At 51.1% G+C, this 231,963-nt stretch overlaps 5 protein-coding genes, 1 long non-coding RNA gene and 1 pseudogene across 9 annotated transcripts; 4 read left to right on the top strand and 3 right to left on the bottom strand.

Annotated features, from left to right (window-relative positions):
• Positions 1 to 13,564: 13,564 nt before the first annotated feature.
• On the top strand, positions 13,565 to 144,582 carry Hip1 (huntingtin interacting protein 1). 3 transcript variants are annotated; one of them, XM_026396852.2, is made up of 32 exons: positions 13,565 to 13,751; positions 97,468 to 97,531; positions 101,473 to 101,615; positions 101,836 to 101,892; positions 106,725 to 106,805; positions 111,060 to 111,136; positions 111,666 to 111,727; positions 115,301 to 115,441; positions 118,024 to 118,081; positions 121,256 to 121,331; positions 121,439 to 121,579; positions 121,905 to 122,002; positions 122,615 to 122,681; positions 123,740 to 123,923; positions 124,359 to 124,447; positions 124,809 to 124,925; positions 125,792 to 125,893; positions 126,065 to 126,208; positions 126,580 to 126,715; positions 128,526 to 128,612; positions 128,858 to 128,965; positions 129,043 to 129,179; positions 133,237 to 133,347; positions 134,095 to 134,153; positions 134,480 to 134,573; positions 136,642 to 136,742; positions 137,013 to 137,118; positions 137,975 to 138,098; positions 138,483 to 138,544; positions 140,230 to 140,338; positions 140,900 to 140,981; positions 141,314 to 144,582. In XM_026396852.2, exons 1-31 carry the CDS (start codon positions 13,632 to 13,634, stop codon positions 140,950 to 140,952), a joined length of 3,108 nt encoding a protein of 1,035 aa, XP_026252637.1. In that variant the 5' UTR covers positions 13,565 to 13,631; the 3' UTR covers positions 140,953 to 140,981; positions 141,314 to 144,582. The 3 variants fall into 3 exon arrangements, with proteins under 3 accessions (XP_026252637.1, XP_026252636.1, XP_077658405.1); XM_026396851.2 differs by having other exon boundaries at positions 122,615 to 122,687; XM_077802279.1 differs by lacking the exon at positions 13,565 to 13,751 and adding an exon at positions 94,434 to 94,478 and having other exon boundaries at positions 122,615 to 122,687.
• Positions 51,196 to 51,419, top strand: LOC113188514 (thymosin beta-15A pseudogene; annotated as a pseudogene).
• A 23,454-nt stretch (positions 144,583 to 168,036) lies between the features above and the next one.
• LOC113188578 (uncharacterized) lies at positions 168,037 to 168,923 on the bottom strand. Its single transcript, XR_003301557.2, has 2 exons — positions 168,716 to 168,923; positions 168,037 to 168,237 (listed from the first exon to the last, which is right to left on the bottom strand). It is a non-coding gene; the product is annotated as an uncharacterized LOC113188578 (long non-coding RNA).
• A 102-nt stretch (positions 168,924 to 169,025) lies between these two features.
• Pom121c (POM121 transmembrane nucleoporin C) lies at positions 169,026 to 192,337 on the top strand. The gene is made up of 13 exons (XM_026396865.2): positions 169,026 to 169,585; positions 170,224 to 170,439; positions 170,764 to 170,922; positions 173,033 to 173,113; positions 177,354 to 177,525; positions 183,639 to 183,730; positions 184,229 to 184,302; positions 184,700 to 184,824; positions 184,930 to 185,032; positions 185,717 to 185,890; positions 186,556 to 188,271; positions 189,696 to 189,818; positions 190,192 to 192,337. The coding sequence occupies exons 1-13, from the start codon at positions 169,026 to 169,028 to the stop codon at positions 190,287 to 190,289; spliced, it is 3,693 nt and encodes a 1,230-aa protein (XP_026252650.2). The 3' UTR covers positions 190,290 to 192,337.
• Nsun5 (NOP2/Sun RNA methyltransferase 5) lies at positions 191,646 to 195,632 on the bottom strand. 2 transcript variants are annotated; one of them, XM_026396866.2, is made up of 10 exons: positions 195,531 to 195,632; positions 195,281 to 195,403; positions 194,823 to 194,997; positions 194,621 to 194,729; positions 194,100 to 194,238; positions 193,908 to 194,023; positions 193,279 to 193,457; positions 192,884 to 193,091; positions 192,668 to 192,808; positions 191,646 to 192,588 (listed from the first exon to the last, which is right to left on the bottom strand). In XM_026396866.2, the coding sequence occupies exons 1-10, from the start codon at positions 195,621 to 195,623 to the stop codon at positions 192,459 to 192,461; spliced, it is 1,413 nt and encodes a 470-aa protein (XP_026252651.2). In that variant the 5' UTR covers positions 195,624 to 195,632; the 3' UTR covers positions 191,646 to 192,458. The 2 variants fall into 2 exon arrangements, with proteins under 2 accessions (XP_026252651.2, XP_026252652.2); XM_026396867.2 differs by having other exon boundaries at positions 191,646 to 192,583.
• Positions 195,633 to 198,801: 3,169 nt separating this feature from the next.
• Positions 198,802 to 211,617, bottom strand: Trim50 (tripartite motif containing 50). Its single transcript, XM_026396873.2, has 7 exons — positions 211,479 to 211,617; positions 206,118 to 206,530; positions 203,076 to 203,171; positions 201,578 to 201,808; positions 201,465 to 201,487; positions 200,184 to 200,308; positions 198,802 to 199,478 (listed from the first exon to the last, which is right to left on the bottom strand). Exons 1-7 carry the CDS (start codon positions 211,615 to 211,617, stop codon positions 198,841 to 198,843), a joined length of 1,665 nt encoding a protein of 554 aa, XP_026252658.2. The 3' UTR covers positions 198,802 to 198,840.
• Positions 211,618 to 212,088: 471 nt separating this feature from the next.
• Fkbp6 (FKBP prolyl isomerase family member 6 (inactive)) lies at positions 212,089 to 220,430 on the top strand. The gene is made up of 8 exons (XM_026396874.2): positions 212,089 to 212,145; positions 212,219 to 212,336; positions 212,720 to 212,809; positions 213,584 to 213,786; positions 215,500 to 215,619; positions 218,712 to 218,906; positions 219,013 to 219,122; positions 220,340 to 220,430. The coding sequence occupies exons 1-8, from the start codon at positions 212,089 to 212,091 to the stop codon at positions 220,428 to 220,430; spliced, it is 984 nt and encodes a 327-aa protein (XP_026252659.1).
• Positions 220,431 to 231,963: the final 11,533 nt, after the last annotated feature.

Here is a 231,963-nt window from a genome sequence, read left to right as displayed (position 1 = left end):
CAGTGCAAATGGACTGGGCTAAGATGTTGGCTTTTACTAAAAGAGAACTGGGGAGTTTCTAGGGGTGAGCAGGACAGGGCAGAGGTGGAAGGATCAAAGGATTGCAAGTCCCAGTGGACCTGAGTCAGCGTCCTGGAGGAAGAAGGTGGGAAACTAAGAGGCTGCAGCCTCTTAACAGTGAAAGGGAAAAATGAAGTTGAACAACCGGTAACCATGAGGTCAAGGTATGAACTTGAGAATGGGTGGCTGAGATCAGGTGGAGGACCAGAAACAGAGGAGGTGGGCTTGGGAGTGTCACCTGTGTGCACCTGGAAATCCCCTGGAACCCAGACCAGAGTAATGCTGGGGAGATGGCCGCAGCCAGCCGAGAAGGGCATCTGTGTCTTCAAACATGGTTTTTATCATCAGATGTGGCAAGACCACCAGATTGGGACACAACTGCCATTGCACGATAAACTGTCACACTCAAGCCCTTGAAAGCAGGGGCTTGTCCTGTCGTGGGCCTTCCACAGAGCAGCACAAGGGGAGGGGGCCAGGCAAGAGTCCTCATGGTGGATTTCACAGGAGGGGCAGGTGAGTGGTGGATTTCCGTGGGCTCTGGGACAGGGAGCTGTGCTTAGTGGCCCAGCTGATGGGCAGGTGAGGGTGGTCCAGCATGAGAGCTGGTTGGGGGCCTGGGCTCTGGATTGGTTGGTCTGCATGTGAAAAGCGTGCTCAGCGGGTAGGGATTAGCCAACCCTGGGAAGGATAGACCTTCCAGGACCCCAAGGTCCCAAGAGGACAAAACAGGAAAACAAAGAGTACAGGTTCATACAGTCAGGAAGTGAGGGGGGCGGCTGGGGCCCGTGAATGGCATCAGCAACAGGAATGTTGGGCTGTGTGGTGAGGATGTGAGCGTGAAGGCCGAGCAGTGGGCGGGGCCAGGACACCTACCTCCCCTCATCAGGGTTGGGCAGCTGGGCCAGGGACCACCCTTTTTTTTTTCCTTGGTACCAGGGATTGAACCCAGGGCCTTCTGCCACTGAGACACAACCCCAGCTTTTTTTATTTTTTATTTTGAGACAGGGTCTCACTAAATTGCAGAGGCTGGCCTCAAGCTTGCACTCCTCCTGCCTTGGCCTCCAGAGTCACTGGGATTATGGGTGTGTGCCATTGCGCCTGGCGTGGATCTCACTCTTGATTTCTGCTGGGGAGTGTGGATTTGTTCCTCCTGGGCTGGCTGTTCTTTAGCTTCTCTGGGTGAAATCAGATCAAGAGAATCAGATTTCCATTTAGGAAGCAGGACTTTCTGTATACATCATAACTTTTTCTTTTTCTTTTTTTTTTTGGGGGGGATGGGTATTGGGAATTGAACTCTAGGGGCACTTGACCACTGAGCCACATCCCCAGCCCTATTTTATATTTTACTTAGAGACAGGGTCTCACTGAGTTGCGTAGTGCTTCACTTTTGCCGTGGCTGGCTTTGAACTCGTGATCCTCCTGCCTCAGCCTCCAGATCCACTGGGATTACAGGTGTGCGTGGCCACCACACCCGGCTACATCATAACTTTGATAAAAATTAAAAAGTGGTGGGGGAAGGCAATACCATAGTTTGAATGTGTCTTCCAAAAATTTATGTGTTGGAAATTTAATCCCAAATTCATGTTGATGGTGTTTGCAGGTTGGGCCTTTATCGGGGAATTAGGGTTAGGTGAGGTCATGAGGGCGGGGCCTCCAAAATGGGATTAGTAACTTTATAAGAAGAGAAGGGGACCTTCGTACAGCTGCTCTCCCACCATGTGATGGCCTCTGTAGCAGGAAGGCCATCACCAGGTACCCACACCTTGATCTAGACTTCCCAGCCCTCGGAATTGTGGGAAATAAACTTCTTTGCTTTATCAGTTACCCAATCTGTGGTATTCTGTTATAGCGGCAGAAAAACTGCAGTAAGACCAATGATTACAACATTACATCTTTTAATCTATCAGTTGACTGGGGTAGGAATTAATTCAGTTCCCATCTCACGGATGAGGAAGTTGAGGGTCAAAGATGTTAAGTGCCTAATACACAGTTAGCAAGTGGTTCTGGCACTGGGCCCCAGGGTCGAACCATTTCTAGGTCCATGCTTTCCCCCATGTACAGCCTCACCCATAGGAAGAAGTCATGACCGGACGCCCGGTGCACTTAGAACTGGGAAAGTTCCGGACCCAACATCTTCCTTCTCAGCTACCAATGCTGCAAATTCCTTTAAGAGAGGGCAGGGGGCTTCCATTCCACAGGCATCCAGAAAGCCAAGAGCTCTCATCTGCCCTCCACTGGCTACTTTTATTGATTTCTCTTTCATGTGTTGAGAATCTGCATTTCTGGCCAGGCACAGTGTTTTGTAATCCCAGGGATTCTGGAGGAGGCCAAGGCAGAAGGATTGCAAGTGTGAGGCCAGACTCAGCAATTTAGCAAGATTGTGTCTCAAAATTTAAAAAAAAATAATAATAGGACTGGGGATTAAAAAAAAAAAGCACTATTAAAAGGAAAACAAAAAACAAAAAAGAATCTGCATTTCTGCTAGTGCTCACCTGTAGTCCCAGCTACGGAGGAGGCTAAGGCTGGAGGATTGTCTAAATCCAATAATTCAAGGCCAGGGTTTGGGGATTTAGCTCTGTAGGGGGCACCCCCTCCTCCACAAAAAAATCTTAACTCAGCTTCTCCAGAAATCTTCACCATGGCTGATTTTAGGACTGTCAGCAAAAGAGTCTCTACAAAAGAGTCCAATGTAAATAAACTTCCTATTTTCGTGTCACCCTATCTTGCTTGGCTACAGGCCGGGAAGAAATCATCACTCCTGGTGCTGGACACCCCCTGACTAGTTTTTCCCAAACATTTATCCAGTGTGTAGTTTGTAGAAATGTGTAAACAAGGCCTCTGGCCTTGAGCTGGGCTTCACAGTGTTGTCTACATTTCTAAGATAAGAGAAGTCACCAACTGGCCTCCATGGTAACAGCTGGCAGGGGGAGGAAAGAAAGGGGAGAAGAAGCTCTCTTCCTTCTCAGGTGTTGCCCTTGAAGGGTTAACTTGCCCAGAACAGTGAAAGAAAAGGCTGCTTTTATGTGAACTTCTGCAGACTGTGAACTTCTGAGCCCCTCCCCTTACATGCTGGGTATAAAATTCTGAAACTCCCTGCAATCAGGGTTCAAGGGATTGATTGATTACTGCAAAAGCTGTGCCCTCTGAACCTGGCTGCAGCCAAATAAAACTGTTTCCTGCTATCTTGGGTGCCTTGCCTCCTCTGTCCCTATAGCAGCTCAGTAGCAGAGTGCTTGCCTAGCATGTGCACAACCTGACAACAGCACGCCCTCCCCGCTCACTGTCCTGCCAGGCTGACCTGGGCTGACCAGGTGGGTGCTGTCTGCCCGCCCCCGCCACACCCTGTTGTTGACTTTTCCCCCTTCAAAATTTTTAATGGACAGGTAAGGGTATAGAATAGTCATCAAGTCACACAAAATAACTTTTTGTTAACGTGTGTTAGAAAGAACTCACATCTATGCACAGACAGATCCAAATTGTATGGTGTCCTCAGTCATTGTCCCGACCCATGCTCCCCAAATTTTAAATCGTCACCAAGTGAGTAACAGATGGATCCACCTGACAGTGTCTGCCACAGCCCTACTCTGTGGTTCCTGCTTGTGTGCTATTTTGGTCACCACTGCTGGGTGACAAACTACCCCCAAGCTGAGCGCCGAAAACAATCAGCATTTGCCGGTTCACGCTGCGGATCAGGCATCCAGCAGTGGCTAAGCCGATGTTTCTCTCTTAGGGTGTCTTGTGGGTTTCCTTCCGAGCACCCACAGGAGCATCGACCTGAAAGCTCGAACGTGGCCTCAGGAGCCCATCAAGGATGCCATCTCAACAATCCAAGGAACTTAATGGCTTTATCTTCCATTCCAGAACCGGCAGCACTTCATTCAATAAAATACAACAAATGTTCCAATCGAAACTGGGCCATACAATGGCAGCTGCCCTGGAGATACTCAAGCTGTCTTTCAAGTCAGGGGCGGAGACTTAGGACCTGACCTGAATGACCCTGAGAGTCCAGAAGACCCAAGAGTCTCTGAGGAGCTTGACCTGAAGTAGAACAGAGGCCTGAGGACCTAGATTAGAAGTGAGGGGCACTTCCAAAAGTTGCAGGATGGGGTCAGGCTCGGTGGTGCACACCTGTAATCCCAGCGGCTCGGGAGGCTGAGGCAGGAGGAATGCAAGTTCAAAACCAGCCTCAGCAATTTAGCGAGACCCTAAACAACTTAGAAAGACCTGTCTCAAAATAAAAAATAAAGAGGGCTGGGGACGCTCAGTGGTAAAGTGCCCCTGCGTTCAGTCCTGGGTACAGGGAAAAAAAAGTTCCAGGATGGAGCAGAATAACAGAGAGGCCGGAGACTCCCTCATCCCCAAGTTCCACCAGGCCTGGCAAACTGGGTGCAGGCTGTCCCACCAGGATTCCAGGTTTCCACCAGAGCCCTTTCTCTGCCCTCGCCTGGCTTCTGTCCCTTCCCTACTGGCCAGTCTGGTGGACAGATGGAGCTGCCTCCTGCCTCCTTATCAGTCTTCCTTCAACGACGCTGTTTAGCAAAACCCAGCCCTAGAATTGGCTTCTGTGCACGTGTAGCAGCCCTTGCCATCCAGGCAGAGGAGGCTGGACGGAGAGGGTCCAAGTCAGCAGACACAGACTCCCAAAGCCATCGGGTCATTTTAAAGTTACTTTCTCGCAAGGTGTGGACAGGGAGACAGAAGCTAGAAAAATAACTGATGGTTAACAGGTTGCCTTTTTCAGTGTGAGGACGAAGGCCAAGGACACGTCATTACCACGCCACTGAAACTGGCCGACGGACACTCTGTCGTCTCTCTAATCCTGACTTCTTCAAAGGTCAGTTGAGTGTCTTATCTTCACCTTGGTGACATGGAATTTCAGCATGAATGACTCTATTATTATTATTATTATTATTTGGTACCGGGGATTGAACTCAGGGGCACTTGAACACTGAGCCACGTCCCCAGCCCTATTTTGTATTTTATTTAGAGACAGGGGGTCACTGAGTTGCTTAAGGCCTCTCTGTGAACTTGTGACCCTCCTGCCTCAGCCTCCTGAGCTGCTGGGATTACCGGCGTGCGCCACCGCATCGGGCTTCCATTTTTATTGTTAGCCTGGTCTGTTGGGATCTATGTGTCCGTACTTGGTTTAAAGTCCCATTTTGTCTTCAAATTCTTTTCTCCACCAGGAGCATAGTCCAAAACAATGGCCTCGGCTGATTTTTACTTCATAATCCACTTCCAAGGGGACCCATTCACCCACATGGCTGTTGGTGGAAGTCCTCGGTTCCCTACCATGTGGGTCTCCCCCTAAGCTGCTGAATGTCTTCAGGACATGGTAAGTAACTGTCCCTCAGTGAACTAACCAAGAGAGAGTGACAAAGAGAGTACCATCAATGACATCAGCTTTGAAGTCACTTCTGCCTCATTCTATCCATTAGAGGTAAGTCACTGTGTACCCCCACACTCAAGGGGAAGAGAATTAGGCTCCACCTCTTATAGAGGAGGTCAAGATTTGGGGGGATTTTTTTTTTTTTTATTTTTGAGATGGGTCTGGCTCTGTTGCCCAGGCTGGCCTCCAACTCCAGGCCTCATGTGATCCTCCTGCCTCAGCCTCCCAAGTGCTGGGACTATAGGAGAACACCACCACACCCCGGTGGGCATAGTTTAAAATCACCAGTGCCTCTTTGGAGCTGTTGTTACCCCATGGAGAAGCCTCTTCTCCTACCTGTCATCTTCTAGCAGCAGGGCTGTCTCTGCTTAATGGGCGTGTAAACTGTGTGTGCAAGCTGAGCGTGTGACTGCTCAGTACCACACACTTAGAAGGCTTTTCCACAATTTGTTTCATGTTCCATTGTTGTCTTTAATTTTTTTTTTTCTTTTCTCCAGCACTGGAATCCCACCCAGGACCTCCCTAAGGTTAGGCCAGCCCTCTACCATAGAGTCACACCCCTGGCTCTGTCTTCAAATTCTTTTTTTTTTTTTTTTTTAAAGAGAGAGTGAGAAAGGAGAGAGAGAGAGAGAGAGAGAGAGAGAGAGAATTTTTTTTAATATTTATTTTTTAGTTCTCGGGGGACACAACATCTTTGTTGGTATGTGGTGCTGAGGATTGAACCTGGGCCGCACACATGCCAGGCGAGCGCGATACCGCTTAAGCCACATCCCCAGCCCTCAAATTCTTGTTACATGTTTTTTATTTTTATTTTTTGCGTTACTGGGGATTGAACCCAGGGCCTGGCTACATAAATGCTGTGCACTGAGTGACACCCCCTTTAGGAAAAGATTCTTTTTGATTTCAAGACAAGCTCTTACTAAGTGGCTCAATCTGGCCTCTAACCTTTGATCCTCTTGCCTCAGCCTCCTGAGGAGCTGGAATTACAGGTATGTGCCATCATGCCCAGCTTGATACACTTTTTGAACAATAGGTCCTACATTTTGTTTTGTCCTGGCTGCCCCCTCCCCCCACTAAATTATGTAACTAGTTCTGCTAGAACCGTCTCCTGTAAATAATCTGAGTTCAGAGGATTCTTTTTTTTTTTTTAAAGACAGAGTGAGAGGGAGGAAGGGAGGGAGAGAGAGAGAGAGAGAGAGAAAGAGAGAGAGAGAGAGAGAGAGAGAGAGAGAATTTTAATATTTATTTTTTAGTTCTCGGGGGACACAACATCTTTGTTGGTATGTGGTGCTGAGGATCGAACCCCGGCCGCACGCATGCCAGGCGAGCGCGCTACCGCTTGAGCCACATCCCCAGCCCTCAGAGGATTCTTTTTAGGTCTTGTGTTCTTGCTTGCCACCCAAGTTCTACGATACAGAGGCCTTTCCTAGTCCTGTTTGCTTGCGCTAAAAGGGAACACATAGTAGGCCCTGTTTCACCACTGAGCCACATCCCCAGCCATTTTTTTTTCTTTTTTCTTTTTTTTTTCATTTTGAACTTGCTAAGTTGCTGAGGCTGGCCTCAAACTTGCCATCCTCCTGCCTCAGTCTCCCGAGTTGCTGGGATCACGGGCGTGTGCCACCGTACCCTGTCTCTTCCTTCTCTCTTTAGCCCACTTCAAAATTTCACTGCTGGATAGTGGAGCCTCACCTCTACTGAGGAATTCCTCCCCAGATGGACCCTCTAGGGACACAACCTAAGATTCTCCCACCCCACTTTCTCTGCTCTGATCCCGGATGCCACGCTCTGCTTTCCCTGTAACCTGCATCTCTTCCACCTACTGTCCCATTTATCTGTCCCTCCACACTTCTGTATGGACCTCTTTGCCTCCTTCTTCTGCCAAATGTTTTGGTGTAGCCAGACAGGGACAGTGACAGAGCCACTCCTGCTTAGATTTAATTCGCCTCTCAGCGCACCGTGACTTTGAGTCTGTGACTTTCAGTCTGTGTAGTAAAGAATTAACTGAGAGAGAGGCTTTGCCCTTGGCTCCTTGGAGGTGATGTCCGTGCCCTTGGAATGACCTGTCTGGTAAGACTGTGTTTGTTTGCCTGGGGGCCTTTGGCCACATGGGTCCGTCCAACAATGTGATTTATGATGTGGGTTTGGACCAGATGGCATCAACTTGACCTCTGAAGGGTCTGGAGATGAAATAAAGGTCAGCCATACAAGTGGCCACTGTGTCATATCTATGTGTCTATGTAATGGAGCCCCCAAACCCTCTGCGTGGCATGGCGTGGGTGAACTTCCCTGGTGATATTCCCCCGATGACACTCAGCGCATGTTGTCCTTGCTGGAGGAGGTGGTGCTGCCCCCCAGTCCACTGGAAGGGACACCTAGAAATTCCGCATGGGGGACCCTCCTGCTCTCTGCCCCATGTATTTCTTCCCTGGGTTGATTTTAGTTTGTACCTTTGTCACCATAAGAAGCTGTCATCGCGAAGAAAGCCGCTTTTGGTGAATTCTGTGAGTGCTTCTAGAAAATTTTTTTTCAAAGCTGAGGGTGGCCCTGGGGGGTCCCTTGAACTTTGCAGCGTCCATATATTTGTGCTGATTGCTCTCTGGAGATCAAGGAGGTCTATTTTCAGGTCCCCACCTCCCACACCCTTCCTTGACCTTGCAGTGTCCTTTGCCACTGTTATCAGCCCTTTTTATGTCACCTTGCTCCTGGACTCCGATGACCTTGCAGCTGCTGGCCTCCCGTCTGCCTCCAGACTTGTCTCTTCAACTTCTCTTCCTGGCGTGTGCCTCTGATCTTTGCCTGCCTCAAAACTGACCACACTGAGCCCGATGCAGAGCCCTGTCACTGCCAATCCCTAGCTTGGTCCCCTACTGTGTTCTTTTGCCTTAGTAGTCCTGACCTGGATGAATTATTGAAGCCCAGGTAAACCGAGCACACGCGCCCTTGACCTGCGGGCTTTGCTGGCTGCACACTGTGCAAACATTTCCTCCCAGCCTGTGGCTTGCTCCCGTCCCTGCCTGGGTCTTCTTCTCTCAAATCCAGGCTCACAGGAGCTGCACCTGCCTCTTTAGGAGGGGGATGCTCACTGACCTCTGCAGCTCTGAAGTACAGATACATAGGAGTAATCATCTCTATTGTCATTCCACTCCCATCCTGAAACCAGTACTGGCATCCTGGACTACTCCCTTTAACGCCCTTTTCTAAGTTCATTCACATATAAAAACATATAGACAGGGCTGGGACTGGGGCTCAGTGGTAGAGCACTTGCCTAGCACATGAGAGGCACTGGGTTCGATTCTCAGCACCACATATAAATAAATAAATAAAGGCATTGTGTCCATCTGTAACTAAGAATATTTAAAAGAAAGAAAGAAAGAAAGAAAGAAAGAAAGAAATGTCACTGTCATAAAAGAAGGAAAGACTGAGATTGGAGAAGATTAAGGAAACTTGATAATGACAACGTGGGCAGTTGGATTGGATCTTGGAACAGAACAGACATTAATTAGTACATGGTGAAATCCAAATGTTTAGTTAATAAAATTGTACCAATGTGAATTACTTGGCTTCAATAATTGTACCATGGTTTTGGAAAATGTTAACACAAGAAGAAGCTGGCAAGCTGAAATAGACAAGTGTCTTGTCTATTTCAAAATAAAAAGGTTTTAAAAGTGGGCAAAGGATTTGAATAAGCTCTTTACCAGAGAGAAGAGCAGATGTCCAAAAAACTCAGCAGGCACAGCATGAGGTCCTGGGTTTAATCTCAGGCACCCAGAGCAAAACAAAACATCAAACCCACATCCTACAGGAGAAGGTAAGGGCCAGAAAACAGGTACGAAGGGGCCATGCTTCTCCAGATGTCTGGGGGATTAAACACAAATAGGACCCTACTTGTGAACAATTATAGATCTGTGTGTATATGAATAAATAAGAAAAAAGGGTAGAATTTGATCAATATTTGCCAACTTGTAGCAAGGTCCATGATAAACTGCGAAGTGAAAAAGAAGCAAGTTTATTAGTTTAAGTTAGCAAACTTAAACACCAAGAGACCCACTGCACATTCAGTAGGATGGCTAAATGACAAAGACTGACCACAGAAAGTGTTGATGAGGAAGAGAGGCAACTGGAACTGTCACGTGCTGGAGGCAGAGATGTAAAACGGTGCGAGAGCATTTTGGAAAACAACTTGGCAGTTGCTTAAAAAGCTACATATGCATCTACTATACAACCCAGACATTATAATTTCAGGTATTTACTCAAAAGGAATGAAATCATGTGTTCCTAGAAAGACTACTTTGTGACTATTCAGAGCAGGTTTTTCAGGTACTGTTAAAAACTGGGAACAGACAGGCCCACCCCTGTAATCCCAGAAACTTGGGAGGCTGAGATAGGAAGATTGCAAGTTCAAGGCCAGCTTCAGCAATTTAGCGAGACCTTGTCTCAAAATAAAAAATAAAAAGAGCTGGAGATGTGGCACAGTGTTTGAGTGCCCCCCGGGGTTCAATTCCCAGTACCAAAACCAAAACAAAAAAATATGGGAAACAAGCCAACAGATCCTCATAGGTTAATAAATAAATTGTAGAATTTTCCTATGCTAGAATATTACTCAGCAAGGAAAAAAAAGTAATGGCTACACATGACTGCACAGATGAATTTCAAAAGAATTACCCTGGGACTAGGGATATAGCTCAGTGGTAGAGCACTTGCCCAATATATGTGAGGCTCTGGGTTTTCCAGGGGGAAAAAGTCCTTAGTAAAAAAAAGTCAGAGAAAAAAGAACACATCATGTATGATTCTACGGTCAAGGGTGTAGTTCAGTGCTAGAATGCTTACTTAGCATGCACCAGAACCTGAGTCCAAGCCCCTAGCTAAACAGTAAAGAAAAAGAAAAACACAATTCTGGAAAATGCAAACTAATCACAGTGGCAGAAAGCAGATGGGTAGTTGTCAGGGCACAGAGGTTTGGGAGAGGGAGGGATGAATTACAGAAGAGCAAGAGGAAACCTTTGCGGGTGACGAACACGTGTGTCATCTTGATTGTGGTGATAGTGTGCGCGTGCGTGTGTGTATACGTACCATATGTGTTAAAACTCATCCAACTGTATGCTTTGGATAAGTGCAGCCTAATGTCTATCAATCACATCTCATTAAAGCTTGTTCAAATGTACACTGGCTCCAGGAAATATAGAAATAGTGTGATCAGCTTACATATCCTCATTTAGCCGAATGCTGAACAAACCAGGCATGGAACAGGACACATTTCACCTGTTATTAAAGGGGAGTGATAAGATTTATGGGCTTCCCAGAGATTAGGAATTCATGTCCCCAAACAGGGTATCCCTGGAAGGCATGAGACAAACAGCTCCTACATTGCTGGGATTGAAAGTAGGAGCTGAGTGCGGCCAGCAGAGACCTGCAGTGGGTTGGTCCCTCGGGGAGGGTTTCTCTCCATCCTTGGCAAGTGGGAGATCCTTGCTTTGAACTTGCTGAGTTTCAAGGAGGAGGTAGCTGGCTTGAGTTTTCCCTACAGGGTGCCTCCAAACCACAAATTCCTGGTTCCAGCTCTGGTTTATTCTAATAAGAATGAGGCTGATCCCTTAATCCCGGTTTAAAGGGCCAGTGTTTATTGATGCCATAAAATCTGGGCAAAGAGTCATAAATCATTCTTTATCTGGGTCTGGAGCATGAGCAGGGCTCAGAATGGGTACCTGGAGTTAAGAGGGATCGCATCTGTTTTCTCTGTTGTTCTTCCTTCAAAACACTCCCCTGTGTGGGGGACCTCTGTTTGCCCTGCAGGCCCAGCCTCCACTCTGCTCCTTGTGAAGGTGTGGGGGTAATGCCAGCTGCAACACCCTTGCCCTTGATTTCCAGTTACCGGTGGCCACTGGGAGGCACTAGCAGGAAATCAGAGGACAGACTGGGGGTTCATCCCAAACCAAGCAGGCCAGACAACTGTCCCCAGTGACTGGCTTTCTACCCAAGGGAGGTGCTACTCTGCCTTGACAAGAGCCCCCAGCTGGTCCTAGGACAGCTCCCTCCTCTCCCTGTCCCTTTTGGGGTACAGACGTCCTTCCCTTCTGTCCCAATATTCCTCAGGGATTTACTTTCCCCCGTGGACTCCCTAAGCCCAGGTAACCTTTCCACAGTGCTGCTTAACTCATTAGCCCTTTGAGTGTGAAATCCTTTCCCGCTACAACTCTAAAGGACCCAACTTCACAGCCCCTGAACACCACATGCAGGTATTTTCTTCCAATAGGGTGCAATTTACAGACACATGTCCTCGGGGTCCCCTGGTACTGCCTTTCCCTCCTGCTCCTGGTTTGGGAACTTGAATTCCTCCAATTCTTCTTCTTGGGTCCCTCTGTTTCCATCCATCCACCTGCACATCGACCTTCACTACGAGGACATTGCTCTAAAATCAGTTTTCTCTTCTGAAACCAGCCATGGGGTTTCTCTTCCCCCAGTTAATGACACCCATCTTTTTCTAGACTCCAAAGCTGGAACACGAGGTGACACAACCTCTCTCCAGAGAAACCCAAGGGGAGGTTACTCCCAACGCTCCCTCCCCCAGCGATTTACATAAAGGTGAAGACAGCCTCCCTGCTTGTCCCGTCCCGAGGCAGCCCGGAGGGAACCACCTTCACGTCTACTAGCCGGCCTCCCTTCCCCCATCCCCTACGCCCAAGCCTCAGTCACCTAACTTCCCCAGGGAACGAACTTTCTCTTCTGGTCTAGGCCCTCTACTGTCTCGCCTGCCGCTGGCGTTTGCCTCTCGATTCCGTTTTCTGTCCCGCAGCTGTAATCCAGTTCCTACAAGGCTTGCACCTCAAAGCACACATCTGAGCAAAAGAATTCAGCGGCTCCCTATTTCCTGCAAATGCCCATCCCCTTTTTATTGAATGCTACCTTCCTGCGGGTTGGTATGTGTGTCTGGTACCAGGAATCAAACCCTTAAGATCGAATGCAGGGTTTGGAGCATGCTACGCAAGAGCTCTACCACTCGGTCACACAGCCCCTGGAATGTGGATTTTATCAAAAATTCTTAATTAAAAAAAATATTGTCCAGAGTGCGCGAGGCCCTGGGTTTAATCCCCAGCACCATTAAGCTCGTAGGTAAGGTAAGCACATAATACGCTCGCACCATCAAATTGCATATTGTTTAGTACTTCAAGGCGTCATGCATTCTTCTGGGCTTCAAAGATTTTATTTTATTTTTGGTAACACCCAAACTGGCACCGGGGGTGGGGGGATCTGTAACTCTACTCCGTATCTCCGCCGAGGAGAACTCTCCCTCGTCCGCTGGTGCCCTTGCCGACGTCGGCACAGGACGCGCGGTGGCCCTCAATCGCGTGGGCACAGTGTCTACAGGGGCTTCTACCAACAAGCAAGCCCCGGTCGGGTCCAGACGATGCGGGTCCGGGAAGAAGTCCTGGAGGTTCCCGTGGATCCAGCCCAGCGCCCCAGGACCGCGGCTCTACGGTCACTGCAGGACGGGTAGAGCGGGGGTCCTGCAGGGTCAGGATGCGGGAGAGAGCAAAGGCGGAGCGCGGCGGGGCACCGGCGGCCGGATTCAGCGGCCGCCGGCGCGGGTCCAGCCGGCGCGGGGCAGCAATTCCCGGCGGTGCAGCCGTCCTTCCCGCGCTCCCGTCCCGGGCCGGAAGGGAGTAAACAAGCCTTGCCCAGGTCGGCCGGGACGCCCTGGGGAGGCCCGACTCCCCGGCGGCTGCCCCGCCCACCACCGCGGGACTCCGGGGCAGCCCGGCGGGAGCGGGAGCCGCGGCGGCCTCGGAGCGCAGAGCGCCCGGGGAGCCGCTCGGCCGGCCGGCGGGGGAGGGGAGGCGCGCGCCGGGTGTGGAGGCGGGGAGAGCCCGGGCAGGTCAGGGCAGCCCGCCCAGGTCCCGCCCCGCGGCGGGACTTCGGTGACGGAAGGGCTTTCGGGCCAATCACGGCGCGCCTGCGGCCCCGAGGGGCCAGCCGGGCAGCGCGAGTCGAGCGACTCCGGAGGCGGGGGCGGGCGGGGAAGCCTCTTTGGAGGGGGCGGGGCTTAGGGGAGACCGACGGCGCTCCCAGCCAGTGGGAGGCGGGAGCCGTCCCGTTAGCGCCGGATCCCCGCGGGTTGGGAGGGGCGGGCGGCGCCGCGGGGATCCCGGGGCGGCCGAGGGCCCCTGACTCGGCTCCGCGCGGCGACATGGATCGGATGGCCAGCTCCATGAAGCAGGTGCCCAACCCGCTGCCCAAGGTGCTGAGCCGGCGCGGTGTGGGCGCGGGGCTGGAGGCGGCGGAGCGCGAGAGCTTCGAGCGGACTCAGGTGAGGACGGGGGACTCGGGGCATCTCTGGGACACCCCGAGAGACGCAGTGTCCGGGAGGGGCTCTGAAGGGAGCGGGGGTCCTGCAGGCCGGGTAGAGGGTCGGGCAGGGCGCCCGGGAGAGGGCGCATGCTGCGCGCAGACCTGGGCGGTCCCCGGAGGTCGGACCGGGCATCCCTGCTGGCCTGGGCAGCTGGAGGGAGGCGCGGGGCGGGCTCCGAGGAGCCGCGGGATCCGTGCGGCCGCGGGGAGCTGGACCCGGCGAGCGCCGCTCAGGGGCCACGGGGAGGCTCCAAAAAGGGTCGATGGAGGGCCCCTAGGCAGGGGCAGCGCACTGGGGCCACTTGGGTTCGCGAGTGTGGGGGCGCTGGCCGGGGTGGGGAGGTGGGGGCCTTTCCTCCCCTCCTTCTATCGCGTCCTAGATGCGCTGGCTTCCCCCGCCCCTCAGACCCCTTCTTGGAGCCCCTGCTTGGCTCCCGCCGGCCGCAGCTGTCGGCCTCCCGGGTCGGGCCGAAGGGGTCTGAGCAGTGGGAAGGAATGTAGGAAATGCGACGTGTGGCCAAGCCCGGCGACTGACCGGAGGCTGGGGCGGGCATGCCGGGCGGGCGCCTGGCGCTTAGCTGCTGGTCAGGGTGCGCTGCCTCACGGTGCCCGGATTCCTGACTTGGGATTGTGGGTCCCTCCCCCACCCCCTGCAAGATGTGCCGGACAGATCGCCCTATTTGTCTGTCCTGACCGGGGCTGGGCGCCAAAATTCCTCAGTGTCAACAAAAAGCCACAACCCATTTTTAATGCGCGATGTATTGATGGGACTGAATACAGCTCACACGTTCATGGTGTCCATCCGTCCCTACGTGTGCATGTAAACCCATTTCAAAGAGTACAACCCCTTTCTGAATTCCAGTGCCAAAGTTGTACGGGCAGATTTCTTCTCCTTTTGCTCACAGAGAGGAAATCTTTGAAGATCCTCTTGGTCTCCCACTGCCAAAGGCTGGTTCCCCTGTCGTGTTCTGCAAGTAGAAAAGATAGAAAAGATATCAAGGGCCTGCCTGAGTGTTCTATAAATGGAATCTTCCAAAGAATAAAGCTTTTTACCCCAGGGACTTCATCCTCCTCTTATTCCTGAAACCTCTGGCCCCACCCACGGAAGCCTGGAGAGTGTGCAATAGGGTCATCCTCACCCAGGAGGGAGGGAGAGAGAGTCATCCACTCTGCCTCCCAGGGTCCACCTGGGTATGGGGCTTATTCTCTGACTTTGGGAATTGGACTCTTGTGAAAAGGGAAGTTTTCTGTTGACCTTGGGCATTGCTGCCCTGACTGGCTACCTGGTCATGTGAGGCTTCTTCCTTCTCAAAACAGGGTGCATATATTCTTTTTTATTTTTATTTTTTTGGGTACTGGAAATTGAACCCAGGGTTCTTTACCACTGAATTACATCCCCAGATCTTTTTATTTTTTATTTTGAGACAGGGTCTTGCCAAGTTGCTGAGGTTGGCCCCCAAACGGGTCATCCTCCTGCCTCAGCCTCCTGAGTATCTGGGATTATAGGCACGTGCCACCATGACTGGCTTTTCTTTCTTTTATTTGAAAGGGGAAAAGAAACAGATGTTATTTTATAACAGCCCATTCTTTCTAAAGTCTCAGATAAGTCAAAATTGGAGCAATAGAGAAATGATACATAAGAGTTTGACTCATTATAGTGATAGAAATTAGGTTTGTGAAATTTCCAGCCATGACTGGCATGTCCCCTAGCTATCCAGGGACAGCCCAACAAGGAAAGTGTAGGTCAGTGTTTCCTGGTATTTTATATTCTGTGGTACACTTGTAATTGGCCAGATTGGCTGTGCGTGCACGTGCATGTGTGTGTGTGAGTATTTGTGTGTGTGTGTGTGTGTGTGTGTGTGTGTGTGTGTAGGAGGTATAGACTGTAGCAAAAAGAGTTTTCTGTTGTCAACTCTTTAGGGGAATAGGAGAGTAATGCAAAAAACAAAACAAAACAAAAACAAACCACACACAACAGTTTTAAAACCTAGCATTAGTCAGTCTGCAAAATTTATTTATTTTTAATGGCTACCTATCAAATATATTAGAAGATACCAAAGTGAATTAGAAAAAAAAATTAATGAGCTAAGAGACCAAGAGAATCATTCAAAGTATAATAATAATTGTAACTAATTATTAGTTTGGGCACCATTCCAAATATAGTACTTTATGATATTACTTTCTTTAATCTGGGCAAGAACTGGCGAGGTGGGTATCAGCCACATTTTGCTCTGCGGAAATGGAAGCAAAGAGTGGTTAAGTGACTTGCCAGAGGTCACACAGCTGGAAGTAGTCCCAACCTCAAAGGGCTGCCTCTAAGCATGGGACACATCATTGGCCTTGGCTAGAAGACATTGGGCATGTGTGATGTGGATGGGCTGTGACACCTCAGGCAAGTTGTCTAAACTTCCTAAGCCTCAGTATCCTTGTTGTAATAATAATAATAATAATAACAATAACAATAATAATAATAATATTTACCTTGTGGGCTTATGGTGGGGATTACATTAAATAATATGCAGAGGAGTTTGCAAAGTGGAGCATAATTCAGTGATTATTATAATCTGCCTGGGGAGATTATAATAATCACTGCCCTGTCCGCCACAGTGCCCTCCCGTCTGCTAGGAGGGCTCCTCTCTCAGCCAAACACCTGGCTGTGTGGACTGAGCCAGAAAGTGGTTGGCACATTCTTTCAGTGTTCATTTGGGAAGCACAGACCATAGTGGGGACCCAGAGACAGATAAGGCATAGAGACTCTCAGGGCAGCTGAGAGTCCACAGGGAGGTGGGCTGGCCATGGTGGGCACCTGTGTGGTCAGAGGACCCAAGGCCCTGAGGACTGAGTTTTGCTGCAGGGTTTGGAACCAAGGCAGGACCCCAGGTCCACCCTGACCCTCATGGGCTCAGCCTGCCTGTTAGCCAGACCCTGCAGCCTGCTGCTGCACACAGGTGAGTGCTTGGCAGGAGGAGAGGCCAGGGCTACAGGGACATAGGACCCGGTGAGAGTCGCAGCCTCTTTGGGTAGAGCTTACCACAGAGTGAAGAGTCTTGATGCATCTGTACCAGGAAACTAGGAGACTTGGAATCTAGAGAAGAGAGAGAAGCAAGTGTTTTGTGAAGTCCTGCTGGGTACGAGGAACATGTCAGGGAGTTTGATCCCTTATTCCATTTAGTAGCTCAGGTTCATATTCTTTTGTGTCGTTGTTATTTATCTTTAGTTCAGGTACAGAGAAGCTAAATGACTTGTCCAAGATCACACAGCAAGTGAACAGAGAAGCCAGTTGGGCACGATGGCATATATCTGTAGTCCTAGCTACTTGGGAGGCTAAGGCAGGAAGATTGCTCGAGCCCAGGACTTTGAGGCCAGCATGGGCAACATAATGAGACCCATTAAAAAAAGAAAAGAAAGAAAAAGAAATCACCTGATCAGTGGCAAAGTCTTCTTCTTCCTGTGCCAGTGAGGGTGTTTCTGCCAACCTGATCATGATCTTCAGTGGATGCCCAGCTTTAGATTCACCAGCTGTGAAGGTTTAGGCTAGGTCTAGAGGAATCCATGGCACACCTTAGAAACATCTTGAAAGTTCTTCAAAATAAATACTATATTTCTGGTCCTGCCCTGCAGGGACTCTGTCACATAGGTCTGGGGCAATCGTTGGCCATTCTGAAAGTCCATGTAGTTCTCATGTAGAGCTAGAAAAGGTGACCGGTGGCCCTGGAACCCTGGGGGTCCTGGGTGAGAAACCAAGATGGCCCCAGGCCTGCTTTAAAACCGTGATCTTAGGTCTGCTCTCTGTCAGCACAAACACCCAGCGCCAAGCTCCCTGTGCCTCCCTGACCAGGTGTGTGGCGCGCTCCGGCTCCCTGAGGCCTGGGCAGGCCCCTCCTTGCTGGGAGAGCTAAGCCTGAGTCCCGTTGCCGTTTGCTTTACCATCAGAGGTGGCTTCTTGTATTTAAGGCACTGTTCTTCTCTGTCCCCTCCTGGTTCCATTGGTTGGGATTGAAGGAGGCTGTGAGCTTTCTTCGGGCCCCTGGCTTTGTCCTCTCCTGGTTTCTAGTCACTGGTGGGAAGGACTGTGCCAGCAGTTCCTGCCCAGGTGTGAGTGGTCCAGGCCTCCCCGGGGGCTGAATTTTCCAATCTTTGCAGCAGATCCATGAGTTGCCTGTGTTGAGTTGTACCTGAAAGGCTGGGGCCAGACAGTTTGAAAGTTTGGACTCTGTGGTTTGTGTTTTGGATTTTGGAATTCTTGATGTGCACAGTGAGCGGTCTTGGGGACAGGACCCCCATCTAAACACAAGCCCGTTGTTCCGTTTAACCTTGAACGCAGAGCGGGTGGGTGACTTTATGCCGCATTGTTGGTGCTGCTGTGTTGGACTGTCACCTGTGACACAAGGTCAGGTTCTGGTGGTGCTCCTGTCGAAGTTCAGAAAGTTTTGGATCTTGAATTTTTGGCCTAGGGGTGTTCATCCTGTGCTTTCTTCCTCCTCTGTGCCCCTGCTGCTGGGGACCCCTGGCAGGCTGTCCCCACCAGCTTCCCACTCCTCTGTCCTCGCCTCTGACGGTGTGGTGTCTGTTCTCACCTCTACGATGGCGCCAGCTCCCCACCTCTCCCTCCGGACTTCCTCACTCCAAACCGCTTCCCCAGATGTCTGCACCTGGCCCACCCGCCCTGCCCTTCTTCTCTCTGGTGTCAGTTCCCCTTCCTTCCGGTTGACTGGGACTTGGTCTGTCCCCTGCTCCTTTGCTCCCTGTCCTTCTCCAGAGACAGCTCCTGCAGCCTGGTCGAAGCCAGACCCTGTATTCAAGAGACTTGGGGCCTTAGCCACAGTGTGGTGCCCACGTGTGGCTCCCCTTGCAAGGGCAGCTCTGAGTCTCCGTGTGCAGGGGGGGCGCTGCTGGGGGCGGGGCGCGCACCTGTGCTCCTGGCCCTCGGGAAGCTAAGGCAGGAGGATCGCTAGAGCCCAGGGATTCAGGGTCCACCTGGCAACATAGTGAGACCTCATCTTGAAACAAAGAAGGGAAAAACCAAAACCAAACAAAACCCAAACCAAGGCGGGGTCACGAGCTGTCACAGGACTTCCGCTTTTCCTTTGCACGGTTTGAGATTCTCCCTGTCTCCTTTGGTGTCACCAATGATGGCACTACCAAGTGACCGCCCTGTGCCCCGGAAGCCCGTGAGCTAGGCTGGGGCCATGCAGGAGACTGTCTGCCTCTGGCGTCTAGAAGAAGACAAAGTGCCACTCCGCTAAGTGGGGCACCTCCTGAGTATCCCGAAACGTGGGTTTGCTGCCAGGGCTTCCATCTGATGACGGCCCTGTCTGAGCTAGAAGGTCCTGCCAGGGAGGGAGATGGACTGGCCTCTTGTCCTGGGCCCCTGGATGTGGCTGATGGTAGCAGGCGGTGGGGGTTCTCAGGCCAAGCATCCCTAAATCTGGTCTGAAGTGCTCCAAAATCCCAGACTTTTTAGGTACCAATAGGATGCTACGAGTGGAAAGTTCCACAGCACGAGACCTTTTTCATGCCCCAAATGATCAAAATTATGGTGCGAAGCTGCCTTCAGGCCACGTGTAGAGGCCTGCATGAAACATGACTGAATTTCGTGTTCAGCCAGAGTCCCATCCCCCACAGAATTCATATGTACATGCAGCTATTCCAAGTTACCCGCCCCCAGATTCACAAAAACTAAGCCACCTCCGCCCCCAGATTCAAAATCAGAGTCTGTCCTGGTCCTGAGCACTTAGGATCAGAGCTCCCGAGGCTTGGGTCCTAGTGCACCCCGGAGAGTGAGGCCGTCTGAGTGTGCTGCCGGGTTTCTGGTTGCAAAATGAGAGGTTGGGCAAGATTCCGAAGGTCTTTCCAGCTCTCACATGTTTTAGCTCATAAACTCCCCTGAGCTGGCTTCCACACTGTGACAGGGACGTGTGTCTCCCCTGAGCTCCCATCGCTCCCTCAAGAGGAGCATCCAGCATGGGGAACGGATGACAGGGCTGTGGGACTCTCAGAAGCACCTTGGGAGGGGACGGGGACTGTGAGTGTGGCCCTGGAGAGCAGATGCTCTGTCCGGGTTGGGCAGGGGGCCTTCCTCGCCTGGCCTGCCTGCCAGGTGCTGCCGGGACCAAGTGGGCGCCCCTTACTGCAGCCCCAGGACCTGGTGTGGAGCGGCCTGGGCGTGGCGGGGCACAGCCGTGCTCATGCAGCGAGCCAGTGGCCAGCCTGCTCCTGCATCAAGAAGCCTGGTGGCCTGGAGAGGGGCCCACTCCACCTCCCGCAGGGTGGAGGCTGCTTCCTGTTTTCCTGCCTGGGCAGGCAGGGAGGAGCCCGTTCCCGGCCCTGGGCAGCCCCATCTGACGTTGGTGAGGGCAGAGGGACCGGCTCTGAAGGTGGCTGTGGCTCAGACTGCAAACCAGAGAAGGGCGTATTTCTTGGATTAGAAAGATTGCCGCTGCAGCCTCTGCGGAGGCCGCCAGGAGACAGCCCGAGAGACAGCCTGTCTGCACGGGCAGCAGCCAGTTTTGCTTCTGACTTAACAACCGCTACTCCTGTTTGTGGTCCGAGAGCATGTTTACACATAAGCTCTTTGAAGCCACAGACAACTGGGCAATCCACAATTGTGTCGGCTTTCAGATATGGACACTGAGGCTCAGAGAGGTTAAGTGACTTGCCTAAGTGCACTCAGGAAGGGGCAGAACTGAGGTTTAAACCTGTGGTGTCTGATCCCAGATGTTCTGCTTTTCCCTTTAAAGCGGAAGCCTGATCTGTGGCTGGTAACTTAAAAATGGTTTTGTTTCTAAGCCTTTTTCAATGGACTTACTTGGACATTTAAGATCCCTCCCAGAGGAAAATTTTTGTAACACACATAAGCCCATCAAAGGATCTGTATTCACTTGGGCACAGGGGTACATGCATGTAGTCCCAGCTACTCAGGAGGCTGATGCAGGACGATTTCTTGAGCCTAGAAGTTGATGACTAGCCTGGGCAATGTAGTGAGATCGTCTCAAAAAAGAAAAAAAAAAGGGCTGTATAAAAACATAACACAACCTAATGAGGAAATAAATGATTTTTGCAGGAGATACTTCATGAAAGAGGACAGATGGCCAGGAGCATGCAAAAAGGTGTGCAGCTTCCTTAGTAATCAGGAAAGTGTGTATTGAGGTCACGGTGACATGCCCATCAGGATGGCTGAAACAAAAGTGGTGAAAAGCCCAAAAAACAATAAAACCACGAAAACCAGAGAGCATCAAGCATTTGCAAGGATGCAGAGCATGAGAATCCTCACATCCTTGCTGATGGGGCCGGAAACGGGTGCCCGTGCTGAGGAGTAGAGCTAACATTGTCCTCAAATTGAAGAGACACACTCGATTCAGCAGGGACACTGCTACGTACATACCTAATGGAAGTGTTGTCCATGCACCAGAAGATACTTAGAAGAATATTTGTAATCATTTGTAATAGTCCTAACCTGGAAACAACCCCAAAGTCCATCCACAATAGATGGATACATAAATTGTGACATAACTGGTCATTGGAGTACTATGCACTCATGAAAATGAATAAACTCTGATTGTATTCAACAGGATGGATGAACCTTAGAAACATACGTTGAGTGAAGAAAAGGCAGACACAAAGGGATACCTTCTGTATGCTTCCCTGTAAGTCAGGTTCAAAAAAACAGGCAAAACAAAGCCAATATTCACAAGTGGTTGCTTAGATAGTAAAACTATAAATAAAAAAGGAAGCCATTACCGTGAAAGTCCATTAAATCATTCTTGGGTTCAGGACAGGTTAGTGACGGGGGTAGGGTGAGGTGGGGGGTGGAGCATTTGGACCCAGTCTGCAGGCTATTAGCCTGGCAGGAGTTTGTGATAATTCACTGTACCTTTTTTTTTTGGTGTGTGTGTGTGTGTGTGTGTTTGTGTGTGTATGTATATATATATTTTAGTGCTGGGGATTGAACCCAGGGCCTTCCTTGTGCATGGGAGGCAAGCACTCTACCAACTGAGCTACATCCCCAGTCTTTGTGCATATTATAATATTTATATTATACTTTCAAAAGTTAAGAACAGAAGAAGTGCCTGGCATACTCCTGTAATTCCAGTGACTTGGGAGGCTGAGGCAGGAGGATTACAGTACACATTCGAGGCCAGCCTCAGCAACTTAGCGAGCCCTAAGCAGTGTAGCGAGACCTTGTCTCAGAATTAAAAAATAATACTACCAAGGGTTGGGGATGTGGCTCAGTGGTGAAGTGCCCCTGGGTCCAGTGCCCTATACAAAAAAAAAAAAAAGAAAGCGAGCAATAGATCACCGAGAGAGCTCCTCCCAGGGCGTAGGAGCCAGTGTCTAGGAACCTGCCTCTTATCTTCCCAAACCTCCTTTGAGGGCTCTTTCAGATACAGCCTCCTGTTGGCCGCGCGCCCGCCCTGGAGGGGAGCTTTGGTTTCTGTGCTGCTGTGACTTGTAGCCGAGCAGAGACCTGTCATTAGCCCCCCTCAGCGTGTGGCCTTGGCTCCCCTGTGTGTCCTGCGGCTGCCCTCCTTCCTCTCTCCGTAGTGTGACGCCCCAGCACCTAGCGGAAGTGCCCCGTGGCCAGGACTGGGACATCTGTTCCGTCCAGGTGGAAAGTGCCCCGGGGAGGGCGAGGTCCCAAAGGTCCACCTCCTGAGGCAAATGTTGGCCCCAGAAGGGCTGCAGGGAGCGGCCGGGAGCTGGGGTGTCATCAGGAACAGGGGTTCTTTGGGGTCTCTGGATGGTGGTGTCCCTGGCCCCCCCATAGGATTGTGGTTGACGTGGAGGCGGCTGTGTGTGACCTGCTGTGTGTGACCTGCTGCGTGCCTCCCCTGCCTGCCGTCCTGGGAGCAGGGCCTTCTGTGTGGCTTTCCCCGGGCACGTCCTGGTGGGCGCCATGCTTTTCCTACTTCAGAACTAGGCACCCGGCTCTAGCTCCCTGAGCAGAGTGACAGGTGGCTCAGGGACTCCACCTCTGTGCTTTTGGCTCATGTTGGGGGCTGGGGTGCAGCTCAGCAGGAGAGCGTGCGTGGTGTATGCGGGGACCTGGCTGCCACCCCCAGCAGCCCCCACACGTGTGCATGTGTCTTTGTCACCTTGGTACCACAGTGGGTCTTGAAGCTCACTATCCGGCCCCAAGCAACACTTGATAAGGGTCGTGGGACAAAGATAAAGATAAAGTACTTTGCATAAAGCCCTCAGTGAGCACCAGCCACTTTGGGTCCCAGGTCTGTGATCCCAAGGAGCTAACCCTGAATCTGAAAGTGCGTGGCGGGTGCAGCCCCGGGAAGCCCCTGCCTGAGCCCCGCTCTCCGCCAGGCTGGGGTGTCCTCAGGGGCTTCCCGACCCCTGCTGGGGAGGGACTTGGTGATTCCAGGACGAGCCTGCTGGGCAGTCTAGACCCATCACGGTTCCTGAGGACAGTGCCCGTCCCCTGTCCCCTGAGCCCCTTGCCGCTGTACACCTGCTCCTCCCCCTGAGGCTCCGTTCTGGGGAGTCAGTTGGGGAAGCCTCCCTGGTCCTTGGAGATGACCTCCTCCGAGGCGTCTTTTGACACCCACTTGCTCTCCCCTGAGGTGGGCTGGCCACTGAGTCCTGCTGTCTCGTCCTCCACGCTCTCCCCAGGGCCTGCTGTGCCCCTGAGCTTGCCCAGCTTAGCTGTCCCCTCCCTCTATGGCTTCCCAGGTGATGCCTCTTCATCCACCTGCCAGACTCTTCTTCGCCCTGTAAGTCCTTCCTTAGGTCTACCTCCTCTTGGGAACCCCCCCATGCCTATAGGCAGATTGACCTGATTACAGAATGAATGTCCCACCTGTACCTGGGGCCAGAGTGTTTTGGGTGGTGGAATGTTTGCGTGTCCATAGGGACCTCTGGTGCCACCCGAATCTGAACAGGAGATTCACTTCTGTTTCCTATGCGCTCCACACACAGCCCCCAGTAACATTTTGTGGAATGTTTTACTGCCCCTGTATCCTATCTGTGGTGTCACATGGGTCAGGGTAGAATCTCCCACTGTGGGGTCACTTCATGCTCAGCAAGTTTCAGATCCTGGAGCACTTTGGCTTTTGTAGCATTTCAGAGGAGGGCTGCCCAAGCTACTGTGACAGTGGCTTTGTGGTCTGTGTTTGTCCGGGTCTCTGTCCCACACAGGACTGTGGCCTTTGCAAACGTTTATTGAGTGAGCTCATCTTGCCCGGTAGGGGCCTGATTGCATCAGATCGTTGCTATAACAAAATGCGAGAGGCCCAGTGTCCACTCTAAGGCAGGTGCTTGGCCTTTAGGTAGGCACATTTGGCCTTCTCCATGTCCAGCTGGCACAGAATTCTCAGTGGCACTGTAGGGTGAAGGCAAGTGCCTGCCATATGGAGAACTCAGCAGGAGGGATCTTTTGAGGCCGCTTTTGTATGTGGGCTCGCTGCCCTCGGAACCAGTGGCCCTGGGCACTGCTCCCTGGGTGTGTGCCGCAGGGGGCTGGCAGGGGTCCCTCTGTGGCCTAGAAGTGTGGAATGCGGTGTTAAGTAGAATAACATTCCACTTCTAGCATATCCACACCCCAGTACTGTGACCTGTGAGTGTTATGTCATGTGGCAGAAGGGACACTGGATGGAGTCAAGGAGAGGACCTTGGCTCACCCAGGTGGGCCCAGGCTCAATACAAGGGCCTTTGAAGGCAGAGCGCTCGAGCACGACAGAAACTCTAAGCACGCGGACTCTTTCAGATGGCAGAATATTTGCATGTACATGTGAGATTTTTTTGGAGTTGGGATCCAAGTCTAAACACGAATTTCATATGTTTCACATGCACCTTACTCGTATAGCCTGGAAATGATTCACCGCCATCGCTGCCTCTGAGATGCAGGACCCAGGTGCAAGGACCAAAGAGAGGCCTCGAGTGGTGGGGGTGGCCGATGGCCGGGAGGCAGCCAGCACACAGGGACCTCAGGCGGGGGGCTGCAGGGAACGATGCTCCCACAGCCGACTTGGGACGTGGGTTATTCCCGGGCGTCTCGTGAGGAAGACGGCTTTGCTGCCCCTTGACCTTTGCCCACTGAGACCCTGGTGGCCTGCACCCCAGGACCGTGGGACCGATGGCATTGTTTCCGGCTGCAGAGCTGGTTTCACTCTGTTGTAACAGTGGCAGAAAAGGAATCCAGGGTGACAGGTGCCCCCGCACTCCAGGTGAGAGGCTAAAGGACGCTATGCCTGGCCACGCCCACGGGCCACCCTCAGCCTGGAAGGGATCCTGCTATTTCATCTGTGCGCGGTGGCTGCAGATCAGGACTGGCTTTCCGTCCCTGGCACTGGTTCACAGACGTTTTAGCCTGGAAGGGCAGCTCAGCAGCCTGTTCAAGACATTTTTCCTCTTGGGCCAGGGAATTCTTTGGTGTAATTCCAAGTTTGAGGATCACAGATATAATCTACTTAACCTTAAAAAAAAAAATCTTTTTTTTGATCAAGTGCTGTGCTGTTGAAAAAGGCAGATGGGAAAACTCTAATGACGACAGCCATGCCGGGGGAGGAGCGGGCTGGAAGGCAGGAAGCAGAGGTGGGGTGTGTGAGGGCTGTCCTCAGGTCTGGCCTCCTGGGTGGGGGTCTGGGGCTTCCCAGTATTCCTGGGATTAGCTGCAGGGCCGTAGGGCGCTCCCAGAGCACTGGATTAAGATTTAGGAAGCCTTGCTCCTCCATGCTGTATGTGGGTCAGCTTTCTGTTACTGTAACAAACACTGGAGATAGGAGCAATGTAAGAAGAGAAAAAGTTGATTTGGGCTCACAGAGGTCTCAGCCTCTGGTTGGTTGTCCCTGTTGCTTTGGGCCTGTGACTGTATGGTACATCATGGCGGGAGCACCTGGGAAGCAAAACCACTCACCTGGTGGCCAGGAAGTGAAAAAGAGAAAGAGGAAGAGACTGGGGTCCCATAATCCCCCTTTGAGGGCTCATTCCCAGCGACATAAAGACCTCATCCTAGACCTCACCTCTTATAGTTTCCACCACCTTCCAAAAGCACCAAGCTGAGGACAGGCCTTTAACACGTGGGCATCTGGGGAACCGCGCACATCCTAAACCAGCTCTGCGCTCTCTGTCCCCCATGGCCCCCGCCCTGCGTAGGTCTTCTGCCTGGGACCCAAGGCGTTGGATGAGATTGCCCCGAAGGCTCAGGGAGTTCTCGTGCTGGAGTAGCCGTCTGTAGGAACATGGGCAGCACTAAGGGACCCTGCCCGTGTCCACTGCCTTTCCACAACTCCTGGCCCTTGTCACTCAGCTCTGCTCTCCTGGTTCCCAACTCTGGACACTAAGTTCTGTTAGCTGTCCCTCCTCCGTGAGCCCCTTCCTGCTTCCTGCCGCGTCACCTTGGCCACACAAACCTCAGTGGGCATTTTCTTTTCCCTTCCCTGGTTCCATCTTCAGGGCCTTGTGTGTGCCAGGCCAGCGCTGCACCCTGAGCTGTGTCCCTAGCCCCCTCCTTACATTTTAAAACCAAACCTGAGGGTGAGCTGCGGCCAGCGCATGGACAGTGGTTTGCTAGAGCCCCCCATTGTCTTCCACCAGCTCAGATTCATCGGCTCGCCTCCCCGAGCCCAGTGTTATCTGAGGTGTGGTCTCATTTCCTAAAGGAAATCGTGTGTCAGAAAAGGAAAACAACCCGCCCAGAGGTTGCACCTCACCTCAGAGCCTGGTCGGAGAGACCCAGACTTGGATCGAGGCCTTGAGGGTGGAGCCTAAGCCTGGCTTTGGATCCAGATGGTGCCCCTGCTGCGGGTCCCAGGCGGACTGGCTGATGGATGGGGTGGGCATGAGTGAGTTCAGCTCGGTTTAGGAGAGCTCCCCTGACTGCAGCACAGGGACCAGAATGTCCGTCTCCTGGGTGTTGACAGCCCAGAGCGCTGGGCTGGGTGCCTCCTCCAGGGTGCTCAGAACCACCAGCCTATTGCTGCTCTTCCTCCAGTGCTCCTGGCTCCTATGTTTGGGGGCTAGAGTAGTCTTTGGCACGCAGTAGGTGCACAGAAGTGGGTTGTGTGCACACATGGGTCTGGATTCCTGGTTTACTTGCTCCCTGGTTAGGCCTGAGTTAAAGGTCACGGAGACCGGTGTGCACTGGACACCCCGAGTGTGCAGGTGCGCTGTCAGCTGGTGGCACCAGGACCCCGGGGGATTACCGGAGCTCCCAGGGCCCACGAGTGACCTCCTCATACAGGGCCTTGGGAGACTGCATGCTGGGGGGGATCTGTGTGTTTCTGGATCAGTGGCCTCAGGAAGGGCCTCGTGGCCCAGAGGTGACAACTGGAAGGATGCAGAGTGCAGAGGAGCCACCGAGTCTGCTACGGGGGAGGCAGAAGCAAGGTGCAGGGGACGAGGATGTCGGCTCCAAGTCAGAAGTCTGGGGGTCGAGCCCCAGCTGTGTCTATTCCTAATTGCAAGGTCTTGATTTTTTGTTTTATGTTTTATTTTCATGAAAGTCAAACATGTATATAATCATACTCAGATAGTCCTACAGGCTCGTTTTTTGAACCTAGAGGCACTTAACCACTGAGCCCCATCCCGGCCCTTTTTTCTATTTTATTTAGAGACAGGGTCTCGCTGAGTTGCTTAGGGCTTCACTGAGTTGCTGAGACTGGCTTTGAACTCACGATCCTCCTGCCTCAGCCTCCAGAGCTGCTAGATTACAGGTGTGTGCCACTGTGCCCAGCTCAATCCAGAGATGATTTAACAGTGACATGATGGAGCGTCTGAGCTGTCTAGGGTGTCCTGTGACCTGGAGGACTTGGCCCTCTCTGACCCTCTCAGACCGCTTTTGGGAGCTTAGATAGAGACAGAACTGATCTGAGGGCATTAATCATGTTTCTGTGGGAAGAGAAAAAAAATTCCTCTAAATCCCTAGAGAGACAATAACTATACCATAGGGTTGAGGGTGAGGACAAGGTCATCCCTTTGTGCCCTGTCCCAGGAGCAGCCCAGAGCCTGAGAGTTTTGAAAATTAATTTCCATTTATTCTGAGTGCCATTTGAAGATATTTAGAATGGCTTTTGTTGTGGGAAAAATCGAAAATAAAAACCTAGTAATAAGAGTCTTAAAGGCCTGGAGGAGATTCCTGGCCATTGTTCTACCTGGGCCTCAGGGTTGGGTCAGGACTGATCAGTGACTGCCTAGGGGTCCCTCTAGCCTCAGTGGCTTCATGTACAAACAGTATAGTGCACATTCCATTCTCCGAAATGCTGAAATACCCAAAGCCCTGAAAACCAAAAGTTCATTAGGAGCCAGACCTGCGGCTGTCTGGACCCTGCTTGGTCTTGATGGCTTCCCAATCTTAGTGTGCACGCACCACACTGCAAGGACATTACTCTCCGCCATTCAAGGGCCTTGCCCAGACCTCCAGGGTCTCACTTCTCAACACAGCCTGGTCCCAGAATTTGAGATGAGACATTCGTTCCGGTGGTTTCTACTCCGTTGTGTTTTGGAAGGAGTTGAATGAGGCCCCCTTATGTATACAAGAGGAAACACTGCTGCAGGCACATAGTAGGTGCTTGATTAGCACTGGCCATTGTCCTGACTGCTTGTTGGGCTGGGGATGATCAGAGAGATGGCCCCTCTGAGTCCAGCCATCCCTGTTCAATCAAGGCCACGAGGACTGAACTAGGAAGAGTGGAGGTGAGAGCTGAGCACGCAGGAGAAAGCCCCAAGGACAGAACCAAGTTCAAGTTCTGACCATGCCACTGCCACAGCCTTGGGCAGAGCCTTAACCTGTTTGCCTTGGTTTTCCCACTTGTATAATGGAGATAACACGTCTCATAGGGTCATCCCCTCTATCCACCGAGACCCAAGATGGTGCTGTGTTAAAATGAATGGCCCCAGGTGTGATGGCCTTAGCCAAGTTCATGGCCTCTGTGGTTTTCTTGCCATAAGTGCAAAACCTCAGCTGTGTCATGAGAAAAAGTCAGATAAACCCACATTGAGGGGTGTTGCACAAAATACCTGACCACTGCCCTTCAGGGAAAGGGTCAAGGTCACGAAAGCACGGGAAGGGTGAAGGAACAGGCCGGAGGGGGCCAAGCAGCTGGGCTGCGTCCTGGAGCGGCAACGTGGGAACACGGGAACACGGCGAGATGCAGAGTCGCTCTGTAGCAGAGCTAATAGTGGGACACCACAATGGCTTTCTTAGTCTTTCGGCCTTGTCTGTGGTGACTAAGACCTGAGGTACCACGGAAGGGGGAGCTGGGTGAAGGGCATGCAGGAACTCTGTGCTATTTTTGCAGTTCTTCTGAAGATCTAAAATTATCTCGAACCCAAAAGAAAGAAAGGATGGAGAATTCCCTGCAGACCCTTAGGGGGGAGTCAGCGTGACTCCCTGGCCCCCAAGAGGCCTTTCATCTCTGGGGACACCAGAGATCCCCACAGGTTGAGAGACCAGACAGGCACATTCTGGGGAGGGAGAGTCAGTTCCCCAGCTCTGACGGGGGCTGCCCCACCTGCCCTAGGTGAGACAGAAATGGAGGGATGGAGCTGGGGCTTTGCCTGCAGCCTGGCAGACGCTCCCGTCACCTCCACCTGCCGCAGTGGGCTAGGAGGCTCTGCAGCCAGGTGATCTTAACCCAGCTCCATTTTCCTCCATCATCCCCTGGCGCCCCGTGGAGAGCCCCTCGAGAGCCCCTGGTAGTCTGGGATGTTGTACTGACTTCTGGGCTCAGCGAGGGGTGGAGCAAGGGTTCAGAGCCGCAGCCATTGCTGGTTCCTCTTGTCCCTTCCCTCCTGGGGCCTCCCCATGCCTCCAGGAGAGGTGTCCTGGTTCCCCAGGGCACTCACTTTGTGCCCCTCCAAGGGCCCTTTCTGTGGTGGCCTCCCAGTCCCATGGTTGTGGGTCTCGTCCACCTTCTGACCTCGAACCCTTGTAGGACATCGGCCCCGAGGAGACAAATGTGCTGAGAGTGAATGAATGGAGTCGGCGATGGAGGAGAAACGTGAATGGGAGGGGGAGCCACTGATGGAAGACGTTCGTCAGTGATGGGTGAGCCAGGAGTGTGGGGGTGGCCGCCTGCCTCTGCCCAAGGATCGTTGGCTGATGGTTGGGTCTCTATATTCTCCAGAGTGACTTCGGAAACGTTCCCTTCCTCGCTCCCCCGCTGTCGTAGGTGCCAGCCCCCCATTTAGGAAAAGCAGCTGGGTCTTTTCAGACGCTGTTTGGACCCCTTGGCTCTGGGGCCATTAGTCTATGGGCAGAGTCCTCCTGGCCTCCCTCCTGGTGCTGAGAACTTCTTGCCACAGGAAATCAGGCTCATTTTGAGGGCCAAACAGTGGCTAAATATAGCCTCCCAGCACAGATATTTAAAGAGCTCTGCTGTGATGTTATGTCTGAACAGGGAGAGGGAGAAAGGAACTTTTTTCTCTTTTCTGTAAAGAAAAGAGTAGTTACACCAGGTTTTCTTGGGGCCCCTGCAGCAGGGTCACGGTTGGCATCAATGTTTCAATTATGGAAATGCCAGATGTTCATGGGGCCTGCCGCAGCAGCCTGGGCTTGGTGTTTAGATCCCTGTGGCCAGGCAGGCCTTTCTGGGTAATCCCTTCTTGTCTCTATTTAGAAATACCTCCTGTGCTGGAGACTGATGCCGGGCAGCGTCCTCCCTGCCAAGCCCTGCAGACTGTGCCCCAGCCCCAGGGCTAGCAGGGACAGGTGGGGAGCCACCCTCAGAAAGCCCCCAGCCCAGCGGGTCATTGTCATTGGTGGAGAAGCAGCAGATGACAAGGGCTGGGGCCCTGGGGTCTTTCCTGAAGATGCAGAGGCTGGGGAACAGTTCATGTCTCGGAGAGGTCTGCACGGGGATCAGATCAGGCCCATCCCAACGGTATCCTCTGCTCCCTCCCCTGGGCTCTGTCTTGGGCTGATGGGGTGGCCACTGTAAAACCTTTGGGGTGATGAGGTTTTTGAATCTCAAATGTCCCTTCTGTAAGTAGGATTCTCTCTCTCTCTCTCTCTCTCTCTTTGGTAGGAATTCTTCTGAACTTCCTTTGGGGCTGAACTTGTATCTCTTTGGGGAGAGAGAAACCAAGTATCTCTTTCTTAGAGAAGCTCAGGGTAGGAAGCTCTTAGCCTTTGGGTGTGACAGTATCAACATCTCACCCTCTTTTTCTTCCCTCTGTGATAATTAAGATTTTATAACTACGTTTTTTGTGATCTGTATAGAAACGTTATGAATAACTAACCTAGTATTAAAAAGCCTAAGTGGTGTTAATTGAGATACTTTGCCAAAGAATCACTTGAGTGATGTTCTAACTTAACATTTGGAGGAGTGCAAACCCTCAGAGGACATCAGAGCTCAGATGTTGAAAATGTTGCCAGCTTGTTAGTCTCTATGAGGAGTCAGCTGATAGTGCAGGATGTGCCCCATTACATCCAAACATTAACTATTTTGGGGAAATTCCAGATCTTTCCTAGCAGGATATTGCCATGGATGTACAATTCTGATAGGAAGACAAGAGACCATGTAGAAGACACAGAGACTAAAAAACAGAAGGAGGAGGAGGAGTAAAATCGTGTACTGGTTATTTAATTTCAGCAAAACTGGAAACTAGTGGGATATTTGATTTAGGGAGGTTTTATTGGATAGAAATATAACAGTCGCCTAGAATTCCTTAGACCTAGCCAGGTGTGGTGGCGCACACCTGTAATCCCAGCTACTTGGGAGGCTGAGGCAGGAGGATTGCAAGTTCAAGGTCAACCTGGGCAAGTTAATGAGACCCTGTCTCAAAATTAAAAAATAAAAAAAGGCTGGGGGTGAAGCTCGGTGATTCTGCAAAATGAATTCCACTGACTTAAAGGGCATTACCAGAAAAAAAGGGAAAAAAATATTCTCTAACATGATACATGACACAAATGACAGCATCCTAGCCAAACATTTTAAACTGCTCATCTGTCTTGTTTGTGTTGCCCACCTCTGCCAGCTCTGTTTAACATACTACTGGAAGTCCTGGCCAGAGCAGTTGGGCAAGAAAATAAATATCAGGCATCAGAATTGGAAAGGAAGAAGTAAAATTATCTCTGTTCACTAAAGATATGAACTTATGACATGATTCTAAAGATTCCACCAAAAAAAAAAAAATCCTGTTGGAACCAGTACACAAATTCAGCAAAGTTGCAAGATACAAAGTCAACATATAAAAATCAGTTGCATTTCTATTTGAAATGAACAATTTGAGAAGGAAGTTAAGAAAATAATTATACTTCTAATAGCACTCCAAACTAGTAAACTACTTAAAAATTAAGTTAAACAAGAAGGTGAAAGGCTTGTACAGTGCTAATTACAAAGTAATTTTGAGGGCTGGGGATGTGGCTCAAGTGGTAGTGCGCCTGCCTGGCATGTGTGAGGCACTGGGTTCGATCCTCAACACCACATAAAAAATAAAGATATTGTGTCCACCTAAAAACTAAAATATATATTTAAATATATATATATATATATATATATATATATATATATATATATTTTAAAGTAATTTTGAAAGAAATAAAGACATAAATAAGTGGAAACACATCTTACGTTCATGAGTTGGAAGGCTTGCTGTTATCAAGGTGTCATTACTAACCAAAGAGCTCTATACAATTAATGCAATTGCTGTCAAAATCTCAGAAATAGAAAAGCCCATCCTAAAATTCCTTTGAAATCCCAAGGGACCCTCAGTAGCTAGAACAATACTGGGGGGAAAAAAGAAAGAAAAAAGGAAGGAAGGAAGGAAGGAAAGAAAGAAAAAAAGAACAGAACAGAACAAAGCTGGGGACTCCCAATTTCAAAATTTTCTACAGAGCTGCAGTAATCAAAAAAGCATGATACTGCCATACAGACAGACAGACAGACAGACAGACAGAGCAAGAAAATAGAATAAAACAAACCCTTATATATGGGATCAAATGATTTTCAACAAAGTGCCAAGACCATTCAATGGGAAAAGCCCAAATTTGTCAACAAATAATTCTGGGAAAACTGGATATATGCAAAAGAATGAAGTTAGATTTATTTATTATGATTACTCGAAATCAATCCATAACCTCAATGTAGGACCTAAAAATATAAAACTCGGAAGAAAACAGGACAAAAGCTTCCTGACATTGGATTTGGCAGTGATTACTTGAAAATAACACCAAAGGTACAGGCAACAACAACAAATAAGAATGGACAAATTGGAGTTTTTGAAAACTAAAGATTTTGTGCATCAAAAGATGTGATCCACAGAGTCAAAACACAACACAAAGAGGGAGAAAAATATTTGTAACTCAAGAATCTGATACAGGATTTATATCCAGAATGCATAGCAAACTCTTAAAACTCAACAACGACCCTGTTCAAAATGAGTAAAGTACTTCAGGAGATATTCTCCAAGAAGATGTACTGATGGTCAGTAAGCGCATGAAGGATGCTCAGAATGACTACTTAGTGCAGTGTAAATCAAATCCACAACGAGACACAACTTTATAACCATTAGGATTGCTTCTATTTAAAACAGTAAACAAAAAATAAGTACTTGAGAAGATGTGGAGAGAGACTGGAAGTCGTTTGCCATGCTGGTGGGAAAATAAAATGGAGTGTCTGTTGTGAAAAATGGTGTGGTGGTCTCTCAAAATGTTACAATGGAATTACCACGTGATTCAGCAGTTTTTCTGGTTGTGTGCTCATAAGAATTCAAGGTAGAGTGTCTGGGAGATATTCTGTCACACCAGTGGTATTCACATCAGCTAAAACACGGAAGCCACCCAAATATCCATCCATGGGACCAGAGAAGCAAAATGTGATTCAGTGTTTGTATACACAATGGAACATCATGGAGCTTTTAAAAGGAAGGGATTTGTATTGCTTGCTACAACATGGATCATCCTTGAGGACATTATGCTAAGTGAAACAAGCCAGTCATAAACAGACCAATACTGTATGATACAACATATATGAAGTACTCAGAGTAGTCAGGCACAGAGACAGACAGGAGACAGACAGGTGGTTCTCATGGACTGGGAGGAGGGGAAATGGGGAGTGTCATAGGATAGTTTCAGTTTTACCAAATGAAAAAGCTTCTGGAAATGGATGGTATTGATAGTTGTATAGTAACATGAATGCATGAAATCACCAAACTGTATACTTAAGAATGGTTATGGTGCTAAATTTTATATGTGTTTTACCACAACTTTAAAAATTGGAAAAGAAAAAGAAAGGAAAAAGTCATTTGTTTTTATTTAAAGATGTATTAAAAACAGGGAGTACAATTTGCATTTCCAGAATATAGTTCATTAGGTGGCTTCTGAGCATTGCAAGAGGGCGACCACCTCCTGAGCCTGCTGGGAGACTCGTCTGCTGGAGACTGATTTCCTGCTGCATTTGATCCTGGAATGTTCTCATCTGAAGACTGTTTCTGCTCCTGGGTTGCTTCAGTCCTTGCCTGAGGACCCTCTTTGGCTCATTCTTCTGCTGTCCTTTCCTTTGCCTTTTTTTGGGCAATGATTCCATTTTTTTAAGGTCACATTCAGTGACTGTTTGCTGACCGGAAGGTGTTACTCCCTAGTACCTATTCAGCAAAATGGACTTTCCTTTTCGTTGTCTCAGTTGCAAGCATTGGCTGTGGACACAGCTGTGGGATGGTGCCAGGTGCTTGTGGGTACCATGGTGAGAGCCTTCCCAGGGCCGTAGCCTGGGCACTTGCCTCCTGCTGCCTGGGCTGCGGGGATACCAGATGCAGGTAGCAGATGAAATAGGTGCGGCTGCTGCGGCTCTCTCTGCTGTGGCTCCCACATTCTGGTGCTGTTACTCCATGTCCTCGGGCATTTAATTAGCCTAGTTGTTGAACAGTGACCTTTCCTCTTCCATAGCTTCTAAGAGTCTTTTAATGTGGTATACTGTGGGCATCGAGTTTTTAAATTCATTAATCTTGGAACTTGGTTTAGCTTTTACTCCGATTCTGGAAATTTTTCCTTCTTTGTCTCTTCAATTATTGCTTCTGATTTTCCCCTTATTCTTCCTTTGGAACTCCTATTAAGTATGTTTTGGAACTTCTCATTCTCCTTTCTATTTTAATTTCTCTTTTCTGTCTCTTTTTCTTTCTCTGTTTTTCTTCTAGTCGATTTCCTTAGATTCAGTCTTCCTATTCACTGATTCTCTCTTTAGGTATTTCTGATTCTACTCTTTGATTTCTGGAATTTCTACCCTGTTTCTTTTAAAACCCACTCACTCTTTTTCTATAATGCCTTTGTTTTATTTTGTGGGTTGTGTTCCTTTATCTTTAATGTAAGAAATAAAGTATTATTAGTTTATTTGTTGCTTTTTGTTACTGGGGATTGAACTCAGAGGCACTGTGCCAATGAGCCACACCCCCAGCCCTTTTTATTTTTTACTTCAAGACAGGGTCTCCCTAAGTTGCTGAGTCTGGCCTTGAACTTGTGATTCTCCTGCCTCATCCTCTCAAGTCACCGGAATTACAGGTGTGCGCTATCACACCTGGTTTAAAAAGTATCATTTTTCAGATGTTTCTTACAGGAGACTGTGATTTCTTATTCCTGGAATATAATTTCACTCTGTTGAATTTGCTCTTTGCACAGCATATGATTTTTCCCCCTCTACCTTTTGTCATTTTGGGCTATGGGTCATCTTGGTGGAGATTGTATGCCTTGGGGTCCTTGGGACCCTGTAGGTGCCCTGAACTGTGTCTCTTAGGACCATTTAGTACTTGTCTCTGTGGAGTCCTGCTGAGCTCACTGGTTCTAGGACCAGTGTCAGTGGTTCTCCAGGGCAGGGCTTCTGTGCTGTGCGGTGGTGGGGACCCGGCCCACCCGTGCACACGAGGCCTGGAGAGGCCCTCGCTTCTCTCCAGACTCCCCACCAGAGGCCTGGGCCAGGTGGCTTTGGCCAGGAGCTCCGTTCCTGTCTGAGTCGCACACTCGGTTGCTGGCCGAGGTTCCTCATGGCTGTATCCAGTCTGCTTATCCTGGGGCTGTGTCTTCATGTCCCATTGCTGTGGTGGCCTTCTGGTGCCTGGACATGCCTCCGGCTCACCTGTGTGTTGATGCTGTTTTAAATGTTTCTGTCTCCTCCAGAAGCCCGAGCTTCCTATGCTCCTCTGCAAAGCAGCCAAAGAGACCTTTTTTTTTTTTTTTTTTTAAAGTTTATTTATTTTTAAATCTAGCAGTTCTTTCTTTTTGAGAGAGAATTTTTAATATTTATTTTCTAGTTATTGGTGGACACAACATCTTTGTCTGTATGTGGTGCTGAGGATCGAACCCGGGCCACAGGCATGTGGTGCTGAGGATCGAACCCGGGCCACAGGCATGCCATGCAAGCGCGCTACCACTTGAGCCACATCCCCAGCCCCCCAAAGAGACCTTTAAAAAGAAACAGATCAGGTCATTTCACCGTCCTGCCTGACCCTCTGGTGGCTTCCCGCTAGCGTAGAATGAAATGCCCTTCGTTGGGTGAGTGCTGAGGACGCCGCCCCAGCCTCGCCAGCCTCCTCTTGCTCAGTCCATGCCTCGGCCTCCTCGGCCTTCCTGCCTCTCATTCTCATTCTAGAACCTTTGCGTCTGCTGCTTGCTCAGCCTCTTTAAGGAGGTTTCCTGTGACTCCCAAAGGAGTCCCTCTGCCCTCCCCTCTGTCCCTGTACTGTCTTCATAGCATCCACCACCTGCTGGGGTCATGCTCTTTATTTTGGGGGGTGGGCGGGGTTTCTCACCATCTGCCTTCCTCCCGTCACCAGTGCCAGAGTGGGGGCTCCGCGGGCCCCTTCAGAGTCTCTTATTTTGCTGGGCACAGAGGCGCACGGCCATAGTCCCATTGACCCTGGAGGCTGAGGCAGGAAGATGGCAAGTTCGAGGCTAGCCTCAGCATCTTAGGGAGACCCTGTTTCAAAATAAACAAATGAGAAGAGCTGGTGGGGCGGCTCACTGGTCAGGTCCCTGTGTCCAGTCCCCAGCTCCGCCAAAGGTCAGACCCTGGCTTCCTCACTGGAGTGGGCTTGGCCTCCGCCCTGGAGCAGTGCACAGGCGTCACTCCTGGGCTTCTCCTGTGCCTCTTTCCGGCCTACAGCCGCAGGATCCAGGAGCCAGGGTGAATCAGACTCAAGTTCAAGTTGTTCTAGACCCTCAGGAGTGGATGGGCCGGCTGGCCCCTGCAGTGCGCCCTGCCAGCCCAGCAGCAGAAGACGAGGCCAAAAGGACGCAGAGAGCCCAGGAAGGCGGGCTGCACTGTGGCTGGCAGCCCTGGTCCCTCAGCCAAGGGGCAGACCAGAGGAGGAGCCAGGAAGGCCACCAGGGGTGTGAGGGGGGAGCAGAGCTGCCGGGCCTCCACTGTGGAGGTCGCGGCCGGGCCTTCCAGGGCCTGGATTCCTTCATGGGCTTGTTTTCTTTGGCCCGATTCGTGGTTTTGAAAAACTAGAACTTCGTGTCTTTATATGGAGAACTCGCTGTGTCCCTCACCACGGTCCCCTGCATCCCACTGACTTCCCAGACCCGCCCTTGCTCATTTAGGGAACTAGCTCAGACCCTGCACCGTCCAGTAAGACCCGAGAGAGTGCAGGGGAGAGTCCCAGAGGCCATGAGCACCTTCAGGAGAAGGGATAACAGTGCCCCGGAGGGACGCGTCTGGACATCCTGACTACATTTGCCCATGCGGGACGGCCGGCCCGAGGTGCAACAGAGAGCAGGGCCACCACGCAGGACCACCTGACCGCAGGGCCTGGGCCTCAGAGCTGGCACCCTGGGCCTCAGAGCTGGCACCCGCGGCCCCTTTCATCCCCAGCAGCATGCACACATGCTCCATGACAGCTACTGAGCATCGGCTGAGTGTTTTATTTTAAGTTTAAAATTTTATATGTATATATGTATAAATGTATGTAATTATTTCCACAGTGCTGGGGTGGATGTCAGGGCCTCCCTATGCTAGGCTTGAGCTCTGACACTGAGCCACGCTCCCGGCCTTGTATTTAATTTTCCAGAACCATTCATGTGGCTCTAAAAAAAAAAGCAAGAAAAGAAAAGCAAAGCCAGGTGCAGTGGCACACACCTGTAATTCCAGCAATTTAGGAGGCCGAGGCAGGAGGTTTGCAAGTTTGAGGCCAGCCTCAGCATCTTAGCAAGACCCTGTCTTAAAAAGAATGTGAAAAGGGCCGGGATGTAGCTCAGGGGTACAGTGCCCTTGGGTTCAATCCCCAGTACAAAAAAAAAAAAGTCCACTCCCTTCCCTCCCTGCCCCCCCCCCACTGCCTCCCTTCTGCTCAATTCTATGAGAGAAAACCACCCAGTTACTGCCTCTTGTGTCCATTTAGTATTTGATTTTCACGTGCACGCAGAGAAGCATCTGCTGGAATTTCCCCCCGGAGATACAGTCATGGTTTAGCATCTTTTCCACTTGGCCAGGCATCTTGGTTGTGTCTTGACGTCAGCTCATAACAGGCCACCGCATTCCTTTTTGCAGGTGAATAGTAAAGACACAGATTTTAGATAAGGTTTCTGGCCTCAGAGTAACACTGCCTGGGCCTGGAAGCCAGTTCTCCCTCAGTGATGAGGGCTGAGTGCTGACCTCTGTGCCTCAGTCTCTTGGTGCCTGAGGGGCCTGACAGGCACCTTCTCCTGGTGGTCAGAATTTAGTGAGATAATGTTTAGAGAAGGGCTCGGGGCTGGCCTGGCGTCAGGGAGCCCCTCCCTGCCTCTCTGGTTCTTGTTGTGACCATGAGGACTGTGAATGCAAAACTGTGTGTGATGGAGAGGACAAGCTTCACTGTCACAGATATGGCAGGCGATTCAGTGACCTCATTAATGGCTTAAAAATAAACAGATCAGGAGAGAGAATAATAAATAGCCCAGACCCTTACCTTCCACACGTGTGAGTCAGGCGTCTGAATCCCCGCCATGTTGGATCCAGGGCCACCCCCCCAGTATGAACTCATCTAATGTCACATCTGTCTGTGTGACCTACTTGTAAAGAAAGTCACCTGAGGAACTGGGGGTTAGGGCTTCAGTCTGTCTTTTTGGAGGGGACATTATTCAGTTTGTATCAGGCTTCATCTGTCAAAGCACAGGACAGGACTGCAGTTCAAGTGTCAGACTGGCTCCACACCGTCATTTCCCAGGATTTGACACACACATAATAGTGACGAAATATGAACAATAAGGACCCAGAAGGAGCTGGTCTCAGTGACACACTCCTGTGATCCCAGTCACTCAGGAGGCTGAAGTAGGAGGATCACAAATTCAAGCCAACCTGGGCCCCTTAGGGAGACCCTGTCTCAAAAGATAAAAAGGGCTGGGGATGTGGCTCAGTGGTAGAGCACCAGGGGTGTCCCTGGAGGAGTGAGTTGGAGGTGTCCTGCCTGGGCTCTGTCAGGTGGAGGGGACCCTGGAACCCTCCCCTGCCCTGCTGAATTCCAGCTGCAGGCATTTACCTGCAGGTGTGGAGAGGCCTGGAGAAGACCCGCAGGAGCTGCTGACCCAGACGCCACATGGCAGAGGATTGCACGCAGCAGGTGCCCTGCAGCAGCAAGAGGATTAACTGGAAGTCTGGAACCTTCCCTCCATGCAGCTGAGCCAGTTCAAATCACCCCAATCCACCTCCCAGGCGGGCAGGTCAGTAGAAGCTTCTCTGAGAAACCCAAGGTGCCAGGAACCCCCCACCCCCACCCCACACACAGCCTGACATTTAGGAGGACTCCCCCCCCCAGGACTGCCCCCCCCCAGGACTGCCCCCCCCTCCCTCAAACCTAGCTCCTGGTGGATGAGCTCCCCCCCACCCCTTGCACGTGTGGAATTTCCAATTAACTTTTAAGAGCCTCACTGCTAATATAAACAGCTAACCAGGGATCAGCTGACCCGCCAGGGAAGGCTCCCTGGCCAGAATCTGTAGGAACAAAAGAACTAAAATAAACAATCAGGAAAAACAGTCTGTAAGAAACAAAGACTTGCAAGTTCAGAAGAAAACAGCAGAAGCTTAAAATAGCGATTGATCTCCGGCATCTCAAGAGAGTAGCCATCATACAGCAAAATAGATGGTCATGGAAAGAACTCAGAATCTCCCCAGAATTTAGGGAAGATCAAGTCAAGGAAATCCCAGGAAGTAGGAAAAGCAAAAAGCCAAACAAAAAATCAGACAAGGAATTGGGAAGTTCAGAGACCAGATACAGGAAACAGAGAGTCAGTCCAGAAAGTTCAATATGAAAATGTTTGGAGTCGAGAAAGAGGAAACAGGCGACAGAGGTACAGAAAGAAAAGAAGTTATATGTAAGAAAATCTCCCAGGAGAAGCTGCAGACTACAAATGTCCAGCAAATAAATGACAAAAGACATACCCAGGCACGGCGTTGTGACATTTTTAAATTCCAGGGATAATGAGAGAATTCTACAGGCTTCCAGAGAGGAGAAACAAATGTCAGAGAAGGGACAAGAATTGGCTGGTTCTGAAATCACCAGGAGCAATAGTGAGGGTGGGGTGTCTCCATTCATTTTCCATTGCTATAACAAAATAGGTGAGACTGGGTGACTTAAAAAGAAGAATAGATGTTTATTTTGGCCCACGGGTCTGGAGGCTGGGTAGTCCAAGAGCATGGGACCTTCCTCTGTGAGGCCTCTGGTGAGGGGCTTCCTGCTGGATTATGACATAGCAGACTGCACCATGGCAAGACGGAGCAGGTGCACCTGAGAGAACATGCTCTCTCTTGATGTCCCGTCAATCCATTAATGTACCAATGGAACCATTCACGAGGGCAGACCCTTAATGACCCAAATACTTCCCACAGGTCTCATCACCAAATACCATTCACATTTGGGGATTAAGTTTCCAATGTGAGATTTTTTTTTTTTTTTTTAAAGAGAGAGGGAGAGAGGAGAGAGAGAGAGAGAGAGAGAATTTTTAATATTTATTTTTAGTTCTCGACGGACACAACATCTTTGTTGGTATGTGGTGCTGAGGATCGAACCCGGGCCGCACGCTTGCCAGGCGAGCTCGCTACCGCTTGAGCCACATCCCCAGCCCCCCAATGTGAGATTTGAGGTGGGGGGGATGACACATTCATATTGAAGCACTGAGTACCACGTGTCTCTAGCAACTTGGGGAAGTGACTTTCAATCTGTGGTTTCCTGTCTGGTCAGCGGCAAGTCAAGTGTGAACAAAGGTATGGCCAGAGGATGTGGGATGCATCCAGGCCCTTCAGCCGGAGGAGGAAGAGGGGATCCAGGGAGAGTGGCAGAGGGCACCCAGGGGGCGCCTCCCAGGAACAAGGCGCCCCACAGGGCATCTTGCACAATAGAGGGCTTGGAAAAAGAATGTGTGCGCACAAAGGACACTGTGCAGATAGAATAACAAAGGAGGTCTTGACTCCAAGAAAAACAAAAACAAAACAAAATGGAACAAGGACGCAGATGTCCCTCCAGTTTTCCACTTGGCTCTGGGTTGAGTGGCATTGGCACAGTCATCGTCCAACACGGGTCATTTACTAGAATATTTGTGTGACCATCGCAAAGATAGGGAAGGAGAGATGGCGAGGAGCCAAGAGAATCGGGTCTTATCCCTCATAATAGGAGCCCATCAGGTGACATTAAAATTAGTTAAGAAACAGCAGCGTCAGTCTGTTAATTGGAAACACTGAGTTTACTGCTTCCGGGTGGAAGGAAAAGTGGTAGAAAGCAAGAGTGTGGGGTGGGGTGGGGGACGGGGTGGAGAGTGCAGGTTGCTACTAGAAACCATCCTTGAAACAACTTCTTTTTAATTAATGGAGGTAAAATCGGTGCACCATAAAATGAATCATTAACTCTTTTAAAGGGTACAATTCAATGGCATTGAATACCTTCACAGTGTCATGCAATCATCACTTCTGTTTGGCTCTAAAACATTTTAATCCGTCCAAAGGAAGCCACATGCCCACTAAGCAGTCACACCCCCCACCAACTTCTGTTTCCCCCTCTCCCTACTTTATGGCAACCGCTGTTGCTGTGGATTTGCCCACTCTGGAAGTTTCTATAAACCAAGTTACACAATAGCACCCTTCTGGGTTGTGATTCTTTCCCTGGGCATGGTGTTTTCAGGGTTTGTCCATATCATAGCATGTGTCAGAACTTCATCATTTTTTCACAACTGAATAATATTCCATCATCACTGCAGGAGTAAGACCACCTTTGCTCATTCATTCATCAGTTGGTGGGCCTTTGGTCATTTCTGCTTTGTGGCTATTGTGAACAGTGTGACCATGAGCATTCCTGTACAAATATCAATTTGGATAACTGTTCCCAGTTCTTTGGGCACACACTTAGCAGTGGAATTGGGGGACAGCATGGTGATGCTTGGTCTAACGCTCCGAGGAATTACCCAACTGTTTTCTCCTGTAGCTATTCCGTCGCACATTCTCACCAGATGTGTGCAGGGGTTCCAGTTTCTCTATACCCCTGCCATTACCTGTTATTTTTGCTATTTTAGAATGGTAGCAGTCAGAGCAGGTGTGAAGCAGTGTCTCATTGTGATTTGCATTTTCCTGGGAGCTTATGATACTGAGCATCTTCGAGTATGCTCGTTGGCCACTGGCTTACCTTTTTCAGAGAAATGTCTATTTAAGACCTTTACATATGTTTAAATTGAATTGCTTTTATTGTTGTTGATTTGCTAGAGTTCTTTTTATATTCTGGATACTAGACTCATGATTCACAAATAATTTTTCCATTCTGTAGATTTTCACTTGCTTGATAATGTCACTACTTGGTTTTTAAACTATATTCCTATATTATTTTGATAATTCTTATTAGATAATTTAAAAATAGTAAGTGGCTAAAATCAGATACTAAAGAGGTAATATGTTTTAAAAAGTGATAAAAATTTTAGTATACAAAGAACTTACACCAACATCGAAAAAGATACAGATTTCTGTAGAAAACTGGACGTTGATCAGTAACTCACAAAAGACAAGAATTCATAATCACAAGAAAAATGAGCAAGTAAAAAATACAAATCAATATCAGATCATATTTAAAAATAAAACATCAAGATGCACAGACTAGGCACTTGTGGTAATGTTAGCACCAACAGGTGTGAGTGTGTGGAAAGCTATTTGGGCCATTGTGTCAGGATCCCTAACAATATTATCACTCAGCATTTCAACTTCCAAGACTTTCTCCTAAGAAAATAGCTTGAAAGACCCCAAACCCTCTTACTCAAGAAGCCTTTTGTCACGGTGTGGACGCCCCTATGTTGTGAACAATCACAGGAGGAAGAAGGGGTAGTTTCGGATGCACCCACCCTCGGAGCGCCCATTGGCTCGAGGGTTGGATGGACGCGCATGCTCAGGATGCGGCACGCGGGTTAGATGGACGCGCATGCTCAGGATGCGGCACGCGGGTTGGATGGACGCGCATGCTCAGGATGCAGCAGCCAACAGCCCCTGACGGCTGGTTCACGAAGCGTCTGGGTGAAGTGAAGTTCTTGATCTTTCAAGGGAGACAAGGTTAAAAATCTTATCGAGACTACTGTTTAACCTCCTTCTTTTGGAAAAGTCTTATTTACTGGGACAAATAAAGGTAAAAAGAAATGAGGGAAAGGAAGGAAATGGATCAAAATGTTATGCATTATAATATAAAATATTATGTAGTAAAATAGAAAATAACCAAGAATATACTGTCCCCCCTGCTCACCCCGCCCAGCTCCGCTGGGACAGGTGTGCCTGGACTTCATGGGTGGGAGGGAGAGACCAGCAGCAGGCGATGGCCACAGCTCCGCTGGCCCTTTGCTTTCCTGCCAGGTGACTTAAGCCCAGGTTGTGCCCGTGGGGCTGGGGGCATCCGGCCGCTGAGCCTGCTGGGAAGTGCTGAACGCGGGGAGTCTGTTCTCAAGCTCGTACTGTTTTGCTCCAGGGATCCAGGACATGAGTACCAGGAGCCCCTCCGAGGGCACATTCAAGGTCAAATACAATCTACCAGGCTGCACACCTGGAGCCCGGACGCGGGTCTTTGCACACGCTCATGATAGAGGATGGTGCCCCCCCCTCCCCTTACACTGGCGTGACCTCAGCTGACTTACTCACCCACAGCCAGGCCTGGCACACCCGCGTGCCTGTGTCCACCCTCTCTTCTTCTGGTCTCATTGTGGAGCTGACGTGGTCCCCAACAGTCCCCCGTGGAGGCGCCCTGAGTGCCAAGGCACGGGCAGAGCTTGCACTTGACTCTGTCTGCGTGTGCGTTTCTGTGTGTGTGTTTACGTGTGTGCATGTAGGCTGTGTGCACCACGCTCTGGGTGGGTCGGTGTTGCCCTTGTAATGAGAAGTCCAGAAGCTCAAGTCTGTGGCTGTCCCTAGGCCCCCGCGCCCTTCTTTTCCCGTTTGGCTACCAGAGTTGCCTGCAGGCTGCAGAAGGCCCTGCGAGGGAGGGCAGGGCTCCTGAGCATGGCCCCAGTGTGGAGCTGTGCCAGGGACCTCGAGAGGACAAAAGGGGCCTTGAAGAAAGCCCTGGGCAGCTGGGCAGCGCACAACTCTGTTCCCCTGCTTGCCTTCCAAGTTAGGGACGTCCAGGTGCCACTGGGCCACTCTCTGTGGCTGCTCCGGGGAGACTCCTGCAGTCTGAAGGTTTCTGTGGGGAGCCGGAGCAGGGGGTCATGGTGAACTCTGCCCACCTGTTGGTTGGTGCAGCTGTCCTGGGGAGTAGACCCAAGGCCACCGAGGAAGGGAGGGAGGGGAAGGCAGCTGCCAGTGGCAGGCACAGGGCCAGGCCCAGGACAGCGGGTGGAGGGTTTTTGCTGAGGGCCTGACAGGTGGGGCTTTGTGTCCCCGCTGCCCTCATCCGGAGGGGCAGCCACAAGCAGATCTCTCCTAATGCAGCTTCCTGTCATCCGGGCTGCCCTGGCCACCATCCAGTCACTCACACTGAGTCCTCACACCTGCCCCTATGGCTGCAGCCCCTGGGCTTCCCCCATCCTCGTGGCTGGGATGCTCTGCTGGGCTGTGCGAGGGGGCTGGGGCCCTCCAGCCACGTGAGGCAGTGGGTCTGGCTTCCCCCACTGCAAGCTCTGGACTGTGGCATGTACTAGGGCACTGGTGACATGGGTAGGTACCATAGTGGATCCGGGAGGTGACAGGAGACCTGTCTTTGCCTACAGTTTATTGGAAGAAAGACTCATAAATTACTAGAGGGAGTGACCTGGTGGAGGTGTGTAGGGAATGTTAAGGAACCTGGTGGGGGCGGTGGTGGTGCAGGGTCTCTTTCTAGTTGGGAAAGAATCCTGCAGAGGGGACACCCTAGGGGCACAAGAAAGGAAACTCAGGGATGCAGACATCCCCAGCAAGGGCCCTGGTTCACCAGGGAGAGCTAAATTCTGCCCTAAGTGAGAGATTTGGGACCTTGGTTGGGAAGACAAGAAGACGTGGGGACAAGAGGCCAGGGAGGAAGGCAGGGCGAGCCAGAGATTTTACAGGTGGACAGAGAGCCTGGTAAGGTCAGCTTTGGGTTTCAAAACAACAGGTTTTCCTAGCAGGGTAAAGAAGAGGTGGGGGCAGAGACAGGCCCTGAGGTCATGCTGTTACTGTAGAAGATCTAGAGAAGTTGGCCCTGGGGGAAGTGGGCCGGGGCAGAGCCAAGGTGGGCTCCTGCTTCTGGGAAGGTGACTCCTGGCAGGAAGCTCAGGTGCCAGCGTAATCCCAGCAGCTCAGGAGGCTGAGGCAGGAGGATTCCAAGTTCAAAGCCAACGTCAGCAACAGTGAGGTGCTAAGCAACTCAGTGAGACCCTGTCTCTAAGTAAAATACAAAATAGGGCTGGGGATGTGGCTCAGTGGCTGAGTGCCCCTGGGTTCAATCCCCGGTAACCCCTCTCCCCCGAAAAAAAAGCCCGTGAGAGATAAGGTTCTGCTTGGGACATGAGGGGGAGGAGCTCGCGCAGAGACGGTGCCTCCGTCGTCCTCCATTTCTATATGGTGTGAGGTTTGGAGGCATGTTGGAGTCAACATAAAAACACTCAGGACAATAGGAAAGGTAGCAGAATACAACAGTTACTATTAGGGCATTATGTAAAAATGTGGATGGGTAACCGATGTGATTCTGCAATCTGTATTTGGGGTAAAATTGGGAGTTCATAACCAACTTGATTCTAATGTATGAAATATGATATGTCAAGAGCTTTGTAATGTTTTGAACAACCAATAAAAAAATAAAAAAAAATAATAATAATATGTAAAAAAAACCACTCAGGACAGTAAACACCACATGTAGGTCACTGTCACATTTGGGGAGTGAAGATCTGAGTGGGGCTGGGAGGATCCTCAGGGAGATCAGCTCTGCTGTGGTGGCAGTGACCTGCTGGGGACCTGGTGTCAAGTTGCAGTTTTGCATTTTAGGATGATTTGAATTAAAGGAAAAGAGGAAGATGTAGAGGCTGGAGCAAAGGCCAGGGCTGGAGGGGAGCAGGACCTGGGGAGCAACCAGCAGGCAGGGTTGAGAGCAGGTCCCCGGGGACCACACATAGGGGTAAGGTCAGTGGACCAAGAGAGGCGCTTGTAGGGGTTGGGGTGCGGAGGAGGATCAGTGGAGACAGGCAGCGTGTGGATGGGAGAGAAATTTGGGGGGCTCTTTTTGCGGGGGGGCAGTACCAGGGTGGACCTCACGGCCTCAGGCATGCGAGGCAAGTGCACCACCTCTGAGCCACACACCCAGCTCAGGTGGGGGACTCTTAAGCCTGAGAAGAGGTCTTTGAACTTGGCAGTGAGTTTTGGCAACCTGGGCAGCTTGGGCAGGGGGAGAGGGTGACCAGTGGAGGCAGAGGGTGGGAGGAGTGGATGGTACTGGAAACTTCTTGAAGGCAGGAAAGGAGTCCAGCAGCCGAGGAGGGTGGGGCTGGGGAAGCTGGAGCTGGCCAGTCCCCAGCGCAGACCCGAAAGCACAGAGGGGCCAGCCCGGGCCTCTGCCCTCCAAGCCCCAGGTATCACAAGAACTGAACAGAGATGGGGAGTGGCCACGGGGGTGGAGTGCCTCCTGCAACCGCACCCTGCAGGATGCCTCTGCATTTGATTGACATGAGCTAGTTGGAGGCATCTCTAACCCTGGCCTAGAGACTCAGAGTCAGAGAATGAAGTCGCCCGTTCAGTTGGCAGCCCTGGCTGGCGGTGGAGCAAGGGTGTGACCCCAGCTCCTCGGCCTCCCCCTTGGGAATCCGCTGTGACCTGCTGGGCAAATTGTCCAGGGCTGTGCCAGGGTTTATTTGTTTCTGCTTCTTGCATCTGAGACCAGGGCAGCCTCTCTCACAAGTGGGAAGCATGGGTTCTTTTTTCCAAATGCCAGGGGGCTAGGATGGGGAGGGGTGGAGGTTCCCAGGTGCCCTGGACCTCCCACCTCCACAGGGGGCACCTCCAGACCCTAGAGTCTCCTCCTGGCCAGAGCAGGAGAGGCCCCGGTGGTGTTATTTTGAGCTGTGTCTCCTCCTGCCCCCAGGTTCTCTGGGGAGCACACACGGACATGCGCACACCCCTGCCGACTGGAGGGGGAGGACTTTCCTTCCCGAAGGGCCACACCTCCTGCTGCATGTACTCAATGACCAATTCTCGCTCTTGCTTACACCAGTCCCTGCTAGGACCCCTGTGGGAAGCATTATGGGGTCAGGGACGTCCCAGCCCATTTGGTCAAAGGGTCCCTCGGGAGGCAGCTTCAATCCTTGCAGTGCCCCGTCCAGCATGTAACAGGCCTCACCAGGCTCCAGTGAGTGAGGGACTGGCCCCCTCCTGCAGGCAGTTTAGGTCCCACAGCCTTGCTCCCAAGTCCCTCGAGATGTCACTCCCTTGGCTGACAGCAGAGTGGATTAGCCAGCAGGCTGGGGACCCATGGGCAGAGCAGTGGCTGTGACCTGGTGCGAATCGTTTGTTTCTGTTCCTTGGAAGCAGCACCGTTTAATTGGAGACCTTCATGAAATGAAGGAACAACTGAGCAGAGGTCAGAGGAGAGTGCTTCTCAGGCACAGGAAGGACTGTTGCAAAGGCTTCAGGCAAGGATTAGCCTGTTCTGGAAACTGAGCTGTCCGCTCGTTGGAGCAGAGCACCAGAGGCGCAGGGCAGGGCGGAGTGGGGTTCGCAGCGGCCAGATCTTGCAGAACTGTGTTAACTCAACCTGCCCCGACCTGCCCAGTGACTCCCTTGAAGGCCCCCCAATGGTCTTTCTTTTTCCCTCACTCAGCCTTCTCCAGCGCTGAATGCCTGTCCCCAGGGACACCTGTTTGACTTTCATCTTCCTAAGACAGCTGCCTCAGGTGATGGGTGACAGAGGGACAAGCAATGGACTATCAAGGCTGCAAAGGGAAGGTTGGGGAGGGAGGTGTCCTCCAGAAGGGGACTTTGGAAAGCTCTGGATATATTCCTGGAATCCAGAAGGCAGCGTCTGTGTGTCGGCTGTGTGCCGGGGAAGGAAGTGACTCCTCCACTCTGCCCGGTCTTGGGACTTGGTGAGCGGAGCTCTAACTCTGCCTGGCTGGTGGAGGTGCCCAAGATGCATGCAGGACTTTTCAGCAAAGGATGGGTGTTTATTGGTTCCAGAAGGATCTCTGTCCATCACCAGCTGACTAATAAGTTAACTGATTGAAGGCTTCAGTGACCACACATGACATAGAATACAGTCTTTGCATAATAACCAGGAAAATCGCTGCCCGAGTAGCTGTAGCAAAAAACCCTAGAGAGGTGCAGAAGCCGGCTTCCAGAACCATCAGTTTTTATGATCTGAAATGTCCAGTTTAACAAAACTTATAAAATATGCTTGCAAAAAAAGAATCCTTAGGGGGAAAAGGCGATCAATAGGAACTATCCCCAAGGAAGCTCCCAGATTGGAATTATTAGACAAATCAGCTATTCAAAATACATTCAAAGAACTGAAGAAAACCCTCCCAGATGAATGAATGGATTCTCAAGTAGAGATGATCCACAATGGAATAGAAGTTATAAAAAGGAAGCAAATGGAAAATTGTAAAGTTGAGAAGTACAATAACTAAAACAGAAAAAATATTCCCTGGGGCGGCTGAACAGTGATTTGAGCAGGAGACGCAATCTGTGACTTATTCCACTGAGACCATCCCGGCTGAGGCACAGAAACAGAGAGGAGGAGGATAAGTGGAGAGAGCGTCAGAGACCCCTGGGACACTGTCAGCACCCCAACATTCGCACGCTGTCAATTTTAGGGGAAGAAGAGACAGAGCAGAGCAGAAGAATATTTGGAGAGAAAGGTTGGAAACTATGTCTAATTTGGTGAAAAACATTAGTCTACACATCAAAAAGCTCCATGAACCCCAAGAAGGATAAATTTAGAGATCTACATTAAGATATATAATCATCACAACATCCTAAGACGGAGCCAGGCATGCTGGCATTTCTTTTTTTTTTTTTTTGAGAGAATTTTAATATTTATTTATTTATTTTTTTAGTTTTCGGCGGACACAACATCTTTGTTTGAATGTGGTGCTGAGGCTCGAAACCGGGCCGCACGCATGCCAGGTGAGCGCGCTACCGCTTGAGCCACATCCCCAGCCCCAATGCTGGCATTTCTATACACTAGCTTTAAAAAAATCCAAAATGAAATTTTGAAAGGAATAAAAAAGGATAAAATACCTGGGAATAAATTTAAGCAAAGATGTGTAAGACCAGTGTATTGAAAACTACAAAACACTGTTGAAAGTTGAAATAGAAAGCCATCCTGTTCTTTGGTCACAAGCCTTAATGTGGTTGAGATGAAGCTACTTCCCTAGTTAATCTAGAGGCACTGTAATTTCAATGGCCTTTTTGCAGAAATAGACAAGCTGATACTAACATTTTTTAATGGGAATTCAAAGGACTCCAAGCAGCCAAAAGAATGTTGAAATAGAAGGACAAAGTTGGTGACTTCATACCTCCCCATTTCAAAACTTATTACAAAGCTGCCATCATCCAGATGTGGTGCCCTGGCGTGCAGGTAGGACCAGATCTGTGGGGGTGGAACTGAATTTCCAGAAATAAACCCACAGGACTGTGGTCAACTGGTTTTTCGGCAAGTGGGCCAAGACTATGCAATGGGGAAGGAATGGTCTTCCATTTACACTGGACACCCCTGTGTAAAAGAAAGAGGTTGGGCTTTTGTGTGCATCAGTTAACTCCAAACAGACCAAAGGCCAGCACACACAGCAAACCTTAGAACTCCTAAAAGGGAACAGGTGTAAGTCTTCATAACTTGGATCGGGTGGTGGCTACTTGCATGCCATGTCAAAAGCATCAGCAACCAGAGAAAAAATAAACTGCTTCATCAAAATTTAAAATGTGTGTGCTTCAAAGGACATTATAAAAAATGTGTGAAGACACATCAGAATGTGACAAAGTATTTCCAAGTCCCCTGATAAAGGAATGATATCCAAAATAGAGAGCTCCTTTTTGTTTTATTTTGGTTTTGTTTTGAGATAAGGCCTTGCTAAATAAGGCTGGCCTCAAACTTATGATCCTCCTGTCTCAGCCTCCCAAATAGCTGAGTGTCACCACACCTAATGAGGATTCCTAAAAATAACAAAAGAGCAATAGATAAGTTAAAAAATGGGCAAAGGATTTTTTTTTTTTTTTTTGGTACCAGGGATTGAACCACTGAGGCATTCCACCACTGAGCCACATCCCCAGCCCTGTTTTGTATTTTCTTTAGAGACAGAGTCTCACTGAGGTGCTTAGAACTTTGCCATTGCTGAGGCTGGCTTTGAACTCATGATCCTCCTGCCTCAGCCTCCCAAGCCACCAGGATTATGCGCTACTGAAAATCAAGACTCCAGGGAGATCTGATCACACCCCCTAGGATGGTTACAATCAACAAACAAACAAAAACGTGAAACACTGTTGCCAGTGTAGCGAAGTCGGAACTCTTGGCGCTGTTGGTGGGGATGTAAAGGGACTGCTGCTGTGGGACATGGTGCAGGGTCCCTCAGCCACTCAAGGTGCCATTGCTGGGAATACATGCAGAAGAACTGGAAGCAAGTTTCAAAGAACTCTCTGAGCTCTAATTTTCACGGCAGTGGTGCTCATGGTAGTGAAACATGGAAGTAGCCCAGGCAGCACTAGCCGCTGAGTCGGGTGTGGCAGAATACAGCTACAATGGCAGGGGCGCCACCCAGCCTGGAGAGGGAGACATTGACAGGCTGTAACGCAGCCTCACTGGAGGACGTCATGCTAAGTGAAATACACCAAAGAGAGTGGTGCCACTTGGGTGAGGTGCTTAGAGTAATTACAGCCGTAGAGAAGAAAGTGCTGGGGTTGTCATGGACTGGGTTACCCTTGAACAAGACGTTTTGGATGGTGGTGAGGTTGCACAGCAATGCGAGCATCAATATCACTGAACTACATGCTTAAAAAGGTCAAGATGCAGAGGGCTGGGGCGGGATATGGGGGCGGTGCCTGCTACCGACGTTTAAGAGCCTGTTTCTGCACGGGAACGCCAACCTGCTCCAGAGTGAACCGATGGCTCTACGCTAGTCTCAAGGCTTCAGTCTTTCTTTTAGTCAAGATGAGTGATAAACCAGACTTGTCTGAAGTGGAGAAGTTTGACAAATCAAAACCAAAGAAAACTAACACTGAAGAAAAAAATTCTCTTCCCTCAAAGGAAACTATCCAGCAGGAGAAAGAGTGTGTCCAAACATCATAAAATGGGGATCTCCTCCCAAGAGCAAGTTTCAACATTGATGGAGAGTCTTGGTTTTAGTAAACCCATGTATTCGTAGAAATTTTAGGCATCTATGGCTTCTCACCTGTACTCTATGGCTAAGAGGTCAAAGTTTCCTTAAATTTATTTTTAAACATCTCCTTGGTACATAAATAAATTCCTTAAAAAAAGGGTCAAGATGTTAAATTGTATGTTAGGCATATTTTTACTACAATAAGAAGTAATAGAGCCAGGTGTGGTGGTGCACACCTGTAATCCCAGCAACTTGAGAGGCTGAGGCAGGAGGATTGCAAGTTCAAGGCAACCTCAGCAACTTATTGAGGCCATAAGCAACTTAGCAAGACACTAAGCAACTTAGTGAGACCCTGTCTCCAAATAAAACATACAAAGGGCTGTGGATGTGGCTAAATGGGTAAATGCCCCTGGGTTCAATCCCCAGTACCAAAGAGAAAAAAAAGAAAAAAATTATTTAAAAAAATGAATGCCGATACTACAAGTGACTGAACATCAAAACTTGTGAAAGAAGCCCGTCACAAATGGCCACAAGTGCTTGCTTCCCGTTTATATGTAACACCCAGAATAGGTGAACCATGGAGGCAGAAGGTACAGGGCGTGGGAGGTGCCAGGGCGTGGGAGGGTGGATAGGGAGTGAACATCTACAGGGGTTCTTTTTAGGATGATGAGAATATCCTGAAATTAGATAGTCGGTGAATTTTGTTTTGTTTTTGGTACCAGGGATTAAACCCAGGGTGCTCAACCACTGAGCCCCATCCCCAGCTCTTTTTTATATTTTATTTAGACACAGGGTCTCACTGAGTTCCTTAGGGCCTCACTTAATTGCTGAGGCTGGCTTTGAACTCACAATCCTCCTGCCTCAGTCTCCCAAGCCGCTGGGAAACAATGATGATCTCCATACAGCCTGTGAGTATACTAAAAACAACTGAAGTATACCTACTGGAATGGTGTCTGTTCTATCTTAATTTTTCTGCCTGCTATAGTGGTAGGCTATAGGTGGCCAAGAGGGGAGCTGGGAGCTGGTGGCAGTGGGTGGGTTGGAGGCTGGCCTGAGCGGATAGTGGCCAGTAAGGTGGGCAGGCCCCCATCAGGAATTGAGTGGGCAGCCCAGGCTCACAGAAGGGAGACACCTCCCATCCCCGGGGCAGGGAGGGCCAAAGGGATGTGGGAGCGGGGTCAGCGTTTTAGAAAATCACCCCGACTCTCGGTCTGGTACCAGAAGGTTCATGAGCTTTCATGGGCAGAGGCTGGAGAGCTTTGGATGGCTGTGGGCAAGCTGGCAAGCCGAGACCATGACCTTGGCTCCTGGAAAGACCAGGAGCCTGGCCCCGTACGAAGGAAGCAGCCATCCTCAAAACCGAGCAGTGATAGCGGTTTTTGAGTTGAAACGTGGGAGGAGTGGAGACACCTGTATCCTTATCCAGGCTCAACAAGCAGTCTGAAGCCTATTTTGGATGTGGAAATACCTCATTCTGGATTTGGAGTGTCTGCTTTCTTAAATCAAAGTGACCGATCAGTCAGGAACTGGCACTGTATTTTAAAAGCACTGTTTAATTTTGAGCTGGGTCTTTGCCCATTGTTATTGAAGGAGCAAAAGGCAAACTTAATACTGTTGAACTCACACGGTTTAATGGCTTCTTAGGATTTTTTTCATTTGTGGTGGCTTCCTTGGTCTCTACAACGACTTTGTGAAGCGAGTTTTATTGCTCTGAAGCTCGTGTTTGTGTAGGAATTGGAGGCTCAGGAGTTGACACTTTCTACGTAGCCTGAACCCAGGTCTCTAAATCTCCCCTCTTCCCACAACTGCTCCTGAATTCGGCAGAGGACTGGGTGTTCATTCACAGTCTCAGGGTATGTTGCCAAGACACCCTTTTCCAGAAAGTCTATTTTTATCGAATGCCTCTCACTTGCCCATTCCAGTGACTGTTTTAAATAGCATTTTTTCCTGTTAATCATATTAATGTTAATTTTAGAAAAACTACACAAATCATTTTTTTAAAAAATCACCACTCATAACCACTGTTAACGTTTTATTTCATTTATTTCCAGTGTTGGCCTGTAAACACCCCGCCTGTAAGTGTGCACACAGATACACACACACATATTTATAATGTTGTCACGAAACTGTGCTCCTACTCCGTGGCTGGTTCTCGCTGGTGTGATGTTATGAGAAGTGGCGTCAAGGTGGAGGTTACTTAGCCCCAGAGCCAGAATGCAGCCAGTTAGCTGTGTGCCCTTGTGGGTCACTTGACCTTTCTGTGCCTCAGTGTCCCACACTGATCCCAGGGGATCTTGTCCCTGGGGTCAGTGGCTGTCTGTGCCTGAAGTGTATCTGCTTTCTCCCCACTGCCCAGCAGGGCCCTTGCCTTCTAAGCATCTTGTTTACATCCTCCAGTCCCTGGTCCTGTGACTTCGGTGACATCTGCCCTAACACGGGTCCACCCAGGCGCATTTGCTGGAGAAAACCACCCAGCGGCACGTGTGGGTGTGTCTGTTGACCGTGGGCTTCTTGTCCTTTTTCTTCCTTTGTAATTTTCCTTTGTTGGATTGGACTTATTTTTAAAATATGTAATGCATGTGTTTTTAAAAAAATCTACCACGTGGGAGGGTACTCGGGGAAGACTAAGCCGTCCTCTGTCCCGTCCTCTATCCCGCATACCAGCCTTGAGCCCCCTCCCCGGGGCAGCCCCCTTCGGTCTCTGGCCCCTCCTGACACCGTCAGCACGTAGCCCAGGGTGAGCCTTGGGCTCCGAGGCACTCAGCAGTACGTGGCCGGGATGCGTTCAGATCGTGGCCGGGATGCGTTCAGATTGGTGGCTGTGGCCTCCCTGGGTGTTTTGTTTGTTTGATCCAAACTGCCATTTAGGGGACGGCTTTGAAGGTGTGCCACGGGAAAGGAAAAGATGTAAGTTTGACTTCGTAGAAACTAAAGGCTTCGCAGCAGAATCGATCACATAAGCAGAGTCAGAAGGCGAATGGCCTCCAGTCCCACGGGTCACCTGCATTGCTGGGTGGTCCCTGTTTGTGCCTGTCCCCTCTCTGGTGACTGTGGTAGTCCCACTGGCTGTTCTGTGTTCCAGGACATCCTAAAGGTGGCTGGGCCCTGCACGCGCTGTTCCTTCCCTGTGTGGAACCTCAGGTGCAGTTTAAGGTGTGAAGTCAGGCACCGCCACAGAGTAGCCATCACTGATAACATTGGAACAATATGCTAGAGTAAAGCTCATTCAAAAATGTATAAATTGTGTATTTCTGGAACTTTCCATGTACTATTTTCCGACCACCATTAACACAGGTAGTGGATGAGAGAGGGCTACTGTGTTTCACCCCTTCCTGCTCCAACTCCTGGCTCCTCGTCTTCTGCATCACAGAGAAAACCCATGTCGTCTGAAGGACACGGCTTCCCCTGCTTCCGCCACAGACTTTGAGAGCGCTTGAGTGTGAACCCGTCCATTCCCGCCCACCTGTTAACTCAGAGGGTGTCTCTCCTGTGTGCACCTGCCGCCACCTGGTGTTCTGACCCACTGTCTGGCCCCAGTGGGACCATGGCTGTCCCGATTGCCCGAGTCAGAAAGCTGGGCGTCATCGTGCCCTCTGACCAGCTCCTGGCCTTGGCCTTCCCTTCCCCTGCTCAGGGAGGGCCTCTCTCCACGCTGGGCTCCAGCAGCAGCCTCCCTGCAGCCCACCTGTAGCCTCACCACCACGAGCTCTCCTCTGCACGCTGTCAGAGAGACACCTGAAGCCCAGGCCCAGCCACATCCCCGCCAGACACCCTGAGCTGCCCTCGGCCCCCTGCATCAGTCACCAGGAGCAGCCAGTGTGCCTGGAAGCTGCCTGCTGGGGAGGGGCACCCAGGGTCTGGGAAAGCTTTCCCCATCGAGGCAGGGACTCTCAGCCTGGTCTCCCCACCCGGGGCCTGCCCTCTGCGACTCTGCCTTGTCTGGCCCTGGTCACTCCCTGCTTGGGCCCTGTCCTGGCGATGCTGACTCTGAGAACACACCTGCGGCCCCTTCCTTGGGCCAGCTGCCTTCCTGGCGCTTGCTGCCATGCTGAGACGATATTGGAATGACTCGCGTTGGCCTTTGCCTCCCGTCTACACCCCTGGTGTCTGGAAAGCGAGACTCCGTCTGGCTCCCTCGGGTCTCCAGCACCTTCCCCACACCTGGTCCTGCCCTCCGAGCAGCTGACTAGGAGGACTTGGCTTCTGCTGGCTGCGCTGAAGCCCTCTTGGTCACTGTGCCGAGGCAGACGACCCTCCAGGCCGTGGGACACTGATGCGTGCAGATTTCCACAGTGGCCCCCGATTGTACCGGGCTTGTGGCGCAGCAGCTCCTCCCTGAGAAGGTGGAGATTTTCCCAGAGGAAGCCGGGTGGCCTGGCGAGTGGGGTGGTGGGTGGGGTGCACTGAGGCTGTAGCCCGCTGGGCTGAGACCTTGCCCTGGCATGGGGCCCATTCTCTGCTCAGCCTGTAGCATGCCCTTGTGCCCTCTAACCCTTGACCCTTTGACCTTTTGCCCATGTGCCCTCAACCCCTGAGAGCCTCTTTCCTGCCCTGCTCTTCCTGGGACCCCTCCCTCTGTGATGTCTGGGGACAGGACTCACTGCTCACCCCCCCCCGCCCGCCCTTATCATTGGAAACACTTTTCCCCACCTTTGTTCCTGGGCACTGCTTTCTTTTGGGTCCTCCTTCCTCCCTTTCTTTTGGGCGCCTGTCCACCTCTGGGACTGTCCACCGGGACTTCGCTGGCTGCCTTCCTCTTCCCGAGGCGCTGACCTCTTTCAGGAGCTGTGGCACCTGCTCCTCCTAGCCCTCCTGCCCAGTCCCACCTGCCGACCTTGCCCATCTCCCAGAGCTCTGCCTTCCGCATCATGCTGCCTCCCGAGGAACCTCCTCCATCCCTCCCAAGGGACAGAGGAGTCATTTCCAGAGAGAAGGCCACCTCTCTGCTCCCCTGGTTGCTCAGCGCCGCCTGGGAGACCTGGGGGACCTGGCAGCACTGTTATTGAGTTATTTTTCTCCCTTTCTCCCCAGCTCTCACCCTTGGGGCAGAACTTGACCTTGAGTAGCTGTGGTTCCCATTGGAGGTGTGGGCTCTCCTTGGCCCTTTCCCACCACCACAGTGAGCAGAGCTGGGCATGGGAAGGCTGAGGACCAGGGGGTGGGTGCTTTGGGGTTTTTTGGTGGCATCGTTGAGTCCCTTGTCCTTGCTGCTTCGTTTTGATTTGCTTTGTTTGGCAATGGCAGGAGGGAGGGTCCCATAGGGCTCCTGGAAAGGGCAGGAAGGACAAGCCACATGGCTTTACTCCTCTGTGAGCCCCCACAGACCTCCTCTTTGTGGTCTGGTGCTGATGGTACACTTGTCACCTGTCCCTGCTCTGAGCCTCTGCAGCATTCTGGTGACTGCCGCTCTGACAGTCAGATCTCATCCTGTTTCTGGCCACGGTCCTAGTTCATTGTGTGACCTTGGGCACATCATTACTTACCTCATTATAGTAATTGCCACACAGTGTGGTAAGGATTAAAGACCACAATAGACCTCACAGGTGGTGGTTCCCTCCCTTCCTGAGCCGGAAGGAGCTGGAGGAAGGTGCGTGGTAAGCACCCCCCAGGGGACTCTAGGACATCCAGGATTTGGGGGTGAGCCATTAGCAAGATTGCCCACGTGACAGATATAGGGTTCTTTTTGAGCAATCTATAGTTCCAGCCCTGGGGCCAGCCAGGAGCAGGAGGCAGATTGATAGAACTGTCGTCTGTCAGGGACTGCTGCTGTCACACGATGTCTCCACCCAGGAAACTGGCCTGACTCTGGACTCTCTCTGCTTGTGTGGCTTGTGTGGCCCCTTTGACCTTCACATGGTCCTGCCCTAGCCTGCTTTCTGGCTGACTTAGGTTGTCGTGCCGTGTTCCCAGCCCCCTTCCCCCAGGACCTCATCATGTGCACACATGCCAGTCCCCAGACCCAGCTCCCTCCTGCGCCTCCCGCCTCAGAATGTAGCTGCCGGCAGGTTATCCAAGGGTGCTGCAGCCCTGACCTCAGTTCTGGCAGCTTCTCAAGTGGTCCCACAGCTGGCCAGATGTGCCTCCCACCTTCCAGAGTTCTTTCAAAAACGAGGAAGAGGCAGGCCAGCCAGCTCCCAAGACCTTTGGGAGTGACAAGGGTGTAGAGTTTTCTTCCTTTGGGGGAATTTTTTTCTTTCTGTGTTTTTATTGTGTATTTATTTATTTTTGTAGTTCTGGGATGGAACTCAGGTCCTCATGCCTGCTAGGCAAGTGCTCCCTGCTCAGCTGCACCCCAGCCCTCTGCCTGCAGTTTTTGGTCTCCCACATTTTTTTACCTACTGCATAGTACTCCCCAAGTGTTCTGGTTAGTTAGTTTCAGCAGTCTGCCATTGCTAGGGTACCTAAGTGATCTTCTCTTTTCCCTTGGAAACAGTGCTTCAGACAATGTCCTTAACCTTGGCTCGTGGTGCCCCTATGGGAGCCTTTCCTTAGGTTTGATGCCCAGGGGTCAGGCTGTCCTGTTCTTAGACTGTTCCCCCCATAGGAAAAATGTTTTTCTTTATGGCTTCATCATTTTATATCTTATCTAAGAGGGTCTTTTTTAGAATTTTAAGACAGGGTCCTGCTAAGTGGCCCAGCTGGACTTGAGCTTGGGAATCCTCCTGCCTCAGTTTCCTGAGTAGCTAGGATTACAGGTGCGCCACTGCGGCCAGCTCTAAGAAGATCTTTAAACCTTAGGTCTGCAGAAGTTGTAAACAGATTTTTCCTCCATGTTTCTGTGTTTGGTTCCTAAACTAGCTGGGATACTTCTCCCCCAGGGTGAGAACTTCTCCCCATTGGACTGGAGGCACCTGATCGGTCTGTCTTTCCCCTGCTGGTGAGAAATGCCACCTTTATCACCAGGAGGAGTCCCTTCAGTACCCTGGTTTGTTTTCAAGTTTGCTGTTCTGTCTAACTGACCCATGCGCCTGCGTCTACGCCACCACTGTCCCGTGTTTCCCTTTTCCTCTGTCTCTTGTTCTTTTTTTTGGGGGGGGGCAGGGATTGAACTCAGGGGCACTGGCCACTGAGCCACACCCCCCAGCCCCATTTTGGATTTTATTTAGAGACAGGGTCTCACTGAGCTGCTTAGTGCCTCGCTTTTCCTGAGGTTGGCTTTGAACGTGTGATCTCCTATCTCAGCCTCCCAAGCCTCTGGGATTATAGGCTGCACCACCGCACCCGGCCTGTCCCTTGTTTTGGCACTGGGGATTGAATCCAGGGTCTTGTGCAAGTGAGGCAAGAGCCCTACCACTGAGCTACACCCACATACAGCTAAGTGGGCCCCCAGCATCTGTCCCCTGTCTGACTTGTTTCATTGCCTAACGTTCTCATTACATGGTGTCATTGTGATGTAAACACACACGCGCGCGCACACACACACACACACACCTTTGTCCTTGGTTCCTGGTCTGTGACTCACTCTCCGAGGCAGGTCTCAGGAACTCTGATCTTCCCTGTCTTTCTGCCCTGAACCTGTCCGTAAGGAAGTCGTGTGATCTCCCCTGGTTGATAGCAGGTTGTAAGACCCTCCTTGTTCCAGAGGTCCTGCCCTCCCCCCTGGAGGGAAGGATGTGTCTGGAGATGCCAGAAAGAACCAGAATAGACAGGCCCTGCTGGGCTCCCGGCCCTGTCCATTAGTATTAGTGTGGACCTTCGTGTCCAGCCACCACCCTCTAAGGTCGTCCAGGCAATGGAGTCTCTCGAAACCCAACAGGACTGGGTTTGGAGAGCTTCTAGTTAGCGACTTGCAGAGGTTCCTGGAAGTCAGTCCACCAGGAGAGGGCGCAGGGCGCTCTTCCCCCTGGGCGCCTCTTCCTTGGAGAGAGAGAGAGAGAGAGAGAGAGAGAGAGAGAGAGAGAGAGAGAATTTTTTTTTTTAATATTTATTTTTTAGTTCTCGGTGGACACAACATCTTTGTTTGTATGTGGTGCTGAGGATCGAACCCAGGCCGCACACATGCCAGGCGAGCGCGCTACCGCTTGAGCCACATCCCCAGCCCTGTAATACGTTTTATAATCAGCCAGGAAACAGGGTCCCGGAGTTGGGTGAGGCAGGCAGGATATTAACAGGACCTGAGATGGGTCTCACCCCAGGCCAGAAGCACAGGCCTGCATGTGGCATCTGAAGTTGAGGGGGGTGGTTCAGCCTTGGGGACCAAGGCTGTGGGATCTGGTAATGTCTCCAAGGGGGTGGCGTCAGGGCCAAACTGGCTTAGGGGACACCTTGCTGATGTCCACTGCTGCGGGCTCGCTCACCGGTGGGGAGAAATCCGCACACCCTCTGAGGTCGAGTTGATGGTGGAGGCTGAAGAACAGAGGGAGGACGGACACCCGGTCTCTCCTGGGCACACAGCCGTGTATGGGGACTCCATTCCTTTCCACGGCTGAGTCTTGTGCCGCATGCCCCTGGAGCACGTTCTGTTTATCCATTCGCCTATCCAAGGACACTTGGTCAGTTCCCATCTCTGTGGCTGTGGTGGATGGTGCTGCATGAACGTGGGTGCCCATGTGTCCATTCGAGTCCCTGCTGTCAGTGTTTTGGCCTGGACACCCAGGAGCAGCTTTGCCGGTCCTCTGGTGATCCCATCTGACTTTCAGGAGCCACCAGGCTGTTTCACACAGCCACAGAGGAAATGTTTGGTCCCCTTTTTAGAGAAAGCAGTCCCTGAGACCTGCTCTCACCTGGTTGCATTCACTGCTCCAAATGGCCCTTCCCTGGAGTCAAGCACAGGTCCCGGCCCTTGGTGGTGCAGAGTGGAAGTCAGGTGGGCAGATGGACAAAAAGCTCCGGACCACTGACCATGGGCAGGACAGCAAGAAGCAATGTAGAGCCATCGAAAGGCCCTGCACCTGTCACTTTTGACGAATGAGTCAGGCAAGAGACACAAATTCCCTTTCTTAGGCCCCGAGGCAGGTGAATGAGTGGGAAGAATGGGCTCAAGGCAGGTGGCCAGTCGTGGAATCTGCACCTCTCCTGGTGCCTCCCGTGCCCACTGAGCTGCCTTTGCTCCTCGTGGAACATCTTCACCTGTCACTTCCCCAGGGAGCTGCCCCTGGCCCCTGCCCTACCCACCCCAGCCCCCTCTCCGTGCTCCCTGGTGCAGGCCAAGAACGCTGTCTTCACAATCTGAGGCTAACCTGGTTGTCTGTCTCGGGAATCACAGGATGACCCAGTGCCGTGCATACACTAGACACTTAATAAAGGTTTACTGATGGAACTAGAAGGGAGAGGTCAATAAGTGCTTGTATATGGCGGGGCCTGAAGGGCACAGGAGCAGTCGGGGAGGCAGGCAGGTGTCGGGGAGGAAGGTCGGATTCTAGAGGGATGTGATCACCAGGTGTGTTAGGGTTCCCCAGAGAATGCACAGACAGACAGACAGAGGGAGGGACAGAGAGACAGGGAGAGGGAGGGAGGAGAGGAGACAGAAGGAGGGAGCGAGGGACAAAGACAGATTAGAGTACAGGAATTGGCTCTGTCACTGTGGAGGCTGAGGTCCTACCATCTGCCACTGGCCGTCTGGAGTCCTGGAGGAGCAGGTTTTAAACTCAGTCTGAAGCCTGAGATCCAGGGGAGCCCAGGTTGTAAGTCCCAGTTCAGGGGCAGGAGACGAGGTGTCCCTGCTTGGCAGTCAGGCAGAAACTGGAGGGCCCAGTTCCTCTACTCCCCATCTTTTGTCCCCTTCAGGCCCTCAGCCGTTGGACGATGTCCACCCACACTGGAGAGCAGTCTGCTTTGTGAAGCCCACTCATTCAAATCTGATCCCTCCAGCAGGACCCCACAGACCCAGAAATAATGGTTCACCAAATATCTGGGTACCCCATGGCCCAGTCACGTTGATGGAATTAACAGTCGCACTGGTATAGGTGATTTCAGAGTCCCCTGATGTCACCAGGGTACCTCCTCTGAGCCATGCTGGGGATGTCCATTTGCACTTCCATTTTAACCCCCCTGAGAAATGGGGATTACCTGTTTGTGGGGGAGAGATGGCATCTCTGCTTCCATCCCGTCCACCTGTCCTTGGTGGTGCTGGTTCACAGGAACAACTTTATGTGCTTTCACCTCTCCTCTGCTCTAGGCCTTCTGTGGCTTTCCTCTTCAGAATCTACCCTACCCCAATATACCATTTTATTTATTTATCGCTCGTTTGTTTTGGAGACAGGGTCTTGCTGTGTTGCCTAGACTGGCCTCAAACTCCTGGGCTCAAACGATCCTCCTGCCATAGCCTCCCAAGCACCACAGGTGTGCACCACAGTGCTCAGTATTTTAAATGATTATTAGTGACATTAATAGTTAACATGCATCGTGCTTTAAGAAAAACATAGCTAATCCTTCTGTAACACTAAGTATACTAAGCAGTGTTCTAAGTATTTTATTTCTTTATTTTTGGTACCAGGGATTGAACCTGGGGCACTTTACCACATCCCAGTCCTTTTTTTAAAATTTTATTTTGAGACAGGATCTCACTAAGTTGCTGAGGCCAGCCTTGATCTTGCCATCCTCCTGCCTCAGCCTCCTGAGCTGCTGGGATTGCAGATGTGCACCCCTGCGCCCAGTCTCAGTACTTGACATATGCTAATCCCTTTAGTCTCAGAGCAGCCCTTAGAGGTAGCTACTACTACCAGCCCTGTTTTGTAGATGGGGACACAGGCACAGAGAGGTGGAGTGAATTGCCCAAGGCCACACAGGGAGTAAGCATTAAAGCCCAGGATCTCTTCTGAGAGTCCAGAGAGCAAGAGCTGGACTTGGGGATTCCAGCTTACAAGCCGCTCTCTCTCCAGCTCCTGACTCTGCCCTTTGAATCCTGGGAGGTGTATCTTGCATGGAGGGTCCTTGAAGACCCCATCACCCTTCCTGTTCATGCAGACCAGGGGCTCACAGGTGCCCTTGTGCCATTCACCTGCACGAATAGCTGCCTCCTGCTAAAGGGATTTGTATAGAGCCCACATTGTGACTCTTAAAAAGAAATAAGTGGGATGAATGAATAAGCACCTAAAAATAACCCAGGATCAATTTTGAGGGGGAGGAGGCCATGTTTTCCTTTCTCCTCCTTCCACTCCCTCCCTCTTCTCCCAGGGCCTGGAAATTGCTGCTGTTTGACAGTTGGCCAGGCTGGCTTCCTGTAAGGCCAGAATAACATGGAATTAGGCTGGCTGCTGCCCACCCCAGGACGGGGATGCTGGCTCTTGGTCACTGCATGCTGGCTCTTGGTCTCTGAGCCTCTCCTTCCAACCTTTGCTGGGCTCACACTTCTGGGACGCTTCTTTGCTTCAGAGATAACAGGGTGGCATCAGCCTTGGATTTGTCCTCTTGGGCAGAAGCAGTGGCTGGCAGTGCCCAGGCTGGCCCATCGAGGGTGCCCACAGCTGCTGCTCTCAGGGAGGAGCTGGCTGGGCAGGGCAGGGCAGGGGCTCTGGCAGTCTGGGCCCCGAGGCGAGGTTTCCAGGCTTCTGCTGACTCAAGAGTTTGGCCAAGAGGTTCCCATTGGTCTCTGCACCTCTAACAGGCCCCCTGGTCCCTGCCAGCCGCCCGCAGCCTGCCTGGGAAGGCGTTGGGGACCCAGCAGAGCATTGCTGCCCAGAACCCATCTGCAAAAGTGTCATCCAAGGACCAGGCTGGTTTTCCTGCCACAGGGTCCGTCCTGAAGGATGGTTCTGGATGCACCAGGTGACTCTGAAGAGCCCGGCCATCGGGGTTGCTTTCTCTAATGGTGTCAAAGCCCCCCCCCCTTTGGTTTGGGGGGCAAGGTGACCTGAAGAGGAGAAGAAGTCCCCTGGGGGCAACAGGCTCAGAAGGCTTCCCTGACACTGGGCCTTGGGCCATGGGATGGAAAATTCCAGGTGGAAGCCTGGAAATTCCCCAGCAGGAGAGGCGGCCAGGGCGGGGCCAGCTTCCTCCCCCCCCACCCCCTTTTCTGTGGGGGGCCAAGCCCAGCTGTGGTTGTTCACTGGTTCCCAGTTTTGGCTGCTTATCATGGTACCCTCAGGGGAGCTTTTAAGTCCTGAGTCCCAAGTGGCCTGGGCGGAGCCAGCTGGAGAACTCTGCTGGAAAGACAGCCCCGCTCCTCCACCCTTGCTCCACCTTGCTCCTTCACTTCTGATTCTCAAATCCAGACAGTGGCTTGGCTTCGCACAGTAGGTGCTCGGGCAGGGAAGTGGGGTGTCCCTGCCCCACTGTGCTGATGCTCCCTTGGGCCACACGCCAAGGGCCCAAGGCCACGGCAAAGTGCTTTTGCAGGATTTCATTTAAAATGTTCCTTAAAAGCCCTAAAGGGAAGGGATCTGTTTGGAAGTTGTACTTGCAGTCCTGGGGGTGACAGAGCCCCCCAGGGCTGAATGACCCCTCCTGGGCCTGCCTGAGTGGTTCGCATCCTGTCCAAGCTTCAGGATGGCCCTGAAGCTTCTTTCACCTGGAGCATTCGAACAGGCCAGGCCCACTAGGTGATAAGATCACATCTCTTCCCTGACTGGCCTCGGAGACAGGGCCCCTGTCTGATTGCCCCGGATTCCTCTTAATGTCCCCACTGCCTCCCAGTGGGGTCAGTTCTGCAGCCCGCCTGGCTCTGTCCCTCCTTCATCCCTGCAGTCTGTCCCTCCTTCATCCCTGCAGTGGGTCCCCAGGAAGCCATGGTCTGCACAGCAGCCTGAGTGCCCGAAGCTCCCAGCCTGCCCCTCCAGAGCCTCGCAGGCCCCTTGCCCACAGCTGGCTCCAAATGCTACTGGCCTGTGGATCTACAGGCTGGGGGGCCCGCAGGGGTCGTCCCCAGCCCCCTGTGCTCCTCAACTCCTAGTGAGGACCTCTCCAGCTGCCCCTATCAGCCTCTGCCCAAACCCCCAAAGCAGAGGCACCCAGTGCCGCTTGCCCCAAGCCTATTCTTGGCTGGCTCGTGGTGCACCCACAGGTGGCCTGAGGCCAGAGCTCCTGGGTCCTCCCCATGTATTCTCTCTGGGAAATGCTCTTGGCTCATGCTACTCACCGGCCAAATCATCCCAGGCACGCTTCCCCTGACTGTCCCTAGCCGCTGGCCTCCCCTTCATAGTGCTATCCACCTGCTTTCCGGTGGGACCCTGCGGGATTAAGGTGGTGCCCGTGGTGCCTCCCTGAATGGGTGCCTGGCCAGCTGCCTGCTAGGACCACACAGGCCTGGAGCAGCCCGCACACCCTGGACCCGTGCACCCCAGAACTGGAGTACTTCTGATGCTCTCTGGACTTGAAACTGCCATCTGCCCACTCAGCTGGCCCAAAGTGTGTCCCTCCTCTGAAGGAAAGCACAGTTTCATGATGGCCCAGCAGCTCCCATAGCTTCAGTCCCAAGGCAGCCCCTGGGACTCAGGACTAGGGACAGATTCCTGGACTTGGAGGCCAGCAGATGCTAAAACCAAGGCCACGTTCCCTGGCTTGTGCACACTTTTGTAGGTGATGGGGACACTTGGGGCCTCTGCTCTTCCTCCTGGGAGACTCAACCCTGTCCGGGACCAGGAGGATTTACCTGGAGGCACCTCCTGTGGACTCCCCAGCTGCCGTGTGGGTCTCCCAGAGTGCTCTGGTTCCCCGCTGTGACACAGCGCTTGATCTTTCCTGGCTCTAAGCAGCACATCAGGCCCCTTCTCATTTCTCATTTATGCTGCAGCTCTTGGGGTTCCCCAGGGACAGCTCTGATGTCCCCAGCTGGTACCCAGAAAGTGCCCCGGCAGACATGTCCCAGCTGATGGCTTTGCTTGTGAAAGGCAGACTATTTGAAAGTGATCAGAGCCCTTGCTGGGCTGAATCCGCAAGGGGAAGGCGGCAGTGGACGTGGAGGCGGCAGTGGACGTGGAGGCGAGGAAGGTGCCCAGGAGTAGCCCTGCCTCTGGGAGCCTCTGGGAGTTGCCGCAAGGCCCTCCCTTCTCAGGCTCCTTGTGCACAGCCGCAAGTGTTGCTGGGAGACTGAGGACGGCACAGGCAGAGACTGCTCCCTGGCAGGTGGCACCGCCTATGGTGCAGGGCAGAGCAGGGCACAGGTGTTTACTGGGTGTGACGAAGGCTCAAGGTAGTCACTGTGCTCCTGCGACTGCGTCTTTTGCACAGGAATTGATCCTGGGCCCTTGACCGCCAAGCCACATCCCCAGCCCTGGCCCCTCCTTTTTTTTTGAGCCGGGGTCACTAGGTTACTTCCAGTCTCGCTAAATTGCTGAGGCTGGCTTCAAACCTGTGATCCTCCTGCCTCAGCCTCTCACACCCCTGTGATTACAGGTGTGCGCCGCTGCACCTGGCTGACACTAGGTCTTTACTGAGCACCTAGCCAGGACTTGGAAGTGCTGTGCTCAGTGCTGTCCACGGAGGGTTATGCAGATGACCGCCCAGGTTCCTGTTGGGTCCCCTGTGTACACATCAACACAGGTGGGACTGGCCTAGCCAGGAGAGGAGGCTGGTCTGGTCAGCAGGGGCCTGAGGGTTCCTGCAGGCCCAGCACCTTCCTGCGGGGTCAGCAGTTTTCCTATACTAGGAGTTTTGCATCTGGAAAGAAAATTACTAGGATTCCATGTAAATCAGGAGTAAGGGAAGGCCTTCCGCTGAGCTCCTTCACCTCTAGCAGGACTGTGGGAGGGGGCGCTTGGTGCCCCCTCTGGTTCACTCTTCCTTCTAGCACTTTCTTAACCCTGGGTTCTCCCATCACCTTCTCTCCCTGCCTTTGCTTCACCCCGGTCCCCTTTGGTCATGGGGTCTTCTCTGTCTTCCCCAGCATCTCGCTCATTGCTTCCTGCTGCAGCTGCACCATTTTCTTTCTACTTAGTTGGTTTTTAGTCTTTTCTGTTGTTTGGGTACCATGGGTTGAACTCAGGGGCACTTGACCACTAAGCCCCGTCCCCAGCCCTATTTTGTATTTATTTAGAGCCAGGGGTCTCCCTGAGTTGCTTAGGGCCTCACTGTTGCTGAGGCTGGCCTTGAACTCGCGATCCTCCTGCCTCAGCCACAGCGATTGGCTGTTTTTAGTCTTTTCAATTTGTCCTTCAGATGGAGTCTCACAATGTTGCCCAGGATGGTCTCAGACTCCTGGGCTCAAGCCATCCTCTGGCCTCCGCTTCATGAGTAGCCACGGCTGCAGGTGTGGGCCACCATGCTGGCTCCTGGGGCTCCCAGGGTGGGGATTTGGGATACCTGTGGCAATGCCAAGTGTGGGTGTGTCTGATGTTTAATGAAATCTGTGTTCAAACCACTGAAGGGAAGTCGACCCCAGGCCCGTCACCACGGGCCATGAGGTGGAGCCTGTGGTACCAGGAGCAGAAGGTCAGGATGGGCCTCCCTGTGCCCCTCCCTGGCCTTTCCACCTGCCTCAGTTTACCCTCTCCCAGGGCTGCTTCGCCTTGCTGTGGGACCTGGTGTCCAAGAACTCAGGGTCTCACCCTCTGCTGTTCCTTTTGGTCTTAGTGTGTGTGTGAGCACCCATGTGGCTGGCCCAGCCAGGAGGAGAGTTCCTGCTGGTCACTAAGGGGTCACCAAGGGGACCAAGAGGCCAGCTAGCTGGCCCTACATTTGAATCAGGGGTTCCCTGTACCCAGCTGAGGGAATTCATGCAAATCAGGTAGGGAAAGGAGGGGAGGTGCCAACCTGCAGGGGCTCATGGGATCTCACAAGTGTTTAGAGTGAAGAAGGTCAACCCGTAAATAACAGTCCACACAATGCCACAGTCTCATGCCCGCTGCCCCTCAGGAGGGCATGTGAACCCAGAGTGGGGCCAGAGCTGGGCTCTGGAATAAGCTGCCTGTATTTCACCCTGGCTCACTGCTTATTAGCTGTGGGGCCCCTGCACAAGTCACTGAACCCCTCTGGGCCCCTGTTTCCTAATCTGTAAAGGAGAGGCGACAACAGCAACTCTTGCTCCATAGGGTGTTGTGGGGACTGAGACAGTTCTGGTGGAGCTCATCATAGGACTCGCCACCTGATATTCTGGTATGAGCTCCGTCAGTGTTATCAGTTGCTGTTCTAGTCACAGTCACCCAGTGCCCTCTCCCCTGAATCCACCTTCCCCTTGCTAGGGGGCACTGCATCCAGTGTTCAGATGTATCCCCTAAGACTGGGAGCTCCTGCATTTCCTGAAGGGTTTCTTTTTCTCTTTTCCTTTTTTAACTTTAAAGTGTAACTATGCTCCCAGAAAGAGAGGAGTCACAGGGAAAGTCCTTTGACATTGAAAAAGCCACCCAAGGCAAGGCCAGGCCGGATACTCCACTGGATAGCTCCACCAGGATCACCACTCAGTCATCTGATTTTGTTACTGTAACAGACTACCTGAAGCCGAGTAACTTTGTAAAGTAAAAAGGTTGTCCAGCTTATATATTTTTTTAATTTGTTTTAATTAGTTACACATGACAGTAGAGTGCATGTATGCACTTTGATATATCATAGGTAGATGGGCCATAATTTCTCATTTTTCTGAGTGTACATGTTGCAGAATCATATTGGTCATGCAGTCACATATATACATACAGTAGCTCATAGTTTTGGAGGCTGAAAGTCCAGACTGGGTGGCCCCAGTGGTTCATCCTCTGGTACAGAGTTAATGACGGATGGCAGCATGGCCAGAAGAGGAGAGAAAGGATACCAGACAGGGAGCCAGCACAAGGGGCAGACTCCCTGCTTTTATAACAATCCTGTCCCGCAAGCTAACCAGGGGGCCCCAGGAGAATTTCCAAGACAGTGTCCTCTTGACCTCTCATGAGGTCAGCACCACTATATCAACAACCAAGGCCCCACTGCACCAACCCTCAGGGGACAAACCGTATCTGAGCCAATGCACAGGCCACATTGGGACCTCCCTCACCCTGCCAAGTTCCTGCTGGTAGGAGTCCCCACAGGGAGAGGATTTGGAACCACCCAGCCAAGTGACCATCTGCCAGTGTCCTCTGCAGCTCTGCTCGGCATGGTCAGTGGCTCTGGGTCCTCTTTCCCCCAGATAAAACCTGCTCATTTACTGTCTTTAAATCAAAATGACTAGTTACCTCCATTTTTTTGTCCTTTTTTTCTTATGATTTCAGATTTTTAAAAACATTACCCAGAACTTTTTGATAACTAGCACTTAGTAGATCAAGGGACCTGTGTGTGCTGGGCTTCCTGATGCACAGGGAATTCTCACGTCTACCTGGGAGGTCTAACATTTATTAGCCTGTTTTTCATGCAAGAAAACTGAAATTCAGAGGTCGAGGAACTTAACCATATCTACAAAGTAATGGAGCCAGAATTCAACTTGAGATCTGACTCCGGGCTCCTATTTTCTTTTAATAACGACTGTTATTATGCAAGTGACATTTTATCATAGTTCCTTATAAAAATTAAAACATCGTAGGCAAAGTGAGAGACCCTACGGCCGCCTTCCCTATGCCCAGGCTTTAGTATACATTTGTTGTTGAATATTTTTACAGTCCTTATGTGCCTTAGAATAATAGCCCTGCTTCTGCCTGGCCTGATTTTTTTTTTTTTTTAAGGGTCTAATGAGATAATGAATGAAAAGTCACTTTGTAAACATGACTGTCCTGCACCAGGTTATTTTTAGTAGCAGCAGAGTAACTTACATAATTACAAGCCCTTTTGTAGAGAGTATTGTCTCATTTAAACCTTGTTACTGGTAATTACTGAAACTTAACTCCTTTGAAGTACAGTACTTTGTAATACGGCCCTACTCAAGTGGTCATCCAGGGTCATCATGTGGTATTTGTAAGGCCAGGCAACAGAATCCTGGTCACCAGTAGGTGTCAGCCTCCACCAGGGCACGGCCACTCATCTTCTGGATGTCAAGGAACTGGGAGCCTGCTGGGTCTTTTCTGTACTTTCTAGCTGATGTCAACTGAGGATGGGTGACGTGGACATGGCTGGAGGGAGCCCTGGAGCTGCGCCGAGTGCGCGGCATGCAAAGGCCAAGCCTGAGTTTGCTCAGAGGTGAGCAGGGAGCCCAGGCCTCAGACCGTCCCATCACAGGGAGATGCAAGCTGTGCCCAGGGGTGGTCCCTGGTGGGAAGGGACTCCCTGGTACTTGGCTGTGTCAGGATCTGAGATGGGTCCTGAAGGATGAGAAAGAATCTACCAAGATGAGGACCTGAGAATGGCTTCCAGGACCATCCTGTGCAGGTTTTATGGAGTGGGAAGGGTGAGAGGACAGAAGAAGGTAGCTGGGAGTGGAGGCAGAGGAGGCCATAGTGTTGAGGACCAAATAAATCACAAAAGGGATTAGGCTAGTGAGCAATTGCATTGAAACGTGGAGAATGAATTAGACAGGAAGAGACTAGAGGCAGGGAGGCCCGGAGGCTGTCGCTGAGTCTTAGCCAGGGCAGGAGCGTCCACTGTCCACTCTGGGAGCAGCCATACTTTGGAAGTTATTTGCAAGTAAACCAGTTAGCAGGGGGATGTCAGTGGGGAAATTAGGGCTGACTTAGAAGTTTCTGGCTTGAGAAGCTAAATGAAGGTAGAAATGTCAGTTGACACAGAAAACACAGGAGGAAGAGAAATTTATCCATGGACTTGAGTCTGTGTGGGCCTATGGGGCTGGACCTCGCAGGAGATGTCCTGTAGTGGCATGGCAGCAGCTGGCAGGACTCTGGGTTCTGGACCCGCTGTCTCCTCTTTCTGCCTGTTCAATTTATTCGAAAGAGGCCCTGGGGCAGGGCGGCTCAAGCCTCAGTGATCTTGCATGTACGCCAGGAGCACCCATGCGCTCTGTGCTCACTCACCAACTCCCTCTGCATGGAGCAAGGGAGCATGCTGGCCTGCCCTTCTGTGTCACATGGGCAGCTTAGAGGGTATCCCCCAGGTGGGCATCTGTCTGGAGCATTCACTGACCTTTGAGCAGCAAATCCATTTCCTGAGGCCGCTAAAACAAACTTGCCTGCAAACCCAGCTGCTAAGACAAGAGAATTATTTTCTATCAGTTCTGGAGGCCAGAAGCCCCAAACCAGTGTCACTGGGCTGCATTCAATGCAGCAGATGCCACATTCTCTCTAGAGGCCCCAGGTGGGATGCCTTATCTCCTCTGAATTCGGGTGGATGCAGGCACTCTGTGGCTTATGGCCACATCACTCTGTCTCTGTGACACACTGCCTGTATTTAGGACTACACAGATAATCTTGGGATTCTTAACATATTTGCAGTCTAACATATAAAGCAGCATGTACAGGTGCCTGTGATTGGGTCCTCTTATCTTTGGGGGCCATTATTCAACCTCCTACAGGTAGGGCTTGGGAGGGTACTTTCTGTAAAGCAGAAAGGGCGCCACTGACCCAACATTTCCCTTGAACGTCACTGCCCACTTGGGTGGTGGGTGCCACTACCACCATTTTAGGCATGAGAAATTTTTTTTTTTTTTTTTTTGGCCAGGCAAGGTGCCAAGATGACATGGGAACCTTGATCTCTTGATCAACCCCAGGCCTAAGCATTTTTTATAAAGATAAAACATAGCCACACATATCCACATATCATATGGCAAACACATGTAACACAGCAGCAGATAATCCCACACTCATTTGCATGTGGGCTGACAGCTGTGGGTTCACAGAGCCAGGGTGTCCCATGGCCATGTCCCTGGAAGGTGAGGAAGCGGTGGCCCTGGAAGGTGAGGAAGCTGTACGTTCTCTTCTCTTGGCCCCCACTGCATCTGGGTCCCTCCCCACTTAGGGCCTGATCACTTGGCTCTGGGGGGTGGGGGCGCATGTGTCTCACCAGAAGAGACCAGAACAGCCCACCCCACTTGGCTGGCTGGGGCACAGCACATGTAGGGCCAGGCTGGCCAGGGGCAGCCCTAGGGTGGGGGCAGAAACAGCGAATCAGGCTGCAGCCCAGATTTGGGATTAGATAGAGACCTGGGCCCAGAGATCCCCTGCCTGAAGCCAAGGGACCCTTGTCTAGCCTCCAGACAGAGCCATAAAATGAAAATTGCCATCACCACAAAAGCCCCTGACATTCCTGTCCCCACTTCTGCACTCAGATAGCATCATGGTGGCCTCACATGCCCCAGGAGGCAGGAGAACCATCTCAATTTCATAGATTAGGACTCAGATCAGAAGGGGAGGGGGCTACTATCAGCCCAGCAGGCCCCCTGGATGGGGGATGGGGGTGGTCACCTGTTCATTTGAAAGAATCTTGAAACCTGGAGGTTCCAACTGCAGAGCTGCTCCTGCCAGGTGTGTGAGCTGCGGCAGGTCACTCCTTCCCTGGGCCTCAGTTTCCTCCCTGTGTAAAGCAGTCGGTCTCAGTGGACTCCGAGGATCCTGTGTCTCTCCTACATCTGATTTAAATGGGAGCCTTATTGAAATTACAGGTTTGGATGGTGAAGCTACTTCTGGGGATCTTTCTCCAAATGAGCATTTGCTGGGAGCCCTTTTCTGGCCACCAGCTGCAGTCTCCTGCAGACCGGAGGGCTGGCCTCACGTTTCTCTAAGGAGCGGAATTCCGGCTGGGGAGGAAGGAGCTCTGAGCTCAGAGCACAGACATCATTCAAAAACCAGGGAGCCAATTTTCCCCACTCCAGGCAGGGCAGGCTGCAGCTCCCTTGGTGGGAAGGAGGGCCATTAGAGCCCTCCCGGGGATACCTGTGCCACTTCCTTCTCTTTGACCATCTGTTTGGAGACCCCAGACTCATTTGGGAGGCCCCTGGAGATTAGCCGCAGGAGGCAAACAACTGGCTCTGAATTCCCTCTTTGTCCGAGGAAACGAAGTGGGGAGGGGCGGAGGGGACCCCCTGCCCCCGCTGGAATGTCTGCTCCGGCGCCCCCACCGCTCCCCCGTCGCCTCCCCCGCGCACTTCCTGACTCCCACTGATCCCACCACCACCGCACGCGCGCGCGCACACACGCGCACACACGCGCACACACGCGCACTCACACAACACTCGCTCTTCCCGGCGGGCAGGCGGCCTCCCTCCTTGGCTCGCCGGTCCCAGCGCCTGGGCTCGGGTGGAAGCGACCTTTTGTCATTCAAATCACACCCTCGCCGAGCGCCCGGAATCGGGCTGGGGAGCCCCCGCGCGCCTGGCCGCGCATCCCGGGGCTCAGCCGCGGGGCCGCGCCTCCCCCGCCCGGCTCGCGCGGCGGCTCTCGCTCGGCCCCCTCCCCGCCTCCCCGCCCGCCCCGCCCCGCCGTCCTCGGGTCCTGCCGCGGTGTCGCCGCCGCGCGCCGCGGGGCCCCTGCCGGCCGCCCTGCCCGCAGCATGGCACCTCCGGGGTCGCAGTAGCCGGGAGCGGCGTTTGGGGGACGCAGGCGCTCCAGGGGCGGGGGGCACCCTGCAGCCTCGGTCATGGATGTGAGCAAGATGGTAAGTGAGAGCGGGGCTCGTCCCGGCCTCCCCACCCCCACCGGCTCCTGCCCCTGTGCCCCTGTGCCCCTCCCGGTCGGCGAGATCCATTGAAAGTTTCTGGATTGTTGATCCTGCCTGCTGGCCCCGACTCCGGGCGTGCCGGAGAGGGAGCCTGGCCAGGACGCGGAGGCGGCTGACCCGCCGGGATGGCTCCCGGTTTCCCGCCGCGCTGCTGCCAGGGCTACCCGGGAGAGCAGACTCCCCAGAGAGGGCGGGGGTTCGCCTCCCAGATTAGGAAGCCTGCGGGGTGGAGAGGGCATGACTGGGGACTCGTCCAGTCCCCTCCAGATCCCCTGCCCGCTGGCCCTCTTGAGATCTGCAGGAAGGTTTTTGGGGCTGAGCCAGTGGCCAGGGAGGCACAGGTGGCCCTGGGAGGACTGAGGGGAAGTGAGGCTTTGGCCAAAGTGAGGAGACAGGAATGGAATCCTGGCATAGAAGGTGGAGGTGCTCGAGGGGCCATCTGAGAGCCCCAGCTTCAGTGGCCTGGGGAGCAGCAGCCCCTCTGCCCAATCAGCATCTACCTCCCAGTTCCTTTAGAGGTGGGCTTGGGGAGGGGGTCTGTGTCCTGCCCTGGAGCACCCTCCCTCTTCCATCCCAAACACTGGGAGCTGAAGGGGACTTTTCATTGATTGAGACAGAGATACATCCCTCAGGAGGAGCTGGGTGTGATTTGGGGGATCTGAAGGAGCAGGGTCTCCTGAAGCACCCAAAGGCCTGGACACTGCAGATTTCCCAAGGATCTCCATTCTCGCCACTCTGAATGGAGACTAGAGGGTGCCTGTGAGGTCACTGCCACCCTGGATGGCTTTAGATCAGAGCACCCACGTCCAAGCCGTGCAACCTTTTTTTTTTTTTTTTTTTTTTTAATATTTATTTTTTAGTTCTCGGCAGACACAACATCTTTTGTTGGTATGTGGTGCTGAGGATCGAACCCGGGCCGCACGCATGCCAGGCGAGCGCGCTACCGCTTGAGCCACATCCCCAGCCCCAAGCCATGCAACCTTAAGCGCCTGTGTGTCAGGCTGGAGGAGCACCCTATAGTGGACCATGCTCCCAGGAGGGCTGTGGGGCATCAGGAGGAACCAGCTTGCCATGCGCCTGTGAGGGGATGCTGGGGAGGGGCCTGGGTCTGCCTGTAGCTTAGGAGTGAGAAGGAAATGAAATTTGGGGCTAGTTGACCCCAGCAGATGCCCTTTGGGGACAACCATCCTCTTAGAGAAAGCAGGGGCGTTCTTGGTCCTGCCTAGTTCTTGGCAGTCTTATCTTGGATAGGGGACAGTGGGATGGGCAGGTGACAGATAAGAGTGGTCTCTTCTTCTGGCAGATCAGTCTCAAACTGATGGGGCGGTGCTCCTGGGTGAGGGCTGGGTGAATGTCCTCCTGAGCTTCTCTCTGTCTTTGTTTGAGGAGACACCTGTCCATCGGCAGCTCCCTCTCAAAATAATCTTTCCTCCAGGTGAACGGGTGGCGATGTGGAAAACCAAGCGGTTCCTGGCCCTTTCCTTCAGGTGTCTGAGCAAATACCAGAGTCACCTGTCTGGGCTTGGTTGGGGACCCAGTGGCTGCTGTACCAGATGGCCCCAGAGCTTCCTTTTGGCTTAGTACTCGGGATCCCTCGAAGTCCGGCGTGCCAGGACCGGCTTCCCCTTCTCTCTCTGTATCCCTTGTTAATCCACAGTCTGTATTTGATTCCTAGTATTTCTATATCAAGCGCTAGGTGGAGGACAGACCCCAACCAGAAGGCCGCAACTCCGAGGGCCATGGGGGTCTGAGATTGGACTGTGGAGGTTGGATGGAGAACAGGATCAGGCCAGCTCTGGGAAGCCCAGTGGAATTGGCTCTGGGGGAGTAGTGACAGGTGTGGCCTGGGGGACAGTTGCTGGAAGAGGAGTGGACAGAGCCACTGGGTGAGACCACACCCACCTGGCAGAGATAACTTTGAGATCAAGAAATATCTAAATGGTTGGTTGGGGTTAGGCCAGGAAAGCCTCCAGTGCCGGCCCAGAATGCTTGGACCCTGGCCTGTAGGCACTGGATAACCTCCGGGGAATTCTGAGCCAGGAGAGGTGCATATATTGTTTCTTTCCCTTTTCAGCTTAGAGTCCAAACAAAAGTGATATTAGATTCTCATTAATCATTGAATAGCTAGGTGCCCAGCCCCGAAACCATTGTCCTCAGCTCTTTGTGAAGAGCACAGACCCTGGGGTATGTAGCAAGAGAACCTTCCCCACCTGGGGCATCGGCGCCTGCTTCCTGTCCTGAAGAAGGCCCGTGGGACTGTCCTTTCTGACCATTGGGTCCCCATCTCTGATTTGAAGGCCTTGCTTAGGGGTCCTTTGGCTCCAGGGTTGACCCCAAACCCAGCATTGCAGTCATATCCTTGACAGCCCACATCAGCCTGAGGGTTGTCCTGTTTGTCACTGAAGGAGAAAAGGCAGATTACAGTTCACCCGACTCCCTGTGTGACCTGCAGCCAGTGTCTTACCTAGCCTCTTAGCCTCTTCATACTGAAGTGTCCCAGCGAAGCCTGTAGATGATTCTTGTGAGGCAGGGGACCTGGAGCAGGGACTCCTCCATTCAGAGTAGTTATTCTGACAGTGATGGCTTCCGAAGTCCCACCTGGCCCTGAGGTGACTGATTCTCCCACAGCCTCTAATTTGCTGATTGGCCTGAAGAGCTCAGCCTAGGCTGAGCTTCTCCTGACTGCACAAGGCCGAGTCTCCCAGGTCTAGTGATCTTTCTAAATGTGGGTACAGATGACTGGAGACGGCGGATTCACCAACTGCTATGGCTGATCAATGTTTGATGCCATCAGATACTTGCCCTCGGGAGAGCCCATTAACCCACCCTCAGGAATACAGAGCAGCTGCCCCCTTGGGACTGATGATGGAGCCTGCCTTCCCTGTACTCAGAGAAGGCACCGGACCACAATTGGGGAATGGCGTCAATGCCATCAACCTTTACAAAAGAAGGTACAGTTTACAGAACACTTCATATTTGCATCGATAGCACTTTACAGGGCACCACACTTGTCCTCACCACAGCTCAGAAAAGATCAAGCTCAGAAGAGTTTAGCCCTGGGTCCTGTGTGCCAAGGGCAGAGCCGGGTCTTGTACCCAGTTCTCCTGATAACCAAACATACACCAGGTGAAGAAATAAATAGAAGGTAAAGGAAGAAAAGATAAAAGTGGGACCTCTCTAATCTCAGAAGATGTGCTGGGGATGGTGGCCTTTGGCCTCTGGGTCCTCTAGGGACCCAGAGGGTGGGGTGAGTATCTGTCTGTATGTGGTCTATGCACCTCAAATCATCTATAGCTATTTTTAAAACTTTGAGTTTCTTTATGAATCTCGTTGCCTCATCCTCAGATGTGAGACTCCTGACTCACCCAGCGGGAGACGGGAGGGACACAGAAAAGGTGATTCAGATATTCTGAGTAAAGGATGATGATAGTGGTGGGCACGAAGGACTTCTGGTCCACCCACTGTCCCTGCTTGTGCATGTGTATTTGCTGGGTTGGAGGAGAGATGTGAGAAGCTGAATGGCCAGCTGGAGAGGTCCCGGTGCAGGACGATGCCAGGGACTCTGGGGCAGCCCACACTGGCCAAGAGCTGCATGGAGAGGAGGCTGCCTTCCCGTCCAGGGTGTGAGCTGAGTAATTAGTTGAAGCAGTACAAACTCAGATGTATGCCTTCATAAGAAGGTAAGCATAGTCCCTCAGACTGGATTGGGTTGTATATCCAGGTGTACCCAGAAAGCCCCAGGAGGCCTTGCAAACATGCTTTTTTCCTGAGGTCAGTTTTGTAATTTTTTCATGCTGCTGCAACAAAATAACCAAGACTAGGTAATTTAGAAAGAACTGGAGTTGATTTCTTGCAGTTCTGGAGACTGGTGAAGTCCAAGATCAGGGTGCCGGCAGGTTCAGTGTCTGGTGAGGGCTGCTCTCTGCTTCCAAGATGGCACCTTCCTGCTGTGTGCTCCGGAGGGGAGGAATGGCAGAGGGGCAGAAGGGCAAGAGGGTGCCCCCCCCCGTAGCTCTTTTTATTTTTTTTAATATTTATTTTTTTAGTTGTAGGTGGCACAGTACCTTTATTTTATTTATTTATTTTTATGTGGTGCTGAGGATCAAACCCAGGGCCTTGCACGTGCTAGGTGGGTGCTCTGCCGCTGCGCTACAACCCCAGCCCCACCTGTAGCCCTTTTTAAACAGTGCTGATTTTGTTTGTGAGGGCAGAGCCCTAGGACTTAATCCTGTTGCATTGGGGACTGAGTTTAATGTTGAATGTAAATGTTGAGATGAAAACACTTAAATCATAGCAGTTGGAGTCCAAAGAAAATTTGTAGCCTTTCACCTAGAGAATGTCCAGAGGAGGGTGAGGACAGTGTCACCCTCGAAACATATAGTGCTTAAGCATGAGGAAGAGAAGGCCATACTGCCACCATACCCAGCTACTTGCTATTTTTTCTCGTCCTCGTCTCTGACTTGTTGGGAGGAAGAGGTTGTGGGAGCTCCAGGTGGCCCCACAAGGTGGGATTTGTTGGGGGGCAGCGGGGATTTCTACAGTCCTCTGGTAGAATGAACTCCCTGACCAAGGAGAGACCCTCTCCAGCCAACTTGAGCTGCTTGGGGACCCTGGAGGAGGACAGCAATCCCAGCCTCCACTTCCTTGCACCTGGAGACTTTGGCTCAGCACACGGGCTTGGGAGCAGTTTCTAGAGACCTGTGGGTTCCATGGCTGAGGTCTAGTGTGGCTGGTAAAGGAGAATTTGGCCTCATGTGCAAAGGCAGCAGTTCCAGAGAAGCGAGTCCCAGTGTCCTGGCTGTATCATGTTTACGGAACACAGCCGGCATCACGATCAGGGGCTTGGCCAGAGTTGTAGATGACATTGGTCTCAACCAGGTTCCAGAGGAGAAGGAAGGAGATTCATTATTTATCTCCTTTAAGGATGCTTAGGAAAAATACTTTTATTAACCATATGACACTTATTATTTTATTTTATTTTATTTTGGCAGTACTGGAATTGAGCCCAGGGGTGCTTTACCACTAAGCCCATCCCCAGCTCTATTTTTTTTTTTTTTTTTAAAGAGAGAGGGAGAGAGAGAGAATTTTAATATTTTATCTTGTAGTTATCGGCAGACACAACATCTTTGTTTGTATGTGGTGCTGAGGATCGAACCCGGGCCGCACGCATGCCAGGCGAGCGCGCTACCGCTGAGCCACATCTCCAGCCCCCCAGCTCTTTTTATTTTTATTTTTTTGAGGCAGGGTCTTGCTAGGTTGCTTATGTCCTCGATAAGTTGCTGAGGCTGGCTTCGAACCTGGGATCCTCTTGCCTCAGCCTCCTGAGCTGCTGGGATTACAGGCACCACCACGGCCACCAGGATCATTTTCTTGATGCACACATCTAGGGGTTGTTTCCTGTTCACCTTTGTCTCCTTTCTGGCCCAGAGAAGTCCCAGTCCAGTCAAAGCCAGACAGGCACGTGGTCTGACAACTGGCCCTGAGCCAGCGGATTCCAGCAGCCTGACAAAATTCACGTTGCCCTGGAGCCATAAAGAAATTAAGCCCTAGGTCTAAATTAAGGAAGGAAGGGGGGAAGTCCCAGCGCATCTCCTTCAGATTTCCTGGAGCCCTACTGCATCCTTCATGGAGGCGATTAAGTGGACCAGAGCACTTGGGGGGTGGGAGCCCAGCTGGACATGCCCTGAGCATGAAGGATTAGGGAGCCTCTTCTGTGTCCTGAGAATATTCTAGATGTCATGCTTGGGCCTCAGAGTCACAGGGCCAGAGGCTGAATCCTGTGGCCACCACCTGGAGGATTTCTGGCCGCGCATTAGTCAGGTGACCTCACTGTGCCTGGTCTCCTCATCCCTTGGCCAGGTTGGTGGCTGCAGCCTCGCAGGGGTGGCAGGTTGTACTGCCCGTGGGGGGCTTAGTAAGCCATGTCTGTGGTTAGTAATGTTTTTGCTCATTAGTTCAGGCAACAAATGAAATTGTTACACTAAAGGTAAAGGGTGGAACATGGCTTCTTTCAGAATGATTCCTGCTGGTCATTTGGATGTGGTCCAAGTGTCCCCCCAGGGTTCATGTGTTGAAGTTTAATTCCCACCATGAGACATTAGAAGGATAGAAACTCAGTCTGACCACAGTGTTTAGAGACGCCTTTGGGCTGGGCACAGTGCCACACACCTGTAATCGCCGCTGCTTGGGAGGCTGAGGCAGGAAGATTATGAATTCAAAACCAGTCTCAGCAGCTCAGTGAGGCCTTCAGCAACTCAGCGAGACTCTGTCTCTAAACAATATGTAAAAAAGGGCTGGGATGTGGCTCGGTGGTAGAGTGCTTGCCTAGCCTGCGTTAAGCTGTGGGTTCAAGACTCAGTGGTGCCGAATTGAGGGTTGGGGGATGGCACACAGTAGGTGCCTAATGAGTGAGCAACTACATGACGAAAGGAGAAGACCTTCCTGTTGAAGTCAGAGCAGACCTCCCTGGGGGTGGACGTGGAGTGGGTTTGCCAGGAGCCGGGGCTGGAGGAGTGGGCGAGGAGGAGTGGGCACAGGTGTGACCGCCCAGGTTAAAAATAATCGGCTCCCCTCTGGGAGAACCAGTAAGCGGCTGGGGTGTGCTATTCTGGCCGACAGGTCTCCCCCGCCTTCTGGTGCCAGTGCCTGGAGATAGTGGCCCTCTCCGGTACCCAGATCAGCGTGGGAATGGCCAACTGGGGGCTGAAGCAAAAGTTTTTTTTTTTTTTTTTAACTGAACGCTTCCGTTGGTTTCTGTCATCACTTCTCTTTGGAGCACTCAGTTCATCTCATTTTCTGGGACCTAAAATAGCTTTCTTTGCTGGGTTCCTCCTGGACTGAACAGACGTCTGGTAAGATCACAACCTCCACTCCTGCCAGCTACAGATGGCATTGCCAGCCATGGCCCTGGACAAGAGGCTCCCATGGTGGCAGCTGGAGTCCTGGCCAGTACCTTTTGGCTCTTGAGATGTGCAGAAATTGACCCCTGAGCTGCAGATACTGAAGACCCGCCCTGGCCCTGTGCCAGCCAAGACTGTGCAAGAAGGTGCTGGGTGGGTGCTGTCACCTTCGGAGGTGGAGAAGACCGGTTATTGTGATCCAGTGTGATTAGTGCAATGGCAGAGATTTAAGGAAAGTCCCACAGAAGCTCAGAGGTGGAAATAATTGACCCCGCTGTGGTACAGTGGGTCGAGGAAGGAGACTTTTCTTTCATTTATTCTGAAAAGATTTATAGGGTGCCCTCCACATGCTGCCTGCTGTACCTGGTCCTTGGGGTGCATGGCAGAACCAGAGGTCCCTGTGTCCTGGAGCCGAGCTCTATGTGCTTGTCGGTGGGAGGCCGATGGCAATAAGTGCAAGTGAGTGTGATGTGTAGACTGGGGAAGGGGGTTGGATTTCCTGGGAGGGGCTGGTGCAGAATGGCCTGAAGGTGCTTGGGTGTAGGAGGGCGGAGGCCTTCCCTGGCTGCTGCGCACCCTGGGAGCCTGACTCCCACCTAGTCTCCACCTGGCCCCCAGTCTGGCAGAAATCATGGCCTCAGCCTTGCCCCCTGGCTCATTGCTGGGCTGCCGAGTCTGGACCTTGCCACCTCTCTGTGCTCTCTCCCTCCTCCTGGGGTCTGTTCGGCAGGGATCACACAGGGCAGTCCAGAGAGACCAAGAGCTTGTCCATGGGGCCAGCTTTCATAGCAGCTGGGGAGGCGCTGCGTGCCTTCTGGTGTCAGGGAGCCGAGTGTCACGTGGGCAGTTTTGGCCGTGGCTCTGGTACGGGTTGAGGACCATCAGCAGGTCAGGAGACCCTCCCAGCTGAGCCCAGTAACCTCAGCCCATACGAGGCTAGGGCAATAACACTTTGATCCCTGTCTCCTGCCATCCTACTCTCTTGTTCAAGTTGGAGACACTGAGGCTCAGAAATTCGAATCTCCCGGGATCTCTCTTCCTGAGTTCTGGGCTCTGTCTGCGCAGCTGTCTTCCTTCACTGCTTCCCCAGCTCCTGGGGAGAGACGCCCCAAGTGCACTGTCTGCCGATGCTGTATGGTGGGGGGCTGCACTGAGCTGTGGTCGTCGGTGGAATGGGGAGGAAATGGGTGTCTGCAGGAGACATTGAACTTTGGCTGTTTTTAGGAACTATGGAAGGGTGTCACGAAGCTAAGCATCAGGCAGTCTCCCACCATCTGACGTGGATGCTGGTCCATACAGACTCAGTGCATTTCTGTGTGTGCACGCACATGTGAATACGCCATAATGAACCCTATGAAAGTGCTGCTTTTAGTGGTCAAAAACAGCCAAATTTTCATTTGATTCAACCAAGCTGGACACACAAACAAATGCAGTCATACTGTTAACAGAACTTTGTATATTTGGGGTGAGGGTGGGGGCAGGTATTGGGGATTGAACCAAAGGGCGCCCTACCACTGAGCCACATCCCCATCCCTTTTTTATTTTTTATTTTGAGATAGGATCTCACTAAGTTGTTGAGGGCCTCACTAAGTTGCTGAGGCTGGCCTTGAACTTGGGATCCTCCTGCCTCAGACTCCCAAGTCTCTAGGATTACAGGCATGCGCCACCACACCTGGTGCTATATGCTTGTATTTTAGCTTTCTCTGGGCTGTAGACTGAGAAACAGTATACCATGGTGGTCAAGGCCATGGGTCCTGGGGTTTAAAGTCTGTCTCCACTGTTTACTCACCTAGCAGGTTACCCTGAATCCCTGGGCCAAGGTTTTGCCTTTTGTGTTGTGAGATAGTCATGGAACCTTCTATGCAGAGCTTTGGGGGCCATTGCAGTCACATGTTTGTGAAGTGCTTAGGTCAGTGCAAGCACTGGGTAAATTTAGTGAGTATCACTGTCTTTCCAATGAGTTCAGGTGACACGTCACCTCATCATGATCAGCCCTCTATTAATACATTTCCCACTCTTGAGGTGAGATCCTTGTATAAATGTCTAAGACTGTTTATCCAGTCATCACTTTCTGCCTTAAGGACGTAGGCGTTGAAGTGTTAGCTTTAAAGAATTCTTTTTACTGATGAGTTTTGAGCTGGGGAGTGAGTATAGGGGAAGGTTCTCTGGGCTGTTGGCCTGTAAACTAACTCACCAGTTAGTCTCAGCCTGTTCCTGCTGCTATAACAAAACCATTTTGACTGCGTGATTTGTTAACAGAAGAAATTTACTTCTCACCATTCTGGAGGCCGAGGAGCCTCTGATGGTGGGGCTGACAGGTTTGGTGTCTGGTAAGGACCTCTTCTATATGGGGTACGTTCTCTCAGCACGGAAGAGATGGAAGGCACAGGCTGCTCTCTGTGGCCTCTGTCTTGGAAGGCTCATCCTGCCCATAGGGCAGAGCCTCGGGGATCACTTAGCCCCTCCTCAGAGGACCCCTCCACAGGAATGACGCTTTAACTTGGATTCTGCCTCAAGGAACACAGACTTCAATCCATGGCACCCCCTTTGCTTTTCCACCCCCACAGTGACACTGGCAGCTTGGTAGTCCCTCACTCAGGGCATTGTTCACTTCTGAGCCTCGGCCCTGCTGTCCTGCAGGCTGATGGCCCTTGTGGCCCTTTTCCAGGCCAGCTCCTCTGGTGAGACAGCTCCTCCTCCGGTGTCATTCCCACGCTTCAGCGCTGGCCACATGCCCAGCCTGTTGCCCTGTACGCTGCCCATGGGTGTTGCTCCTCTAAACATGCTGTGGACACACTGCGTGACGCCTGTCCAGCTAGACCTGGTCTTCGAAGCCAGCACTGTCTTCCCTACCTGCGAGCTGACCAGATCCAGCACTTGACACGTAGCTACCCTGTGTGTGTCGGGTGGTGGGATCTAATGAGTAAAGGAAACAAGGAGTGAGTGACTGACTGCTGGAACTCAAATCAGCGGAGGTGGTTGGAAAGGGGTGAGTCTAGGCTAGCCTCGATAGAAGGGTCAGATGATGCAGGACGTGTCTGGAAAACATCCCTGAGGGACAGGAATGATCAGTAGGATTGAAAAGGCCAGCAGAAGCCAGTCCCCAAGCTTTGGTTGCCAGGCCAGGAAGTAGAGCAGATTCTCTACATGTGGCCATGAGCCTGGGTATCAGCCGCCTTTCTGTTGCTGTAACAAGCACCAGCGTTGATCAGCCTAAAAAGAGAAAAGGTTTATTTTGCTCACCATTTTGGAAGTTCCAGCCCATGATCGATCGGTTGTCTCGTGCCTCTTGTGCCTGTGGGAAGGCAGGGCCTCGTGGTAGGAGTGCACAGTACAGGAAGCTGCTCATCTCTTGGCCTCTGGGTAGAGAGAGACCCGAGGAGGCCTGAATCCTGATATCTCCTTCTAAAACGTGTCCAGTGACCCAACAACTTCCCACCAGGACCACTTTTAAAAGCTGTGCCACCTCTCAGTGGAGCCGTGAGCTGGGACCAGGTCTTCAGTGCATGGCCCTCCGAGGACAGATCAAACCGTACCATGAGGGTGGTTGGAGCCATGTTCTATGGAAGGTGGTCTGGCAGCGTTGTGACCGCCAGGAGCTGGGGACCCGCAGGCTGTCAGGCCTGCAGGCTTGGTGGCGGCCACCTCTCACCCTCCATGACCCCTCCGCTCACTCCCCTGAGGATGGCTCTTCTTCGCCCTCAAGAGACAGAGTGTGGTTCTCAGTAGCCTGCTTTCTAGGGAGGTCACTTTGCAGCTACTGCGGTGATGCAGCCCACCTCCAGGGTCAGCAGCCTCCCTGGCCTGAGAAGGCTCTAGCAGGTCCTCTCCCGCCTGTGCTCCGGGGTCAGGGCAGGGAGGATGGAGGGCCCCTGCCTGATGGACATCCTGTGGCCTCCTGCGGGTGACCGGGCCCTGCATTGCTCACTTGCTGGCGAATTTATTTGGTTCTGACCCATGTTCTTTCTCAGTCCCTGAAACCGAGGACTTGGCTTCGGCCTCTGTGGGGGTTTTTTGGTGGAAACGAGTCTGATCGTCCTCCTCAGGCCGGGAAAGAGGTGTCTGGGATGCATGCACTTGAACCTGCAGTGAGATCTGGGTTCAGATTCTGGCTCTGCTCCTCACCAGCTGGGTCACCCAGTTAGCCAGGCATCGTGACCAGCTGGGCAATTCCTTGAGCTGTCCTGTGCCTCAGTTTCCCCATGTGGTTAGCGGAGTTTGTCCCAGTGTTGTGATAAGGGCTCAGTAAACGATGGGAATGGATCTCGGATCTGTTATGGGCCAGGCGAGGGTAACCGCCTGGGCTTCTGCCCAGTAGAGGGAAGGCTTCTCCACCTGTTTTTAGGAGGGAAATCGAGACCCACGGCAGGGAGGGAGGAAGTGAAAGACAAACCAGAGACTCTGAGCCTTTGGCCTCCTGTTGCTCAGGCCCTGCGTCTTCTTCCAGTCAGCCCGGAGGTTCCCTCTCTCTTCCTGAAAGTTCTCCTTGAAGAACAAGAAGGACACCAGAGTGACCACATGTGTCTGATTCCCCCGGGGTCCAGCCACTGTCCAAGCTGGACAGGCACCAGGAGGCACAGCAGGCTCCAGGGCTGGTGACCAGAACCAGGGGCAGGACTGGGGCTGGCTGCATGGTGGGGGCAGCGGCCAACTTCTTCCTCTGCGTGCACCCGCTCGCCCTGTGCCCGCTGTGGCTTCGCCCGTGACCTTGCTTCCTCTTTTGCTCTGGAGAGGCTCAGTCCCTGGAAATCTTGGTTAGCTCACCCGTGGCTGCCTGTGGCTGAGCCCTGGCTATGTAGCAGGAAAGTGCACCTGACCAGGTCCCTGTCCCAGACACTTCCCCTCATACACAGAAATGCCACCATTTCTCCCATTGGCAAGGGAAGCCCTGGTCCCCTCCTTCAATGTGCTGCCCCTTTGCTCCCCAAAACGGCAGGTGCTGCAGCTGCTGGCTGCCTCCAGCTCCCTCTCTTTTCCTGGACCCCATCAGGGAGGGGGCTTCCATGTCTCCACCAGACCCAAGCAGCCCTGCTAAAGGCCATGGCACCATCCAATCCAGCAGCCAGGTCTCGTCCCACCTGGTCAGTCAGCAGTTACACGCTGATCGCTGCCACCTGACTGTCCTGAACATGGCTCTCCATGTGGCCCCCAGGGCACCCGCTGTGCTGTTCTGCATTTCCGTCCCAGGGTCCCTCCTCTCTGGGGTGTCCCAGACTCCCCATCGGCACTCACTCCTGGGGGGTCTTTCCAGTCCTACATCGAGTGCCCCAGGACAGAAGCTGCAGAGCCATCTGTCCCTTCCACCTCTGCCCCGTGAGACGGCATCCCTCCCTCTGCCTTCCTGCTCTGGGAAGGACGCATCACCCAATTTATGAACCTAACCCAGAGCTTTCCTGAATCCCGGGCCTGGCCCAGTCTGCTGCTCCTGTGTGGCTCCGCCTGGATCCCCACAGAGTCTCCATGTACCCCCTGCCAGGAACGAGCCCCGTCTCCCCACCCAAGCCCGCCCCCCAATGGCCTCTCTGGCCCCTCAGTGGCAGTCCGTCCTTCCTGTTGCTCTGGTGTGTTAACTGTGCCTCCTTCCTTCCTCCCAGCCCACGTCCATAGCCTCCTGCCATCGCATTCTGCGTCAGCAGACCCCATCGGCTCTACCTTCAAAATAAGACCCAAATCTGACCATACGCGTCACGGTCCGAGCCATGTCATCTCTGGCCTGCATCACTATAGCAGCATCCTAACTGGGGTCCCTGGATCCACACCTGGCACTGAGGTGTGTCTTAGCAAAGTGAGTCAGGCCATGGTACCCCCGTGCTCAAAACCTCCCATTTCCCCGGCACCCCTGCCCCCGTGGCTCCTGTCATACTGGACCTCTTGCTGTCCTCATTCCACAACCTGCTCAGCGTGGCCGTGGTAGTGCCGGGCACAGGATAGGCCTTCAAAAAATATGTGTTGAACGGCCGCAGGCCTGCGATCACAAGTTTGAGGCCAACCTCCACAACTTAGCAAGGACCTGTCTCAAAATGAAAAATAAAATAAAAAGGGCTATGGAAGTGGCTCAGTGGAAAAGTACCCCTGGGTTCAATCCCCAGCGCCAAAAAAGAAAGAAAAAGAAATATATACGGAATAGGAAAAGAATTCCCAGCAGTTTTTCCGAGTTTGAAGACTAGAGGTTTGGATGACCTCTAAGAAACTTAACCATGATTGGGGTGAAGCGTGGAACTGGGTGACAGAGCAAGACTGGGCCTCTCAGAGAGCGGGTGACCAACTGTACTGGGCCAGCTCTATAGTTAGAGGCTTCATGGGAGGAGAGCTATTTTTTTGAGATTTATGTAACAGATGTGGTTTTGTATAAATCACACTTCTGTAAACTGAATCCTATTTTAAATGTACTAGCGGAGATTGCTATTTAAAGGAATCTGATGCCAGTTTCTTTGGTAAGATGAATAATCATCTCCTAATTTGTCCCCGGCGTCAATTCACATTTTCCATAAAGCTTTCACGTTGACTTGACTCCTGTGCCTGTCTGAGCTGCGGGACTCTCCCCGGTGCTGGGGATCCCACTGCCTCCACCACACTCTCTCTGTGCTGTCGACTTCCCCTGTTCCGGACTCTCCATTAGCCGGGCTGTTTCCTGAGACTCGGACGCGGAGTGCTCTCCGGAGATACGGACGTGCAGCGGCCCCTGCCTAGACCAGAGAGTCCATTCTGGGGCATCTGTTCAGTGGGTTGTGCCTTCTGGCTGAGGTCACAGAATTAAGTTCTCAGGGATGTCCAGGTAGAGGCAGGTTTGGGGACCACTGAACACAGTGAAAACCCGTGCTGCCTGCCGTTGGCCCATCCCAGTTGGAGAGCAGATGGAATGGGATGAGGGCTTTGCAGAAGGCAGCTGGTGTGGCCATGGCCAGAGACCATCCCAGAACTGGCCCATGTGTGGGCGGGAGTTCAGGGTTTGGGAATGTCTTCTCTCAGTCCCTCACTCTTGTCTCTGCTGATATCTGGGACAAGGTCAAGGTCCTGTGGCCACTCGATGGAGTCTTGTTCAGCTGCTTTCCATGGTCTGCTCCCAAGGAACTTGGCTTTCACGGGCCCACTGTCCAGTCTCCCGCACACTCAAATGGGTCTGTCCGAGGGAGCGTCCTCTAGAGAGCATGTGGCTATGAGGTATGGCTGCATGAGAAACCTGGACTAGAATAGGCTTCCTGGAGGGTGGAGGGGAGACTTGGTTAGAGGTGGCTGGGCCTTAGGCAGGTGGTTGACCCAGGCACCTGCTCTAGGTTTTCTGACAGACTTTCTCCTTTTGGTTCTGACTGGAACAAAAGGTTGTAACAACTGGATGCTGTGGTACCTGCCTGTAATCCCAGCCACTGGGGAGGCTGAAATAGGAGGATCCTGAGTTCAAAGCCAGCCTCAGCAACTTAGTGAGGCCCTAAGCAATTCAATAGATCCTGTCTCTAAATAAAATATAAAAAGGGCTGGGATGTGGCTTAATGATTAAGCATCCCTGGGTTCGATCCCTGGTACAAAAAACAAACAAACAAAAACCAGTCATAGCATCTGCTAGGAGAAGGTTGAACTGTTTTGAAGATGCGAGAAATCCTCCTTTAAGGTACAAATGTGTTGAGGTCAGACAGAGGTCTGCTGATCCAGGAGTTCCGCTCTAACCATCTGAATAATAGAACAGAGAATATGCAGCTCTAGAGAAAGGCTGTGGCCACCCCAGTGTGACTTGGCCACCGGAGCAGGCCCTGCCTCCTTCGCACAGGCTCGGCCTCAGAGGGCAGCAGATGCAGGCTCTAGGGAACAAACTGAGCAATGCTGTTGTCCTTGTCACCCAGCAAGCCTGGCATTCGAGGATCTGAATGAGCCAAACAGGTGAATGGAGAACGTTCAGCCAGAACCAAGGAGATACCTTGGTGTCGCCATTGTGTGTGTGAAACAGGGTTCTGTGAACTTCTAGGCTGTGCTTCAGGAAAACTGGGTCACAGCTGTGTGCAGGTCACCATCTGAAGTGGGGGCCAGGATCAAAAGGGGCCGTGGAGAGGGGCATCGCAGAGGCTGCTGGAGGCTGGATTTCTCGAGATTGGACCCCGCTGGGAGGGCCCTGGAGGACCTGCTCTTCCTGCTTCCTTGGGGGTCAGTGGGGTGGACCGCAGAGTGAGAGGTGAGATGGTGGGGGAGGGGCCGCTGTGGAAGAAAACCCGAGAAGAATACAGAGGGTGTCTGGGCAGAGGACACCACAGGCCTCTGTCCTGCTAGAATGTGACAAGTGCTTCCCAACTCAGTCGTGGGACAGGCGCGTCACCAATGAACCAGTTTAGAACTCACAAGTCCACGGGGCTGGGGGTGTGGCTCAGCGGGAGAGCATTCGCCTAACATGTTCGAGGTCCTGGGTTTCGATAAAGGTATTGCGTCCATCTACAACTAAAAAATAAATATTTTCTTTAAAAAAAAAAAAAGAGCCCACAAGTCCCAAGTCTTGTTCTGTGGACATGATACATATTCAAATGTCATTTCAGAGTGGCCCTCTGGGGCATGTTTGTTGCTCAGGGTATGTTCTGTGGCCGTTCGCGTCTAGGACAATGGGTTCAGAGACAGAACTGGACCACGAGGGGTTCCCTGCTCCGGACCATCTGTCAGCCAGCGGCCACCCCCACCGCCTTGCGTCCTGATGGCCGGGCGACTTGCTGTGTGTTACTAAAAAAGGAGAGAAGGCAAACCCCGCCTTTGGACAGCTGGGCAGAGGAGGGAGGCGAGGAAGTTGGGCAACGCTGGTGGTTTAGGGGAGGACACGGCCGGGTTGTCAGCTCCTGTGGACCAGCTGTCTCTCTGGAAGTTTCCCTGGAATCCTGCATGAGAAGCGCGTGAGCCCAGCTCAGAGGACACTGGGGCCAGGGTGTGTCTGAGGGCCGTCCCGAGGCCAGCTCCCCAGGCAGGTAACACTCTGGAAGAGCGGCTGGGGTGATTGAGTCCTTTGGTGTGAGACCTGTGAACGTGACCTTGCAGTTTGGGGTGCTAGGGAAGTGGAACCAAGGTCTCTCTGTGACGAAAGCGGTGGCCCGTGGGTGGGGCTGGGGAGACGGGCCAGCTTCTCCTTTTTCCTAAGACACGGTGTCTGAGCATCTTACCCTGTGCCCTACATGCTAGGCCTTCTGGTGGCCTAAGTGGGTACTCCACATTTGTCAGAAGTTCTGCCACAGGGAGAGAGGCAGCTAGCATTGGGGACAAGGAGTAGCTCTGAGACCCTCATGAAAACAGGTTGTTCTCCTCCCACCCCTTGCTGTCAATCTCGCTTTCCCGGCCACTGTGCGGGAGACCCCAGAGTCAGATGGTTCAGCCCGCGGTCACCCAAGCACAGGGAGGGCCCTGCTCTGTGCTCATCCACCTGGAGAAGAGGGGACCAGGCCCCATTCTTTGTCACGGCCTCAGTTCCACCCCATCACCAGAGCCCCCTCTGCCTGTGTCCCATCGCAGCCCAAGGCAAGCGTCGCCCTGTTACCAGCAACCTTAAAGCCAGACGCACTGGAAGCTCTTTGTTCCACCCTTGCCCCTTTCTCCCTATTCTGCTCTTCCATCAGGTGCCCTTGGATGCTGGGCCCGGGAGTTCCTGTCCTCTGGTCATCATCCACAGTCCTTCTCTTTCAGTATCCTCCAGATAAGTTGCTGTTCCTTCCAATCCATTAGCCCCATCTGCTCTCCATGGTGAGGTCAGGGAGGAGGGAAGCAGGCCTCGCCCCCGTGGTCATTCTTGTCTTGAAGATGTGGTGGGAGACTTTGCCTTGGTGATGGATGGATAGTCAACACCACATCACATGAAACACTGACTTAGAACCTAACAGGGAAGCAAGGACACTTTGACATCAGCTGCTCCATGGACACATGTTGGCTTCTGGTGCCTTTTTTCCTTTCAGGGATCTCTTTTATTTTATTTATTGGTTTATTTATTTTGCATTGCTGGATGAAACCCAGGGCCTCACGCATCTCCACTGTTCCCCGAGCCCCAGCCCCGGCCCTGGCCCTGTTTCTAGGATCCCCTGTGGTTGACGTGTGCAGTTCTATCACCTTCTCTCCGACAAATCTTGACTGGTCTTTGGATACCACTTCCTTGCCCTACCACCCCGCCATGGACCCTGGACTCTTTCTCCATGATCCCGCCATGATCCCTGGTCCCTTTCTCTATGACTGCCAGATCCCTGGTCCCTTTCTCCACCATACTCCCATGATCCCTGATCCCTTTCTCCATGACCCCACCATGATCCTTGGTCCCTTTTTCCATGACCCTGCTTTGATCTCTGGTCTCTTTCTCTATCACTCTGTTATGATCTCTGGTCAATTTCTCCATGACCCCTAGTCCTTTTCTCCTTGACTCCCCATGACCCCTGGTTCTTTTCTCCACTATGTCGCCAGGCCCCTCGAGGTGGGCTATGGGCTCCTCACCCTTGAGCTCCAGTTAACTGAGTCGGAAGCCTCTTGCTCCCTCCGCAATGTGGGCCGCCCCGCGGCCCCTCCCCTCGGCCCCGCGGCCCCTCCCCTCGGATCCGCGGCCCCGTCCCTTGGCCCTGCACTTCCGGTCAGTGCCTGTGCCTCAGTGCTCAGTCTTACCAGATGTGAAACAGGAGCTTGCCCAGCCTCGCCCGGCCTCTTTACTCTGTGCACACAGGAGCACTGCAGGTGTCCACTCGGGTACCCTCTGCGCGTCTGGAAGGCCCTGTCCTTCAGTGTCCCCTCCTGACTCTGCTTGTTACTCTGTGCCACTCACAGACTCAGGGCAACTTGGACGCCCTTTCCAGTCTTCATGAAGTGCTTTGCGTTTGCCCGGCCGGAGAAGGAAGGGGCAGGAGGAAGGCCAGTTTCCTCTCCCGTCAGCAGCCGGCCCTTTGAGGACGAGCTCCACTGGCAAGCGGCATCTGGGAGGTCCCCGCATCCAGTTGTTCACCGTCCATCACAGCTGTCAAAGCCCCCCTGGGCTCGTGTGGCACAGTGTCTCACCAGCTGGGGGGTGGCCCTGCCCTGAATACCAAGGCCTTGTTTTCCAGTCCTAGGTGGACACAATAGCTTTATTTATACACGGTGCTGAGGGTGAGCCCAGGGCCTCACACCAAGGCAAGCGCTCTGCCACTGAGCCACGGCCCTTGTGCCCCCACTTTTTCTAACCACAGTTTCTTAGTGATTCCACCGGGCTTTTCTCTGGGGAATTTACCCTATTTTAGCAACTCCCATTGTCCCCGTCCCCCAGCCCCTGGTAACCACTTTCTGACTCTCAAGAGTCCAACCACTCTAGGGACCTCTGTAACTGTCATTGTTCAGCCCTTGTCCTTTGGTGACTGGCTGATGTCACCTAGCATGGTGTCCTCGAGGTCCCTCTGTATTTTGGCAAGCAGCACAACATCCTTCTGTTTTAGAAACGACTAAGGATTCTGTGTCATGGACAGACACATCTACCTGCCGCTCACTGTTGATGTACCCTGATCTGTTCCTCCCAGTGCCCCCTTGTTTCTTTAGCTCTTCGGGGCACTGCACAGGCCTGGTCACCCTCCTCCAACTGAACACAGGTTTGCACATCAGTCTTTCTTGGTCTTCTCCACTCTCCCAATCCACTGTCCAGATGGGGACACTATCAAACAGAGCCTGCCTGCCTTGCTTTCATTTTTTTTTTCTTCTCTCTTTCTTTCACTGGGGATTGAACTCAGGGCTCTTAACCACTGAGCCATGTCCCCAGCCCTTTTTAATTTTGATTTTGAGACAGGGTCTCATTGAGTTGTTGAGGCCAGCCTTGAACTTGCAGTCCTCCTGCCTCAGCCTCCTGAGCTACTGAGATTTCAGGCATTCACCACTGTGCCTGGCTCAGCACCAACCTTTTGGGGATCTGCCTGACCCAACTGTTCAGTTACTTATCACAAATCCAAAAGTCAGAGGATGTGCGGGCTTTAGCAAGGGAGACGGGAGACATGGTCCTAATTTTGGTAGTTCCCAGTTGATGCAGCAAGCGAAACCCTACAAAGTGGAGAAATGCTGCGTTAGCTGGGGGCCATAAAAACATACCCTGGGCCGGCCCTCGAGCAACAGATATTTATAGACCGGGAAGCCCAAGATCAAAGTGCCAGCTGACCTGGTTTCGAAGTGGGGACTGTCCTCCCAGCTTGTCAGGTGGCCATCTGCTTGCTGTGTCTCCTGACCTAGAGTCGCTTCCACAGGGGGACAGGAATCTTCGCTGCCAGGTTGTCCTGGACGGCTTCTCCAGAGGATCAGTTCCTGTTCTCCAGCCTGATCAGTACCTCAAACTAAGGGACCCACTTGCTTTTGCTTTCCACTGTGAGTTGAAGGAGCAAAAGGTCCTGGGGGACCACGAAGCAGATGGGGGCGGGTTTGTGCTGGGCCGCTGGGGGTTTCTGAGGGCAGCATGGTGCAGGTGGAGCTGGGTTTGAATTCTGGCCTCACTGGGGATTTTGGTGCGGGGGTTGGACGGTTCTCATGTGTGCAAAGCACAAGCTACACCTCCTGCAGCCCTGACCCTGCCTCTTGTTTTCTTTGCTACCTGGACTTGGATAATAGAGGGTCAGATTCCCTGTCCTCCAGAGCCCCCCCCTCCCGGGGGGGGGGGGATCAGAAGCAAATCACAGCTGGGATGCCCTGTAGGAGGCAGAGGCCCAAGGGAGGGTGCCTGGCCGAGGATGCTGCTGCCACCACGGTCTAGTAACAGTGACAACTACAGACGGTCCCTGACGTAGAAGGGATCAACTTCAGGTGTCTCAGCTTCATGATGGCGTGAAAATGAGCCCACGCAGGTGTTCCACAGCTGTTTTGTAAATGACGCCAGCCCTTTGACACTTTTGTATGGAATAGGCTTTGTGTGGACCACTTGCCAGAGGGGGCTAATATAAGTGTTCTGAGCGTGTTGAAGTAGCCCAAGCCCAGCCTCGGTGTCTGCTAGTGAGGGGTCGTAAATGCTTTGTGTGTGTCCGTGCCTGCGTGTGTGGAACTGGCATTGAGAAATCTGCAATCCATTTTTATTTATTTACTGAAACCAGGGTCTCACTAAGTTGCTGAGGCTGGTCTCAAACTTGCGATCCTCCTGCCTCAGCCTCCCTCCTGCCAAGTAGCTAGATTACAGGCCTGCACCTCCACACCTGGCTTGATGCATTTTTGACTTAACAGGATTTCAATGTACAGTGAGTTTTTTGGAACGTGACCCCACCATCACCCAAGGAGCCTCTGTACTCTTGTTAATTTTGATAATTTGAAAGACTTAGTTTCACTGATGCTGCAGACACCCCGCCGCCGAGTGCTGTCCAGCCTCCTGTCCCTTGCTTGTTCCCTCACTGTCACAGGTCCTCTGGCCTTGACATGGCCCCAGCCCTCACTGCCACACTGGCTCAGGCCCGATGTCCCAGCTGTTCCCCGTGGCTGCCCACCTGTGCTGGCCGTGAGTCTCTCCCCTCCAGGCCTCACCCTGCCTTTCCTTGTCGCCAGCCTTGTTACTCCCCTGGGGACTGAGGACCCCAGGAAGCCCGCTGAGCCCTGAATCTCAGGACCAGGCACCTGGGGGAGGATTTTGGTTCATGCAGCTCAGAACCAGTAGCAGGAATACAGGCTGGGCTGGGAGGAGGCTGAGAGCTGGACCAAGCCCCCTCTCCCAAGCTGTTTTCTTTAACTTTCCAAAACCAGTAAGATGAGCCGGCACCATGAGGCCCTGCCGGTTCCAGTCCCCAGTTGCCACCATGGGCAGGAGGTGGTGCTGAGGCCACTGGTGCTAGGCCTTCCCCCTGGGCAGATAAATACTTGCTTCCTCCTCTGCCTTTGTCCATTTTCTGTTTGCTATAAGAGGACACCGGAGACTAGGTAATTTATAAAGTAAAAAAGTGTATGTAGTGCACAGGGCCGGAGGCCGGGAAGTCCAAGAGCAAGGCCCTGGCGGCTACTCAGTGCCTTTTGCTCCTTCAACTCACATTGGAAGGCAAAAGCAAGTGAGTGTGTATGAAGGAGGCTGGACACCATGGTGGAACGCTGGTGGAGGCCACTTGAGGCCCTGGGTTCAAGCACCAGCACCACACAGGGAATAAACCAAGGAGCTGGACAGAAGAGGCCGCCTCGCCTCGCTTTGTGACGACCCGCTTTCCTGAGAACAAGCCCACTCCAGAAAGGCATTGACCCCGTCCTTTCAGTCACCTCTCAAGGTCCCCCCCTCCCAAGGACACCATGGCAATTAGCCAATGGCAGTCGAATTTCGGCAAGGGGACCAACCAGATTCAAATGGAGGCTCCCTCCTGCTCTCTGCCCTTCTCTTCCTTCCTTCCTTCCTCTTGCTTTCCCTCTTTCCTTCTGCCCTCAGGGCTGCACCCCCACCCGTGGTGCCACCCCCACCCGGGTACTTCCTCCCTGTCCGCCCTGCCATGAGCTGGGGGCTGGCCTTGGCAGCCCAAGGGCTGGGCTCCTGCCCAGAGCTGTGTGTGTGACCGGACAGGGCCCAGCTGGCCAGCCCAGGCCCCGCTTCCCTCAGAAGTAAAGCCCCAAGGACACCCATTGGCCATGGCCTGGCAGGGCCACCAGGCTGGGGAGGGGCAGGAGGGAGGCCGAGGCTGCGAGGGGAGGAGAGGGCCGCCCTTCCTTCGGTGCCTGCTGGTAATTGGCTCTCTGAGGCCAGCCTGCGACACTGGGGCCAGCGGGCAGGAAGTGGTGCACAATGCCGCTCTTTGAGGGGAGACTCGGCTGGTCTTAGGTCCTGTGTGACTCCAGGGAAATCTGGAGAACAGCCTGTTCCCAGAGGATGTTCTCTAGCCCAGAGCCCCCTCCAGAGGTGAGCCACTGAGCCCCACTGCCCACCCTGCGCCCAGGAGCCCTGCCCCCACTGCCCTGGCCTGCAGGTAGGCCCCACCTCAGGCCAAGTGACGTCTTGCAGAGTCTGGGGCCGACAGGGACGGGAAGGACTTTGTCCTGTGTGGCCGTGAGTCACCACGCACCTGGTCCACAGGAAGCTGAGCCACAGTGCATCCGGACCCTCTGCCCTGGGGGCAGCAGTGGGCCTGAAGAGAGGGACAAAGCCATGTCCCCTTTGTCCTGAATTCTGGTGGGGAGGAAAGGCAACATACATGTTGGCTACATTAAGATAAACTGAAGTTCTTTTTAAGAAAAGAAGAAAGAAAAATAGGTGATTGGTCCCAGGCTTGGAAAGTTCTAGAAAATGGTAAAATGTGGTCTTTGGTCTGAGACTGGGGCAGGATTTAGAATATCGATAGTTGGGGACATGTGACATAGGAAGGATAGAGAGGTGGCGTCCTAGGCTCGAAGTGTTATTAAAGCAACAGAGCTGGGCCCCCAGGAACCTCTGCCTGGTGACCTCGAGGTAGCTGACATCCGAGGGTCCTGGAGGGCCTCAGGTTGACCCCAAGGGCTCAGAAAGCTGAGCTTGGCCCTGCCTGGTGCCTTGGAACCCTGAGCAGCCTGGCCACGAAAGCTGGGCCCCAGGCCTCCGTCCACAAGAAGGCCTCTGCCTTCGGGCCTTGCTGCAAGAGGAGGGCCGGGCATGTACCTTGGAGCTTTGGTTTAGTTGGCCCTAACCTAGGCCAGGCCCCGTGGTGCAGTGGGCAGACATCCCACACTCTCCCTGGTTAGAACGCTGCAGAAGTAACTCCTGCTTCAGGAGGAGGGAGGGGTATCTGTATCAGGTCCCCTGCTCGAGAACCTTCTGTGGGTCCCCACCCCAGGGCCTTATGCATGTGAGGCAGGCACTCTGCCAACTGAGCCACATCCCCAGCCCCCACATCCCACTACTTCTTGCCCTGGTATCCAGGACCCTCCATCATTTGATGGGCCTTTACTGTCTAACCATGGGAAGGGACCTAGAAGTCACCTAATCCAACTTGAGCCGGTTAAGTCTTTTTCACAGTCACCAGGAGTGGTGATTTACTGAGAAAGTGATACAGTGTCAGCCAGGAGCAGTGCTACATGCCTGTGATCCCAGGGACTCAGAAGGCTGAGGCAGGAGGATGGCAAGTTTGAGGCCAGCCTCAGCAACTTAGCGAGATCCTGTCTCAAAAAGTAAAAAGGGCTGGGGATGTGGTTCAGTAGTTTGGTCCCTCTGGATTCAATCCCCAGGACCAAAAAAAAAACAAACAGAAAATGATACAGAGTCTGGACTCTCCTTCAGAATAATCCAAGGACGGACGGGTCAGTGGCTGGTGGTATAGAATGGGGGAGGGGCGGCCTGCCAACTACAGCTGCAGGGCCAAAGCCAGCCACCACCTGGCTTTGAAAACAAAGCCTTATTGGGTGCAGCCTTGATCACTTGTTTATGTATGTGTTTCTCAGTGGCAGCCTTGAGACTGATGGGGACCATGTGGCCCGAAAAGCCTAGAATATTTATTAACTAGCGCTTCCCAGAAAATGTCTGCTGACCCTGGCCCTTGGGAAGCCAGTGTGACCACATGTTTGTAAGGCTTGGTGTCAGGGCCCTAAGGCTGGTCTGTGTGTGTGTGTGTGTGTGTGTGTGTGTGTGTGTCTGTCTGTCTGTCTCCAGGCTTTTCCATAATGGGAGCTTACGACAGCACCTAAACCCAGGCACCCCAGTTCTCATAAGCCACCCTTGGAGACGGAAGTCTTGCTCCCTATGGGCACACGGAGGAGTGTTGACTGAGTAGCTGACAGTGGGGAGACTGGAAATGCACCGTCTCTGTGTTTCCACTCACGGGCTGGGTCACTCAGGCCACTAGCACTGTGGAATGGCATCTCCAAAAATGAGCAACAGGTGTGCTGGGCACTCGGGGAGAGGTCCAGAAAATAGTTTCCCCATAGAAAAGCGAGATGTGGGAAAGTCTACAAGTGACCATCCTATGTTTGAAGCCTGCAGATGACAGCTTGGTGTGTTTGTATGGCTTAGGGGCAAATGACGTCCACGGAGGGAATGGAACAAAATTTTTTAAAAAGGAAAGATTCCTACAAAAGAAAAGTGCATCCGAGACATGATTCCTTTGAATGTGTTTGTGTCAGTGATATAGCGATGGATTTGTGTTCTGCAAAATGGAAAGAGACCAGGCCTGGTGTGGTGGTTGGGGCCTGTAATCCAAGCAGCTCGGGAGGCTGAGGCAGGAGGATCACAAGTTCAAAGCCAGCCTCAGCCACAGCAAGGCACTAAGCAACTCAGTGAGACCCTGTCTCTAAATAAAATACAAAATAGGGCTGGGGGTGGGGCTCAGTGGTAGTGTGTCCCTGAGTTCAATCCCTGGTGCCCCCCAAATAAAAACAACTGGAAAGCGGTATTTCTCATGTCCTGTAGACGTAATTAAGGAAAGAGAAGGGAATCTGCCGGGGAGTTAAAAAATGCCCAAGAGAGGAAGGTGGGAGACCACAGTGGCCGGCCAGGGAAGTCCCTGTGGGAGGTTAGAGGGACTAGAGGTGACGGAGGGGCATCGGGATGGGTTTGGGCCACGGTCACCACCCCCCGGGCAGCAGCGCCCCTCCCTCCTGCTCCCTGAGGAATAATGTTTCCCTGGGGATGAAAAGCCTCCCTTTGTGCTGGCTTTAATTGCCACCTCCGTGTGCCAAGTGAGTGAGTGGCAGGCAGGCGCAGCAGCTGGGCACAGCCAATGCCAGGCAGCTAAGTCCGCTCCCTTAGGACAGTCAGGCCAGCTGGTCTGGGAGCACTGCCCACCTTTGCCCCCAGTGTCTACTGAGGAGCCAGTGGCAGGGGGTCAGCGGGCAGGGAGGCCATGGGGGGGCAGGAGGGTCTCAGCCCCTCTCAGAGGCTTATTCATTTCACCCGCCTTTCCCCTCCCCCTCTTGTTTTGCAGACTGTCAGCATCAATAAGGCCATTAACACGCAGGAAGTGGCTGTGAAGGAAAAACATGCCAGAAATATCCTTTTGGATGTTGCTCCAGGCCAACCCTGGCGGGGTCAGATGGTGGGACTGAGGTCAGGAGCAGCCAGGTTGGAGCAGCTCCCAGGGAGAGTTGGCTTCAGGGACCACGAACCATCTGGGTGGACTGAGGCCTCCCAGGGCCACCAAGTCAATGGACAGTGGCTTTCCTTTGAGAGGTCTCCTGCAGCTCAGAAGGATTGTCACCTGTTTGCAAAGCCCTCCAGGGTCGCCACTTGGCCCAAAGGGCCACACTGACCCCCTTTGGGGACACCACAGTCATTTCCCCTTTTCTGATCTTGAAACCAAAAACAAAAAATATCTCAGCTGCAGTTCAGCCGAGGCAGAGGCTCAGCACGGGAGTGAGAGCCATCCTTGTGAACAGGTGCAACAGATGCTGGACGAAAGCAGGAGTTCAGAGTGGACCAGGGAACTGGTAACTCAAATGCCCCTCTCCAAGGTCCCCACCCCAAGCCCGCCGACATGGCTCTATGGCTTGGTAGACAGGTGCAGGCCGACTTTAGTTAATGAATCCCTTGATCCATCCTGAAAGGGTAGAGTTTGGGAACTTAATCCCTGAAAGCTGAAAGCAAGAGGCCCCCAGTGGGCTAAGCCTTGGCGATGTGTCTCAGGGCAGGGCAGGCGGAGTTCAGACCTTGGATGGCCGGGGGAATCCCAGGTGCTTGGGCTCCTCTGGGTTGCTGTGCCCCAGCCACTCAGGCCCAAGGGCCTGTCCTTAGGTCAGGACAGGCCTCAGGGCCTGAGGAGGCCTTGCAGGTTCATGGCCAGGGGGGCCCCAGCTCCGCTCAGTGAGCTTTATTGGTTGAAGTTAGGATGGGGCTAGAGTGGGGAGCCCGGACCTGCTGGGTGCCTCTAGCCTGGTCCTGCGTGAGCCCAGCCAGCTCTTGCCCATTTTCCCCAGAAGTGTTACTGAACAGGGTGGTTCTGCCCACCCGAGGCGGGCTGATCCCTGGAAGGATGAGTTTTGCAGTTTGCTCACAAGACAGCTGAGTGTGGAACAGGGAGAACAGGTCTCGAATCCACCCCTGGGGACAGGGTCGTGCAGGGCGACTGAGGGTCAGAAGGGAAGTGAGGGTGATCTGCACATGGTAGTCAGTCCTCAGGGCTCTGGTCGGAGGCACATTCAGAAAATGGTGGTGGTGTTGTGCTCTATGGGTGGAGTCTTAGGCCCTCTGAGTCAGAAGGTCGCTCATGGACACTCTCATAGGCCCAGGTGAAGGGATTGGTGGCTTCAACCAGTTTGAGCTGGACAAGGCCACGTCCAGGTTCCTGAAAAACAACTTAGTGGTTAACCCTGGGGCCATCCCCAGAACTGTCCCCAGGGGCGTAACATACAGCAAAACCCCTGGAGCCCAGTACTTATCAGTTGGGTGGCTCCTAGAATCTCAGTGAAAGCCAGTGCTCTAGCAGTTGACACTGGAGGGTCTGTTGCCTTTCCCCTCTGTTTGGAAAGGCCCAGGCCCCTTCTTTATTGTGCCACGCTAGATTCTCTCACCAGGATTAAAAAATGTACCAAGGAAGGCCCTCGTTTTAAGTGGCCAGTTGATTCTCTCAGGGCATACTCTGTCCCCACCCCTGCCTGCAGAGAACCTGTGACCAGCCTGACATAGGGCAGGGTGTCATCATCAGGGTCTCTTCTGGGGTCTGGGGCTCTGCAGAGGGAGGCCAGGCCTGCTGCGGCAGGGCCACTCCATGCACATCACAGCAGGCTACCTGGGGTGGGGCAGGCGGCCTCTGGAAGAGACTCCAACTCCCCTCTGGAGCTCCCCAGCCCACTTTGAGACCCAGTTAAACTAAAGAGCTGGCCAAAGACCCCAGAAGGTGAGTGTCCAGTGCTGTCATTCTGTGAATCTCTGATTGACGCTTTCTTAATGGTGGATAAATGTGGGAACCACCCATTCCCCTCAGCAGGGGTACATGGGCTTGGTGGAGGAGATGGAGACACATGTGTCTTTTATCAGCTGTCCTGGGTGCCACCTGAGTCAGCCTCAGGAACTGTGACCTCAGAAATGCTGTGCAGACAGTCATTTATCTTGGAAGCTCAATGGGGAGCAAGTCTGTCCCCCTCGAGGGGTCCACTCCTGATGAGCCTGGACTGAGTCTTAGATTTTCTTTCTGTACCTGACTCAATCACGGGCATAAAAATGCCTATAAAACAAAAGAACGACAAAAGATTCTCCTGGCTTCTTTCAAAGTCGGGTGCCCACTGGCCCGCTACCTGCTCTGGCTTCTGTTCGGGCAGACTACACTCAGGTACTGTGACCACCACCCGCCGTGCCAGAGGAGGGAGCCACCGGCTCTCCTTGTTGCTTCCTTCTCCTCTGAACAGAATCCCAAAGTTTCTATTCATAAACTGTTTCAAAGATCATACCAGCATCGAAAACTGCTCTCTGCTCCAGACCTGAAAGTACAGGAAGCCCACCGCCCTTGAGGTGAAAATTTCATCCAGGACAGGGACACAATGGCACCTTCTAGCTCAGAAGCTCAGTGACCTGCGTTCTGCATGAGTCATTGAGCCTGTGACCTGGGCACAGTGCCCTGCCCTAAGTAGCACTGCATTTTTTACCCAAGCCTGGATAAAGAGGGCCCATGTTCAGGGTCAAGAGCTGAACTTGGTTGAGGTGCTGGCCAGGAGAGCCGTTGGTGGCAGTTGGGCTCTGAGGGAATTTCTAAAGAGCTCGCGTGGTGCGGCGTGTGCTTTCAAAAAATAAAGTTCATTCCTGCTTAATAAGTGGCTCGTGAATTGTGCCCAGCCAGACTGCGGCATTTGGTGGCCCATATGGGGAAACAGCCCAATGAGCATTTCTGTAACTGGGGTGACTGGGCTAACTGTGATTGGTTGGGCTTCCCACCGCTTGATTGCGCTCTCCCGCTTCTGTAACCTGGCTTGCTTACATTGGCTAGACCCCCGAACATCCCTTTTGCAGTTTTCAGGCTTATAAGGAGTGTCCTTGCAATTGTTCAGGGCTGATCAGGGGAATAGCTTTATGTTCTGGTCAGTCGCCACCAGTGTGCTTCAATAAAGGCTTGATTCGATTATAAAAAAAAAAAAAAAAAGAGCTGAACTTAGGGTCAGTGGTGCCCAGTTCCTGGGTCTGTGATGCCACCGTGAACGTCACAGAAGACACTGGGAAGTCCTCTCCTGCCTCCGAAAGGGCCTGCTAGTGACAGATCTGCAACGCACACTGAAAACCACCCAGGGCCAGGCCAGGTTGGTCTCCAGACCGTGGCAGGCAGCCTGCAGGCAATAGGTGCATTTGGAATTGGGTCCAGGGAGGAGCCACCCCAGGACTGCACATGCAGGAGTTTCAAGGTGTCCCAGGTCCAGGGCACCCCTGAACAGGCCAGGAGGTCTGTGGAGGAGGTGGGGGACCAGAGGCACTTGGAGTTTTAAGGAAGGGCATTTTAAACAAAACTTGCTCCTCCACCAGGCACGTGCACCCCTGCTGAGGAGAATGAGTGGTTTCCACATTTATCCACCACTAAGAAAGTTTTAATGCTTTTAGAGCATAATCTGTGAGGAGTTGGGACTACTTCCTAGAAGAGGACCCCAGAGAATCAGCCAATCAGGCTGCAGGGTTCCCTGCGTTAGCCACAGTTATTCCCCAAGGGCTCCACCACCCACTTGGCTTACTCAAGGAGGGCCACTAGGACCACTCATGGCCTAGGGGGTGATTTCTGCAAATTAGAAACTGACCCCTTCTCTCCAGACACATCCCTGGGGAAATTGCCTCATAAAATACCTCTTACCAGAACAAGGCGTTGTATTGGCAGATGAATGTCCAGGTCTGTGGGGGCTTAGCCCAGCAGTGTCCCTCCAGGTGGGGAGGCCATGGCCTCTGCGGCTGCCTGGCCCTTCACAGTGGCCAGCAGCCTCCGAGGCAGGACTCGCACCTTTGTTTTCCATGACCCCTTCACCATGCATCCTGGGCACCCACCACGAGAAAGGCGCTCAGACCTTCTGGTCTGTGGTCAACCGGCTGCCTCTCTCCAGCAACGCCATGCTCTGCTGGAAGTTCTGCCACGTGTTCCACAAGGTCCTCCGGGATGGACATCCAAACGTGAGTCCCTGGGGCGCAGGGGAGGCCGGGCACCCCAGGGGTAAACCGCCTGGGCCACAAGCTGGTCCACTGCCACACGGTTCCCTCCTCTCAGCCTTTGGTTACCGACGAGAGGTGGGTGGACGCCTCCCGGTGGGGCTTTATTCCCCTCCCGGGCCCAGCCTCAGCGTCCTCTGGCTGCCCCTTCTGTTCGATCATGGCTCTTTCTTTTCCTCCACAGGTCCTGAAGGACTCTCTGAGATACAAAAGTGAATTGAGTGACATGAGCAGGATGTGGGTGAGTTTGGAGATGCCAGCTGCACCTGCTCCTTCTCCAGAGGCTACAGAGCAAGGACCATGGGATGGACAGATTCAGGCTCTTTCAACTTGTTTACGATTTCTCCCTGAATGTCAGGGACAGGGTACAAGTGTCCCCAAATAGTACCACAATGTCCACTCTCTTGCCTGGGTACCAGGAAGCTGCAGGAAAGTTCCAAAGTCTGGGAGCCTATCTTGCCAAGGGAACTCATGTTTTGAAGCTGTCCAGGTGTTGGCATTCCTTAGCAGGGACATACCACTATTCCTACTTCTTTCCTTCTGTTGGGAATTAGCATTTTTAATTCTTAATTAATTTAATTTAATTTACTGCTAGTGCCTTTTCTTTTCTGTCTGAGTGTTCTCAATGCTTAGCATGACTGGGGAGGTAGGTGGCAATCTCAAAATCAACTGAAAGAGTGTTTCTAGCCAGGCACGGTGGCACACACCTATAATCCCACCTGCTCGGGAGGCAGGAGGATCTCGAGTTCAAAGCCAGCCCCAGCAACTTAGCAAAGCCCTAAGGAACTCAGTGAGACCCTGTCTCTAAATAAAATGTGAAAAGGGGCTGAGGATATGGTTCAGTAGTTAAGAGCCCTTGAGTTCAATCCCTGGTACCAAAAAAAAAAAAAAAATGTTTCTATACACACCCAGATAGATCCCTCTGGATTCTGAGGATCAAGGGATATATGTGGGAGGGAGTCAGCATTTTGAAAAATCTCCCTGGTTGAGTCTGATAAACGCTTTTACACCCACCAGTTGAGAACTACTATTTTAGCTTTTTGCTCAGCCTTATCTGTATCTCTCTGCATTCACAAGATGTTAGTGATTATACAGTCCAGCTTACCTATCTTAAGTGTAGGAATACAGGCTCAGAGAGGGAAGCCCCTTATCCAGAAGTCACAAGGGGAGTTACCTGAACAACCTGAGAGTGGCCCCCAGATCTCCCAAGTGCATATTAGGAAGCTCTCCCTATGGCATGTAAAGCTTAGGTCCTTATCCTTTTTGGTAGAATTTGCCTGGCATATCTTTCCCCACCCTTTATTTTCAACTTTCCAATATTTTCATTTTCTTAGACTATCCTTTGTGGGTAGCATTCAGTTGGATTTTATTTTATTTTATTGGTAATAGGGTCTCACTGTGTTGCCCAGGCTAGCCACAAAGGATTTTGGTGGTTTTTTTTTGTTGTTGTTGTTAATTCAAGTTGGCAATCTTTGTCTTTTAACTAGACATTTGGTACATTTACATTTATTGTAATATAAGATATAATTAGATTGGCATTTTCTAACTTTTTGTTGTTGATGTTTGGGGGCTTGGGGGATGGGGTTCATGTTGTGGACTGGACCCTGGGCTGTGCTCAAGGTAAGCGTACGCTTGGCCTCAGAGCTAAGTGTAGTTTAGCTTTCAGCCACTTCCTCTCCCAGCTTACTTTGTGCTTCCCTTTGTCCCATCTGTTCCTAGTCTGTTTTTCTCATTCGTTGCTTTCTTAGGGATTGATTGGGGTTCTCTCATTACTAGTTGAGAGGTTAAAATTTTCCTCTACTTTTTTAAATAACTGGGTATGTTCTTTAATAATTAAAAAATGCTTGTTTAGTTGATCGAGGTCTCAGTTTCATACCTGCACCTGTTTCCTGTGGAATACAAAGAACTTAAGACTATTTATTTTTATTTAGTTATTGATGGACCTTTGTTTTATTTATATGTGGTGGTGAAAATTGAACCCAGTGCCTCCCACGTGCTAGGCAAGTACTCTGCCACTGAGCCACAACCCTTCGACCCTTATGCTATTTTAGTTCTGGTTGTTTTTCTTTTTAAGCCCTATACCATATTGTTTTACTTTGTTTCATTTTGTAAACCTCTGATCTTTCATCTGGGATCACTTTCTGCCTGAGTTATTTCTCTCAGAACTTTCTCTACCCGAGAGTCTGCTGGTGGCATACATTTTTGCTTTTTGAGAATGTCCTGACTCAGCGTCCTTCATGAAGATAACCTTCTTTGGGTTTGGGATTTTAGGGGGACAGTTATTTTTTCTCAAGCTACCCTTCCATGATTCTTGGCTTCCATTATTTTCTTGAAGTCATCTGTGAAACTCACTGTTGCTCCTTCACAGCTAATCTGTGATTTTTCTCTGGCCATTTTTAAGATCTTAGAACGTGTTTAAGGGTGAATTTATTTTGGATTCTTTGGACCTCTTTAATCTTCAGGTTAACGTCTCGATGTCGTTATAAACTTTGTCCTTGCACTGTTCTCGATGTCGTTATAAACTTTGTCCTTGCACTGTTCTGTCCTCCTCTGCGCCTCAGTTAGAACCTGTCAGTCTCTCTCCATGTCTCTGAGCTGCTGTTTTGAATTTTTTTACCTATTTGTCTCTGCTGCATTCTGGATAATTCCATCCTCTGGATTTCAGTGCACTGTTCCCTCTTTAGCTGGGCTAATCTGTTAAACCTCTCCATAAGGTTTTCAGTTTTAGTGTGGTTTTTATTTCTTGAAATACTGTTTTTTTAATCTGCTTGGGTAAGGTGCAGTGGCGCATGCCTGTAATCCCACCTGCTCGGGAATCAAGGCAGGAGGATTGCAAGTTTGAGGCCAGACTCAGCAACTTATTGAGACCCTGTCTCAGAGTAAAAATGGGGATGTGGCTCAGTGTTAAGCACCCACTGGTTCAGGACCGGTTCAATCACCAGTGCTGGGAAAAACAAACAAAACCAGGAAAACTCTGCTGGGTGCCCTTTATGGTCTCCCTGGCCCAGCGTGGACCCTGTTACTTCTTAGACGTCTTAGGCGCGCTCATTTCATATCTCACTTTTCATGATTCCGTTTTCTGAAGTCCTCAGAGATCTGTTCCTGCCAAATGGCATTTTTGGTAGATTTTGCACATGACATATATTTTTTGTTAGTGCTTAGCTATTTTCCATGGCAAGGTACTCATTTTCCTTGCAGTCTTATTTGTGAAAATTCTTTGAAGTCAATAACAAAGGCAGCTTCCTCCAGAGAGAGCTGGTTATTTGCTCCCACTGAGATCATTGTAAATTCAATTCTCAGCTTCAGGTTTTGTGAGTTCTGGGAAGAGCCCTTGAGGAATCCAATCCCCAGTAGTGGATTTTCCTTCCCTCTGATCACAGCAAGGCTTTGTGGCCAGGGTTTTCTTTACGATTCACAGAGAGGACCGCCTCAGTGCTAGTCACTGTGTGTGTGTGTGTGTGTGTGTGTGTGTGTGTGTGTGTGTCCGTCCAGCTACCCCCTTCCACCCCAGCTGTTTACCTTCAAAAAGAAGGTTTTAATGCTTTGCCCATATTTTCGGTGGTTTTCAATGAGAGGTCACCCTGGTACTCGGCTGCCTGGTTACCCAGCCTGGGATCCCTGAGGCCTTCTGTCATGCCCTTCCGTCTCTTCCCCTGAACTAAGAGTTTCTGGAAGTTGGAACCAGCTTTACTTTCTGGTTCTTGTGCATTTTCATGTTAAAGCATCTCTGACAGAATATTTTTGCTTCTTTTTCTACTTTCCAGTAATTTCCCATCTTTCCAAAATGAATAAACATTACATGAAAATTAATGAAATGTCTGGGCTGGGGCTCACAGGTAGAGCACCTGCCTGGTACATGTGAGGCACTGGGTTCAATTCTCAGCACCACATAAAAATAAAATAAAGAGCCAACAACTAAAAAGAAAAAGAAATCTTTTTAAAAAATTGAATTGATGAAGTGTGAAGTGTTCCTAAGAGATTAGGTCATGTAAGTGCTGCCATCTCTGACATTGACGGTGACTTGTCAACTCCTCTGGGCCCTCCTGGCCCTTGGAGGCCCTTTCAGGTGCATTTCAGGGAAGGTCCTTTATTCTGAGCACCCTTGAAAGAAAATGTTGGAGTCAGAACTCGTGCGGGGGCCACAGCTATTCAGTTTTAGTTTGCAGATAACCGGGAGTGGCCAGCATCACTCTGCTAATTCAGCTTCTTCCCAGAGCAACTTTACTGTGCTCAGAAAGACTGAAGGAAAGACATAGCCTATGGCTAGACTGCTGAGAGATTGCTAAGTGGAGACTTAAAATCCTTTCATGAAAATCCTTATCCAGAATTTACCCAAAGGAAGTCCTCACATTTTGTATTGTATGGCAAACGGGGCCGGTGGTACACATCTCTTGTCCCAGCTGTTTGGGAGGCCAAGACAGGAGGTTTGCTTGAGACCACCCTGGGTGATGTCACCCTGCCTCAAAAATAAATAAATGAGATCATAGTGTAAAAAAAAAAAAATGTTCACTGAAGCATAATTTATAACAGCACACATTTCAGCTCTTTTGAATTGGCTTCAACTACTTCAAACATCGAGTTTGTTCAATAAATGATAGTACATATGTATAACGTACTAGGCAGTCACTGAAAATGATCATACAAAAGAAAAATGGGGTGAAACCGCAGTATTATGTGAAAAAAAAAATTGAGGCTGGGTGCAGTGGCACATACCAGTACTCCTAGTGACTCAGGAAGCTAAGACAGAAGGATTGCAAGTTAAAGGCCAGCCTCAGCAATTTAGCAAGGCTCTAAGCAATCTAGTGAGACCCTGTCTGAACACAGAAAGAATGATAGGGACTAGGGATGTGGCTCAGTGGTAGAGCATCTCTGGGTTCAATCCCCAGAGTGGAAAAAAAAAAAAAACCAATGTATTTGTATACATGCTTTTATATATTTTCTAAATTTTTCTGCCATAGACGTCTGTTATTTTCATAGTCAGAGAAAGAGATTCTTTACCCTAGAAGCCCTGGCTTCAGGCTTCCCCCAGTGTGCCCGGTGCTAACCCTCTGCTCTCTTGCCTCTTCCTGGAAGGGTCACCTGAGCGAGGGCTATGGACAGCTCTGCAGCATCTACCTCAAACTGCTGAGAACCAAGATGGAGTTCCACACCAAGGTGAGTCCTGCTGGGCCCTCCTGCTCGCGTCAGGGAATGTTGTGGGCACAACATTGTGCCTCCATGCTTTGTGAGAGAAAGGTGGTCGATAGGGCTGCCACCGTCAGGCCTTGGGGTGTGACAGGGAACGAGGCACTGTGTCCTCTTCCCTTTTGTTCCCCGTTTTGCACAGGAGGAGGCCCGTCCATCTGCTTGCTTGTGAGATGTTAGGAAGCAGTGGTCCCACATTTCCCCACTGCAGGCTCCCTGCAGAATCTTCATAGGTGCAGAGCTGTGTGCAGAGGTGCATCAGGGAAGCCAAGTCAGGTGCTCCTGAGGACCATAGGGGCCTGCGGAGGGCACCTGAAATAGGAAGCCACAGCGTGGGAGGGCGGGCCTTGGAGGCGGGTCAGGGGCAGACAGGTGGTGGGAGCAGAGTGGCCACCAGGTGGGAGAGGAAGCAGCTGGGGAGCTGGAGAGGAAGGGGAACCTCCTCTGGTGCCTATCCCTGTGGTCCCCATGCGCTCGAGGGGCAGCGTCGACCCATGTGTACTGTGCCACTCTCTTAAACCTGCCGTGTCCCCACGGCAGCGTGACAATGGGCGTGGCCATGTCCTGGGGAGATGGAGCAGAAATGTGAACTAGGCCTATTGGACACCTCGGGGGCTGCCATGGGCCAGAACAGGTCGGGCCCTGAAGAGAGAAGGGCAATATCGTGTCCCCACGTGTGCAGTCTCCCAGTTTGCTAGGGCAGGTGACCGAGGTGGAGAACTTGTGAGCAGTAAGACTAGAGTGGAGAGAGCAGGAGGCAGCACCAATGCATGGGGATGGGGACAGGGAACAGTGGCCGTGGGCAGTAAGCTGAGCTCTGTCTGGAGTGCTGGGTTCTCCGCTACAGCACACATCACCTCCCAGCTGTGTGGCCAGGCACAGCAGCAGCGGCTCCTTGGCTCTAGTGTTCTCTGTGGTCAGGAATCCTGGGAGGACCTGGCTGGGTGCTTCTCTGCAGTCAGTGCTGGCGAGGGCTGGTGGTAGGCGCTGCAGTGGGGCTGCTGGGGCTGGCCTAACCCTGCCCTCCTGCAACAAAACTCCGTCCCCAAGACCCCAGTCTGCCACAAACTGGGTACTTAGGTGACCCAGCAGGAGAGCAGCCGGGTACTCGAGGCAGAGTGAGCCTGGAGACCCAGGGACACAGGCCTGGAACAACTTGGTGTCCCTGTGAACCTGCAGCAGACCTGCGTCAGGATGAAATGTGGGCAGGACAGCACAGGACCAGGGACCAGGGACCAGGCAGCTGCGGAAGGCCATCCCAGCCCCTGAGGCCTCGGCACCCACCTGGGCAGTTCCTTGGACTGCTCCACACCCAGGGGAGACCTGGCTATAAAGGGTCATCTGCACATTGTAGGGTGTCCTTCCTGGGGCCTTGTGTAAGGTAGACTTGAAAAAAAGACCCCAGCTGTCCACGTGGCTGCCGATGAGGACCAGAATTGGGACATGGCCCCTAGAACTGACAGAGTGGCGGGGGCTGCCTGAAAATTGGGAGGGGGACAGTGAGGAAGAGCTGGGTCACATGAAGAGAGGCCAGGCTGCAGGAGGGCAGAGGGGGAAAGTCACCAAGAGCAGAACCAGGCCAGGCGCTGGGGTTGCATGCCTGTAAGCTCAGCAGTTTGGGAGGCTGAGGCAGGAGGATCATGAGTTCAAAGCCAGCCTCAGCAGTTTATCAAGGCCCTATCAACTCAGCGAGACCCTGTCTCTAAATAAAATACAACAAAGGGCTGGGGATGGGTTCAATCCCTGAAGCGAAGAGAACGGCAGAACCCAGGGGGGCTCTGGACTGGGGGCTTCGTGGAGTGCAGAGGACAGGTGTCCACCTCCTGGAGTCCCCTGAGCTTCTGTCCCAGAACCGTGCCCAGTGAGACTTGCTGAACGAGAGAGTGAACCAAAGCCTAGATGGGATCTGACCCCTTAGGAGGGGCCGGCCTAAGTGAGGAGAGGGTCTCTCCAAGTTGGTCCTAGTACACAGCATGTGAGGAGGGAACAGGGCTCCAGTCCTGATGTCCAGAGGGGGCCAGAGAGGCCAGGAGGAGAGCGAGCATGTCAGAGTGGGATGTCCCTGAGACAGAGCAGGAGAACCAGCTGGACATGAGGGCAGGAGAGGACAGCAGGGCCGGGACCTGGATGTTGCAGCCAGAGTGAGGGAGGGTCTGCGAGGGAGGAGTCGGTAGGGGGCGGTTCTAGGTCATGGCTGGTCCTGACAGATGGGTGGAGTCACAGGGATTGGAATTGAGGTGGTCAAGGGTCATATGGCAGCGTGCAGGACTCGGCACATGGGACTGCTCTGACCCAGGTGCCAGGGACTAGGGTGAGTACCGGGATAATCGAAAACCAAGAGCCCTTTAGTGTGGAGTAGAGCCACTTGGGGACCTGGGAGGGCTGAGCACAGAGCCCAGCCCTGGTCAGTGGGGCTGAGGAAGGCACGGTGTCCTCGTGGACGGGGGCGGTTGAAGCGGAGGAGTCCCTGAAGTTCTAGAAGAGCAGCAGGTTGGAAGACAGATATGTGGGTAGCACCGTGGGAAAGGAGAGGCGACCAGCCTGAGAGCCCTGCGTGCTGGCCCCCGCCATCGAGGATGGTGGCAGTGCCCCGAGGAGCCCTGGAAGCAAACCCAGGCCTGTCTCGGGGGCCTTGGCACTGCGCAGCCTGGAAGCCGAGGCCGCAGTGGGGATTTCCTGGCAGGAGACGGCATATTGTGACTGTGCCACGGAACGCAGGGGGTAGGAGCCAGAGCCAGCACTTGCAATCCAGCCCTGCTGTCCCGTCTGGCCCGGGCTTGCCTGGCCCTTGGCAGCCCCGTCCTGCAGTGGCTGCAAGCTGGGTCTTTCTGGCAGGAGGGGAAAGATGGAGAGTGGAGATGTGGGGCACCCGCAAGCAAGCCATCAAAACAGTTGACGTGCCCTTCGGGGTTGGTTGGTTGTCATGCTGGGGATGGCACCCAGGGCTTTGCGCATGCCAGGCAAATGCCCTACCGCTGAGCCCCTCCCAGCCCCAAGCTCAGGGTTTTAAGGTTAAGTGGGGCTGAGTGCCTGGCACAGTCAGGTGATTGCGTGGCTGAAATAGGGTCAGTTGTGAAGAAGTCCCCTGCCTGAGAGCGCCTGGACCCACAGAAACGGCAGCGCTGAGCCTTCTCCGGGGGACTCATGCTCTGGACTCTGTTCAGGTCTCTCTGAGACAAGACCCTGCACAAGCTCTGACTCTGCTCCCTGCCTGTACCTACAGCCCCACCCACCTTGCTCGATCCCTGCCCTGTGTCCCCTGCACCCAGAGCAGCCCAGAGCTGACCTGGAGTGTATTAGTGGGGGCTTCTGCTCCTGGCCTGAGAGAATCCCGGATGAGTCCCAGTTTCCTCGGTTCTAAAACGGAAATCACTGTTTCTGCCTCACAGGCCGTCATGAAGATTGAGGAAGTTTATCCAGACCTTGTAGGGTCTGGCAGGTGGCTAGCCCCTTGCACCTCCGCCCAGGCCTCTCCCCACCTGTCACTCCCGCCCATTCAGTCACCTGAGGCTAAGGAAACACAGAGCACTGGGCCTCGCCCCAGCCTCTGGGGATGGGACCACACTAGGAGGACCATTGCTGAGAACTCCAGGGTGAGAGAAGGCAAAAAGGAGGGACTCCCAGCCCCGCCTCCTTCATCTCAGGTCCCCATCTTAGCAGCCTGAAGTCTTGGCTCTGGAACTTAGAAGCCCCTTGGTGAGGTGGCCCCCCATCTCTCTGGCCTGTTCCCCTTGCTCTCCAGGTCCGTCCACTCTAGACAGACCCCATGGTAGGAGAAGGATTTCTCTCGACTTTGGGGCTGCCTATATCTTCCTGCCGTCAAGTTTATTTCACTACTGAGGGTTTTTACAGGCAGGGAAGAGGATGCTGTACATCCCTGAACGGAGAGCAGCAGCCCCAGGAAATGGCAAGGACAGCAGGAAGCCTGGCTTGGGGTCAGAAAAGTCAGGGATGAATAAATACTCCTTCCCCGCAAATGGATGATTGACAGCAAGCGCCCATATGCAGGGTTTCATGGGAGAGCGTGCATGGAATGTTCCAGAGCACAGAATGCGGGGAGGAGCCCTCCCCTCATTCAGGAGGGTGGAGTGGGTGCTTGGTGTCTCGGAGCCTGTCAAGGTGTCTGTGTGTGGGGTCACATCCCAGGAGGGCTCCTTGACGCTGGCTCTGTTGGCCTTGGGGAGACGCCACCATCCTCTGACTTGGTTCCCACCTCCCTCCCAGAACCCCAGGTTCCCGTGCAACCTTCAGATGAGCGACCGACAGCTGGACGAGGCTGGAGAAAGTGACGTCAACAACTTGTAAGGGGCAGTCCCCATGCCCTGGGCCCAGGAGGCGACCGCATTTGTCCTTTGTCACTTCCCATTAGGGTCACAGAGGGCCTGATGCTAGGGGCAGAGGCTGGGGTGAGGTAAAGCCCCTGGGTGACGTCCTGATGGCCCCTTCCTCCCGCGTGCCATCCAGAGCCACCGGCTGGCGCCCCTTGCGGCCCCCCTCTGCCTCACCCTCACCTCCCAGCCTGGCGAGGCACCCGTCCTTCCCCTTCCCCATGTCACTGTGGACTCTCTGTCCTTCTTCATCTTCAAATGGCCTGAATGCCCACTCGGGCGAGAGCTGAGGTTGTGGCTGGGCGTGTGCGTGAGCGTTTGCACTGGTGCTCATGTTTGTGCCTTGGGGTGGGGGCAGGAGCTGGGGGTGGGTAGGTCAAAGACTGGCCTTAGGGGCTGGGGTGTAGCTCAGCGGTGAAGCCTGCGCCCAGCACACACCAGGCCCTGGGCTCCTCCACACCCACAAAGATTGGAACCTAAGTTCTCTTTCTTCTTGGGTCAGTTTTCAGCTAACAGTGGAGATGTTTGACTACCTGGAGTGTGAACTGAACCTCTTCCAGACTGGTGAGTCTCTGCCCTTCCATCTGACAGGGCTCTCCAAGTGACCTGATTCCCAGCTTGGTTGTCCTCCTGGACCTGGGGCCAGCCCTTGTCTCCCTGTCACAGGTCACATGTCTCTGTGCTCTTAATTCAGGGAGGGGCTGAAGTTCTTCTGTGGATTTGAAGCCAGTGATGTCACATCAGAGCAGAAAAACATGCTGCTGGCCTCCCTCCTAAAGTCCAGGCCACCAAGACCCCAAAGACAGGTCTTACTCTCTGACAGCCAGTGGACTGTGGCCACAGCCCTGCTGTCCTTTGGCCCTATCCATCTGCCATCAGAGATAGGCTGTGACCCAGGTGATTCCTTCCCAGGAGGAGGCCTTGTGTCTGCTGTTTAACTGGCAGCCATTGGGAAAAGTGGGTCAAGCTAGATTGTCACCCAGGACATCCTGCTCTGCTACTGGGGGCAGCTGACCACCCTGCCCAGAGTTCTGGGACCCCCAGACCCTCAGCTGCTAGCACCTCCCTCCTCTGGGTGTCTCTGTCCCCCTCACCTCCCAGCCGGGCTCCTTTCCCTGGGAGACAGAGGATAATGTGCTAAGATTTGAGCTGGTTCTCAGCAGGTGACTGACAGAGGACAGGCATTCTCGCTCGGGCTTGGTGGCCTTTTCAGCCAGTGGGCATGTAGGGCTTTGACTCACCTGAAGTCTGCTCCCTTCAGTGAGCTCATCTGTGCAGCATATGCGTCCCAGTGTCCTGTTGTGTCCCAGCGCTGGTCTAAGCCTGTGACGGGTCTGAGAGTCTGTGATGCTTTGACCAGTCAGCTCAGCACAGGATGTGGGAAATGAAGGAAGCAACCTCCTGGCAACGTATTTGAGCAGGGCCCTCTGTGAAGTGGGCAGAGGCCTAAAAACAAAACACCTACTAGGGAGTGTCATCCCCACCCTAAGCCACTCCCAGTCAGGGAGGGAAGTGCTGTAGATGGACTCAGTAGTATTTTTTTTTAATATTCATTTTTTAGTTATAGTGGGACACAATACCTTTATTTTTATTTATTTATTCATTTATTTATTTATTTATTTTTTATGTGGTGATGAGGATCGAATCCAGGGCCTCACACATACTAGGCAAGCGCTGTACCTCTGAGCCACAAACCCAGCCCTCAGTAGTAATTTTTATATGCTCCGTAACTATTTGCGTAAAGGTACATGAACAAGTATTAATTGCTGTGGCTAATGATTATTTAGCTTCAGGAGGGAAGGACCCAGACAGGTGATTCAAAACTCATTTACCTTTGGCTTTTGAATGTGCAAGACTTATTTTTTATTTTTATGTGTTTATTTATTGTTTGGTTTTAGGGATTGAAGGGATTGAACCCAGAGGTGTTTAACCACTGAGCCACACCGCCAGCCCTCTTTAGTCTTTACTGTGAGAAATGGCCTCACTAAGTTGCTTCTGAGGCTGTCCTTGAATTTGTTTATGATCTTCCTGCCTCAGCCTCCCAAGTGACGGGATTACAGGCCACTGCACTGGGCTTAGAACATGCAAGATTTGAGTGTGGCTTTGTTAGTCAGCTTTTCTCCACTATCACAAAATACCTGAAATTAACAGCTCTTCAATAAATTACATGAGATATGCAGCACTTTCATATCAAATGGGCTCTGTGTTAGATGATTTTGCCCAGTTGAGGCTCCTGTGAGTGTCCCGAGCACTCCCGGCTGCCTGGCTGAGTTGCGATGTTGATGGGTCGGGTGCAGTCACAGTGCCAACTTACTGTGTTTTAAGCTGATCAGGATGTAACCCCACCCTAAGCTGAGAAGCATTTGTATTTAAACTGGTTACAGTTAAATAACATTTCAAAGTCAAGTCCTCAGTTGCACAAGCCATACTTTAGGCATGTTTGGTGTGGCCATATGTGGCTGCGTATTGGATGGTACAGCCAGAGCGTTTCTGTCATTGTGGAATTCTATCTGCCCCAGGGGTTCTGACACCCCAGGCCAGCAGTCAGTTTTCAACCTTGGTCGCCTGTTAGATTCACCCAGGAGGCTTTTGAAAACCACCATTGCCCCCACCCTAGCCCAGACCAGCTGACACAGAATAGGGGCATGGGGACTTGCAGGCAGCGTCAAAGCCAAGAGCCGCTGCACATTACAAGACCCTGTGAGGCGTGCGCTTGGCATCGTTGGGCTTCATCAAAGCCTCTGGAGGCCCAGAGAGATTGAGCACTCATCCTCATCCACACTTACACTGCTGTGGGTGGTGCTGGGCACCAAGGGCCATCTCAGGAGGCCTCAAGAAGGCAGCGGGCAGCCCCAGAGAGGGACCTGCTGTGGGTACTTGCCAGAGTGGAGCCTGAGGATGGCTTCCTTGCAATGGCAGCTGCTTGTAATTTGTGTCAAGAAGAAAAGCTGCCTGCTAATTAGAACAGTTGGGGATTTTTTTTTTTTTTCCATTTGCCAAACTAACCCTGTTACCAGGGATTCGTGCAGTCGGAGGAGGAAGAGCACGCAGGGCTCTGGGCAGGGCCACGCTCTGTGGAGCTGCAGGGAAAGTCACGTCCGTTTCTGCCATGGCTAGCACCTCCAGGGACATGCGCAGCCTGGGCAGGAAGGAAAACCACCAGGCCAGGGGGCGAGCTGAGGACCTGCAGCCAGGCATTCAGTTCCTGGGTCAGGAACTTGGGCATAAATATGGAGGGATCTCTGGAACAGAAAGTGGGGGAGCAGCTTCCTCTCCAGAACTCGGGGGAGTCGAGGGCAGCACGTCTGCTGATGGCCCCCCATGACCCCGATGAGCTTTTGACCCCGTGGTCCATCCTGCCCCCCAGACCCTTGCTTGGTGCGTCTGTGCCCTCCAGTGTCTCCCTTTGAAATGGCCTGAGAACCCCTGAGGCGAGCCACTGGGAAGCCACAGCCGAAAGATTCCCTCCTTCACTTTCTGATCCCCGCTGGGCGCATTCTGCCCTTGCTGGCTACCGCCAACCACCAGGCCTGCGGCACTTCCGAAGGCCAGGGTGGTCAGGCCAAGTTCACATGCAAGCGACTCGGCCTGATTGGTCAGCTCCTTTCAGGTTCTGAGGCCCCAGGGACCTGAGAGCTCCCCGGCATAGTGACCCGTCTCCCCATTGGGCCTGACATGAGCTGAAATACTAGCTGTGCCTTTCTGATCTGACTTGGGGTAGAACTAGGAGGCTCCTCAGCGATGGGAAGAAGGGATTCCTGGGCGTCCCAGGAGCTCTCCAGGGATGAGCAGATCTCGTCTTTCAAGGCTGTCACGGGGCTCTGCACAAAGCGGAGCCTGTTCATTGCACACCAGGCATCTTGGCCATCGGGGGCAGAGGCACCTGGCCTAGCTGCGGGTGGCCACGTGGGCTCTCTGGTGCATCTTTAACTCTCAGCATGACACCTTGGCTTTCCAGCAATGGAGGTTCCCCTAATGACAGGGACACCCTCTCTGTGCTGCAAGGGCTAAGTGAGTCAGCTGGAGTGATGCCCACCCAGTCAGCCCTTGCTGCGTGCTGGGCCCTCCTCTGCCTCTCTGCCTCTCTGCCACCTGCCATTGCCTCATCCTGTTGCTTTCTCCCCCTTTTATTTCCAGTGTTCAACTCCCTGGACATGTCCCGCTCGGTGTCAGTGACCACTGCAGGGCAGTGCCGCCTCGCCCCGCTGATCCAGGTCATCCTGGACTGCAGCCACCTCTATGACTACACCGTCAAGCTCCTCTTCAAACTCCACTCATGTGAGTACACCCGCGGGATCTTTCTCTGTGAGCCTCGGGCGGGGAGGTGCCTCATAGCACGTCCCCTAGGGAGGTCCCTGGGGACCACAGCCCAGCTGCATGCCCTTGGCTCTGCTTCTGTTTCAAAAGTGCCTGGAGCTCCTGGCCATCAAGAGAATGGAAGGGGCTAGGGATGTAGCTCAGTGGTAGGGTGCTTGCCCAGCACAGGGGAGTGCCAGGGTCCCATCCTCAGTACCACCAGAAAGAAAAAAAGAGAATGGAAAATGGAAGAACAGGGGTCTAAATTACGATGGGCCGAGTACAGCTCCTAGCAAGCCATTGCTGTGTCCCAGGATGGTTCATCTCCATCTGTGCTGTGTCTCTATTCCTCAAGGACATTAGGTATTCTAGGACCTACACAAGGACCATATCTCTGGCCCATATGAGCCAAGGCAGCAATGTCCAAACCATTAATGACATCATCCTTTGTACAGATGGAATTTTATGGAGAAATATGTAGAACGGAGCTGCTCACCTAAATGGAGGGCTGTCCCTCGCCTGCTGCATATCCCTGGCATGCCCTTGGCAAAGCATAGTTTGGAAGCTACTGTTCTTGTGACCTCCATGCTTCTGTGTGCTGGTGGTTGGTTTGCGGTGACGGTCATGGAACCCAGGGCTTCTCACATGCTGAGCTCTTGCTCCACCACCAAGCTGCACCCTCCCTGTGTGTTTCTTGTTTGAAACTGTGTCTGTGCCAGGCTCACTCTGCTTTAGGGGGTCTCCAGCAGGGTTCAGATCTGCACCGTTAAATGCAGGTCCCTATGTAATCCTGTGGCACTTGCGCCCCACTGCAGGGTGGCCACCATGAAGGATTGTATAAAAAAGTCTGTGCGTGATGGAAAACCAAGAAAAGTCTCCATGTGCACGGACACCAGCAAAGTGTCATGGGCCTGGGGTTTTATGTCACAAAAGACCACATTTTAGAAGTGTGGGACAAGGATGATCCCTAACTGTGGTCACCAACAAGCACGGAGTCCAATTGTTAGGACAGGGTCAGAGAATAGTAGCACGCGGAGGAATTCAGGGTGGTTTCCTGGGAGGGAGATTGAATTTTCTCTTCTGGGATCAGAAAGGCTGTGGACCAAATCTGAAGGGAGCCCAGGGTCAATCAGATCCCAAGAGGAGAAGGGAGATGTTGCTTGGCAGCGCCAGTGCCCGTGAGCTTGTAATCATCTCTACGATGCTGTAAAATACGTCGCACAACACAACCTCACAAGGTTCTTATAGAGCTGTGAGATAGGAGAACAGGCAAGTAATTATTGGGGTTCAAAGATCTCTAAAGGCAGGGCAATGTGTGAGACCCACTTGGACGTGCAGGGGAACTGGGTGGCTGAGGAGAGAAGTAGGGACATGGGAAGACACAGGTCGAGCATCCCTTATACAGAATGCTCCATCCAGAAGTGTTTCAGGTTTCGGAATTTCTCGGATTTTGGAACATTGGCATGGACTACCAACATCCTTGATCTGAGACCCGGCGGTCCTCAGAGGGCTTTGGATTTCAGGTCACTTCATTTTGGAAGCGTTTTGCATTTCTGATTTTCAGCTTGCAGACACTTGACTTCTCTATACTTTAATGTAAGACATGTTTACTTAGAACTCTAGAAAAGTCATCAAGACAGTATAGAGGATTCCCGTTGACCTCATACCCAGCTTCCCCTGCTATCCCCATGTTAGCGGGATGCACCTTTCACAACTCATGAACCACTATCAATACCTTATTAACTGAGGTCATGCTTTCTCAGATTTCCAGTTGGTACCCAGGGTCCCTCTCCTGGTCCGGATTCCCATCTGGGACACTACATAACACGGAGCCATCTAGTGTCCCGGGGCTTTTCTCAGCTGTGATAATTTCTCAGTCTCTTTGTCTTTGAGGACCTTGACATGTTGAGTGCTAGTGAGATTTTTTGGAGAATGACCCTCAATTCCTTTTTTATTTTTTATTTTATTTTTATTTTTATTTTACCATGATGTGACTGGGGTCCTAGGACCAAGTGCTCTTGGGAGGAAGCCCATGGAGGCAGACTGACTTTTCTGTGCACTGTCCGCTTTGGTCCTCTCGATGGATCATGCCTGATATGTGCTCACACCCAGTGAATGTCCCACCCATTCAAAAATGACTAAAATTGAGATTTTTAAAAATAGACTGAAAACTGAGTTGTGGTCTGTAGCTGAATCACACAGACTCCCACAGTCTTGAAGGTGAAGGTGGCTTCGTGATGGGGAAGCTGTCCCTGAGAGGTAGCTGCTTGTACAGAGTCACACAAGTTACACTGGTGATCAAGTGTGTGCCATATCTGCCCTGGTCCAACGCCAGGGCTGGGCCAGGTCAATGCTGCTTCTGTGGTCAGCCTCCTCACACTGGGCCCAGAATGGCTCATCCTTCTAGACCAAATTGGAAGTGGGAAGATTTGGAGGATGAGGGTCCCCACACTCCTGTGGGGCTCCCTTGGTCACAGACCAGAAGTGGCCCCAGGATGACCACCCTTCCATCCGGAGCCCATGTGACCTGCCTGCCCCCTTACACTCCTTCCACTCTCCTCCAGGTCTCCCAGCTGACACCCTGCAGGGCCACCGAGACCGCTTCATGGAGCAGTTCACAAAGTAAGTGGCTCTAATAACAGGAGTGGAGGCAAATCAAAACCCGCCGTAAGATGGATCCAGGCCGAGCATGTGCACACTGTGAAATACGTGAGGGGCAGTGGGGCCTGCGTTCTAGGGAGATAAAATGACAGGAAATAGCTAGGACAGCAGCACACCTACTGGACCCTGCTAAATCCCCTGGAAGAGGGAGATTCACCTGCCCTATGCCAGGACTCCATCTCTCTGTCCTGTCCTTAGGTCACCTGCTCTGACCCCCTTTACACAGACAGCTCCTAAACACATGTATCTTAGATCTAAATTCCAATCTCACATACTTGATGTGACACCTAGATACCAGATTGAAATTTTAAATCTTTAACTGAACTCAAGGTTTTCTCCAAAAAAAAAAAAAAACCTTCTTCCCAGGCTTTTCTGTCTCAGTAAACACTGCTACTGTCCATTTAGACCTGGAACTCACGTATCCTCACGTTGCCCCACGTCCAGTCCACCGTTGACTTCTGCTGACACTCAGATAACTTCTAGCTCCATCCACAAGTGCATCAGCCACCAGGGCCTCCCGCCAGGACCCTCTGGCCTGCAGACTCCCTAGACTCCACCCCCCTCTGTAATCCAGGCCTCGCCTGCAGATGGAACAGTATGTCCAACATCTCTCTTGCTCAAGAGCTTCCCATGGCTCTGCCTACATTAGAGTACAGCCTGAGTCCTTCTTTGTGGTCTGCAAGGCTGTGCGAGACCCAGCCCTGCCTGCCATCTCGGACCTCCTCCCCGTTCCTCACGTGCTCCGGCCCCTCTGGGTCTATAGTCCGAGGGACACGCCCAGCTCCTAAGCCCACGAGGGCCTCAGTGCTTGTTTCCTCTCCTTGCATCTTTTGTCACCTCCTCAGGAAGGCCATCCCCAGCCCCCTCGTTCACTCCCGACTTTCCTCCCTGAACCCTGTTTTTCCAGCCTCTCTCCACCCCAAGTTCTCACTCTTTTGTTTCCCTCGAGTTCTTGGTGTGGCTTCCCTCCTTTTGGACCCTCTGCACCAGCGCTCTGTCCCCAGTGCCTGACCAGCGCTGGGAAACAGTGTCTGAGTCAGCTTTGTCACTGCTGCGACCAAAAGACCTGAGGAGAACAAATAGAGGAAGAAGAGTCTATTTGGAGGCTCATGGTTTCAGAGGCCTCTGTCCACAGATGGCCAACGGCATTCTTTGGGGCCTGAGGTGAGGTAGATGGTCATGGCGGACGAGTGGTGAAGGACAGCAGCTAGGGATGTGGCACTAGGAAGTAAAGAGAGAGAGAAAGAGAGAGAGAGCGCTCCCCTCACCACCAATATAAACCGAAAGCCGCCCCCCCCCCCCCCGTGACCCACCTCCTCTAGCCACAGCCTACCTGCCTACAGCCACCACCCAGTTACTCCCCACTAGGGGACCAGCGCACTCTGAGGTCACCACTCTCACGATCTAATCATTTCACCTCGGAACCTTCTCGAATTGTCTCACACATGAGCTTTTGGGGGACACCTTACATCTAATCCATAACAAGCACAGAGTATCGAGAAATCCTGGGGTGAATTTTGCAAGCTAAGAAGCCAGATGCCTGAGCTGCTTGGTCTAGGGAAGGAGGAGCGTGTCTGGCTGAGGAGTAAATTACCCTGGTGCATTTGGGGGCGAAAATTGGTGACTAATGTAGAGGTACAGCTCATCCCTAACGTAATTATCCCAAGAAAAGGGGAAAGGGGGTCCAGAGGCAGGAGGACCCTGGAGTTGAGAAGGGTCCCCTGGCCTGGCACGGTCAATGCCAGTCCTCGCATTTTCTGGTTCACCTCTTCATCGGTGACCATGACTCCTGCATCCTGATGCTGTGCTTCTCTTCCTGGCTCCCCAGGAGCAATTGAAGGCCAAGTGCAGGGCTGCAGCCACCTCCCGGCTCCCCTGTTCCACTGGGGAACACTGAGTACACATTCTGTAATGAACGACTTATGAAATCCTAGGAGACAGGCACCGGGGTCGAGTTCCTGGAATGTTAGATTCCGGTAGCTTGCAAAAGCATTAGTCAGTATTACTGTTGGCTCCGGCCCAGAAAGACGGGGACATGGGTCAGGCCTCACTTCCTTCCGCTTTTTTCTAACTTATGACAACATCTCCCGTGCATAGACACCACGCCTCCTCTTCCACACACAGGCAGCAGCAATGTCACAGGAACACACCTAAGTCTTGGGGTCTGGAAGGCTGTCACGAGACCCCCAGGGCTTTCGTCCATGAGGCTGAGCCCGGGAAAGAGTGTTGCTGCTAGGTAGAGATGCTAGGATCCGAAATACCCTTTCCTCTCAGTATATATCATTCTCAGCTGTCAGGTTTCTCAGTCTTCAGTATTTAGATTCAAAATAGAGATTTGAGAATAAGGAAGAAATCTTGGCTTCCAGGGCTGGGGCCGGAGCTCAGTGGTTGAGCGTGAGCTTGGCAGTTGCGAGGCCCCCAGTTCCACTCCAGCACTGCAAAAAATCATAAGTTGGTTTCTTCATGTTCATGTTCTTCCAAGATTAGGGCTCTGTACAGGCAGATCATTCTTTCTTCGCAACTTACATCCCTTTGTGCCTGGGACCTTGGTAAATGCAGCTCAGTAGGGATCAGCCCCTGCCCTCTAGAAGCTTCTGCTCTAATAGGGAGACAACGTATAGCTCAAAAACAGGGTGCAGCTTCGTAGTAGCTTTCCCTTCCCAGGAGCTTGTTGGTTTACCCTTTGAGAAAATCAGTTTATTTGTTTCTGGTACCAGAGATTGAACTCAGGGGCACTCAACCACTGAGCCACATCCCCAGCCCTATTTTGTATTTTATTTAGAGACAGAGTCTCACTGAGTTGCTTAGCGCCTCACTTTTGATGATGTTGGGTTTGAACTCATGATGCTCCTGCCTCAGCCTCTTGAGCTGCTGGAACTACAGGCCAATTTCTTTAGATGTTACCCTTAGTCAGATATAAATCGCTCTTTCCTCGCCACCAGATAACTGAGGACCGGCTGTAAATGACCCTAGTCCGTAGCATCATAATTGACTCCTGGCACCACAGAGACCATCTCCTTGACAGCCTGTGCCCTTGGGCTGGGTAGGGGTAGGGAAGCTGGGGGCCGCTGCCCTGTCCCCTCCCCGGGGCTGGCAGGGACACCCAGTACCCCCTAAGGCCCTCTCCACCTCCAGGTTGAAAGATCTCTTCCACCGCTCCAGCAACCTCCAGTACTTCAAGCGGCTCATTCAGATCCCCCAGCTGCCAGAGGTGAGCACACCTGTCCATACCCTGGCACTGTGGGGTCCCCTGATCCTTCCTGCAGCCGGCAGGGCCTGTCAGGTGAACGCAGGCTGAAAGTGTGTCTCCCTCTTCAGAACCCACCCAACTTCCTGCGAGCCTCGGCCCTGTCAGAACACATCAGCCCCGTGGTGGTCATCCCCGCAGAGGGCTCGTCCCCTGACAGTGAACCCATCTTAGAAAAGGATGACCTCATGGACATGGATGCCTCCCAGCAGGTGAGGACCCTTGGGAGACAAGCTTGGCCCTTCCTGTTGCCCCCAAGTGTGGGGATGCGGGTGGGAGAGAGCACTGGCTCTCACCACCCTGTTTATTTTTGAGATGGGTTGGAGGCCAACTCCTGGGCTCAAGCGATCCTCCTGCCTGGGCCTCCTGAGTAGCTGAGACTACAGGCAGAGGCTGATGTTCCCACCTTTGTTCAGCCTTCTCAGAATACAAGCAGGAGGCTAGCCTGCTCCGTGGTTCCTGGGGAGGTCCCGACCATTGACCCACACGTGGGAGTCTCCTGGTCTCTGACTCCCCCCTCCCTTTTGGTCATCGCAGAATTTATTTGACAACAAGTTTGACGACATCTTTGGCAGCTCCTTCAGCAGCGATCCGTTCAATTTCAACAGCCAGAATGGCATGAGCAAGGATGAGAAGTGAGTCCCAGCCATGTTCGACTCATCGTGCGGGGACTGAGTTGAGCCATGCTGTATCCGCAGCACCCAACCCAAGGGATTCTTCACCCTTAGGCCTCTTAGAGAAAGAATGTCTTGACCCTTGAGGATCATCCCCTTAATCCCAGAAGATCACTGACTGCACCTGTGGGCTTTACATTGGGCTAAGGTGACTCCTAGCATAACGCTGATACCAAGGTCCGCAGATGCGCAAGTCCTTGCATAAATTGGGTGGTCATTACGTAGGACCTACACACTTCCCCTGTGTGCTGCAGATCCTCTCTGGATGACTTAAAATACCGATACAATGTACGGGACATCACTGCCATACCATATTGTTTAGGGAAGAGTGAGAAGAGGAAGAAATCTGTACCTCTTCAGCACAGGTGTTTTTTTTCCCCTCAAATATTTCCAATCTGCAGTTGGTTGAATTCTTGGGATGAGCCCGCAGGTGCAGAAGGTCGACTGTGTGAGGGGCAGTGTTGAGGAAATGTTCCCGGAATAGCCCCTGCTTTTAACCTCTCCCCTCACATCAATCTCCAAGCTGGTGTTTTGGAAAGAGGGACAGAAGCACTGTCCTCCTTCTCTCCCCAGGGACCACCTGATCGAGGCCCTGTACAGGGAGATCGGCGGGCTGAAAGCACAGATGGAAAACATGAAGGTAGAGGTAGGCACTGGGCCTGATCACATGACTCATTGCAGCGTAAAGCTGTGTCCCCCGATACCAGTTGGACCACAGCCTAAGGCAGGTTAATTTGTAGAAATGCCAAAGCCAAAAGCACCTGGACTGCCTCATCTCCATGGCACGTGCCCTGAGGATAAAACAGGCACCAGGGTCCCCATGAAACCCAGGGGTAGCCATGGTAACCACCTGGCTCCAGTTCCTCTCACATGGCCCAGGAAGAGCTTGGTTTGGGACTCTCGGTGCCTGTGTGTGGACCTGGTTTACAGCATTCCTGCCCCGAAGCTGGTCGGAAGACTGATTCAAGGGGACAGGCCCTGCATCTCCCTCCTCCTTCCAGGTCCTATGGGTGGAGCTGGCAATGGCAGGGGAATTCTGTCCTAGTTAGAGTGACGGGGGTTAGCCCTGTTGGGCTCATGGTGACCAGAGGCTCAATTCTCTTGAGACCTTGGGAGCCAGGTGCTCAGGAAAACTGAGGCCTCTGGGGTCCTCCCTCAGTATCCATGGCGCACTGGTTCCCAAGCACCAGTGAGCAGATACTAAGGCCTGTAGATGCTCAAATCCCTTATATGAAATGGTGTTGCTTTACATAAAACACGTGCATCCTCACCTATCCTTTAAGTCATTTCTTATTACTTATAATACATAATGCCGCATACTAGTTTTTTTAAGTAATTTTAGTTGTCGATGGACACAATACCTTCATTTTATTTATTGTTTTATGTGGTGCTGAGGATCAAACCCAGTGCCTCACCTGTGCCAGGCAGGCGCTCCCATCGCGGAGCCCCAGCATACGTGCTTCCCAGAGTTGTTAAGCTGCCTCGTTAGGGAATAATGACAAGAGAGAGGCCAGCTCGCTTCGGTGCAGACGCTCGGCTGTTGGACACCATCCTCCCTCTGTGGTTGGTGGGAGCTGTGGGTGAGGAACCCACCATGCGGAGGCCCACCTGGTTTTCTCTGAGCTGGAAACTGGGCATGTCCTGCTCTGCATGCCCGGCCCATTGGTGACCAGATGGCCCACCGGGTCCCTCCTGCAGAGCCAGCGGGCCATGCTGCAGCTGAAGGGCCGAGTCAGCGAGCTGGAGGCCGAGCTGGCCGAGCAGCAGCACTTGGGGCGACAGGCAGCTGACAACTGCGAGTTCCTGCGGACCGAGCTGGACGAACTCAGGAAGCAGCGGGAGGACACGGAGAAGGCCCAGCGGAGCCTGACGGAGATCGAGAGTGAGCGACCGTCTAGGCTGGGCCCCGGGTCGGGGTGGGGCGCACGGGGTGGAGGCTCACTGGGAACCAGGGTCCAGCAGAGGGCAGGTTCGGGGGCAGCAGGTGCCCCACAGGAGGCACCTCTGGGCCCACAGGACGGGGAATGCAGAGGATGCCTTGGGAGAGGGGAGACAGGACAGAGGCCTGAGGAAAAACCATCCTATAAGCCAGGACCCCTGGTGATATGGATCCCAGGGACGGAAATACTGAGGAGGCATGAATTTCTTTTTTTTTAAAGACAGCTTTCCAAAGAAGTTGATATAAATAGGATTTTTAAGGGAGAAGAAGGTCTATGCTCCTGGGGAAAAGGAGCCTCCTTGGGGCCCTCAGGTTACTTGGAACAAGGGCAGAGGGCCCCAGCATGGCAGATGCCTCACCTCAGCCTTGACCCTGCAGGGAAGGCCCAGGCCAATGAGCAGCGGTATAGCAAGTTGAAGGAGAAGTACAGCGAGCTGGTTCAGAACCATGCCGACCTGCTGCGGAAGGTAGGACCCTCACCCCTCCAGCCACAGCCCGCCCCACGGGGAGCCAGCAGCATAGGCCTCAGGCTCCTTCAGGCCCAGAGCTGCCTCCTCTGGGGAACCTCAGCCTTTCAAGGCCCCTCGCCTCCGTACCTTGAGCTCCATCTTGGGTGCCAGCCCCACATAGAATTACCCATTTCTGTTATTTTTGTAAACATTGGAGAGACAGAACCTGAAGGAGGTGGCTTGATTCTGACCCCCCTCTGCCTGGGAAGGTGACACCCAGACCCAGCTCTCACAGTCCGAATGGGATTGTCGGTTCTGGATGCAAGATGTCCCATAGGCTCAGGAGACGCCAGTTCAGGACTCTGTTCTTCCCTTACAGAATGCAGAGGTGACCAAACAGGTGTCTGTGGCCAGACAAGCCCAGGTGGATTTGGAACGAGAGAAAAAAGAGCTAGAAGATTCCATGGAGCGTGTGAGCAGCCAGGCCAAGCAGAAGGTGTGTGGAGGAGAGATGCCCAGGGGTGGGGTCATAGGGGCGGTTGGAGGGGAGGCCTCAGGCCCACCACAGATCAAAGCCGTCTGTCATCCTCTCCATGGAGGCTCTGGGAGGGCCTTTGGAGACCTCACAGGACATCGGGGCACAGTCACCAGTGCACATGTGGTTTAGGAGCAGGAGGTAATGAAGGGACCCGAGTCGAATGGGGTTTCCCAGTAGAAGTTTCCCAAGGAGAGTTCCAGGGAGGGAAAGCAGGGGAGGAACGCACTCACAGACTTGCCAGCAAGAGAACTCCATCGTGCTGGGGCTTGGGGTGGAGTAAGGTCACATGAGCAAAACTGGACACTGAGCCTTAGAGGACCCTGTGCACGTGTCTGTAATCCAAATCAAAAGAACACATCACCTAAAGAAAGAAGTGTCACCGAGCGGTGCTCCCTCACTATTTGATGCCTTTGGTTATTTTCTCTTCTTTTTAAATCATTTTTTGAACATGTTAGTCATGAATTCCTACTAAAGTGCCAACTCTTTAAAAAACACTCCTTAGAAAGAATTCCAGGAAAGGGGCGATTTGCGATGGCGAGATGTGCAGCCAGCTGTAGCAGGTGTTGGGATGTGTCAATTTAAGGTCTGGTTTTACTTTGATTAGTGTTGTGGATTCAAGTATGGCATTTGGAAATTATCCTCGGAAGGCCTCCCTTGAGGACTTAGCCAGAAGGGGTACAGTCTCAGGTATCACCTCCCCTGCACTTTTTATCTTACATACAGTAAAGTGGCAGTCTGGCCTTGACAGCTCAGGGGACTTTCCTTACTGTGTTCCCTCCAGTGGTCACCCAGCCCAGAGACCTCCGGTTTGGCTTCTCTTTCAGACTCAAGAGCAGCAGGGCATTCTAGAGAGTTTGAAGCAAGAACTTACCACCAGCAGACAGGAGCTGCAGCTCCTCCACAGCAGCCTGGACACCTCTGCCGAGGTGAGCCCCCAGCGTCCTGCCCATGGCCAGGCTGGCCTATCTATTGGCGTGTATTCAGGGGGCAGTGAGTGTGAGGTGGAAGAAACCTCAATTTCTGCTCCTTGGGGCCAGGACGTGGGTCTGGACCTGGGGAAAGGGGGCGGTTTAATTTTCCCATGGTCTCCGTTGCAGTCAGAAGCAAAATGGACAATGAAGGTCGCTGAACTGGAGGAGGAGCGGGGCAGCTTGGCCAGCACCGTGGCTCTTCAGGAAGAGGAATTAGTAACCCTTCGAGAACAGCTGGAAGGCACCCAGCTCAAACTGGCCAGTACACAGGCACGTCGTGGACACCCACCAGGGCTGAGCAACCACCAACTCACACCATGGGCCTCTGAGGAAGGGTCCGGAGGCTTTTGGTAGGCACGGTGCCTGGTGCCAGCCAAAGAGCAAGCCCACAGTGCCCTCTGTCCTACGAGAAAGGACGCACTGGGCCTTCTCCCCCAAGAGTGGAGAGTGGGTCTCAGGGACTGCCCAGCAGTCTCCTGTGGCCATGGTTCAAGCGGTCTCTGTGTTGAGCCACCTGGCCTGGACCCCACTAGTGACCACCTGAGCTGAGAGGCCAGGATCCCAGCAAGGTCCCAGGCAGATGATACTCAGGGCTCTCTTGGGGTCCATGGCTGACTCTCGCATCCCTGGGCCACTTGTAGGAATCTATGGGCCAGCTTGCTAAGGACCAGCAGAAGAGGCTTCTGGTGGGGTCTAGGAAGGCTGCGGATCTGGTGATCCAGGAGGCCCTGAGCCAGATGGAGGAGCCCGCGCTCATCAGCTGCGCTGGATCCGCAGGTACTCTTACCCCTGCCCTGCCCGCGGTGCTGCGTCTGCATGGCCTGGTGCTGTCTGTTGGCACCAAATCCCACGTGAAACATAGCTCAGGGGTTCTCAGCTCAGCTGCACGTCAGAGTCTCGGATGCCCAGGCCCCATTCAGGTCAGTTAGGTCAGAAGCTCTGGGCACAGGGCATGGGCAGCAGTCAGTGTGTCACTCTGAGCAGAATGCTGAGATAATCAGGGTCGGGGTTTGCGGGGAGGTAGAGGTCCAGGGATTGACCCAGGAGCACTCAACCACTGACCTACGTCCCCGACCCTTTTTTATATATTTAGAGATGGTCTCACTAAATTACTGAGGCCAGCTTTGAACTTGTGATCCCTGCCTCAGCCTCCTACTGCTGTGTGTGTGCCACCGTACCTGGCTCCAGGGTTTTTGCTTTAAGGCATAAAAGGAGACCCAGCAGCCTGTGTCTCTAAAGAGAAAGCTGCTCATCATCTTGAAGGCTCCATGGGGGTGGGAGGGCCATGAAGCAGGCTGTGGCATAGCAATAAAAATCCAAGCTGGGCACAGGGCACATCTGTAACCCCAGAGGCTTGGGAGGCTGAGGCAGAGGATCACAAGTTCAAAGCCATCCTCAGCAACTTAGTGAGACCATATTTCAAAACAACAACAACAAATATATATATATTTTACATAAGGCTGGGAGTGTTGCTCAGTGGTTAAGCACCCTGGATTTAATCCTTGGTACCAAAAGATAAAGAAAAATTAAAATCCATCATGATCCCAGAATGAACAGAGCCCACTGCACAGGTAGGTGAGTCCTGAGAACATGCAAGTTCAGCAGCGTCCCAAGCCTCAGGAGACCTCCCCTGGAGGACACAGGGGTTCTGTCCCTAGTAGGTGGAAGAGCCCCCAAGCACTGGAAATTTGTCAGACCACGGACGCAGCCAAGAACAGATCTCATTTTTAATCCAAAGGGACATGTTGGCAGACTGAGGAGGTCCTGAAGGACAGGCAGAGGAGGGCGGGAGCCTCTGGTGCTGGTTTGTCATCAGGTGGGAAGGCCCTGGCGGGTGACGCACAGGGCAGGAAGAGCTCACAGGAGATGCAGGCAACTGAGAGATGAGATGGGAGCTGGGGCTGGAAAGGAGAGACCTGGAGTAGTGGAGAGCAGCGGGGCAGGGACACAGTGCCGAGAGACCACTGGCCAGTTCTGGGCACTGCCTGTGCCAGGCCCCACTCAAAGCTCCAGCGAGCCTCCACCCAGCCTGGGCCCTAAGGGGCCCTGAGACCTTATTTTCAGATGAGACACTGACCAGCTGATGGGGGAGCAGGGTCAGGAGCCACACCTGGACATGTGAGAGAGCCACTGTTGTGCCTTGGAGTTGCATGGTGTCCTGAGCTCTGTGGCCAGAAGTGCAGCTGTGGGAATGACTGTGGGGTGCAGAGCAGGAAGGCAGAACCACCAGAAAGCCAAGGTCAGGCTCAACACCACCAGACGCAGAGGTCCTTGAAGGACCTCATGGGAGAGCCCGGATGCCCATGGTGGGCCATGGAGAGGGGCGAGGTGGAGCCAGGCCACAGTGGGGTGTCCTGGCTCTTGGCTATGGAACCAGACAGGTACAGCAGTGCAGCTCTTGAAGTGCAGGAGGAGGGCCACGTAGGTCACAGCAGAACCACGGAGCCACCACCTTCCTTCCCATGTCCTAGGGCAGTTCTGTAGGGCTGGGTCAGCCATCCATCATGTGCTCATGAAGCAGGATGCGGCTGCATGGGGATACCTCCTCAGAATGCTGGTCCTGACTGCCCTGTCTTCCCTCTCAAAGATCACCTTCTTGCCAAAGTCAAGTCCATGTTCAGCTGCATTGAGCAACTGGAAAAGAGCCGGAGCCAGTATCTGGCCTGCCCAGAAGGTAAGAAGGCCAAAGAATGGGCTCTGTCGTTAGGGGCAGCCAGGCTGGGCTCAGAGTGGTCAGACGTGGTGCTGTGTGACTCGAAAGCAGGGAGGGTGAATAAGAATTGTGAGGCATTCCCCTGTCATATAAAAATAAATTTTAAAAAGAAATAAGTCACAGGTTAAAAAAGAAAAGTAGGGAGGAAGCAGGTCTGAACAGGACACCTGGACCTGGCTGAGGGACCCTCCTTCTCTCCTCTGCAGATATTGGTGAGCTTCTTCACTCAGTGACCCTGCTGGCCCACTTGACCAGTGAGACCCTGGCCCACGGCAGCACTACCAGCCTCAGGGCCCCGCCCGAGCCCGCTGACTGTGAGTACTAGGGAGGAGGGGCCACCCCTGGAAGAGGGCCAGCAGGGGCCGTGAGTCACTGTCCCTTGCCTCTCCAGCTCTCACTGAGGCCTGTAAGCAGTACGGCAGGGAGGCTCTTGCCTATCTGGCCTCCCTGGAGGAAGAGGAAGCCCTGGAGAAAGCAGACAGCACCAGCATGAGGACCTGCCTCTTAAAGATCAAGGCCATCGGCGAGGTATCCTCAGCGTTACTGTCTTGGAGAACGATTATCACTCGTAGGTGTGGAAGCTGTTGAGCTTCCAGGGGAGCCGTGACACTCCGGCCATGGCCAATTCTTTCTGCACAACCTCCCGAAGCACTTTCCAGCCATATTGAGCTCACTGGCTGCTCACTGAGAAGGCACTGTCATCGTCACCATGCCAGACAGTAGCAAAGAAGGATAAGCAATTTTGCTATCTCTAAAGACTGTTATCTGGTTGAGCAGGTGACACCTACATTGGAGACAAGAGCATATTTATACATTCAATAAAGATGGAGTGACTGTGTCCCACGTACCAGACATTGGGTTAGGTGGAGTTACGTGGGGTCAAAAGCATGTGAACTCTATGGGAAGGAAAAGTAAGAAAAGCAGCCATTACTTTACAGTGTGGCAAGAGCTATAATAGAGATCTATGTGAAGAGTTCAGTATTAGATAACATTCAATTAATTCCTAAAATGTGCCCTAAGATTAGGGAAAGAAGGGGTAGGGGCCAGAGCTCAGGTCTCCTCACCTCCCATTTGGACTCATGGTTTTGCATTTGTACCAGGGATTGAACCCAGGGGTGCTTTACCACTAAGCTATATCTTCAGCCCTTTTTATTTTATTTTGAGACGGGACCTCCCTAAGTTGCTGAGGCTGGGTTTGAACCTGAGATCCTCTTGCCTCAGCCTCCTGAGTAGCTGGGATCATAGTTGAGGGTACCACACCCTGTTTCTGTTTTTGTTCCTAGGTGGAACCCAGGGTCTTGCCCGTGCTAGGCAAGCACTCCACCACTGACCACACTGACCTATATCCCCAGCCCCCACTGGGACTTTCCCTCTGATCATTTTCCTTGCCTCCTCCTTCTGCTCTCTTCGCAAAACAGAGTTTTGATGATAGCTCTTCGTTGATAACAAAAATCAAAGTATGCAGCCTGACATATAAGGATCTTACTCTCTGGCCTTTATCTCACCTTGCTGGGCCCTCTCCCCCTCCCCTTGCCCTCAGCACTGTCCTGCATCTGCTTACCTTTCTGATGCTCTCCAGGTGAGTCCTCAGAGGTAGAGGCCTTGACTTTCTTAGCCTCCAGCATATCTGGCAGGTGGTAGAGACCTACAAGTGTTCCAATGCTTGAATGTCCACGTGAGGAGAGCAGACAGGGGAAGGTACATGCTGAGAAAAGTGGGCACAAGACCGAGAGCCCTGGACTGCAGGTGGGGGTGAAAGAAACTGGCACAGGAGTGATTACGGGCACACCGAGGACAGAGGCATCAGCAGATTTATTGTCAGGCCCCTGACAGGCTGCTCTACCCAGAGAGGGAGAAAGAGAGAGAAGCAGCAAGCAAGGGAGAATGGCAGGAGAGGGAGAGAGGGAGAGCGGCAGGAGAGGGAGAGCAGCAGCAGCTCCCCCTTGAGCATTACCTTTTATAGGCCAGAATCATGGCCATCCATTAGGGGCGGGTTTAGACCTTGTGACTGGCATAGCAAACATCACCTGATTTTGCAGATGGCAAGTTACTGTTTCTTGGGAACAGAGATGGGCAACTTTTTATCTATCAAGGAGAGAACAGAGACCAGAAAGTTTCTGTCTCTTGAGAATAAGAACAGTGTGCATAAAGATGGCTGTAGTTAGGCCAACAGTCGGGAGCCGCTAGCTTCTTTCCCACCCGGATGGCATGATCACCTTCCTGCTTCAGCATTAAAATCATCTTATTGCAGTGTTATTAAGTGGGAGGTGGTGGCATAGGCAGCACTGGCAGAGCCTGCTGGAGAGCCTCCTCAGTGTGTTGCCCAGTTAGGTAAACTTAGGACTAAGTAAATACGGAGGACCCCTTGAGGACATGAAAATTACATTAATGAAAGCAAAGAGAAGTGTGATTGAAGGTCACGGACTGGCTTCCTTTCTGGCAGTAGATCGACCAGGTATTCAAATAATCTTTCCCAGGACATGGACAATGCTGGATAAACTTAAATTATTCTTATTATTATTTTAAATTGAGTGATCAAACTGGCTAAAAGCTAAGGAAGTCCTGAGGATTGCTAGAGTCAGCATTTGTCCTACAGACGTTGCCCCTCTCTGCTGACCTGGAGTTTGGATCATCCACACATAACGACACAGGAGAGAAGAAACAAGACTTAGGACTGAGTAGGCCAAAAGGTGGAGATGGAAATCCTGCCTCCCAAAAAAGGAATCCTGAATCGACCACACCTTGAGCAGTGGGGTCATCCTCAAGGCACGAATTCACGTGCCATACTTCAAAAAGCAGTGAAAGTGTACCCAGAACCTGCCCTACAGAAGAGACGTCTCTCTTCCTTGGTTCTGAGAGAAGAAACAGGTCCCTAGAGAAATTTTAACCCCAAGATACCATGGATATAAGATCTAATTTCATACTATTTATATGGCCTGGAAAACCCCAAACAGAAAATTAACACTGTTGGGTTGTGAGAGGCCTAGGTACCTGGCAAAAGATCCTAGCTATCGATAGAGGAATGTTCTTTGAATTTAGACCCCAAAGAAGGTTCACAGATAGATTTCCAAGGAATATAAGTTTACAGTAAGTATGTTTGATGCATTTAAAGACATTTTTTAAAAGGTAATAAACATGACAAAGGAATAAATTTTCAGAAGTACCAAGGAATATTTGGAAAAGAGCCATAGAACTTTTAGAAATGAAAAATATAATCATTGAAAGTGATAACTTGGGGGCTGGAGTTGTGGCTCAGTAGTAGAGTGCTTCCCTAGCATGCATGAGGCACTGGGTTTGATCCCCAGCACCACATAAACAAACTAAATAAACAAAAAAAAATCTGTAAACTAAATCATTATAAAAAAAAAAAAGAAAGTGATAACTTGGTATCCAATTTCAGCAGTTGATTAAACAAAGCTAAAGAGAAGATTAGTGAACTGGAAGATGGAAGTGAAAGAATTTCGCAGTGTGGCAGTGGTTCTATAAATTGGAATGTAATTATTAAGAGGGAAAAAAGAATGCCTAATTAGCTTTCTAGAGGAGGATAATAGAAAAGATAATAGACCATGTCCTCTTTTTTTTCTGCCTAAATAATATACTGTTAGTTATAGACCTTCTATAAATGAAATCTTAAGTAGGTGTGATGGCATAGGCCCATAATTCCAGATCTTGGGAGGCTTAGACAAGAGGATAGCAAGTTCAAGACCAGCCTCAGCAACTTAGCAAGACCTTGTCTCAAAATAAAAAATAAGCATTGGGTAAAGCACTCCTCAGTTCAATCTCTAATACCAAAAAAAAAAAAAGTGACCCCTCACCCTCCTGACCTCTGTTTATCTTGGAGTAGAGGGAGGAAGGGAGAAGAGAGAATCCAGGCAGCATACAAAGGGGATTTCAAAGGTAATGCATTTCCAAATGATAATGCTTCATAAACGAGTCCTTAAATTGAGTGGTGGGTAACATGAGTATTTTTTCTTTTAAAAACGTATTTCTCAACTGATAACATAAAAATGTAAAAAATTGTACTTATCAATGGAATGCCGAAGGTTTTCATACATCGCATAGTGTTTTGGAGTCCATTTTTACTCCTTAAACTATTCCTAGAATTGTGTGCTCTAGTATGGATCACACACGATGGTTCGGGCTTTGCAGCAGTTAGACATGCGATCAGGCCCCTGCCTGCCCTTTGTCAGCAGTGTGACTGGTCTGGTGTTTCCCGTCTGGACCTTGGCCTCCACTGTACAGCAGGAATAGGAACTGCCTCAGGGGGTTGCTGTGGAAGCAATGTCAAGCAAGGGTCGGGCTTGTTGGGGACACCTGTGTAAAGATACCTAGGTCTCCCATGCTGCAGGGACAGCTGTGTGTGTGAATATGAGCCTGAGGGCCCGAGCGGCTGCAGCTGAAGGAGCTCTGGAGTCAGACACTGGCTTCCTAGAAGGAGGGGTTCTGAGTGAGAGGAGAGGGGAAGGAACACGCAGTTCCAGATGGGGTCCATGACACGTGGGGCCTCCTACCCTTTCTGTCTCAGAAGGTCTACAAAAGATCAGAGCAGAGGTCAAAGTGTCATTCTCTGTGATGCCATTCACAGGAGCTGTTGCCCATGGGCCTGGACATCAAACAGGAGGAGCTGGGGGACCTCGTGGACAAGGAGATGGCTGCCACTTCGGCTGCCATTGAAGCTGCCACAGCTCGGATAGAGGTAGGACGTGAGTGCAAGATCTTCTAAACAACACTTGCAGCTGCTCCTGGGCAACCTTGCCCCTTAGACGTGTCTTGGTCATTCACGAAGGCTACAAAGGCCCGTATAAAAGAAACCCAAACCCAAATCACTGCATCCGTGAGGGGCAGGAAACAAGAGGTCGTCACTTAAGGAAGGTGAGCAGATTCCTCAAGGGTCAGGTGCCTTGGTGTCAGAATGTCCGGGGTTCAGGTTCTAGGTTGCCGCTCATTAGGTTGCATGATTTGTTAGTTATGTCCACCTAGCCCAGACTCAGCCCCTTGTCTATAGAATGGCAGTGATAAGGACACCTACCCCAGAAGCATTAAGTGGCAGCCCTCATCCGTCGTAACAAATCTCACAAAAAGCTGAGTGGGCACCATTGCAAAGGTCACATATTGCCCCTTTGGTGGGAGACTCAAGCCAGCTGCCCTGGTGGAAGCACCTGCCTTGAGGACAAGGAGCCAGTTCTGTGCACGTCAGCTTGAGTTCCTGAAGGTCAAGACTCTTGCTGACCACAGAGCACCTGCTGCAGCTGTGCCCACCCCCACTCCCAGTAGATGAGAGGGCTGGGCCCTTTCCCCAAACCCTGCAAGGACACAAATGGGGACATCCAGATCCGGGATTCTGAGCTACCACGGCACGTGGGAGCGGGCACAGAAGGGCACTGTGGTCTCTCAGTACTCCAGAAGGATGTGGCCCATGTGGAAACCAAGCTTCTTTTAACAGGAAATGCTCAGCAAATCTCGAGCAGGGGACACAGGCGTGAAGTTAGAGGTGAATGAAAGGTGAGTCCGAGCCACACAGCAGTGCCCAGGTGAGCAGGATCCAACTTCCCGGTGCCGGGTCATATCTTGCATGCCCTCTAGGACTAGATCTGGGCTCCCACTGCAGCATGGGGCAGACAGACCCCAGGAACCACGACCGGCTGCTCCTTACCAAATCCACAGCCAGGGGTTCTCACTCGACCTCACTGGGTGTCCCAGCAACCTCCGCGCATTCCCTGCTTCTCCTTCCCTTTCCAAGTTGGCTGTGGCTTGGGCTAATGAAGAGGAGAGTTTGTCTTGGCCTCTGTGTCTGACATGTTTTTTGTTCATTTTTCTCTTTTCAACAGGATCCTCGGTTCCTGCACCAGCCTGATGCAGACCATCCAGGTCCTGATTGTGGCCTCGAAGGACCTACAGAGGGAGATCGTGGAGAGCGGCAGGGTGAGCATTGCTTGGATCCCAGGGCCAGGCCTCACGGGCCTTGACTGTGGCTCCCCCACAGTCCCTGGAGTCCAGCTGAGCTGCGGGCCTGTCCTGTGTCCACAGCAGTCATTTGATCTGGACACCAGCAGGCACTAGGGGGCCTCCCCACTCCCAGAAGGGCAGCCAGACACAGCTTCCAGCTGCAGCTCGCACACCTCAGGTGGACTGGCTGTGGGAACCCCGTGCACACTGCATGTCCAGGTCCTCTGAGGAGGAAGTGAGGAACCTGGGCAAAGCCCAGGAGCAGGCCCATGCCCTCACCCCTCTGTCAGGTATCAGGACCCTCCTCAATACCAGAACCCGTGGGTGGTCAGATCCCTTGTACCCTGTGGCACAGGGTTGGTGTGGAGTCTGCTCACACCCTCCTGCACGCCCTTGCCCTGCAGGTGACTGATGATACCTAATGCAGCACAGAGGCTGTGGAATAGCTGTCACACTACATTATTTAGGGATTAATGACAAGAAAAATATCCCTCCATGTTTGTTCAGTACAGACACAGTACTTTTAAAAATATTTTTTCTTTAATTGTTGATGGACCTTTATTTTATTTTATTTATTTCTTTATATGCAGTGCTGAGGATCAAACCCAGTGCCTCCTCACACATGCTAGGCAAGTGCTCTGCTGCTCAGCCCCAGCCCCTGCCCAGACTTAGTGTCTTGAAACTACTTTCTGTTTGTGTTTGGCTGCACCTGCAGATATCGGAGGGCCAGCCATGCTCACCGTGCACAAGGACGCAGCCGGCCTGCACCCAGTGGCAGAGTTGGCCTGTGCTCGGGCCCCAGAGAGCCTGCTGTCAGCCCCTGGCCCACACGTCCCTTGGGTTCCTTCCCACTCTTCTGCTGGGGCTGGCGCTGGCCTGTGGGCCCCTCATATGCTGTAACAGCTGCAGCTTGGGAAGCAGAGCGCTGTCTAGGGCAGGGGCAGAGCCGGACTCATCCCAGAGAGGAAGAGCCTCTCTGCTCCAGAGGTGCTGCTTCTAGCCCTGGGGTCTGTTCCTCCAGTAGAAAGATGCAGCCAACCAAGAGCCTCTGCACACTCTCAGACTCTTCCGAGGCATAAACCCCTTTTTAAAATCCAAGCAGAAATCATGTTTGAAAAGTGTTCCCTGTCTTCCCTTCTCTTGGCAAATCATGGAGAGCCTGCAGACTCTAGACCGCAACCCACTCATGTTTCTCACAGAATGTACAGGCTCTCAGTGGACACAGTGAACTGTGCCAGGATCTCCCCGATGCAAAATCCAGGAGCTTCAGTCTCACATATAAAATGGCACAGTGTTTGCCCATAACTTATGCACATCTCCCATTTACTTTTTTTCAGGGAGTAAGTTCTGGGGGTTGAACCCAGAGGCACTTTACCACTGAGCCACACCCTCAGCCCTTTTTATTTTTTATTTTGAGATAGGGTCTCACTAAGTTGCTTAGGGCCTCGCTAAGTTGCTGAGGCTAGCCTCAAACTTGTGATCCTCCTGCCTCAGTCTCCAGAGCCATTGGGATTACAGACATGTGCCACCAACCCCAGTTTCCCATATACTTTAAAACATCTCTAGATTACTTATACATTACTGATCTGATACCTGACTTGATATAATGCACTATAATTACGATTAGACTATAATATAATGATCTTAATACCAGTGTAATACCTGATTTGATAGAGTGTGAATGCTAGGGAATAATGACAAGAAGTCTGCACATGCTCAGTACAGATACGGGGTTTCTATCCCAAATATTTTCAATCCTCAGCCGGTTGAATCCATACGTGGAGTCTGCAGGTACTGAGGGCCAACTACAGACACACAGTGATGATAATAGAAATGCCACAGGCCTTGGTGTCAGAAAATCCCCAGATTTACTTCCCCTATTTCCTGGGTGACCTTGGGAAGAATACTTTTGCTTCCCTGCGTCTTAGTTCTCTTATCTGTGAAGTGGGAGTAAAGATGCTTGCTTCCCTTGAGTTACAGTGAAGACCCGGTGGGACATGATAGGTAAAAGTCCCCAAAGCACAGTTACCTTTTGCTTCCGCAGGGGACTGCATCCCCTAAAGAATTTTATGCCAAGAACTCTCGGTGGACAGAGGGACTCATCTCAGCCTCCAAAGCCGTAGGCTGGGGAGCCACCATCATGGTGTAAGTGTGTGGGGCCAGGGCTCCTTCCCAATCCCCCTTCCACTGACCCCCCTCAGGGAACAGCAAAAGGAGAGAGAAAAATCCGTCCCCTGATGAATGGTTGATAAGGCAGTGGGGCTACAAGTTTGAAAGGGACCTTCGGTCTCCTGGTGAACCCAGGTGCGACAAAGGCAGAACCTGTCTGGCTAGGGACAGGGTTGGGCTGGCAGCGGGATTGTAGGGGTTTGGCCACGTGTGACCTTGTCCATCCTCTGCCTTCTTGACTGCCAGGGATGCTGCTGACCTGGTGGTACAAGGCAGAGGGAAGTTTGAGGAGCTGATGGTGTGTTCGCATGAAATTGCTGCTAGCACAGCCCAGCTGGTGGCGGCATCGAAGGTAGGACCCGTGCTGGATTCCACAGGACACTTAAGTGGGACTGACCCCAAGGACAGATGGGTTATACCTTCTGGGTCGGTTGAATCCCAAACAAAAATTCTGCCTCTAGAGGTCCCATACCCCACTCTTCTGGAGGCCTGAATCCAGCAAGGAGCCCTTTTTAGCTGGCCACAGGCTCTCCTGCAATCTCCTCACTCCTGTCAAGTGGCCTTAGAGGGTCCTAGCCTGCCCAGCTTCTGATTAGCAGTCCTGGCATTTAAGGAACACTCAGATAGGGAGCCAGTCGGCACACTGATCAATCAGGTCACCTGGTGTGGCTCTAGATTCTGAATAACCAAGACTGCTTCTCCTCCTCGGTCTCCAGACTTGAACCCCTGCCCCAGCCAGTCCTTACACACAGCTCGTAACCAGAGCCCAGGGTCCCACTCAGTGACTGGTATTCATTCATCCTTATTTCTTGCTGCCCAAATTGTTGGGTTTCTCCCCCCTCCCCTTGGTACCAGGGATTAAACCTACTGAGTTGCTTAGGGCCTCACTAAGTTGCTGAGGCTGGCTTTGAACTTGTGATCCTACTGCCTTGGCCTCCTGAGCCACTCGGATTACAGGTGTGTGCCACTATGCCCAGCCCCCAATTGTTTTTCACGACTGTAAGAATTGATCAATGAGCGAGAAAGCTAGAGTTTGGCCAGGAAGCCAGGATTAATCGATTAGACTGGGGACGTGCCAGGAGCTGACCCCACAGACAACAGAGAAGTTGATTGGCGACAACAGAGGGTCTCAAATCCTCAGACCAGCTGTCTGATCCAGCCCTGCTGCTCCGGGTGTGGTATGAACCCAATCTGCCTTGTCCTGGCAGGTGAAAGCTGACAAGGACAGTCCCAACCTCGCCCAGCTTCAGCAGGCCTCTCGGGGAGTGAACCAGGCCACCGCGGGGGTCGTGGCCTCCACCATTTCGGGCAAATCACAGATAGAGGAGACAGGTAGCCGTTCTCTATACCCCTCCTCACCGCCCTCCCCACGGTTCTGTTGTAAGCTGTTGTTTTCCATCTCCGTCCCCCAAGCTCACCTCCTCACCAGGTGGGGCACAGTACACAGGCTGCTTATATTGCTTCAGCAACTGGCCCTTAAGTAGATTTCTGTTCTGTCATTTCTCTGCTCTGAGTCTGGTGGCCCTGGAGAGGTCAGATCCCGGCTGCCCCACAATCTCTTCAATCTTCTTTCCCCTTAATCCCTCCGTTACTTTCACGCACATCTTGGCCAGTGGCCAGCCAGGCATTTCAGCAGAACACTGGTGTCACCACCTCTCAGGGGAGCGTCGGCCAGGGACACCATGTGATAAGGCCTTCTTATTTCTGTCCTTGCAGACAATATGGATTTCTCAAGCATGACACTGACCCAGATCAAACGCCAGGAGATGGATTCCCAGGTGAGAGCAACCCCAATCCTATGCCCTAGAGGAAAGCCAGAGAAACCCTTGGGCAGGGGATGAACACGGGTGCACGTTCAGCCTAAGATAGAAAATAAATGAGACTGCAGGAAGCTGGAGGTGGGGAGCAGTGGTTAGTAGATTCCAGAATTTTAACCCTTAGTGATCAGGGACCTTGGAGCAATCCACAAACTTATTTAATAGTCCTACTATAGGCAGTTCTTTCAAAAACTGCTGATACAAATTAGAAATAAACTTTAATTTAAAGAAAAAAGTGGATCCACTGTAACTTCATCAAAGGTGATGCTGTTTCATTTTGTGGCTCAGTAAAGTTATGCAGCACAGGAATCAGTGGGGTCCTAGGAAAAAAATCTGACATCTTTCCGCTGGGGTTGGGGTAAAATTCAGATTGGGATTATTGAAGTACTATAGATAGTCACTCAGCGTCTTATGTAGCCACATTGCCATGTAAATACTGAAAGACTTCTTGCTCAGTGGTTTTATTCCGTCCTTCTTGGCTTTAAATACCATCTTTGTTCTGAGGATTGGACCCAGGGATGCTCAACCACTGAGCACTTCCCAGCCTCGCTGGAGACAGGGTCTCGCTGAGTTGCTCAGAGTCTTGCTAAGTTGCTGAGGCTGGCTTGAACTCACAATACTCCTGCCTCAGCCTCCCGAGCTGCTGGGATTATAGGCGTGCGCCACCACACCTGGCTAAACACCATCTTAATGCTGGTAAACACCAAATTCTCCTCAGCCTAGGTCTACTCTCTGTTCCAGTTCCTGCTTGGTCTCCATTTGATGCCACATAAGTATCTCAACAGAACCTGCAGAGCAGGTCCCCACCCCCACTGTCTCCATCTCGGTGAATGCATTGCCACCAGCACCCGGGTGCTGACCCACAAAAGTAGGGGTTGTCCATGATCCCTCTCTTCCCAGCCAGCAATCTTGTGACTCTGAGTCTTGAGAAACAACCTCACTCTTTGCGCTGTCGCCCATCTCCCTCCCCTGGTCTCAGCCACCATCTTCTACCTTCGAGAGCAGCTGGCCCCTGGCATTTACAAGTGTTTGTTTCAACATCGTCCAATGCAGGGCCGGGTTGGGGGGCTGAGGCCGTCTGGCTGGAAGTGGAGAGTTGGTGGAGGTGGGCGGAAGGCACCGGCTGCCTCCGTCCTTCTGCATGTTTTAAGTTGACTCTAATCAATTTTAATTGTAAAACAAGGAAGGAACCACTTGGCTGGCGCCAGTATGCTCCCACTCTGGACCTGCCACTGTCCACTCCTTCTCCATGTGATATTTTAAAAACACACAGGACCACAGGTCACCTCCCTGCTTAGAACCTTCCAGTGCCTTTGCTTTACACTAGGACAATATCCAGCCTGTGTCTCAGCCATCTCATGACCCTCTCCCTCTCTCAGGACCCATGCGGGGCTCTTTCCATTCTCCTGACACCTTAAGCCCTTTCCTCCTGGACCTTGGCCCCGCTCTCCCTTCTGCCTGGAATAGTCCTCCTGTATCTGAACCCCTGGGCTCTTCCGGCCGTGTAGGTTTCAGTTTTCGAGGGTGATCTTTGCGGGCCACATCGTCCTGTGATTGTGGTCCTGTCCAGTTGTTCACGGAGGACGGGGCTTCCGTCCAAACCAGACAGGTCTTGCAGAAGAAGAAAACCACTTCCCTCCCGACAGGTCCGGGTGCTCGAGCTGGAAAACGACCTCCAGAAGGAGCGGCAGCGGCTGGGAGAGCTCCGCAAGAAGCACTATGAGCTGGCCGGCGTGGCCGAGGGCTGGGAGGAAGGTGAGCTGGCCCCTATGAGCCCGGGGTCCTCGCGCCCGTGGGGTAACCTTCAGGTCTAACGGGGTAACCCAGTGGGTGGGAAGCCCACGCCGCAGCCTGGACACTGACCAGGGAGCTCATCCCACGCTCGCCCTCCCCCACGCCTTCCCAGGCCACTCGCCAGGTTGGACCCTGGGACTTTCATCTCCTCCCAGCATGGAGGCCATAGTGGATGAATAATGGTCAGGTTCTGACTGTCCACAGCCAGCAACAGGCCACGATGGCCGAGAGACGGGCTGAGGAGGAGAGATGGGGTGGGATGGGGTCTTACTTAGGCCTCCAGCCCCGAGACCACCCTCAGCCAGTGTCTCTGTGCTGCTTCTCCACACATCCAGAGTGGCCGCCCGAATCTCACCAAGGCCGCTGGTTCCTGGTAGACTTGACCGACTCTGGGGACCATCTACACATACCTCCTGGGGTTTCTTAGACACTGAACTTGGGGACGGATGATTGCTCCATGGTTATGGTGGCAGTTGGGGTTGGTTCACAAGTGCCATGTGATAGATTATCACTGTCTTTTAGGAGCAGAAGCGTCTCCATCTACGTTGCAAGAAGCCGTCCCCGAGAAAGAGTAGAGCCAAACCCGCGCCCCAGACGTCAGAGTGTAAATGCTCGTCACCCTTCTGTGTTTGTGATGCCACAGACCCGGTCCCACACCTTCCCATTGACTAGAACCGGGGACCTGCATGACCCCCTCCTCAGGGACTCCCCGATTGAATCCATGATCTGTTGTCTCTCCCCACCTCTCAGTATCCAGGCTGGCCCACGCTGTCCACATGCAAGCCCAGGTCCAAAGAGGAGGGGGGGAGCTGGGCACTCCTGGGGAGGACACCAGCTAGTCCTGCACACTGCTCTACCTCCGTAGCAGCCGGTGTCCTCCTCAGAGGGACTGGGAGAGGACGATCTGATGCCTCTCCTTTTCTTTTTCCTTCTCAGTCTTTTCCGTTTCATCCTTTGCACAAACTTGCGAGCATCCAAGGGCCGGTGGATTCCAAACCAGGGCGCTGCCTGCGTCAGTGGCTGGGATGGCGGGAGTATCCTGGCAGAGAAGGCCACCGTGGCGCACCCCCGTTTGGCAGTCCCGCGGATTCCCACTGCTTCTCATGGTGGTCATTTGGGTCTTTTGGTTTTATATTTTGAAAGTTTCAGTCACTCAGCCAACTCTTCCAAAGGACACCCCTGGAGCCCCGAGCCACCGGGCCCCCGCCCCAGCAGCCTCAGACCTGGTGCCACGCAGACTTTGCCTTGGTGCTCCAGCTCGGCCTCCTCGCTGAGTGTCCCGCTGAGCGAATGCCGGTCAGCAGAGGCCACTCACCAGGGGTGGGCCACAGCTCTCCTCAGGAGGCGGAAGCAGAGCGAGTGCCTTTCCTCCCTAAGGCTGGAGGCCAGCCGAGCACCTCTGTCCACCTTCGCAGGCAACAGGGTTCCAAGACGCCCTTCCTGGGAGCTCCCTGAAGGGGCTCACGCACCTGATCACATGCTTGAACGGAGCTGGTGTGCTAGCAACACTACTTCCCTAGAGAGGATGGTCTGTGCCGTGCCGTGGCAGGAAGGCCACCTCCGGGAGACCAGGCAGGGCCCCGGGGCAGTGCAGGAGAGTTTCCAGTTCCTTCTTCCAGCATCCTGCCTGGGCATCCTCTCGAACCTGAAGAAGAGAGTTCCATGTGCTACCTGATCGATCTGGAAGATCAGACCCCCACTTGCTCCCATCAGGAAAGGACCTTTCGTATTTATTACTAACCTCCTTTAAGCAGCAGCAGTCCACAAAGAGATGCTTGGAGCAATCGCAGTCGCCAGTGTGGCTGAGGCGAGGCTTATCTGCTGCCCTCGACACCTCTCTCTCTTCAGAGATCATCCACAGGGCAAGGGACCATCCCTGGGCTGTTCCTGGCTTGGATCCCAAAGCAAGCAGGTTCCTCAGAGCATTCGGAGCAGGGAAGGGGAGAAAGGGGGACCACTGGCTCTGGCTTCTTCCAGCTACACGTTCCCAGCCCTTGCTGCCCTGCGATAGGACCTGGACAGAGGGCACAGCCGCCTAGAGATGGGCAGCCTCACAGCACTTTTCCACTCCCGATGAACCCAGCATTAAGTGACCTTCTGATCTTGGAAACAACGGCGTCTTCCTTGCTTATCTGTAGCAGCTCATAGGTGGTCGCCAGCAGGCGCTTCCTCGGACCTGCCCCCAGGGGTGTCGGGAAGTCGGCCACATGACAGGTTGTGAGACTTCTGTTTGATCACTGTGAATCAACCCCCTTTTCCTTCCCACCTACCCCCATGCCCTCTCCTTGCATTTTCAAAATGGGACACTCTAAAAATTGTCCCCCAGGAACTCTGATGACCGTTCTCAGGCGTGTGGCCTCTGTGCTGGGCTAAGGAGGTGTCTGTGGCAGCATCTGGGCCGTCCTGGGTTCAGTGCCTCTCTGTGCGAAGTGTTTCTCCATTCCAAGACTCAGAAGGCGCCGCGTGCAGTGCCCTGGCCCACTTGTGCCAGTCAAGCTGATTGATGTGTTCCCAGTGTGGGTCAGCCTTTCCAGAGGTGGTGGACCAAGTCCTCGCTTCTGTGGTCTACATCATGCACACCCACATGTCCCAAATTAATCTGTTCCGATATGCATATCAGAACAGATTAGTATTTCCTAAAATAACACTTGCTCTAAAAACAGTCATTTTAAAAACCCTCCTGAGCTCAGTCAGCCCAAGTAATAAAACAGTCAAGACGGCACTCGCCCCAGAGCACAGGCTGACCCAGTGTGTCACCACCTATCAGATGTCACTTAATCCCTTTTATAATAGCTCAGATGAGAAATTGTGCCATCCTCAAGCCCAAATTGTCTGGCTCTTCTAAAAATGAGTGGGTGGGAGTAGGTGGGAATACCTTGGATGAAAACAAAAATTCCATCTCAAAGCTGGAAATGAACCTCACAAGCCTCTTCAATGAGTTCCTGACCTTCTTAGTAGCTGAAGTATCATGGGTGAATGCAGATGGTCCCCACATGCAGGCAGCCACACAGTGATGGCTTAGGATTGGACAGCAGTTAACGCGAACACCTGCACCTGGTATCTAATTTTGTAATTCAGTCCTCTAATACCTTTAGAGTTAGCATATTCATGTACATAATCAGCAGAAAGATAGAAAAGACCTGCTTTCGTGGGATTATTTGACATCCGAGCACAAAGTAATAATTTAGATGACATGCTGATTCTGCTGCCCACAGCAGTATCTCTAGGATCCCACCTTGAATACAAGTCCCAGGGGCTGGAAGAACCAAACGGTCCAGAGCGTCCTCTCTTAGAGTTGTTTCCGCTACCAAATCAGACACCAAGGTTTATAACGGGCTCATAAGTACATGTCATTTTGGTCAGGCTGGTTTGCTTTGGCCTCTGGCCCCTGAGGAAGGGGGGTTCTCAGCTGGAGCCTGGGAAGTTCTCACTTCCTGGTTGGCTCCTTAGCATAGAGGGGTCTCCTGGCTCCATTTCATCCTGGTTTTTAACAGCTGGTAAGTGTCTTGCTAACTACCGCCTTTCCACGTCTCTGGAAATCCTGCCAAGGAAAGCCTTCCCAACATGGGCCTTCCAACCAGAGTGGCTTTGCCTTCTCTCCGCCATCTTGGTCCTGCAGAGACCGGACTTCTATAGCATAAGGATCCACCTATGGAGCCTGCCGGCCAGCAGTGCAACAAACCAAAGCAGCCATCAGCTGCTCTTTCCTTCATCTCCCAGGACCAGTGACACACAATGGTGGCACTGCCTCTCTTGTGCCCCCAGGAGCCAAAGCAATGGGAAATAATGGGTTAGATGCCATTGGATCCAATTCTGAGAGTAGATCTTTCCAGACATGTCTTTCAGATGACCCTCAACTACCTCAGGTTTGAAAGCCCTAAAGCTGATTACCACTCACAGGGACAAACCGAGGGGGTGTGGTTAAATCTTGGTGATAACACAACTGTCTCAAACTTATAACAAACTTAACCTTTAGGTTTGCAGGGATGGGGTTGGGTCTGGTTTTCTTCTGTTTTTAACCTCTTCCCCAGTTCTCCATTAGAGTAGTCCCTATAAATAAATTTCATTTTTCACTGAGTGCCTACCTTCCCAGGGCAGGTAGCCACTGGCTTTTGTTTCCTTCCAACAATACTTTTATTATGGTATTAAGAACTTTCTTTGTATAATACATTGCATCTGTGTTTTCAATTTTTCAAATAAATATTTCAGCCTGGCAATGAAGAATACTGGTGATAACTGGCCAAGTGGCCCTGAGGTCTAGGCTTCAGTGAAAAGCCTGTCCCAAGGTCTGTGGGATCCACTTAGCCCTGCATCTTTGGGAATATGGCTTAGAAACATGGGTTTCAGCTTCTTAAACATGTTCCATCCTCTGTACATGAATCTGTGGGAAGGCACAAATGGAAAGGGCCAAAGTGGGCAAATGGTGATTTGGAAGGCCAGGTCTCTGCCTAAAATCTGAAGGCTCAGGCTTTGTCTGCTCCCCCCCACCCCAGACCTAGAAATGCAAATAAAACCTGTCTCCTTAAGATTGGATGTGACCATCATGTGTGATGGTACACACCTGTAATCCCAGCAGCTCAGGAGGCTAAGGCAGAAGGTCATGCCTCAGCCACTTAGCATGGCCTTAAGCAACTCTGAGACCCCTCTAAATAAAATACAAAAAAAGGTACCTGGGTTCAATCCCTAGCACACACACACACACAAAAAAAAAGATTGGATATAGCTGGGCATTATGGCACACACAATTCTAGCCATTCAGAGGCTAAGGCAGGAGGATTGTGAGTTCAAGGCCAGTTTGGGGAACTTAGTGAGACCCTGTCTCAAAATGGAATTGTCCAGCCAGTCCTGGTAAGGCACACCTGTAATCCCAGCAGCTCAGGAGGCTGAGGCAGAAGAATCTCGAGTTCAAAAGTCAGTCTCAGCAATTTAGCAAGATCCTATAAAAAGGGCTGGGGATGTGTGGCTCAGTGGTTAAGCACCTCTGGGTTCAATCCCTGGTACAAAAAGAAAGAAGAGGTCTGGGGATATAGCTAAGTGGTAAAGAGCCCCAGAGTTCAACCCCCAGCACCAAAAAAAAAAAAATAGGATGTGACTAATTTAGTTCAGGGACAGAAGCTGCCAATGGAGAAGGGACAGTGAGCAAGCCAGTCGCAGCCATCAGAAGATTTGCAGAGGAGCTAATGATGGGGCTGGGCTGCAGCCCAGTTCTGCCAGTGTGAAGCCAAGGGGACCAGTAGAGGGGATTCGGGTTGGTGGCTGGAGGAGAATCCGTACTGAGGAGCCCAGAGAACCAGGAAAAGGAGAACGTGTGGGAACTGCTCAGGGGATGATGGTCCAGATAAACCTGGGAGATGGGGACTCTGACCCACAGCTGGGCTTCTCCACCCCTTGACGCAGAGTGCCAAGGTCAGCCTGCCCCATCTGAAGCAGCTCTGACCTGAGGGACAAGTCTTGGTCACAGAAGTCCTGCATGTCACCCCCAGAGCTCGTGTGTGAAGCTCAGGGTTCCGGAAAGCCAGGTGTCAGGGCTGCCTGGGGGAGCCCCATGCTTCAAAGTGGCTTCACTGAAATTGACTCAGTCCCCTTCAAGACCTGGGTGTGGCCTGGGCCAGCGGGACTGCCCAGGCAGAGCCTTTATCCCCTTCAGGTGCTCTCCAGCCAGGGACCCTCCCCCACCCGCATATGGCCTTGACCTGGTGTCCTAGAGGCTGGAACTCATGCCCAAGGGGACACCACAGCTCCAGGAGGTTAGCTTGGCCAGCTGGTCACTCAGTCCAGCATAAGATTCTTACGAGAAATTGTGAGATCAGCCTCTGAGTGATGGCTGGTGTGCCATTATACAGGCAGCGGTCAAAGTTGCCAGGGGACTTGGGGTGCTGCGAAAGTGGAAAGGAACAGATGGTGGAGATGACAGGTGGAAGAGGAGCCCAGAAGAAGGTGGAGTCAAGGCGTAGGGCCCAGGCTGCTGAGAACAGCCGTGAGAGAAGAAAGCCTTTGAGGTTTTTGTTGCTTTTCTTTATAGATATACATGACAGCAGGATATATTGTGACATTTCATATATGAACACAGGAAAGTTCTGTGTGATTCATTCTACTGACTTTCCTGTTTCTAAAGCCGTCGAGTTTTAATCCTGTTCCTCTTGGCCTTCTTCAGTCTCCAACCCAACATACGGCACCCGACGCGTGGTAGTCCTTGGGTCTGAGTGAATTCTCTTTTTTTTTTTTTTTTTTTAAAGAGAGAGGAGGGAGAGAGAGAGAGAGAGAGAGAATTTTTAATATTTATTTTTTAGTTCTCGGCGGACACAACATCTTTGTTGGTATGTGGTGCTGAGGATCGAACCCGGGCCGCACGCATGCCAGGCGAGCGCGCTACCGCTTGAGCCACATCCCCAGCCCTGAGTGAATTCTCTTTTATGCTATATTCTCGTTTGCCTTGCTCTGCTCTGCCTGAGCTCACAGGCTATTGAGAGAAACAAATAACATGATCCAATAACCGCAAAAAGGGCAACACTACCCTGAAGTAAGCAATAAGGATAGTGGTAGCAAGCTCCTAGAGCCTGGAAGGAGGAAGGAGGGAAAGCTCGCTCCCAGTAGGAGTTGCGTGTGCAAAGGTCCCATGGCAGGATGCTAGAGCAACTAGCTGAAGGCCAGAAGGGTAGAAAATGAATCTGGAAAAGAAGCAGTTGACCATTTAGACAATGGAAAATGGCTGGTAGACTTTAAGTAAAAGAGATGACAATATGAGATTTGCTTATTTATTTTATTTATTTTGTGGTACTGGGGATTAAACCCAGGGCCTCATGCATGCTAGGTGAGCTCTGTACCACTGAGCTACATCCTCAGGTCCCTTTAAAAAAAATTTTTTTTTTGATACAGGATCTCATTGAGTTGCCCAGGCCGGCCTTGAACTTGTGATCCTCCTGCTTCTGCCTCCTGAGTAGCTGGGATTACAGGCAGGTGCCACCCTGTCTAGCTCCATGCAATTTGCATTTTGAGAAGATCATTCTAGATGCAGCATGGAGGACAACCCCAACCAGAGCATGAGTAGATGGGCAATCCAGGAAGGCGATGTTGGAATAGTCCAGGCTGAGGATGCTGGGAGGTGAGACAAGATGGGGAAAGGCCATGAAGACACGGTGAAGGTCAAGGCAGGCATCTGTTCAGGTTGAGGAGCACAGGAGAGGAGCTTCCGGGGAGGGCTCCCAGGTTTCTGGCATGTGGAGCCAGTAGTGCTGTCCACTGGAGGGATGCTGCAAGGGGGCCAGGCTGCACAGGGATCAGGTCTCAGTGAGAGCCCTCTGAGGCATCTGTGTGAAGATCCCAAGTAGGCCCCTGGACCACAAGAGAGGTCAGAGGGATGGCATTTAATGGTGTCTGGAACCACAGCTGGAAAAAAAAGGGGGGGTAGGAAGAAGGTCCAAAAGGGAGCCTGGAGGAGTTTCAGTGTTAAAACAGCCAAAGACAGAGATGGCTACGTGCACCAGGAGCCTTAGAGAGAACAACTTGAGAGGCAGGGGGACATCAGGAGAGTGGGGCATTGGGAAACCAAGGGAAGCAGTGTTGAGGGGAACGGAACGCATCAAGAAGTGCTGTTCCCAATGAATGGGACAAGGGGATGCTGCAGGAATGTTGGGATCATTCCCAGATGGAATGTCAGGAAGGGCTGCTTTGGAACTGTCCCTAATCCCAAAAGGATAGATCTGACTTCACCAAGTAAAGCAAGAGGATATGGCAGGTTGGAAATGCCACAAAAGAAATGTTATATTTACATTATATTTATTATAATAACCCCTTCTTGTGAGAACTCTTCCATTCCCAAGTAAATTAATCTAGTCTGTCAAGAAAGACATCAGAGGCTGGGCGTGGTGGCGCATGCCTGTAATCCCAGCGGCTCAGGAGGCTGAGACAGGAGGATCGTGAGTTCAAAGTCAGCCTCAGCAAAAGGGAGGCACTAAGCAACTCAGTGAGACCCTGTCTCTAAATAAAATACAAAACAGAGCTGAGGATGTGGCTCAGTAGTCGAGTGTCCCTTGAGTTCAATCCATGGTAATCCCCTGTTAGGTGCAGGAAGGTTGAACTAAGTTATCTGCAGGGCAGGCTGAACGAATGTCAGCTGCAGGATAACCCATGCACTCAAACCCCTCTCTGTCTGGTCCTTTATCACCTGTTTGCATCAAATCTGAACACTCAACCTCACTCAAGGCTGAGCACTCGACCCCCACGGGTCTGGTACAACAGAAACCTACATCTGACCCCTACCCCTCTGCCTGAAGGCAGAAGATGACACTACTGTATGACCCAATCACTGTATGCCAACAAGGCAGCTTGCAGACCCAGAGACCCCATTAGATTTGGGCTATAAAAACTCCCTTCTTCCAGGCCCCTCTCTCTTGCTTTTGCGCTCTCGCTCTCTCTCTCTCTCTCTCCCTCTCTTTCTCTTTTTCTCCTCTTTTGCACTGCTGCAATAAAGATCTCTTGGTCTCTCTGAGTGTTGTGATCACTTTCCTTTCACCACCACCCCACCACCACTCAAAAAAGAAAGAAAGAAAAGTAAGACATCCATCCCTCTTAAAGCCCCACCTCCAACACTACTCTTGTCAATCAAATTTCAACATCAGTTTTGCCAGAAATCAAACACATTCGAACAACAGCACTGGCTATAGGAAGTTTGGGGGAAATCTGTAGGTCACAAGGATGTATACCAGAATTTCCAGTCCACACCAGGACCACAGTTCCATTAAAGCACATGGAGAGAGAATGCAGTTCCTTTCACCTGCTGTTTGGAAACTCTGAAGCTGGACTGGAGAAAACACAGCCTGGTTTAGCAGGGGGTGGAGATGGGCAAAAAGAGCAGAGTGAAAAATCACCAGCGTGAGTGTAGAGATGAGTGGTCCTATGATCCAAGCCCATTTGGGGACTGAAGAGAAGCCCAGAGAGCTGCTGGGCTTTGGAACTGGAGAGAAGAGGGAAAATGCATTTTAAAGTGTCAATTATTATAAGTAAATATGGTAAGGAGGACATTTCAAGGAAGACTTTATTCACAATAGTAGAGCAACCACTATGATGGGGCATTAGTGCAGGAGAGAGAAAGAGAGAGAGAGATTGGGCTCGACTCTAAATACAGCACAGGCAAGGAGAACTTGATAGCTAAGGAATGGAATGAGGAGTCCATGGATGAGAAATTACTAATAGAAAACCTCAGGGGTGAAGGGAATTTTTGCTTGAACCAACCCAACAAGACTCTTGCCGAAGGCAGGCCAGGGCATCAGATATCTTCCGGGCAGGGGATCGGAGGGATGGTGGAAGATGAGAAATGGGAAATACTTCTCCATTTAGATATTAAAGGTGATCAGATACCAGAACTGACCTCTTCACAGGACTTTTCCAAAATCAATTTGTATGACTTCAGATGAGCCCGAGTAGAATCTGTTCAACTACGGAATCTCTTGTCAAAAGTAGAATCGGATAAATGTGAACTATTCTCAATAAAATGAAGATGCAGGAGCGGTGACATGATTATCTTACAGTAGAAGAGAGAAATTTCAGAGTTGGAAACCCACCCTAAATGCTCTTCTTTAATGCTCAGACTAGTAGAACTGGTTTTGTTGTAAGATTTTGGCCAGACCTGGGACAGATGATTGTGGGCAGACAGGGGGAAATCTCCCCAACAGTTTTTTTTTTTTCTCTCTCTCTCTCCTTCCTTTTCCCTCTCCTCTTCCTTCTCCCTTTGAGGGATTGAATCCAGGGGTGCCACTGATGTTCATCCCCACTCTTGTTTGGGGGGAAGTTCCAGGATTGAATTAAGGGGCACTCGACCCCTGAGCCACATCCCCAGCCCTATTTTGTGTTTTATTTAGAGACGAGGTCACACTGAGTTGCTTAGCACCTCCCTTTGGCTGAGGCTGGCTTTGAAATCGCGATTCTCCTGCCTCAGCTTCTCAAGCCCCTGGGATTATAGGCCAGGGCTCCAGTCCTTTTTATTTTAACACTGGGTCTCGCTAAATTGCAGACTAGCCTCGAATTTGTGATCCTCCTGCCTCGGTCTCTCAAATTGCTGGGATTATAGGCGTGGCCACCACACCCGGATAGGCCAGGTATTTTTCTTCAGTTCTGTTACAGATATTCCAAACAGTGCTGGTGGAAAGCAAAGAGCCATGCTATGATCCCTTAACAAATGCATGCTTTTGGTTAAAAGGGGGTGGGAGAAGAAGAAAAAAAGCAGCTGGAGTTGGCTTCAATGTAAATGTGCAGTTTTTCAGTCACTCTTTATAACGATGGGAGTAATGTTCAAAGAACACGAGGGAAAACAACCCACCGTGTGACACTTCCAAGTGCGCGTGAGCTCTGTTCCTGGAAGCCCTCCCCAGCCTGCCACCTGTCGGGGTCCAATCTGAGCGGAACTGGGGTGTTAAAGAAACGAAACTTTGCAGGAACTCACTACGCTGGCGGGGGGGGGATGATTGGGACAGAAATAAATCCCCTTCCCATAGAGGACAGCAGTTGGATTGGTCCTCCAGTCGGAGGTGAAGCGCCCAAACCACGTGCAACTCTTCCAGTCCGCGGACCTCAGAGCGACTGCTGGGAGCTGAGAGTTGACTGGCCTCGTTGCCAGGCAACCGGCCGCTTCAGCCCCTCTCGCGAGAGTTGCCCGCAGTGACGTCAGTCGCACGCAGTGCCTGTCGGGACCACGAGGCTTCTGCTTGCCCTCGTCCTTTGCGCCAGACGGAGCCTTAGGCTTCACTGGCCTGGGAGGCTGGGACCGGCCCTCGCGGCCCGGACAGGCTCAAGTCGGGGCCTTTGGGGCGGCAGGCACCTGGCTGCACTGTTGCTGTGGCTGTCACCGGCCACGCCGCCGCCCTCGGGGTCGGCCCGCACGGGCACGCTCGGGTAAGTGGGTGTCGTGCCCTGGCCGTCTCGACCTCGCCGTCCCCGAGTTCGACCCTCGCAGGCGGTCAGCCTCGACGCAGGCCCTGGGTGGACGCCAGAGCCGAGCGCCTGGGCTTTGTGAGGAAGCACGTCCCAATGCAGAGGCCGCAGTGGGGGCGAAGTGGGCGTGGCCCCGCGGTGGCTCCTGGTTCCTGTGCCCTGGGTCCCTTGGGTCCCAGGATGCCAATCCTCGATGACACTTTCAGCTCTGCCCGGGCCCCCTGCCGTGGTTTCTGCTTCCTTAACTCAGCACCGCGTCTCTGTTCCCCAGGGCTCCGTTTCTGTGCGTGGCACACTTTGAAAGGATCTTGATCATCAACAACTTCTCCGCCGCCACGTTTGGTTTGATGGCTTCCAGAAGCTCTTGTCTAAAGGACGTGTCTTTAGAGTTCAAGGAACAGCTTTATGGACTCTCATTCATCCCCCAGACTCGGTCTAAACCCAGTATTGGCTTTGTGTGCGGCTTTCCTCCTCGGGTGCTGCCTGGCCAAATTCACCCGTCCCTAAGGCCTGAGGCTCACAGATTTGACTCTTAACCACCTCTTCAGTCACATCATTCTGGGAAGTGCCAGATCCTGTACTGCAGGTCTCTCCATCATTCTGTCCTTTGCTATCTCACGCCTGCCTCACTGGCTCGCCATCTGTGTCCTACTAACTTGCCTATAGCAGCATTCTCCGCTTCAGTCCTGCCTGCCATCTCTTTCTGCTATCATTCAGTCTACCCTTTGTGTGGATGGGTGATGCTGGGAATTGAACCCAGGGCCTCCTGCATGCTAGGCATAGCACTTGACCCCTAAACCGGTCTACCCATTCATAAGAGGCTTATCTTCATAAAGCATAGATCTAAATACATCATCTATCCTCTCAAAAACTTTCAGCAGCTTTTAGTTATAGTCAGACTAGAAGACTAATATCAGACTGGGATCCAAGCCCTATAGATTTGTGGCTTTCAGGTTGGCCTTTGAGATGCTTCATGAGCTCAAACTGAATTGGGGATTTCTGGCTTTCCAGACCCTTGTCGATATTTGGGTATTGTGCTTCTCTTTGAAAAATGTTTGAAAACCATTGTAGTAAGTGGTTTAACCTGATCTATTTGGTGCCTTAACTCCCACCATGTACTGATCCCACAAAGTATTTCTTCCATATTTCCACCAGATCCTACCAGTTTCATTCAAAAGATATTTACTGATCACTAGCTACGTGCGTGCCTGGCACTGATGTGCTGTGAATAAAGCAATAAGCAGTAAACTGAAGAACTTTAATGGCGTTTACACTTTATTGCCAGAAAAATGTGTGTGTGTGTGTGTGTGTGTGTGTGTGTGTGTGTGAGAGAGAGAGAGAGAGAGAGAGAAATGGTGACTGTTACTATGGGAGAAAAAGAAGTGCCTTGGAAGTAAGAAAAAAAAATTTTTTTCCTTATGAAGTCAGAGAAGACCTCACTGGTAAGATACATGAGCACAGGGCCTAAGTTCAGTAAAAAAGTAAATGAGGCTTATTGAAGGTGAAAGTGAACTGCTTGCTTTCAAAGTAAGAACATTCCAGGTAGGAATGTGCACAGTGTGTTTAAAACAGCAAGAGAGCCGGCAGGGCTGGAGCAGAGTAGTCCAGGGAAAGAGGAGAAAGAGTCCCAGAGGGGACCGCAAGGTCTGTCTTATACTCTAAGATGAGGATCTTAGCAAGTTAAACAGGACTAACAAGAACTGACAGTGTTTTTAAAAACATGCTGGCTACTCCATAGGAGGACTGTGGTAAAGACAGGACTAGTGTGAGGTAATGCTCCAGGCAAGAGAAGCCAGTGTTTTGATTGGAAGAGATAGAAGTAGATAGCAGTCCTCACAGGCAGGGTGTGTTTTGAAAGTAGACCTGAGATTTGTAGACAGCTTGTACATAGCATGTAAGAGAAAGAGGGGTCACAGATGGCTCCAGGATTTTTTGATGGATCAGCTCTAAAAATGGAGTTGCCATCTCTTGAGATGGGGAAGGAATCATTTGGTTCATAAGGAACCAATTTGGTGGGAGAATGGGAATTTTGTTTTGGACATGGTGAGTTCAAGGCATTTGTTAGATAAAACCTCAAGTTGGTAGTTGAACATGTGGCTTAGACTTTGAGGAAGAGATTGGCATTGAAGATAGGTATGAATTCCAGAGCCTATTGGAGATAATATTTAGAGCAATGAAACTGGATGAAGTCCCCTTGGAGGGGACTCTGTGCTGTGTTTGTGAATCCAGTTTTTCGCCTCCTGTAGAGAGTAAGTTCTTTGAGAGGAGGGATTCCAATTGATTGATTCTGTCTCTGACAGATCCTGGCATAGTTCCTTGTACTGGTAAATACTCAATGAGTGTTGTTTGCACTAGGTAAGGACTTTATGATGCTTATGACTGTATCCCCCTTACTTGGCCCAGAGTCATAGCCAGTAAGTAGTTGATGAATAAATATGTGTGTGTGACTAAAGTGAAAAAAATGGCAACTGCCACCACACAGTGATTTCTTTTTATATTAAATTAAAACATACTTTTTATGGTTTGAATATGAAATGTTGCCCAAAGGAGCATGAGTTACCCCAATGCAGACATGTTCAGAGGCGGGGCTTTTGGGAAATGTTTAGGTCATAAGGATTTTGGTTTTATCAGTGGATCAGTCCATCAGTAGGTTCATAATTGAATGACTGTTGGGAGGTGGTGGACACTGTAGATGGTGGGTCTTGCTTGGAGGAAGTCAGGTCAGTGGGCTATGTCCCTGAAGGTGTATGTTGTCCCTGGCTCCTCCCACCTTCTCTTTGCTTCCTGGCCATCATGAGGTGAGCATTTCTGCTGTACCACGTGTTCCCCTTCTTGATGTTCTGCTTGCAAAAGGCCCAAAGTTACAGGGCCAAGTGACCATGGACTGAAACCTCAGAAGCTGTGAGCCCAAATTTGTCTTTCCTCCTTTTGTTTATGTCAGGTATTTTGTCACAGCAATAAAAAACTTACTATAAATAATAAATTATTATATTTGAGCACCAATTTTTCCTTCTGTTTTTGAGCACCAAATTTTTATTCTCATCTCTACAGTTGTCATGGTGAAGTTGGTAATGTGGGGTGCAGCATTTCCTAAACTAACCAAGTGAGAACTATCTGACCAGCTTTCAGTGTTTTCAGACTATTATAATATTCATCACCCCAAAACATACTGAGTCAGAATCTCAGGGTTTGGACCCTGAAACTATCTTTTAAAAGCTCACTAGGTGCTTCTGAGCTAATCGTTAGGTGGTATTTGAGACTCATAAGCATAGTGAAATGATTCTGGAATTGGGAATAATAAATGGACCTAAGGTCCCAGATGCTGCTTCATCACTGACTATGACTAACATTTTGAGTGAGTCACTTAATTTCTGAGCCAAAACTGACCTATAAAAAGTGAAATGGAAAATGTGCGCCCAAATTTTTGGTTTGCGGTATTTCATTATTAAATAGATATGGGATCTGTGGAGATAGCTTCTCTTTTACTCCTGATTATGGTAATTTGCATCTTTTTTTGGGGGGGGGAGGATTAAATCCAGGGGCACTTTGCCATTGAGCCATATCCCCAGTCCTTTTTTATTTTTTATTTTGAGACATGGTCTGGCAAAGTTGCCTGCTGGTCTCAAATTTGCAATCCTCCTGTCTCAGCCTCCTAATTTGCTGGTATTGCAAACATGTACCATTGGAATCCTCATTTTTATTGATCTTTCCAAAGAACCAACTTTTGGTTTATTTTTATTCTATTTTTGTTTTTAATTTCATTAATCTCTGCTCTCACTTTTTTTTAAATATTTTCCTTCTTCCTGCTCTTTTATAGTTTCTTAAAATGAAAGCATAGTTTGAGATCTTGATTCTTCTTGATTCTTCTCTAATGTAAACATTTAGTGCTATAAATTTTCCTATAAGCACTGCTTAGCTGCATCCCACAGATTTGGATATATGTTTTACAAAATTGAGATCAAGACCATGTAACCATTTTATTTTATTTACTTTTTTTTTTTTTTTTTTTTTTGGTACTGGGGAATGAACCTAGAGCAGGTTACCACTGAGCTGTATTCCAACCCTCCCCCCTCTTTTTTTTTTTTTCCAATTTTGAGACAGGGTCTTGCTAAGTTGCTAGGGCAGATCTTAACTTTAACTTGGGATCCTCCTGCCTCAGCCTCCCAAGTCACTGGGATTACAGCTGCATGCCACCATGCTTGACTCGAATAACCACTTTAATATACGTTTCAGTGTTTTTTATTTAGTATATTCACAGTATCATGCAGGCACCACCCTCTACACCTCACTCTGGAAGATTTCCACCACCCCAGACACTCCTTCCAGTGCCCCATTCTTTCTCTGAAAAGGATGGTGCTCCCTTTTACTACGGTGCAATTAAGTACCAGTTGCAGCTAGTCAACAGGGCTCCTGCCCACAGCCTCCCAATGCCTGGTGGGGAAGAGAGAGGTGCCACCTCTGCTTTGGGGAGGGTCTGTAGGGTTTTCCAGTTTTTGTTGCTCCTGGGAATGGGAGAATGATACTGTTTCTTTCATGGTGCTTTCCAGAGTAGGGTGGGTATAGGCAAGGACGCCATCCTACAGAGCTGCCCTTCTGACAGTCAATTGGCTAAAACTAAAACTCCCACTGGAACATTTTGAAATAGGTGTAGCTCAGTGGTGGAGTTTAGTGGGTATTTCCATGGGTATTTCCTGGTTGTAGACTGTTCTGACCATAAGTCTGGGTACAAAGGAAGGAAAATAAACCACCAAACCACCTGAAGAACTCACCACTCAGTCATTCCTTTGCTCTACCTTTCAAGCGTGTTTGTTTTCTGCAGTGCTGGGGATGGAACCCAGGACCTTGCATATGCTGACCAGTCACTCTTCCACAGAGCCTCACCTCCCAGCCCTACTTTATTGTTTGCTTGTTTTTGTTTTTGTTTTGCCATGCTGGGGAGTGAACCAGGCCTTGTGCATGTGCTCTACCACTAAGCTCTACCACTGAGTTACACCTCAAGGGTTTGGTAGTTGCTTCACCTATTTCAAAATGTTCCAGTGGGAGTTTTAGTTGTAATTAGCAAGAGGAATATGATAATTGTGCCCACACCATCTTGTCTGAAACTAGAAACAACATGTGACTTTTTAAATTGTAGACTTGGTAAGTTTGAGAGTGTCATTTCTCATGCTAACAGTTACACCTTTGCTCCTCAGGAGACCTTGCCCACTTCAGCTGTTAGCGACGTCTCCTTGCCCCATCCTGTAACAGCCCTCAGCCCGCCATCTTCCCAAAGAACCCTGCTCTTTAGCTCCTGGCCCTTGTATGCCAGCTCATGAGACCTCCCCAGGTCTTCCTTATTTTGTCTTTTCTGTGGGCCTCCCCCATGTGACCAGCCTCAACCTTTTCACTTTCTGCTGGACTTGGAATAGGATTTTTGGGAAGAGTAAATAGACTGATGTAAGTTCAGCTTGTGGAAGGGCCTCTGGCAGAGAATGAGCCCTTTTTGCACAGTGGTGGTGAGTAGCCCTCAATTTTGACCTAGCCTCAGCCTCTGGTAAAAGATGATGCACACTGTTGACTTTCCATGTGGCCAGGAAGCCTTATTCCTGGTAGCTTCATTTGAAGATCAACTCTTCTTCCTCATCCTTCATTCACCTACTTACCTTTAAGACAGCCTACTTGTCACTGCCTCTGGGAACCATCCCAGTCCTAAACACATGACCACTCTCACCCTGGTGTCCCCACACGACCTTGTACAGATGATATTAATTATATCCAAATAAGTTCTGTCTAGTCTGGGGCTCTCTGAGGTGTGTGCTGTATTCCACAGCACCCGCCTCTTCCCAGAGCACTTCCCAGTGCCAGGGCCTGCAGATAGACATGCAGACAAAAACCATGACCATGAGTCATGAATAAGTGTGGCAGGAAGCTCAGTGTCCACAGCCAGTGCCATGTCTGCAGGGACTGAAGGTGTTTGCCTGAAGGAGCCGTGAGCCAGCCCTAACTGGCAAGGGCCTCCGTGGCTTGTCTGTCCTTGACTCTCCAGTGTCGTTGTGTTTACGGTTTGGTCTGATGTGCTATGTCTACACCTGCACACGGATACTCACTATTGGTTTTTAATTACGGACCTCTTAGATCTGAACCTTGGGACAGAACCAGCCACACTGATACATTTAATCCAAGGGATCAAATGGGAAAATCCACTCACCCATAGATGGACAGCAGCATAGGGTGGCAGGCCCCTATTGAGCATCCTTGGTGCTCTGCCGTGCACTGCTGGGCCTCCCAGCCTGCCTGGTGCCTTGCGCAGTCTCTCTTCACCCAGCCTGTTGGGCATCTCCAGGAAGCAGGCATAGCAGGGGAGCTGTGGCCCAGTCCTTTTCTCCAGGCTTCCCTTGCTTTATCTGAATTTGATTGGGCAGATTCAATTTCTTCTTCTATGCTGGGGTCACAGGAGCAGGTGGCACCTAAACCCTATAGCTTTTCCCCACCTTTACCAGTTGGGAAGTTGGCTGCCCCTGTCCCCTCCCACCTTCCTGCTCCTAAGACACTGGCAACTGGGGGCTGCTGCTGTTCCTAGTGGCACAGTACAGAGGCCCAGAGCGTGTGGCATCTTCCCACTCCCCTCATCACATCTCCTGGCCCTGTGTGTTTTTGTCACCTGAAACACATCATGCAAATGCCAGCCTCTTTGGATCTACCCCTTAGCCTATTGGTGCTGTACCTGAAGCTCTTCCCATCTCTTTTAGACTCTGGCCCCTTAGCTGAAGATTTCACCTCCACCCAGAGGCCCAAGTTAAATCCCCTGTCCTGTGCTATCATGACAGCCTGTGGTACATTGTATTTTCTGAAGGTGGCCACATGCTTTTGACACATGACTTTGACACCTCTTTCACTGCATGGTGGAAGATCAGTCTCTTCTCCTTAAATCTGTACAGAGCTTTGTGATTTTCCTGACCAGTAAAGTAGGACAGAAACAATGTTAAGGGATTCCTAGTCTGGATCATTAGAAAGTGAGGTACTGCCACCTTTTCCTGTGGGAATGCTTGCTCTTGGAACTAAGCCAGCAAGCTGAGATAGAGAGACTCATGGAGAGGCCAGGGGTATGTGTACAGCTCAGCTGAGGTTCTGGTTGACAAACAGCATCAACTACTAGTTATGTGACTCAGAAGGCCTCTAAATGATAGTCCCGGTCATCAGTTGCTCCTAGCCTCTGAGTCTTCCCCCAAGAGGCCCAGAAGCTGTAGAGCAGAAACAAGCCAGTTCTATTGCAGTCATAGAATCCCTGAAAGTAATAAAATGGTTGTTTTAAGCCACTGAGTTTTCAGATTGGTTTCTTGTTAAATTAGTAACTGAAACAACCTTACTTCCCTGTAACATTCGGTACTCTTCTACCTACTTGTTTAATATCTGGCTTCCTTATTAATGGTATGTTCCTGAAGGGCAGATATTGTGTCTTGTGGTGTATTGCCACACCCTGTGAGGCACAAAGTAGATAGTAGGTGCACAGTGAATAGCAAATTAGTGGAAACAGTGTGTTTTCTTCTCTTTTAATTTGGGTGACAGGTGTCCATGTGCAAGCAAGCATAAACCTGTTTCTTCTTCCAGGTCACCCCTGGCCTAAAATTCTGTGCCTACCAGCTTGACCCACCTCTCTCCAGGAATGCCCCTTTCCACAAATCTATTGATGAGAGACACCCCTGCTTGTTTCTGCCACATTTTTCCCTTTGGGAGGTACTGGTGATGGAACCCAGGACTGCACACATGCTAGGCAGGCGCTCAACAACTGAGCTGCATCCCCAGCCCTCCACCAGGTTTTTTACTTAAAGCTGGTGCCTCTAATGGTTCACTGCACCTCTACAGGGAAAAGGGTAGGAAGGGGAAAGAAATGGGATAGGAGTTCCAAACACAAACTTGACTCATTTTGTATAATTTTGTTAACAATAATCTGGAGAGAAGAAATGCAAATCTTAGGTTGGTCTCTTGTCTTTTAGAATAGCACTTCACTGGTGGCACTTTGAGGGTAACGGATTTACTGCCATTATGGACAATCCTCCGGCTGCCCTCTAGTGGGAAGTGACACAGTAAAGTCCCACTGTATTACACCTGAGGCAACTTGGTTTGCAGGAACCCAGGCACCAACTCTGGCTCCTTGACAAGACATACACACACACACACACACACACACACACATGTATATGTATATGTATGTGTGTGTGTATATATATATACACACACACATACACACACACACAGGTACACACACATCTACATATGTGTGTACGTGTATATCAGTGCTTACCGTTTCCTGGTATTTATTAGGAGCTCAACTAATTTTATGAACAAACTAACCAAGGTGCACTATCAGCACCGGCACATTTCCAAGAGTCTGCTATGTTTGAGACATTAAGTCAAGGTCTATAGAGTACATAAATCAAGGATTGGGACTGGAGATGACATAAATCTGGTTGACAAGCTTTTTCTTAAAGGGCCAGGTAGTAAATATTTTGGTCTTAGAGGCCACATAGTCCTTAACACAACTACTCAACTCTGCTGGCACAGTGTAATGTGCCTGTGACCCATGATCTTATTTATAGAAGAAGGCAGCCAGCTTGCAAGCCATATGGTCCCTGGTACAAATAATAATAGGGAATTTTCTACTCAGATTCTTTAAAAATGTTTTTTTTTATGATGAAGTATTTCAAATCTCCAGAGAGAATAATGAACACTCCTGTGTTTCTATCACCAGGATGTACCACATGTTTATATTTTGCTGTGTTTCAGATCTTATAAAACATTATAGCTTTAATTGAAATTCCTTGGTGTGTTCCCCATGGGTGGCATTCCTCTCCCTCTCCAGAGGTGGACACAAGTGAAGTAGTGTTTTCTTCCCAGGCTTGCTTTTGTATTTCTAATATGCTTGTAAATGTTCATTTTAGGTATATTAGTGATTAGTGTTCTTGAACTCAATGTGCATCACTAGGCTACTTTGCTTTCCTCACTCAACACTGTTTAGGAGGGATCTGTCCACACAGATGTGTACATCAGTGGGTTTTTAAATAGTAAGTGCTGTTTGCATACTAAGAAATCTTTGCCTATCTCAAGGTCACAAAGATGGTCAATGTTTCCTCCTAGAGTTTTATTTTTAACTTTTACATATAATTCTATGATTCATTCTAAATTAATTTTTTGTATGTAGTGTGAGATAGAGGTTCATTTTTCCAAATGGATATGCAGTGTGGACATTTTATAATTGTCCAAAGAGTCTGTGATATTCTTCCCTTCAAAATATGGAGGCTCACTAAAGCACCCCTAAGTTCAATCCCTACTACCAAAAAATAAAAACGATTGAGCCTGATTCTTCCTCCTTGAGGTATGGAGTGAACGTAAAAACTTGACTCAGAGAACAGAATGTGGTGGTAATGATGGCATATGACATCCAAGATTAAGGCATCAAAGTCATGGTGGCTTCTTTCCCTTGGACCACTCATCCTGGGGAAAGCCAACTATCCTGAGGTGAGGACCTGCAAGCTGACAACTGGGACCTTCAGGCAGTAGCCAGCAAAGAAATGAGGCCTCCTCCTAACAGTCATGTGAATGAGCCATCCTGGAGGCAGATCCTATGACTCAATCAAGCCTTAAGTCATAGCCAAGACTATGACTGTAGCCCTGGCTAATGTCTTGATTGTAACTTCATGAAAAATCTCAAGCCTGAATCACCACCCAAATCACTCCCAAGTGCCTGACACACACAAACTGTGAGATAATAAATGTGTTTTATTTAAGCCAGTAGGCTTTTGACAATTTGTTACAAGTATTAGGTAACCAACATATCCAATGTTCCAGCACCTTTCCCTACTGAACTAAGTAGTGCCTTTGTGGAGCATCAGTTGACCACATGAGTTAGTTGTTTTTAGGACTTTCTTTTATTTCCAATTGAATTATCTGTCTTTGTTGATGACAACATAGTATCTTGATTGCTGTAACTTTTACTATAGTTCTAAAGTAAACTTTTATTATTTTTTCAAATTTGATTTGGCTATTCTGGATTATTTGCATATTCATATAAATTTTAAATCAACTTCTCAATTTCCACCGAAATAAGAAGTCTGCTTGGATATTGATTGGTATTACAATAAATATATAGATCAAAATGAGAATGATGGCTGTCTTAACAATATTGAATGCTCCAATCCATGAACATGGTATATCTCTCCATTTATTTAGATCTTCATTTTCATTCACGCATCTACACGTGATCTTACAGATCTTCCTATATTTTGTTAAATTTATCTCTAAATATTTTATGTTTTATGCTATCATAACATTTTAAAATACAAAAATTAATTTGTTGCTAGATATAGAAGTACAGCAGATTTTTACATATTGACTACTCTCCTCCTCCTTTTGTTTGTACCAGGGATTGAACCCAGGGGTGCTTAATCATGGAGTCACATTCTGAGCCCTTTTTATATTTGAGACAGAGTCTCATTAAGTTAATTAGGACCTCACTAAGTTGCTGAGGCTGGCCTTGAACTTGTGATCCTCCTTCCTTATCTTCCATGCATGACCACACCCAGCTTGACTCTTTTCTTTCTGTTACCTTGCTGAACTCACTTATTGCTTCTAGCAAGTAATTGTTTTTTTGTTTTGTTTTGTTTGTTTGTTAAATCGATTAGGATTTTCTGTAAACCATTATGTCATCTATAATAAAGACCATTATTACTTGTTCCTTTCTAATACCTATGTCATTTAATTTTTTCTTGCCTTTGTTGCCATGGTAACATTGAATAGAACTGATGCATGTGGACATCATTACCTTATCCCAATTAGTGTTTCTTCATTAAGTATAATGTTTGTTACAGGCTTTTTGTTTGTTTGTTTGGGGGGATACAGGAGATTGAACTCAGGGGCACTCGACCACTGAGCTAGTCCCCAGCCCTATTTTGTATTTTATTTAAAGGCAGAGTCTCACTGAGTTGCTGACTTTGAATTTGTAGGCCTCCTGAACTGCTGGGATTACAGGCATGTGCTACCATGCCCAGCTGTTATAGGCTTTTGAACTTGCCTTTCATTAGGATAAGAAAGTTCACTTCTTTTCCTAGTTTGCTGAGAAATTTTTTTACTCATGGGTGTTAAATTTTGTCAGATATGTTTTACTATATCCTCTTCCTTTTAAGTGGGCTTTTACAACTTTCCCTTTTACTGTGATTATTGACTTTATTAAGTTTGATTCTATCATGTTGCTATTTGTTTTGAATTTGTCCTATATGGCTTTTGTTTCTGTTACCCTTTTTTCCTGCATTCTTCTGAATTAAGTACTTTTTATTCTTCCACTGAATCTTTTGCTGCCTTTTTTGTTATTTTAGTGATTTTAGTTTATAGCGTCCCTCTCTAAGGCATCAGAGCCTACCTTAAAATAATAAGTAGACATATAAAGTGTAAGAACTTGATAATTTATACATTCACTTCTGTCTGCTACTGTTGTTTTTACTTTTATACATGATATAAACCCAACAACACATTGCTACTTTTTATTGTGGTTGAAACACAACATAAAATAAACATTTTTTTTTGTACTGAGGATCACTGAGCTATACTCTCAGCCCTTTTACTTATTTGTTTGTTTATTTATCTAGAGACAGGGCTTCCCTAAGTTGCTGAGGCTGACTTTGAACTTCAAAGTTCCTCCCTCCTCAGGCTCCTGAGTCTCTGGGATTACAGGTGTGTGCCACTATACCCAGCCATTTTAACTATTTTAAAATGTTTATTTCAATGGTATTAGGATATTCTCATTTTTGTACAACCAATCTCCAAAAATTTTTCATCTTGGGGAACTGAAGCTCTATACCTTTTAAACAACAGTTTCCCTTTTCCTCTCTCTGCAGCCACTGTTAGACACGATTCTGCTTCCATTTCTATGAATTTGACTAGGATAGATACTTCCTATGGGTAAAATCATGTAGTATTTGTCTTTTTTGTGACTGTCTTAATTTGCTTAATGCCCTTAAGATTCACCCATGTTGTAACATGAGACAGGCTCTCCTTCCCTAGGAAGGTTGCATAGTATTGTATTGTAGGAAAGCACTGCATTTTGTCCATCCATCCATCCATCCATGAATGGCATTGGCTTGCTTCCCCCTCCTCACTATTGTGGAAGTGCTGCTATAAACATGGGCATACCAAAAAAAAAAAAATCCAAACAAACAAACAAACAAAAACATGGGCATACCAATATTTCTTCAAAATCCTGCTTTCAGTTCTTCCAGATATATACTTAGAAGTGGGTTTGCTGGATCATAGGTTTTTCTATTTTTAATTTTTGAGGAAAGTCTATCATATTTTCCTTAGTGGTTATACCATATAATAATTCCATCATCAATACACAAGGATTTCAGTTTCCCTACAACCTTGCCAACTCTTGTTGTTTTCTGGCTTTTTGATAATAGATCTTAATGGGTATAAGATGGTTTCTCTAATGATTAATGATATTGACCATCTTTTCATATACTTGTTGACTAGTTCTGTGTCATCTTGGACAAATGTTTATTCAAGTCCTTTGCTCATTATTTGATTTTTTTGTTGAGTTTTTGGAGTTCTTTATAATAATTCTAGATGTTTATACCTTACCAGATACATGATTTGCAACTTTTTCCCCACCCTATGGGTTCCCTTATCACTCTGTTGTTTATGGTGTCCTTTGATACACAAAAGTTTTTAAGTTTGATGTAATCCCATTTATTTATTTTTGTTGCCTGTGCTTTTGGTGTGTCTCATTCAAGAAATCTTTACCCTTTGGGAAAAATATCCTAGTTTGCTGTGTTGAGTTGGCATTGTACAGAAATTAACAGCATATTGGTCTGGAAATATAAAAATTATTTTTCCACTTGTACAAGGGGGGGTAATGCACTGAATTAAATATGTAAGATCCTATCTATGTGGGTTTGATTATGGAAACTAATATTCTCTAAATAATGAAAAAAAATTTTGCCAAGTCAAATGTCATGAAGATTTCCCCCTGTATTTGTATACTTTTAGAACTCAAATGTAGACCTTTAATCCACTGTGAGTTAATTCTATACATGTGGCATTCTTTTGGGCTCATTCTTTTGCAGTAGATATTCAGTTTCCCCAACATTATTTCTTGAAGAGACTGTCCTCTTCCCCCACTGAGTGGCCTTGAAACTCTTGTCTCTTGCTGGAAATCGTTTGACAGTATACACAAGGGTTTTGTTTGGAGTCTATTCTGAAGTTTCATTGGTCTGCATATCTATCTTTATGCCATTACCACACTATTTTGATTACCTTCGCTTGATCATGTTTTCCCCCCATTTTAAAAATAGAAGCATGATTATATGATTTGAGATCTGAAAGAATGAGCCTTCTGTTCTTTTTCAAAATAGTTTTGACTCTGTATCCATGCATATTTTAGGATGGGTTTTCCTATTTCAGGGGTGGGGGTTGGGGAGTTTGATGGGGATTGTGTTGAATCTGTAAGTCACTTTGTAGTATTATCATCTTAATATCAAGTCCCCCAATCCATGAACACAAAGTATCTTTCTGTTTATGTGACTTTTACAATTTGTTTCAGCAATGTTTTCTAGTTTTCAGTGTTTAACTCTTTGGCCTCCTTATTTCATAGTGTTCTTGTTATTCTTTTAGCTGCTATTGTACATAGGCAGTTTCCTTACTTTCCTTTTTGGATTATTCACTATTTATGTGTATAAATGCAACTAGTTTTTGCATGTTGATTTTGAATCCTACAACTTTAAAAAATTTGTTTATAAATTCCCTAAATATTTAGTAAGGTCATGTCATCTACAAATAGAAATAATTTACTTTCTTTCCAATTTGAATGCCCTTTAAAATTTTTTCTTGCCTAATTGCTCTGGGTAGGACTTTGGAAACCACACTGAATCTAAGGAGATAGGGCACAGCTGCCTTGTTCCTGATCTTAGAGGACAAACTTGCAATCTTTCACTTATGAGTATGTTTTGAGTATAGACTTTTCATACAAGGCATTTATGATGTTGAAGCATAGGTATTATTTTGTTAGACAATTATCTTTTTTCATAATTTCTACTGTGAAAAAATATGAATAACACAAATTTTTCCATTTTAACAATTTTGACCCTTAAGTGCTATTTGTTAAGAGATTCATACTCTTAGATTGAATGATGTGGCACCTTGTGCTAAGCCATAAATGAATGGGTTTATTCCTGGATATGCAATTCTTTTTCATAGGTCTCTGTATCTTTTGTGTGTGTGTGAATGTGTGTGTTTTGCTGGGGATTGAATCCAGGCCCTTGTGAATGCCAGGCAAATGCTCTACTAACTGAGCTATATCCCCAGCTCTGTAGGTCTATATATCTGTCTTTATGCTTGTACTATATTGTTCTAGTTGTTAAAGTTTTGTTTTGAGCTGGGTGCAATGGCACATGCCTGTAATCCCAGCAGCTGGGGCGACAGAGGCAAGGAGGATCCTGAGTTCAAAGCCAGCCTTAGCAACAGCAAGGCACTAAGCAACTCAGACCCTGTCCCTAAATAAAATACAAAATAGGGCTGGGGATGTGGCTCAGTGGATGAGTGCCCCTGAGGGGAGGAAAAAACCTCCTTTGTTTTGAAATAAGGAAATGTGAGTTGTCCAACCTTGTTCTTTTTCTTTTCTTTTTTTTTTTTAATATTTATTTTTTAGTTCTCAGCGGACACAACATCTTTGTTGGTATGTGGTGCTGAGGATCGAACCCGGGCCGCACACATGCCAGGCGAGCGCGCTACCACTTGAGCCACATCCCCAGCCCCCAACCTTGTTCTTTTTCTATATCATTATTTCAGTACATTAACAGTTATTCAAGCTTGTTTGACGACCCAGGACTTGGTCGCTGTTGAACATCTTCCCATCACTTTCCTGTTTCACTATACCCCTTCTCCTGCCCCACCTAGCACTGCAGATGCCCCACTTCCTGCTTCCACCTTGCAAATGTAGTAACCTTTCAATAGTAAGTCCATGTATCTTTCTCACACCTGAGCTTTGGTGGCATTTGTTACATCTTTTACTTCTATATTTGTTATAAACTTCACATCACATTATTCTGGTTTAAAAAATAAGTTCTTTATATAAATCATGAGGAAACAATTTTTTTTTTTCTGCTTACCCTCATATTTACTTGGATGGTCTTCATCCTTTCTGTAGTTTCAAATTTCCATCTCCCATTACCTCCATTTGGTCTAACAGGCAACCTTTAAAACTCCTGGCAGTGTAGTTCTGAGTGATGGACTCTGTCAAGTTGTTTTGTTTTTACTTCATTTGGTACTAAGGATGGAACCCAACAGTGCTCTCCTCTGAGATACTTCCCCAGCCCTATTTATTTATTTTTGATACCAGGTCTCCCTTAGTTGCTAAGGCTGGCCTCAAACATGCAGTCCTCCTGCCTCAGTCTCCCCAGTCACTGGGATTATAGGTGTATGCCACTATACCTAACTATTCTTTTAATTTATCTATATTTTACTGAATGATTTGTACTTTTTATGTGTCCATCACTTTAACCTCTAAACACAAAGATACCCCAGGGATCAGGACTTAGACCTTTCTGTTTATGTTAATTCCCAGTAATCTTTCAATTTATGACATCCAGTACACTGATGACTTCATCATATACGATAATTTGAAGGACCCTTGCTGAGCTAGAGATTGTCTTCTTCCCTTATTCAGGTTTCTTGGGTGGGGAATCTGCAGTCACTGCCTCCATTCTTTATTTTGCACTGCCTGCCTATTGCTCCCAGGAAGCTGATATCTAATCCTCGGCCACACTGGAATGTCCAGAAGTCCATTCTGGTTTTTGCAGGGCGGGGGACTGAACCCAGGGCGCTCCAACATTTATTTTCTATTTTGGGAACTCCTGCACCCTCAGTCCATCTCCGTGCTTCTGCACAGTGCTTCTTCATCTGCCTTTGAGATGCACTCAACTAAAGAGGCACCTCCCCGACTACATTCCCCTTTATCATTACTTTTCTTTTTAAGCGAATATCATATTTATCAACACTGAAATGTAAATTTCTATTTACACAGCTTTCTTCCCTACTAAACTGAGAATTTATACTGATCAGGGACCCTTTTTCACCTTAATCTTTTTTTTGGGGGTGGGTACTGGGGATTGAACTCAGGGCACTAGACCCACTGAGCCACATCCTCAGCCTATTTTTTTTTTTTTTAATATTTTTTAGTAGAAGTTGGATACAATGTTTATTTTAATGAGGTGCTAAGGCTCGAACCCAGGGCCTCATATGTGCTAGGCCAGCGCTCTACCGCTGAGCCACAATCCCAGCCCACCAGCTCTATTTTGTATTTTATTTAGCGTCTCACTGAGTTGCTTAGTTCCTCAATTTTGCTGGGGCTGGCTTTGAATTCTCTCAGCCTCCAGAGCCACTGGTATTACAGGTGTGGAAAAAAAAAAAAAAGATTAAGGAGAAGCCGGGTGTGGTGGCCCAAGCCACTGCTGGGATTACAGGCGTGGGCCACCACACCCAGCTTCTCCTTAAATCTCCCCCCCCCCCCCCCCCCCCCCGGTGGTTCTGGGGATTGAACCCAGGGCCTTGTGCATGCAAGGCAAGCACTCTACCAACTGAGCTGTATCCCCAGCCTCTCCTTAATCTCTTCCGTAAAATGACAGTTCAGCCCCAGGACTGCAAAGGCCCCAAAGGAAGGATCTGTTTACAGATCCCAAAGGAAGAACTTAAAGGACTCAACAGAGAGGTTTTGGACATTTTATTACTTACTCCTCCGTGGCCAAGGGCCAGGATGCAGGGGAGGGCCGCGCCAAGTTCCTTTACTTCACAACCAAGGTCATTCATCCTGATCAAAGCACTGGAGGGGACTGGCCAGCTCCCCCTGCCTTTCCCTCCTCACCACATTCTTTCCCGAAACCACTTTTCGTCGCTGGAAGCTTTCTGAGGCACTGTTAGCATTTAGCAGAACAAAAGAATGAGTTAAAGAATGAAGGCTGAAGAAGCTGAGCTAAGCCAGTCTGGCCCGGCAGACTATCCGGGTAAAAGTTTTTAACACGTAATTCAGCAGCAATTTTTAAAACGTGGAGTTTTAAATAAGTTTTAAATGAGTCAGAAGTTAACAAAGTAAAATCCAAAAAGATGTAACTCACATTCCATGCGACTTTAACCACCTCCCCAAGCCCGTGGCCCTCAGCGGCCCCCTCCACTCCACCCCGCGGCCTTGGGCACTACCAGTTTTGCTCAGCCTAACAAACTTAACATTAAGTTGACCACCAGGTCCTCAAAATCGACCCCTGAATCTGGACCCCACGTGCAGTTGGGGTCCCACATTAGCCACACATAGAAATGCAAATTCGGGGCCTGACGCCGCAGCTTCCCGTTCGGTCCCTGTTTCATAAGGGTGGCTGGTTCGGCCCCGCGATTCACCCTGCTGTGGAAGGTGCCCCTGGAGTTGCGTGTGAACGGGGTGCTCGGGCATTCAGCAGCGGGGAGCGGTGGCGACAGGTGTCTGCTAACGGGCTTGGCTGGAGGCCGGTCAGGCACGGTTAAGAGTGCCTTGGGCAGGCAGGCGCCATTCTCCGAAGGCTGTCCAGTCTTGGCGGTGCAGAGCGAGTGGGCTCCCTCTCGCGCTACCGCGCCGAGTCGCGCGCGAGTGACGCACACGGCGCGCGGCGACGCGGCGCCTGGCCCAGTGCACGCTGGGATATTTAAGTCTTCTCCGCGGCGCGGAGCCGCGATGTCTCCGGCGGCTGCAGCGGCTGGAGGAGGCGAGCGGCGGCGGCCCCCCATAGCGAGCGCCCGGGACAGCCGGGGCCGGGCCCGCGGCGGGCCGGCGGGCGCAGCGCTGCTCGGCCTCGTGCTACTTGGCCTCGTGCTGTACCTGGTGCCCGCGGCGGCGGCGCTGGCCTGGCTGGCCGTGGGGGCTACCGCGGCCTGGTGGGGACTGAGCCGCGAGCCCCGAGGCCCGCGCGCCTTGCCGTCGTTCCCTCGCAGCGCGCGGAGGCAGCGAGCGCTGCTCGCCTCGCCCCCGGCCAAGTCGGCAGTAAACGGAAGCCTCCTAGAGCCTCGGACCCTGCTCGAAGGACCCGACCCCGCCGAACTGCTGCTCATGGGCAGCTACCTGGGCAAACCCGGCCCGCCGCAGCCTGCCGCCGCGCAGGAGGGCGGGGACCCGCGGGCGCGGCCCGGCCGCCGCCTGCCCGCCCGCTCCTCGCCGCCCACGGCCCAGCGCGCCCCGTATGCTCACCCGTCTCCCCCCACCCCTCTCCTGCGGCCCTCCGGGAGGCCGGCATACAGGTAAGAGCACTGCGCGGAGCGTCGACCCTGACCCCTGCCTAATTTGGTGTAAGTCTCCTGCCCGCCTCTGCCTCGGCTAACCGCGGTCTTAACACTCCTTCCCTCCCAGTTCCTAGGCTGCTGGACGGTAGTGCCTGTGGGCCTGGGAGAACGCGAGTCTCCGCAAAGAGCCAAAATACTTCTTTGCGTTTAGTCAACGGAATGTTTGGCTGTTTTGTCTGGACCAGAGAAATGATACCAGGCTCAGGAAATGCCTCGATGATAAAACCTGATTAAAAAACATAGTGAAAGTGTTAAATTTTTAGAGTTTTGATAAATATATTTAGTTGAGAAAATGAACTAATGTGCATTTTTCTGATTAGCATAAACTGATCCAAAGAATACTGAAAAATTTCTCCCAGTGCAACCCAGTAGCATAGTGTACATGTGTAGGCAAGGTTTTCAATTTCACTCTAAAATTGTTGAAGTCTGTGATAGAGACAGCTGTTGAACAGCTGCCACTTTCTGCCCACAGATGGAAATTTGCCATAAAAATACTGTGTTCAGTATTGCTTGGAAAGAGATATAAACTCTCTGGAAAATGTCTGATGTTCTTTTAAGTTTCTCTGGTTCTATGGTGTGTCTCTCATTCTTCATAGGGATTGTGGGACTTTACCCGGTCGGTTTGTGATAACCCCTCGAAGACGCTATCCGATCCAGCAGGCCCAATATTCCTTGCTGGGGGTACTGCCCACAGTGTGCTGGAATGGTTGTCACAAGAAGGCTGTGCTCTCTTCTCGGAACTCAAAGATGGTGTGTAGCCCAGTGACTGTGAGGATTGCCCCTCCAGATAGCAAGCTAACTCGTTCTCCAGGGTGAGTATTATTGGAAGAGTGCTCTCCCTTTATGCCTGCTTTTTACTTCTATAGTTGTTTCTCTGACAAAACAATTATTAAAATGAAGAAGAAAGGAAAAGAAATGACTGCTTATTTAAATGAGAAATCCCAAGTTCTAATAAAAACCTTCGTTTATTTTTTGTCCCTGGGCTAGCTTTCATTGCTCAGGACAGGTTCTGTGAATATATAAATGATACTTTTGCCAGTTGGTTAGATTATGGTTTCCAGGGGCTTGGGTCTAATGCTGTGTGGTATAGCAATTAAAATATCTTACAGCTGCTATAATCTTGTCTTTTGTTACAGACCAGAACGGTTAATCAACTCAGCACTGCCCTCACCATCGAGTAGTGTCCCAGACCCATGTGCAAAGGAGACCGTGCTGAACGCCCTCAAAGAGAGGAAGAAAAGAATTGTGGAGGAAGAAGACCAAGTGTTTGTTGATGGCCAAGAGAATAAAAGAAGGTAGCAGGCCCCGCAGATGCTCAATGGGCTCCTGTGCAGATCCTGGGTGTTCAGTGAAATCTAGGTCATTCTTATAAAGGGCCAGCTTCAGTTTGTGAGTCTTTAAAGTCCCCTTCTCTCATGTCCTGGTAATAAGGACATTAATGTTATTCAGTTTGTAAAGACAGATTAGATAATTTTTATAGTTTTTTTCCTTTCCGTAGATTATCCATGTTGGGATCCTACTTCTGATATAAATATGTTAAATATTATTTTGGGAAGAGAATTCTCAAGTCTTCTCAATTTTATGTTCAATAACTTGGGTTCAAAATCATAACTACTCAGGAAGTGCTTGTCAAAAATGAACTAGAGTATGGTCTGTTTGTATAAAGATGAAACCAATTTCCTTATTTTGTTTATATGATTACTCAATAAATATGGAGTTAAAAACTTCCTAAGTACAGTGAGAGGAGAGGTAGTTAAGTGGCTCTTTGGGATATAGGACTATTTATGCTTACCAAGGAGTCACCTGAGGATTATTTTATTTATTTATTTATTTGTTTGTTTGTTTATTTACTTTTTGTGTGTGTGTGCTGGGGATTGAACCCAGGGGCTCTCCACTTATTTTTGCAATTTAGCAAATATTTACTGAGCACCCATTGTAATGCCAGACCCTGTTCCAGGATCTGTGGACAATAAACGAGACAGAATCCCAGCCCTCATGGGACATTTTTTGAGAGAGATAGGCAGTTTTTATTTATTTGTTTGTTTACTTGTTTTGTAGTTGTAGATGGGCAGTATGTCTTTATTTTATTAGTTTTGCTTTTATGTGGTGCTGAGGATCAAATTTAGTGCCTCCCACATGCAAGGCAAGCACTCTGCCACTGAGCTACAGCCCCAGCCCAAGATAGGCAATTTTTAAAAATGTCAAAATGAACAGTGTAATCATGGATTATAAGTATATGGGGATTAAAAAAAAAAACAGGGAGATAAAGGTAACAAGAATGGGGCTTCTTCATATCTAGTGGTCAGGGAAGAGCTCAGAGGAGAGAGTGAACCCCACACCTGAAGAACATGACTTTTGTCCCCATTACCTTGACTGGATTGTTTATACCCAGCAGTTTTAAAGTTGGCTGTCCATGGTACTGTAGAAGACAAAATTAAGTAAAGGAAATCTTAATTTATGTATATGAATTAAGAATATAGGAAAATCAGGTGATGATGACCCAGACATAGAATTTCAGTTGTGATAAATGAGCAGTTTGTGCTGATATCATCTAGCTAAGTAGAAATGGCAGAGTATGAGTAGGGCAGTGGCACTTGCCTATAATGCAAGTGACTTCAAGAGACTAAAGCAAGGGGATCACAAGTTCAAGGCCAGCCTGGGCAACTTAGCAAAGACCTTGTTTCAAAATAAAAACTTAAAAAGGGGGCTGGGAATGTGGCTCAGTAGTAAACTAAATATGAGTTCAATCATTACTGCAAAATTAAGAATGGCAGAGGGCAGGGAGGAAATAATTTTTATGGTCCAGGTAGGTGTCTCATGTTCTCCATGATGAAGATTTTTCTTGGCTGTGGTGCATGTACAACTAAAGATTCAGTCTTATCTTTCCCATGATTGAAATAAGCAGTGATCACGTGTCATTTACATGCTCTTATATGTGATGTGTAGATTTTTACCTAACCGTTTTGGCATGTTAACCTCCAGAGCACTGTGAGGTGTGTGGATTGGTCCTCAACACACTTGCGGTTTTTGTTTTTATTTTTTCAAATTTGTGGGTGTTGGGTTTTAAATTTATGATCATAATACTTCAGTGTCAAGTTAGCAAGTAAGAAATTGAAACACCTGTGTAGTTCAAAAGGTCTTAAAGTATTTTCATGCTATCCTTCATTACCAGGGCTATCTCAGATTAAATTTACCTTTCAAAGACTTAGAGGTTTAAAACAACTTTTTCCTTTTCTAGAATGTAATCTATGTTCCACAGAGGTAGTATATAATCCCAGGTGTCTGAAAATATGCTTTGGGTGGGCGGGGCCATGTTATTTCACTGAGAATTTTTTTGTTTATTGTAGATGCCATGGGTAGGGGGGGATCATGTTATTTCACTGAGAATTTTTTGGTTTATTGTAGGCGCCATGATAGCAGTGGGAGTGGACATTCAGCATTTGAGCCCCTGGTGGCCAATGGAGTCCCTGCTTCTTTTGTACCGAAGTAAGTGAGAGTTCATCTGGATGAAATATCAGCTGTTAAGGAAAAGGGCATTATCATATCTGTTGCCCTAAAGATTTCTCTTTGCTTTTTGATTTGCTAAGTAGTTCAGGTTCACATTTTGAAATCAGGAAGGAACATTTTGAGGAACCTGCCACATTAACTGTCTTCTGTCCAATTTCTTTTCATACTTTTACATTAATATGAATAAACTGCTAAAGTTAAAGGGCTTGTAAGTGTATATGATGACCAGGTATGTAAACAGAAGGATCACAAGGCTTGTTTAAATAGACTAAATGCAATAAGTTTCTGCATTTGAGTTTGAAAATACATTGGAGAAGTGAACATGGTGTCACACTCCAGGAATCCCAGCTACTCTAGAGGCTCAGGCAGGAGAATCACAAATTTGAGGGCAGCCTCAGCAACTTAGTGAGAACCCTGGCTGAGTAAAAAAAAAAAAAAATGGTGTGGGGCTAGGGGTGTAGCTCAGTAATTAAGCATCCCTGGGTGCAATCCCCTATAAATGTACCAAAAGAAAAAAAAAAGCATTGGAGGGGAAACAAAATGGAGGGGGGGGAATCAGAAATATGTGTGGAAAGGCTTAGGATAACTTACACATAACTACGTGATGTGGCTGTCAGAAAAGCTAATGTGATCCTACTCTGCTGTTAGAAGATGATTAGAATGAAGCTGGGAAGTGTGGTTAGTCCTGCTTTCCATAGTTATGCTTCGGCTGTCAGAACCTCATGTTCAGTTCAACATACAAGAAAGGATGTATGCAAACTGAGATTAATTCTAGTCAAGCAACCAAGAGATTAAGGGGATTTGTTGTTTTGGGGGTTTTGTTTTGTTTTTCCTTTTCATTGTGCATTATAAGCATACATAACTGGGATTCATTGTTAGGTTTTTTTAATGTTTAATTTTTAAAAGATTTATTTTAATTAGATATATGTGACAGCAGAATGCATTTTGATTCACTGTACATAACTGCAGCACACCTTTTCATTTCTATGGTTGTACATGATGTGGCGTCACACCATATGTGCAGTCATGCAAGTATCAAGGGTAATGATATCCATCTCATTCCACCATCTTTCCTGTTCCTATACCCCTCCCCCACTCCTTCCTCCCCTTTGCCCCATCAAAATTTCTCCATTTTTCCCATGCCCCCTTCCCCCAATCATGGATCAGCATCCACTTATCAGAACATTCTGCCCTTGGTTTTTAGGGATTGGCTTACTTCACTTAGCATGATATTCTCCAGCTTCATCCATTTACCTGAAAATGCCATTGTTTGTTCTCTTTTAATGCTGGGTAATATTCCATTGTGAATACATGCCACAGTTTCTTTATTCATTCATCTATTGAAGGGCATCTATATTGCTTTCATAGTTTAGCTATTGTGAAATGAGGTGCTATGAACATTGATGTGGCTGTGTTACTATAGTATGCTGATTTTAAGTCCTTCAGATATAGATCGAGGAGTGGGATAGCTGGGTCACATGGTGGTTTCATTCCCAAGTTTTCTAAGGAGTCTCCATACTGCCTTCCAGATTGGGTTCACTAATTTGCAGTCCCACCAGCAATGTATGAGTGTGCCTTTTCCCCCACATCTTCACCAACATTTATTGTTGTCTGTATTCTTCTTCTTTTTTTTTTTAATATTTATTTTTTAGTTGTAGTTGGACACTATATGTTTGTTTTATTTATTTACATGTGGTAGGTACATTTATTTGTTCATCAAATGTATATCTTCTGAGGAGGGTCTTTTTAGCTCCTTAGCCCATTATTGATTGGGTTGTTTGTTTTTTTGGTGTTAAGTTTTTAATGGATTTTTTTTTTTCATACACCGACGCAGTAACTTTAGTTTGTTTATATACTCTTATGTGGTGCTGCGGATTGAACCCAGTGCCTCACTCTTGGGAGTCAAGCGCTCTACTGCTGAGCTACACCCCAGCTGCCAGTGTTAAGTTTTTTGAGTTCTTTATATATCCTGATGGGCGTGTGGCAAAAATTTGTTCCCAAAATGTAGGCTCTCTCTTTACCTCATTTGTTTCTTTTGCTGAGATGAAGCTTTTTAGTTTGTGTCCATCCCATTTATAAATTCTTTATTTTATTTCTTAGGCTTTCAGAAGTCTTGTTAAGGAAGTTGGGGCCCAATCCGACATGATGAGGATTGGGCCTCCTTTTTCTTACTGTTAGGCGCAGGGTGACTGGTGTAATTCCTAGGTCCTTATTCTACTTTTGAGTTTGTGCAGGTGAGAGGGGTTTATTTTCATTTTGCTGAATATGGATTTCCAGTTCTCCCAGCACCATTTGTTGAAGAGGCTATCTTTTCTCCAGTGTATGTTTTTGGTGTCTTTGTCTAGTATGAGATAACCGTATTCATGTAGGTTTGTGTCTGTGTTGTCTATTCTGTACCATTGGTCTACGTGTTTGCTTGGTTCCAATACCATGTCATTTTTGTTACTATAGCTCAGTAGTATAGTTTAAGGTCTGATGTTATGCTGCCTCCTGCTTCACTCTTCTTGCTAAGGGTTGCTTTGGTTATTCCGGGTCTCTTATTTTTCCAAATGAATTTCATGTTTGCTTTTTCTACTTCTATAAGAACTGACAATGGGATTTTAATTGGAATCGCATTGAATCTGTATAGTGCTTTGGGTAGTATGGCCATTATGACAATATTAATTAAGTTGATGTCCAAGTGTTGTATTTCTTTATTTTTTTGGATGCTATTGTAAATGGGGTAGTTTTCCTAATTTCTTTCAGAGAAAATTTCTTACATCACTGATGTGTAGAAATACGTTTGATTTATGGGTATTGATTTTATATCCTGCTACTTTGCTGAATTCCTTTATTAATTCTAGAAATTTTCTGGTGGAGTTTTTAGGTCCTCTAAGTATAGAATCATGTTGTCAGCAAATAATGATAGTTTGAGTTCTTTTCCTTTAATTTCATATCCCTTTAATTTCCTTTGTCTTTCTAATTGCTCTGGCTAGAGTTTCAGGGACATGTTGAATAAAAGTGGTGAAAGAGGGCATCCCGGTCTTGTTCCAGGATTCATTGTCACATATTCATACGTATTCACAATATAACAGTCTGCTTGGGTCAGTTTTACTTCCCAGTACCTCCCCTTCTCCTGCCCCCTGTCCTTTCCTCTGTTGGTCTCCCTTCTGTTTTCATGAGACACTTTCCACCCTTTGTTTTTTCCTCTCTGGCTTCCACGTGTGAGAGAAAACACAGCACTTGACTTTCCAAGTCTGGTTTATTTCACTGAGCATGTTCTCTAGTTCTTTCCACGCACCAGCAGAAGACATAATTTAATTTTTCTTTATGTCTGAATGAAAGTCTGTCTGTCTGTATGTATGTATGTATACCACGTTTTCTTTGTTCATTGAGTCTTTGGCAGACACCTGGGCTGGTCCCATAATTGGGCTGTTGGGAATGTTCAGGGGATTTGGAAACGCCAGAAGGGGTGGTGGTGATAGGTGAGGGAGTTTTGAGGATACAGAAGTACTAGCCCAGAGGAGATTGACCTCAGGGGAAGTATTGGGAAATAAGGAAAGGAAGCAGAGTGGTCCTCCAAAAGGTAAAGAACTGTCAAGGCTCCATCTGGCTGCAGGTAAGATCTGTGGGTAAGAGCTTAGGGGAAGACTTCCTAATAATGAAGTGTAGAATGTACGGCTCATGGCTGGCACAAATCACTCTGGGAGGTTGTTGTCTGTATTGTAGCAGGAAGGATATGTGGGGAATGTCTGTTTTGGTTGTAGGTTTAGAAACAATAGTTGGTTCCTCTTAACTCTTTCTTTTAGCAGCTTTATCGAGGTATAATTGACATATAATGCACTGTACCTGTTTGAAGTATAAAATATGCCAAGTTTTGCCACATATGCCCCTGTCACACCATTCTGATGAAGGTAATGAACACATTCATCACCCCCAGACTCCTTCGTGCTTCTCTTGTAATCAAGCCCACCCTGCTCCAGCTGTCACGGCTCTGTCTCAATAGATGAGTGTGCATTTTCTGGAATATTATATAAATGGAATCGCACATTTGAGTTTTGAATGTTTGGCTTTCTCTACTGACTTTCTCAGATATATTTAGCCAAATTGTGAGCAGTGCCAATTAAGAGCACTGTCCTCTTCCTTCCATCTGTATGTAGAAAGGTGTTATAACCACAGATGGACCCTTGGAAGGATGCTGCCTTCAGTAGTACATCTAACCTTTTCCCTTTTCCCTTAGACCTGGGTCTCTGAAGAGAGGTCTCACTTCCCAAAGCTCAGATGACCACTTGAACAAGCGATCACGCACCTCTTCTGTGAGCTCCCTGACAAGCACGTGCACAGGTGGCATTCTTAGCTCCAGCCGCAATGCAATCACCAGTTCCTATAGTTCCACCCGTGGCATCTCACAGGTACAGTGGTGGCTCTGTGTTGCTGGGGCTGTGGGGGAAGGGGTGGGGTGGGGGTCCTGGCGTCACTTAATGAAAATGATTACCAACATTGGGATTATCTCTAAGCTAACAGAGATTCAAAGCCTTAAATAATAAACTGTAGACCAGTGGAATGGAATAGAAAGTAAGAAGTAAACAGGGTAGAAATAGAGCTATTATTGCAAATAAATGTAAGATGGCTGAACAGGTCAGTAGTATTAATTTGATCCAAAGCTTGGTTGTCTGGGTTGCATTGGACCATAGAAGAGATTTATCCTATAGGCATGTAATATTTAGAGTAAGCTTTAAGCAAAACTGGTTGATTGTTGTTGAGAAAGGGGATTATGTCGTGCAAGGAAAAAAAAAAAAAAAACACTCTGCTGCCAGCCAAGCTGGGGCTGAAATCTTGGCTCTGACACTTAATAGCTAAAGGGCAGGTGAATCATATGAACTCTTCCTCATCTTTGAGGGATTATTAAAGCACCCCTTCAGCAGTGTGTCCATGGTGGGTATTATAGATGGGAACTGCTTTAAAAAAAAAAAAGTGTGGCAAAAAAAGGTTATTGAGGGGAGAGATTTTGAGACATGTTCATCAGTCCTGAGGCCTTTATAGCAATATCAGTGAAAGATGAGGCCGAGCCTTTAATTTCTTTTGTCTGTCTAATTGCTCTGGCTAGATTTCAGGGACCATGTTGAATAGAAGTGGTGAAGAGGCCATCCCCATCTTGTTCCAGGATTCATTGTCATGTATTCATACATACATACAATATATCAGTCTACTTGGGTCAGTTTTATTTCCCAGTACCCCTTCCCCTCCCCTTCTCCTGCCCCCTGTCCTTTCCTCTGTTGGTCTCCTTTCTGTTTTCATGAGACACTTCCCACCCTTTGTTTTCTCCTCTCTGGAATCCATGTATGAGAGAAAATATACAGCACTTGAGTTTCAGTGAGTGGTCATGGGAGCGAAAATGGCACCACTGTAACCTTTCCCTTGAGCACCTGTTTTGTGTGGGGCTCAATGCTAAGCCGGATACATGCATTTCCTAGCTTAGTCACCACAGTGGCCCTATTAATTACATACTTATTCCTATTTTTAAATTATTTTTATTATATAAAAATTTTCCAATATAAATAGCTACAGGAAACTCCACTGTAGCTTCAGTAGTTACCAGCGTTTTTTTGGATAAGGAGCCTTAACTGAGCTTGTCACCTTTGTTACTGAACGTTTGTCTTTATTCTATAATACTCTCATATCCCCTTTTTCATGTCTTTTTTTTTTTTTTTTTTTTTAATGGATCCCTTTTGCAGAATTTCCTACATTCTGGATTCAGTTTACGTCATTATAATGTTGTTTCAAAACATATTCTCTCATTCCTTGTGAGTAGTTGGATCCTAGAGCTTGATTAGATTGAAGCATCATTATTTGAGCAGGTATTGCGTAGTGGTACTGTGTTTCCTGACACATCTCATCTCAGCAGGCAGACGACATCTGGTTTCCCACTTCAGGAATGTGAATATTGACCGCTGGTTTTGGTGTTGCTGGTCTGATTCATTTAAATTTTCTTTTCTTTTTTTTTTTTTTTTTAAGAGAGAGTGAGAGAGGAGAGAGAGAGAGAGAGAATTTTTTATTTATTTTTTGGCGGACACAACATCTTTGTTGGTATGTGGTGCTGAGGATCGAACCCGGGCCGCACGCATGCCAAGCGAGCGCGCTACCGCTTGAGCCACATCCCCAGCCCCAGATAAATAGTCTTATTGCTTTTGATCTCTCCCAAAAATCTTTGTACATTTCCAGCTCAGACTAAAGTTGGCTGTTTCTTCAAATAGTTTTGGTTTCTTCCAGTGGAAATTCTATTAGAACTTAGTCTAGGTTCTAGCAGAGATACAGATCCTCCAAAAAGAAGAATCAGAATCATTAGTTCATAATGACATTTCAAATTCACATTTAAGATGGTAGGGTTTTTTACATAAAATTACTTTGGTTTTATATTTTTATGTATTCTTGCACAAAAAAATGTTGGGTCATGATTAATTTCTTGGTTGATCATTGTGTACTGTTCAGCACCCTGTGGCCATGGTGCATGGTGAGGAACAGGGGAGCATTTGTCTACATTCTGGCCAACAAAGTTGGTTCTCACAGTTTGGGGTTTTCATCTATAGGACAGGTGAAGAGCAGTATCTGATTTTTGTCTCATGAGTGAACATGGGCTTCTTTTCGTATGTTGAATGATTTTTTTTTTTAAAGAGTGAGAGACAGAATTTTTTTTTTTTGATCTTTATTTTTTTAGTTTTCGGCGGGCACAATATCTTTGTATGTGGTGCTGAGGATCGAACCCGGGCTGGATGCATGCCAGGCAAGCGCACTACCACTTGAGCCACATCCCCAGCCCTTGAATGATTTTTTTTATTCTCGTTCCATTATCATTAGTTCATAACTTTTGCCCATTTTTTTTGAAGGGCTGCTGGTCTTTGCTCATTTTCAAGAGTTTTTTCTATATTAGAGAAATCTATTCCAAATGAAATAAAGTTTTAAATATAAAATAGAAACCACAGAAATATTAGCGGAAACAGGCTTTTTGTGCATTGCTGCTGGAAGTGTAAGTGGGCTCCTCCTCGCCGGGCCAGAAATGGTCGGTGCTAGAGGTGCTGCCCACGGACCAGCAGCGGTGCTCGCAGAAAGCTCCCTCTTCAGTAGGGCAGCTAACACTTTTAGAAGAATACCTTTACTTTCAGTTTACACTTTCAGAACTAGCACTATATGATTCTGTTCCTGTTTACATCCTTACCAAAAATTTATAAAAAGCAAGGTTCAGAAGAACTCCATGCAGCGCCCTCTTCCTTGGGCGGCTGGGTATGTGTGTGATTCCACGATGCTTTCTTGCCTTCTCATCTTTAATCTGGTAACGTGACTGGGTAGGTATTGTCCGTATGTCCTTGTGTCATACTTTCATACAACTGGCAGTTTAGCAGAAACTGACAATAAGTATCGAGACAATAGGGAAATTATTATTTATTTAATTCTTGGAGACAGGATCTTGCTAAGTTGCTGGGGCTGGCCTCAAAGTTACAGATTCTCCTGCCTCAGCCTCACAAGTAGCCAGGAGTTACAGGCTATGTGCTGTTGTGCCCAGTAGGAGTTTACTCATTACTGTATATTATTCTTATTTGTTGAAATGTATGCCTTTCTTGGTTTCAAAAGAATATTTAAGCATTGATAACTTTCATGTGAAAATAGAAACTGAAAGCAAAATTCCATTATCCTGGCTCTCCTGGTCTCTGCTCCATGGCTTGCTGCTATTTAACATTCTTACTGTATGTGCAGGTACAATCAATGTCACTTAACAAGAAATGTATCATTAGTGATTTTTTTCATCATTGAGTGAGCGCCATAGAGTTAGTACACTTACCTGACCTAGTTGGTATAGGTCAGCCACTCAGTGTAGCCTCTTGGTACGACCAAGGAACTCAGTAAACATGAGATGGATGAGTCTGCTGCAGATGTAGCAGGCACAGTTTTATAGTAAACCTTCTTGTATACGTAAGTAGGAATACACTCTAAATAAATATATACATCAGGAGCATAGTCTTTTATTTTATTATCCTTATCAAGCATTAGATCCTGGCTGGGCATGGTGACGCATGCTTGTAAATCCTACTATTTAGGAGGCTAAGGCAGGAGGATCATGAGACTAGCCTGGGCAGTTTAGCAAGACCCTATTTCAAAAAAATAAAAAGGGCTGAGCGAATGTGTCAGTGGTAGAGTAGCTTGCCTGGTGTGCTCCAGGCCTGGGTTCAATCCTCAATACCATGGAAAGAAAGAGAAAAGGAAAGAGAAAAAAAAAAAAAACAGACACAGAGAATTGGATGCTGTACATAATTATGTGGGTTAAGCTTTTCTTTTTGGTAGTGGTAGTAGGAATGCTGGATTGAGCCCAAGGGCATTTTGCCACTGAGCTGCATCCTCAGTCCTCTTTACTTTTTAATTTGGAGACAAGGGTCTCACTGAGTTGCTGAGGCTGACCTTGAACTTGTGATCCTCCTGCCCCAGCCTCCTGGGAGTACAGGCGAGTGAGTGCCACTACACCTGGCAGTGTAGCAGGTTCATACCAGCATCACCAGAAATCCCTGCGTCATGCTAGTCTTAATAGGTGTGGGAGTTCTTCGGCTCCATCATTTATGTAATGTGTCACTGACCCAACGTGTTGTCTTGCAGTACAGGGCTGGCAGAGTGCCAGGATTGGGGGCTCTTTTTCATAATAAAGAGGCAGTATGTGTGCTTTTCCTTTCCAAGTGTCTTACCTATTATATCTTGTATAACATTCTTTGTCATATAATCTTATTTTTTAAATGGCTTTTGAAATTGTAGTGTAATATACAGAGAAACACAAATCATGACCACCCATCCGCTGGTCAGGTAATAGACATTTTTAACACCTAGCGTCCCCTGGTTTGCACTTCGCATCACTGTACTCTTTCCTCTTTTCCTTCCTGAATATTTTTAGTACCACAAATAGTTTTTTCCTTGGTTTTGAATTTGGTATAAATGGAAGCAGAGCATGCATTTGTCATTTTATGTTTTGACTTCTTCCAGTCAACATTTTACTTGTGAGGTTCGTCCATGTATGTCACTGGGTCATTCATTATTGTTGCTTTATACAAGTCTTTTGTTTGGTGCACATACATAAAGTTTGTGTATGTTCAGTTTAAGCAGGTGTTGCCTGTTTATTTTATTTTATTGACACCAGGGATTGAACCCAGGGGTGCTTAACCACTGAGCCACATCTTCAGCCCTTTTAGTTTTTATTTTGAGACAGGGTCTCGTTAAGATGCTTAGGGCCTCACTAATTGCTGAGGCTGGCTTTGATCTCAAGACTGTCCTGCCTCAGCCTCCTGAGCCACTGGGATTAGGACATGTACCACTGTGCCTGGCACAATTTCTGGAGTGCTTTAGTTTATACTTTTAGGATCAGCAGTACATGGTCTTGTTCCTGTTGTTCCGCTTCCTCACCGCTCTTGGTACTGTCAGTCTCTGGCAGTTCTTGTGGATGTTAGGTGGTATTCCGCTGTGGGTTTTACCTTGCATTTCCCCAATAACTGGTAAGACAGAAGTGACAACTGTTTATTGACTATTCATATACCCTCTTGTAAGAAATATCAATGGAGTTGCTGGCTAGAGTATGTGCCTAGTGTCTGCTCTGTGTCCACTGCCTTGCCGATGGCCTTTGGAGAAGCAAAGATGAAAACCCCGTCTTTGCCTTCAGGGACTTTTCCTGGTAGAAGAGACAGATACGGATGATCTGCACATAATCATAGATGCCAGAAGTGTAGCAAAAATCACAAATGTCATGACAGCATGTTTTGAAAAATAAAGCCAGGTGTGGTGAATGGGGAGGCAGATATAAGATTGTAAGTTTGAGGCCAGTCAGGGTAACTGAGCAAATCTTGTCTCAACATAAAAAATAAAGGGGCTGGGAATGTAGTTCAGTGATAGAACATCCCTGGGTTCCCAATCTCCCTTATCACAAAAAAGTTTAAAACTAAACTTAATGAAAACAAGATTTAGTTTACTGGCTTATCTTCCTAAAAGTATGTTTAAATTTACTTTTGTCTCCATAGATAGTCTGGAGTAGACTTGTGCATATAGCTCTGTGTTGTTACTGAATATCATCAATCTTACTACTACTTTTTAAGTATTTTTTTAATATTTATTTTTTAGTTGTAGTTGGACACAATACCTTTATTTTATTTATTTTTATGTGGTGCTGAGGATCGAACCCAGGGCTTTGCACGTGCTAGGCGAGCGCTCTACCGCTGAGCCACATCCCAGCCCCTTAGTTCTACTTCTTATATGCAAAAGGTGCATTCATTCCTTCTGTGTTTAGGCTTTTCTTTCCTTTTTTGCTTCCATAATTGTAATTGCCACAATACCATAACTGACAATTGACTTTCTTTTCAGGGGTCTTCACAAAGAAATATTTTTTAGTTCCTTAAAAAGGGACTTTACATGCAGTGATGAACACAACCACAAGAGTATCTCTCTCTAGGGTTGTGTGCTCAGCTGTCCCTGGGCTCAGCTGTGTAACTCTGATTGATTTCAGCTGTGGAAGAGGAGTGGTCCCCCTGCGTCCCCCTTCTCTAGCCCAGCTTCCTCCCGCTCTCAGACTCCGGAGAGGCCAGCCAAGAAAACCAGGTGATTATTACCTCCTCCAGTGACCGTTTGCTCTGTGTGGACAGGCAGGGGTGAGGAGGGAGGGGTTGGAGCTGGCTCTCGGGCATTGCATGACTCGGACTCAGTGGATCAAGAGCATAAGACTCAGAGAAGGGCAGTGATGCGGGCACCTACCAGCATGGCCCTCCTCCTGCAGCCTCGAACACTGGCTGCACAGGCCCTGCTCTGCCTCTTGCTCCAGCAGCCACTCAACAGAAGTGCCGAGAGGGTTCTGGGTATGCAGCCAACTGAAGCTCTGCTCCTTGGAGATCTAGGCTCGGCAGACTGCGTGGGGTTGTGGTTGGTTTAAGACAGGCTTCTCTGGGATCTTCGTTTCTATAGGAATTCTCCTTTGACCTTTTTTTATGTCGACATACTGAGATCTTAAGCATGGTTAAGAATGATGTGGCCTAGGCTCCTTGGCAGTTAGAAGGGTGTAGAACATTATCAAACTGAATTCCACCTTTCAAAACCCCACAGAGAAGACGAGCCATGTCAGCATTCCAGTTCCTCGACTCCACTGGTGGCCGACAAGGAGTCCCAGGGAGAAAAGGGTGAGTGGATGAGCAAGCAGGAGCTGTGGGTGGAGGGATGGCTGAAGGAGTACTGCTGAGAACACCTGGCAGAGCTTTGCCCTGTCTAGCTAGGGCAGCCTGGCTTCACAGTTAAAGGAGAGGGTCGTACAGACAAGTCCCATGTGACACGGTCCTGGGTAGAGAGCTGTACCCAGTATACCCAGTAAGCATTGGATGCTACATTTGGAGCAATTAACTATTTCCCCTCAACTATTAGAAATAATCTTACAGATACCATCTGGGGGCCCCAGCCATGGAAGATAGCATCTTTTTAGACACACAGTGACAACTCAGTGTTAAAAGCCAAGTGGATAGAAAAGCACTCTGCCCTGCTGGGAGAGGGAAGTAAGCCAGCAGGCCCTCTTCCTATCTTAAGTTGCAGACACAACCTCTCGGAATCAGCCGAACTCGTGGGCTTCCCCATCTACACCTGGCAGCTCTGGACAGCGGAAACGGAAGATCCCGCTGCTGCCCTCCAGGCGAGGGGACCAACTGACCTTGGTATGTCTAGTCACCCACGTTGGCCCTCTTGCATCTTGGGAGGGCTGGTGCAAGTGAGCTTCTGCCGCTGTACGATGGCCCAGCCTCTCCATTCCTCTTTGACAGCCTCCACCGCCTCAGCTTGGTTATTCTGTCACTGCTGAGGACCTTGACCTGGAGAAGAAAGCTTCACTCCAGTGGTTCAACAAGGTCTTGGAGGACAAGACTGGTAAGGGGTACACATCAGTGGCACATCCAAAGGCCCCATGTGTTCGTTTCCTTTGGTTTTGGTTTTATTGTTCTTCTAAAGGGTTTCCTAAGAAAGAGTTTCTTGTTTTCCTTTGTTGTTCTTCTGAGAAGTCCAGCTAGGTATTTTGTTTTTGTTTGGTAGGGGGATTAAACCCAGAGGCACTTTGAACTCAGGGACGCTTAGCCACTTAGCCACATCCCCAGCCACCTTTCTTGTATTTTATTTAGGAACAAGGTCTCACAGAATTGATTAGGGCCTTGCTAAATTTCTGAATCTGGCTTTGAACTCTCCATCCTCCTGCCTTAGTCTCCTGAGCCACTTGGGATTACAGGCAGGCGCCACCACCCCCAGCCACCTACCTTTTCATTAAATCCTGGAGTACCGTGAGCGCTGGTTTTTTTTTGTTTTGTTTTGTTTTTTGCTGCTTTGTTTTTATATTTTTTAGATGTCAATCATTTATTTATACATGGTGTGGAGAATCGAACCTAGTGCCTCCCTCACACATGGTAGATGAGTGTTCTACCACTGAGCCCCCAGCCCTCAGTGAGCACTATTGAGGGGAACAATTTCTAGATCAGGCTGCTAGCCCTGGAGCTTCCCTGTGCCATCTTGAAAGAATTCTTCAGCAAGGGGCAAAGGTTGAATCTTGTCTCTCTCCCTCAGATGTTCCTCCAAACTCCATCAGTGAGAACCCACCCGCCACTCAGCCTTCTTTCACTTTCACCCCGCCTGCTGTGGGGACCCCTTCTGCAGCAGCCTCCCCGCCAGCCACGGGCACCAACCCATTGTTAGAAAGCCTGAAGAAGATGCAGAGTCCCCCAGACCCATCCCTCCCAGGTAAGCACCGTGCAGTGTTGGCCCTCGGGATGAAGCCCAGCCTCATGCTTCTCTGTCAGTCTAAAGTTGCTGCTGCCTCGAGTAAAACTGGGAAGGCAGCATGGGTCGGGCTCCACTCAAAGCCTAGTCTTGGGACTGCTTTGAGCCTTGCTGTCATCATCTGTAAATGAGAGGACCATCCTGCGAGGTATCTGCAGTGTGGCTTACTAGACAACAGCCCCAAATAAGATAAGTTCCTCCACGTGGGTTTCCAGGGTCAGTTGAATGTCACAGGCCCAGGCCTTCAGGTTGTGCAACCTCTTACTGCACTTCCTCAGACAGTAGTCCAGGTGTAGTGTGCAGCCTCCCGGGGCCAGGGGCAAAGAGTCTGCTCCTTGCAGCTGATGGGTGAGCATGGTGCATCTCCATTAGACAGACAAGACCTATCTAGGTCAGTGCTCTGGTGACATGGCGCCTCCACGTATAACCTTGAGTTAGGTCTTGGGTTATTCCCTTCTGTCTGTCTTGTGGTCTGGGGGATGGAAACAGGAGAACCTCTGAGTGAGTTTCATAGGCTGTGCAGCGTAGACTTGTCACACCTCTCAGCTGACCAAGGGAGGCACCAGAGGCGCAGACATGCTGGTTCTGTCCTACTAGAGAACTCGGGTTTCTTACTTTCTTCCTAGAATCTGCTGAAGTGGCCACCACCACAGGCCCGTCACCTCTGAAGACACCCAGCCTGCTGACCTCCCTTGGCTCTCCACCACCAGGGCCCCTGCCAGGCACCTCTTCAGACTCAAAATCCACAGCCACTTTCTTGGGGCTGGTCCCTGCCTCCTCCACAGCACCTGTCGTGGACACCAAGTCACCTCCAGCCCTCCAGATCGACACATCTGCCAAAGCCCCAGGCCCGCCTACCCCCTCCCCCACCTCCAAGCAGAGTGGGCTGTTCGGCATGTTGAGCAGCATGCCCTCTGCCCCTTCCCCAGCTGCTCCAGCCGCTCTGGCTGCTCCGGCTGCCCCGGCCACACCTGCCGCCCCAGCTTCTCCGGCCACCCCAGCTGCCCTAGCCACGTCTTCTGCTTCTCCCATGTTCAAGCCCATTTTCATGACACCACCTAAAAGCGAGAGCGAAGGCCCCTCTGTCACATCCGTCACAGCTGCAGCTGTTTCTAGCTCCACCCAGCCCATGACCACCAGTACTGCCACCCCAACTTTTAAGCCCATCTTTGGTGACCTGGGGCCACCTGCATCTGTGCCCTTGCCTGCTCCCTTTTCCTTCAAGCCAACAACAGCTGCTGCAGCCCCAGCTGCCCCTCTCTTTGCTGGCCTGGCCACTGCCACCTCAGCCGTGGCTCCAGCCACCACTGCCAGCACATCCACAGACTCTGCTTCCAAACCTGCTTTTTGCTTTGGGGTCAGCAGCGTGGCCAGCGCTGGTGGCAGCACGACTGGCAGCTCGACCCCCGCCTCTCAGCCCTTCCCCTTTGGAGCACCCCCTGCCTCTGCCGCCGGCTTCACCCCCGCCGTGGGCTCTGTATTCCAGTTTGGCAAATCCACTGCCACACCAACATCCACAGCAGCCACCACCTTTGGCCAGTCCTTGCCCGGTGCTGTTGAGGCGGCCACCACCAGTAGCAGCAGCAGCAACAGCACTGCTGGCTTCAGTGGCTTTGGCAGTTCCCTTGCCACTTCAGCCTGCACCACCAGCAGCCAGCCCACCCTGACTTTCAGCAACACCACCACCCCCGCGTTCAGCATTCCCTTTGGCTCTGGTGCCAAGCCCTCCCTCCCAGCATATCCAGTGGCCACCCCCCAGCCCACATTTGGGGCTGCTGATGGGCAGCAGCAGGGGTCCTCCAAGCCAGCCCTTGCTCCAAGCTTTGGCAGCTCGTTCACTTTTGGGAACTCTGCAGCCCCTGCCCCGTCTGCAGCACCAGCGACGGCCCAGCCTGCCTTTGGCAGCTCAACACAGTCAGCTTTTGGCTTGAAGACCACCGCCTCGGCCTTCGGCGCCCCTGCCAGCACACAGCCAGCCTTTGGAGGCACGACGCCTGTTTTCTCCTTCGGTGCAGCCACCACCTCTGGCTTTGGAGCTACCACCCAGACCACCCCCAGTGGGACCAGTGGCTCAGTGTTTGGCAGCTCAACTCCGTCCCCTTTCACGTTCGGGGGATCTGCAGCCCCAGCTGCCAGTGGGGGCTTCGGGCTCAGTGTGGCTGCCCCAGGCCCCAGCTCCACCTCTGGGGCCTTCAGTTTTGGAGCTGGACAGAGTGGGACCACAGGAACCGCCACCCCCTTTGGTGGGGGCTTGAGTCAGAATGCCCTGGGTACACCCAGCCAGAGCACACCCTTTGCCTTCAATGTGGCTGGCACACCTGAGAGCAAACCTGTGTTTGGAGGTAAGATCAGGAGTGGGTGTGGTCTGCTAGGCCTGATGCTGGGTAAAGGAACTTGTTGGTAAAGACCAGTAAATTGCAGGTGGTAGTAAGTGTTCGCTAGTGCCTTTCAGGGGTCATGGAAAGCCTTTCTGAGCAATCCATTTCTTCTGAGGGATGTCTGTGACAGAAGGACTGGCATGTGGGTGGGGAGCTCGTGAGCCTGGCTGGTGCTAGGGCCCTGGGGGCAGAGGGAGGCAAGCTTGGCTACAGATGGAAGATGGTGTGAGAGAGGTTCTGAGACAGGCAGAGGTGAGCCTCGGGCTCCAGTGATCGGATTTTAAGTATCAAGAAAATTGTAGAATTTGCAGCAGAATGAAGTGGTCTTATTTGCCATCCGGAAGGTGAATTTTTGTCCTCAGAGCTTCTGTGTCCTTGATTAAATAGAGAAATACCAGGCATGGTGGTCATCTGTAATCCTAGTGACTAGGCAGGAGGGTCAGAGATTGGAGTCTGGCCTGCGCGGATACAAAAAGGGCTGGGATGTGGCTCAGTGGGAGAGAGCACTGCCCAGCATGCATGAGGCATGAGTTCAGGCCAGTGCTGTAGAAGAGAAGCCTGAACTTCAAGTCAGCACTGTGTCTTTTCCAGCAGCTCCCGGCTGTTGAGGTTAAAAAAGGCAGGTAGCTGCTAATCTCCAGCCTGTGGGGGAATGCAGCAGGAGGGCAGTGGACTTCAGGTCTCTGGCAGGAGAAGGTGCAAGGTGGTTGTGGGGACCGTGAGCTGGAGCAGTTGACAAGTGAATGTAGGGGTGGGTGGGTGGAGGTCATTGGGTTTCTGAGGAATCCTGAATCATCTGAGAGCTGGCAAAGTCACCATGGTTTGTGATGGAGAGGGCAACAGTGAGCCAAGGGCCCGCTGAATAAAAGAGGACATCTGGCAGTTGATAGATGTTCAGGAGCAAGACTGATGATATTGAAGGAGCAGGGAAGAGAAGTGGTCTGGACACAGCTTCTGGGGAGCAGGGAAGGTCCTGCCCCCCTCCAGCCTGACACCGTACCAGAGAGGCAGCTTTCTTTGTGGCAGGGAGAGGAAGAGTGGGCAGGGCCCTGCAGAGGGAGTTCCAGAGCACCTGGGAAGATCAGATGGTCCAACAGGGTGGTGTGCTGGAGTGAGGTGAGTCAGGCTGTCAGAGGGCAGGTTGGCAGAACAGAAGAGGCATGGCATGCCTGGGCTGTGTGCACAGAAAGTGGGGCACTGAGGGCCTGCTGGCTCACCTGAGCTCCAGGTGTGACCGCTGCAGTTGGCTATGGTGGTGTGAACCAGGGCTGGCAGGTCCTGTGGGAAGCACCCTGCAAAGAGCAGACCCTCTGCCTAGTTTCTCTGCCGTCTGTTTTCTTTCCTCTGACCCTGGCTCAGTCTATACAGTCCTCTGCTGTCTGTTCTAGGCACCTCCACACCCACCTTTGGGCAGAGCACCCCGACTGCTGGAGTGGGCACAGTGGGCAGCAGCCTCTCCTTTGGGGCTTCCTCAACACCCACCCAGGGCTTTGTTGGAGTTGGGCCTTTCGGTAAGTAGCCATCTCTCCACTGCCAGTGTCATCTGCTTTTCTCCTCTGTAAGGAGGAATTGGGGTGTACGGTTCCTGGCTCTCCAGGCCCCTGTGGAGACAGCTCCTGGGGGTCCAGCACCACCCAGCGGGAATTGGACAGCAGAGTTGAGAAGACAGTCCCAGGACACTTGGGGAAGTCAAGTAAAAATGGATTTGTGGGCCTCCCTATGGGACTTTTGGAGGTTTTGCATTTTAATAGCGTCTTTATGGGGCTGCCATGGCATCTGGGGACCCTGTTCAAGTTCCCACTGTTTTGTTGACTTAGAGCTGATGCCTCAAAACCATGTGCTCAGGGAGCAGCTACCTAATAAGGTCTTGTCAAATCTTTCCAGGATCAGCAGCCCCTTCGTTTTCCATTGGTGCGGGATCCAAGACCCCAGGGGCTCGACAGCGACTGCAGGCCCGAAGGCAGCACAACCGCAAGAAGTAGCCTCTGTCCTGTCCCCATTCCCAGCCCTTGCCCAAATCTGGACCTCAGCACCTGCTAGAAAGAGCCTCTGACCCTTCAAGTTCCGTAAAACAGAACTATCCTAGATCTCTGGCTTCAGCCACCAAGGGAGGTGGTGGCAGCCCTGGGGCCCTTTCCCTTTTGGAGGGAGTGGGCACCTCAGGGAGGGGGCAGGCGAGGGCAGGGCTAAAGCCTGAAACCTGTACTTGAACAGTTGCACTGGTGAGGCTGGAGAACTAAAGAAACATCTGTACATACTGTCCGCTCTCTTCCCTGGCTCGTCTATTGTGTCACTTAAGTCAGGTGGCCTCCCTTCCCACCTCCCCCGCCCCCAGGACCATCCTTGCCAGAGGGTGTGCGATGCATCCACTTGAATCTCTGTTGCATTTCATGGGATTGGGGAAAATGGATTATCCCTAAGCTTTACTTGCTTGGCTAGGCTATAAGAAGTGGTCCTCTTCCTCTGGTCCCTTTCGGGGACTCTTATTTCCCCATTACTTGCTGCTTTGTCCCTCCCTGGTTCCCTGCAGGATTCCTTTTTAAATGACCTTGAATCTAGCTTTGCCTTGGAGACCCCAGTGGGTGTTGCTCCCACTGCCCCCTTTCTCCCTGCCAGGTCTGAATCCAGTCTCCTGCCCTCTGCCAGTTTGGCCCCTAAAAGCTTGGTGGCTCAAGACTGTTAAGTCTGGCAGAGCCAGCGTAAGACCCTTGCTGCAGGAGAAGCTCTCGGAGCAGGCAGGATGCCCACAGCTGCTTTCTGCTGCCTCCTCCCCCTGCTGGCCTCACTGGCCACCCTCTGCCTCCGGGATTGTCCACCCCACGCCTTGTCCTGTGTCACTGTCTGAAGCCCATGTCTGTCGCTCTTTGAATCGAGTTTGGAGGAAGAATTGAATTGTATGTGTGGCGGCATGTTGGTAGTGCCGGACCTAACTGTCTCAAGCCTCCTGGCCTGGCCAATCAAAGTGGCACCACTTGAGAGCCACAGTGCTGGCTCCTGAGTTTTCCAGTGGTGGTTAGACTTTAAGGGCTGGCAGCCCAGGGGATGGGGCCTTAGAGAAACAAAGACCCTCTCCTTCCAACATTCCTCTCCCACCTCCTGACCTCACTAGGCAAGGCCACTCCCAGTATGTCCAGTGTACACCAATGAACCTTCCTTGAAGTCAGACCCTAGTTCTTTCCTAAACAGGACCCCTGCCAACCCTTCCCTCCCCTTCTCCCCTGGCTCCCAAACCACACTCCCCAGGCCCTAGAGCCTTGCTGCCACGCCCATCCTCTTTGGAAGAAGTATGAATGCGTGTGTCTAAATTAAAAGAAAATATTTAAACATTTTTTAACAAAATAAAAATTTATTTTTGTATTTAAGCTAAATTGCCTTTTAAATTCCTTCAAGCTTGGTTCATTGAGGTGGTTAAGTATAAATGCTGTTGATTAGAATTAGCTGCATAGTTAGGTTATGCCTGTGTGAAGGAGGGGCTCAAATGCTGTCCCAGGCAGCTTTCCTGAGGGACTGGAGCGCCTCCTAGACATGTTATAATAAGTGTAATTCTTATTTTATAAATGTGATGTAGCTGTAGTTAGTCCCCTCCCCCTTTGTGACTGAGGCTGAATGTCTTGTGGCAGGGGACTGCCTCCACCTCAAGGGGAGCTGGGCACTTGCTGGCCTAGCTGTGTGGGGGGCTGAGGAAGGAGCCAGGACCTCAAGTCCCAAATACCTGTTAGGACTGGAGGGGTGGGGGTGGGGCACAGGTCTAGGGATGGAGCCTCTGCCTGCACCTGGTGTGGGGCGGAGCCTCTTAGTTTTAGTCTGAGCTAGTTCACCTCTGCTCCATAGCAGGCCAGGAACCCAGAGGGGGGGGCCTGCTCTAGCCTGGGTGTGAGTGCGTACATGTTCTGCACTGGACAGAACAGGAGGCTGGACTTTCCATTACAAATAAAGGTGTAATTCCTGTTGTCTAGTTGGACTTTTTAGTATGAATGTGAGACTTTTCTCCTTGCTTATGTCATTACGAATAAAAAACTGTGACCTATCAGATGCCTGTGTTCTGCCTTTTATTTATGCAGGCAGCCCCCAGGGAGGGACCCAAGGGACTAACTAGGACCCTCCACTCAGTAACAGCAGTCCTGTGGAGCCTACAGGCGGCCTGGGCAGCCTCACTTCCCACAGGTGGCCTCAGCAGCTGCACCTGCAGCCTGCACATCAGCCTTTCGCCGTCTCCTCTTTCTCTTTGGGGCTGGGCCGGGTGCAAGTTCTGGTGCCAGAGCTTCTGCCTGGGAGGCTGAGCTGGAAGGTTAGGACGGGTCAGGTAGTTGTGCCCGAGTCACCCCATACCTCCCAAGCAGGCCACCCCTGGCTCCCTCACCTTGGCACCTCTGCCCGCTCAAACACAGCAATGAAGAAGCCACCAGTAAGCGTGGTCTCAGGGGAGGCTCGGAGGCAGTGCTCAGCACCTGGGAAGGTGCTGAGACCCCGGTGGGGCCAGGAGGGCAGGACAGGAGCTAGCCTGCAAGGAAGGAGGGGAGGGATCAGGCTCCAGGGGCCACTCGGCAACCCTTCCATGCCCTGGGGAGGCCATCACCTGAACCCTGGGTTCTGCTGCAGGGCGTCTCGGACCACATCTTCATTCTCTTCCTGGCAAAGGGAGCATGTTGAGTAGACCAAGCGTCGCAGGGAGGGGAATGAGAGCGCATGGCACAGTGCCCGCTGCTGGAAGCCCGCCAGGGCACGCAAACGCTCCTGGCTAGGTGTGCCTGACCCCTGCTCCTCCAGTGGCCTGCTCAGCATCCCTGGGGAGAAGAGCGTTTTGATCAGTTTCCCAGGCTGCTGCATCCTGTGCTGAGATCCTACTTGATAAATGAGAACATTTTGTCTGCAGGCCTAAGGTCATTATTGAGTCAGAACCAAGACCCAACCAAACTGGTGTGCTTCAGCTCTGGGGTGGGGTATCCCACAGCCACACTCTCCCCATCTCACCAGAGCCACTACAAGAAGGATCCAGCAGGATGTACTGGACGCGATCATAACGCTGGTCCGTGGGTGAAACAGTCAGGAAGTCGACCTCAGCTAACTCACAGCATGAGACACCAGCCCGGGCCAGCAGAGTGGCCATTGATGCCAGCCGCTTGGCATCCAGGTCAAAGGCAAAGATCTTTCTAGGGAAGAGGGCAGAAGGGGGTGATCTGGGAATTCATGGAGCATCTGAGGGAGAGCCACAGCTCTGACACACCCAGCAGCACCACGCACGTCAAGTCAGGACACAGAAACAAGAATATCTAAGTGTCTTAGGGGGTCTCTGAGATAACAGGCTTAGGAACCTTATCTCACACCTGCAACCCCTGGAAAGCTTTGCCTGGGGAAACCATGAACCGCCTCAAGTCTGTCCTCTCAGCCTTCAATATAGTTTTTTTATTTATTTTTTAGTTGTAGGTGGACACAATACCTTTGTTTTTATGTGGTGTTGAGGATCGAATCCAGGGCCTCATGCTTGCTAGGCAAGCACACCACCATTGATCCACAACACCAGCGCAGCCATTTGAATAAAAATTTCTTTATTCCTACAAAGTACAGGATCAGACCAGACCCCATCTGACCTTGGCACTCACCCCTGGTTCTTGAGAAGAGCTGCCAAATGACTGGTCTTGTTGCCTGGGGCAGCACATGCGTCAATGACATGAGAACCTGGTGGCGGTGCCAGTAGCGTGGCTGGGAGGCAGCTGGCCTGACAGTGAGCACAACAGCTGGGTGAATAGGAGCTGGGGCTGGCCTCCCACATCCTTCCCTCACCCACTCCCTACCTTGTCCTGCAAGATGAGGTGACCTGCAAGGTACAGAGGGTGTTCATGCAGATCTGTTTGGGCAGGAAACACAAGTAGCTGCGGCAACAAGGGGTCCAGAAGAAAGTGCTTCCCCTTAAGGGCCCTCAAGTCCTCGAGGCTGCGGGGAATGTGAATCATTAACTCATCTCCTGAATTCCTCCCCAGGCTCCACTTGCACTGTTTATCACAACCAATATTTTAAATGCTATTAAGTGCTGGGGATGCAGCTCAGTGGAAGAGCACCCGCCTAGCATGTCTGAGGCCTGGGTTCCATCCCCAGCGTGTGGGGGAAAAAAGGTAGAACAAAAGTCCTGGGAGCATCAGTGGGATGGGGCTGGCCATCAGCCCTTGAAAAGATACAGGGGAAACTGCTAGAAATAGGAAAACCCAATAAGAGTAGTCACTGCCACCCAGCACCTCTCTTCCCAGACTCCTGCTTCTCTGTGGCCCCAGACACTGCCCCTGGATGAGGGCAGCCAGACAGGACGCTGAGCTCTCACCTGGAAGCCTGGCCCTGGTAGGAGAAACCCTGTCTCTTGAAATAATCAATGGCGTCACCACAGCAGGTCTTGAGCGTGTTCACTCTCACAAATCGAGGCACCTGGGAGACTAGAGAGCAACAGCGGTGAGCGAGCAGGAATACAGGCCCCTCTTCGGCGGCCTGCCAGTACTGCCCTCCGCGCCCCCTTGCCTCCAGCTCACCTGGGCTGGGCCTCGACCCCACCTCCAGCAAGTCCTCGTTCCGGCTCACGCCCTGGCGAACCTTGAGCCTCGCCAGCTCGGCCTTCAGCCTCGCCTGGTGCCGGCTCAGCAGGGGCTTCCAGCGGCCCCCAGCCCCTCGAAAGCCCTTTCCCAGCAACAACTCATACACTAGCACCTGGGGAGGGAAGACCAAGACCCAGCACTGAGCCCGACTCGCCTCAGAAATTCACACGACTGGAGGCTAAAAGGAGGCCGCCGTCCAGCCCGCTTTAGGTCACGGCGACTCCCTCGTCCCTCACTACACAAGACCCTGGGGGCAGGCAGAGGGCTGGAACCGGCGCCCTGCCTTCCGGACCCCGGGAGGCGCGGCTCAGGGGTCGCGGCTGCCCTGCCCCCCGTGCAAACGACCCGGCGCCCTGCGTCCTCGGCTCCCAGGGACGGCACCCGCCCCCGCTCACCCGGGCCAGGTGCGGCCGCAGCTTCTTCTCGGCGCGGAGGAGGCCGGCGCGGGCGATGACGGCGTCCAGCACGGCGGCGTAGCGCTGCGTCTCGCACACCAGCGCGTACAGCGGCTTCACGTTCTGCGGGCGGCGGGGCGCGCTGGGCTGGCGAAGGAGTGCCGCGCCGCGCCCCGCCCCGCCGCCCGGTCCCGGCCCCCGCCCCGGCCCCGGATGGGGCGCCCACCTCCCCCGCGCCCGGCGCCGCTACCTGGAAGCTGCTCCCGTACACCAACGCCTTAATGGAGCCCTGGCGGTTCTCCACGCCCGCCAGCACGGCCGCGGCGGCCGCGTACAGCGCCATGCTGCCGCCCCCGCGCGCCTTTACGGCTCTGTCGCAACGCGCTGCCGGCTTAGCGCCCGCCGCCAGCACTTCCGGGGTCAAAGAGCACACGCTGCCTTAGCCCGGCGGTCGCGCGCGCCCCTCCGCTGCACCGAGGGAGGGGAAGAAAACCGAAAGGGATGGGAGGGGACTTGCGGCCCGATGTCCTCGGGGGCGTTAGCCCGCCGGAACTCCCCGCTCACTACGGAGGTCTTCCCACGGCACCGGCCCGTCACCCCCGTGCCTGGTCCTACTGTGCCAGGCCGTGCTCAGGCCGCTGTCTTGGTCACCGCTCGCGGTTTGCTGTCGGGCCGCCCCGCTCACCCCAGGGCATCTCTGTCTTCACACCGACCCAGCCGAGAGGCTGCGACCGGGAACAGAAATGCAGGCCGACCCCAAAGGGTCCCAAGCAACGGAGGAGCAGGTTTTTAAGGCAAAATGGAGCGACTGCGACATCAAGGCTCCGGGTTTTGTGGGGTTAACAGGGCCTGGTGTTGCTGTGACAGGCTCCTGTAGGGCAATAGGGCACAGTTGAAGAAAGGGGAAGTTCCCTGGGGCCGCTGCTCTCCTTTTCTCCCGGGGGTGGTTGTTTCCCAGCCTCCCCGCCGTCTAGACCAGTGCCTTGCTGCAGTCAAGACCTACCCACGGGGTGTGGGGTGTGCGCCTGGGCTCCGGGTGCCTGGGGCTCAGGCCGCGGAGTGCTAGGCAGCGCTCGCAGAACTCCCTCCAGACACGGCTCAAGCAAAGGTGGATTGATGGGCAATATCTCTAGGCTGCCTTTCTGCCAGGCGCAGCAGCCTGCTGGGGGGAGAAAAATTAACTACACAGTCACCTACGATGCAAATAACCCCCAGGTCCTGCGATTGTCACTTGGCGTCTTTGTTGTGGTCCCAGTGTTAAACCTCGCTGCAAAGAAAAGACCACCAACTCCAATTGAAATCAAATTAAAGCAAGCTTGTAATTCCGACCCTCCGAGGCTTTCTCTCCTGAAAACCGTGGAATAGAAGACAGCACCCCAGCTCTTTAGGAGCACAACTTTATAGCACAGAAAGTCGCAAAAAGTGGGGGAGATGTCTTGAGAACTTACAGATAACAGGATTTTGACAAGCATAACACAAACGCAGGTAGTAGGTTAATGGTCCAGCACTTAGGGAGTAAATTTAATCCCAACATCAGAATTTATGAGGCACCACTAGAGTTTCAGAGAGGGCTGTTATCTGTCAGGGAAAGCCAGGCATGGGTGAGTTCAAGGCAGGGCAGGCATTCCAAGCAAGTTTAGAAATCGCAGTAATTTATAGTAAAGCCAAAATTAACTTTTCATGCCTTTGTGAGGAGATGGCTCCCAATCTTAGCCTGGGTTTATCCCAGGAGTTAGGGACTCTTTAGGGGTGGACCTACTGGGAAGGTCATGCCTGGGTGGGCAGGTGCTGATTTTGAAATGGAGTTACTTTGGCCTAAGGACCTAACACGGAGGATCACAAGTTCCAGGAAAGCCTCAGCCACTTAATGAATCTGTCTGAAACAGAGTTCAGGATGCAGCTCAGTCGTACAGCACCCCTGGGTCCATCCCTAGGACTGGGGGGAAGCACATGATAACAATGTAAAAGAGCACAAACGGATCCGATATCAAACAACTAATTGCAAATCCCCTACTGCAAAAGAGTGGGCAGCGGAGGGCATGGAAGTCGAACGGAGCAAAGCTCGTTGGCAGCTTCTGCAGGTGCTTGCCTACTGCTGCATGTGGAAGAGAAAGGCCACAGCTCCCTGTCAGCCGTCCCAAAGGATGAGGCCTAGGGTCTCTTGCTCAGTATCAATGGGACCTCCCCTTTGGTCAGGACTGCTTTGGCTGCAAGGGACAGAACTGTAGCCAATTAAAGCAAACAAAAAGGGGAGGATGATTATTTGCTCATACAAATAGGAATTCCCGGAGATGGGGGTAATTTATTTCGGGCATGGCTAGATCTAGGGACACAAATGTTACCAACAAGCTTTCAAATTAAAATCTGATCAAATGTGTTTGCTTACACGTCTGTGTTAATTGTCCTGTTTTCCTCTATGTGTACTTAAGGCTTCATTTTCAACGGGCATTTTCCACATAATGGCCGAGAAGGCCCTGGCAGCCCCAGGTAGCTGTGGCTCAGAGAACCTGATATTCTCTCCAGTGGGACCCACCATGACCCCAGAGCTAGGATGTGGACCCTCCAGGTTCAGGTTGTTACAGAGCAGAGGTCCCTCTTCATCCCAGTTCTTGCGATCCTACCAGAAAGATTTCAGCCACTTAGCTTTGAGTAACAGGCACAAGTTTGTTAGAGTGGATGGGAAAGGTGGACATTCTCAAAAGAGAAAGATGATACACCCCACCTGCCCTCGTTTATCAGGGGTCTCAGGAAGTTTCCAGAATCATGACCAGGCCCACCTGTCGACTTTTGACAGCCTAAAGACATCAGGGGGCGTGTCTTGTTCAAGTGCCCACTAGGTCTTGTTCAAGTGCCTGGATAACTAGGTCTCTTGGGCCCATGCTGACCAGTTCTAATTGGAACCTGTTCACAGACTATGGTAAGGGGAGATTACCCTTATCTCCCCGAGTTCTGGGATCTGGTCTGTCACAAAAGTCTCCCCACTTTGGGGTCACTTAAGTTCCTTTTTTTGGCATTTTGGACCTGCATTTCTCCTGCAGATAAAAGACTGTTTGCTGAGGAATAGAACATCCTGTGGACTCAAACCAGGCAGGGCTGCAGGTGAACTGCTTAGCATGATTCCAGCAACTAGAGAGGCTGAGACAGGAGGAATGAAAGTTCTGAGGACATCTTCAACAACTTAGGGAGACCCTCTCTTAAAAATATAAAAAGGGCTGAGGATGTAGCTCAGTGGTAAATCACCCTGGGTTAAATGTACAGCACCCACAAAACACACAAAAAAGAAAAAGACTTGCGCACTTGGCAATACGCACGACCAATATAGCCCATTTAAAGAGAGAAGAATTTATTATCATTAATAGATACTTTAAGTTCCTGCAGATGATGAAGCGCTTCCGCCCTCTGCTGGAGGAGTACCGGAGGGACAGCTGCTCAGTGGGACTCAGGGACTCCCAGGCTGGCCTGCTAACCCTGGATGACAGGGAAGGGGCCACGACCCCTCTACCTTCATGCAGGCGTGAAGATCTTCCAGGAAGCGAGGGGGTCACCGCGGGAACCCAGTCTCAGGGCCCAGCGAGATGGGCCTGTGGGCAGGGAGCAGCAGGGCGGCCCTGCGTCTTGGGGGGCCGCTGCGGGGCGAGGTGGCCAGGCCCACTGGGTGGGGGCAGCACCAAGGGGAGGGAGTTGCTGCCCCGCTCGTGCCAGCGCAGGTCCAGGATGGGATAGAGCTTGCCCTGGAAGTCGGCCTGGAAGGTGTAGAGCGGCCGCAGGTCCTCCGGGCGGTCGGCGTCGAAGAAGGTGAGCTCCCCCTGCTCGTAGTGCAAGTAGACCCCGACGCGGTGGGGCTGGCCGGCCACGGGCAGGGGCACGCGCGGGCAGCCAAAGGCCTCGTACAGCCGGCCCTCCTTCAGGCCTATCAGCCACACACCGTGCTCGGGGGACTTGATCAGCTTGCCCTTGCGGCTGGCTGTGCCCTTGATGACCCCCAGACGCCAGTCGCTCTTGCTGCCCACCACCACCTCCCAGTAGTGGCGGCCACAGGAGAAGCCCCGGCTAGCCAGGACACAGGTGCTGTAGTCGAAGCGCTCAGGCTGGCTGGCGCGCCGCTGGGCCAGGAGCCCACACTGCACCACGGTGTTACCCTTGGAGAGCTCCAGGAGCGGGTGGGCGGTGGCAGGGTCCAGCTTGAGGGGCTCCGGGGCTGGAGGGAGACCAGAGAAGGCCTGAGGTTGAGCCACACGGAAGGCCAGACAGGTGCTGAGCTCCCCAGACAGCAGCTGAGCCCGCCCCAGGCTGTGCAGTGATCCCCGCCCAGAGGGGGCTGATGCGCCTGACAGGCCGCTGGGAGCCAGGGAGTCTGGTGAGGGAGAGGATCTGTGGGAAGGGCCTGGAAGGCTTGGAGCAAGCACCAGGAGGCGGTGGCCTTCTCCTCAGTGGTCCCCAGGAGGAGCCCCCACCAGCCCATCTTTTTGCTAATGACCTGCTAATCAGATTTCCCCGGAAGTGTGCAACCACACCCGCTGTCCACGGCAAGCTTTTTTCCCTCCTTTACATAAGCCCTGTCTTTGCCTTTGAAAGGATAAAATTGGTCTGAGCGTCCCTACACAAGAGCCTGCTCTTATAAAAGGATTCATTAAGTGACTCTGAGCTGTTTGTCAGAAACAGCCACCACTCCTTAACATCCCCACCCTCCACGTCCACTCCACAGCCCAGCCAAGTTGGGACAGCAGCCCTTCTTCACAGATGAGGGCCCTGAACCCGGAGTCCGGGCCAGCTGGGCTCCTGCTCACCACTGCCCCACCAGACCGTCCTTCAGCTCTCTGGAGCGCAGGTGCTCTCGGCTGCAATCAGTGCGCTGCTGCCAGCCCTGGTGGAAGTCCCGAGGGAGGACAGGGTAGGGCCTCACCTGGTAGAACTTTCCGGAAGAGCCTTTTCCACACAGTCAGTTTGATGTCGGCCTGGTGGAGGCCTGGCTTGAAGGAGATGGGGCTGAAGGAGCCCTCCAGGGGCCGGGCCTGCTGGAGCTCTGCTCTGTGAGCAACAGGTCACAAGATGGGCCTACCCTCCGTCCAGTGAGGGAAACCCCCAGGCGAGTCCCTCACAGTGCCCACCATTCCCTCTTGGACCTGCCTCCTTCCTACAATGGGGAACACTCCACAGTGAGGGTTCTCAGAGTGCAGGGCTGGGGACCAGCCACAAGCATCACCTGGGAACCTAGTGGAAATGCTGGTCCTAGGCCCTGCCCCAGACCTGCCAATCAGAAACTGATCACTGGGGTCACGTGATCTGTTCTGCTGCCCCCCCCCCCCCCCCCCCCCGTGGTTCTGGTGTGTGCTGATAGCTGAGAACCCCTCCTGTCTACCAAGTGACCCAGAAACCCACAAGAGCTGGAGTGGATTCCCACTCCAAATTGAGCCAGGCAGACTGTGTCTTTCATTTAAGTCCCTGCCTCCTTGCCTCACTGTCCCTAAGACTAAGGAAACTTGAGCCAGGCTGAGTGGCACACGCCTGTGATCCCAGCAGCTCGGAAGGCTAAGGCAGGAGGATCCCAAGTTCAAAGCCAGCTTCAGCAACAGTGAGGCACTAAGCAGCTCAGTGAGACCCTGTCTCTAAATAAAATAGAAAATAGAGCAGCTGCTGTGGCTCAGTGGTTGATGCCCGAGTTCAATTCTCAGTACCCCCCCCCCAGAAAAAAAACTTGAGAAAACAAGGAGATCCCCAAAATTGAGTCAGGACAGTGGGAACTGTTCATTTAATGGGAATGAAGAACCTGGATCCACTCCCTTCTCATGGTCAAGGCCCTGTCAGGCCATGGCCCACCCCACCTCATTGCCTGGTCCCCCTGCAGCACTTTACTGCTCAGCAGCACTTCTCACTGCACCCACAGTCCACACGCCACCTCACTCTCCCCCAGGGCTGTTCCCGCTCAAGGGGCCTCTGCCTGCAGCTGGAGTCCCTGGGTACCTCCTCCCCACAACCCAGCTGGAGGGAGCTGGTCCACCTCCCATCTCCAACATCCCTGAAGGCAAGGACGGGGCTGTCCCAGTTCCCCTGGGCTTGGACAGAGCCAGAGTGGGCAGATGCCTACAGGGACACTGGTCATACTGAAAGGGATCCAATGGAGAGGAGACGCCCATCCCGTAGCCACCACACCCTGGCTGACATCTCCCACAGCTGTCCTGGTTACCTGGAGGCCATGGAGTGGTACTTCTGGAAGACAAAGAGGGGCAGGTGCTGGATATGCAGAAGCCAAGCCAGGCTGTCCGGAGGGGAGGCCCCAGGACACTCCCTGTCACTCACCCGGATGAACTCATGGTGGCTCTCGCTGCCCAGCTGCTCCAGCACACGCTCCGCCTGGGCCAGCCGCTCACGCGCACCCCGGACCTGCTCCAGCTGCATGTCGAGGGAGGCCACCAGGCCTCGTGTGTGGCCCTCTACCCCCTCCAGGCAGCGGGCCTTCTCCTCGTCCACCAGGTGGTGCAGCTCCTGGAACTCGCTGCGGATCACCCAGCTGAAGACATCCGACTCATTCTGGGACAGGGAGAGGAGTCGCAGCTCAGCAGCCTGGCTTAGCTGGCTCAGTACCCTGGGCTTTCCCAACTGGGGCCAGCCTTGGAGGCCACGTGGGTTGACCCCTGCCAGGTAGTTCACGGTGTGCCCGGGACCCCTAGAGGTGGCTGATGGGGAGAGCAGCTGCTGAGGGGACCCCCAGCTCCCATTTCAAACACAGGGCTCCACTCCCACCTGTTCCTGGGGTTCTGGGCAGAACCAAGGGCCTCCCGCATATCAGGCCAGCGCCCCACTACTGAGGTCACCCTGGCCTACTTCTGCCTGTTTTAATCATTACATGTACACACAACTTCACCACGGGGTCCACATGAGAAAATGGACCTGCGTTCTCCCACCAGCGAGGGCACTCCTCTCAAGGGTAAGGAGGCAGGAGATTGCCCTCCTGCCCCTGCTCCACCCCCAGCCCCAAGGGCCCGTAGTTTAGGTAAATCAGAGCCAAGGCTCCTGGCCTCTCCAGGCCTCTGCTCCCAGCTACTGGGAGGGCACAATGACAGACTGTCAAGGTCAAGCATCAGGGGACAGGAGAGGCATGCCAAACTTTGGGCAGTTTATCTCAGGGGACTCAAGCCCTGGGTTATCTCAGCCCCAAGGGCACAGAGGATGAAAGACAACTTGGAGCCAGGCCTGACAACTGGGCAGAATTCCTCCAGGAGGATTTGCACTTTTCCCACCCCACCCTGGAATGCTTTGAACTTGGCTTTGTGTGGCAGGTATGGGTTTCTGTAAAGGACAAAGAATTAGAACTGGGCTCACTGGGGTGTGGCTTAGTGGTAGAACACTTGCCTGGCATGCATGAGGCCCTGGGTTAAAAAAAAAAAAGCCTGTCATTCCAGCAACTCAGGAGGCTGAGGCAGGAGGATTACAGGTTGGAGGCCGGCTCAGCAGTTTGGCAAAGCCTTAAGCCACTGAACTTAGTGAGACCCTATCTCAAGAAAAGGGATGTATGGGGCTGGGGTTGTGGCTCAGTGGTAAAGCGCTTGCCTAGCATGTGTGAGGCACTGGGTTCTATCCTCAGCACCACATAAAAATAAATTTAAAAAATAAAGGTCCATTAACAACTAAAAAATATTTTTTAAAAAAGGATGTAGATCAGTGGTAGAGCCCCCTGGGTTCAATCCCCAGCGCACACACACACACACACACACACACACACACACACAAAAAGAGAAGACTGGCTCTGCAGAAGAGGAGCCTGGTCCCAGGCCGGGGCAAGGGAGAGGTCACTCACAAGGATGCGGGTCCTGTTGTTCACCAGTTTGGCAGTGTGTTCATCCACCTTCTTCTGCTCTTGCTTCAGGTCAGAGAGGAGGGTGGCAAGCTCCTCCTGGAGACAAGGAGCCCAGGCCTGTGAGCAGCTGGCCACCACCCTCCCTGTTCCTCGCCCCGCCCAGGGGCTCTCTTCCTGGGAGGACCAGTGACCACCAGAGTTCCCAGTGGGGCCGGAACAGGGGCTCACTGGATGCTTTGACTATCCCTTGTCACTTTTTAACTTACATGTTTTTTTTTTTCTTTTTCCCAAACTTCTCCCTGACCTTCTTCTCCCTGATCTTCTCTCTGATCTCTCCTCCCTAATCTCATTTTCTTTGAATCACCTCTTTAAAAATCCCCTGTTGGGCTAGGGATATGGCTCAAGCGGTGGTGCGCTCGCCTGGCATGCGCCGGGGCGCTGGGTTCAATCCTCAGCACCACATAAAAATAAAATAAAGATGTTGTGTCCACAGAAAACTGAAAAATAAATATTAAAAAAATTTCTCTCTCTAAAAAAAAAGAAATCCCCTGTTCCCATGCTGGGCAGAATCACAGCCTTTGGGACAGGAGTCCCCTTGCTTCTCCTTTGCTAGCAAAGCAATAAGCCTTTTTCCTTTTCCTCAAAACCATGTCCTCATTATTGGATTGGCATCAGGGACAAGGCCAAGGTTTTGGCACCAGGACCAGGGCTAGCCAGGTACCTTGACCCCTAAATAGGTAAGAGTATTCAAGAACACTCCGCAGCAGCAGCAGGAATTGCCCGGGTGGAGAAGATCCAAGGGCACTCCTCGCTGTGACCCGAAGCTTCTCTCTGAGACAGTACAGTTACCCAAAGTCACTGTACCCCATCTGAGAGCATCGAGGGCCAACCCGAAGCCAACGCTCCTTGCACTAAACGCTGCCTGCTGGGGAACTACCAGTAAGTTCCTGGTCACCAGCATGTCCAGAAGTAGCCCTGGATCAAGAGTTGTCACAAAGAGGCTGGCCCCAGTGAGACCAGCTCTAGGGCCAATGGTGCTCGAGTGGCCCAGGTTGAACCTGGGGACTCCCACACCCTGTGGGCTCCAGAATCATCCCAGCAGCCTTGGGCCAGCCTAGATTTGGGGCTAACACACACTCTTCTGGGCTGCACTGGCTCAGCCCTGTGGTGCCAACCAGGACCCCTGCACCACTGTCTGGATCCTGGTCTGTGCCCAGGAGCCACACAGGGCCTTTGGCTTCCATCATTCCCAAGCACAAGTAAGAATGAAGCAAGTGTGTGGTGCTCAGATAGTGTCCTTGCTCTGGATGACAAGTCCACAGAGCTCTTGGTGGTTGGAGAAGGCAGTCCTGTGGTCACCCTCCTGAGGCAGAGAGACTGGGCCAGAGGGGGAGGACACAAGGCAAATCAGTAACTGCAAGGATCAAAAGCAGGAGGAACAGAACACCTGAAGGGGTCCGGTGGGCGCCACCAGGTTGCACCTGTGCTGCAGGAGGAGTCTTGGGAGTGGAAGATCCCACACCCACACCTGGAGCTGAGCTGGGCCACCCTGGCCAGGGAGGACCCCCGCCCAGCCATTTCCTTCCCCACGCCCACGCCTGCTCTGTTGACCTCAACAATTCCCACCCCCAGGCTGCAGGGACCCCAGGCCATCTCACCTGAGGCCCTCCACTCCCAATGCTGACCTCCTCCTCCCCAGGCCACACTCAGCCTCGTCTACTCCTGTCACCTCCTCAGGGCCCTCCCAGATGCCCTCCTGCCGCACCCACCCCACCAGCTGCCCCCACGTCCTCCTGTCCCTCAGCCTCACACTCCCATCTGCCCTCCAGCTGCAGGTGTCTGGCCTTGTCACCACCCTGCTTCAAACCCCAGGGCCACCCACGACAGCCTCTGAACAGACTCCAGGCCGCTCTCCAGGCCCCCCCCCCGCCCCCCCGCCCCCCCTCACGCCCCTCCAGCTCTATGGAATGACTTCTGTGGCCTCTGGGGAGCCCTGGGATACACCTCCTGGCCCTCTGGATGCGTCCTCGTGCCTGGGATGCTCCCTCCTCCCCTGCCTGGCCTTGTGGTACTGGTCTCAGGTCAGCAGTGCACCTCCTCCAGGAAGCCCTGGCCAGGAGACCTCAGAGCTCCCCGCAGACCCCGATGGGCTCCCAGACAGAGGCCAGCGCAGCTCCGAGCACAAGTAGGTGGACTTGTGACCAGTCAATATGAGGGGACAGGAGGGGCGGGCAGACACCTGGCCAGTCCTGGACATGTTTCCCATTCGTCTCCCAGGGTTGAAGGGGCAAAGACACACTGCCCAGAGCAGCCAACCTGGATCCCCGGCAGCCCTCATGCCTCTGCCCACCCCCTCACTCCCGCATCTTGCCATCCACTGCCAGCCGCTGTGCTAAGCACCCTCCTTCCTGCCCGTTCTTGGTCTCCAGCACTGGAATGAAGGCCTGGGCTGGGAGTAGGGTTGGGGGCAGGGCGCTTGCCCAGCATGAGTGGGGCCCCAGTTCCTGGGGGAAACCTGACCTGGATTTGGTTCTAGACTCACAGTTTACAAGCTGCGTGACCTTGGGTAGCACCCTCCCCTCCTCTGATTCTCAGTCCTAAATACAAGAGAATCCCTCTAAGGAGCGAGGGGGGCCGGGCAAAGGGAACTGCCTCTGATCAACATAGTGACCTAAGATGCTACTGTCATTACTCATCTCAAAGACGGTCTGCAAATCCAGAGAGAGGGTCCACCAGGGCCGGAATTCAGATTCAATAAACACACCATGAGCATCCGTCACATGCCAGGCACGGTACACACCAGGGAGGAAACGGTCTCTGCCTGCACGCACCTGGGCATGCAAGCAGAACACTCTAGAAACAAACCAGGGCACAGAGGAGAAGCGGAGAAATGGGCTGCACGTGGCAGCTGGGGGCTGCGATCCCCAGGGCAGAGCTGCAGGGGACTACGTCCTGACCTTGCCAGGTGGTGGCACCAGCGAGCACAGGAGCGGGGCTCCTCAGTCCCCTGCTCCCCACCACCCCAGCAGCCTCCCCTCGCACCTTCATGCGGCTGTAGACAGTGGAGACGGGCGTGACCCGGTGGTGCTGGTGGGAGCCCAACAGGCCACAGAGGCCACAGATGAGCTCCTGGTCCTTCTCACAGAAGAGGCTGAGTGGGTTTCGGTGGTGGGGGCAGACGGTGGGCTCCGGGTTCCCTGGGAGCCGCAGGGCTTCGATGACCCGAGCCAGGGAGACGTTGAGGGGGGAGCTGCTGCCATCTACCGCCTGGCGGCACACGGGGCAGCGCAGCTCCGAGGCCAGGTGCTGGGAGAGGGACAGCAGGCAGCCCTGGCAGTAGGAATGGCCGCACTGCAGCACCAGGGGCTCCTTGAAGACCTCCAAGCAGATGGGACACTGGAGATGGTCCTGCAGCTCCGGCACACTCACCTGCCACGCCACGCACGCTGCCCGGGCTGAAACACAGCAGCCACGCTCCACTCGCCCTCCGCCTCCCAGTGCCACTGACCCTGCGGGCTGCTGGGCTCTTAGAGGGGCGCCAGTCCTGCATCCCAGGCTGACCCACTAGCAACTCAGGCCTCCGTTTCCCCGTTTCACATGTGAAACAGGGGCTTGAACCAAAAAGGTCACTTGGAGAGACAGGTTCGTCTCCACTGAGATTTGGGTAAACACGGGAGGGGCCGTCCTGCGGGGTCCCATGTACCTGGACTAGAACCGGATGGCAAAGCAAACTAAGCTCCCTCCCACCCCTTGGGTCAGTTCTGGAACTTGCTGGTAAGAAAGCTGAGTTACACTAGAGGTTCCCAAGCCCCAGGTCCAGGGATTCTGTTTCAGGGGTCTCCAGGGGGACCCAGAAAGCTGCATGTATAATGGGCGCCCTCAGACAATTCGAGAGCAGACCGCCTGGTCTCACAACAGCACTGCTCCTAAGAGCTGGGGACCTAGAAGGGCTCTGTCCCCACCTCATATCCACCCCCCAAGAAGAGTGACCAGCAGAGGGGAAAAGCAGCAGCGTGCTGCAGACCACGGAGGGCCCAACACTGCCCACCTGCTTTCTCACCGGCCACCGGGCTTCCCATGAGGACCTCACACCAGCAGCAGTGGCTGATCACGGCTCTCTTCTCCCCAGAGACCCGGGGGGCACGGCTGGATACCTGCTCCCCTGCCTGGTCTCTGCCCCTGCCCTCTTCCCCTCCTCCCCTTTCCCAGCAACACTGGGAAATGTTGTCCCAATGTCTCCAAGGTCACTCAGAATCAGGTGGAAACTGGGTCACATCACGAGACTGGGGAGGCAGCCTCTGCCGGCCACTCCGATAACCTCAGCTTTCAGGTACTGCATTGGCCAGGAGCCGGGAGGAGTGGAGGTGGAGGAGGGCGCACCTCCACACCCACCAGCCCCAAACAGGGCCAGACACACGCTGTGACCGGCTGCTTTCTGAATCTCCCTTTCATAGCCTTTTGAAAGTGTTTTAATTTGCTTAGATTTTTAAAGTGAGGTGTAATTTAATAAAATCTATAAATCCTAACCAGCAGTTTGCTGTACATCTCGCACACATACATTTACTCGGAAGATCAAGGCGACCATTCCCAGTACCCAGGGGCTCCCTATGTCTCCTCCCGGCCAGCACCTGAACAAGGATAGCGCCATCCTGACTCGTACGTATCCTCTTGGGGCCCGTTTCGGAATTTCATAGACAAGTCACACAGAATTGTAGTATTTTACATCTGATTCTTTCAATATCGCTCAATTATGAACCTACAAAATATGAGGTCTTCCAAGGTTTTAGAAGATCAGTGATTTTTTATTTATTTATTTTTTTGTTACTGGGAATTGAGCCCAAGGACATTCTATCACTGAGCTACATCCCAGTTTTTTATTTTGCAACAGGGTCTCACTAAGTTGCCCAGGCTGGTCTTGAACTTGAGATCCTCCTGCCTCAGCCTCCCAAGTGGCTGGGATTCCAGACATGAGCCACCACACCGGCAGAAACTGATATTCTATGATGCAGTTAATGAATATTATGGTTACCATATTATTACGTGGGTATGGGGGAATGTTAATTGGAAAAGACAGGAAGAACAGACTCAGTCTCAACAAGGTCTGAGCTCCAGGTTTGCCAGTGGGGTGAGGTCTCCCCCTGACCAGCAAGACCAAGGCCTGGTACAGGCAGGAGAAGGCTCATTGTATTTAACTCAACAAATATTTGTTGAGCACCTGTGATGTATCAAACGCTGATCCGGGAATTCAGGACTTAGCAGAAAGCAAGACCTTCTGGAGTGTCTCATCCAGAGGGCGGGGGGCTAGAAGGCCATACACACACCATCAATGCCACGCAGGAAGTAAACAGTGGTGAACACAGGGAATGAAGAGGCGCTTGTGTGGAGGACTATTTTAGAAAAAGGCAGGGCGGTGTCTTTGAAGAGGGGACAGTTGAGCTTGTTGAAAGGAAAATTCCTTAGGCCAATTAAGCTTAGTAGAATTCACCAGAGCAAACCAAAACAAAAACAATCTGTGAACCCAGCCTCTCTCAGAGCAGGTTCTGGGAACTCCAACCACCAATGTCACCTGACAGCATTTGTGGGATAACAGAAGTGAGACTTAGAAAACAATGGGCTACTCACCTCGTCACAGCTTATCAAGTTAAATCTGTACACAGCTTTATTAGTTAAAATTGGCTGCAGCACCTCCTACAACCAACCAAAACTTGCTACTATGACTAAACATTCAACATTGGTTTGGTCTTATGGCCTAGAGCCGGCGCCCAGCTCAAGTTCACAGCCTCCCACAACAAGGTGAAGGATAAAAAGAAGCCAGCCGCCTGAAAGGCTGCAGGAGTGCAATCCAGGCAATGGGCTAGAAAGTGCAAAGGCCCTGAGGCCACAAAGAGCTTGGTATTTGTGAGACACATGATAGAGGGAACCTGGGTAGCAAAAGCCTAAGGCAGAAGGAACCTCAGGAAATGAGGTCAGAGGAGTCAGCAGGAAGGGTCAGGGCAAAGGTTTGGATTTCACATTAAGGGCAGTGGGAACTACTGGATAGATTTTGGTTTTGTTTTGTTTTGTTTTGTGAATGCCAGGGATTGAACTCAGGGGCACTTGACCCCTGCGTCACATTCCCAGCCCTATTTTTTATTTTTCTAAGAGACAGGGTCTCACAGAGCTGCATGGTGCTTTTTTTTTTGGGGGGGGGGGTTCTGGGGGTTGAACCCGGGGGGGGGGGGGCTTAACCACTGAGCCACATCCCAGTCCCTTATTTTTATATTTTATTAGAGACAGGGTCTCACTTAGTTGCTAAAGGCCTTGCTAAATTGCTGAGATTGGCTTTGAATTGGTGATCCTCCTGCCTCAATCCTGAGCCACTGGGATTACAAGTGTGTGCCACCGCGCCTGGCCAAGATGTTTATTTTCGTAGTGATTTATACTTTCAAAACAGCATGGTGGCTGCCACACAAGATACTGGATCACAGGGCCTTGAGCACCTGGTGGATGGATGGTGATGTCAATGGCTGATAACAACACTGGATGTAGAGCAAGCTGGGCACGGTGGTGCACACTTCTAAGTCTAGTGATTGGGTGGCTGAGGCAGGAGGATCACAAGTTTGAAGCCTCAGCAACTTAATGAGACCCCGTTTCAAAAATAAGGGCTGGGGAGTAGCTTGGTGATAGAGCATCCCCTGGGTTCAATCCCCAGTACAAAAAGGAAAAGAAAAGAAAAAAAAAAAAAAAAAAAAAAGGAGACGGGGAAATCTGGGGCCAGATGCCTGAGTAGCTCAGTGGTCTGCAGATGGCCGGCCAACGGAATCACATGCAGCCTTGTTAAATAGATTGCTGGGTCTCGCCCCCAGAGGGTGTTTCAGGAGTACCCGGATGGGACGAAAATGTGCATTTCCAAAAAGTTTCCTGGCAACACCGATGCTGCCAGTGTGGGGATCATACTTTGACCTCACACTTCTGTCACTGAAACAGGCCACTGGAAACAGAATCCTGGAACTCTGGAGTTCGGAAGAGGCCCTCTTCTGGCTGGGTACATATGGTTAGGAACTTCCTATGTTAAAATCTGTGGGGGGGCTGGGGATGTGGCTCAAGCGGTAGCACGCTTGCCTGGCATGCTGCGGCCCGGGTTCGATCCTCAGCACCACATACAAAACAAAGATGTTGTGTCCGCCGATAACTAAAAAAATAAATATTAAAAATTCTCTTTCTCTCTCCCTCTCTCACTAAAAAAAAAAAATCCATGGGGATGGTTGGAATCCCTCAGAGATTGAAAAAATAGAATGGGATGGCCAGGAGTCCAAGGACTGGCCTGAGGTTGCTAATAGTTAGAGGTCAGGAAGAAGAAGAGACTGAGCAGGGCCAGTGAAGCAGAAAGAGGTGTGGTGCCCGGGAAACTGTGGGAGGCAGTAGGGCCCCAAGATACCCACGCTCTGATTCCTGTAGTCTGTGAATGTTACCTTCTATGGCAAAAGGAACCACCCTGCAGAGGTAAATCAGGTCTATAACCTGGGCCCAGTCTAATTACATCAGCTTTTAACAGAAGAGAACTTTGAACGGCTGAAGTCAAGAGAGAGATGCAGAAGAAAAAGAGGCAAGAGCCCAACCATTGTAAGAAGTGGCTGCACTGTCGCTGCTTCTGAAAAAAAGCCACACACATGCTGGGACTGAAGGGAGGATTCTAGCAGTTAAGGGTGGCCCCTGGCTGACAGTCAACAAGGAGACAGACCTCAAATCCAGAACCTCAGGGATCTGGATTCTGCCAACTATGTGAAGGAACTTGGAGGTGAACTCTTCCCTGGGTGTCCAGTAAATAATGCAATCTTCCTAACACCTGGATCTCAGCTCTAGGAGACCAAACTCAACTACTCAGCCAAGAGATGTCTGATGCATCTGGCCACAAGAGCATGTTTTTTGTTTTTGTTTTCCTTGCTGGCCAGGTCTCGGTGAAAGTGGTATTAAAGAGGATTGAAAAGAAACCGCAGGATGAGGATGAGATGGTAAGTGAAAAGACCTTTACAGCCACTCTTGGAGTAGTTATTCCCCAAAGGGCAGTAGGAGGGAACAAGGGGACAAAGGCTTTGTTCACGTTTCCCCAACTCCTGGGATAAAGAAGGCAAGAGGGAAAGGACCCAAGGAATGAGGGATCAGATCAAGGGTTCATCCTCCTTTGTGCCGCGAAAGAGATTTCGAGGACTCTGTGACAGCATGAGAAATTATCACCACCCCTCACCCCCTGCCAAGAACAGGGGGTACTACCTTAGTCTTGGCCAGGGCCTGAATTTCTCCAGAACATGAGGCCATATTTCTGGAGCGGCCTCCCCAGCCTGCCCTGGCCGTGTGCGCCACCCAGGCTCCCAGTCGCGTCCTCCATCCTGTTGCCTGTGCTCCCCCACGTGCGCCGCCACCCACCTGCACTAAGTGGTCCACCGAGTTCTTCCCTGCGGACCGACACATGCCCCACCGCGTCCCCATAACCTGCTCCTCTGGGCTGCGCCCAGTCGCGCCAGGTGTCCTCGCCAAGCTCCGTGCCGCCCACCACGCCCCCCATGCTCTGCGCGCGCTGTCACATTCCCGCCAAGTCCTCGCGAGCCCCTGTCACGTGCCCAGTGGTGTTCCGCGCTCTCTTCACGTGCCCCACGCCCCCGCGCGCCCTGATCGTGCGCCCGTGGTGCTCTGCGCGCCCATCACGTGCCCCACGCCCCCGCGCGCGCCCTTATCGTGTGCCCGTCGTGCTTTGCGCGGCTGTCACCCTCCCTCCAGGCCCTCGCGCGTCCCCTGCACGTGCTCCGCCGTTGGCCCGTGAGGTTCCTGCCGCGTGCAGGCCGTTGGCGGCGGTTGTTCCCCGGCAATGAGCAACTTCTCGTGGCCCCAGAACGGAACGCCGCCGTCGGGAGCGGCCTGCGGGGTACGAGGGCGCGGTGGGCCGCCCTTGGAACCTCCGGAACCTCAGAGCCCCGGCCAGCGGGCAGCCTGGGGCGGGCTGAGGGCTCGCGCGGCGCGCAGGGCTGGCGGCGCGGACATGGGGGGCAGCGCCCGGAACCCGGGAGGCCTGGAAGGGGACGACGCCCCCGGCCAGGTAGGGCCTAGGACGCCGCATCAGGGTCTAGGGTGGTCTGGGGCTCTGAGGTCTGCCTCTCTCACTCTCCCAGTCGCCCTACCAGCGCCTGAGTCAGAGGATGCTGGACATTACCGGAGACCGGGGCGTGCTGAAGGACGTCATCCGAGAGGGCACCGGGGACCTGGTGACACCTGACGCCTCGGTGCTAGGTACGGGGGCAGGGCTGTCCTGTGTTCTCGGACTGCATTTCCTTTGGGGAGAAGGAGGCCACGTGTTTCTTTGTTGTTTTTAATTTATTAATTTTTGAGTGCACTCTCTAAGGGGACCGTGAAGGATGCCATGTGCCCTCTGCGTGATGCCACCCTGAACGCGGAGCGCGCCAAGGCGCAAGAGTGGAACTCTGAGCCTCGGGGCCCAAGAGCCGCGTCCACAACGCCAAGAGTCCCCTGTGGCTCGGGGTCTCGAGCAGCTCGGGGTCTCGAGCAGCTCCAGCTCACGCAGTCCTGTGTTCCCGTGGAGTAACTCTGCACACTCAGGGTCATGCTGGTGAGGGTGCCTTGCGGGTTTTCCTCACCACTCTCTTCTGTCCTAGTGAAATATTCTGGATATTTGGAGCACATGGACAAGCCTTTCGATTCTAATTGTTTCAGGAAAACTCCGCGACTAATGAAACTTGGAGAAGGTAAGTTCAGACTGGGAGCAGGAAAAGAAGGCGCACAAGGTTTTAGGAATGGGAAACTGTCCAAAGCCCAGGTTCTTACAGTTGGTTTTTCTGAGGCTGTCTTTTAGTGAACCAGCCATGTTCTGTTTCCCATTTCCCCTGAAGACCCAGCTTTCTGGGTGGTGGCTAACTGGCGAGATTATCTTCGAATCCTAACCTACCCCCACTTACCCATTGGGTACATATCCTTGTTCATTTGTTAAGTAAACAGTCCATGGATGCTTGCTTGCCACCACAAGTACCAAAATAAATAAAAGTTTGTACTCAGATAATGAGGCCATTACTGCTATTAAGAACTTCCATGTGGCAGAGATTGATTTACATTAAGACAATTAGGTCGAACTGGCTGAGGGCCTGGAAGGTATGTGCAGTGTTGTGGGTGCGGTTGATGAAGGCATGAGTAGTTTCAGCTGGGAGGATCACAGAAGGATTCATGGAAGAGGGCATTCAAAATTAGCTCTTAACTTTGAGTAAGTTAGGGGTAGAATCTGAACATGGGGTGAGGAGGCAGACACAGCAGGAAGAAGGAGCCAGAAGGAAACATAGATGCCAGAATACTGCTGAGTGGGGAGAAGCTGGAGTTTGGGAATGGGAGGGGCACAGGAAGCAAGGCTGACCGGCAGCTGGGACCACAATGCAGAAGGCTTGGGGTATGGACTTGGAAGGGGGAAGAGATGATGGTATTGAACAGGATGATGGGTGAGCTTGAAGTGAGTTCTCTGTCCCTTCTTTCAGACATTACCCTCTGGGGTATGGAACTGGGTCTTCTGAGCATGCGGAGAGGGGAGCTGGCCAGGTTTCTGTTCAAACCAACCTATGCCTATGGAACGCTGGGCTGTCCTCCCCTGATTCCCCCCAACACTACTGTCCTGTTCGAGATCGAGCTGCTTGATTTCCTGGACTCAGCTGAGTCAGACAAGTTTTGTGCCCTTTCAGCTGTAAGTTCTTGAGTACAGGTGCCAACACTTTCCGGAAGGAGGGATGAGTTTGTTTGGGTGGTCCTCCTAGCTAGCCCGCCGACCTTGATTTTGGGAGTCCAGATTCCCCCAGGCTTCCTGCATGGTGATAGTGGAAGAGGACTTCACCTCCTAGTCTCCTCCCTCTGAGATAAATGTGTGGGGCCACCTCTGAGATAAATGTGTGGGGCCAAGGTATGGATATGGGTTCGCAGGTTGAGCTGATCACTCATTCACCCTTTGCCTGGATTTCCTTAAAAGACAGGGAATAGGGGCTGGGGATGTGGCTCAAGCAGTAGTACACTGGCCTGGCATGCGTGCGGCCCGGGTTCAATCCCCAGCACCACATACAAAGATGTTGTGTCCCATGAAAACTGAAAAATAAATATTTAAATTCTCTCTCTAAATAAAAGAAAGACAGGGAACGGATTTTTAGCACTGTTTGTTTTCCAGGGAGTCAGGCATTGGTAGCTTATAACTAAGGTGACTATAATTTATGATCCTGTTTAGGGCACTGGAGAGTGAAAAAAGGCACTGGTAACTGGGCAAGATAATCGGACATCAGGCGTAAGCTGGGATGAGTGGTTACTTATCTTTTTTTTTTTTTTTAAGTACCAGGGATTGAACTAAGGGGCAGTGGACCATTGAGCCACATCCCCAACTTTGTTTTTTATTTAGAGCAGAGTCTCACTGAGTTGTTTAGTGACTTGTTTTTTTTCCTGAGGCTGGCTTTGAACTCCTTCTGCCTCAGCCTCCTGAGCCGCTGGGATTATAGGCATGCACCTCTGCGCCCAATGTAACTTAAGTCTTGACCTTATCCTGTAGCCTCCTGTTAACCCCTTCTGGTAGATGCTGGGCTTAGGTCCTGTCAGCAATCATACGCACTGTCTTTACCATGTGGCACACTGCATACATGCCCTTAGATGTCCTTCCCAGGTTTTGCGTTTCCATATGATACGGAATCTCCATAAACTGTCAAGAGCTCCAAGTAAGAATTTCACTTTTTCTCATCTTCCACAGAGTATAAGTTTTTGGAGGTGCCTGGGACCCACCTCAGGTAGTGATGTAGGATCTCGGGGGGGGGGGGCGGAGAAGAGGCTTTGCAGGTGATTTTGTGTGTGTGTTTGTGTGCGCACGCACGTATGCGCTGGGGATTGAACTCGGGGGGTGCTCTACCACTGAGCCACATCCCTATCCCTTTTTATTTTTTACTTCGAGATGGGGTGTTTCTCAGTTGTCAAGACTGGCCTTGAACTTGCTCACCTCCTGCCTTAGCTTCCTAAATCTCTGGGATTATAGGCTGGTGCCACCACACCTGGCTTCTGTGGGTGATTCTGACACTTGGGATCATGACCACAAAGACCACCAGAGCTCTGAACAAACCAGGAGCTGGTGAAGCTTGCTGGACAGGTGCTGCTGTGAGCCCGAGTCCATGCTGGGTGAGCTCCGTCGGTTCTTAAGGCTGTGGATGCTGTTGCCTCAGTGAGCGTCTCGAGGTCAGCTGCTGCGGTTTCCCTCTGGCTCTAGCCTGGAAAATAGGCCAGTAACCTCTCGCAGCCTCTGTTGGGATGACTTCTGCACACATGGAGGACTCAACAGGATTCACAGTTTCCGTGGTCCCGGCTGCAGTGCACTTGTATTGTAGCATTGTGGCTTTTGACTTCCTTACTGGGGATTCTTTTCTTTGATCCTCAGGAGCAGCAAGACCAATTTCCTCTTCAGAAGGTACTCAAAGTGGCAACAACTGAAAGGGAGTTTGGCAATTACCTTTTCCGCCAAAATCGCTTCTATGATGCCAAAGTGAGGTATAAACGGGTAAGGATGCTTTGAAAGTTAAATGTAAATCTCGAAAACTTCATTGCTTAAAAAGCATAAAAACGTGTGTCTTTCCCTGCTCTTTGTGAGCAGCTGTTAAGAAAAATCTTGAAGAAAGTCCTCGTGACGGGGGTTATTGACTGGGAGATGTGGTGATGTTGTGTGTTTTGGTCTCCCTCTGGCACATGGGTGTCGTTAGGTCATGGAAATTTGTTATATAACTATCCACTTATTTTTGCGCTTACCTGTGGGTATACTTTATTTAGAAGTTGAAAATATTCGATCCCATTGTCTAAAAAAAACTAAAGTCAATTAATTTTTAAGAATCTCCTTCCCGGTTTGCCATCCTCCTACCTGGCTTCTGTACCCTGGTTGCCTTCTGCACTTCCTATCCCTCTGTTGGTGGAGATGGCACTGCTCTCTGGGCTCATTGTCTTCTCACCAAGCTTCTGAGGATGATGGTCCCCGTGCAGGTTATACTGACAGCAGTTTTCTGCAACCTTTTCTGCATCATTCATTCAACAAACAGTAGGAGCACTTTCCATGCGCCAAACTGTACCCCAGTCTCTGAGGCAAACAAGGTAGTCTAGGCATTCTGACCCTGTCCGTTGGCATACTGAGCCTAGGCTATGAAGGATTTGCATCTAGTGGAAAGCAACAGAATCCTGAAAAACAGTACTTTGAAAGCTGGAAACTTAATTTTTATGTAAGGGAATAGTGAAGGAGGCAGTGCAAGGCTGGTGTAGCAGTCACATGGTCACAGGGTGCCAGCCTCCTCTGTATGCTTACCCACCCTCCTCTGTGTCCTTGCCCACCCTGGAATGTCTTGGTTGTCTTTTTCCTCTTAAGAAGGTCACTCAGTCTTTAGGTCACAAGGTTATCATGATTGTAAGAAGGGAGGGGAGGAGAGTATGGTGTGTATTTACCTTAAGAGTATTCCAGGGGCTGGAGCTGTGGCTCAGCAGTAGAGCACTCACCTAGCACGCGCGAGGCCTTGGGTTCGATCCTCAGCACCACATAAAAATAAATAAAACAAAGGTATTGTGACCAACTACAACTAAAAAATGAAAAATATTTTTTAAAGTATTCCAGAAATCTCCCCAAGACTTCTGTCACTGCCTGCCTGGTTTGTGGCACACACCTGTAATCTTAGCAACTCAGAAGCCTAAGGCCCAAGATTGACAAGAGGTGGTAACTCCATGGTAAAGTGCCCCTGGGTTCAACCGCCAGTACTGCACACACAAATAATAAATACAATGAAAATATACATCTGGGGCTGGGATTATGGCTCAGTGGTGGAGCACTTGCCTAACACCTGTGAGGCACTGGGTTGTATCCTCAGCACTACATAAAAAATAAACAAAATAAAGGTATTGTGTCCATTTATAACCAAAATATATTTTTAAAAATATATTTCTGGCCAGACCCACGTTATATATATATATATATGGGAACTGGGAAACTGCAGTGGTAGGGATGGAATTCAGGGCCTCGTGCATGCTAGGCAGATGTTCTAACACTGAGCTACGCCCCTGGCCTAAAATGTTTTTTTTTTTTTTAATATTTTTAGTTTTAAGTGGACACAATATTTTTATTTTTTTTTTTATGTGTTGCTGAGGATCTAACTCAGTGCCTCATGCATGCTGGGCAAGCGCACTACCACTTGAGCCACATCTCGAGCCCCCTAAAATGTTTTTTAATTAGCATGTTGTTTCATAGAATGAGTTGGCAGTGTCAAACACTGGGAAGTAGGTATTGGGCAAAATCTGCTGCATCAGGCATATGTGAGTGTACCCCAGCAAGGGGAGGGAAGAGGACATCACATGCTGCCACTTTAGAGTGTGAGGTGGACTTGGAAGGTCCAGGCAGCCTCGTGGAGAGGTCGATGTAGTACTTGGAAGCTCCTTGAGCCGCCTACTTCAAGCAGCCCCTCCTCCCGAGCCTGACCCCTGAAGCTTCCCTGGTGACGCTGTGTGCTGCCTTCTCCACGGTCTGCGCTGGTGAATGATCTCTTGCCTTCTGACGTTGGCTTCTCAATACAGAAGTTGAGGCCGTAGCCCTCGCTGTGGGTCTCCTGATGATGGGTTATCATTTTCAAAGTTGGCATTGGGTTTGTGTTGTTGAGGGTGTGTAACCGTTGCCTCTTGCTGAGCTGAGAGGTTTCTTATCCTCCGTCCAGTTCTTCTGCAGCCTCCCCTCTGTGTCCCTCAAGTCGCCTCTTTGTTGCTTGGTTCTCCATCTTCCTTTCACGTCTTTTCCCGAATTCTCTTGGCCGTTCCTAGCCGCAGGGAAGGCCAGCAGATGCACTCTGTGGTGTCCCAGCAGAGGATCTGCTGCTGTGGAAGGAGGGAGGATGGCTGCCGGAGGGCTCCTCTCCCTAGAGGCTGTCCTTGAGTGGCTGCTGAGATTTGAAAGAAGCATCTGGAAGCTGATGGACTTCAGGGCCTGGCAGGGCACACTGGAGTCTGGCCAGTGGCAGCTGCACACCTAATGTGCGTAAAGTGCCGCAGCTTCTGTCTGGCACGTGCGCCTAGCCGCAGTGCTGCCGGTGGGAGTGAGCAGGGGAGCAGGTCAGAGCCTCACCATCTACTGCTGACTGTCCTGTCCGTCAGCCACCTGTCACCCACATCACACCTGCCCCAGCTCCATCCTGTTCCTGGATCAAGAGCCTCTTTTCCATTTCTTCAAAAAATAGACCACCTGATTCCTGAGGTGGTAGCCACCTGGATGGATAGGAAGCGAGAAGGCCCTATCTGCCCTTTCTCAGCTCCATCTCTGCCCCCTCAAAAGTTCTGCTTCTGATTCCATCAGTTCCCGGCTCCTTGGGCTCTGAGCTTTGGGTTGGCCACTGACACCCAGCTGTTGCCCCTCTCCTGGCCTTTGCTCTTGGTGGCACAACTTCCTTACTCCTCAGAGTTGGACGAGAGTAGAGGACCTGTGCTGCTGGCCCTGCTCAGAGCCAGAAGTTTGAGCTGCTGTTTGTTAGAATTTCCTGACTTTTACTCGTGGACCTCTGTGTCCTGCAACCTTGCCGAGCTCCTGTTTTCAGCTCCTGGGTTCCAGTGTGTGAGATGCTCCTCTCCCCCCTGCAGGCCTTGCTGCTTCTCCACCGGCGCCTGGCTCCCCCTGAAGAGCAGCACCTGGTGGAGGCGGCCAAGCTCCTTGTTCTCCTTAACCTGTCTTTTGCGTACCTGAAGCTAGACCGACCCACCATGGCCCTGCGCTATGGAGAGCAGGCTCTGATCATTGACCAAAAGAATGCCAAGGCCCTCTTCAGGTGTGGACAGGTGAGCTGGGGACAGATGCCAAGAAAAGGGGCAGCGTGCTCAGCTCACTCGCTGCCGGGAGGCCCCCTTCCCAAGTGAGCTCTGAAAGCTCTGCGCTGTCCCACAGGCTTGCCTCCTCCTGACCGAGTACCAGCAGGCCCGGGATTTTCTAGTGCGAGCCCAGAAGGAACAGCCCTTCAACCATGACATTAATAACGAGCTGAAGAAACTGGCCAGGTGAGACTCTGTCAGCAGGAATGTGACCACAGGTGGAGTGAGATGGAGCTATCTTTCTGGTCCAGCCACCTGGGTGGAGGCCTGGCTGGTGACCATTTGGGAGGCAGCCCCATCTAGAGCTGGTTTTCTGAAGTGCTCAGTGCCCTACACCAGCATTCCCTGGTAGGAATGGGGACCAACTGCCAAATAAGACGTCATCATTTCTTATTTTCCTGTGCCCCACCCTGCAGATAAGCGCCCCCTAGAAACATGGGGCAGTATAATTTTTTCTCTGGGACTAGGGATTGAACCCTGGTGGTATGTAACCAGTGAGCTATGCCCCCAGCCCTTTTTATATTTTATTTTGGGACAGGGTCTCACTACATTGCTAATGCTGGTCTCAAACTTGTAATCCTCCTGCCTCAACCTCCCAAGTCACCGGGATTACAGGCATGTGACCCTGTGCCCAGCAACCCGTATAATCCTCAGTGTGTCCCATGCTTTAGACTAACTGCCCACACCACCCGAAACTCGCCCACTGTTCTCAACAGACTGTGGCATTCTGTGGGATCAGAAATGAGTATCAGGTCTGATTCTCGCCTGACTTTTGGCAACATAATTTTTCTGACTGGAAGTTGTGGGTTCATTTTGGAGAAAACTTCAAAAATATTCTCTGATAAATGAAGTCACCTAGTAAGACAGTAACTGTTTTCTAAGGTATATTTCTGTTCCTCTGCGTTGGTCAGATTCTCTACTCCTCTGTCATAACGTTCAACAGTCAACCCAGCTACTCAAACCTTTCTTGGCATTGAGTGAGGTGTGTGCATCTCTTATATTTGGATCAAAGTGTTGTATTTTAGGCCTTTTAAGACCTTCCAGAAATTGACTTTCGGAAGCATAAGAATATCCTCTCTTGTTAGATGTGGGAGTTTTGGACTCTGACAGTTCCTTAGCAGAAAATCTCAAGATAAGCTGGAAGCACTGAGTGTGAGGGGTTGCGTGGCAGGACTTGGTCAGGATCCCCATGTGGAGGGGCTTCAGCCTTCATGGCTGCCATCTTTTCAAGTGGTGGCTTTGTGTCCAAGGCTTCTAGACCGGCTGTGACCCAGCCCCTCCAGCCTCACTTGCACCCACCCCTGGTTCAGTTGAAGGCCTGTTGAGTTTTCAGCGTCTCTGTACCTGAGCAGAGAATTCCAGCCACCAGGTGCCACCTCTTACAAACTCTGTCCTCTGTCCAGTTATTACAGGGACTACACGGACAGAGAGAAGGAGATGTGCCACCGGATGTTTGCCCCTTGTGAGAACAGCTCCACAGCAGGAGAGCGCTGAAGGTAGTGGAGAGGACTGGACGCCCAGTCACCTCGGCTCTTCCCCTGTGCCCCCCAGGAATGGTGGCCTTGCACTGTTGAGTGTGGAGGGGGAGGAGGAAAGCGCCTGTGGCAGCTGAGGACACAACGCACCGTGGTGAGCCTTCTCACAGAGAAGATCACCCTGGGAAGATTAGCAAGACTTGGAGGTTAAATCTCTAGGTTTATTTGGGAGGCTGTGAGCTTAACACTTCGAAAAAAAACTTTTTTTGTGTGGTGGGGGGGATATTGGGGGTTTGAACTTGGGGGCACTCAACCACTGAGCCACATCTCCAGGCCTCTTTTGTATTTAAATATTATTTAGAGATAAAAGTCTCACTGAGTTGCTGAGGCTGGCTTTGAACTCGCGATCCTCCTGCCTCAGCCTCCTGAGCTGCTGGGGTTACAGGCCTGCGCCACCGTACCTGGCATGAGTACTTTTTTTTTTTCCATATTTTATGTTCTCCTCGTGGAGATAAAGTTTTATTAATGTGACAATTTTGCTGGGCTTCAAAGCAAAGAATCAGGCTTTTCATCTGATTTTTCCTAAGAATTTGAAAACCTCCAGTCTCACTTTGCCTCTGATACAGCTCTAAATTTGATGAAATCTAGGCGTTGAGGTGGGTAGGGTCGCGATGTGCCTCTTAAATTCTACCAACAGAACTAGAGATTGGGAAGGTGCTGGAACCAACAGCAAAATCTGTCCCAAGCACAGAGCTCCTGACGTAACAGCCCAGGGTAGATGGCGCCATGGGGACATGAGATACCCTTCAGGGCTGGTCTGCTGTTACTTAGGAAACTTGATGGAAACAAAATCACCTGCCTTTAACATCTGCTTAGCTGGGCAGATACCTCCCTCTCTCGAGAGAAGTTAAACAAGAGCAAGAGAACAGCTGTGGAGCGGCTCTGTGCGGTGGATCTAGCCTTTGTCGCTGCCTCCTCCATCTCTACAAAAGCAGCCGGAGAGGGGAGGGCGGTGAAGAGGCCCCTTCACCCTCCATGCTCGCATGCGCTCCGAGCCGCTGGTCTGCCCTGTGAGGTGCCACCACAGGCCTCGGGTAGACATTGCCTTCCTCCTGACATGCCCTTGTGACCCCAGCCTGCAGGTGTCCTGGGAGAAAGGCCAGAAGACGTTTGGCTTTGTTAATGTCCAGGAGAGATGGACAGAGGTGGCCGTTTGCCAGACAGTGCATCGGGATCCAACAGGTCCTGCCATTAGTGACTGTCCTGTCCTTCCAGGGCCCAGCCGCAAACCACATCTTGGGATACCTCCCTGGGTGACAGCCTTCCTCTCCATCTTCTGTACCTGCAACGCCTCCTTAGTCTAAGAATTTGAGGCTGGTGCTATTTAGGTGGTTTCTTAGGTGTTGCTTCTTTTTTTGGGGGTGGATAGGATAGATACCGGGGATTGAACCCAGGGCTTCTTAACCACAAAGCCATATCCCCAGCCTTTTTCATGTTTTGAGACAGAGTGTGAGTTACTTAAGGGCTCACTAAGTTGCTGAGGCTGGCTTTAAACTTGCGGTCCTCCTGCCTCAGCCTCCCAAGTTGCTGGGATTGCAGGTTGGCCACCTCACTCGTGGTATTCCTTGGTATTCCTAACTGAAGTGTTTTATCTTGGCAGCAACAGTGACCATATTTATGGCTGAACTGGCAATTGTCACATGCCCATTGTTGTTAAATGTCAGCTTTTGTTGTTGGCAGTCTCCCTGCTCCCTGTTTTCTGTTGTACTTGTGGCCTTGCCAGTCATTTAAAAGAGGCTAAAACCGTGATCATCCTGATGGCCTTGTCTTAGCCGGGCCGTTTTCAGTTGTGTCGTCGTCTCTAGATGCTGAGTGTTCTTGACTTGACGAGGTTCCTTCTGGTGGAGTGAGTGTCCTCTCAAGTGTGATCTTTTTTTTTTTTTTTTTTTTTAATTTTTTTAATATTTATTTTTTAGTTCTCGGCGGACACAACATCTTTGTTGGTATGTGGTGCTGAGGATCGAACCTGGGCCGCACGCATGCCAGGCGAGCGCGCTACCGCTTGAGCCACATCCCCAGCGCCTCAAGTGTGATCTTTGAGCCTCTGATTGAAGGAGGCTGGGTTTTTTGAGAACAGAGACCGTGTCTTTTTGTCTTTATATTTTGTAGCCCTGGGAACGGTGCCTGTGATGATTGGCCCTGTATGGGATGGTTGCACCAAGTGTAAGATGGTCAGAATGGTGTGCCCCTCCTTTCCAACACATCCGCAGGCTGCAGGCTCCGTCGGCTGGCAAGATTCTTGGTATTGCCAGTAACTCTCCACCGTCATCCAAAAAGAGGGTTACTGAAGGGCACCTGGGAGCAGCTCACAGACTCCAGGCAGGAGTGTGCACAGTACCCGGGCATGTGGAGGCCAGGCAGTGCTGAGGGCCTCGGGGACTGTCATTTCCCTCAGGCCCTCACCCACGGCAAAGAGGGCCCAGCTGTGCACACCCCTCCTCACCCAGGGGGATCTGGCCTGGCCTGGGGAGGTGGAGTCCCAGGAGTGTCCCCTCTCCAGGACCAATGTGGGTGGGAGTGACAATATGCAACACGGTGGCACAGGAGTGGAGGGCACAGGCAGATAGACAGAAAGCCAGCCTGCTCTCCAGGCAGCACCTGGTCTTGCTGGGTCTGGCAGGGGACCATCTGCCAGCTTGTGGTAAGGAGTCTGGCCACTCCTGGTGCTAGGAGCTGAACAGCTGCAGGAACAGACAGAGTCCACGGTGGCGGCCCACTGTCATTTCCCTCAGGACTCAAGGGCCTGGCACACGCTGCCAGCTGGGAGCTGGCTTCGGGTCATCACAGCAGTCAACCTAAGAAGGTTTTTCTCAGAACATCAGAAGACCTAGAGGTTTATAATGGACCCAGAGCAACTTTTGATAAGCTGCTTAAGAGCTGCTTTTCCTATGGTTTGCGAAGCACTGGAGGCAGGGCTCATGGGTTTGTGGGACCCTGAGACTCCCCAGCAGGCATTGCCCAACAGCAGAGCTGCCTTCCCCACAGCAGCCTTGATTCTTCCTGGGCCCTCAGAACCGCCGTCAGAGTTGGAAACACTTGGAGTGGTGATTAACCTTTTTTCTAGTCCTGTTTCTGTACCTATCACCACTTGCAATTGGAGTTTGTGTGATACCCTTCCTGTCCTAATGTGCTAGTGTCTGAGACCTTCACAGTCATTTAATTGTGTTTGGAAAAGACATAAAGGATGCACTGTAGCTATTCTCATCTAAGTGGTGAGATTTGTTTTGTGGTTTCCCAAGGTCAGAGCAGTAAGCAAACACCATAGGAAGCCGAGCTTGGCCTGCTCAGAGGGTTTACTAGTTAAATGTCCTACCATGCACGGGGGGCACTTCCCAACATGGGGAGCACTCAGAATTGGACCCTCCACTGTGCTCTCCCAGGGTTGGTCAGCTCGGGAGCTAGGGCACCTGTTAGGTCTATCTGAACAGAGCTAGAGGTCCCCTGTGAAGTGGGTGACATGTGAGATTAGATGGCCTTTCTGGTCATTTCCATTGAACATTACTGTCAGGTGAACTTTGAAGGTGGAGGGTGGCAGCTTCCATCCTTAAAATCCTTCGAGCGGTGGTGCTCCCCTGCAGTCTAGCTACGTGGGAGGCTGAGGCAGGAGGACTGCTTGAGCCTGGGAGTTCAAGGCCACTCTGGGCAACCTAGCAAGACCTTGTGTTGTGGGGAAAAGTCACGCCAGAAAAGGAAATGGGAGAGTCCTGGTTTGAGAGCAGGTGAGGTTTGTTGCTGCCTGTTTATGAGGCACAGCTGCAGAGGGAGCTCGGTCCTTCTTGCTTGGCCACCAGTGGTGAAGCCATCAGTGACCTCTTCTGCCATCTGTGGAGCTGGCTCTCTTTAGACGCTGTCTGGAGCTGTGTGGCCCAGAGAAAGAGGCCCCGTGCTGCGCCTGCAGTCCTGGCCTGCAGGGATTGGTGTCTAATAGGACAGAACCATCAGCTAAATCACAGGGAACACAGGAGGAGCCCCGTGAGCCGCAGTCCTGGTGGGAGGGAGACTCTGCTCCCCCGGCCTGGAGGACGGCCCATCGGCAGTGCAGGGGGGGTGCTTGCCTATGGAGGCTGGCTGCCGTGCCCAGGGCCTGGAAATGGCCTGCGGTAGCTGGGGGAAAGAACTGGAGCTGTAAGGCACAGGTTAGCCAAGAGCTAACGGAAGGCAGGTGGCAAAACTAGGAGCCCAGGGAGGTGCCACTGCGCTAGAAGTGACTTGGGAAGCTTTCCGAGGAGCCACCAGGGCTGCAGCCCTCACAGGCCACCCTGTGATGGCCCCACGGCTCACCTGAGCCTGGCTTTCATTCTTTGGGTTTGTCATATTTTGTTTTTGTTCTAGATTGCTTTGAGAGCATTACTACAGGTTCATTAAGGTTTTTCCCCAGTTTATTTTTATTAACTTTGGTCAAAATTTTTACGTGTCATACTTTATGTGCCAGGGATTCTTTTACACGTGTCATATGGATCAGTGTTTTAATACAGTAGCTCCACTATGCAGAGGAGGGTCTCTACAAGGATGAGCTAGACACGAAGGGGCCAAGTAACTTGCCAAGGTGGCATGGCCAGTAAGCGATAGAACCCCTGAGCCAAGCCCTGCCATCTGGCCCAGAGCCAGCAAGCTAAAACTCCTGTACAGAAGGGAGACCAGCTTTGCCTTGTAACTGTCCCTTCTGGGGAGTCTTCTGTAGAGCCAAATACTGTGTTCATGTTGTCATTTTTTGGTTTATTGTTTTAGGCGTTATCTGTTGACTTCCTGCAATCACATTGTACCATTTCTTTCCTTCTTGCCACTCTTGGATTAGTACAGCGAAAGTTACGTTCCCATCCTGATGTTTTTGGTTCATAAACTAAGATTTTCCTGTGCTCTGCTCTGTATGAGGTGATTATTATTAACTTAAAAAAAAAACAACTCTGTACTTCTAAAGAGTTTGTTTTTCCTGTAATTTCCAATTACTCAACTGTTTGCCTTTATCGTAGCCTTATCTTTTTGAAAACCCTGGTGCCATTCCACCTGCGAAGCCCTTCCTCCCAGGACTTCCCTCCTGCACTCTCATATTTATCTAACCTGCAGACGGTTCTCCAAGCAGAGGCCCAGCTGCTGTCCACCACTGCTTTGATCTCCTGTGTGGAATCCACTATTTCCTGGATCCCTTTTCTTGATTTACTTCCTTGTTCTGATACTTCGGAGCAAATTTGGAAATTGGGTATATAGGAGATAAACTATCTGAATCTTTGTATATCCAAGAAATTCTTTCATTTTTTTTTATCCTAGAAATTAAACCCAGGAATGCTCTACCACTGAGTCACACCCCTACCCCTTTTTACTTTTTATCTTCAGATAGTCTGGCTAAGTTGCTGAGGCTGGCCTCAAACTTGCCATCCTCCTGCCTTGCTGGGACTACAGGCATGCACTACCGCACCCAGCTCAACAAATGATTTTTTTTTTAATTGTAATATTTATTTAACTTTTCGGCGGACACAACATCTTTGTTTGTATGTGGTGCTGAGGATCGAACCCAGGTCGCACGCATGCCAGGCGACCGCGCTACCACTTGAGCCACATCCCCAGCCCCATCAAATGGTTTCTTAGGCCTTCACATGTGATTAAAAACATGGAGCTGAAGGCTGAGGATTGTCTCCGGTGGCAGCACACTTGCCTCCCACGCACAAGGCACTAGGTTTGATCCCCAGCCCTGCAAAAAAAAAAAAGTGTGTGTGTGTGTGTGTGTGTGTGTGTGTGTGTGTGTGTGTATATAATATATATATATACATACACACACATATCTCCATCCCCTGTTTCCCACTCAGGCCTCCCCTCCTGGTGCCTCCTGCTAAGGGCACTCAGGCTTCTTCCCCGCTCATGGTTCCCACGCTTTCCCCTTTAGACCTTCTCACTGAAGACAGTCTGTCTCTGGGTGGTAATCTGTAAGGAGCCTGGTTCCCCCCTGGAGTTCCTTACTGTCATATTCTGGGTGCTCTGTCACTTCGCGGTGGTGCGCACAGCCCCTCCAGCTGAGCACCTGGCTTCCGGGGTGCCTCAGAGCCACAGGCTTTCCAGTTGCCCTTTATAATCGGGTTTTGTTTGTCCCTGTCCTCTTGTCCTGAGCATCTGTTGGCAGATGTGGCTCCTCTGCGGATCCTCTGTTCTCTTAAGTTTCTGAAAATATTTCCATGCCCTCGTCCCGGGAATGGTACTTCATTTTCCAGGTCTTCCATTTTCATTTCAGCAACCAATTCTTGGCTCCGAGGGCTCTTGTCACTTTCCTTGCACATGATCCGCTCTGCCTCCTCCTCGTACTATGAAAAATCTCAGTTTGCAGCCGCAGAGAGTGAGGTGAGCAGTTGGCTTAGCGACTGTCATGTAAAGCCAGGGTTCCCAGCTATGACCCCACCCGTTTTCCTCACTGTGTAAGAAAATACAAAGTCCCTGTTCTGTGTCCCAGGGACAGCACTGGCCCTTGGGGAACACCTGGCTTCTGACACAGGCTGACCCTCGGGCTCAGCGCTGGCTCTGCTTCTCGACTCCAGGCGGTGCAGGCTGTCCCCCGCAGACCCTTCCATGGCCTTACAGAACTGCTGTTACCTGAGTTCGCGGCTTAGTGTAAAGGGTGGGGCGAGGGCTGGCACCTGCGAGTGTTCACCGCGCTCTGAAGCCTGTTCTTGGAGGCCTGTGGTGTCTTCCTGCAGTGGAGTAGATTATTGGCCATTGGTGATCGACTCAACCTTCATCCTGTCTCCCCTCCAGAGGTACATCCCTCACTAACCACGTGGCTGATTCCTTGGCAACCAGCCCCTAACCCGAGGTGTCCAGGAATCCCCAGCCACCAGTCGCCTCATTTGCAAACCAAAACAAAACCCTTTATTACCGTGGAGATGCCACGGTTTTCAGGAGCTGTGTATTAGAAAACGAGGATAGATCCTGGTGTGGCGCACCCTGCAGTCCCCGAGGCGGAAGGATCACAGGTTCGAAGCCAGTCTCAGCAATTTAGTAAGGCTGTAAGCAACCTAGTGAGACCCTGTCTCAAAATAATGTGGCTCAGTGCTTCAGTGCCTTTGGTTCACTCCTTGGTACCAAAAAAAGAAAAAACAGAAATGGAGACCAATTTTATTTATACTTTGAGTTAGGGTCCTGCCAGGTTCCCCAGGTTGGCCTTAACCCCTGGGTTCAAGTGATCCTCCCACCTCAACCTCTCAAGTAGCTGGGACTATAGATGTGCACCTGCGTACCTGCTCAAACGTATCACTTGTTTCTTCTGTCACATCCCACCCCCAGGCCCTAGCCTTGGGCTGCTTAACAGCAAAACAGGGACAACTCAAGCCCAGTCCCTAGTCTCCCATTCTGTAGGTGGCGGTTAGGCTGGTCTTCCCTCCACTCATGAGACTCTAGGAGCAGAGTGGCCTCCAAAACCCGCCTCCCACTTTCCAACGTGTAACTGAGCTGAGGCGATGTCATCTCTGGCTCTGAGCCCCGGTGCAGACGCTGGGTGATTTCTTTTCATATAAACTCTCATGCGTCTCTCTCCCCTCGGCTACTGGTCCTCTCTTCCTTCTCACCCAACAGCGCCACCGTTGAGGGGTCGCTGGGTTCCCCCAGGTGCGGGTCCACACTGCAGGCCTCAGGGCCAGGCCAGCAGAGGCCACCCCTTGCGCGGCTGTTGAGGTGGTGGGGTTGTGAGGGTGCAGAGGGTCCAGGCCACCTGGCGGTCTGGCTCGGGGTCTCTGCAGACAGGGTGGAGACAGCCCAGCCTTTAGGACTCTGGTGTGAGGCTTAAAGACCCAGGGACGGACTTCCTGCTTGGAAATCACTGCTGCCAGCCCTAGGTGTTATGGTTTAGACCCAGTGTCCCAACAGGACCACAACCCTAGTCCTATGCCTGCTGTCTCTAGTGGGATGGGGGTGAGGTGACTGGGGACGAAAGAGAAAAGTAGTCCCCGTGGGACGCTTCCTGTTGGGCGGCCACCCAGCATGCAGAATGGTTCCCTTGCCGGCAGGTGGAATGGTTCCCGGCATTTGTGCCTCAGAGCACAGAGCACAGAACATGTGGGTCCAGCGCATCCCAGCGTCGCTGCAGTTCCCCGCGTCCTTGTTTCCCAGGCCCAGGTGACACCTCACACAAGCATGGGGCGTTGCTGCTGTGGCATCCAGTCACCTTTCAGCCCTGGGACTGCTCCCTCGGGCACCAAGCCACCCTTTGTGCCCGCACCTCATCTTCCCACGGCGATCTCCTCCTGCCTGTCCATGTGGCCAGGGCCACAGGTCACTGCCCACCAGTCCGTGAAAACCCAGACTTAAAACGCATGGCGTGCCCTCCAGCTCTCCCGTCACTGCTGGGAAAGAGGACTCAAGAAGCTGGCCGCCGGCTTGGTTTGGCCTTCCTCCATGGACGCCGGCCCTCCCGACAGCGAGCACCGGCAGCCCTTTGTTGCTCAGTGTAAGCTGTTTGTAGGGCGCTGGTGACGCCAGAGCCTGGCAGCTCCTCAAGTGCTCCCGAGTCAGTCCTGGCAGCATGGCTCTCTGCTCCTGAGTCCTCCTCGCCCTCGCAGGCAGCCTGATCCTGCAGAAGTCACTTGAGTTCTCTAGTCCAAGACCTGACAGTTGTCCCTAGAAAGCCTTAGGAGTAGTCTTATGCCATAAGCCCCAGACTGCTCCACGTAGGGGTGCGGCAGAGTTTGTCACCACGGGGCGCCAGCTTCTGTGTGGGTTTGGAAGTCTTTCTGGTTTGCATTTAGAGAATCCAGTGAATACTGCCTGAAGGACAGGTTTACAGTGCCAGGTAGGGGCCCATCCCCTGGTCAGATAGTGCCCGTCCCTGTCACACAGCTAGGTCAAAGAAGGACCCAACCGCTTAGCTGACAGTTGCCCTGCAGACACATCCCTCAGCCCCGCCCTCACAACTTAGCCCCATCAGCACTTTGGTAACAGGTTTATACCAGAAGTGATCCCAGGCAGAGGGGCAGAAACCTCCTCTAAACACGCGCTCCAGCTTCCACATCCACACAGATCTGACGTCCCTCCACCCTGCCCCAGCACGGCTGGATTGACTTAAAGCAGAGCTCAGTAATGATTTGCATCCACGAGCACTTCCCGAGGTGTTATGGTTTAGACGAGGTGTCCCCCAAAAGCTCATGTGTGAGATTATGTGAGAAAGTTTAGAGGTGAAATGACTGGACTCTTGGAGCCACAACCTGATCAGTGCATTAACACACTTGAACGGGTCAACTGGGTGGTAGCTGTAGGCAGGCAGGGTGTGGCTGGAGGAGGTGGGCCACAGGGGCATGCCTTTGGGTTTGTTTTATTTTTTGGTACCAGGGATTGAATCCAGGGGCTTTAACCACTAAGCCTCATTCCCAGCCCTTTTTATTTTTTATTTTGAGATAGTCTCTCTCTGAGTTGCTTAGACTTTATTAAATTGTTGAGTCTGGCTTTGAACTTGTGATCATCTTGCCTCAGCTACTGGGATTACAGGCATGCACCACTGTGCCCAGCGTGGAGCTTATGTTTCGTCCTTACTGAGCAGAGCTCTGCTTCCTGATTATCACGCCCTGAGCTGCTTTCCTCTGCCACACACTTTTGCTGTGATGTTTTTTCTCAGCTTGGGCCTAATTTTTTCCTCTTCTAAGATTGTTCATGTCCAGTCTTTGGTCATAGCAATGAAGAAGCTGACTAAAACACCAGCTGTCCCTGTTCCCCTGAGTGCCTGACTGTTCTGTGTGGTGGGCTTCTGCCAGCACTTGCTTTCTGCTGCCATCTCACTTTTAGGGAAGGAACAGGAAAGTTGGGCGGCAGCTCTGCAGACCTGGGCAGGCTTCTCGGAAGAGCGCCCTACGCTGAGCAGGTGGGAGCCAAGCAGAAGGTTTTGGGCTCCCAAAACCCAGGAGGAAGGAGCTTGTGTTGAGTGGCAACCGCTGTGCCAGCTGCTGTTTCCCCAGCTGGGTTTCGTTCCTAGAGCAGTGGGCGTGGTGCTGCCTGACCTCATCTGCATTTTGCCCCTTCCTCGTGGAATCGCTGTGGCTTTGTTGGCACCTGTGTTCATGCAGATCGCCTGCTGGGACTGTGCCCTCTTACCTCTGTTTGCTCCAGAAGCCCTTGTCTGTGAGCGATGGATACCTTTTACGTGACTGTCTCACCTTCCCAACAGCTGATTTCTCGCAGGTGGAGGAAGAAACTCAAGAGACTGGGGGCCTTCCCCTGGCGTCTCTGCACAAGTGTAAACAGTGGCATTGTTTTCATTAGATTTTTAAAGTATCTGGAGCGTTAAGTACCCTCAGCTGCTTCGCTGGGCTGCAAGACCCTGCTGGCCGGGCCTTTACTCTTAGATATTTAGGGATCTCCCCTCCTCTCAGCTTTCCATACTTGAAGCCAAAGCCTTGGGACTACATAGAGTTAAGAAGAAGGGCCATCTGAACAAACTGTGTAAAAAACATGTTTTCTGGGAAGTCGGAACAGCTCCCCAGACGCCCAGGTGGAAACGAGGCCAGGCCGGGGAGAGCCCGTTAGCTGAGATTCTGGAATGTAGTCCTGGCTGGGAGTTGGCCCAGTGTGAGCGCGGGAACAGCGGACCCACAGAGCCAGAGGCCAGCGGAGGCCTCTGGGGCCAGGTTCTCTTGTTCCAGAATGGCCTTCCGGTGTCCGGCCTCCTGGCCAGTTGCCAGGAGCCCCAGGGCAGATCATCCTGTCACAGGATGTGACTGGATCTAGATGGGGAATCTGTTTTATCCCCCTCTTCCCGAAAAGATTAAGAGAAAACTCTGAAACCTGCTGTTGAGCCTCTGAAGATGTTCCAGTATGCAGTTAGGCTCGTCTGTGTCCTGACACATAATGACTTGCTGGACGTGTTTCTGCAGCGTGACCTGTGACCCCCACACCTCCACTCTCCTCCTCACAGTGCAGTCCTCCAGGAGAGCTGGCCAGGCCGCTGCGTTGCCAGGTGAAGGCCTCTCTGTTTCCCCGCACGTGTTAGACATGGGCTCTTGATCTTTGGAGGCTGGGAGAGGCCTTTTCTCCAGCACCGGAGGTGTCCCCAAAGTCATCCCTTTGTTGTCTGCTCTGAATGCCTGCACTTAGCAGGCTGCCTCCGAAGCGGCCCTTCCTGGGAAAGCCTTTCCGAGGCGTTTCTTTGGCCCTTCACCTCGCTCCTGCTCTTGGCAGCCCTAATGGGCCCACAGCCCACCTCCCACTGAGCCGTCTTTGTGGACCTTGGTTCTTTGTGGGTGAGGGATCAATGAGGCCATTATTATTTCGGAAGATGACTAGGTTTCCTTTCTGATCTTCAAAGTGAACAATCATGGAGGTGTCCTTTGTGGTTTGTGGCAGGGTTGAAAAACAGGGAACGTGGATTCTCAGTCTTAGGTCTCTGGCTGTGACATTAGCCAAGTCATTTCATCTTTCTGGGCCTCAGTGTCATCTGTCACTCAGGGTCATGCATGCTTGTTTAGGGTGTGCTTCATTAAGGCCATCAGATGTCGGCTTGGTCTGTTTTTAACTTCGTGAGTTTGTTG

The sequence above is a fragment of the Urocitellus parryii genome, chromosome 9 (assembly GCF_045843805.1).
Source record: "Urocitellus parryii isolate mUroPar1 chromosome 9, mUroPar1.hap1, whole genome shotgun sequence".
Lineage (NCBI taxonomy): Eukaryota > Metazoa > Chordata > Mammalia > Rodentia > Sciuridae > Urocitellus > Urocitellus parryii.
The sequence above is the reverse complement of the archived record's forward strand: the minus strand, read 5'-3'. Positions and strand labels throughout refer to the sequence as shown.

Coding starts and splice junctions, on each gene's coding strand:
- Hip1 (XM_026396851.2), top strand. CDS start 13,632: ATGGATCGGATGGCCAGCTCCATGAAGCAGGTGCCCAACCCGCTGCCC. Junction 106,806..111,059: donor AGATGGAGTTCCACACCAAG/GTGAGTCCTGCT, acceptor CCTCCCTCCCAG/AACCCCAGGTTCCCGTGCAA. Junction 134,574..136,641: donor AGATCGTGGAGAGCGGCAGG/GTGAGCATTGCT, acceptor TTGCTTCCGCAG/GGGACTGCATCCCCTAAAGA.
- Pom121c (XM_026396865.2), top strand. CDS start 169,026: ATGTCTCCGGCGGCTGCAGCGGCTGGAGGAGGCGAGCGGCGGCGGCCC. Junction 170,440..170,763: donor AAGCTAACTCGTTCTCCAGG/GTGAGTATTATT, acceptor CTTTTGTTACAG/ACCAGAACGGTTAATCAACT. Junction 189,819..190,191: donor TGTTGGAGTTGGGCCTTTCG/GTAAGTAGCCAT, acceptor AAATCTTTCCAG/GATCAGCAGCCCCTTCGTTT.
- Nsun5 (XM_026396866.2), bottom strand. CDS start 195,623: ATGGCGCTGTACGCGGCCGCCGCGGCCGTGCTGGCGGGCGTGGAGAAC. Junction 193,458..193,907: donor GCTCTTCTCAAGAACCAGGG/GTGAGTGCCAAG, acceptor CCTCTTCCCTAG/AAAGATCTTTGCCTTTGACC. Junction 192,589..192,667: donor GAGCGGGCAGAGGTGCCAAG/GTGAGGGAGCCA, acceptor CTAACCTTCCAG/CTCAGCCTCCCAGGCAGAAG.
- Trim50 (XM_026396873.2), bottom strand. CDS start 211,617: ATGGGGGGCGTGGTGGGCGGCACGGAGCTTGGCGAGGACACCTGGCGC. Junction 203,172..206,117: donor CTGTCTACAGCCGCATGAAG/GTGCGAGGGGAG, acceptor CCTTGTCTCCAG/GAGGAGCTTGCCACCCTCCT. Junction 201,809..203,075: donor ACAACAGGACCCGCATCCTT/GTGAGTGACCTC, acceptor TCCCTGTCCCAG/AATGAGTCGGATGTCTTCAG.
- Fkbp6 (XM_026396874.2), top strand. CDS start 212,089: ATGGGGGGCAGCGCCCGGAACCCGGGAGGCCTGGAAGGGGACGACGCC. Junction 212,146..212,218: donor GGGACGACGCCCCCGGCCAG/GTAGGGCCTAGG, acceptor TCACTCTCCCAG/TCGCCCTACCAGCGCCTGAG. Junction 215,620..218,711: donor CCAAAGTGAGGTATAAACGG/GTAAGGATGCTT, acceptor TCCCCCCTGCAG/GCCTTGCTGCTTCTCCACCG.